Below are 288,358 nucleotides of genomic sequence, written 5' to 3' on the forward strand. Positions count from 1 at the left end.
TCGAACTGCTCTAAGTGCTAGAGGACTCTGCATCTTTTTGCACAATTGTTGTTTGTTGTTGTTTTTTGTCAATGTCTCTATGTCTCCAAAGTGTTCTGTAAATTGACTGTCTGTTGTACTAGAGCGGCTCCAACTACCGGAGACAAATTCCTTGTGTGTTTTGGACATACTTGGCAAATAAAGATGATTCTGATTCTGATTCTGATTCCTCCACATAACTGATAGCTTGCAGTTTAAACTTATGCAGTGTCTTTTCATAGGTGCCATTTTCGGTGGTCCTTAGCCAAACCGATGTTGTTTTGCACATTGCACATACCGGCGCTATATACCAACTGGGGGCGTGCCTTTAGTGTCCTCCTTCACGCGCACCCTTCCCCCTTTAACGTCCGCATGCAGTCCTCAGTCACGTCTGCCTTTCCTCTATATAAGCAGCGTGTCGGCAGGAAATGCTCCCAGTCAGTCAAGCGGAGCGCTCATCAAAGTCACACAACAACATTTTTTGGAACTCGGTGCACAGATAAGGTGCGCCGCATTATAAGGCGCCCTGTCCATTTTGGAGAAAATTTAAGACTTTTAAGTGTGCCTTATGGTCGTGAAAATACGGTAGTTATAGGAGACAGAAAGCCAACCGGGTCAAAAAGACTATTTACTGTGGAGAGCAGACCTATGCGAGTGTAAGGTCTCTCCATTTTAGGGATATGGAACGTAAAGTAGTCTGACGTTATGCAACATCTAACACCCAGACGTCTTTGATCTGGTAGGTCATCAATGAACAGGTCAAGGTTTTAGAGGTCTTTGCCCCCGTCTTCCACTGGGAATGAGTCCATCACTTCAGCCTTATTGAAGGAAATCTTATGGAGTCGTAGGTTCGAAGCTGCCAACATCTTTTGTGTTCTCTGAAGCAGATCAACTAGTCGCTCTACTGATGGGACTGATTTCAGAGTATCTCATCCCCCTAGAAGTCGTGCTCAATGAAATGGCGGAGGTCACTACCATACTGTTTTTCTCCCTGTTGGGCTGCTCTGCCTAATCCATAACTGGCCATTCCAGGCGAGGGACTGTTTCCAAAAACTTGCACTTTCATTCTGTAGTTGTAGTTGAAGTTATTGTCCTTGTGCCAGACAAAGCGTAGAAAATGGCTGCAGTCTTCTCTCACTAGGAAGCAGTAAAACGTGCTGTATGTCAGCTGTGAATGCAACTGTGTTGTTCCTAAATCTCACAAGAACAACAAGTAAGCTGTTGTGCATGTTTGGACCAGGAAGCAGCACGTCATTTAGGAATATGCCTTTAAACTGTGCACTGGAGTCGAAGACTACACAAATCTGAGATAGCGTTTGAGGGTGATACACACCAAAAAAGGGCAGGTACCAGAACTCCTTACCTTCCTGTGTTTGTGGCGCAAGCTCTGCAAGGCAATTGTTAGGGTTGGGCATCGTTTGAATTTGAGCAATTCCGGTTCTGATTCCGGTTCCTTATTTTGATTCCCAAGACCCAAGAGCAGGCGGAGGCTGAGAGGCTGAGAGGTTGTGAGGTACCGCTGTGGTACCGCTGTAGATGCGGCAATACTCTGGCGAGAGTTTCCGGCATCTGGCAGGCTTAAATGCAGGTGATGATGAGGGCTGATTGATGACAGGTGCGCGGCCGAGGTGGTGCTGATTACTGTGAAGCGAGAGAGGGAGGGAAAGAGCGAGAGGAGCGCAAAGGACTGTAGGGCACAGATCATGACACACTTTTGTTCGCCGCCGTTGGGCACAAGAACATCTTTGTGCGCGTTCTTCTTCTTCGTTGGTTTTCGCCGCTTCTTTGTTGGTTTTTGCCACTTCTTATTCGGGGTCGGCGGACTAGGCATCGAAACTGGTAACCGAAATTTTTCGATTCAGGGAGAACCGGAACGTTAGCCCCGGTTTCAATTGGTTCACGATTCTCGATGCCTAACTCTCGCGGTTGTCTAGCATGGTCTGCATGAACACTTTAAACTGAGCTTTCATCTCCGCACATCTTTCCAAGGTGCGCTTTCAGGACTTGAGGCGGCTCATGGCATATTTGCGGTTATTGGGTAGGGTCCTGCGAGGCAGGCAGAATGGAATAGAAGCAACCAAATTGTTTGCACTGTCCTGACCAAATTCCTTATCCAGTGTCTGTAGGAAGAAGAGATCTTCTATAGAGGGGCACAGTTTGTTATCCTTTGTTTGGTGGTATACTGAACTTCCCAGCTTATTACCATTTGCACTGAGGAGACGTCCCTTTGAAAGGTAAGTAAGAGGATGTGGTTGGTTTCAAGGGTCAGGTTTATTTTTAACAATCAAATGGTTTTCACACGGTGGAAAATAGCTCGCTCTGCCATTCTCAAGAATGTATGTTTTCATGGTAGTGACTTCAGATGGCTTCTGTGTGCTGCCCAAACACACATCTCCAATGATGACCCACCCTAAGTCAAGCCGTTGTGCGTATGCTGCCTCAGGGGGGCCACCTATCTCGTTGCGCACCTTATGAACTCTTCGAATGTCTCTTCCTAGTGGCAGTAGGATCTGAGCTGATGAGTCAAGTGGAGGTATTTCCTGAGCTATTCGTCTAAGGTGGTGGTGGCACTGTGCTGCTGCTGATGTAGGGATTTCGTCCCTGTTGTCAGGAATCATGTAGCATTCCAGGAGTGTTGTGAGGCTAAAGCTGGTGGCGCCATCTGCAGACTCCACGACGTAACCTGAAGCTTTGCGGCCGGCTGTTTCACCTACTCCAGAACAGGTTCTCAAGGAGTATGGTAAGGTGGGGCCATTTATATCAAACATGTTGAAGAACTCTGTGCGGACTCACCACTTATTGCTCTGGTCATCCAGCATGGCATACATATTTTTGCTTTTCCGGCTGGGTAGACAGTTACATATTTGGCATATTTGGAGCAAGACTTACCATGAAAGTCCACATATTTCAATGCATTTGGACACAACAACAGATTCTTGGACTTCTTCCCTCTCCCTGCCATGGTTTGCATAGGATTGAGAGGGCTTTTGAGACCATGGAGCTGGCCCTGGGTGGAGAGCAGATGGGTGTCTTTCGCTGTTGCACTCGAAACATTCAAGATTGCATTGCATTGCAGAATCGAGCAAGGTGCGTATTTGATGCAAAGCACTGAGAGCAAATGTTATTGTCGCAAATGCTCACAGGCTCCAACAACACTACTGCGGGGCAGTTCATGACAGTTATGTTCCTTTAATATTCTCCTTCTTTTATCAATGGGCTTTCCCCTGAATGCTCTCCAATTTTGTATGTGGTGAATGAGGCATAACTTACCTGGATCTTCAGCAGAGGATGTGGAGCTGGAAGAGGGGAACACAGAGATTGCTATTGTTTTCTGTGTAACTGCTCGTGTGTGTTGTAATATGTGGCCTGAAAGGGTTCAAACTTGGGTCTTTACGTGCCCTTGCTTGATTGCGTATGAACTCCGTGAACAAGCGGAACGGTGCGAAGGGTATCTTGTCATCCTGTTTGTATTTTGAACCATCCATCATCCATTTGTCCTTGAGTTCGTATGGCAACCTTTCCACTATAGGGCTAATGCCCCTTGTTGTGTCAAGATAAGAAAGACCTGCTAAGTATCCTTCTAGTTTTGCAGACTCCATTTCCAATAACATGTCAGACAGCTCTCTGAGCTTGTGATGTTCTTTGGGTCCAATTCTGGGAAAATGTTCAAGGTATGTGAAAAGTGCTTCCTCTATTGCTTCCGGTAATCCATACATTTAATCTAGTCTCTTTCTTATGAAAAGAAGTCCTGCTGAGGGATTTTTCACATTAACTGAGCGTGCATGTTCGGCTGACTCTGAGCCAAGTTCTTTGATTACGTGATGTTGTGAAGTAACGCACTCCTCCGGTTAAGCTATTTGGAGGTTGTTCAGCAGACATCAGTGAAGTAAGCTACGTGGACGCGAGGTTCAGTTTGAAAACCCAGAAGGGCTTCCATTTCAGTTCCCACTCAGTGACGGTGCGAATGGTCGTCCGTGTCTATATGTGCCCTGCGACTGACTGGCGACCGGTTCAGGGTCGAGTCCGCCTTTTGCTGGGATAGGCTGCAGCGTCCCGCGACCCTAACCAGGATAAGCGGTGTTGAAAATGGATGGATGGAATATATATTTGTGGATTTGAAAAACGTGTAAATCGTGGATATATTTGTGGATTTTTAAAAAACGTGCAAATAATTTGTGGATTTGAAAAACACAAATGGAAATAATTTTCAGACATACAGGTATCTCTCCCCATATTTTAGTATTGTGTATGAGAACATTGCAGTTGTGTATATGAGCGGGGGGGATCAGTAGTGTGCGAGCAGCGTGTGAGAGCATTTTAGTAGTGTATGTGAGGTCATGTCCCTGACGGCCCCTCATACTGTATGCTCGCCTCCCTCTTTCTCCTTCACTCATTCACTCGCTCACACTCTCTCTCTCGCTTGCTTGCCCTTAAGTACAGTAAAGCATATTTAGTGATATTGAGTCACGCCGAGGCGGCACGGTGACCGACTGGTTAGAGCGTCTGCCTCATAGTTCTGAGGAGTTTGCATGTTCTCCCCGTCGTGCCTGCGTGGGTTTTCCCCGGCCACTCCGGTTTCCTCCCACATCCCAAAAACACGCATGGTCGGTTAATTGACGACTCTAAATTGCCCCGTAGGCGTGAATGTGAGCGCGAATGGTTGTTTGTTTGTCTGTGCCCTGCGATTGGCTGGCAACCACCAGTTCAGAGTGTACCCCGCCTCCTGCCCGATGATCGCTGGGATAGGCTCCGGCACGCCCGCGACCCGCGTGAGGAGAAGCGTCTTAGAAAAGGGATGGATGGATGGAGTCACACTGATAATTAGGAACTGAAATGGTAATACAAAATTTTTGAAATTTGATCACTGTTATACAGAGAGAGTAGCCAAATATTCTACTCAAGTCAGAGTACTGTTACTTTGGAAGTAAAAGTCAAAAGTAGTCATCCAAGTATTTATTTGAGTAAAAGTGAGAAAGTGCTCAATGAAAAAACCTCTCAAGAGTCATTTGTGAGTAACTTCTGATTATTATTTTTTTTAAATCAGAGCATGAACATAAAAAAATATATATAATAATAATAATATATGGGAGTCGACACACACACCTGCCACCATTTACATTTTTAAGGGCCCAAAAACCAACAACACATGCATTGGGCCCTACAGAAACGTGATTTGCTTTATTCACTTAAATAACTGTTTGCTGACTCGACTTAGTGATTGTGTGTGCGTGTGCGACACCATAGGGATACTGCTACTTTTGCCATATCCACTGCCAAAACAACAATAGAAACCTCTGCAACTTACCGCCAGGTGTTTGTTCAAGTTAGAAGTGCACTGAAATATCAAAGTATGGCAGTCACAATTTAAGAGCTGCGTGACAAAGCTGTCTGAAATTAGGAGACCAGGAGGCTTGCACAATTGTTGTTTGTTGTTGTTTTTTGTCGATGTCTTTATGTCTCCAAAGTGTTCTGTAAATTGACTGTCTGTTGTACTAGAGCGGCTCCAACTACCGGAGACAAATTTGGACATACTTGGCAAATAAAGATGATTCTGATTCTGATTCTGTAAAGTCTGTAAAGTAAACACACTCACGCGGCTGTTTTGAGTCATTTTGATTGGCTCACGAAGGCTACGTGCGCATGTGACTGCCTTGTGTTGTCTGATTGGTGAATTGGAGTCAAATGACACTAGTGATCCCGTTTGATTGGTGCAACGGCCAATTTTAGATGGAGTCTAAAAATAGACGCGCACGCGCATGAATGGGTAAATAAAAGTAGCGAACGGCATGTCGATCATTGTCACGGAGTAAACGTGTCGATCCTTCTTCACATAAATACTCAAGTAAAAGTAAAAAGTACAGTGCATTTAAAGTATTCTGACAAGTACAGATGATCAAAAATGTGACTTGAGTAAATGTAAAGCAGTAAATGTAGCGCGTTACTACCCACCTCTGCTGTTATATTATTATATAACATATATACATATAGTATATGTACACCTCTCAAAGGAGACATACTATCCATTTTTCACAATTTAAAACATTTCCCAGGTGTCTTAATAAAATGTCTCTGGCATTCTTTGGTCAAAATACCACATATCGTGTACCCGAATTTACATCTATGTTAGTTTCCTTCATTTGCTGGTTCATTTGCTCACTGTATCCTGAATTTCACCTCATGACTCCATGCAAATTAGGAGACCAGGAGGCTTGGTTCAAAGGTGATTACTATGGTGGAGGGTTTTGTGTGTTCCCATGATTATAGGACCTAAGTTGTTGGTAGGGTCACCCAGGGCAAACAGGTCATAGGTGAGGGATCAGACAAAGAATGGTTCGGAATCCCTTATGAAGAACAACATTATTGGAAGACGTTTTCCTCACTGGGACACAGCTTACTGGTGTTCCCATCTGTAGCCAGACCTGGAGGTTTGCCGGCACCCATGGGGCACAGCCGGACACACCCTGACGAGATGACGTGGATCCCCCTTCTCATGGGCTCACCACCTTTGGGTGGGGCCGAGAGGGTCGCATTGTGAGTTTGGATGCAGCTGAAGGCAGGGACCTTGGCAGTCTGATCCCCTGCTGCAGATGCTGTCTCTGGGAACGTAGAATGTCACTTCTCTGTCAGGGAAGGAGCCTCAGCTGGTGTGAGAGGTGGGAGAGGTTCTGACTACATGTAGTTAGGCTCTCCTCGACGCACAGTCTGGGTTTGGGAACCAGTCTTCTTGAGAGGGGTTGGACTTATTCTACTCTGGAGTTTCTCATTGTCACAAAGGCCAAGCAGATGTGTGGGCAAACTTGTCCCACAGCTTGGTGCCTGTGCGTTGGACTTCACCCCAGTAGACAATAGGGTAGCCTCCATCAGCCTTTGGGTGATGGGACATGTCCTGACTGTTGTTTGTGCCTATGTACAGCAGGTGGGAAGGGTACCAACCCTTTTTGGTGTCTTTGGGGGGAGATATTGGAGGGCGCTCCAGCTGGGGACTCCCTTGTTCTGTTGGGGGAGTTCATTGCTCAATTCGAGGCAATTCGAGTGAGACCTGCTTTTTGGACTCTGAAGGCCGCTGGTGGTTACCGGCATTCGGAGCTCAATGCAGCTTTCTTGGTTGCTGAGTAAAAAATTGGGAGTGGGAAGGGTTTTTTGAGGCTGTGGAGAACAACCTCCGGACGGCTTTGAGGAAATTGTGGTCCACAATCCGGCGTATCAGTTGGGGGAAGTGGTGCACCATCAACACTGTGGATAGTGGGGATTGGGCGCAGCTGACCTCGACTCAGGAGGTTGTTAGTTCAATTCCACTGACAAGCCTTCCTAATAGAAAGAAGTGTCTGGGGACGCTGAGGTGGGCATGCCAACCTCCAGTGTTGAGGTCGCTGAGGTGGTTCAAAAGCATTTCGGTGGCGGGGCCCTGGGAGTGGATGACATCTTCCAGGAGTTCCTAAAACCTTTGGATGTTGTGGGGCTCTCTTGGTTGACACACCTCTGTGACATCACGTGGACATCATTGTTTTCATTATTCAAAATATGCCCGTCAAGAGATTTACTTGGTTGTGTAATTTGGTATTGAATTGGTGGGCAGACACTCTATAGACCCAAGTAGAAGTAATTCCCATAATATGTTCCCTTTATTATTAATATGGTTGGTATGGTTAACATTTTACACATGTATTAATGTTAAGCATGCTAAAATGGTATTCAAAAATTGCCTGTCCATTTTTGAGATTTAATCATTATTTGCACAGCATAGCTGCGTGACATCATTCAGATTTGATGCAATGAGAATTCTTATTGCCAATACAAAAATAAAAACATCAAAACAATCGCGGCGCAGTGGTGGCGACTGGTTAGAGCGTCCGCCTCACAGTTCTGAGGACCCCGCCTGTGTGGAGTTTGCACGTTCTCCCCGTGCCTGCGTGGCTTTTCTCCGGGCACTGCGCTTTCCTCCCACATCCCAAAAACATGCGTGCTAGGTTCATTGAAGACCAAAACAGAATTAGGCTCAACCTTTCCATGGTGAGTTTCTAATGTCTACACACCGAGCCGATGCTTAAAGCGAAGAGCTTTCTAACTCGATGGAAATGTGCTAACTGTTACCAGTCAAACGTTAACGCAGAGGCTGAACCTATATTGGCATTCTATCCACCCATCTGTTTTCTAATAGCTTGTAGCATTCGTGTTGCAGGTATTTGGAGTCTAGCCCAGCTGACTTCTGGAGTGAGGCAGGGTACAATCCTCCCACCTGAAGCAAATATGGCTTGTTTGTTTCTCTGTGATCCCAATGATTGATATTGCGGCGCAACGAATTGCCTTACGTCGAGAGAGCATTTTCCCTAAAAATGGTGAACTGAAATGTTTTCATTCATTTGTATTTATTTGTTATTAATTTGGCTTATTAAATAATTGGTTGATTGATTGAATATGACACATTGATTCTAATAAATAATTGTTGAATTAATAATCACTTCATTACAAATTAGAAATCATACAATTTTAAAAACAAATAATTTGATTAGTGTATGTATGCATTTATTCATTTATTATTAGAAAGTTTGATCATAATTGATCATTGATATTTATTGTAAATAAAGTAAAAAAAACAGTGGTAGCTTCTACGTGAGCTGCAGGTCGGGTCTTGCATCACGGCCCAGAATCTTGCAACCCACTAGGTTTTGATTTGTTGTTAGGAAGGGCTCTAAAAGCTGGTAGTGAATATGTCTCTGCGTCCCCTGTCCCCCTGCTGAGAGATTCCAGAGGCTCTTCTCTTGGCCTCTCAGGGCTCCTGGGTCACTCGTTTGTCATTATGGCCTTTGACCCTTGTAGGCCAGTGTGCCGGGAGGAATGTCAGAGCTGTTTACCTTCACTGAGACTGATGGTGTCCAGGTGGCTCCTTTTCTCTACTCTTCTTATTTTTCCAGTGCTTTCCTGAGCCTTTTAAGAACGTCACTTCTCTCTCGTGCCGAAACCTGGGGTGCGTTCGGAAATTCAATCCGATGCCATAAGTCTACTCTGAGAGTGCGAGTGATCCGAGAGGCAGCAGCGCGCGCTCACTTTCTTTGAATTTGCGAACGACTGAGTGAATGAGGTCGTTCAAATCCCCCGTCAGCCCACAACATTTCGGTTGAACAGCTTCCATGCTCATCCCACCTGCCGCTCTGGCGCTCTGTCTCCGGTCTGTCAGAGTCGTCGGAGTAGCCGCCAACACTCCCAGAGTGTAGTGCTTTGAATAACCGAACAGCACATTCTAACAACACTCTGAGTTTCCGAAGCTGTCCAGAGTGTGGAAGAGAGTGCTTGGAGTGCATTTCCTAATGCACTCCTGGTGACGACTACAAAAATTCCCTTACAAAATGCTGACAATTTTTTGACTTGAGTTCGTTGTCACATTTCTGTCGGGCCAATTGTATTATATATTACTCGTGCACTCGCTGTAGTCGTCTCGCCTCGCCACGCTGCACTATTTGCATATCTGTTGTTGACCAATACCGGCCACTCATGCCAGAGTAGCATCTGCTCCGTTTGCACACTGACTGAGGAGTATCTGCAACATTTGCACAATCAACATTGTCCCAGATGATCGCACTACTCGCTTGAAGTCTCGGCGCCCTTTGCACAATGGTCATTGCACCGGACTATTGCAATATTAGTCTTTCGAACTGCTCTAAGTGCTAGAGGACTCTGCATCTTTTTGCACAATTGTCCAAAAATAAATAAATAAATAAATAAATGTACCGGCATTACCAGATAACGAGCAGCCCATTATTGCTCAGTGACTGTTTTTTGTCAATTTTTTTATGTCTCCAAAGTGTTCTGTGTCAATTGACCGTCTGTTGTCGTACTAGAGCGGCTCCGACGACCGGAGACAAATTCCTTGTGTGTGTTTTGGACATACTTGGCAAATAAAGATGATTCGGATTCTGATTGTGATTCAAATTCTGAAATATTTTAGAGGCCGCATATTTGCACCGCTATTGGATCTTGTGCTTCCTACGATATGCTTCTTACCAATCCATTCAAACATTTTCTTTGACACCAGTCATCAAGTATTTTATCTTTGTTGTCTTGAGTGGAAATATTCTAAGAGTTAGGTATTGATTTGGCTGTTGTCTGGAGCCACTAAGGACAGCACACTAAAAGTCTGGAAGGCCTCAGATGGCCAGCTTATCGGTGTGGCTTGACTGAGAAAGCATTCAGTAATTTGTAATGGGTGTCCAACCCTTTACCCCTCTACTGTGCTATCTATCACTTTTGAAACTTTCAAGTGCCTCCTTTCTGGTCTTCATTTATTGGAAATTCATGGAAAGTTTCCTATGCTTTTGTGTTTCAGACTCCACCACTCCCATTCTAAAGAGCACGTTGAACTAGTGTAATACAAACAGTTAGCCCAAAGAGAACGACTGCCGACGGGTGTTGGATATGGAAGGGATGAGTGTCTAATGCAGCCATTATGATCTGTGGGGGAGGGTGAGTGGATTATCATAAAAGCATCTCCCCTCACTCTAATGTAGACAAGTCTGATCAATACCAGACTCTTGGGAGGGTATGGAGGCCTGGATGGCCAAATGTGCTATTGAAAATGCAGCTGGACAGAAAAGGGTTTTAGGGGACAGACAGAGGGACAGAGTGGACAAGGGGAATAGGGATTCGAACCACAGTAGAACCACAGTTAGACAGCCTCAATATTTGAGCACAAGTAACGTGATAACACTCAAACCGTGTACTTTTTTTGTGGATGGTGGGTGGGGAGGGGGGGCATGCAATAACTCATCAGGAGAAGAAGATGAGAGAGGACAGAAAAAGGGAGGACAGGACAGGAAGTGGGAAACGAGCAAGGCAGTGCTACTGACGAGTGGTGCGGTGGGATTCTTTTTGGGTGTCAAAACAGCTGTAAGAACCTGTGAGTTAATATTTTAGTATAACCTGTGTTGTTATTAGTGGTCCCAGCAGAAACAATTAAACCCTGGAGCGCGTCTATCGAACTGAGTGAATGAACACCTGTCATGGGTGTGTGTTCTGGTTGTTGTCTTCCTCCTGTCTCGTACACACCTGCTCCTGGGAGCATCTTCACCACCTGTGCCCCGTTCACCCGAATTACCCCTTACATTTAACCTCGTTTCTCATTCTTTCTAGTCGCCAGCTCGTTGTACCTTGTCGTCGCGTTCCAGCATTCCTTGTTTCCACGTCACCGACTCACAGTAAGACTCGACCCTGTTCTGATTATCGACCTTGCCTTTTTGCCTCACGTTTTTAGATACTGTTGTCTTTTTGGATTGCCTACATGTGTACCGACCTCTGCCCGTATATTAAACCTGTCTTATTTGAAACTATCCATTTGTAGTGGAGTCGTGCATTTTTGGGTCCTATCCTCTGTTTCGTTCATCAACTCCGTCCTCAAAAAGGCCCAGCAGAGGATGTACTTCCTGCGGCTTCTGAGAAAGCACGGCCTGCCACCGGAGCTGCTGAGGCAGTTCTACACAGCGGTCATCGAATCGGTCCTGTGTTCTTCCATCACAGTCTGGTTTGGTGCTGCTACAAAAAAGGACAAACTCTGCTGAAAGGATTGTCGGTACCCACCCTACCCACCGTTGAGGACTTGCACGCTGCCGTTGAGGACTTGCACGCTGCCAGAACTAAGACAAGGGCGTGCAAAATCCTCTCGGACCCTCCACATCCCGGTCACCGGCTCTTCCTGCTCCTCCCCTTAGGTAGGCGCTACCGATCAATGAAAACTAGAACTAGCAGACATTCCAACAGCTTCTTCCCTCTTGCGATCAACTTCTTAAACACCTAACCTACAATTCCATTGCAACATGCTGCCAATTTATTTGTCTTGAGTTTGTTGTCACATTTCTGTGGGGCCATTTATACATTACTTGTGCACTCACTATAGTAGCCTCACCACGCTGCACTATTTGCATATCTGTTGTTGACCAATACTGGCCACTCATGCCAGAGTAGCATCTGCTCCATTTGCACGCTGATTGAGGAGTATCTGCAACATTTGCACAATCAACATTGTCCCAGATGATCGCACTACTCGCTTGAAGTCTCGGCGCCCTTTGCACCAGACTATGGCAATATCAGTCTTTCGAACTGCTCTAAGTGCTCGTGGACTCTGCATCTTTTTGCACAATTGTCAAAAAAAAAAAGTACCGTTATTATCAGATAACTAGCAACCCTTTATTGCTCAGTGACTGTTTTTGTTTTTTGTCAATGTCTTTATGTCGCCAAAGTGTTCTCTGTCAATCGACCGTCTGTTGTCGTACTCGAGCGGCTCCGACGACCGGAGACAAATTCCTTGTGTGTTTTTTGGACATACTCGGCAAATAAAGATGATTCGGATTCTGATTGTGATTTTGAGATGCTTTGCAAGGCCTTCAATGTAGCTACATTCACTTGCTGCTTGTTTCTGGCCCTTTCTGCCTTGCTGGATCTGCAGAAGGATCTGACACAATGATCTAACATTCTTGCCAGGACGAGCTCCACTGTGTTGAATCGAGGTATAGTACAAATTGGAGCTTTAGTGATGAAAAAAAGATGAGTGATGCCGTATTGTTTCGTACATAATATCTTCACCATTCCCTATTTAATGCACATTTCATACTTTCGTGCTTTGTATTGCAATGTATCGCTTCTTAAGTCAGTCGTCGTCGTTGTTTTACAAATGACTTTCTATTGACTTCTACTCAAGCACACGGCCATTGAAGAGCCCACAAATATAAGTTTAAGGCTGACAGCCAAAATGTAAAAATATGATTCAGTGGGAATCTAAAAAAAAAGCAATTTAAATGGAGTCAGGAATTCATTTCACTTGCCTGCGTGTGAATATACCATTAGGATTGCTCTCATCTATTCTATCTGTGGTCACATTTTACTACATAAATAGAGAGAAAATATGTCCATATTAAGTACAAATAACCTTCGGTCCTCTGTTAACATTTGAAGAGCACTCAGTAGCTATTTCTACTTTCACTAATGCTGTTGTATATAAAAGCCCTGTACCTCCCACATGAACGAACAATCACATACTGCATGTCGAAAGTGCTCTCCTCCATTTTTTTTCTTGCTACAGAGTCCTCTTCTTTTAACACGATGATAAATGCACTGTTGTATGACTGCATTGCACGCTCCACGCAATCTACTGTAAGCCTATAATGATGCTTAATCCACTGCAAAAAGTGCTCAAAAAGGTTTGTCAATGAAGATTCATTTCTTCTTCAATTAAAGCAGCTCTCCCGCTCTCAACGTTATTGAAAGCGAGAGTGTTGTTATCGAATAAGTCATCAACTTTGCGCCGTTTGGTGCAGAAGCCAGAGCCTGGTACGAACATTATGCAAGGAACGAGGAGGTAGCAACTCCACATTTTTGAATTTGTATTTTTTTTTTTAAACTGTCAACAAAGTGAAGAACAACAGGCACTTGGCGGATACACGTGGTGTGCATACACTTGTGCAGAAAGTGTGCATACACTTCCGCGGTGTTACGTGAAGTACAGATTAAAACACAACATACATACACACAGAGCTGAGACAATATTCTGATATTTATGTCGATATAAAACTTCACAACTTCTGGGAAAACCATATTCTTCTTATTAAGGATGAAGCATTGAGGCGGGACATGTCAAATGAAAGCTGCGAATCAATCTCAGAAATCAAAATAACATCATTGAAGAGGAAGCAATGTGGAGAAAAACGCATATCATTTGCCTTGTTGTAATTTCCGTCCAGTGAAAGTATTTCTTGGCGTGGTGAATGTTTTCGAAGGCTCCCAGCTGTTGGATAACTCAAGCCCCATTCTGTCTCCCCTGCACAAAGGTTAATGACAGACACGTTAAGTCGGCAATGAAGTAGGCAGCGTGACCTGTTCCGCCGCACGTGGAGTTTATTTGCCGCGGCTTTAGCCGCACTCCCACGCTTTGCCCCGGGGCCGCTAATACGTCTGTGGCGCTCCGACCCAGGGAGCGGCAATCCGACAAGCGACGCAGACCTGATCCCGGCCAGGTCTGGGGCTGTGTTTGGTATGCATCCCTTAGGTATGGAATAAATACAAGGCCGCTACGCAGATCCGCTTGCCCGGACAACCGTGGAAGACTTCGGGGCTTCGCAACCTTGTGTTACGTGTTTTGACGAGATGTTTGTTTTTTTTTTGCAATTTTCTTGAATCAAAACAGCTTTGATCTCAAGTGGAAAGTGGAAAAGTCATTCCGTGCGGAAAGTGCAAGCGCTATTAGCTGCATTTTGATGAGTGAAGCTAATTGCCATACGGTATTTCTGATTGGCGAGGCGGTGGCCGAGAAGATAAGAAAGGTATATAGATATGATTGCAAGACTTTGGGTCGTGAAAATGGGACAATCGTTACCCCGCAACCCTTACGTTGAAGGAATGTTCTGAAATATAGCTCCTTTGTCAGGAAAAGTTTAAAAATGGCAAACGACTAAGATGGATACTGGGAATAAATTATATGATACACCCTGCGTACAATGCTCGTTCTGAAGAAGTTTGTACGACAGATGCAATTGTTATTTCAATTGGTGGCACACCCTGAATGACTCCCAGCCACCACACTTCCCTTGAAGCCCCCAAAGGAGCAGACCAGGTGCACCTGTTCCAACTCGTTGTGTCAAATACTTTTTTTCCACAGAGGGGAGGGGACGCTGAGTTGGTAAAACAAAAACAATCTCAAAATCTATACACACAAAAGTACAAGTCAACCTGACCTGAAGTGTTCATGATGCATGCAGCATTGTCACAAATGTCTGCATTTGTAAAACATGGATTTGGTATTGACTGACGATATTTGTATTTCATACGGACTTTAAATACAGAATTAGGATTTGCTTCTACTCACAAATAAATGAGCGGTTATGCTTATTCTGTATAAAAGTTTTCGGAAAAGTCCTCAGATTAAATAAATGTCTTTTGATACCATTGTCAAACGTCGCATTAAAAGTGGTTAAATGAGATCCGAAGTGTGCGGGGAACTCAATGTTGAGGTTGGCTCGTCCTCTCCCCCCAAAAACTTCCAGCGCAGACATTGCCACATTCCTGACGGCACAAGGCATAACTTGTTACGGAGGCTGTTCACAGGGCCGTGTTAAGGTGAATCCAGACACATCCGCTTGGCTGTGTGCGCCCAAAGGAGCGCCGTTGATTTCGGCTATTGCTCAGAGAACGCGAGGGGCGAAAGAGTATGAATGCATTCGAAGAGCCTCGAGCCTTTGTGGTTCCTTTTGATCAAATCTCTGTGAAAGATGAGTGTCGTGCCCTCTTCCAGCCAGCTGTGAGGGGACTGCCCTGTGACTCGAAAGGGGGGGGGGGGGGGGGGGGGGCGTGTGTACATGTGTGTACGTGCGTGTCTCTCTGTGTATGTGTACCGTGATCAAGCGAGGGAGGGAGTCGGCTACTCCAGAGGTGAGAATGCCGAGTGGGAGGATCTCATTCCAATCCCCTGTGCCCAGTTTCAAACGCACACACGCACGCGCGCACACACAAAACATCTTGACTAGTTTAGGAGCTAGTCCATGGCAACATAAAGGAGAAAGCAGAGGAGGTGTATCTATGTGTGTGTGTGTGGGGGGGGGGGGGGGGGGGGGGGGGGGAGAGAGAGAGAGAGAAAGAAAAAGAAAAAAGTGAGAAGCAGAGTCCATGTGCGCTTATTGTAGAGGGGGGACTGCTGGGTGTGATGGCGCGTTTGCATTTAGTGCTTGTATGAACGGTTGTTTTGTGGAACTCAAGGAATGGCCGACGCTGTGGTGTCGTTGGAAACGTCTGACTGAATGACAATGGCGGAGGTAAGAAGATATTTTGATTATTCACCTCCTCACACGGCAGTTTAACAAAAGGTGAAACAGTGGACAGCGGATCCCTGGAAGTCGTTGGACATTTTCAATAATTGTACTTTTGCCTTCAATTTGAAATTCTTGAGCAGTCATTAGAAGTTGAATTACAGATATCAAAATATAACAAATACTGCTTTTCCCACAAATTATTTTTGTTTTGACTTAAAAAAGTGGACTTTTTTTGGGGGGGGGGATGATTCACTAGGTCAGACAAGAACTCCCCACCAATGCATTATATTCAAAAAGTGACAAAATAACAATTCATAAACCGTAAATAAATGACTACATGACCATTTCAATAGCTGGACAGATATTTTGTTCTGATCCCAGAGGCATTTATTTCACTTCTAGTCACTAAAAGTTTGGAAAACACATTCCAAGAATCCAAAATGCAGTTTGAATCCATTAACTTCCATTTCTTTTTCTAGCCAAATGTTGCTATCACTTAAGTTCTAATCATATTTATAATACTGATATTTATTATGTCAAAGTAAACTTAGATGTATAAAAAGAAAATGACTCATAAACAAGAAATGACAATGTTTTATAGTCACTTGTACATCGGAATTGTGTCATTGTATTAGAAATTCAATTATGGATGAAGTATTACAGACTGTGCTTCCCCCCCCCCCCCCCCCCCCCCCCCCCCCCCAATTATTTATGTTTTTACCTGGGAAAAAAAGTATTGTTTGAATTCCGTCAGTCAGACAAGAATTACCAATCAAAGTAGGATGTTCCTAAATTTCCAAACTATCAATTCATAGAAACAACTGGCTCCATAACAATGTAAATAGCTGGAGAGATGTTTTTTTCCAGAGGCATGTTTGCCACTTAGAATCAGTAAAAGTTATCAAAACACATTCCAAGAGCCTAAGATGCAGTTTATTATTCTTTACCATTGAATCCATTCATTTTCATTTTTCTACCTGAAATTTGCTATTATTGAAGAGTTACAATCATATTTCTAAGAATACAAATTCTTCTTATTATTATTATGATATGAAAGTTAACTCAAATGTATGACAAGAAAAATGACTGATGGATATATACAATATATCATATCTATATTTGTTTGTTACTTGTACATTGTAGTATTGTCATGGTAGAGCACATCTTAACACAATTGTAATAATATGAAATATGATACCTGTGATATGCTAGTATCGGTCACCTCGTGTCGGTATTTGAACATCTACGTGATTTCATGTTCATCACCGACATTGTGTTGCATCGAGTTCCGAAACACAAAATAATCCTGAGACTGCTGCTTTGTCACCACAAGCCTTAACTGGGACCATGCAACTTTTCAACTCCGATTTGGGAGCCAGAGCAGTTCGGCCTCCCGTTTCTTCCTGGCAGCTGGTCCTGAGGTACAGCCTGCTGGAATGCACTTTCATAGCAGCATCATGTTTTGTTCCAGCAATGATGTAACAACGATCTTTGGTGGCGGCGGAGCAGAAAAAAACCTTCGCATTAGTGCTTGGGAATCTCTGACAATATGGAGATAAACGGGTAGCGATTCGATTCAAAAACCATGTCCTCACGGGCGGAAGGATTCGATTCAGTATGGGAACGATACGATTCCCGATTCGATTCGGTGCGGAAAATATGTGATTTGCACATGTGCTAATCATCAAGAACCTTGACTTGACTTAACCCAGTTCTATAAAATGACATTTGTCTAACCTTATTTTCAAACGTGTACAGTAAAAAAAAAAAAACACTCAACCCTAAGCATTGCAAAAAAAAAAATATATATATATATATATTCTTTTTTTTTTTTTTTTTTTTTTAAAAATCAAATTCATTATTTAAGTAGACCACAACACTACAACAATGAATTTTGAAGAGTTTCTCGCCACAAACTGTGCACAAACAATATGGGGGCTCTCGCACAGCGTGCCATTCAAGCGAGGACGCCCACTACACACATGCACTGCTTTTTTTTCGTGCTGACTGACTTTTTGAGTTTTGAAGTCATGATGAGTAGCTTGGTTCAGCTGCCGATCGTTGCGTCACCTGCGGGATACACCTGGCTGTGTGTCCTCGGAACTTTCTTTTTAGAGTTACATAGTAACCGACACCAATGTGTAAGTGGACCGCAAGGACTCGAGAAGACGCATTAGTTTGCTGAGTTACAGCCCAAGAAAATTGCCCAGATGGACCTACCTTTGCCATATATTCTGCACGTTTACAATCTGCGGCGCGCATTTCGTGTCGACGGCGGACTTGAGATAATGTTGCATTCAATGTTTACAACTCCTGGGGGAACTTCGCTTTACTATTGCTGTAAACACGAAAGTCGCTTCACTACCGAAAAGCTGTTTGATGTTGAAATAGTGACTCTACGGAGCAATGCAGTTGAAATAGTAGTGTCGCTGGTCCTGTTTGCTTAACGTAACGTTACCTGTAGAGCACAGCGTGAGACCTTTTGCCCTTTTTTACGAGATGAAACCGATTCCTAGCCTCGCGCTAGCCGGCCCGCAGCCCAACAACCGATGTATGGAAGGATTCCCGGTGGATTTTGTATCGATAACCGATACATCTGCTACCGATGTAGTTGCATCTCTCACCTTTTTATGAACGGATATGCGGTCACATCGGTTTATCGTTTCCAACCCAATCCTCTGTATGCGTGTGGAAGGAACACGAAATATTGGAAGGAGAAAAATCACTGTCCTTGTTTGATGTGACTCATGTACAGAATTGTTGGAGTTTGTAAGCTGTCGTAACATCTGGCAAAATATGACTTCATACAGAAGCTTGAAAGGGCTGATTCATCAGCGATATAATTCCAGCCTCATTCCCTCATTTCAAATGTTAACTTTAAGAGTAAAATTCTGATTGGTTCATTTCCGACGAGAGCTTGTCGATATGTTGAGTCCGTCAATGCTACAACGCGACGATTTTCAGTGATCCTCATGTTATCCCAACTATCCGCTATCAATTAGAAATGCGACCGCTTGCGCGTGCTCGGTTCCACCCCACTTTGTACGAGCTTATTTGTTCTGCTGCTTAGACTGGCAACCCTGCCATCTTCATTAGACTCGAAATGGTCCATTAGTGAAAATGGATGGGTAACTGCACCGGCCTTTTACCCCTTTAGTGTCTCCCAGGGCTACGATCCAGCCTTTCTACACAGAGAGTCGCACTCACCCCTTTCACTGCCACCCAAAGGCTCGTGAGGATTTGTCGGCCAGATGTGACGAGATTGTCGAGAGGCAAAGAGATCACGTCAGAGGATAGCTCAGGGCAAAACTCTCACACATCTCTCGCGGTATACTAACGTCCCCGCCACCGCCATCCGTTTTGCAGGCCGAATAGTTCCAAGCAGAGAGCCGAGAGTCACCTCCTTGCCCCGATGCTTAAATGTCTTCTTTTTTTTTTTTTTGTCATTCCTCAACTGTGGGACATCTCTCATGTGCAGTATATTAAGGCAAAGTTACTGTGCACGTTCTATATGTTTTGTGCTGTTTCATATTTGTTCTATTCTGCATTCGCTCGCCCAAGATGGAGCGCGAGATGAAAGTCAAATCACGAGTTTCTCTTTTACCGCGTATAGATTCTTGGCAATACAGCGTTTATGTTAGGTTTGTTTAAAAGGGTTTTTGTCACGTTCAGTCTACGTTGAAGGACTTAGTGAGTTGAGGATTGTACCGAGAACTAATATTGCATGTAAAACCTGAAAGAAGCCATTGGTTGTTTGTTTTTTCATTTATAAAGCGAAGGGGAACTAAATCCCCCAACTAAGGTTGAATCCTTTTGCCTGTCAGGCATCTGTACCATAACATCACTTGTCCACGTTCGGGTCACGGGTCACGGGTCACGGGTCACGGGTCACGGGTCAGGTGAAGCGGGGTACAACCTGAACTGGCCCAGACGCTATATAGATGTATAAATCTAAGTTATTATTATTATGATTATTATTATGATTGTATTCCCTCTTTCGCTTACTTTATCGCCCCCTGCCCCTCCCCCCCTCCCCCCCACCCCCCATTATTGCAAATTTGATGTGCCAGTTTGAGGTTTTGAAATTACAAATGAAGTGCAGAATGGTTTGATTCTACGATGAATTCTGCTTTTGGTTTTCCCCATATGGTATTGCATTTTTTTGGTAGATAATGCTTTTTTTTTTAATGACTATCAAAACTATAAATAGATTGGTTTTTTTTTTAATTATACCGAAAGGGAAATTCAACTCCCAGTCCGATGTACACATGCAGAAATGAGAGATTCCGAGTGAAAGAGGTCCGCAAAGAGTTGGGGTGCTGGGGACAATGCCTTGCTCAAGGGCAAGCGGACTGGCATCTCTCCAACAACTAGTTGCCACTTGACATTTTGTCAGTTGTAGGACTCGAACCCTTGTCCTCCGACGACAAAACACAAGTCCTTCCAGAAATAGCTACTGCCACCCCCGAAACTTTGATCACTAGATGATTACTTACTAGTTACTAGTTAGTTCATTTGTTTTTTTTTGTTTTTTGTAATGTCTCCTTATCTGATCTTGAATGTAGTAATAAGATGTACACTCTAATGTCAAGTAGAAATAAACAACAAAAACATTACACACAAGTAGGTGGGAGTGCATTTTCTTCTTTAGTTTTGTCAATGCGTACTTTATTAACAGCATTGTTAACAGTAAATTCAGTGATGTTTATATTTCGATTACAAACAGTTCAGCATTTTTTTTTTTTTTTTTACAATACTTAAAATGAAATCACGAACTGAGTGCCCAAATAAGTCCATATTTTCTGACCGTAGGTATATATATAATATATTTGAAATCTGACAAACCTAGTTTGTAAATCAGCCAGACATTTTGATTTTATTTGTCCAGTGATCAGTAAAACTACACCAAAACATTGGCTGGTGGGTCAGTGCATTAGAATCCAGTCAATCGAGATCAAATATACAAGCCCGATTCCAATGAAGTTGGGACCTTGTGTTAAACAGAAATCAAAACAGAATACAATGATTTGCAAATCACGTTCGACCTAGATTTCATTGAATACACTACAAAGACGAGAGATTTCATGTTCAAACTGATCAACTTGATTGCTTTTAGCAAATAATCATTAACTTGGAATTTTATGGCTGCAACATGTTCCAAAAAAGCTGGGACAGACAGGCTCATGTTTACCGCTGTTTTACATCACCTTTTCTTCTAACAACATTCAATAAACGTTTGGGAACTGAGGACACTCATTGTTGAAGCTTTGGAGGTGGAATTCTTTCCCATTCTTGCTCGACGTACAGCTTCAGCCGTTCAACAGTCCGGGGTCTCCGTTGTCGTATTTGACGCTTCATAATGCGCCACACATTTTCAATGGGAGACAGGTCTGCACTGCAGGCAGGCCAGTCGAGTACCCGCACTCTTTTACTACGAAGCCACGCTGTTGTGACACGTGCAGAATGTGGTTTGGCATTGTCTTGCTGAAATAAGCAGGGGAGTCCGTGAAAAAGACGTTGCTTGGATGGCAGCATATGTTTCTTCAAAACCTGTATATACCTTTCAGCAATAATGGTGCCTTCACAGATGTGTAAGTTACCCATGCCATTGGCACTAACACAGCCCCATACCATCACAGATGCTGGCTTTTGAACTTTGCGTCCATAACAGTCTGGATGTTTCTTTTCCTCTTTGGCCCAGAGGACACGACATCCACAATTTCCCAAAACAATTTGAAATGTGGACTCGTAGGACCACAGAACATTTTTCCACTTTGCATCGGTCCATCTTAGAGGAGCTCGGGCCCAGAGAAGCCGGCGACGTTTCTGGGTGTTGTTGATAAATGGCTTTTGCTTTGCATAGGAGCGTTTCAAGTTGCACTTCCGGATGTAGCGCTGAACTGTTTTTACTGATATTGGTTTTCTGAAGTGTTCCTGAGCCCATGTGCTGATATCCTTTACACATTGATGTCGGTTTTTGATGCAGTGCCGCCTGAGGGATCGAAGGTCACGGGCATTCAATGTTGGTTTTCGGCCTTGCCGCTTACATGCGGTGTTTTCTCCAGATTCTCGGAACCTTTTGATGATATTATGGACCGTAGATGACGAAAAATCCCTCAATTCCTTGCAATTGTACATTGAGGAACATTGTCTTTAAACTGTTGGACCATTTTCTCCCGCACTTGTTCACAAAGAGGTGAACCTCGCCCCATCTTTGCTTGTGAATGACTGAGCAATTCAGGGAAGCAATCATGGCCCCCACCTGTTCCCAATTCGCCCGTTCACCTGTGGGATGTTCCAAACAGGGGTTGGATGAGCATTCCTCAACTTTCTCCGTCTTTTTGGCCACCCAGCTGTCCCAGCTTTTTTGGAACGCGTTGCAACCATCAAATTCTAAGTTGATGATTATTTGCTAAAAACAATCAAGTTGATCAATTTGAACATGAAATATCTTGTCTTTGTAGTGTATTCAATGAAATATAAGTTGAACATGATTTGCAAATCTCTTTTGATTTGTTTAACACAGCGTCCCAACTTCATTGGAATTGGGCTTGTATTTAAATACGTTTATTCTTCTTTTATACCAATTGTAGATATATCGACAGTATATTGGACTGATTGTTATTATTGAAAACGAACATTTATTTTGCATATTACCTTACTAATCTCATCTAAATGTTCTCTCATTGCTTTTATTGTAATCTGTGCCGAGATATTCTTTTGAAGATGTTTAATGCAAGTTGAAATTCACTTCCTGGCACTTGTTTCCCTACTGAGCGGCGGCTACTGATGGCCACTGTGCGTTCACAATCCTACCGGCCTGTGATTGACAAGGGCCCAGACCATATTAATGGCCAATGTCAATGTTCTTTTTTTGGGGAGGGGGGGGGGGGGGGGGGGGCATTTAGACAGCACATACAGCTTGTTATTCCTCTCTGTATATAACCCTATTTACATTAAGATGAATTAAAGGTATGTGCCGAGTACACAATATGATTTCAAGTGATGTAATTTTGGTCGTTGACTCGAACACAAAAGGAATGCTGCCCTGAGTTTGTGATTTTCATACTCAGTTGAATCGTTTAGCACATTCAATTCTCCTGTCATTGATTTGAAGAAGCTTTGAGGAAAGGGGAAGAGGGGCCTGATTGGCCTGGTGCCATTGATCTCCTTCTCCTTGTCATCTTCTTCTCGAGAACTCTTGAACTCCATCACAGATAATGACCTGAGACTCGGAGATCACGGAACATTGTGTGTGTGTGTGTGTGCCAGTCTGTTGAACATATTCTGGGCACCTGTTTGAGATGTATATTAGAGAGAGCAGCCAGCAGGAGGTGTTTGTGCAGCCACAGTAGGCCTCACTGGACATTGTTAGCTCTTAGCGTTCTGCAATGATGCGATGACGTTGCTGAGAGATGAGCAATGTTTTTTGTTTTGTTTTGTTTTTCACATCTGACCACAGTCCAGTGGCAAGCCAGAACTAAAACAAAAAAACATGAATGCCAAGGCTTCAGTTGAACCCTTTGTTTATTATTAATCAGTTTATTTGAAAGGGGACAATGCAACATGAAGTAGACATGATTAAAAAAAGCCAGAATTAGCCAGAAGGCTCGTTTTCATCTGTAGTCCCCTGGCCATGATGTCAAAAAGCAGTCAAATACATCTACAAGACAATATCATACAGGATACATCATCAAAGACTTACTATACTATTAAGAGAGAATAAAACCACAAATCATTTGATCATAACAAAAAAAAACAAAAAAAAACATCATAACATACTCGTCTTTTAGTGTTGGCAGCTATAGGTGTTAACTAGCCACATTTTGCGTTTCTTTGTGAAGGCCTTGTATGTTGGAAGCGGTTGAACCTCCTCACAGACCGGGCCGACTTCGTGAAAGTGCTCCTGCGCAGAAGAATAAAGATGATTCTGATTCTGATTCTGAATGATTCTGACAGAGCCTCGAGTGACACGCTCAGAGCCGTTTCTTTGGCTGATGAACTCAGCCAGAGGAGCTGGAGCCAAATCGTGCAGTACTTTAGAAATCAAATTGAAATCTGCAAATATGTGAAGGCTCTCCCAGTTTAAACGACTGTATTTTTTTTTAATTGCACAGTGATGATAGTGCCTTGGTTTTTTTTATCCATCACTTTAATGACTTGTTTGTACAAAACCTCCAATGTTTTTTTTGCATTCTGACCAGCCTGGGACCAACTGCTTATGCAATAGTTAAAGTGACTAAGAATCATTGCATGTAAGTACATTTTTGCGGCTTCAGTTGACATTTCATTTCGAACTGCACGAAAATTTGCGAGGTTTAATTGGATATTTTTACACAATTTGTCAATATGGGCTTTAAAGGAAAGCTGTGAATCTATGATTAACCCAAGATATTTGCATTGGCTGACAATTTGCATTTTTTCTCCATTAACAAGTATGTCGGGGTCAGGCGATACTCTATTTGTTTTAGTGCAATACATGCCAACAGTTTTAGAAACGTTTAGCTGTAGACAGCACTCCTGCAACCAAGTCGCGACACAGGACATTGAAGTTGAAGTTGCCGTCATTTTAATTTGGAGTAAAGGTCCGATATAAAATAATGTGAACCGAGATGTCAGGAGTGAAGAAATGAGGAGCCACCCGCATCTTCTTCTTAGTGGAACTCGGCATGCCGCACATGTATACGAAAGCGCCACTGATCATGCATTATAGATCGGTTTTCAACACTGGCTTTGATCATAAATCCGATGGTGTTTTTTCCAGTTTCTGGAGTGTAAATGCTTTGTCCCCCTTTTGTGTCCAAGGCAAAGTCGGAGAGGGCAAGTCCAGACACCGTATTGTGCTGCAGCACTCTGCAGGGTCGCGTCCAAGTCAGCAGCTTACCACAAAACTCTTTGACTGTATGTCCAGACATCGTATGTGCTTTTTCAAAAAAAGTTTCATGAAAAGATCCATTAGCACTAACTTTTGAAGCACGTGTGCATGTGTGTGTGTGCGTGTGTGTGCCTTTTGATTGTGTGTATGACTCAGGTATTGGTTGCTTTAGCTGGGTTCACACACGTCACACACCCTACTTATAGAATTGTTGTTGTTTTTTTTATGCATCTTGACTAAACTAGTACTACTGCCAAACATGAAAACATTGTTTTTATTAAATTGTCATTTTTTTAAATTGTAAATCGTACATTGGCTAGGCCCCGCTTTTTTCTGTTCATTGTTTTCATTTATCATTTGAAATTTGGAGGGACACAAAGTAAGAGGCTAATTGCTCAGTATTCATCCATCCATCCATTTTCTTTACCGCTTCTCCTCACGTGGGTCGCGGGCGTGCTGGAGACTATCCCAGCGTTCTTCGGGCGGGAAGCGGGGCACGCCCTGAACCGGTCGCCAGCCAATCGAAGGGCACATAGAAACAAAAAAACCATTCGTACTCACATTCACACCTACGGGCAATTTAGAGTCTCCAATCAACCTACCACGCATGTTTTTGTGATGTGGGAGGAAAGCGGAGTGGCCGTAGAAAACCCACCCAGGCACGGGGAGAGGCCGGGGATTGAACCCCGGTCCCCAGAACCAGTCGTCCACCGTGCCGGCTTGCTCAGTAATATTGTTGTATTTTTACTGTGCACATGACAAATAAGCATCTTGAATTTGTATGTTTTTTTTTTTATGATGTGTTTTGTAGGCAATTCGTTGTACTTTGTTGAATTGCAACTGCGACAACTTTAAACCTGGGAAGCTGAAACGACGGCAGTGTGAACACTGCAAGCATGGCTGGGTTGCACACGGTAAGAGCTGAAACGCAGTCAACTCATTCAATTCATACAATTGAATTAGTTGACAACAGCTTTGAAATACTTTTAGCAATTCATGTAGAGTAAAATGTGTTGACTCATACACACACTACTACTCAGACTCGACCAATGTTTTGGGGAGCAGTGTTGTCAAATATATATTTTGGCTGTACAAATAACGAAATACATTGACAGTATGTATTATTATTTGTGTTAATCCACAAATCAGTTGGCCAAAATTCATAGAAAATGTAACATTTCATGCATTATTACCATACTAATACCATTATTAGTAAAGTTTGTTTCTGTTCGACAATCCATTTTGTAGTACTGTACTACAAATGTCAATTTTACGGAATAGGATTTTTTTTCCCACTGAAATGTAAAGTAATCCCAAATTATGTGTATATGTTCTAGCTCTGAGTAAATTGAAGGTGCACCACGTGTATCAGAACAGCCAGGTGGAGATTGTGCATTCCAACGTGGTGTTTGACATCTGCAGCCTGATGCTATATGGAACCCAAGCTATTCCCATACGCTTGAAGATCCTCTTGGACCGGCTTTTTTCCGTTCTCAAACAGGAAGAGGTTATCAAGATTCTCAATGCACTTGACTGGACGCTACAGGACTACATACGAGGATATGTACTCCAGGTAAAGGTCTTCTGTTCTGTTTTTCTGCTTGAACCTTAACTTTTTCTTCTTCTCTTTATTAGCACAAATGAAAAAAGAATATATACTGTATGGACACCCTGAACAGCGAGCCTGTATAGGGGTTTTATATATATATATATATATATATATATATATATATATATATATATATATATATATATATATATATATATATAAACCGAGATTTCTCATGTATAATGTGCACGCATGTATAATGCGCACCCCCAAAGTTGACCTCAAAATTCTGGAAAACACTTCTACCTATGTATAACGCATTTTGACAATGCATGATTTTTCTTTTACCCATATGATCAAAACATGAAGTATTTTTTCAAATAATTATTCTGAAGTCAAGCACTTTATTTGAACATGTAATACTTATTATTAATACTTATTATTTACTTGCTCTTATTTTGAAATTCATACTTTTATTTAGTAAATGAGAAAACACACAGTTGTGCTCATATGTTTGATTACCCAGGCAGAATTTGTAAGATGGGTACAATTCTTTCAAGAAAACATGAAGGGCAAGGCGAAACACATTTAATTTTATTTTAATGGGATTCAAATTAAACTGTCAAGCTTTTCAGAAAAACATGATCATTAAACAAAACATAACCACCAAAAAATTAATGATGGTTGTTGTTCAATCATATTTAAAAAAAAACAATATTTCACAAATTCTGCCAGGGTATGTAAACTTCTGAGCATAACTGTACATATACGCAGTCATACTTACCCCTGTCATATTGGACTGAAAGTGTAGGCTACACCTTTTTCATAACCTCGAGGTGGCGGCATATTAGAATGCAAGTGTACACCTTTCTCATAACCTCTAGGTGGCGGTGACATTGGAATGAAAGTGTCCATCTTTTTCATAACCTCTAGATGGCGGCATACATTCATAAAATGTGAAAGCTTTTTCATTTTCCCCTATACCTATGTATAATGCACACTATTGACTTTTGACAATTCTTGGGTGGGGGAATGCGCATTATACACGAGAAATTACGGTATATATATATATATATATATATATATATATATATATATTATTACAACTAGTGGTTAACCATTGTAACCAAAAGCAAAGCACCTCACAGACAACATATTGACTATGAAAAATATTGACACTTTGTGAGATTCTGTAAATTAGTGCAGCAACTGTATTCTGCAGTTTTGGTGATTTCTGGCAAACTGAACAAATGAGTGGAGATTCAATGCCTTGGCCCTCCGAGACTCGATGCTCAGTGCACCCAGATTGCTTAATCTTTCGTCGTTCATGGTATGTTCTCACATGCTTAAATGTAAAAAAGAAGCAGCAGTTATCATTGGAATCACAACCGCTATTTTACAGAGTCCGTACAAACCGAATACAAAATAAACATCAATACACGTATAAATAAACATATTCTGCATGTACACATTACAGAAACTGCAATTACATTGACACTGCTTAACCACACACGCATGCACACACACACACTATTGTCTGGCATGCACACACACACACTATTGTCTGAAGTGCTTTAATTTATTTATTCATAGTATTTACTAATTCTATGAATCATTTGTTTATTATTGTATTTAGTGGGTGGCATTCTTTGAATTGTATTCTAAAGCCTGACCAGGAACTAAGACTGCAAATGTGCTGACGCTCGACATCTTCTATGCATCACATATTCCCATTTTTAAAGGCAACAAAGAGCAATAGAATGCACAACATTTCAGCAAGCCAGTAAGTTGCAATGAAGTTGGGATGTTGTGGAAAATGTAAATAAAAACAGAATACAATGATTTGCAAATCCCTTCTAACCTATATTCAATTGAATACACTACAAAGACAAGATATTGAATGTTCAATCGGATGAACGTTATTGTTTTTTCTCATTTTGAATATATTGCCCTGAACGTGTTCCAAAAAAAAAGCTGCGACAGGGGCAACAAAAGACTGGGGAAGTTGTGGAACGGTCAAAAAACTGTCACGAGTTGATTCAGACGGGACCCAAGAGCAGGCGGAGGCTGAGAGGTTGAGAACAGTCTCTTGAAAAAGGGGATATGGAGATGGTCCTTGAGATTTGCTGGTGGGTTGTGGAGGCACGGAACGTGTGGCAGGCGGTGGCGAGGACTGACGGCTGGCTTGACGCTGTGGATGTGAGGAACACGGAGGGAACACTGAGGACAAGGAGAGAAAGGACACGAGGAATTGAGTAAGCTTACGTGGAGACGGAGGAGTCGTGGTACCGCAAGAGAGCGTTCATAATTTCCGGGATCTGGCAGGCTTTTATGCAGGTGATAATGAGGGCTGATTGATGACAAGTGCGCGGCCGAGGTGGTGCTGATTACTGTGAAGAGCGAGAGGGAGGGAGAAAGAGAGGGCGAGAGGAGCGTAAAGCGCCACCAGGCTCCAACGAAAAGGACTGCAGGGCACCGCTCATGACAAAAACACCTGTTTGGAACATCCCACAGGTGAACAGATTAATTGGAAATGTGTGATTGTCATGATTGGGTATTGAAGAAACATCACTGAAAGGCTCAGTTGTTCACACGGAAGGATGGGGAGGGGTTCACAACTTTGTGAACAACGGGGTGAGCAAATAGTCAACAATTTAAGAACAAAGTTTCTCAACGTACAATTGCAAGGACTTTCGGGTTTTCATCTTCTGCAGCTGTGATTGGCAGGCGACCAGTTCAGGGTGTACCCTGCCTCTCGCCCGAAGATAGCTGGGATAGGCTCCAGCACGCAAACGACCCTAGTGAGGATAAGCAGTAAAGGAAACGGATGGATGGATGGATCTTCTGCGGTCCATAATACCATCAAAAGATTCCGAGAAGCTGGAGAAATCTTTGCATGTAAGCGGCAAGGCCGTAAAACCACATTGAAGAACTGTGACCTTCGATCCCTCAGGTGGCATTGCATTAAATACCGGCATGATTGTGTAAAGGATATTGCTGCATGGACTCAGGAACACTTCCAAAAACAATTGTCATTCAACACAGTTGCATCTACAAATGCAAGTTAAAACCATGTCAAGCGAAAAGCCATATACAGTTTCAACAACACCCAGAAACATCTTCTTGGGGCTTCTCTGGCCCCAAGGTCATCTGAAATGGACTGACCCAAAGTGGAAACGTGTGCTGTGGTCTGATGAGTACACATTTCAATTTTGTGGGTAAATCATGGACCTCGTGAGATGGTATGAGGATATGTTAGTGCCCATGGCATGGGTAACACATGTGTGAAGGCGCCATTAATGCTGAAAGGTACATGCAGGGTTGGAGCAACATGTGCCGCCAACCAAGCAATCTCTTTTTTTAGGGACGCCCCTGCTTATTTCACCAAGACAATGCCACGCCACATTCTGCACGTGTTACAACAGTGTGGCTTCGGAGAATAATAGAGTGCCTGCCAGCAGTCCAGTCTTGTACTCCCATTGAAAATGTGTGGCTCATTATGAAGCTCAAAATATGAAAACATAGACCCAAGACTGTTGAGCAACTTATGTTGTACACCTAGCAAGACCGGGAAAGAATTCCACCTACAAAGCTTCAACAATTTGTGTGCCCTCAGTTCCCAAACGCTTATTGAGTGTTGTTAAGGTGATGTAACACAGTGGTAAACAGGCCCCCGTCCCAGCTTTTTTGGAACGTGTTGCAAGCATCAAATTCAAAATGAGTAAATATTTACCAAAAAAAACAACTAAGTTGATCAGTTTGAACATTAAATATCTTGTTTTTGTCATATATTCAACTCAATATGATTTCCAAATGATTTGCAAATCATTGTATTCTGTTTATCGGCACGGTGAGCAACTGGTTAGAGCGTCAGCCTCACAGTTCTGAGGACCGGGGTCCAATCCCCGGCCCCGCCTGTGTGGAGTTTGCATGTTCTCCCCGTGCCTGCGTGGGTTTTCTACGGGCACTCCGGTTTCCTCCCACATCCTACAAACATGCATGGTAGGTTAATTGACAACTCTAAATTGCCCGGAGGTATGAATGTGAGTGCGACTGGTTGTTTGTTTGTATGTGCCCTGCGATTGGCTGGCAACCAGTTCAGGGTGTACCCCGCCTCCTGCCCAATGATAGCTGGGATAGGCTCCAGCACGCCCGCGACCCTTGTGAGGAGAAGCGGCTCAGAAAATGGATGGATGGATATATTCTGTTTTCATTAAGTTTTACACAAGGTCCCATTCATTGGAATTTGGGTTCGTATACAGTATTAACAACATTCATCATAATGGGCTGCTGTTCAGAATCAGAATCAGAATCATCTTTATTTGCCAAGTATGTCCAAAAAACACACAAGGAATTTGTCTCCGGTAGTCGGAGCCGCTCTAGTACGACAACAGACGGTCGATTGACAGAGAATACTTTTGGGACATAAAGACATTGACCAAAAAAACAGTCACTGAGCAATAAAGGGTTGCTCGTTATCTGCTAATGCCGGTACATTATTATTTTTTTTTTTCTTTTGACAATTTTGTAAAAAGATGCAGAGTCCTCTAGCACTTAGAGCAGTTCGGCAGTTCCTTTCAGCAGTTTGGATTGTCCGTTGCAGTCGGAGTTTGTCCTTTTTTGTAGCAGCACCAAACCAGACTGTGATGGAAGAACACAGGACTGATTCGATGACCGCTGTGTAGAACTGCCTCAGCAGCTCCGGTGGCAGGCCGTGCTTTCTCAGAAGCCGCAGGAAGTACATCCTCTGCTGGGCCTTTGTGAGGACGTAGTTGATGTTGATCGCCCACTTCCGTTCCTGAGAGACTGTAATTCCCAGGAACTTGAAGGTCTCGACGGTTTACACAAGGCAGCTGGACAGCGTGAGGGGCAGCTGTGGCGAAGGATGCCTCCTGAAGTCCACGATCATCTCTACAGTCTTGAGCGTGTTCAGCTCCAGGTTGTGTCGGCCGCACCACAGCTCCAGCTGCTCCAGCCGCTCCACTTCCTGTCTATATGCAGACTCGTCACCGTCCTTGATGAGGCCGATGACAGTTATGTCATCTGCAAACTTCAGGAGTTTGACAGCCGGGTGCGTTGAGGTGCAGTCGTTCGTGTAGAGAGAGAAGAGCAGCGAAGAGCGGATGCAACAACCAAGCCCCAGTGCTGATGCTGCATGTGGATGAGGTGGTCTCTCTCAGCCTCACCTGCTGTGTCCTACCCGTCAGGAAGCTGTAAATCCACTGGCAGATGACAGGTGAGACGCTGAGCTGGAGAAGCTTGGAGGAAAGGAGTTCAGGGATGATGGTGTTGAACGCTGAGCTGAAGTCCACAAAGAGGATCCTCGCGTAGGTCCCTGCACTGTCGAGGTGTTCTAGGATGAAGTGCAGTCCCATGTTGACTGCATCATCCGCAGACCTGTTCGCTCGGTAGGCAAACTGCAGGGGGTCTACCAGGGGACCTGTGGCGCTCATGAGGTGGTCCAGCACGAGACGTTCAAAAGACTTCATGACCACAGATGTCAAGGCGACAAGCCTGTAGTCATTTAGACCCGAGATTGTAGGTTTCTTGGGGACTGGAATGATGGTGGAGCGTTTGAAACAGGATGGCACTTCGCACAGTTCCAGAGATCTGTTGAAGATCTGTGTGAAGACTAGAGCGAGCTGTCACCGCTTTGATATGCGTCCTCCTTAGCTTGGCGAAGCTGCAGTTTGGCAGTGAACCACGGCTTGTTGTTGTTGAATGTGCGACATGACTTTGTTGGTACACACACTTCTTCACAGAAACTGATACAGGATGTGACAGTGTCCGTATATTCATCCAGGCTGCCAGCTGAATTTTCAAAGACACTCCAGTCTGTGCAGTCTACACAGCTTTGAAGTTCCATCTTGGCTTCATTGGTCCACTTTTTCACTGTAGGCGTCGCGCATTTAAGCTCTTGCCTGTATGTCGGTATTAAGTGAATTAAGCAGTGATCAGACAAGCCCAGGGCTGCACGAGGTATAGCACGGTATGAGTTTTTTAGCGTAGTATAGCAGTGGTCCAAATTGTTATTTTCCCTGGTAGGAAAGTCGATGTCCTGCTTGTATTTAGGGAGTTCGTGGTTAGGTTTAGCTTTGTTAAAGTCCCCGAGAATAATGAGGGCTGAATCCGGGTGTTTTTTTTTTCAATTTGGTTGACTTGTTTGACGAGCATTAGCAGTGCAGCGTTCATGTTAGCTTGAGGTGGAATGTACACGCCAGCCAGTATGAATGATGCAAATTCACGCGGCAAGTAGAATGGCTTACAGTTCAAAAACAGCGACTCCAAATGCGGGCTGCAGTGTGTGCTGAGCTCCGTGACGTCCGTACACCATTTTTCGTTGATATAGAAGCATATCCCGCCGCCTTTTGTTTTCCCCGAAGATCCCATGTCGCGGTCTGCCCAGTGAAGATGGAAGCCTGAAAGCATGACAGCGCCATCTGGTACAGCCTCACAAAGCCAAGTCTCCGTAAAGCACATGTTGCGGGCTTGCTTGGTCTTGTGTTGTGGTAAGGTTAACTAACGTTAGCTATGAGCATGCAATCAACTCAAGCTGACATTCACACCTGGTCTGTCAGACTGCCATTATACAACCCCAATTCCAATGAAGTTGGGACATTGTGTTAAACATAAATAAAAACAGAATACAATGATTTGCAAATCATGTTCACCGTATATTTAATTGAATACACTATACACAAATAATCATTAACTTAGAACTTTATGGCTGCAACACGTTCCAAAAAAGCTGGGACAGGGTCATGTTTACCACTGTGTTACATCACCTTTTCTTTGAACAACATTCAATAATGTTTGGGAACTGAGGACAGTAATTGTTGAAGCTTTGGAGGTGGAATTCTTTCCCATTCTTCCTCGATGTACAGCTTCAGCTGTTCAACAGTCCGAGGTCTCCTTTGTCGTATTTTATCCTTCGTAATTTTCAATGGGAGACAGGTCTGGACTGCAGGCAGGCCAGTCTAGTACCCGCACTATTTTACTACGAAGCCACGCTGTTGTAACACGTGCAGAATGTGGTTTGGCATTGTCTTGGTGAAATAAGCAGGGGCGTCCATGAAAAAGACGTTGCTTGGATGGCAGCATATGTTTCTCCAAAACCAGTATGTACCTTTCAGCATTAATGATGCCTTCACAGACGTGTAAGTTACCCATGCCATTGGCAGTAACACAGCCCCATACCATCACAGATACTGGGTTTTGAACTTTGCGTCCATAACAGTCCGGATGGTTCTTTTCCTCTTTGGCCCGGAGGACACGACGTCCACAATTTCCAAAAACAGTTTGAAATGTGGACTCGTCGGACCACAGAACACTTTTCCACTTTGCATCGGTCCATCTTAGATGAGCTCGGGCCCAGAGAAGCCGGCGGTGTTTCTGGGTGTTGTTGATAAATGGCTTTTGCTTTGCATAGTAGCGTTTCAAGTTACACTTGCATATGTAGCGCCGAATTGTATTTACTGCCATTGGTTTTATGAAGTGTTCCTGAGCCCATGTGGTGATATCCTTTACACATTGATGTCGGTTTTTGATGCAGTGCCGCCTGAGGGATCGAAGGTCACGTGATTTCGTGCAGTGATTTCTCCAAATTATCTGAACCTTTTGATGATATTATGGAGCGCAGATGATGAAATCCCTAAATTCCTTGCATTTGTACGTTGAGGAACATCGTCCTTAAACTGTTCGACTATTTTCTCACGCACGTGTTCACAAAGAGGTGAACCTCGCCCCATCTTTGCTTGGGAATGACTGAGCAATTCAGGGAAGCAATCATGGCACCCACCTGTTCCCAATTCGCCTGTTCACCTGTGGGATGTTCCAAACAGGTGTTGGATGAGCCTTTCTCAGTCTTTTTTGTCACCTGTCCCAGCTTTTTTGGAACTTGTTGCAGCCATCAAATTCTACGTTAATGATTATTTGCCAAAACAATCAAGTTTATCAGTTTGAACATTAAATGTCTTGTCTTTGTAGTGTAATCAATTAAGTATAAGTTGAACATGTTTTGCAAATCGTATTCTGTTTTTATTTATGTTTAACACAACGTCCCAACTTCATTGGAATTGGGGTTGTAATTCATCAAATTGGCCAACAACAATTTTTGACTCGAAGTCTTCCCTTTATTGTTCGTAGTAGGCTAATTGTTTGAAGGTTCTGATTTCTTCTCACCAGGTGGATGGTAACTTTGTGCTGGGGTTTGTCACTTCATGTCAACAAAATGCACTGAAGAATCTGACTGGAACAGTGGTTACCAACCTTTTTTCTGCCACGGACTAGTTCACGCAAATCCATATCTTTCTGCGTGGGGATGCCTGTAGCGACGGAGTTTCCTGAACTGAAAATTATGATCGATGGAGAGGTGACTCGTGTCCCACTCTTCTTTTATATGGGCGACCCGGTACTAAATGGCCCACGGCCCAGTGGTTGGGGACCATTGGACAAGAATATTTAACTGGTTAGAGCGTCTGCCTCACAGTTCTGAGGACCGAGGTTCAATCCCCCCTGTGTGGAGTTTGCATGTTCTCCCCGTGCCTGCGTGGGTTTTCTCCGGGCACTCCGGTTTATTTTATTTTAGTTTAGTTTAGTTTAAAATAACAACATTTTATCAGATAAATGAATAAAACATACATAATGATACAGACATGAAAAACTGTTTTACCAATAAAATAATTCTCATTTTGAAACTTTACTATTTTAAATTAATTTAATTATTAATTATAAGCAATTATAGACATTTTAAAATGTATGTATACAATAGAACCTCAATAGAACAGACTAAGAGGGGCGGGGGTTGGGGGGGGGGGGGGGTATCCAATATAGCCGTCTGTCTGTTACATTGAACCACTTTTGTTTATGGCCATATACACCCATATTACTTTACAGTCCAAAATTATTGTTTTATAGGTTTTTTTTTTCCCTAAAATGCCCAGTACAGTACAGAGTTATTGAAAATAAATATTAAAAAAAAAAAAGTTTGACATTTTATCCAAACTTACCACTTACAAACTTGTGCTTGGTCATGATGACATTGTTGACGTACAGTACTCATACTCATACGTGAGTGGCTTTGATGAGCCGCAAGGAATTACTGTGCTTCCTAGTTCCAAATCTGTTGCCAAAGTCAAACGGCTTGACAAAAAATATTGACTGCACCAAAAATAGCATGTTTCAGACTCCAGAGAATAGTGTTTTGTATTCCTCAGTGTTAACACTGGCGCCATGCCGCTCTTTCTCGCTGCGCTGCAATCTACGGCACAATATATAAATAGATATAAGCATCATGACGATGGCCGCCACATCAATGGCCCACATTCAACATGGCCGCCACGTAGGCACGGGAGGCACGTCTAGTCATATTGTATATCTGTGAACCAGCAATGCGTCAGTCCCATTCTCTGCCTGTATTGCGCCACAGTGCCAGTAAACAATTCTGGAACCAACAGACTTTGTCAATGGCAGTTTAAGTGACAAATGGAAACTATTTTTGAACACATTGTTCAGTCCCGAAGCTCCGTTTTATCAGATATCCATTCTATCGGGGTCCGTTGTATAGAGGTTCCACTGTATGTAGAATTCATCCATCCATCCATTTTCTGTCGCGCTTCTCCTCACGAGGGTCGCGGACGTGCTGGAGCCCATCCCAGCTGTCATCGGGCAGGAGGCGGGGTACACCCTGAACCGGTCGCCAGCCAATCGCAGGGCACATACAAACAAACAAACAAACAACCATTCGCACTCACATTCACACCTACGGGCAATTTAAAGTTGTCAATTAACCTAGCATGCATGTTTTTGGGATGTGGGAGGAAACCGGAGTGCCCGGAGAAAAGCCACGCAGGCACGGGGAGAACATGCAAACTCCACATAGGCGGGGCCGGGGATTGAACCCCGGTCCTCAGAACTGTGAGGCAGACGCTCTAACCAGTCGTCCACTATGCCTGTATGTAAAATTATTTCAGTAATATTAATTTTCTTGACAATAAATCAAATAACCCATCCATCCATCCATTTTCTACCGCTTATCCGAGGTCGGGTCGCGGGGGCAGTAGCTTTAGCAGGGTCGCCCAGAATTCCCTCTCCCCATCCATTTTTTGTCAATTTCTTTATGTCTCAAAAGGGTTCTCTTTCAATTGAGTGTCTGTTGTCGTACTAGAGCATTTCCGACGACCGGAGACAAATTCCTTGTGTGTTTTTTGGACATACTTGGCAAATAAAGAGCATTCTGATTCTGATTCTGGTTCTCTTCTTCTGGCTCCTCAGGTGGCGTTTTTCCATTTGAAAAGAAGGTCTCAAAAGATGTTTATTTTTTAAATAATTCTCGCTAGTTTGCGGCCTTATTTTTAGTAACGTATCACATGACGGACATGCAGTCAAGTGTCGTTTCATTCGTGAATGTTTCGTTCAAAAGAACGAATCTTTTCTGTGAACGTAATGAACTGAATCAGTTTATTAAATGATTTGTCCTTTTAGCTTGGCCGCCGTTAGCGAGTCGGCTGGGGTCGGAAACATAAGCGTTCTGTGCAGTCTTGATGTGTCAGTTGAGACGTACAGCTGTTGTGGCGGAGAAGATCCAGTCAATTTTCAAAATAAAACACATTTGACACATGAAACGCAATACAACGGAAATTATATAAATTGACCGGTACCGGTCCCCTGACCGTGGGTTGGGGACCACTGTCTTAATATATCCTGTGTCATTGTAAATTGTCCCAGCATAAGCAATTCAAGCCTATTGCATTGTCTATGGAACTAATTAGTGAATGAACACCATATCACATGCATGTATGGATTTGCTGAGCCGTCACAGTGAGGAAGGGCTAGCCTGGATTGAGAGGAAGCTGGGGTTTTGTTGAGCATTTATTGCTGGACCCCAACTGAAACTGAAAGTAGTTATTTCGTAGTTATTTCCCAGTGCGCTAGCTACAATCGACAGATGTAACTGCCAATTCATACTCCGGTAGGGCGATTTGAAGAATAGGAAAATTTGTCGGAACAACGGCTAATACGGGACGGTTGGTCTGACTGTGTAATGCTGTAACAAAACTAATTTAGGCAGCGTTGACTTACTTGGCGAGGAGAAAGCTGGCAACTTCAGCGTCCCTTGAAAGAAAATGCTCTCATGAGCTCCTTCCACCTGGGGAAGGCTAACCCGACGTTTATCCTCTTTTAAATGCACCGTTGCTTAAGTTGTATTTTTGGCTTTCTTGCCAATGGCGTAATTAACTGTCTTCATTGCATATCCGTGGTCCTGCATTATGCTGCTGCAGTAGTGCAGATTTGCCAGGGTATGGTGATAAGATGATCTTCTCCTCCGGTGTCTCAATTTATGCGCTGAATTTGAGTGAACCGCGTAATTATTACATGTTTAATGCTGCTTGTCCCTTATGGCGGCTGTAATTTCAAGATGGCAGACTGTCATGGCGCTCCCCTACTGGGTCACCATTCTCATGCTTAAAGATCCAGGTCATGGAAACCACAAACAAGAACAGTTTGTTTGATTCAACCTTAGCGGATATATATTTTATTTGTGCAGTAAATAGACCATGCTGGACACAAGATCACTGTGTTCAAGGAACAGTTGCTTTGACGTTGACGTCGATATTGTTATGAGTGTGTGCATGAGCTGTTCATCGGGCTAAGGTTGGTATTTGTGAAATGATTTCAGAAAACTCTGTGGCTTGTGGTTTCTTTCCTGACACGTCATATATTCTCAAGCAATTTGGTGATTTACCAAATGAAGGAGTTGCATACATTGCGCTGAGTAAGGTGTCTTTTCAAGAACAAGAGCCCAGTTGACCATCTGTGAGTCATTGCTCCACATTTGACTCATTTTACCTATAAAGCTGATTGGATCAGACGTGGGGTGAGTAACTGCACTTCACAGAAAACAGAAACATGCATGGTAGGTTAATTGGCAACTCTAAATTGCCCGTAGGTGTGAATGTGAGTGCAAATGGTTGTTTGTTTATGTGTGCCCTGCGATTGGCCGGCAACCAGTTGAGGGAGTACCCCGCCTCCTGCCCGAAGATAGCTGGGATAGGGTCCAGCACTCCCGCGACCCGCGTGAGGAGAAGCGGCTCAGAAAATGGATGGATGGATGGCTGGATGGATGGACGGTATTTACATCTAGATGTGTTAAACAACTGAGGACAGAGCACCTTTTGTTTGAAGCCACCCACTTTTCAAGTGAGTAAAAATATTGGAACAGTTATGATTAAATGAACTTCAAGTGAATAACATTGAATATTTAGTGGCATTACCCTTACTTGCAATAAATGCATCAAGCCTGCGACTCTTTGACTGTTGCATTCTTCATTTGAAATGCTTTTCCAGGTCTTTACTGCAGCCTCTTTTAGTTCTTGTTTGTTTCTGTGGGTTTCTCCCTTCAGTCTCCTCTTCAGGAGGTAAAATGCATGCTCTATTTGGTTAAGGTCCGGTGATTGACTTGGCCAGTCTCAGACCTTCCACTTTTTCCCTCTGATGAAGTCTTTTGTTGTGTTGGCAGTGTGTTTCGTGTCACAGTTTTGTTGCATGATGAAGCTTATTGTGTATATATATGTGTGTGTATATATATATATAAATATCCATCCATCGATTTTCTTCACCGCTTATCCTCAGTAGGGTCGTGGGCTGCTGGATATATATATATATATATATATATACACACACACACACACAATCCAGAGTTTGGTTCCCGGTTTTGTGGTCTCGGTTCCGTGCGTCACAGAATTATTATTAATTTCTATGATTGTATTATTATTTAAATTCAGTTTTATCAATCGATCCATTTTCCGTACCGCTTATCCTTACTAGGGTCACGGGCGTGCTGACGCCTATTTCGGCTGACTGGGCGAGAGGCTGGGTACACCCTGAAATGGCCAATGGCAGCGCACATATAGATAATCATTCACATGCACGTGCACACCTATGGGCAATTTAGAGTCGTCAATTAACCTACCGAGCATGTTTCATGGAATGTGAGACGAAACCGGAGTACCCAAAGAAAACCCACACAGGCACGGGGGAAAACATGCAAACGCCACACAGGTGAGGCCGGATTTGAAACCAAGTCCTCAGAACTGTAGGGCAGATGATTACCAGTCGCCATAGCCAATACCACTCACCACAAATAAAGTTTTCAGCTAATCCATATGAACGGTATCGGCAGTGATCAGCAGATATCACTCATGGATGATCGGTATCAAAATCAGCAGAATAAAACCCTGATCAGAGCACCCCTCATTCATGCAGATTAATCACACAATTGATTTTTGCCATGCACGCAAATGGATATCTGAAAGGGGGCGCAGGTTGCTATACGGTCAGTTATCAGGTCAATGTTTGCGCCAGTGCAAAGATAAGTGAGGAGACCGACTGGTGTGCTCAGTGGCAAAGTTTGCTTCAAAGGTCACCCCGATAGGACTTGCGTTAAAACAAAGGAAGTTTGCATGTAGTGCAGCGCTGAAGTCTCTTTTCATCGAAGCAAAACAAGTTTAAAATACTATCTCAAAGCAAAATGTTGTATTATGTGCGGTATATTTGACACTGGTTCGGTAGGATGCTTTTATAGTGTCTCAACACTTGTAAGAACCTGTGAGTTGATATCTTAATAGTGGTCCCCAACCTTTTTTGCACCGCGGACCAGTTTAGAGTAGGCATTTTTTCTCACGGGCTGGCTGTCAAGGTGTGGCATATTTTATATATATATATATATATATTTTACACTATCAGAATTTTTGGGGACGATCACCGATCAGCGAGTTGAAAAAACCGATAACCGATCACCGATCCGATCACAAGATGGAGGAATGTGTCTATTTCTATGACCTGTTCATTTACTGTATATACTTGTGTACTTAATTGCTCCAAAAATGATATTTACAATAAATAATGTATCTTTGTTCCTCTATTTATGCCAGTGAGGCACAGTGACAGACAGAATAAATGATAAATGACCTTCTATTAGATGGCAGGAGGTACATACAGTCATTAATGTATCCACTTTTTGGTGACATTTTAGTTTGTTGGTGTTCCGTGAGATTTTTTTTCAATTGTCAAATATGTTCCTTGGCTCCATAAAGGTTGGAAATCACTGCTCTCGTCAGATCGTGTATTCTAATCAGTCAGGTCAAACCAACATTGCAACGTGACAGAAATAATGGCTGCTAACTTACTGTCATGAAATTACTTTCTTTTGAATGAAATGACTTCACCCACACCGAAACTTTCGAGCATGATTCGACAGAACGGCGGCATGTTTACGTCCAACCGTCCGTGGTACCACTACCTTGCTAGGCTACAACAAGCACAACAAGGCTAAAAATAAACCAGCTTTTGGATTCAAGTATACTGTGCACGATGGCGACGCAGAGTAAATGTCTTTTGTGGAGATCGGATCGGCGAATTATGACGTTAAAGTCTAATATATACACATACAGCAAAGATAAATGCACACAACCGGCTTAAAAACGAATGTTAAATACAACAACTCACCATAACGCAGAATCAGTGTCAGCCCTGGGCTTGTTCCTGATGTCCAGTCAGCTCTTTAATTTTGTCCTTGTTACTGTCACTGCAGAAAAGCCTGCTTCACAAAGATACGATGTTGGAAATGGTAGCAGGGTATTCAGTTGATGTCTTTTTCTTTCAAAAATCCCCAACGGGTTATCTTTTAGTCCAGGGTGCTTGGTCTCCACGTTTCGTTGGCTAGCTTGTCGCCGCATACAGTATTATGCAGAGCAGACTCAGTGCGTGAGAGTTACTTGTTGAGATAAACGTGTATTTTAAGTAGGACTCCTGATAGCCCAGCAGAGGATGTAGTTCCTGCGGCTTCTGAGAAAGCACGGCCTGCCACAGGAGCTGCTGAGGCAGTTCTACACAGCGGTCATCGAATCGGTCCTGTGTTCTTCCATCACAGTCTGGTTTGGTGCTGCTACAAAAAAGGACAAACTCCGACTGCAACGGACAATCCAAACTGCTGAAAATCAAAACTACCCACCCTTGAGGACTTACACGCTGCCAGAACTAAGACAAGAGCGTGCAAAATCCTCTCTGACCCGCCGCATCCCGGTCACCAGCTCTTCCGGAAGAGCCTTCCCTCAGGTAGGCGCTACCGATCAATGCAAACTAGAACTAGTAGACATCCCAACAGCTTCTTCCCTCTTGCGATCAACTTCTTAAACACCTAACCTACAATTCCATTGCAACATGCAGGCAATTTTTTGACTTGAGTTGGTTGTCACATTTCTGTGGGGCCAATGATGTATTACTCGTGCACTCACTGTAGTCGTCTCGCCACGCTGCACTATTTGCATATCTGTTATTGACCAATACTGGCCACTCGTGCCAGAGTAGCATCTGCTCCATTTGCACACTGATTGAGGAGTATCTGCAACATTTGCACAATCAACATTTTCCCAGATGATCGCACTACTCGTCACTTTAAACCGCATCCACTCCTTGAAGTCTCGGCGCCCTTTGCACAATGTTCAATGCACCGGACTATTGCAATATTAGTCATTCAAACTGCTCTAAGTGCAAAGTGCTAGAGGACTCTGCATCTTTTTGCACAATTGTCAAAAAAAAAAAAAAAAATGGACCGGCATTACCAGATAACGAGCAACCCTTTATTGCTCAGTAACTGTTTTTTGTCAATTTCTTTATGTCTCAAAAGTGTTCTCTTTCAATTGAGTGTCTGTTGTGGTACTAGAGCGGCTCCGACGACCGGAGACAAATTCCTTGTGTGTTTTTTGGACATACTTGGCAAATAAAGAGCATTCTGATTCTGATTCTGATTCTCTTCTTCTGGCTCCTCAGGTGGCGTTTTACCATTTGAATAGAAGGTCTCAAAAGATGTTTATTTTTTAAATAATTCGCGGTAGTTTGCGGCCTTATTTTTTGTAACGTATCACATGACGGACGTGCAGTCAAGTGTCGTTTCATTAGTGAATGTTTCGTTCAAAAGAACGAATCTTTTCTGTGAACGTAATGAACTGAATCAGTTTCCATCCATCCATTTTCTGAGCCGCTTCTCCTCACTAGGGTCGCGGGGGTGCTGGAGCCTATCCCAGCTGTCATCGGGCAGGAGACGGGGTACACCCTGAACTGGTTGCCAGCCAATCGCAGGGCACATAGGAACAAACAACCATTCGCACTCACAGTCATGCCTACGGGCAATTTAGAGTCTCCAATTCATGCATGTTTTTGGGATGTGGGAGGAAACCGGAGTGCCCGGAGAAAACCCACGCAGGCACGGGGAGAACATACAAACTCCACACAGGCGGGGACGGGGATTGAACCCCGCACCTCAGAACTGTGAGGCTGACGCTCTAACCAGTCGGCCACCGTGCCGCCCTGAATCAGTTTATTAAATGATTTGTTCTTTTAGCTTGGCCGCCGTTAGCGAGTCGGCTGGGGTCGGAAACATAAGCGTTCTGTGCAGTCTTGATGTGTCAGTTGAGACGTACAGCTGTTGTGGCGGAGAAGATCCAGTCAATTTTCAAAATAAAACACATTTGACACATGAAACGCAATACAACGGAAATTATATAAATTGACCGGTACCGGTCCCCTGACCGTGGGTTGGGGACCACTGTCTTAATATATCCTGTGTCATTGTAAATTGTCCCAGCATAAGCAATTCAAGCCTATTGCATTGTCTATGGAACTTATTAGTAAATGAACACCATATCACATGCATGTTAGTCAACTGGTGTATGGATTTGCTGAGCCGTCACAGTGAGGAAGGGCTAGCCTGCCCCCCCCCCCCCCCCCCCCCCCCCCCATCTGCAAGCCACCGAGCCCATCCCAGCCAGGGGGACGCCACCTACTCCCCAGGACCCAGGGCGGTCCCCCAGACCAATCGAAGCGCCCCGACCAGTCCCAAAGGGAGGGCACAGGTACCAGACCACCCCCTCCCACGCCCAATCCTCCCCACCACCCCCCACCCAGTGCACCCCTCCACCGCCGCCACCTCCACTACCCCCAGAAAGCATGGGGGGCCCAACCAGCAACCAGGCCCAATGCAGGAGCCAACTGCCACCCGAAAAAAAAAACAGATCACAGTCTGCCAAAAGCAAGCCCATGTTAAGCACCCGCTGCGAGCAATAATTGGCAAGGGTGCCAGGAGAGGCGAGAGGATGGCGGGGACCCAAGGGGGACCAAAAAGGGTCGGGGGTATCTCCCTGCAGCCTGACAAGGGAAAGGAGGGCGGGGGAAAATAAAAAATGCACTAATGCTAGGTTTAAATCTGCACTTTGCCACATTAAAATAAATTAAAGTAACATGATGGCAGACTCACTGGCAAGGAAGCTGCAAAGACATAATGTTAATGGTTTCTGGGGAAAAATATACAAACTATTAATAACTACAAAACAGCTACTCCATCTAATATAAATGGTGTGAGTGGTTCTGATGAAATATTAAAGCTATGGAGAAAAACATCCATCCATTTTCTGAGCCACTTCTCCTCACTAGGGTCGCGGGCGTGCTGGAGCCTATCCCAGCTATCATCGGGCAGGAGGCGGGGTACACCCTGAACCGGTTGCGAGCCAATTGCAAGGCACATACAAACAAACAACCATTCGCGCTCACATTCACACCTACGGGGCAATTTAGAGTCGTCAATTAACCTACTATGCATGTTTTTGGGATGTGGGAGGAAACCGGAGTGCTTGGAGAAAACCCACGCAGGCACGGGGAGAACATGCAAACTCCACACAGGCGGGGCCGGGGATTGAACCCCGGTCCTCAGAACTGTGAGGTAGACGCTCTAACCAGTCGGCCACCATGCCGCCCAGTGAAACCATATAAATATTTAATCATAAACAAAAATATTATTACCATTACTAGTTTTGAAATCAGAAGACAAGGATAATAGTTTGTTAAAGTATTGTTTAAGTTACTGTAGAAGAAGGGTTTGGTCACATAAAAATGCAATATCTCAACATAATTTTTTATTATTATGACAATTTGGAATTTGGGTACAGATTTGAGCGAAAATCACGGAAGTTGACGAGCATGATTTGCTTTCGCGGGCCACATAAAATGATGTGGCGGGACGCATCTGGCCCCTGGGCCTTGAGTTTGACACCTATGCTTTAGAACCAACAATAAAGCACATCACGCCCCTCCCACACCCCAAAAAACATGTATGGTGGGTTAATTGAGCACTCTAAATTGCCCGTAGGTGTGAATGTGAGTGTGAATGGTTGTTTGTTTATATGTGTCCTGCGATTGGCTGGCAACCAGTTCAGGGTGTACCCCGCCTCCTGCCCGTTGAATGCTGGGATAGGCTCCAGCACTGCCACGACCCTTGTGAGGATAAGCGGCTCAGAAAATGGATGGATGGATGATTTCACCGTTCTAACGCCCCTGTGAGGGAAATCATCACTACAATGCGGGCCGAGACAAAAAAGAGTTTGACACCCCCTGTTCTAAAGAATTCGATCGTGTTTATGATGAAAAATTATTTCTAAAATTGACCAAATGTGGGGTCTTTTCTTTTAACAACATTCAATAAACGATTGGGAACTGAGGACACTAATTGTTGAAGCTTTGTAGGTGGAATTCTTTCCCATTCTTGCTTGATTTACAGCTTCAGCTGTTCAACAGTCCGGGGTCTCCGTTTTCGTATTTTACGCTTCTTAAGGCGCCACACATTTTCAATGGGAGACAGGTCTGGACTGCAGGCAGGCCAGTCTAGTACCCACACTCTTTTACTACGAAGCCACGCTGTTGTAACACGTGCAGAATGTGGTTTGGCATTGTCGTTGCTTGGATGGCAGCATATGTTTCTCCAAAACCTGTACGTACCTTCCAGAATGAATGGTGCCTTCACAGATGTGTAAGTTACCCATGCCATTGGCACTAACACAGTCCCATACCATCACAGATGCTGGCTTTTGAACTTTGCGTCCATAACAGTCCGGATGGTTCTTTTCCTCTTTCCGCCCAAAGGTTGTGGGTCAATCCTCGCTCCCTGTGGCCATGTACAATTATGCTTGAGCAAAATACTGAACCCTCAGTTGCTCCTGAAGCTGTGTCATCAGTAGGTTAATGAGGAGACAGACACATTGCCCTTTTCCCTTGGCCAGGCGTGAGACCTTGTTGCCGAAGTTTGTCCTCATTCGCCTTCTTAGCTCCCACGTGACTGAGCAAGCTTGCAAGCTCCACCAGGAAGTCCACCTGTCTCTCCTTCACCCCCAGTCCATGCCTGATAAAGCGCATGTGCATTTAGCGCTGCAATTTCAATCATGTTGTAAAACAGTGACTGTGTACTCTCGCACCAGCTGGTCAATCACATCCACACTGTACTTCCCGCTGTTGTCGTCGGTGACTGTGTTTGGCTTTTTTTTCTCGGGTAGCCCCGCTTTCAACCATGCTGCGCATGCCGCTGAGGATGCAGACGGTCTTCCTCCTTTTGGTCGCATAAACCATCAATGTGGCACCAGAAGCTGAAAACACCTGAGATGAGATGAGATAAAAACATTATTATTGTCGCACTTTTACACACACCATGATGACACTCGAGACCTTGATGCAAAACAATTCTCTGAATAGTTTGATGATATTATGGACCGTAGATGATGGCATCCCGAAATGACTTGGAACTGAATAGTGACATTGTTCTTAAACTGTTGAACTATTTGCTCATGCAGTTGTTCACAAAGTGGTGAACCTCGACCCATCCTTGCTCGTGAACAACTGGGTCTTTGGGGATGCTAATTTTACACCCAATCATGACATTCACCTGTTTCCAATTAACCTGTTCACCTCTGGAATGTTTCAAACAGGTATGTGTTTAGCACTCCTCAACATTCCCAGTCTTTCGTTGGAACGTATTGGGGGCATCAAATTCAAAATGAGATTTTTAAAAATAATAATTAAAAAAAACAATCAGGTTCATTCATTTGAAGATTACAGATTTTGTCTTTGAAAAATAGGTGGAAAGGATTTGCCAATCATTGTACAGTTGACCCTCGGGTTACGAACTTAATTCGTTCCGTGACCCTGTTTGTAACTCAAAATGTTCTTAAACCGAAGTAATGTTTCCCTTTGAAATGAGTGGAAATGCAATTAATCCGTTCCAGCCCCAAAATTAAATTATACTTGCTTTTTATCAGTGTGTGGTTAAAAATATAGTGCAATATCGAAATAAGTGAAAACACACTGTTTTAAAGAAATAAAACACAAAATAAATAACAGTTTATTGCTCATTAACTTTAACTTAGGAGGGGAAAGAGGACTACAGCCCCTCATTGAAGAAGAGTCTTCTTCCATAGTAACGTTGAAATTCTGATTCAGGTGTTTTCTTTTCTAATTCATTGGTTGATTTTGGCACAACAAACCGATCCAGGGAAACTTGTATTTTTCTGTTCAGAAAATAAAATCAGAAAGTGGGACATCACATTGTCATTTAAAAGATTCATTGCTTTGTTGGGCAATTTGCTGCACATTTCTCTTGATTATTTTTGATTGCCTCACTCACGCTCTCACCAGCGACGATTTTATGATTTTTGTCAGTCTTATAAAGAGCAAGAAGAAGAAAAAATCGAAGAAACCGTGCCTACCTCCTTAGTTGCATTGCGTGACGCACGTCTATTATTTTGAGTATTTCTGCTCATCTACTGGATGAAAACTGCTTGCTAACACTATCTTTGGGCGCCTCTCTGACTGTTTAGCTCTTTGTTTACTTTTTTAGAAAAACCTTCATGTGACTATAGCGCATGCTGGTTGCATCTGATTGGTTGATTGTGCGTATAGGCGGAACTTCCGCCTCGCGAACGCCACCATGTCGAGCCATTTTGATGTGATTCCACCAACCTTAACTGTTTGTTGTTTTAATAAAGAGATGCTACAATTAAATAAATCATATATATACTGTAAATAGTATTTTTGGATGAAAAAAAGGGTTTCCAGACTTCTTTTTACCACATCAATTACAAACACTATTCGACTGGTGATTGGATGATTGAAGATGTGGAGGCGGCACCTCCGCCGAGAACAGATTTCCACCTCACGCCGCCAAGCAGACAATTACTTTGCAGCTTACATCCGAGTGTTATGCGCAGATTCAGTGGTCGTCACGCAGCAGAAGAAGCACAACATAGATCCTTCCATTTGTCCAGACCAAGACCATTCACAAAAGTTTAGTACCTAACCCGAATTGTTCGTAAACAGTCATTGGCAACCTGAGGTGCCACTGTATTCTGGTTTCTTCATTGGAATTGCGGTTTGTACACCATATGGTGCCCAAAGTGCTTTACAAAGCCATTCACACCTCAGTGGGCAGCTGCTGACATGCAAGGTGGTACCGGGCCCACTTGGAGCGATTCAGGGTTCAGTGTCTTGCCCAAGGATACTTCAATACCGTTCGACAGTTCGAGCCGTGATTCGGTCAATGGACGTCCCGCTCTACCAACTGAGCCACAGCCTCCCGAAATGAATGGAAATGACTTGTATGATTACACGCCAGTATAGTGAACTTTTTCAGTGTTTGTTCTTCATGTGATTCCTTTATTTTGCAGTTCTGTCTCGGGCAGGGTCTGTCATCAATCCTGAAGTATAAATATGAATGAGTAACACAAAAGACAGCACTAATGTTGAAATGTTCTCTATCTTTCTTCCTTTCCCCTCTCACTTTCAATCTACCACATCCATTCATATACCCTTCCCACTTCACTTCCTTGTGCCACTTTGCTGTCCTATTTCCCCTATTTTGTTGGTAGGATGTAGCAGGGAAGGTACTGGATCGCTGGACTATCATGACATTTGAGGAGGAGATTGCAATGCTGCAGCATTTCCTTCGCTTTGGTGAGACCAAATCCATAGTGGAGCTCATGGCTCTACAAGACAAGGAGGGGCAAGCAGTTTTAGTTCCCAGCACTTGCACCATCTCAGATATTCGCACTTTCATTGAGCGTAACACTCCGTGCCCCGCCACCAACTTGTCTACAACCAAAGCAGAGAAGCAGAATGGCAACAACATGCACCACTTTGAGAACTTCATTAATGGCATGGCCTTCATGCTGCCTTTCCAGATGTTAAGTTCTATTCCAGCTCCATTTCTTGGCTCCCCAGCAGGTTCACACCAGCAGCTTCACCAACAACACCAGGAATCATGCCAAGGATCAGTAGAGCATCAGAGTCAGAGGCAAGATGATCAAGAGCAGGACAATCCAGTAAGTGATAACCCCCTTCATATTCCATATTCAGCAGACAGCAGCCATATGGGTTCCAACTCTGTTATATTTACTGCTGATCAAGACCAAGGTGGAGACAAACGCGTTGAATGTCTTTCCTCGACAACAAAGATTGAAGTGGAAGATTTTTCAACCAGTGACAACTACTCTGATGGGCCCCCCACACCCTCCATGATCTCTGATGTGATTCAAATGTCACCCGTTGGTAAACTGCACAATGAGAGCAGTGGAGTGGTGATTTCAGTAGGAAGTGGGGGCGGAGGATCTCTGAAGAAGGGCCGTGTATTTTGCAATGCCTGCGAGAAAACCTTCTATGATAAAGGCACACTGAAAATCCATTTCAATGCAGTGCACTTGAAGATTAAGCACAAGTGTACAATTGAAGGATGCAACATGGTGTTCAGTTCACTGCGCAGTCGCAACCGCCACAGTGCCAATCCTAACCCACGACTTCACATGCCCATGAATCGCAACAACAGAGACAAAGACATAAGGGACAACTTGTCTGCGGATGAGTGCTCTCCCGGAGAGAAAACATCTGAATATGTCACATCCATTCCAATCTGCTCTACAGAAAGTCACAAGTCAGTTCCCAGCTACATGGTGAACCAGGTGGATTGTGGCCCAAAGATGCACAGCAACTCTTTCCCCAGTATAGGCCAGAGTGCCATTCTCTTTCCCAATTTAAAAACAGTACAGCCAGTCCTGCCTTTCTACCGCAGCCTTGTTACCCCAGCAGAGCTTGCCAACACCCCAGGAACACTCCCCTCACTCCCCCTACTGTCATCGTCGGTTTCTCGAAAACATACCACTGTTTCTGACATCTGCAACGCTGACCCCATGCCCAAAAAAAAGTCTCGAAAGTCAAGCATGCCAATAAAGATTGAAAAGGAGATGGTAGAACGAGATGAGCGGATTGATGAGGGGAGTAACTTTGAAGAGGCCATTTCCTTACTGGACAGAGACAAAGAAGAATGTGATGGTCACAGAGCAGAAGGACAAATGTGCTTTGGGAGAGCTGGGATTGAGCGCAAAGAGAGAGGGATGTATTTTGATGAGGACCGAGAAAGCAAAAGTAGCAAGTCTTGTATACTCCAAACTATAGGGATGTCACAGGAAGAGCACAACGATTACAACACACAACAAGTAGAAAGACTGACCACCATTAGCTCGTGCTCTCCTTTGAAAAAAAAGTTGATGAAGAGCCTTGGTGACACTCAGTTGGGCAGTCAGGAACTCAACTGTGATGAGGAAAGTGATGGTAAAGAGTGTACAAATACACAGTATGAAGATGATCAGGTTTCAAAGCTGAAGTGGACTAATGGGAATGCTCTTCACCTTTCAGAACACAAGAAGGAAGGATCTGAGGCCAGTGTAGACTGTCACGATAACTCAAGTTTATCAGACCTTGACTCTTATACTTATCAGTTTCACCCCTGTGAAATCTGCAGTAAGACTTTTAAGAACCCCCATCGTGTCAAGATGCACTACCAAAACGCGCACCTTAAGGAGATCCACATGTGCACAGTCAATGGCTGCAGCGCAACGTTTCCCTCACGCAGGAGCCGAGACAGGTGAGATGAAGAGAAGCTTCTTGCTTGAATATATTACAGAAAATAAAGGTAGATTGGGGCTTTGAATCACGCAATGGTTATGGAAAGAAGCGGAGGCTTCATATTTCCAAAATGTTGACATGAAACAATTTCAACATAAGAGTAACAATTTGATTACTTTCTACACTAAAGATTTATTGAAACAATTATCAACTGGTCCACATCATCTGGCCTCGGCATGTCTCTGCATACTCCAACAACAATTTTTCATAACTAGAATTTCACAAATTTGTTCATAACTCAAGTTGACCTCTTCCCTGAAATTGCTCCTATCGAGGTCATCGCTAGTCTATAATTTGCAAGCACTAAGACACGGGATTGCATCGAAGTCATGGGCAGCAATGAGGTGCAGTTGAGTTGAAGTGCAATAAAAGGCAAAATGAATGATATTTCTCGATGTTTTGGAGTGTAACTCTGTTTGAAAATATATAGTTCATTTAGCTTCTACTCTCGATCTGCCATACAAATGACCAATCGAGGGAAACTAAGTCAAGCAACAGAGCGTTTCTATTCTATTAGAGGCTAAAAAGTCAACATTATGGGAGCGTTGTCGAATGTTGTTACAATTGATTATTAACCTTTCAAATCAGTTTGCTATTTGATATATGGCCCCTTGTGGGGACGACGACTTGCTGAAGATCTTTCAATGTAGTTGCATCGTAGCCATATCAATGCATATATTGTGCCTCATTTATGGACTGTATAATGCTGTTACATTGAAATGCTTATATTTCTTCTTCAGACATAGTGCAAATTTGAACCTTCACCACAAGCTGATGACCAAAGACCTTGAAAACCAAACACATTTCCTCTACACTCCCTCAACCCACTACCAAGAGAGAGACTCTGTTGCCATGGACAGAGATATGTCTCTTCAGCAGGAACCAAGCTGCCAGAACTCTGTGGTATTCCGAGGACACAATCGCATGGGTTTGGTCTACCCCATGAGCAAAATTCAAACACCTTTAGCAAGCAATGAAACATCTCAAAAACCAGGGATCTGTGTATTAAGAGGGGGAAGTGGTGAAGATGGGACAGTACTGGACCTTAGCACCTCGTCCTGTGCGACAATTCACTGCAGCAGCAGTGGCCGATCCTGCTGGGACTCAGATGGAGTTGACAGTAAAGAAGGAGATGGTGCTGAGGAGGATGTCGAGGGACTCCACGTGGAGGACAGTGAGGAGAGCTCTGACGACATCAGTGGTGGGAGGCCTGGACGAGGGATGTTGTTGCATGGGGCAGGGGAGATCTTGATTTGTGGTGGGGAAGCACAGAATGGACTTCAGGGAGGGGGGAGTGGGTCTCCAATAACCTGCCACTTTTGCCAAAAGGTCTACAGTAACAAAGGGACTTTCAGGGCCCACTACAAGACTGTCCATCTCAAATTGCTTCACAAATGTAAAGTTCCTGGATGTGACACTACATTTTCTTCAGTACGCAGCAGAAACAGGCATAGCCAGAACCCAAACCTCCACAGAAACCTGGTTGTTAGCACAGGTGCGTCTATTGACCAGGGATAGAGATTGTGGCAGGTTTCATTCAGCAGAGTCCTCCTTTGTGTTATTCATTTTCAGAGCAACTAAAAGGCTCATCAATTAGGACTTCTAAAATTACAGTCCACCTCGTCAATCATTTGGGGGAAAGAAAAACAAAGTACAATGCTCTGTGTATACAAAAAAAAAAAAAAAAACAAGTGAACAATACAGTCCATGTGCCAGTGTAAGTCTTGTGCAATGAAATCCTACCGGATGATGTTTTTCGGTCCAAATTTCAATTCACATCATTTCAATCTGTAGTAAGAGATGATGTACGCGTGTGTGTATATATATATTTTTCCTGGTGTTTTTGTGTTCAATTATTCACAGCTTTACTACAAAGGTGGACATCATCTAATAATCAAGAACAATTGTGAAGAAACTTGTACGTGTGTCATATGGTTCATTTTGACAATGGTTTTTGAAAAATGTTGGTCAAAGATCTGCAGTGTTGTTAGTTGACCAGTAAGTTATCGTATGTTTTTTTTTGTGATATGTATTGTTCTCTTTCTATACCGTTCTGTTAGATACTACAAATCTCGACCAAAGATTTTTACAGTTCACAGGTGTACGTATAGACAGCGGAAAGCCCTTCGCATTGAGTAAAAGGGTATGCAGTATCAAAAAAGCCATGTCCATAAAGTACTTTACACACTTTACACCAGAATACAGGCTTCGGCTCGATTGTAATAGAAAATAAAGCACAAACCCCAAAAAGTGTGTTGAAAAGCAGTCTTGGTTAATGGGATTTGTAAATCGCATAGGACCTGTTTTCAACAGAGGAATTGATTCTGTTGCGCCTGGAGAAAGAACTTCCAGCTACTTAATGTTTGGAGGCTTGCAATACATGTACTGTGAATGAGTCAAACACTGAAGGATGAAATAGTCATCAAAATGCTGCAAACGTGTTGACACCGAAACATACACACATGCAAAACCATGAATAAATTGTTTCTTGTACTGTGAATACAATAGTGGCTTTGCTAAATTCAAACATGCTGGTACAATGGTAATTAGGGTCATTTCATGGCATTAAAATTTGTATATTTTCTTTGTTGGGGTGTATTTTTTTAATGAATGACAGGAAGGTTGTGTTGTACACTATGGTCATTGATACTGTATAGGCTTTCTCTTATTTGTTTTTCTTTGTGTGTTTCCAAACAATGTAGATTGTATTGTTTTTTTTCACTAGTAGTTGAAACATATGACTCATTAATTTTCCTTTGATATCAGTTTCGACTATCCATCCCAAAGAAATAAAAAAAAAAAAACAAACATATTTGAATGGATATTCTCTCTCAATTTTCCGTTCGTTAAAAGACTTAATTTCTTATGCATAACATTCTATACTTCCCATGCAATGAATAAGGTCTATTATACAATAAACAAATTGTTGGAACAAAATATCTCATCTGACCAGGATTGTTATGTAAAATCAAATGTATTATTATTAGTAGTAGTAGTAGTATGTAGAAATTGGAATGGTAATAATTCCTAGGTTTTCATAAATAGATTGAATTTTTAAGTGCAATAATATAATGTTCAGTTCCAAATACCTGTGACTTGAACTACAATCACTGTGATCAGTTATTATGCATACATATAGATGACATATAGTGTTGTTTCGTTTGCCAACGTTTTGTTCAAAAGAACAAATCTTTTGAATGAACGTACTGAACTGAATCAGTTCATGAAATGATTCGTTCTTTGAGTTCGACCGCCGCCGTGAGCGAGTCTGCTGGGAGCGGGAACGGAACTACTGTTACGTTCTGTCGCTCACTTCTAAATCTTTGGCGATTGACAAATGAGCAGCCAGCGTGCAGGGTGGGGGCGGGACTTCACTAAACGTACTGCCGTATGATTTGCGATTCGCCAGTGTTGTCGCTCAAAAGAACTGAACGATTCGGTGTGCGAATATTTTCAACAAATCTTTTTAACGAACCGATTCTATGAATTCAGTCCACTCCAAAAAACTGCCATGCCCATCACTATGACAATTTGCCTCAGTATGTTATTAGCATACTGAAGCAAATTGTTCTCAAGAAATCTGAGGTGGTTTGAAAAAAAAAGTCAATCAATCTGAAGATTTTCCGAAGGTAAGTTTTTTTATTTTGCATTAAAACCAAAGGGAAAACTTGTTTTTTATGATGCTGCTCGTCACCGAGCTCACACCGTCCCTACTGTGAAGCATGGTGGTGGCAGCATCGTGCTGTGGTGCTGTTTATCTGCTGCAGGAACTGGGCGACGAGTCATCACAGAGGGTAAGATGACAGCTGCCAAATATAGAGAAATTCTTCAAGAGAACTTGTTCCAGAGTGCTCTGGAACTCGGACTAGGGCGTCGATTCACCTTCCAACGCAACAATGACCCAACGCACACAGCCAAGATAACAAAGGAATGGCTTCAGGAGCAGCCCGTGTGTGTCCTCGAGTGGCCCAGCCAGAGCCCGGACTTGAATCCAATCGAACAAATCCGGAAAGACCTAAAAATGGCCGTCCACCGACACTGCCCATCCAACCTGACTGACCTTCAGAGGATCTGTAGAGAAGAATGGGAGAAAATGCCCCAAAACAGGTGTGCCAAGCTCGTACAGAAGAATTGAGGCTGTGATTGCTACCAAAACATTTTGCCATGGGTGTGAATACTTATGTACCTATTATGCTTAAATCTTTACATTTTCAATACATTTACACAACTATGTTTTGATTTTTTTCATAATGGGATATTTTATGTCGATTTTTTTTAAAAAAGAAAACTATTCTCAAATCAGCTTTAGAATAAGTCTGTAACATCGCAAAATGTGGACAAAGGGAAAGGGTGTGAATGCCTTCTGGTATCAACAAACAACCATTCACACCCACGGGCAGTTTCGTTTCCTCATGAACCGAACATGCATGTTTTTGGGGATGTGGGAGGAAACGAAGTACCCGGAGAAAACCCACACAGGCACGGGGAGAACATGCAAACTCCACACAGGCAAGGCGGGATTTGAACCCTGGTCCTCAGAACTGTGAGGCAGATGTGCTAACCAGTCGTCAACAGTTCAATGTCATCCATCCATCCATTTTCTACCGCTTATCCGAGGTCGGGTCGCGGGGGGCAGTAGCTTTAGCAGGGACTCCCAGATTTGCCTCTCCCCAGCCACTTCATTCAGCTCTTCCGGGGGGGGGGGGGGGGGGGACGTAGTCACTCCAGCGTGCCTGGAACACCTCACTCGGGATTTAAAAAAAACAAAAACAAAACTGGTAAAAGTGAAAGTACTGAAGCCACCGCTTTATTGCAAAAGTAAAAGTTCTACACACTTATAAATGTACTTAAGTCACAAGAAAAAAAAGTAACAATTCAATAGATATTTTCCACCCCAATATTCAAATACATATAGGGAGATTTTTCTATCTCTCCAGATGATTAGCATGCTTTCTCTGGGGTCAACAATGGACAAAACAAAAATAAAACAGGTCGGCTTAAATGAAAAGACGAAGATGTATTTGTACTATTGACATGAAGTCATATAACAACAATAAATAGTTTTTAAAAAAGCGAGATTTATTTCAAACATTTATTTACCCACTGAAATACATGTTTGAAATATTATCTTATTATGCTCAAACTCGACATCATTTACTGCAAACGAGTCACACATCAACAAGCTAGCTTTCTAAAAAACTGACTCCATTCTGAGGGGGAAAAAAAACGCCATTTGAAGATACCTGTCGTATATATTATATAGTTCTATTTTTATAATTTTTTTAATGGTGGAACAGGTTAGCTGTTTTACCAATTGCAGGGTTGGCACAGGGTCATGAAGGCTTTTAGCCAATGTGGCTAAACACTACAGAAATCTCCTAGCCACACGTGTGTAGTTAGCCAAAACATAACGTTGTTATGTGGCTAAACCTTTAGCCACATTTAGCCAGTCCTTGTCATTGGGAAGCCAATTAGCTTTAAACCCATTGTGGGCCTAATTAAATTGCCCTCATCATCACACAGGCCTAGGGCTGAATGATTTGGGAAAATAATCTAATTGCGATCTAGTTTCTTTTACAAATATTGCATTTGCGATTTAGCATTTTCATCACCAAGATGTGAGTATAAAAGTGGTTGAAATGGTCAACTGTATTGAATGTTGATTCATGTTCTTATCAATTGCAGTAGAAGTGTTGAGATGAGTCCCTTGTTGTATACTAATCACGAAGAAGGATCTGAAGGACTACATCTCACAGGAAATAGGAGAATTTTCTCGAATTCAAACGTTTCAGTTGAAGATAATCATGACTATTCTAAATCTCTGGTGCCAAATATTAGTAGGCTAATTTAAGCTGTCAGACATGGGTCAGCGACTTTTTGGAAGCTGAGAGTTACTTCTTGGGTACTGATTAATGGGAAGGGCTACATTTCTGAAATAACAAATTTGCTCAAATTACCTCTAATAGTGTTATTATTATGTTATTATTCATAATGAATGCTATTCGTTTATGAGTTCACTTATGTTAATGATGTCTCACAATAATGAGAAGAAAAACATATATATGCGACACAATTTTTGATACATTTCTGCCAGTGTCTACATTTTCATATGATCCTTTCTACAATGGTCCTATAAAATCACAATGTCGCATCACTCGTAAGATATTTTTAGAACGGGCCTGCAAGCTCCTCATGGTGTCCTTGGGGGCTACCTGTTGCCCGGAGGCACCACGTTGGTGATCCTTGCTGTCAGATAATTGCAACATATTTTAAATGTTTGAAAAGTGCTCTAAATAACATAGCTCATCATAAGTCAAAATTGAACGAAAGTACAATACTTCAGTTCATGTGGATGTGGGTGGGTGGTGGAGTTCCCTGTGCCCCCAAATGACTAGGTACGGGCAGAAACAGCGCTACCGCCGCTCGGCATGACAACCAAGCTGTGATTAGTTGCTCATGCATTGAAAAAAAATGTATCGGCATTACCAGATAACGAGCAACCCTTTATTGCTCAGTGACTGTTTTTTGTCAATGTCTTTCTGTCTCCAAAGTGTTCTCTGTCAATTGTGCGTCTGTTGTCGTACTAGAGCGGCTCCAACGACCGGAGACAAATTCCTTGTGTGTTTTTTGGACATACTTGGCAAATAAAGATGATTCTGATTCTGATTCATTTGAATGGGGATGACACTTGGATCGTTCTTCACGGCCAGCACGGAGCTCTGACCAGCGAGGAGCTCTGACCATCACGGATCTCTGACTTCAGCACGGAGCTCTGACGAGCACAGAGCTCTGACTTCCAGCATGGACAACTGACTTCAGAATGGAGCTCTGACTTCCCCCATGGACAGGGATTCAGTTCCAAACCAGAGGCGAAATCTGCAAAGTAGCGACCAAGGATTAATGTGTTATTGATTTCAAAGTTGCATGCTGTTTGTATCCAACAATCAGTTGATAGTGTACTGCAGTGATTCCCAACCAGTGTCAAGATTCCCCCCACCCATGGTTTTGAATATCTAACCTTGGTAATGTTATATTTCTGAGAAAGTATGCACACAATCAGCTGACATATCAACCTATTAGCTAACAAGAAATGCATAGTTACCAGTTTAAAAAGCTATCTGAAGACCTTACGTCAGGATAATTGCATTGAGCTATACTGAATAAAATGCGACTTTTACAATGTTGGGACGTTGTGTAAAATGTCAATAAAAACATAATACATTGATTTACAAATCCTTTCAAACCTATATTCAACTGAATACACTACAAATACACGATATTTAATTTTCAAACTGATAGAATTAGTTGTTTTTGAAAATATTGTATTCACTCATTTTGAATTTGATGCCTGCAACACATTTCAACACAAAGCTGGGAGAGGGGCATATTTACCACTGTGCTACATCACCTTTCCTTTTAACAACAATCAGTAAGTGTTTGGGAACTGAGGACATTAATTGTTGAAGCTTTTGTCGGTGGAATTCTTTCCCATTATTGCTTCATGTACTTCAGTTGCTCAACAGTGTCTTTGTTGTGGTGTTTTGTGCTTAATATTGTGCCACAGATTTCAATGGGGTTAGCCAGTCCAGTACCCGCATTCTTTTATGACGAAACCACACTGTTGTAACACATGGACAATCTGGCTTAGAATGTGCATTGTCTTGCTGAAATAAGCAGGGACGTCCATAAAAAAAGATGTTGCTTGGATGGCAGCATATGTTGCCCCAAAGCCTATGAGCACCTTTCACCATTACTGGTGCCTTCACAGATGTGCAAGTCACCCATGCCATGGGCACCAACAAACCCCCATACCATCGAAGATGCTGACTTTTGAACTTTCCTTTGATAACACTAGATTGTCTTTGGCTGGAGGACACAATGTCCATGATTTCCAAAAACAATTTGAAATGTGGACTCCTCAGACTACTGCACAATTTCCCATTTTGCATTAATCCATCTCACCCTTTATCCTCAGTCGGATAAAGGGTGGCGTGCCCTCTCCAGGTCGGGAATGAGATCCTGTCCCAAGTGGAGGAGTTCAAGTATCTTGGGGTCTTGTTCACGAGTGAGGGAAGAATGGAACGGGAGATCGACAGGCGGATCGGTGCAGCGTCTGGATTGATGCGGACTTTGTATCGATCCGTTGTGGTAAAGAAGGAGCTAAGCCGAAAGGCGAAGCTCTCGATTTACCGGTCGATCTACGTTCCTACCCTCACCTATGGTCACGAGCTGTGGGTCGTGACCGAAAGAACGAGATCCCGGATACAAGCGGCCGAAATGAGTTTCCTCCGCAGGGTGTCCCTGCTAAAGCTACTGCCCCCGTGACCCGACCTCGGATAAATGGATGGATGGATGGACTCTGGCTTTTATAATTCACGCACAGAGGGTTTTAACTTTTTTTTTTTTAGAACTAAAACCTCTGCCCTGATTTTGATGAACGCGCAACAATTTTTTTCAGGCGGTATTTGTGTAAAAAGGTTTGAGAAGCAATGCATTGGTGTATAAAAACTGTAAATAGTTTTATTTGGGAATAGGCATTAGGGCTATAACAAGACAGTATTGAAACAGAAAATCGCAAGACTCTTTTAAGATAAGGGCCGAGCGCAAGTGGAGCCAGCATGTGTAGCCGCATAAAGAATGTGGCGGCAGCACGGTTACGGCTGACAGTCACCTTTCGGGTTTTCAATAAACACTTGATGATTGACAATGTCTTGTCATCTTTGCGGCACCTGGGTAGTAGACGCTGTCGTGCATCAAGTGTACGTGTGCATCGAATGTATGTGTGCAATGAATCTATGTACGCTATATGTAATATAATGAGGAATTACTATTTGTTATATTGAAACTGTTTAACTTTCAATTTGAAAGCTGTAAGTTTAAGGATAATGGCGACATCGGAATTTGTCATGTTGTTTTCCTGTCCTTCCTGTTTTTTCCAGCTTCTTGTGTCATCGTGAACCGGGTGGAGTGATCTCCTCTGTCGCCAGACCAGAAAGACACCAGATAGTTCCTTGCTACCACATCCTGCTTCGCTCCTGTGGTTTTGCCATTCTCCTTAGATGTTTTTAGTTGTTTTTCTAGTTCTGAGATCTTACCGTCTTCAGCTTTGACATCTTCCTGAGAACCCGCCTCGCTTTAAACTTTTATTTCTTCCTTGTGTACACTTCTTGTCACAGTGCTTTTGTTTGCTTTTGCCTCACCCTTTTTTTTTTTCAGGGATCGTCACAGACTCTTTTTACTATTTGTCAGTGGTGCTCTGCGTTAGTCTTTTCGTTTGTTGCTTTGTTTGGTACCGAGACTTTGTTAAATGACTCCAATGGGATCCGACCAGTTGCAAATAGTTGCAGAACTTTTGATTTGAAGGCTGATAACATCACACTGAAAGTCAGTAGACGCAGAAGCGCTGAAGTCTATTTCACTGAGCTTTGTCTCACACAAAAAAAAAAGTTAAGTCGTTGCCTTTTTCATTCATGCCAGTTTGGTATCTTCAAGATCTTTATGGAGTATTTTGAAATTTCACTTGAATGTCTCAGCATACAGGTAAATGATCGTCTGCAGTCACGCCTAAGGACACAACATCCACATGGGGACTTTGAGACAGCGTTCGAGCTTCGGGAGAAAGAAAGAGGATGTGAAACTGGGGAAAAGCGAGCCCCTACTGTTCAAAAAGGAAGACCATGCTAGTCTTAGGACAGGTGGGTTTCCTGATGGATGTGCTGTCATCGTATAACTAGCTTGCGGTTATTGTTGTTTTTCACTCCAATGTAAAGTCATTCTTCTTGCTCCATACAGAAGTGCTGAGATTGGCAGTGTTTTCTGTGATTTTCCGTGTCATCAACTGTTTCCTGGTTCAGAGCAGCTTCATTCCAGATGAGTACTGGCAGTCTGTGGAGGTCGCCCATCACATGGCCTTCAAATATCCTTTCAACGCAGTTCGTTTTTACACGAGCGGTCCATGCATTTTCTATTGCGCTTGTCCTTATTAGGGTTGCAGGTGTGTGGACTCCCAGTTGATTTTGGTCTAGAGCAGTGGTTCTCAAAATTACTACACCACGGTCGTGTGGTGTCGAGACAAAGGTTGTACCCAAATGCAGAGAAGCAGGGAGGCAAGCAGGACTGCAGGATGCACACAAAAAATAGATAGATTTTGAAAACAAAAAGTCAAAGAAAGCACGTGAAACACAAACATTAAATTAACAATAATAAGTTCCAAAATAAGCGGCACGGTGGCCGACTGGTTAGAGCGTTAGCCTCACAGTTCTGAGGTGCGGGGTTCAATCCCCGTCCCCGCCTGTGTGGAGTTTGCATGTTCTCCCCGTGCCTGCGTGGGTTTTCTCCGGGCACTCCGGTTTCCTCCCACATCCCAAAAAACATGCATTAATTGGAGACTCTAAATTGCCCGTAGGCATGACTGTGAGTGCGAATGGTTGTTAGTTTCTATGTGCCCTGCGATTGGCTGGCAACCAGTTCAGGGTGTACCCCGCCTCCTGCCCGATGACAGCTGGGATAGGCTCCAGCACGCCCGCGACCCTAGTGAGGAGAAGCGGCTCAGAAAATGGATGGATGGAAGTTCCAAAATACAAGGTTCAAAGTAACAAAAAAAACACTGTGAAACAAAATACAGCACGTCACTCATCACTGCAAACTTCAGGGAAACTTGACGTGCTGGAAAATGAAAGGAAAAGCAACAGCATTGAATCAACACAGACAGAAAGAAAGCAGCAAACCAAATACAAACAAATTCATGAAAAAACGAGGAACACCTGGATGAGACACTAGTGGTTGGAGGGAGCTGATTGGTAGACACAAGGAACAGGGTTGACGAGAACAGGTGGAGACGAAAACCTTACAATTTGACAAGACATGAACAACAGACATAGGGAAACAAGAAATAACACGAGCCAAAACTAAACATTCAAAACAATGCAAAAGTCCAAAAGCTCATATCATGACAAACAAAGTACAACCTCAAAATATACTAAGCTCTCATGTAACACCATCATGACCAGCAGTGGGCCTCAGTGTTAATGAAAAACGAGACAAACATTTGATTCCTAAAAGGTATAAAATGGCCATGACCATAGGTGAGGGTAGGAACGTAGATCGACCGGTAAATCGAGAGCTTCGCCTTTCGGCTTAGCTCCTTCTTTACCACAACAGATCGATACCAAGTCCGCATCACTGCAGACGCTGCACCGATCCGCCTGTCGATCTCCCGTTCCATTCTTCCCTCACTTGTGAACAAGACCCCAAGATACTTGAACTCCTCCACTTGGGGCAGGATCTCATCCCCGACCTGGAGAGGGCACGCCACCCTTTTCCGACTGAGGACCATGGTCTCAGATTTGGAGGTGCTGATTCTCATCCCAGCCGCTTCACACTCGGCTGCGAACTGCTCCAATGAGAGCAATGAGACCACCAGGAGGAGACCCCGGGGACGACCCAGGACACGCTGGAGAGACTACATCCTTCGGCTGGCCTGGGAACGCCTAGGGATCCCTCCGGAAGAGATGGATGAAGTGGCTGGGGAAAGGGAAGTCTGGGCGTCCCTGCTGAAGCTACTGCCCCCGTGACCCGACCTCGGATAAGCGGTAGAAGATGGATGTATGGATGGATGGTATAAAGTATTTAATTTTCTTGTACCCCTCCTTGAGCCAACACCTTATCGTGGTGGAGGGGTTTGTGTTTCCCAATGATCCTAGGAGCTAAGTTGTCTGGGGCTTTATGCCCCTGGCAGGGTCACCCATGGCAAACAGGTCCTAGGTGAGGGACCAGACAAAGCACGGCTCAAAGACCACTTATGATGACGACAAAAAATGGACTCAGGTTTCCCTTGCCCGGACGGGGTCCCCCTCTGGAGCCAGGCCTGGAGGTGGGGCTGGAAGGCGAGCGCCTGGTGGCCGGGCCTGCACCCATGGGGCCTGGCCGGGCACAGCTTGAAAGGGTAACATGGGTCCCCCTTCCCATGGGCTCACCATCTGTGGGAGGAGCCATAGGGGTCGGGTGCAGTGTGAGCTGGGCGGTAGCTGAAGGCGGGGACCTTGGTGACTCTGGAGTTGCCCATGGTGAGAGGTGCCGAGCAGGTTTGGGTATACTTATTGCTCCCCGGCTCGGCGCCTGTACGTTGGGGTTCACCCCGGTGGACGAGAGGGTAGCCTCCCTCCGCCTTCGGGTGGGGGGACGGGTCCTTACTGTTGTTTGTGCCTATGCACCAAACAGCAGTTCAGAGTACCCACCCTCTTTGGAGTCTTTGGAGGAGGTGCTGGAGAGCGCTCCCGCTGGGGTCTCCATCATTCTGCTGGGGGACTTCAATACTCACGTGGGCAATTACAGTCAGACCTGGAAGGGCGTGATTGGGAGGAACGTCCTCCAGGGTGCATGGGAGTTCGCCCAACCAGTCTACATATGTTTTTTTGACTTGGAGAAGGCGTTCAACCGTGTCCCTTGGGGGGTCCTGTGGGGGGTGCTTCGGGAGTATGGGGTACCGAACTCCCTGATACGGGCTGTTCGGTCCCTGTACGACCGGAGTCAGAGTTTGGTCCGCATATCCGGCAGTAAGTCAAACTTGTTTCCGGTGAAGGTTAGACTCCGCCAAGGCTGCCCTTTGTCACCGATTCTGTTCATGACTTTTATGGACAGAATTTCTAGGCGCAGCCGAGATGTAGAGGGGGTCCGGTTTGGTGGCCTCAGTATTACATCTCTGCTTTTTGCAGATGATGTGGTTCTGTTGGCTTCATCAAGCCGTGACCTCCAACTCTCACTGGGGCAGTTCGCAGCTGAGTGTGCAGCGACTGGGATGAGAATCAGCACCGCCAAATCTGAGACCATGGTCCTCAGTCGGAAAAGGGTGGAGTGCCCTCTCCAGGTCGGGGATGAGCTCCTGCCCCAAGGGGACGAGTTCAAGTATCTTGGGGTCTTGTTCACGAGTGAGGGAAGAATGGAACGGGAGATCGACAGGCGGATCGGTGCAGCGTCTGCAGTGATGTAGACTTTGTATCGATCCGTTGTGGTAAAGAAGGAGCCGAAAGGCGAAGCTCTCAATTTACCGGTTGATCTATGTTCCTACCCTCACCTATTGTAACGAACTGGGGGTCGTGACCGAAGGAACAAGATCCCGGATACAAGCGGCCGAAATGAGTTTCCTCCGCAGGGTGTCCGGGCTCTCCCTTAGAGATAGGGTGAGAAGCTCGGTCATCCGGGAGGATCTCAGAGTAGAGCCGCTGCTCCTCCGCATCGAGAGGAGCCAGATGAGGTGGCTGGGGCATCTGATTCGGATGCCTCCCGGACGCCTCCCCGGTGAGGTGTTCCGGGCACGTCCCACCAGGAGGAGACCCCGGGGACGACCCAGGACACGCTGGAGAGACTACATCCTTCGGCTGGCCTGGGAACGCCTCGGGATCCCCCCGGAAGAGCTGGATGAAGTGGATGGGGAGAGGGAAGTCTGGGTGTCCCCCGCAACCCGACCTCGGATAAGCGGTAGAAAATGGATGGATGGATGAATTTTCTTGTAACCCACAATAACCTGCAGTTTCAATATTAAATTTGCACTTACTGTATGTGTAGGAAAGTAAAAAAATACTTAAGGATTTGATTAAACTATATTGGACATGTAAATTGAATAAAAATTGTATCTAAATGTTTCAAAACAAATAGTACTAACTACAATTAAACCAGCCAGATTTTTCATTTTTTCTGACATGTTTGAAAACCTTAACAGTGTGACTTATGGGCATCTAACGTGGGAATGGAAGGAGGGCATAAGAGGCTTCACCTATCCTCTCTTCTTTGCGGCCATCTATAAAATACTACACTGGATACACTGTGACTCTGTGTATCTTCTGGAAAGTGTTTTTGGTGTTTTTTTTTCGTCTTTACTTTCAGCCATATTTTGGTCAGCTGTGATTTGTTACTCAAATGAGTTTTCCCTGCAGATTTGGCTGCCCCGACAACTTCAAGCACTCATCACAGCGTTTGCAGATTTCAAATTCTTCTTCTTCCTCAGAGAACTGGAAGATCGAGACGTCGCGAAATGGACGGTAACGATACATGTTTCTGTCTTGGGTGAATGTCAGTTCCGTCGCATGTTGGTTGTGTTCTCGTGCGTGCAGTTCTTCTGCCATCTGTGCTCGTGGTACACATGGTATAGTTGCAGCAGAACGCTGACCAACAGCGTGGAGACCACCATCACTAGCCTGGCTCTGTGCTACTTCCCCCTGCCAGCATCCAAAACACACAGCAGGTCCCCTTAACGTCATAAACGTCTCGATATGTATGTGCCGTGGATTCCTGGCTGACACCTTTTTCGCGTTGTCCGCCCCCCCCAAGCAAAAAATATTTGAGCCTGGTTGCATTCGCGATCATTGTTCGCCCGACGGCCCTGATTGTCTGGCTCCCGCTGTTGATCCACCATTTCTGGCAGGATGAAAACAAACTGAGACTCGTGGTTCATGACTACATTCCCATTGGGTTCGTTGTGTTTCATATATGTACACAGCTTCTGACTTCTGGTTTTTGGAGGTCAAAATGTTTTTGTCTCCTCTCTAGGGCTTCAGCCGTTGTGATTTCAACCCTAATCGACCGCATCTTCTATGAAAAGGTGAAACATACTCTCTCACTGAACACTTACACAATCGTATGACAATGAAACCTAAGATTTTCCCTTGGATTTCATGTTTATTGAAGCCACAAAACAGGACATGCTTTCAGTTGATCAAAGAGCTAATTGGGCTACGTCACACCTCGGCCTATGAAAATGCGGACACGTGTAGCACCCCCGATGCGAACAAGAAAGTCATTACAATCCACATTCCAAACCCAACCGAAAGTGACCTATGACCTTTTCAGCGTACAACTGTGGACCTTTTTCCAACAGTTGAATGCGTCATACTTTTGCACTTGTCTTCCAGCAGTGGTGTCCAATCTGCGGGTCGGGGGCCATTTGCTGCTCGTCCTACGTTTTTGTGTGGACCGCATATACTCAATATAACCTTTGACACGGCTTTGGACTTCTCCTACAGCAGTGGTGTCCAACCTACGGCCCAGGGTCCATTTGCATTTTTGTGCGGCCACAGTTACAGTGCAGGAGTCCAGACTGCCCTTAAATGGTCGCATTTTGCCCCTTATCTAGTATTTACATAAGTGGTATGTATGTATACTACTATTACTATATGATACCCTATAAAGTAGAAATACTACAATAACACCTAACCTACGGGCCTTTTTTGTGCAGCACATATATACTGCACATAACACATTTTTCATCTAAAGACATTGAATATGGAAATTGATCCAAATCCTTTGATATCATACCTTTGTAATTTCGTCACACTCTGTTGCCATTGCCACACCGACAAATTTGTTTTGTCATGCAGTTCTCGTGTTCTCGTCACACCTGTAAATTTTCCAAACGTGTCGATTTGCCTGCCGGTAAACCAACCCGCAGCGCTAGTTATGATTATGATTATGATTATGACCAAATGTGTATATTTACATGCCCCCTTTTATCTGTGTAGCCCGCCCTTCCTGCCTGGGTGGAGTACCCAATCATATTGCAGCAGGGCGTGTCCTGCCTAGAACTCAAGTGAGATTTATAATAAAACCAGCAAGATGATTCAGTTAGCAAGCGGACAGTGTGCTGTTTAACAAATATATTTGTTATATTTCACTATGACAGTAGTGTACAAGCTTGACAACATCCAACTAAACACGTCTGATGAAAAGCCACAGTTTCAGCCTCATTTGAAAAAAGACAAAATAATGTGACTGAAAACTTCAAGGCAACGCAAGGCAATACGGCTGTATTTGCCTTTCATACACAAGATAACTAAACATTCGACATGATTAAAGACGTGTAAAAACAAATACAGTACAGAAATACATCCATTTGCCGTAGCGCGTATACAGAAATACAAGTGACTAAAATTACCAAAAGAACGTAAGGCACATTTCTTGACTTCAACCACCCAATAGCAACATTACCAGTCTTCCTTTTTGCTGCATTTAATAGAAGGTCACCGTTAATATTGTTATGTAGCAGTTGATGCTTTTTTTTTTCTAGCTATGAATCTATTTTGGTCACGTACATGTGATAACATTCAAATCAAGGTGCTACTGAATAGCTTACTGACAGTGGAATCCCGTGAACTTCTTTTCGGGCTCAGAGAGCGCGGCGCTAAGAGAGGAGTTCACATATTGGTATACGAAGTATTCACAAAGCTCAACTGCTATTGATGTGTTTGACCTTTCAAATAAAAGTTCTTAGACCACAGTCACATTTTTGGTATTTATGGCGCAATAGGATGCTGGTTCACTCCAGGAAAAATGCATACTCTATGAGTGATGCTTGTTCAATTCAAAGTGAGTCGTCTTCCGCCAGAAATTAGGGTTACAACGTGTTTATTTTACAATTCCAATCCATTTCTCTATGGCACGACATTTAAATATCAGATTACTGTATCAGATTTGACAGTTAAGTCACAAGACTTTCCTAAAAAGCGTGATGTGGGAATGAAATTGTGTTAAAATGTTAAAATGATAAAGTGAAATTTATCTTGGCTGCCTGGGAGCTCCGCAGCCGAATAGCTTTGATCCCAGAATGGCCTCAGATACTTTATTACTATCAAATGGCAAAAAAGGTAAGTCAAAATAGAGTATGCGAGTCAAGAGATTGCTTTGAAGGCCAGCGTCGATGTGTGCGTAAATGAAAGGATGTTTTTGGTTCGTCAGTTGTTTTCTGTTGTGTAGTGGATCTTCGTGCATTTCAACTTCCTGAACGTGAACGTCTTGGACGGAGTGGCCAACTTATACGGCACCCACCCCTGGCACTGGTACCTCACTCAGGGCTTCCCCGTCATAATAGGCCCCCATCTCCTGTTCTTTTTTTACGGATGCTTCCTCGCTTACAAAAGGTACAGAATTCTGCTCGTGACCATTGCTTGGACCATCGGCGTATACAGGTAACGCATCGGAATTCTCTCTCGCTCGCTCTCCCCTCGGATCTACTAATATCAATCCGTCTAGTAAACTCGTGGCATGTTTGAATTCTTTTCAGTTTGCTTCCTCACAAGGAGTTTAGATTCATCTACCCTGTGCTTCCCTTCTGTATGATCTTTTGTGGTAAGTCCCTGTCACAACCCTTTACAACTTCAGTCCTAATAGACTCCATGCCTGTTTTTAAATTGGCTGCTATAACAAAAATAAATAAATAAATACAACTCAAATCAAAGCAAGCTTTGTTTATGGAGCACTTTTCATACAATGATATCCATCTCAAAGTGAATTATATACTATAGTTTAAATCAATCCCTTCCTCCCACTCATCCACATAGAGACATACATACATGCACACACACACACACACACACACACACACACACACACACAGAGTTAAAAAATAAGAAATGCCTCCTGATGACACCACAAAGAGGAAGTATACTGTATACAAGATGAATAGGACTGGGGCTAAAATTGATCCCTGTGGCACACCACATGCTATTTCATGGATTTCAGAGGAGCATGTACCTAGACTTACCATAAAAGTTCTGTCGGTGATGTAGAATAAGAACCATTTGCGTAAAGTGCCAGAGAGGCCAAGCAGGTGTTTAAGTCTGTTTAATAGAATAGTGTGGTCTACTGTGTCAAAGGCAGCACTAAGGTCCAGCAGAATCAACAGAGTTAACTTGCAGTTATCAGCCTTCACTAATACATTTTATGTGTGTGTATGAAAACTGACTACACTTTTACTACACTGTTTTCTTTGTGGTAGCACAATGGGCGACTGCTTAGCACATCAGCTTCACAGTTCTGAGGACCTGAGTTCAAATCCGGCCTGGCCTTTGTAGAGTTTGCATGTTCTCCCCGTGCCTGCGTAGGGTTTCTCCGGGCACTCCGGTTTCCTCCCACATCCCAAAAGCATGCATGCTCGGTTCATTGAAAACTAGATGTGTGTGAATGGCTGTTTGTTTCTATGTGCCCTGCGATTGGCTGGCAACCAGTTCAGGGTGTCCCTCGCCTCTCGCCCATAGTCGGCTGGGTTAGGCTCCAGCACGCCCGCGACCCGCGTGAGGAGAAGCGGCACGGAAAGTGAATGAGTGAATTCTCGTTGTTTTGTAATTCATTTCATGATGAATAATTGAACTTTTCATTTCGAACATGCAGTAGAAATAAATGAAGACAAATGTACAATATAAGTATCCTATGCGGAAATACTTTGTAGCAAGGAGCTAGTCAATTACCTTACACAAATCCTATCCTAAGACAAATGATCCGTCAAGAAATATACTATCCATCCATACTATAAGATATGCCCATATATAGGCTCACATACATTGATACATCTCCTCCACCCCCCATGCACTGACTCAGTTCTCCCCTTTACACACACTTCTACCCGGTGGGACGTGCATGGAACATCTCAACATGGTCAACAGATGCCCGAGTCACCTTATCTGGCCCATATCAACGTAGAGAAGCAGCGGCTCTCCGCTGAGCCCCGCCCAGATGACCGAGCTTCTCACACTTCTCACACAAAGGGAGAGCCTGTGCACCCGACATAGGAAACTCGTTTCGGCTGCTTGTATCCGCAATCTTATTCTTTGGGGTCATGACCCACGTGACCATTTGTGTCTGTTAACAGGAGCGTCGGTGGCCCGTATGAGAACGTGGCGAAGAGCAGCCGCTAGTTTTTTGTTAGCATCCAACCTGCTCATAGCCCTATACACAGGCCTGATTCATCAACGCGGCGCTCTGGACATCATGAGCCACATCCACGCACTTTGCCGCAACGCCTCAGAGCCGGACATCCTCTTCGCCATGTCCTGCCACTCCACGCCTTACTACAGGTGCCAAACTGCACGACGAGTCCTTCGCTTACTCCATATTTTGCTAGGTTATAGCCCTCGTGGAGCTTGATGGTAAAGCCTAGGAATACCTACAGTGGACACACACCTCTTCAAATGCCAGGTTTTTGTGGTTTAAGAAAATGAGCCCAAGACAAAACATTTCAAAACCTTTTCCACCATGAATACAACCTATAGCACCTGTACAACTCCAATGAGAACATGAGATGAGGTCGCACAAGCGTGCCACCCTCTTCCGTCGAAATAAATGAGTGAATCTCAGGTGTTTCCTTAGATTTGCTTTTCTGTCCGGTCGAGGCCTGAGCGTTTTGCGCTAACACCGACTGCTATTTCGGACTGTTCTTTATTCCCTACATATTGATTAAGGCGCCAATTCCATCAGAAGAACAACAGCCCCAAAGCACAGTAGACATTTTATATGCGCATGTCCAAGGACATTCTCAAAACTGAAAAATGAACTTAAGGCCATAACATGACGAAATGTGGAAAAAGTGAAGCGCTCTGAATGTTCTCCGGAGGCGCTGTATGGAGACCCGGAACAGGCAGCTGAAGGTTTTGCCTCCCCTTGCAGCCACGTGCACTGCCCACTAAAGATGCGGTTCCTCGAGTGCCCGCCTGATCTCGGCCAGGCGGACTACGTGAACGAATCGGACCGATTCAACGAGGACCCGCTTTTCTGGCTCCAAACTTCGTATCCGCATGCACGTTCACTTCCTACTCACGTGATTCTCTTTGACGTTATGGAGAAGGTAAAAAGTGCAGACAAATCTTGTCAGTGTCGCTTTCAAAGTTCATGCTGATCTATTTTGATCTTTTTTTTGTAGAAGATCTCAGCATTTCTGGGTGAAAACAACTACACGAAAACAACAGACATATTTCACACTCATTTTCCCGAGGGAGGACTTGGACGAAGAATCTTTATTTATGAAAGGCGTCGACCGCCACTGGAACATGTTGGCGGCCATTTCTGACTTTATGCACGAGCTGATGTGTTTTGTTTTGTTTTTTTCTCAAGCTTTGTTTATTGGGTTTTTACAAGTGAATACAAGTGCATCAAAACATTGACAAATTGTGCAACGTTCACATTTTCTCTTTGGGAAAAGAAAATCAGGAATCAGGATCACAAGCTTTATTACGAGGAAAATTTGCAGATACGGACAGTCCTTTGAGTGCAAATATAAAATACAAAATTTGGAGCACAAGAAGGGAAAAGTTAAATGGGCAGGCAACTAGTTTTTCAGAAGGTATTTGTGTCAAAGGTTTGAGAAGCGGTGCCTTGCTGTATGTAAACTTTAAATGGCAGTTTTATCGGGGCAAATGCATTATTATGGCGTTCCAGCATTGAAAGTGAAAGTTGCCATACTCTTAAAATACGAACCTGTGTCGTCTTTGAAATGGCGACACTCCCCATCCGATGCCCAGAGTTTGGGCCTCTGTTCCAGACGATATGATGAGTCAAGAACACAGCATCCACATGGAGACTTTGAGACAGCGCTCAATTTTTGGGAGCAAAGAGGAGGATGTAAAACTGGGGAAAAGCCAGCCCCTCCCTCCTCAAAAAGGAAGCATCCAGCCAGCATCCAAAACACACAGCAGGTCCCCTTAACGTCGTAAACATCTCGATATGTATGTGCCGTGGATTCCTGGCTGACACCTTATTCGTGTTGTTCCCTCCCGAGCAAAAAATTGTTGAGCCTGGTTGCAGTCGCGATCATTGTTCGCCCGACGGCCCTGATTGTCTGGCTTCCGCTGTTGATCCACCTTTTCTGGCAGGATGAAAACAAACTGAGACTCGTGGTTCATGACTACATTCCCATTGGGTTCGTTGTGTTTCATATAGCCTCCTCTCCAACACCAACTGCCCTCACGACATCCTTCGACCTTCTCTTTGCTCTTCCTCTCGCTCTCTTGCCTGGCAGCTCCATCCTCATCATCCTTCTACCAATATACTCACTCTCTCTCCTCTGGACGTGTCCAAACCATCCAAGTAGCTGCTCTCTCTAACTTTGTCTCCAAAACATCGAACCTCGGCCGTCCCTCTGATGAGCTCCTTTCTAATTTGATCCAACCTGGTCACTCCGAGAGCGAACCTCAACATCTTCATTTGTTCTGCTTCCTGTCGTCTCTTCAGTGCCATTGTCTCTACTCCGTCCATCATGGCCGGCCTCACCACTGTTTTATAAGCTTTGCCCTTCATCCTAGCAGAGACTCTTCTGTCACATAACACACCTGACACCTTCCTCCACCCGTTTCTTCACTTCCTGACCACACTCCCCATTGCTCTGGACGGTTGACCCCAAGTATTTCAAGTCCTCCACCCTTGCTATCTCTTCTCCCTGTAGCCTCACTCTTCCCCCACCACCACCGCTCTCGTTCATGCACATATATTCTGTCTTAGTTCGGCTAATCTTCATTCCTCTTCTTTCCAGTGCATGCCTCCATCTTTCTAACTGTTCCTCCACCTGCTCCCTGCTTTCATTGCAGATCACAATGTCATCTGCAAACATCATGGTCCACGGGGATTCCAGTCTAACCTCATCTGTCAACGTATCCATCACCACTGCAAACAGGAAGGGGCTCAGGGCTGATCCCTGATGCAGTCCCACCTCCACCTTAAACTCCTCTGTCACACCTACAGCACACTGTTCTGCTGCAAATTCCATCAGAAGAAAAACAGCCCCAAAGCATCGTAGACGTTATATATAGCCACTGCATGTCCAACAAGATTTTTTGTTTAACACGTTTCCAAGAATTCAAAATGAATTTATTCAATTTTAGAATAAGGCCATACATAACATGACAAAATGTGGAAAAAGTGAAGCACTCTTGATTCTTTCCGGATGCGCTGTACGGAGACCTGGAACAGGCAGCTAAAATGTTTCTCTCCCATTGCAGCCATGTGCACTCCCCACTAAAGATGAGGTTCGAGCGCTCACCTGAACTCGGCCGGGCGAACTACGTGGACGAATCGGAAACATTCAACGAGGACCCGCTTCTCTGGCTCCAAATTACATATCCACATGCACATTCACTTGGTTCTCTTTGACATTATGGAGAAGTTCAAAAGTGCAGACAAATCTTGTCAGTGTCGCTTTCAAAGCAGACACGTTAGTTCACGCTGATGCGTTTTTATGTTTATGTTGTCGAAGATCTCAGCATTTCTGGGTGAAAACAACTGCACGAAAACAACAGACATATTTCACACTCAGGGAGGAGTTGGAAGAAGAATCTTTATTTATGAACGGCATCGGCAACCACAGGAACGTTTGGCGACCATGTCCGACTTCATGCAATAGCTGATGAAATAATAATAATCATACTTTACACAAAAATCTTAATTGTGAAGTTATTTCCCCCCCCCCACTTCTCTCTCTCTCTGTGTCTCATTCAGATGAGAACAAAAAATGGAATGTTAGAACAGCATTAAATTGCGTCACACTACAAATCAAATCCACTTGCTTTCCCCCCCCCCCCCACAATAGCTTGGGCTGCCAGCTATTTTAAGTCTTTTTTTTTTTTTTTTTACATAGAATACCATAACCAATCACACCTTCGTAAACAAATCATAGTGTTAACTAACAGTTGTTGAAGCTGATTCCTGCCAACTGTCTCAAAGGTCAACATTGTCGAGCGTTAGCAATGTTTGGAGTGGACAACAGCATTTTAATTGCGTATTGGACTAAAAGAACAGCGCGTGCACCTCATTTGTAACCCAATGTTTCGGTATTATTTCAATGAAAGTTAAGACGCTACTGTTACGGAGCAGTGAATTCATGGCCTTGCCAAAACACCCTCCTTTTGTATTTTGCCCCCCCCCCCCCCCCCCCCCGCAACACAGATGCTCTTTTCAAAACATGAAAATATCTCAATTCAAAGCCAATACATTTAAAGTGCATCTGAAAATGTTCCACCGGAATCCACGGACAACCACCCGGAGGACATTCAGTAGCGTTCAAAAACAAGAATATTGTGCAAACAGGCATCAAGAGGAACCCAGAATAGGACGAAAGAATCGAGTACGTATTACTATCAAACCTGTCGAGAAGTATTCAGTATTTGCGTTCGGACGGCATGGGGCCCGGTTTGATTTTGACGTCGGCCAAGTGCCCGTTTCTTGGCTTGCTGCGATGCCACGCTCTTTTGTCTCTGCTGCCGAAGACCTTGATGTTTCATCCTCGACTCCTCTCGAGAGTACGAGTCTGGTCGTTCGAGAGGCCCGCTGCAAGATTCGAGATCAAACATGTCAGAATACAACGAGTAGAGGTACGTACAGCAAGTGCCCAAATGAGAAAATGGAAAAGAGCAAAGTGTGGCAGTGCGAAGTGGGAAGCTGAGCTGACGCTGCATGAATGGTGGACAGGAGACTTTACAGTTGCATATATATCTGGCTGACAATGTCGATGCCACTCATACCAGAAGATCGATTCTCAAAATTAAATATTGCTACTTTTGTTACTTCAATCATTTGAGGGACATTTGTATTTTGAGTCGCGTATCAGAAAGGAAATTGGTAGTGTGGATTCTTAGCAGACACACAAAAGAAGCCAATATCTATGTGCGGTGGCCAAAATTCAATTGTAGTGGCTTCCCACAAAGAAATGTTTATGTGGGAAACCCTATTATGTATGAAGCATTCTGCTTTGTGAATACACATTTACAACAGGTGAGTGTACAAGAACTAGTCTCGAACTCTTAAATGAAGTTTAAGTTCAGCGCTAGTAAAAAAAAGTATCAGTTGGATTTATTTTACGATGTTATCGCTGGATATTTTATACAATACTGTACATTGCTATTTTTGTGTTTTTGGGGGGGTCTGGAACAGATGAATTTTCATTCATTTCAAAGGGCAAAGTTGATTTGAGATATGACTGTCTGTTGTACTAGATAGAGCGGCTCCAACTACCGGAGACAAATTCCTTGTGTGTTTTGGACATACTTGGCAAATAAAGATGATTCTGATTCTGATTCTGATTCTGATGAGTGTGTTGAGCCAAAATCCTGCTCACGGAACAAATTCAACTTGGAAATCAAGGCACCACTGCACAGGTGCTTCCCCCAAAATTAAAATATGGGGAAAAAGTTCGACATTTTTTGTCAACACAGAGAGGATCATTACATAAATGTAAATATTTAAAGACTTTGTTTCTTGTAAATTTGATGATTATGGCTTACAGATAATCCATCCATCCATCCATTTTCTGAGCTGAACTGAACTGGTTGCCAGCCAATCGCAGGGCACATAGGAACAAACAACCATTCGCACTCACAGTCATGCCTACGGGCAATTTAGAGTCTCCAATGAATGCATGTTTTTGGGATGTGGGAGGAAACCCACGCAGGCACGGGGAGAACATGCAAACTCCACACAGGCGGGGCCGGGGATTGAACCCGGGTCCTCAGAACTGTGAGGCTGACGCTCTAACCGGTCGGCCACCGTGCCGCCGCTTACAGATAATGAAACCCCCAAATTCTGTGTCAGAAAATGAGAATATTGGGAAAAAGTTGAATATTGGAAAACTCACGGTGTCTATTTCATGCCTCGATCCGATATCGGCCCCATCAGCTATTGCAGGCGATTTTAGTGTCGTGTGAGATCTCAACGACAACTCTCCGACAGTGCACACTGACGTGAACCCGACGGATTGCGTTGACAACATACTTGGGCGTCGCTGTTGTCAACATTTTGTGCACAATTGTTGTTTGTTGTTGTTTTTTGTCAATGTCTTTATGTCTTCAAAGTGTTCTGTAAATTGACTGTCTGTGTCGTACTAGAGCGGCTCTAACTACCGGAGACAAATTCCTTGTGTGTTTTGGACATACTTGGCAAATAAAGATGATTCTGATTCTGATGCGCACAAACTAATGTTTACCGAAGCTTCAGAGCATGATTGGACAGAATGTCGGCAAACAGTGTTAGCACCAACTAGCTTAACGTTTCGTGGCCCGCTTGCAAGCCCGCTGGACATCGGTGTAAACAGGGCGTTCGAAGTGAAGTTGCGAGCGGCGTGGGAGCCATGGATGACAGATGGCGAACACAGCTTTACTAAGACGAGGAGGCAGCGGCGGGCGAGTTACGCCACAATTTGTGAATGGATCGTGGATGCTCGGGCTAACGTGTCTGCGTGCACGGTTGCTCAAGCTTTCGTAAAAGCCGGCATCATTTCTGAGGAGCCGCACGCGACGACTGACTCCGACAATGACGAGAGGGAACCCGGCGTGTTTGATGGAGAACTTGCCCAGCTGTTCATTTCGGATACAGAACATGAGGACTTTGATGGATTTTTGGTTTTAGGATTGATCCAAAAATAACGTGAGTACATTGTTAAATACTTCAATAAAGCACAACCGAACTCAGTTTTGCTCCCGCTGCCTTTTGAAAAACATTGTTTTCGCGTGCATGCATGCTACCGTATGTTTGAAGCTAGCGTATGTTTCGCCATGCCTGCGCCCCATAATACGGTGCGACTGGGCCTTTGAATGCGGTGCGTCATATGGTCGTGAAAATACGGTCGTTGAGTTTTCCACATAAACACTGGCTAGTGCATCCTAACTAAGCCTTGTTGCATGAACTGATCAAGCCTGCTCGGATGAGAGGCAAAACATCTTCTAAGACAAACAGAACAGTCCAGTTGCCCTGACAATTACATGAGCATGACTGAGAATATTCACAGCCACAGTCCCAAGTCCTCCTTTCAGACAAACGTTAATGTTGCATTTCATTTGGAAATCAAAGTACATAATCCACGTTGCTTGAAGTCCGGTGTGAAGTTTCCACAGTCAGTGATGATTTGCTGTGCCATGTCATCTGCTGGTGTTGGTCCACTGTGTTTTCTGAAGTCCACAGTCAGTGCAGCAATCTACCAGGAATTTCTTGAGCACTTCATGCTTCCTTCTGTTCAGAAGTTGTATGGAGATGCCGATTGTATTTTCCACCTGCCCACACTACCAAAGTTAGCGAAAGATGGCTCAATGACTACGGGGTACTGTGCTTGATTGGCCTGCAAACTCCCCCGACCTGAACCCCATTGAAAAACGATGGGCCGCTGTCAAGAGGCAATTGAGACACACCGGACTCAACAATGCAGATGACCTGAAGGCAGCTGTCAAAGCAAGCCGGGCTTCCATTGCATCTGACCGCCGACATGACGACGCATTGATGCAGTAGTTCATGAAAAAGGAGGCCCCACCAAGGACAGAATGCAAAATGTCCACCCTTTGCAGATGCCTGACATTTGTGCTTAAAATATCCTTTTTTGATTGGGATTTTGACATATTCACAACATTTTAGGTTTTCATAATCTGTAAGCCATAATCATCAAAAATACAACATATAAAAGCTTGCAATCTTGAACTGTGTGTAATGAATTTATATAAAATAACTGAATTTTTTTTCAATTTTTTTTAAAAATCTAAACATTTTGTGGGGTTACGGAGGGAGTGTCAATAACGGACTGATTTTCGCTCTTGTTGATCCCTAACCCAAGCGTGTCAGCAGTTTGCTCACCTGGGCCCACTGCTTTTTGCGTACGCCTCGCCAAAGAGGTGTCTGTAGATGAAGTCGTCGATATCGCCAAAGGCGTCATCCTGAAGGCCGTGGTACTCGGGCATGTTCACCAGGTAGTGTTCCAACCTGCTCACAAAGTCACTGAAGAGCATGTGGTCGTGAATGAAGAGGCCGTTGTGAAAGAAGCCTTTGATGAAGCTCTCCAGTTCCTTCCAGTGGTGGAAGTTGTGGACTTCCCGCTGCAAGTAGCTCCACAGCAGCTGGTGGAACTCGTCAGCTCGTATGGGCTCCGCGGCTTTGTTGAAAACACTCATGGACTCATGGTAGGCGCAGTCGAAGACTCCTCGGCATCCTTTCGGGTTGGTGCTCTGGCCTCGCTCTTTGTGGACTGTGCTACCTGATTTCCGTGTGTTGGCGTCTTGTTGGGGATGGCATTTTTTTGCCTTGTATTTGTCTTCTGCATCGAATTTTGTACCTTCTCTCTTCATCTTGTTGAAGAAGGTGCTGGCTGAAACCTTGAAGTGGCGGAAAGTTGATTTGACGGAAGCGGAGAATTTACGCAGGTTTTCCTTTACGGCTTCCTTGGCTTTCTTAATCTGCTCTTTGTGATGGTGGACAAATTCCTTGGTGGAGTTCTTGACTGCATCAAATGTGTCTTTCACTATCCCTGATGTACGTGCTTTTGCCTTCGTCTGTTTGGGTTCCGTATCTCCTTTGGCCCGGTCTTCTTTAGTTTCCAGGTAGAGCCTCTCCCACAGGTTGGAGCGCTGCTGCTCAAAGCCCAGCCTCTCCTCCAGCTTTCTCAGGCGGACCTGGAACTCTTGGGCCGCCGCCTCATATGTAAGCTTCCTCTCCTTGTCGAGCTTCTTCTTCAGTTCCTTCTCCCCCTCCAGCTCGTCCTTTAGTCTCTGGTTTTCGGACAGCAATTTCTTCTCTCCTTCCAGCTTGTCCTTCAGCCTCTGGTTTTCGGACAGCAGTTTCTTCTCTCCCGCCAGCTCGTCCTTCAGCCTCTGGTTTTCAGACAGCAATTCCTTCTCTCCTTCCAGCTCGTCCTTCAGCTTCTGGTTTTCGGACAGCAGTTTCTTCTGTCCCTCCAGCTCGTCCTTCAGCCTCTGGTTTTCGGACAGCAGTTTCTTCTGTCCCTCCAGCTCGTTCTTCAGCCTCTGGTTTTCGGACAGCAGTTTCTTCTCTCCCTCCAGCTCGTCCTTCAGCCTCTGGTTTTCGAATAGCAATTTCTTCTCTCCTTGTAGCTCGCCCTTCAGCCTCTGGTTTTCAGACAGCAATTTCTTCTCTCCTTGTAGCTCGTCCTTCAGCCTCTGGTTTTCAGACAGCAGTTTCTTCGCTCCCTCCAGCCTCTGGTTTTCGGACAGCAGTTTCTTCTCTCCCTCCAGCTCGTCCTTCAGCCTCTGGTTTTCGGACAGCAATTTCTTCTCTCCTTCCAGCTCGTCCTTCAGCCTCTGGTTTTCAGACAGCAGTTTCTTCGCTCCCTCCTTATGCAATTTCTTCTCTCCTTGCAGCTCGTCCTTCAGCCTCTGGTTTTCGGACAGCAGTTTCTTCTCTCCCTCCAGCCTCTGGTTTTCGGAAAGCAGTTTCTTCGCTCCCTCCAGCTCGTCCTTCAGCCTCTGGTTTTCAGACAGAAGCACGTCGGGTGCAGCTGCCTTAGCCGCCAGATCTTGAATCTTAAAGCGCTGCTTCCTCAGCTTCTTCTGCAAGGTGGAAAGGGATTGTTAGTGGAAGGTACTGAGAGTTGTCACTACATGTGCAGTAGGTGCGCACCTCCGGTGCATTTTTTCAAAATATAATAATCTACAAGCCATTTCTTTTTAAAGGTAAAACTGTCAGATTAGTTTGAACATATATTAAAGTGCTTCTGGATCCCACTTTTCCCACTATTTGCGGAACTGCTCCATCCATATCTCCCGTGAATAGGACTGCTACAAATTGGTAAAATGTGGAAATCTTGTCATTTGTGTCTGAATACATTTATCTGTATGCACCTTTTGAGATGCTCAAGGACACTGTACATCAATAAAACAACAGTATAGATAGAAGAATTATTCAGAGAAAAGTAATCAAAATACTGGGCAGTGCAGTTCTAGTGAGTAGGCCATCTGAAATAGTTTGGATTTTGAGTTTGGATTTAAAGGCGTGGAAGGAGACTGAGTTGCGAAGGTCTGGTGGCAAAGAGTTCAAGAGCTAGGTACTCAGAATCGCAGGTGAAACAGTCCGGTGGACTGAGGAGGAAGATTGGAGGGTTCGGGCTAGAGTGGTGATGTGGACAAGTATGGAGGAGCAAGTTTTTGAGGGGCCTTGAAGGTTGAAGGATAAGTTTGAACTGAATTCTTCATTTGACCGTGAGCCAGTAAAGTTGCTGAAGGATGGGGGCGATGTTGTGGAAAGAGGGGTTTTTGGTGAGGATGTATATAGCGACGTTCTGGACCAAATGAGAAGGCTGAAGAGAGTTACAATAATGAAGACAGGAAGTGACAAGACTGTGAACAAAGATAAGGCGGTATGAGGGGTGAAGTCGGTTGATGTCGCATGGTTGGAAGTAAGACGACTGGGTTATGTTACCGATACGGGAATGGAAAGATAGTGTGCTGTCGAGAACGACACCCAGATGCTACACCTGAGGGGAAGGGGAAACTAAGGAGCCATCAACTAGGATGGAGAAACTGTGAATTTTGAATAATGTACAGCTTGTGTTTTTTTCAGTTCAATTTCATGACGTTGGACGTGAACCAGGCGTTCATTTCTGATAGGCTGGAGGGAGGAAGTGAGATGTTCAGTTTGCAGGAGCGGTAGAGCTGGGTGTCATCTGCAAAGCAATGAAAGAGGATATTTCATTTACGGAGAATGGTGCTGGCGGGGAGGACGTAAATGATGAAAATCAGGGGCTCCAGGACAGAGCCCTGGGGCAACGATGAGGTGACTGGGTAGGGGTTGGATGAGAAGGACTTAAGATGGATGAACTGAGTGTGGTCTTTGAGGTATGAGTGGAACCAGTCGAGTGGGGTGTGGGCAATCCTGACGGATGAGCGCCTATTGAGGAGGATGCGGTGTGAGATGGTGTGAAAGGCCGCACTCAGGTCAAGTAGAATGCGGGTGGAAAGTCAGCTGCAATGAAGAGGTCAATGAGGATCTTTAATAGAGCTGTTGAAGTACCGTAGAGCGGACGAAAACCATACTGGAAATGCTCGGAAAGGCTGTTATGTGATAAATGAGTGAAGTTGAGTGATAACGACTTTTTTTAAGGACTTTGGAAATGAAGGCTACATTGGAGATGGTGAGGAGGTTTTGTACTTGTTGCTATCTAAACCAGCTTTTTGAGAAGAGTGGTGAATAGCTACAGTTTTGAGCATCCATCCATTCATTTTCTGTCGCGCTTCTCCTCACGCGGGTCGCGGGCGTGCCGCAGCCTATCGGGCTGGAGGCGGGGTACACCCTGAACCGGTTGCCAGCCAACCGCAGGGCACATACATACATACAAACAAACAACCATCCGCACTCACAGTCACACCTACGGGCAATTTAGAGTCTCCAATGAATGCATGTTTTTGGGATGTGGGATGCGCCCGGAGAGAACCCACGCAGGCACGGGAAGAACATGCAAACTCCACACAGGCGGGGCCGGCCGGGGATTGAACCCCGGTCCTCAGAACTGTGAGGCTGACGCTCTAACCGGTCGTCCGCCGTGCCGCCAGTTTTGAGCAATGATGGGAGAATACTGGTGGAGAGAGAAGAGTGGATAATGGCAGAGATGAAGGACAGCAGTGAGGAGGGGCCGGATTTGACCGAGGTTGCGGGGAGGGGATCGACCGGGCTTGCAATTATGAATGAGATAAAAGAGGAGGAGCAAATGAAGTGGAAGTTACCCGACCACGTCCTCGCTGGATGCTGAGCTCCTCGTTCTCCTTGTTCATCTTCTTGACAGCTTGTATGAACAATGAAGTAAGCATCTGCTCATCCAACTCATCCAGGCTAAGGTTGTCGCTTTTGATCTGAATGGGAAAACAAAAACACACGCTTTCAAAAGACTTGAGCGCTTGCAGACAGGAAGAAAAAGCGAGGACTGATGAGGCTGCTTTCATAGAATATGTATGCTTTGACTTTCAGATGGAATTAACGATGATGAAAAAGATTTTCCCAGCTCAATCTAAATGCTGCCATTTAGAATTCCAATGTTTTTGGTCATCCCATGGAAAGGTGTCCACTTACCTGATATTGAAGAACATCCCTCACACCGTCGAGTTGATTTTCTCTGACTCGGTCTACGGTTTTCCGCCTCTCTTGCTTATGCACTGTGCCTGGAAGCAAGACAACACAATACGACTGCAGAAAGGACACAAACTGCTAAAACATCCATCCATCCATCCATCCATTTCCGAGACTACTCCTCCACACGAGGGAGAGCTGGAGTTTATCCCAGCTGACTTTGGGGGAGAGGTGGGGTTCACCCTGGACCGGTCGCCGACCAATCGGAGCGCACATATAGACGAACAAGCATTCACGCTCACATTGACGCCTACGAAATGAAATTCAGAGCAATGATTCCCAATTAGCGAGCGATCAGGTCATCAGGTGTGCTGTGGAAAATGATCCAATTTCACCTTATTGGTCGGAAAATGATTGACTACAAATAATGGATGTTGTTCATCTACGGACGCCAGCGACGTATCGCGACAGGCGGAACAAGTCAATGCACTTTTTGACTCGATGGCAGAAGCGAGCGTCACGCCGTGTCGGTAAATCACTGAGCGATCCAAAGTATTGAAAACGGCTCGCTCACTTTGATGCTGCAAAGTTCATGGCTCAACAAAAGGGAGGCTTTTGAAGATGCCAGGATTCTGCCCAAGTACTAAGTAGGTCAATTCAGTTAAGTTCATTACGAGTAGAAATGTTATTCCGTACATTTGGAAGGTCGGAGCCCCCGTGCCGTGCTGCCCACACATCGAACAACGGGAGAAAAACGGCTGGTTCCGTACCATAGAAGTGTCCGAAGCCCGTGCTCAGGGCGACGACGAGGGCGAGCAGGATGCAAGAGTTGAGGGTTCCGCTGCCTCGGCCTCGCGCCGTCGGCGCGGCAGGCCCGTCTCCGGCTCGCTCCGCCCGCTGCTTCTCGTCTTCCTCCTCGGACTCCATTGTCATCTCCCCCTGGCAGGACTCTGTCGCATTGCTTGTCGTATTCCTCCTCAACCTGCGTCTTCGCACCACAACGTTTGGTGTGACTTCTCCCTCGCTGCTGCTGGAGTTTGTGGCCGCAGGCGGCAGCTGAGCTGGCAAAACTTCCAGAGAAACACGCGACGGTCATGTGGAAATACGCATACTGCGTGTTCAATTCAAAAAAAACGAAATAGCTTCAGAGAGCGTACGGAAACATACATGCATACATAGTGATATTATTCATGCCAAAATAATCCTGACGTCAGTATTTTGTGTGTCATTTTCCATCATGCAAATGTTTGCCTTTCAGTAAGTTAAAAAAAAAAAAAAGAACTCGTGTTTTTCAACTTAAGCAAAAGCTGCTTACTCAAATTCTGTACTAGTGACGTGCAAACAGCACCAAAATTAACTACCGTAACAACTTATAACATATGAGGAAATCATGTCAATCTATGTGTCAGCTCTTAAATGTCACCACTGTCGGACGGGAGGAGAAACATATTTTCTTTCTTGATAAAAAAAAACAACAACATGATGACGTTAACTGAATATTCACCGACAATAGACGGTTTCGACACCAAAGTTACACGTATAAACGTTCTAACTTTACGTGAGAAGACGAGCGTCGACGTGAGGCGGGTGAAAGAATGCTCGCCTCGGGGACCGCCGGCTCATTTTTTGCACAACTTGGTCAAAGGGGAAAAAACCGTATTGGTTCTCGCCCAGCGCAGCAGCGGGTTCGGCATGGTGGGAATTTGCAATGTTTGCAAATCACCTTGGACCTCTTCGCGTGTGTGTTGTTCCAGGGTTCTTTGGATATGAATAATACACTTATTACTATTGTTATATCATCGTAACATTACTATCGTACTGTTTTGATATATAAGCGGATCTCGGGGTAGGAGTAAATATCTTCAACTTCTTCCTACTCCTTTTTGAATATGTATCATTGGATTTTTTGGTTCAAATCTTGTTTGTCTTTGTTATTTTTTCCACATGGTCGAAATAAATGATGAAATGAATCCCCAAAATATCGGAATACTGTTGTTGTATACAGTATGAGAGCTAATACGCTGGATGAGCCTCACGTGAAGGTGGTTTGTGTTGAATGTTTTGAACTAGTGAAGAGTCGTAAATGTAACGTGTACATACGAGAAGCATGATGTCGATGCTTTATGATCCTCCGTTTTAAGCGCTTTGCCGGAATCTTGTGGCAGTTATAGAGTTAGAGTTACAAAATGAGGCAGGGGCCGGGCCGGTCCCTATCCTCCGCAAAGAGCGAGGCTTCACTGTAAAAGTTTGGAGTTTGACTAAATTCAGGCCCAAGTTAGCGTTCCGAGTACATTGAGATGAGATTGTCGTTATTTCAGTCGGCTATAAAAGCTTTTTGTGTCCATTTTTGTTCGGTGGTGTGCCCCGAGATTTGTCGAACGTAACATATGTACCCGGGCTCAATGAAGTTTGGGAAACCCTCTCTTAAGTTCATGCGAGCCAAACAAATAGAAAATACGAGCAAGTAGCAAAACAGGAAAGAACTGCAAAGCGTTATTGGTGACCGTGATCAGTCGACGCACGCGTGCGAGCAACTTTCTCCCGTCGATTAGTTGTTTGCGAACAAGCTTTTCAATTGTCACACTTGGAATCAGGCCACCTGTAAAAGTGTCGGAGATGGCGGCCGAAATCCGTGAGGCTCTGCACAACGTTCCAATGACTCAAGCTCAGACCTGCTTTGGCCGTGTCAAATGAACACAAAAGAACAAGGAAGACTGGGATTTTTTTTTTTTGGGGGGGGTAACATTGCGCCCCAATATATAAATGGTTTGACTGGAAATAAAAAGCGCGGGCAAAGGCGACGAGGCCTTGTTGTCCTACCGGGCTCTGCGGCGGTGAAGGCGTACCGGCTGCTGCTCGACGTGCCCAGATACGAGCCCTCGTCACGCTCGTCCTCCCTCAGCTCCTTCAACGTCACGATGTCCGAGTGGTCGCTGGAGGACGACACAGCGACGCGCTCGCTCGCTGCTGCGTCATCGGCTCCGGCTTGAGGGCGGCGGGGTTCCGTTTGTACAGGAAGTGGCGACCGAGTGGCCGAGAGGTTTCCGTGTGATGTTCTCTCCGACGTCTCGTCCACGGTTTGGTCTCCCGGTGAGCCGTCAACTTTGTCATGATTACATCCAGCTAAAAGTGTACAGAAATTACACCTGAATGTTTAGTGACAAGAGGCAAATATGTGATGTAACCCAAAAAAGGGGGAAATTTGAGTTCCATCACACCCTTTTGCCGTCAAAAGTGAGCAAAGGCCCAATTATTGTATGGAACCTCACATTTCTTCAATATTCTTGTCCTTCAGTTTACGGTCCGTCCATGTACTAGAACGCTTTTTAACGACAATGCAGCACACTCGTAGAATGACGACAGAGCATGAGTAGAAAGATGGGGGTTTTTTTCCCACATTTGGCCAACCAGTATGACCTTAAGCTGGATATCAAGAATATTGAAGAAATGTTCAGGAGGCTTTCCCAAAAGACAATTGAGAAATGTATTCAATATTTTTGAAACACATAAATGACCGCTCTTTTTTTTTTTCGACAAATAGACGAAAGTGATTGTTTATTACACAATGCACAGTGACGGTGCACAAGCTAACGCGAATGCCGCACTGCTTACTTGCTCGCTGAGCAAGTCAACGAAATGAAAAAAAAAAAAAAAACACCCGGACTCACCCCTCATTATTCTCGGGGACTTTAACAAAGCTAAACTCAACCACGAAGTCCCGAAATACAAGCAGCACATCGACTGTCCTACCAGGGAAAATAACATTTTAGACCACCGCTACACGACGCTAAACAACGCATGCCGTGCCAAACCTCGTGCAGCCCTGGGCTCGTCTGATCACTGCTTAATTCACTTAATACCAACATACAGGCAAGAACTTAAATGTGCGAAGCCTTCGCTGAAAACATTGAAAAAGTGGACCAACGAAGCAAAGATAGAACTTCAACGCTCTTTCGACAGCACAGACTGGACCGTATTTGAAAATTCAGCTGGCAGCCAGGATGAATATACGCACACTGTCACATCCTATATCAGTTTCTGTGAAGAGGTCTGTGTTCCAACAAAATCATTTCGCACGTTCAACAACAGCAAGCCGTGGTTCACTGCCAAACTTAAGCAGAGGATTTACATCCTGCGGCTTCTGAGGAGGCACAGCCTGGCACAGGAGCTGTTGAGGCAGTTCTACACAGCGCTCATCGAAGCGGTCCTGTGTTCATCCATCACAGTCTGGTTTGGTGCTGATACAAAAAAAAGACAAACTCCGACTGCAACGCACAATCCAAACTGCTGAAAGGATTGTCGGTACCCCCCTACCCACCCTTGAGGACTTGCACGCTGCCAGAACTAAAACAAGAGCATGAAAACTCCTCCTGGACCCTCCACCTCTTCCAGCTCCTTCGCTCGGGTCGGCGCTACCGAACAATGCAAACTAAAACAAGCAGACATTCCAACAGCTTCTTCCCGCTTGCCATCAACTTCTTCAACAGTTAACTCACAATTCCATTGCAACATTCTGCCAATTTTTCTCTCGAGTTTGTTGTCACGTTTCTGTCGGGCCAATTATACATAACTCGTGCACTCACTGTTGCACTACCTGCAAATCTGTTGTTCACCAATACTGGCCGCTCATGTGCCTGAGTAGCATCTGCAACATTTGCACAATCGACATTGTCCCAGATTATCGCACGACTAGTGACTTTAAAACGCATACATTTCTTGACGTTTCTGCGGCCTTTGCACAATGGTCATTGCACCGGACTATTGCGAGATTAGTCGTTTCAAACTGCTCTAATTGCTAGTGGACTCACAAAAAAAAAACAAAATTACCGGCATTACCAAATTACTGGTAACCTTTTATTGCTCAGTGACTGTGTTTTTTATGTCTCAAAAGTCTGTTTTCGTACTAGAGCGGCTCCAACTACTGGAGAAAAACTATTCGTGTTTTTTTTTTTTTTTGTACATACTTGTCCAATAAAGATTATTCCGATTCAAGAATGGGTTGAAAACAATTCTGGATATGGGTTTACTCCACTTAACTTGAAACTAGGTCTGGTGTGAGTCACTTCAATTTGCACGACGCAGTCTTCCAAAAGGTCATATTCAGATGCTAATGTCACACGTCATGGAAATAGATTTTGTACACTCGTGTTTCGGAACAGTGTAGCTCATGACAGAGAGATTCATACAAGCAGAAGCTGAGTCTCGAGAGTCGCGCAGTTCTGGTTCCACCACAGCAGGGCGCTCTCGGTCATCGGCTCCATGTCGTCCCGTGGCGTCTGCCATCAAAGTCTCAAAATCTGAACCCTGCGAGCATAACACAAAGAAGATAAACGAGACATCTAATAAGCATTATCCTAGGAGTCAACGTGCGGCTCATTTGATTTTGTGAGCTGTCGGGCTCAGGCTCAGGCAAATACAAATTTACCGTCCACGTTTGTTCTAAAAAACTAAAAAGTATTTAGCATTATTTTTAGCATTTTATGCTGATCGGCTTGAATGTCATAATTCGGCGTTGATCGGCTCCGCAAAAAACATTTACTCCGCGTCGCCGCCTGCACAGTATAGCGTGTTTTCACGACCATAAGGCGCACTTAAAAGTCCAAAACGGACGGCGGCGCCTAAAAATGCGGCGCGCCTTCTGTGTGCACCGAGTTCCGTCCATCCCGTCCATTTTGTGAGCCGCTTCTCCTCACGAGGGTCGCGGGCGTGCCGGAGCCTATCCCGGCTATCTTCGGGCGGGAGGCGGGGTACGCCCTGAACCGGTCGCCAGCCAATCGCAGGGCTTTGACTTTGATGTGCCCTCCGCTTGACTGACTGGGAGCGTTTCCTGCCGACACGGCGCTTATATAGAGGAAAGGCGGACGTGACTGAGGACCGCACGCGGACGTTAAAGGGGGAAGGGTGAAAGAGGACGCTAAAGGTATGCGCATTGTGCAAAACAACATGGGTTTGGCCAAGGACCCCCGAAAATGGCGCCTACGAAGAGCAGTTTAAACTGCAAGCTGTCAGTTACGCGGAGGAACTTGGGAATCGAGCAGCCGCGAGAGAATTCCTTCACGACTGTGTTTACTTCCTGCCATCTAATAGAAGACCATTCATTTGTTCTGTCTGTCACTGTGGCTCACATACGTGATTTGTGTTTCAATAGAATTTTGGGAACAATTAAGTACACATTCCTCCATCTTGTGATCGGATCGGTGATCGGTGATCGTTTTGTTTTTTTGTTTTTTTAACTCTCTGATCGGCCCTAAAAATTCTAATCGTGTCAAGCGTAGTTGAGTCACCTGCCACCTTCGATTTTTAAAAAAATGGTCCGATCAACAGCAAACTTGTAAGCCGGGTCCCTCGTATGTCAAGGCACAAAGCTACTGGCTTAATTTTGTGGAGAATGGTGTTGTATTTCACCTCCATGCTGACGATGCTCCAGCCACAGGACCACTCGGTGTCACTGGACGTGTTTGACATGATATCGGATTGTCAGCAGCACTGAGGAGTGTGCAAAACCAAACAAGAGATGTTATCCACAATCATAGATGCCCACTTTGAATTGTGCTTGTCGCAAACGTGGGTGACGTCACGTACGCTGTGATCATCAACGTCGACGCGGAGGCCTTTGGAGAAACCTGTTCCACACATTGAAGAATTGACAATAAAAGCGTAGCATACCATTATTACGCGTGCACAAGTCAACATTTTGCTGAAGACGAGGGCTTATGTCGCTTCATAGCGCCATTACGTCCCGACTCAGTGATGCATTTCATGAACTTTCAAGTTTGTACCATTTCAGCAAGTGTGACATAAGATCATTTGGAGAAGATTAGGCGACACTTAACCCTTTGGGCAAACAAATGTCGTTATGCTAAAGTGTTTTGTTCATGATTGTGATTTTTACCTTGATTAACTGGTTCTAAATGCATTAGTAACGACACAATAGCGTGTACCGTCGCCAATTCATATGGGCAAAGCTCAATTCACCTTTGCGGGGAAACGAACGAAGAGTATTACTGAATGAAAAATTGAAAACAAAAATAAGGACAAAAACCTGTGTTTTGGTGTCCGGCAACGATGAAGCTGTTTCCAGATAAACTGTTCGCTATTGCACGATCCTGGGTGCCGGAAAAACAGATGACGTCACAACGAAGCCAATGGATTCTGGGAAATGTGGTTTGAAAAAAGGAGAGAAGTCCGTGGGGAGAAAGCCACCCACCGACTTAACAAAACTTTCTTTCCCATAAGGCCACGCGGTAGCCAAACGGGTTGAGGCGGGGGGCGGGGCGGGGCGGGGCCACCCATGTGCGTGGCGGAAGTAGAACAGCTTTGAAAACAAAAACAAGGAAACGCGACAACGTTGCATTACCTAACAGTGGAATGAAAGTGATACGTGCGTGTTTAACACCTTCTTCCCTGGTAGACGCATACAAACGTGACATGTCTTAAGAAACGAAAGCGCCTGGCCACATATTTTATTTTGGCCCAACCTCAAGTCGTCAAGGAAAGGAAAGGAGTTGAACAACACACGCCGATGTTTGTGACTCTCAGACAAATTGTTCCAAAATACAAATGCAACATTTTTGTATTTGTATTTTTCCTGAGCCGAATTCCATCGTCAGTTGTATGCCTAACTGTATTTTGTCCTGATCTCGGGATTGATGTATTTGTTTGTACAGTACTTGTTTTGGATGGATTTCAAAGACTGAACAACGACACGAGTTTTCCCACTCATTCACAAACCGATTAAAACAACTCACAAGTTTGTTATATTTTTGTACTTTTATTAAGAATCAGACTTTTCGTAAGTAACCACAGTCTAAAATCTCCTAAACAAAAAACAAATAATTGTGATGACAAAGACAGACAGACAGACACGCATTAATAAAAGCAGCATAATTACAAGAGATACATTCAATTATCATGACTTTCTCTTCTGAGGAGGAGCAGCCCCGGGGTCCACCTGAGTTTATATGTAAAAAAAAAAAAAAAAGACCCGCGGCTCTCGACACTCGAACTCATCATCACAACATTACTGTCAAAAGGGAGAAAACGAGACACTCTTGTTATTTCGATCCCTCGTAACGCACATGATCGGATAGGAACACACGAGAAGAGCGCAGGGCAACAGGCAAGGTTGTCCTCCTGAGGGAAGAAGTTGCATTTGGCCAGATTCTCCTAATCGTTGAAGAAAAACCAAAAACACCTTTCACTGGAATCTCAATCAAACGAAATGGCACAATCGCGTGATTTAAAGCCGAGTGCGGCGTGCCACGCTTTCTTCTCGGAAAGATGCTAATAATATGAGAAGACTGGACAAGGACAACAAATCACACACAGACAGGATGCATTTGAACTGATCCATTCTCCCCGACGTGCAACGGCGACCATTTAAAAACATCTTTGGTTTGTTGCGTTTGTTTGCTCCTGAAAACCAAATGAAACCGATTGTGTCATAGGAAAACGACCCCTGATTGAACCCCTGATTGCTTCGAAGCAGCAATGTGAGAACATCCGTCCGTGCGTCCGCTCATCTTTCGTGCAAGCCGTAAAAGGATGGATTAGCTTCATACACGAGGGATGGGCATTTGACCAGATGAATTCACTGTAGCAAGATTTTTTGGGAACCATATTAGAATATCCTATTTGTTCCCATAGCTGAACGAGTTGAGACCGACTCAACAGAGCCTCTGTCGGTCGCGGCCATGTAACGCACTGCACTCGTAAACGATGTGAATGACAGAATAGACGAGCGGGTGCGCTTTTGCGAGCACAAACATCCGTTTTGAGAGAAAGTCAGCACGACTTTGTCTTTGTGTGCACCGTAGCACTGATTAGGAATTGTCACTCCGTGAGATTGGGGGGGGGGGGGCTGAATGCTGCCGGCACTTTCCTGGAGAACTTGTCGCAGTTGAAGGCCACTAATGTGCATTAAAGGCTTGGTTTTGAGGAGCAGCACCTCCGCTGATCTTCATCTTTGGTCGAATGTGTTTGATTATTCCACATTTTCCTGTCCACTGACAAGATTCAAATCAAATCAAAAGTCAGGTAAGCAAACACGTCTTTGGGGATTAGTGTCGGTCACCGTTGCCGATTGGCTCGCTAATAGAAAACTACTCGGCAGACAAGTGCTAATCTTTATCTACTCTGGAGGAAAAAACAAAAGCTCGATTCAACGACATTGTGTACTCAGTAGTACAAAAAGGGAACATTTCAGGGAGTAGAACGCTATGTCGTTCGTTCATGATTCTTCACTTACATCCCTGATGAGGAAAACACTTGCGACGCATTGCCTGAGAAACACGACAGTCCAGATGCGTCCGCAATAAGGCCGATCGTCAGGCGCTTCGGTACCCGCGTGCCCGCTGCGTGCGCTTGCATGAGCATGTATTCATTATGGGTTCATATCCAGCGGACAGACTCGAAGGTGGATATCGCGGATATGGAATAAATGTTCCAACGGCTCGCCGTACACTTGCTGTGTGCCCGCTGACACAAGCGGGAGGTAGTAGTGGAAGTCAAACAATAACAAAATAAAAGAATCACAAAAGGTTCGGCCGTTCGGGTCCTGTGCGGGTTTGTCTCGGCTACCGGCACGGAGAGATACATTCATCGCAAATACATACACAGCTTAGTACTGAGAAGATACCCTGTCAGTTCGCCACGTGACACCACGTGACTTTTCAAAACGGACTAAACTTTGTTCCCTGAGTTTAGGAAAGCCGACAAAGACAAATCAATGGCAGGTAGTATAAAAATAGGAACAGCGAGGGCGGCGACACGTCGTCAACACACCAAAAAAAAAAATAATATATGTATACACACACACACACACACACACACACATTACCTGCTTCCACGCCATTACTCAATAATGGATTCGAAAACACGTATTAATACTGGCTCACGACCTCGGCAACACCCGAGGAGAAAAAAAAAAAAAAGTGTTTTGCATCCAGCGTGAGGAAGGAATGGAAGCTGCACCGCCCTTACATTCCAGTAAGTAAGGGGGAAAAAAAAGAGACGAAATTGGATGACGATCCCTCCCCCCCAAAAAATGAAAATAATCAGGAAGGATCACAGGTTATGTAAATGTCGCATAACACAGTAGTTATTAAATATACAGCGGAGGGTTCGCTCGCGAGCGGACCGAGGTAGACAATCAGCGAAAAGGACGTCCCTTTCACTCCAGTGATAAACTCTCTTAAATAAAGTTTTGACAATCTTTTCTTTTTTTTTTTTTTTTCCCCAAACATTCATGGTAGGTGAGATTTCTTTTTTTTTTTTTTTTTTTTTTTTTAAAAGGACATACAAAACAAATCAAGAGAAAATTCCCAAAAAGCTGGAGTAAAATGGTCAAAACTTGACCAGGCTTGGCTATAAAAAAAGTGTGTTTTCGTTTCTTTCCGTCTGTGGCTCCTCATTCACCCTCTGCACTCGCTTGCAGACGCAATGTACACTTGCAACTCACTACTAGTTCAAGACAAAAAGTTTGCAGGAAGTGGTTCCAGTGGAGTTTTGTGGTAAAGTTTGTTGCAAGTTAACACACACACATACATATGGAAAGCCTTTTGAGCATATTCAATATCATTGATATCCTGCTTAAGGTCCGTGTACTACTACACTTTTTGACCTCACTATTCGACAATCCAATGCTTGGCTATCAGTACTAATAGGACACAAATGTCAACTAGTGCAGAACTATGCCTCACTAGTAACATGTACTGTAGTTGTCCAACTAGTGTGCAGAAATAATCATGGAAAAAAAAATGTGACAAAGAAGACACTATGGCGCCCTCGTCGTTCTACTAGTGCGCTGAATTGTCTTACTATACTAGTGAGGACAAGTACATGGATATATGAATGTGAATAAATGCTCAATTGGCTTTGCACACACACACACACACACACACACACACACACAGACTCACACAACTTGAGACAGCGAAAGCAAAGGCCGACCACTTTGGGCTTCCTGATGACAGCAGAGCTCCTCAACGCACTCCACCAACCTCAAACGAGTCTGACCGTGCCGGGCCACTCGACACGTTTCTTCCTCTTCGTCGCCGCCGCCGCCGTCTTCCGGCGTCACGGACGGCTGGCGGCCGCTGGGACCGGACGACAGGTCGGTCATCTCCGTCTCGTCCTGCGAGAAGCGGCCGGAGTCGTCGGTGGCGTGGCCGCCCTCGCCGCCGGAGGAGCCCTCCGAATCTCCGGGCCGCCCGAGCAGAGCCCGCGGGGAGGCGGGCCGCTCCTCTTCGTAGCTCAGCACGGTGGAACCTGGCCGGGAGGAGGCCGCCCCCCCTTTCATCTTCTACAATACAGAGAGGACATCCACTCAGAAAGTCGTTAACGACACGTTGTACGGTTAGACCAGAGATCCTCATTAGTGGTACGAGGGCTCCCTCTAGTGGTATGTGACGCATTGCTAAATGAAAAGCTCACCCTGTGCTTCATGGCTTCAAACTAGTACAGTATATTTGTTGAGTTCAGCTCGGTTTGATTGAATGCTGTTGCATTGAACCTTTCAGATGAGCATTATTTTCAACCATTTATGTAGGTCTTTTTTTTCAAATTTCAGCTTTTAATTGAATCATGATTTACGCACATCTTAATTTCCCGTATGGATGATATTTCTATTTTCCCCCTCATCAGTTACTTTAGAGCGCCTCTCTTTTTTTCCTGTGGTAAAGTCGACTCAATAGTTCTTTTTTGCGTCGGTCGGCCTGACGTGAGAATTCCAATTTGTTCCGTTGATCGCGTGCGGCCACTTCGCCATCTCGTCGACGTTGCACGTTCCTACACAGAAACCATTTAAGCAGTTGATCCTGTTTGCAGAAAACATGAGCCATTTGTTTTGCATTTTCCGTGATTTTTGCCAAGCGCCATGAAAAAGTATTTCGCCCCTTCGGGATTTGACCGTAAATGGGCCGTTCGTGCTTGAAAACTCTCCAATATGAATGAAAACAACTCTGCCAAGAAGAGAGGGCCACACTTCCACCTCAGCGATAAGAAGGAGCGAGCATCCTGAGAGTTATCGCAAATGCTTGATTAGGGTTATTTACTTACCTGCGCATCTTTCGCTCTGAAGGAAAACCATTTGCTTCTCTGCTCGGCACTCGCCTCAACTGGACCAAGTGAATTGATGATGAGATCTGTTCCACCCTGCAGAAGCAGACAAAATGAGGATAAGCGCGAAAGACGGAAAGCCAAATCCGGGACATTTTGGTTCAGAGATGCATGGCTGTCATCGCCTCTCGATGAGAATTAACAGAGTTGAAATATCTGGCGAATTAGGCAGGCAATACACAAAGAAACAGGATGATGGAGTGCAAAAGGTCATTTGCCTCAGAGGTGTTTCTGTCCTTGGCGTGCGTCTAAACAAAGACAACCAATTTTGGAGAAGCAGCTCTCATCACACTGCAACCAGCATAATAAAGATATTACAAATCATAACACGACGACAGTTTCAAGTCAGAATCGTTCTCTGAGTGAAGGCGCAATTTCTTACACGGCTTTTGAATGGGATCTCATCCGATCGTCACAGCGGACACATCGTAAACCCCGTTTTTGTTTTACGAGCCGTCACCGTGCCGCTTCGATGGAACGGGGACGTTTTTATTGATTCGTTTATTTGGAATAATGGCCTTTTTTTTTCTTTTTTTTTTTACCTTGTGTTACCCAACAGCGGTAAAGAAAAGGGATGGGCAAGACGATTCAATGGCACGTCGCGTTCCGTGTTAAGCACCTTGCTATCGATGAAATGATTCCGGCTCAGCACGGCCGCACTCACGTCGGCGTTCTCAGCCGAGCCCTCCGAGCCGGGGCGTCCGGCGGCCGGGCTCCTTCCTTCGCCGTGCAGTTTAACAGCTGATGGTTTCCTTCAGGGAAAAGAAACAAGTCGCGTGAAACTGACTGAAGCTGAAGCGCGGATGTCAAACAACAAGTAGACAACTGCTGCACCTGTGTTTGCCTCTGCACACCAGGATGAAAGCACAGATGATGATGCACGCGAGCGCGATGGAGACCCCCACAGTGACGCCCGTCATAGACGTTCGGTCCAGGTGGTAGAAGCCGTCGGCAAACGCTGTAAAAAGCAAGACGACGAGGTCAGATTCGCCCTCACTCCCGACAATTTCAGCTGCGTAATGACATTTTCCAAGGGTGCTCATTTCCAACGGGTTCACACCAAGTGGCACTTTGGGGGCTCTATCACAGTAACTTTGGTTCCAGTTGAAAACTTTTCTAAATCGTACAATTTGGGGTCAAATGGGTTCCATTCGAGACTCAAGGCTTAACTAGTTTTGATGTTTTCTCCCGGATGAGATCATTTGTACATTTCTGGACGAGGAAGCAATTTTATGTACCATTCTTCGTTTCCGTCGAATGGCTTGCCGCACCCCAATGGAGCAAATGACCGACAATTGGGGTTTGAAGATGTGAAGTGAAGCTCAGGAGGAGGAGGAGGAGGACATTTGGACGCAAGGAGGTCAAGCTTTCTCGCCGCATTATGAGCAACGTGAGGAAAGAAGGAATTTCCGCCGACCATTCGAGGCCATTTGCATCCCAGCAAATCAAATGTACAAATGCAATTTGAGATGAATTCTCAAAGTGTACTACACTTTGATCCCATTGCATATTTGAGAAATACACTGGGAAAATAACCTTTGCTGTCTGTCCCTGCGTCCTAAAATTTGACATCCTAATTGAAATGCTTTATATACAAATACAATTCTTTGTGTCCCTCCTTACTACTATTTTATTTCAAATGCAAAAAACGATGTAGTCTAAATTGACTTGAGTCATGCCTGCAGGTTTTCACTCACATATTACCCTAACCCTCTGAAAAATGTGCAATCGTCCAAATGTCACACGGTGCGCAGGAAGTTTGACCATTCTGATCCTCTGCAGGTCACGGGATGTATCTGATGATATTTCATCTACGGAGTTGATCTCGGTACATCCGAGTTATTATTTTTGTATTGGTTGAAGACTTTTTTTGTTGAATCATTGTGATGTGCCAAGTGTCAACATGTGGCTATATTTCATGTATTTGCGAAAAACTCCATGTTGTTACTTTCTGTCTGTTTTACTCAGCACAATAAAATAATGACGTGAAAAAAATGACGTTGCCTGAGATGGAGCAATGCGCATTTTGAGTAGTACAAAATGTGGTAGAGTTGAAATGAAAAGAATTCCCCCACAAAAAAGGAGACGCGGTAGACCGCGACAAACCGTTGGAGCGCGTGGAGCCCCGCGAGAACCGCGGGTCGTGACCAGAGGTCGGATCCGCTCGCACCGTCAGCTCCACCGTGCGAGAGAAGGGCCCGTCGCCCATGTTGTTGGACGCCGACACTTTGACGAGGTAAAAGTGGCCGGGCTTCAAGTTCTCCAGCAGCGCCATGGTGATGCTTCCTGGCGGCCACACAGAAGCACCGCATTGCTCTTATTTTGTCATCACAATGGTTACACACAAAGAAGGAAGAGAAAAGGGCAGTGAAGACGAAAAGAGTTACTGATGTCCAAGGGACATCCTGTGTCCCATCCGCCCTGTGACGCCGTTCTCTCTGTCTCGGCCTTACCTTCTCTTTGCAGCACCCGCCATTCCCCGGCGAGGCGCTCCCTTCGGGAAGCGTACAGGATGGTGTAGCGTGTAACAGAAAGGCTGGCTTCCTCCGGGGGCTTCCACGACACCAGGGCCGTGTCCTCCTCGATCAGAGTCGCCTTGATGTCGGTGGGAGGCAGCGTGGGAGCTGGGACGCACGGGCGACAAGTCAGGTCAGTCCGACGGCGGCAGCGGGAGCTCAGTTCGCAACTTCGACGAGGTTAGCGGAGCGAGAGTAGAAAGTCACCATCGCGACACATACGCGGATAGATCATCTGTTTGAATGCGAGGCCCTAAACTTCTTTCGCTTTTTTCCCTCCCACATGGGCCGAGATTCACCCCGTAATCGTTATTTCCAACGCAAAAGCTGCGCTGTCGTCTGCTCGTCGCGGCAGATGCGGTCTGCGGAAGCTGAGCGAGACCCTGTTGAAAAATGGATTTGATCCAACACAACCATTTGTGGCAGCAAACTGCTGGATTCCGGTTGACGAACAGAAACATCCACGCCAGCCAAGGAGTTACATTTCATATTTCGACGACGATTTCTATACCTGTATTTCAGATGCACACGCAAAAGGCGAAAATCCGCAATACAAAGGGACTATATAAAAAACTTTTGTTGTTGTTTTAACCCCGCACACACACACACACACTCAAACACTTAAAGTTCACACGAAACACACTGTAAACGTATTTAAAAACAACCAAATTCAAGCATAATATATACAGAAAACACCGCACGTATTGTAGCGTCTGTGTACACGTGTGTGTGTCTTTAAGAGGCCCGTTGGGGTAGCACGCGAGTGTCTGGCCGCGAGCTGTGGCCGACAGCAGCTTCTGTGTGAGTGTGCTAACTGTGTTTGTTTTTTACCGTTCACTAAACACCATCCATCCAGTTTCTATCGTATCGTCGATCCCAGCCGACTTTGGTTGAGAGGCGAGACTGCTCGACTGCTCGTCAGCCCATTCATTGTCTTCAATGAACTTAACGTGCAAGATTTTTGACTTTGGGAGGAAACCAGAATATCCAGAAAAAAAAAACCCCACCAAGCATTAGGAGAACTTGTAAACTCCACACGGGAAGAACAGAGTACCATGAAGAAGCTCAAAACCGTGAAGCAGATATGCTAACCCCTAGACCACCAGGTCTATGCAGGTTGCATACAAAGGACTGATGCGTGTTCATTGGCAGTCTTGCTTTGCAGGTGACAAGGCACTCACCCTCAGGGAAGGTGCTTTGGTAGACCACAGGGCTCCACGGGCTGGACAGCTGCTCAATATGGAGCCGGATAGCAAATTCGTACTTGGTGTTGGGCTGCAGATTCCGTACTAAAAGGCTTTGCTCATTCCTGATTGGGAAAAAAAAGTAACCCCGCCCCCCCCCGATGAATCTATGGACACAAGGCTCCTCACGTATGGCGAACAAGCTCTTACGTCTGCAGGTAGAGCACCAGGGAGGCGTTCTGCAGGCCAACGGGGTTGCAGCGGACAGTGTAGTTGATCGCGTGGGCGGAGGTGAAGGCTGGTCTGCCCCACTCAAGCAAGATGGATGACGAACCGTTGGCCTTGGCATGCACGTTATGAGGAGGTGGCGGAGGCGGCACCAGGCGATCCCGAACGGCTGAGAAACGACGTCGGGGCACATAATTAGTCATATCGCGGCTGCTATATCGTGGATTTTTGAGCAATCATTTTGATGGGTTTTGTGCCACAACGTGCCATACAGCATGTGTTGTTGCTTCGGGTGTGTTAGTAGTTGCTACGTTTAGAAGCACTGTAACATCGATGCTAATTTCCATCAGCCCGTCTATGGCATCTCAGATTACATTTTTTTGTTGTCCTGTTCGGCCGTTAGGTCAAGCAGAATGGAAAATCTGTATCCCTTTTATGCCGAAACAGTTTTACCGTGTCACAGCGGAGTTTTGAAGCTTCCGCTGTGCTATTATAGTTGAAGGTTGATTGACAATCAGTCGAACAGAAAAAAGTTTCGAGAAGGGAGAAAGAAACAAAGACAAAAGACAAAGCACTAACTGTAAACAGGATGAGAGAAGTCAAACACGACATGATCTTATTGTGCAGTATGCAGGAGCAAGGTCGCGAACCCGGCTGTACAACTGCAGTGTGGTGGCATCAATTACGTAAATGATAAACGTGTACAGGACGAGAGTATAAGTGAGGGGATGCACAAGCGATTTGCATATTCATGAGTTATTTGTTTACAGTAAGTGCGTGACCCCCCCACCCAGTGAAAGAGTCCTAGGGGTGTGTTTTTGGTGTTTCAAATGGTGTTTCAGAAGGTTCAATTCTCTTTTTTATGCGTCGGCTTAACAGTAAACCTCAACAGTTTGAAGCAGGCACGCTTTGCCTCTTCTTTGGAGCACTGTGCGACATTTTGATTTTGAAAGAGCGAGTGCATGTTAGGGCTGCAAAATTAGTCACATTTTTATCATGATCATAATTTTGGCTGCTACGATTAAGTTAAACCCGATCGTCATTTAACACGCCGGCTGTGCGGCTCCACTAGTCAGCCGCCAGGGGGCGAATCCATATTTAAGTGGTGTGTAATAATAGAACAATCAAGAAGAGTTCATAAAAGGAAAGTCAGAAGTCAGAGCAAAAAACGAAATTGTTGCATGTATATATTTTTTCCAGTGTCGTGTCTTTCATTTGTATACTCACAGACACATCCGGGGGTGCTGATAGTCTGGTCTGCCTGGTAGCCATCTCCAACCGCGTTGTACGCCAGAAGATTCACATGGTATTTCTTCCTTGGGTCTGCAATTAAAGTGAACGGAGAGGAACGCCGGCTCAACATCAGTCGGTGTGGAATTTCAGTTGCGATCGTCGACAAAGATTTCGGTATGTCGACACTGAGGATTAATAGTGCCTATCCGAACTGTGTGGGCACGGGGTCAATGTGGGCTTTGGATGTGATGGTGTGGCGAGTGTGACAGTGATCTCGATGGGGCAGATGCTCTCCCTAGAAGACTCTGACTCGATCCGTCACCCTGACAAAAGAAGGTCCTTTCTCCAGCCCGGCCCAGGTCAGGGTCTGCTGCTCCACGATTTAGGGGGTTAAGGGGTGGCGACAAGGGAGGACATTTGTGGCAGTCTTATAAATGAGGATATAAAATAACATCACATTAAAAGCGCATCCGCCAAACTATTCGAAGTAGGTTCCAGTCGGCGTAAAAAAATGGAAAAAAAATAAAATCTTAAAGGCTTTATTGTGAAATTTCAGCAAGGGATAAAAAAAATAAAATAATGACGTACAAACATCCCACTGGCGCTACAATAGCTGAGCAAGTCAAAATGTTTTCTAAAACAATAATAGTGTGCAACTCTATTTTTTTCACACCTTCACTTAAAATAAAATAGCATACTTTAAGTCATTTTTCAAAAAAATCAACAATCAAGAAATGAGTTGCCTCTATTCAACCTTTGTGGATGAACACGACCTGCATGACTGAGAATTTACAGGAAAAAAACATTTTTAGCAAGCACATAAGGCTTTTTTAATTGATATTGTGAAATGGAGTGATTAGGCTAATAATAGATGGCTTTCTTCAAACAGGGCCATGAAAAAATACCTTAGATTAGGTACAGCTGCATCCAGAAACAATAGCGTGTGCCTTGGCCACTGGGGGGCGGTATAAGATACAGGTATACAGATATTCGACACAGGGAGCAGGTCCTCAGGAAGTCACCATCCATCCAGTTTCTTTACCGCTTATCCTCACTAGGGAGGAGCCCATCCCAGAGTCGGGGTACACCCTGAACCGGTCGCCAGCCAATCGCAGGGCATCAGTAAGTCACAGTAATATGAATTGTTCTTCACTGATGCTCATTGTGAGTCGAGTTCAATGTCACCAAACAGTGCTCGTATCTCAAGTTTTTGCTCACAAGTCAAATCAAAATCAGCTGAACCACGGCTTGTATTTCGAAGAAGTTTGTCAGGTCACTCTTATCTCGAGGCAAATGTGGGACCAGGTCATTGCTTTGCAAGTCTCAAGTCTTTGCCCTGAGTCCCAAGTCCATAAAGGCAAGTTCGGAGTCAAATCTCAAATCAAGGCACGCGAGTCCCGAGTCAAGTCGCAAGTCTTACAATTTCAGTCTCGAGTCCTTTCGAGTCATTTTAGCAAACCAAATAAAAATGTATTTTACTATACATAATATTTAAAGGGTAATTAATACGTATATATTTACTGCATTGATATGTTTGATATATTTTAAAATCCAAATGTATTTTATTTATCAAAACAAATTTGATAAACAAGTGCATAATAATAATAATCAAGTATAAGGATAATATACATTTTTGCTTGGTTAAAGAGCAATTATGGATACAAAAGAGAAAATGAGACTTAACGATGAACAACCAGTTAGTTTCCTCTTTTAGATAATCAACAGTATTTTTCTTAAATTCATAGTGTGTATATAGCAGGCAACTGCATTTTCTTGTTTCATTTCTAACGAGACAATGTCAAACACAAATATGAACAGATTTCAGTTTGAAATGGGGCATTTCTTGTGAGTATCAAAAGCACATGGCATTCGTTGAAAAAAGAGGAACACAATTTTGTCATCTTGTTACGGAGGTATTAGTTTATCCAACTGTGGTATCTCAGTCGGGACACCAGAGGGCGCTACGTGAAAATAGGACGTCAAAAAGAGGCAAAGAAAAGGACACGAAGAAGTATGTCGTTTCATGTCGAATAGACGCTAGCTGTGTGCTGACGTGGTAAAGAAAGTGAATAAAAAAAAGCAATTGGAGCACAAGACAGATTGTTGATCACACGACACCGTAATATCCAGGAAGCCCAGATAGCGCACGGTAACTATTTGCGTGTTCCTTCACAAAAGCTAGCCGCTAATCCTCACCAAAACGAGCATACGTGACCTCAAGCTGCACCATTCCTACAATGCAATGTGATTGGTTTTTTTCTTCTTGCAATAAATAATGTCCTGATTGTTGTCGTTTCTGTACATGTTAACAGCGGTTCTTGGAATATATACCTTATTTATTTGGGATTTATGTTGTATTGTCATATCATAGCTATTGCTATAGAAAGAGAAAGCTACAGCGTGTTGGTTTCAAAGTAGCTCAATTGGTTGAAATCCAAGTGAAGTGAAGTGAAGTGAAGTGACAAGTCATTTCTGTTCAAAGCCGAGTCGAGTTGAAAGACTTTGAACATATTGTCCAGTCTGAAGTCGTCAAATTCATGACTCGAGTGCACACCTCTCTGTCTCAAGGTAACCTGTACTACGCGTATACAAATAAAGCTAATGTAACCAGTATAGTAAACAACTTTTGGGCAGGTGTTTTAATGAGACTGCTTCCTTCAGAAGTGCATTATCGTCAGAAACACCAGAGAAGAAGTTGTGTGCACGTGGGTGGAGCTTGTTTAGGAGGCCTGAGGAGTTTCACTGGAGCCAGACCAAGGCCAGGAGGTCAGCTTGAGATAAAACTCGGCAAAACTCAGGTCACGGGTGTGGAACATGAGAAGAATTCCCCTAAATTTGCCATCGTCAAGTCTCTGTTTGAGCAGACATATTTTCATGCCGAGCTCAAGTATTTGACACCTCAGTGTTCATCTCGGAAGACAATCATATGGCGTGCATCTCAATGCAAAGGACCCGGCGTAATTATGCCACACAGGATCTCTGAGCGGGTCGGGGGAGCAGGAGTCGTAAGCTGTGACATCTGGGCCGTGACCTTTGACACGGAATCCGGGCAAGCTAAATCCTGCAGAAGGAGGGGATATAGGGCTCTTTTGGAAGGGGGGTGGGGAGGATCAAGCACAGGAAGTGAGTGGAAAAACGGGGGAATTGATCATTTTCCTTCCCCAATAAACAGGGATAAACCAAATAGCCACATTTTGGGGGGGGGGGGGGGGGGGCAAGAATATGTTGTATGCAACCCCGCGAGTCTAAAGCTGGTATTCAGATTAATATTGCCTTCGCGGAATAAGAATTCAAGAGATAAATTCATCCATTTTCACCGATCTCAGGGGGCCGCCATGTTGGGCAATATCGCCCTCTGTTGTTGCTTTGCGAACATCACGCCCAAAACCCGGAAATCGGGATATTGGGCTCGCCGTCCGCGTACGCTGCGATAACTAGCAGAAGTACGGCTTGATAAGATGCTGGTTTGAACAATATTCGAGCAAGTTTGGGATCAAACCACCACGTCAGCCTGTAGTTCTGCTAATTATCGCAGCGTACACGCCCACGGGGAGCTTATACAAGCGGAGCATAAAGTTTGGAAATTCTTCATCGCAAACAAATTGTGTTCTTGGAATACTGTACTCTTCAGTCCATAGACATTCCTTGAGTGAAGAACTTTCCTGTGCTTCCCACTGGTGTAAATCTCTCACAGCTCCACTTCCGTAAATCATGGCGTTTGTATTAAAGGGCATATTCGAGCCATCAGTGCTCAGTCTTTTCTTTTCTTTTCTTTTCTTTTCTTTTTTTTAACTGCAGAAAATGCAGATCCCATTGGCCTCGGAGGTTTTGTTTTGCGCCATGAAAGGCCCCCCCCAGGCCGTAAGCAAGCCTGACCTGAACGGGGGGCCGTAAATGTCAACTCCCCACATGAGTCCACACCCCGGCATCTATCATCCCGTCCCCCATATCGCCACTCTCACCCACACACACAAAACAAACACAAATGCCAGCACAAAATGATCCCTAAAGTAAGGAGCAGAATAACATGTATAATATGGTGGATGATGTGTTGTTGTTAGACACGAATGTGCAGTGCACGCAGTGCTGCCTGGTGCCACAAGGTACGAGTTATTTGAGCTCTTCTCACGGGCCAGGCAAAGGACACGGTCCACACACACATAGGAGGAAAAGGTCAGACCTCTTACACCCGAGCGGAACCTCAGGAACGCATTCCTGTCCCTCCCAATGCGCTTTCAATCATTTGGGATTGTCAAACTCGACTTTGCCGGACCGCTCCGAACGCTAAATCGGCAGCATCCGCTCCGGTCACGGCTGAGCGTTCAGAAATCAATATGATGGACAACAGAGGAGAACAACAGATGTATTGGAAATGCTATTTACGCTACAAGAATATACAAATTCTAAAGATGTTCCGGTCACCAAGAAAACGAACAGGCAGCATTTGCTCGCTGCATGTCTGCTTACATTACAACCACAATACAGAGAGGAACCTCACAAGACGAGTCTGAGTGCTCAATAAAGGAAAGCCGACTGTGGAATCATCTCGTCACAAAACAGCTCAATACGTGTAATCTATTGCAGCGCTACAGTATATACTGCATGGAATCTAAAACAAATGATATACAGTATGTCAGCACACTGGATCTGAATGGGATTTAGCCGTCCAATTTCAAACCGACAAAAACTCTCACCCAAAACACCTGCGCTCACTGGAAAGAAACTCACACACAACAGACGACCTTTCACTTGGGGGAAAAAAACTCTCACAAGGCAAAATAAAAGCAAATACAAATACAAACTGTAGATGCACCATGCACCTCACATGCACCAGAAAAAAAAAAAAAAAAAAAAAATACACGTTCATGCACCAAAACTCTCTCTCACACACACACACAGCCAAAAAACTCTTACGTGCATCAGAAAACTTCTCTCACGCACCCAAAAAACTCTGAGACGCCGAAAATCTTCACACACAATTAAAAACCTCTACCAAAACACACCTACCAAAATAGGTCTTGCACACCCCCCAAAAAAAAAAAAACTTTCACTCACACCGCAACCCTCACACGTCTTTTTTTTGTGTGTGACCTTTTTTGTCTAAGTGAGAGCAGAAAACTGTGTGTGAAAGCAAACTCAAATCTGAAAATGCTGATGCTGATTTTGGCTGCAAGCCTTTCAACCTTTCAACGTTTCAACGTGAAGGGCGCTCCAGAATTCCACTGCACGGAGGATGCCTCTGAGCAATGCTATCGCAATTGGACACTAATCACCATGAAAACAAGCTGGTAAAAACTGTAAAAGCCGTTAATGGGAAGTCCCTCCAGCGGGACTTTCACTAGCACAGCTTGTGATGTTGCCTCGCAGGAGGTTTTCAACGTCCGTCACCACAAACAACCCACAAGATAAAAAGATTCCAAAAAAAAAAAAAAAAAATGTAGAAAATTGTAGAGTTTTATTGCCACATTTTTTTATTTTTTATTTTTTTTACCTTTACGTGAGTATTTTTGAAAAGAAGAAATGGCACTTGCATTGAGCTACACTCTGTTCACTGCTTTTAGAATTCAATTATTATTATTTTTGGGGGATAAATGTATTATTGGTATTAGATGCTTCGGCTTGTCGGAGAGAGAAAAGAACAGCTCTAGAACTTCAGTGCTGTTTCATGAGTGTAAACAATGAATGTTGATTTAAGACAATTTCTTGTGCCAGAATTGGACCTAATTCGTGTCATTTTGCCAAGATTCCATTTATTATAGTTTCAGTTCAAGGGATATTGTTGTGCAATATCTGAATTTGCACATTCGCACTTTATAGTTTTTGTCTATTTGACTTTCATCCCCGCCCAAAATAATACAACAGAAGTCACTCACCAGTTACTCAGCATTTCCGTAGTTGTATTTTTCACGGTATACTTATCACTCTTACTCAAGTAATTATTTGGAAGACTATTTTTGACTTCTACTCGACACATGAAGTAACAGTACTCTTACTCGGGAACAATTTGTGGCGCCTCTGTACTATTGACGAGTAACATTCATTAGGGTAACAAGACGCAGAGTTGAATATTATTACATGCGTGTATGCTGGCATTATATTTAAATTGTCATGGACAAACAACAAAATACAGATTTGTTATTTTCATTTGAACTCTAAGAGAGAGAGAGAGAGAGAGAGAAAAAAGCCCGGTTGGTATGTGGAAAGTTGGCGCTAATATTTGAGCAACGGAGTGCGGCTATGCCCATCTGGGTGTGTTAAATGAACTTTGAAAAAGTCAAACACGGTCTCATGAAGGTGCATTTCAAAAGTCTTCTTTCAATGGATTGAATCCAATAGTTCCGTTCTCTTTAGCGCACGTAAACACGCCGATTGTTTGGCGTCCGGCTCGGCCGGCGAGGGGCTGCGTTGCATTGAAGCATCGGCCAATAAACAAGCTTTGTGACTCTGGAAGCCAAACACAATGAGAGTCTTTGATGTCAGCAAAAACTGCTCACAGCGGCCATAAAACACCCAGTAAATCTGCCTCCTCAAAATGCCACCAAGACGCGCCTTTGGCAAAGGGGAAACTTTGTTGTGACGTGACGTGACCGAGGTTCACAGCGGCTTAATGATTATCGGCAACTCTTTCCACACCGTGAATTCGTGATTCAAAGCATTCGGGGAGCCGTCCAACATCAAGTGACGAGATTACATTAGATTGTCATATGAGACTGGACAGATGTTTTACATTTTAACTTGCTTACATTGATGAAAATGAGCCGTAAGGCTTGCTTGCAGGAATATCTTAGAACCAAAGAACTAAATCCAATGTGTGAAGCAGCTTGCTTTTTCACCATAAGTCATTTATAGTGCCTACTCGTCTCTCTTTCGGATGCTGTAGAAGTATCACACGGCCTGATTTACAAGTCAGCTGCTGGCCACCTGGTTGACCCCCTCCGGCCACAGATGGTCAGTTGTCCACTGCATTGCGTGAGACTCCCCCCCCCCCCAAAAAAAAGCCAGAATGAATGTGAGCGACCTCAAGGGCCAGATGAGCTGCAATGTGCTCCCAAACACTATACAGCAGCTGCTGAAAAGACACACACACACGCACGCGCAGTCCGGCATGGAAGTGGCTTGCGGGTTGTGGTGCTGTTCTGTTCTGCTTGACAACACACGAAACCTTTGAAAACGTATCAGTCATAAAACTGGAGGAAAATCCAGCCAGCCAGAATATTAGGTACGCTGGCACGATCTAGGACTCGTCGAACAGCTGTATCAAAATGACAGACAATAAAGGTCCATCAGTAGTAGCTCTAAAGTTGACCCGATAATGCCTAACTTTCAGTACGGCGTGGTGCAGTTTTAGACTACTGCAAACATTAAGTGACAGTGTCAATCAAAAGCAACTATTATCTCTGCAAAGGCTGAACTTTTTGAGCGAGTTTGAACCAAATCAAGTCAGCCAGTCGACTTTACCACTCCGCGTCAAAGTTTAATACTTGAAGTCAACTAACCGCTAATTACGTGTTTTTGCATATTGTCTTCCGATCGGCCAATTTACAAAGGACTTCTGACTCTCCCGCTTGCTGCTGTCGCCAGACTATAACGTTTTGTGGAGCGGCGAAATGTTCGGCCCACAAGGCGACGCAGTCTTCATATGTCGACAAAAAGCTTGTTGAGAAAGAGCATAGCGGTTAGCCTCGCTAACTTTGGCTATCCCAATCGCCGCTAGTTTTAAAAGATTCGGTTCCCTCGGGACCGGTGGCGAGGAATGAGCGCACCTCCAGATTGTCGTCAACATGTTACGTCCGGTAATGCGCGGACGACAACTGGGAGCTAGCGAGAACTTTTTTCATCGTAGAAGTTGTATGATACAACACGGATGAACATCGGGGCACTTGAGTTGCTTTACGACACTGATGTCAGCATATGGAAAATATCTGACCAAAAACTTGCAAAATATGAAACCGAAACAATTCAACCGAGAAATGCTTCGTTTTGTTTTTTTTTGTTTTTTTTTAGCCTCAGAAAGTTTTTAGTTTCAGAAAGAATAAACTGAGCAGAAGTCTTGAATCTTCGCTCAGCTCCCTGGTCCCTCGTCAAGTAGATCCGAGTCATTTTATTTGTGCTAATCAAGAGACATTCGTACGCTCCGTTGTATTTTGTCCTGATATTGGAACTGATCTTTTGTTGTGTTCATTTGTACTTCGTTTTCTTGGCGTTGGATGCTAGCAATCTGCAAATTAAGTACAGCACCCATCTGAAACCATCTCAGCGACACCGTTTTAAATGATTTACCTTAGAATGTATTTTTCCGTCCAGGGGTACAGCACTATTACGGCACTTACCAATTTCCAGAGTCAGAGTGCCCAATATTCAGTGCCCCAAAATACAATATTAGCGATATTTCAGTGCCAACTCACCGAGGCCTCCGATAGTGTGCGAGTGATCCGAGGCACGCAGCCGAAGCGGGACACTCTCAGACCGGCTCTCCTCGTGGTAGAAGAGTTTGTAGCCTTGCACGCTGGCCGAATTTCTCTGTGCCAGCCGCCAGCGCGCCAAAATTGTGGTGCAGTTCAAGGGCTCCAAATCCAGCTCAGGAGAAAGTGGAACTGTGGGGGGGGGGGGGGGAGAATGTAAATGTTGGACGAACAGTCATGTGAAAAGCCGTTTGAAGCATTTATTCGATATCCTTGATAACCTCGTTTAAGGTGCATGTATATTAGTAGAACAACTCCATGTTTCTAGTGAGGCAAAACTACTAGTTGTGTCCAGGAGCTTCGCCGTGTTACTAGTTCAAGAGTAAGCTTTAATTGCATAACAGGCAAGTGTGGGGAAACAAACATGACAGTGCACTCGAGTTGTTCTCCTGGTGCACAGACTTGTTTTACTGGTAGACCTCAAGCTGGATATCAAGGCTAGCGAGTAAACGCTCAAACGACTTTCCATACAGTGGGACAATCACTTTTCCTCCACGGGAAGCGGTTTCTAGTCGGAGGAGTCGTCTTTGAAAAGCGATGTTTACCGGCCGCTTCACACTTAATACACAGCAGGCACGACCTCCCTGGCGACAGAGGGAGCGATTTCACACGCTCTTATTTTACGGATGAAGATGACTGTTAGCAGACGCCCGAATGTCAACAAAAGACACACAACAAATACGATGCCACGACCGCCCCCTACCTCAAAGATTCTAAACGGCCATCTTCTCTCTCCCACCGGCGTGGCTCCCTTTATGACCCATGACTGACAGCACAGGGCAAAGGTCACCGAGTAACAAACGCACTGCCTTAACAAGATTATTGGCAAACCTCTCCAAGCAGTTAGACAGAACAGAGAGATTCAGCTTTGCTTTAAATGCAGTGATGCCTTGACTTAAGAGTTAAAGTCCTTTCAAGACGATGCTCCTAACTCAAATCACTCGGCTCTCAAACCAACTTTCCCCATTGAAATGAATGGAAATGCCGTTAAACTGCTCCATTCCTCACAAAAACAAGAAAAGTAGCAGGCAATCTAAAGTATTGCACTGTATAAAAACATACAGCTATAACACAACAACAGAAAGTGTAAAGAATGTAAGCGTTTGTGCATCATGATTTCATGCTTTAATTCAATACGCCTACTTCTGCTATGCACGTCTCGGCCACTAGTGGGCACTCTAGTTCAGACATAGATCAAATGCACTGAGATTTGATGGTTAAACGCGAAGAAAACTTTCACAGAGGATAAAGAATAAATGCCTGTAAGTAATGCTTTTGTGGTCTACAAATGTGCATTTCTTTTTTGATGCAAAAAAAGAGAAAAAGAAATATGCGGCGCTGAAAGGGTAACTCCTGCGGCATCGATGCTAGTTTCGCTAGCCCATGTAGGACAATTCGCATTGCGTATGCACGAAGCAAAAATACAAAAAAAAGTTGATTTCTCTTTTGTTCTATGCTTAGTTTTACAGCGAACTTCAACTGTGAAAATTTCATTTGCACTTCACCTTCACTGAACTTAATTGTCCAAAAACCTGCAAGTCCAGGTACCACTGTACTTGGAGTAAATACATTTTGGGGGATTTTTATGTGGCTACGTTTACCTTGCGCACCGGATGCCTTCGGGGTGCGGTGGGAGGTCCAGGCCGACTGCTCGCCCCACCCAACGCCGGTGGCGGCAGCGATTCGCAGGAGGTAGACGGTGTCAGGCTGCAGGTTTTCTATCAGGTACTTTGTCTTTTCTCCCGGCAGCTCGAGCTGAGAGACCGAGTTCTCGGCGCCGGTTCGGTACGACAAACGGTAGGCGGAGACTCGGCCGCGGCTCAGCTTGTCAGGGAGGGCTCGCCACGACACCTGGATGTCGGTGGGGCTACGGCTGGTGAGGCTGAGCTCGGGGCCGCGGAGGGGAACTATGAACGGACAAGACAGGAGAGAAATACATCTACTTTTATTACCGATATGTATCTGAAGATCTCATTTGTCTCTATGCATTTATTTGCATTATACTGTACACTTGAATTGAGTATCAATGTTTCTGCGTTTGGACTTTTACGCCCAACATTTGAAAACAGACATCTGTACTAGGTGAGGTGTATTTTCTTAAGTGGATATGATGATGTCATTCAGTTATTTTTTTGCTTCTTTTGCTATGTTTTGCCCATGCAAGACATCCTGTCAGAATTGAGCTCGCAGCAAAGCTGTGTACAGTGATTTGTTCTTTTTTTTTTTTTTCCACTACGAGCACAATGCAGGTTGAAAAAAAGTACACAAAAACTATTTTGTGTACAGAGATTTTTTTGTACATAGTGTAATTGACAGTAAAAAAATATTTTTTACCTTTCAGAGTCTGTACTTAAGTGTTTTTTTCTCTACTGGTACAGTAGAGAGTGTGAGCACTTTTGCCTCCTCGGATTTGTATTATAGCCTATACTACTTCCAACTGGACTTGAAATTAGGTCCATAGAAGAGTATGCCAAAGCTATAGGTGGCGCTCTAACTAATAACCATAAGATTTTACAAGTCTGAAGAAAGTAATTTCTGGGAAAAGCATGGTAACAAATATGGCAAGTTGGGGATAAGGGGAATCATATATGACGGGGTGTTATTAGTGAATGAAACATGAGCATTTTTCTGGTCGTTTTTTTTGTTTTAAAGTGAAATTTCAGTGTTATTTTCAAAACTGTTATTTTCATGTAGAAATATATAAAATCCATGTTTTTTTTTTTTTTTATGTTGCTGTGGACACAGCCTCAAAGTAACGTCATGTTCACCAGAGGCAGCCATCGACACGAAAATGAATCCAGGAGAAGCTCGGCCGTAAATGAGCTTGTGGACACAATCGGAGAAAAACACGAACACAGGCATGGGGACATTGGACTTCCCCTTTACGTCAGCAACAACGATACTCATCAACTGTAATAAAACATCTTGGAAACAAACAAAGAGTCAACGCTGTTCTTCTGTCTCGAACATGTGACTTGAATGTTGAATGTTGCAAGCGCACGATTGTCAAATTCCTTACCATCCTCGAGTGTGTGCTGGAACATGTGGTCAGACATGCGACTGGCTCCCATGGGCATGTAGGCGACCACGTAGAACGTGTAGTTGCGAGCTGGCTCCAGGTCATCGATAATATAGCGAGTCGTATCATTCCCAATCACAACTTGGTACTCCTCGTTGTTTAATCCTGGACAAATGAGTTAACTGTCAAGTGTCTCCGTTTCGCACCATTAGTGATAAATCATCAGTGTTACGTTGACCTTTGAACAATTCATCAAGAGAAAAAAGTTTGTATTCTGTATGTCCACTAAGCTGTTAAAAAAACAACCAAATAACAGTTGGACAAATCATTTTTTTTTGTTTTTTAAATGCCTCGACTAAATGGTTTAGCTGTCAAACAAATGGGCAAAATAATGGCAAAAACAGGAAGAAAAGTCCATTTTTTAAATAAAATCAAACCTCAGAGCTTTTGGGAAAACTTACTATTTTTGGACTGTTTTGCATTGTTTCATTGCTTTTCCCCCCCCCCCAATATTTGGAAATATTGCAGAAACTAGGAAAAATAACCATTGTGACTTTCTAGTCTTCATCAGCATCTGCGTACGCTGCGACAGCACATCTTTATTTGAGTACTACAATAATAAAAGTGTTATAAATCATATTAAATCATTCCTCTAAACCAAACAGGTTGAGCTGGCATCCATGGTCCTTAAAACTGATTATTTGCTTTCTTAAGGCCTGATTTACAAATAGCGGGCGGTAAATTGACTCTTAACAAATTGCACATGTGCCATATTTAAAGGAGGTTTTGCACTTCAGCTCTCATAGTTTTCACAACGGAGAATTTGGAAGAGCACTGCAAGCGCCAAATGAGGTTTGAAGGGATGGAATTGGAAGTGGAAGTGGAAGAACCAAGCAATATTACTAAGTTGATCACTTCTTTTGGGAGTGCCACAAGCCTTATACAAGTCAAGCTTTGTTTTTTTTATTTGTATTTATTTATGTATTTTTGAAACCTGTACTGTTCAGCTGCCTGGCCTTGCAGAATGGCGGATCCGTACGCCTTTGTGCTGGAACAGTTTCGCTGTGCAACAGGGGAATTTGAAAACCTTCCTCGGTTTATTTTTAAACGTTTTAATTATTTTTGATGTTTAGTCAAAATGCAGCCGGACAGAAAAGGGTTTTAGGGGACAGAGTGGACAAAAGGACTTGGGGTGGAAAACCACAGCGGAACAATAGTGAGACAGTCTAGATATTTGAACACAAGTAACATTACAACAGCTATTTGTAGATTGGGGGGTGGGGTGGGTGGGACACACACCCGGTGAGGACATGCGATAACTAACCCAGAGAACCAGATAAGAGAGGACAGAAAAGGGCAGGACAGGATGTGGGAAAATGAGCAAGGCAGTGCTACTGTCGAGCGGTGCGCTGGGATTCTTTTTTTTTTTTAGTGTCTAAACACTTGTAAGAACCTGCGAGTTGATATGCTAGTATAACCTTCCAGCACAAGTCATTCAAGTCTATATAGTGTTTCTATCAAACTTATTACCGAATGAACGGCATATAACATGCACGTTAGTCAAGTCGCGTACGGAGCTACTTAGCCGGCACATCGATGAAGGGTGACTTCTCGTTTTGTCAAAGCTGATACGGCATGACTCCTTGTGACTGGCTCCAAGTCAGCCCTTGGATCATTCAGAAAGTCCTAAATTGCATTGCTCAATAGATATGTCCCAATAAATTGGGTTTCTGGCATTTACACGTGCCTGCGCTACATGGGACCACTTCGCGTATAGGGTTAGCACTTCTCTTTCGCCAGCACAATTAGTCTTATGTCTGATAAATCACATTGTGCATGCTTTTTTTTTGGTCCTGTTCGGCTGTTAGGTCAAGCCTAATGCGGGATCCGTATCCGTAAAAGTAAATCGTTATACATCTAGAACAATGAAACATTAGATATGAGTGTTGTATGGGGCAGTAGTGCTACACCCTGCGAGGGAAGGCCAGGACAGGACAAGACAGGACAGGAGAAGAAGCATGCCGCACGCATATTCAGGAGTTATTTGTTCACAATAAGTGAGTGGCCCCACACCCAGCGAAAAAGTCCCAGGGGTGTGTGCCTGCGGACACGTGCAAGTGAATTGACACCGTTCCGCACGCACAAAGACTGACAAAGTGTCTTGTAATTGCTGTGGCCGGGGACCCCATCCAATCAATCGAGGGGCGGGATAAGGCCCGGGAGTCCACCTGATAGCAGCCCGGCGGACGGGACACGTCCCAGGGCGGTCCGCCGGCCCCACGACAAGCGGCCACCCCGGGGGAGGCCGCAGGGACCCGACGCCGGCCGCCCAGATTCCGCATCTCAGATCTGATGAACAAATTACTTTTAAAAAGTTTTGTCCTTCCACTGAATGCCTCTTTCAATCCTTTGTGAAAAGACTACCAAAGTCTGCTCCCCCTTCCATTCCACACCCTGTGACTGGCTTCCATTTGTACATTTGAACACTCAAGCACGCAGGCTAATTCGTTTCTCCTTTATAGAGACTCTATTTAGTGCTAGCGCTTGCAGCCTGACTGTGTGCTGCAATGACAGCTATTCTCGCAGCCTGTGGAGACGTCAGTGCATCCAAATCACAATACACATGACACATGCCTGGAATTGAACAATAACCACTTTTTGACTTATTCATCTCCTACAAGATCCAGCAGGTGTTCCTTTTTCCCCCAGTTGGATTCTGTACATTTCACGTCAATGGAATTATAATGAAGTGCAAGTTTTTGTGAAGGTGCAACATTGTTCCACTGTGACTCTTGCTGTCAATAGCAAGAGTTCCCAGGAAGGCTTCAAGTCATTTCTGCTGCCACACTGCAATCCTTGGGAGTTGTTGAATCGTTTTCTCGGCCCCGGGTTCTTGAAACTCCACTGGACTCTCCTCTAAAAGGGGGTCTAATCCTGTTTGTCAAGATAAGGAGGGTTTTTTTCCCTCTTTCTTTTTCCGTTTTGCTTTGTTTGACCACTGCCTTCGAGCTTAAGCAATAATTGCACGTGGTCAGCCATGTCAGATATAGGAGGCAGAATTGATAGGTATTTCTCAACATTCAGGCTTTTGTACAGTGTTGAGATCAAATCTGAGAATCCTGATCAAATCCTGAATATCGGGGAGTTCATACTGAACGAAAAAAAGCAAAGTTCTTCTTTCTTTTGGTGCTTTCCATGTCACAGAAGACAATGTTGTATGGGTTTTGAAAGAGCAGTCAAAATACTCGGGCAATAAGGGGAACTGTGCTTTGAAAATACCTGCTAATGAATGGGTTCATACCTCAGGGGTTGGACTGTATCCCACTCTTGTTTCTGCGCCCATTTTGCATGACCCACGTGTGCGAGATAGATGGATTATCTTGGCTCACTCACTCAGATGAATCCAGATTTGTCAACAATATATGTTTTGGTAATATCTACATTCAGTCCAATTTTTTTTAGGGTTCGGTTAAGGGCTAGTTCTAGTAGTAGTAGTAGTAGTAGTCTCGTCTAGTAGTACAGTTCTACAGTATGTGTTGAACTTTGTGGGAACAGTTTGGGATGAACTCGAACAGAGATTGTAAAACAGCAGGCCCCGACCACCTTTGTCCGTTGTCCCGATGACCGGCCGTCCTAATACATTTTGCTCATGCATCCTATCCAAATAGGATTTGCGTTCTCATGTTTTCCCAACTCACCCTCAGCCTTCATGTAGTGCACAGAGTACGCAATAACTTTATCGGCGTTATAAAGCGGCCTGTCCCAAGCCAGCAGGATGGCCGAGCTCGAGACCGTGTCCGCTCGGATATTTTTGGGCGCGCTGGGGCGGTCCTCCGACATGACCACGATGAGCCTCGCCATGGCGAGCACCGCGCCCTGCTCGTTTTCAGCCTGGCACTGATAGATGGCGTCGTCCTCGGGAATGATCTGGTTGATCACTAGTTTGCTGCGGGACACACACACACACACACACACACACACACAACTTCCTCAACGTGTGCATCCTTTCCCATTGCTTAATTACCTTTAACGGGCACCGACAGTTAAATAAAAAACAGGAGCAAATTAGATCGAAACCAATTCAAGATCCTAATTTTCATTTCAATGATTCAGTTTCCTTCCTGATGTAAGGAAGGACATACATTAATTATTCATGTGGACTGTTTTTAGCTGGTAAAAAAAAAATAATTAGAATAATAAACAAAAATTCTATAATGTTGAGGCCAGGATACTTGCAGGTGGCACAAAAGCGATTGACGACTGCTGAACTGAACTGAAAGATGACAAAAACATGTTGTGTTTGGGCTTGTGCCACAAAGAGGTTGTGTTTTTTTCTTATTTCCTTAAAAAAAAAAAAAAAACAATCACAATCAATCCAGCTGAAGATGTTTTATGAGGAGGATAAATCGAAGTTGTGCAGAGAAGACGGCAAGACGGCCTGGTGCGCGGCGGTTGCTAGTAGCCACTTCTAAAAAGGACAGACTGGTAACCAAACCTCCATCATCTGCTTTGCAGAAACATTCTCTGGGGCAGGTACAAAATGCTTTTGGGGGTTGTCTTTCTAGGAGTAATTTAGAAAAACAAAAGTAGCCTGCTAGCTAATATCAGTCTACAACACGTGAAAAGAGCACATCTGCGACAGAAAAGTCAATGAAGTAGGCAGCGCGTAAACTGTCTGAATGTCTACTACGTCCATTTTGGAATCAACTCACCCGTCGAAATGTAAATTACTTCAAAGCACTTCAGCGACTGTAACAGCTTCTCTTTGACTGACAATTCACACATTCAAAGGACCGCTCGAATCGCCGTTCGAGCCATTTCCCCTGTTTTCTCTGGAAATCTGCTTTGATCAATTGACATGTTCGTGTTGGTTTACTAGTGCCATCGGAGAACGCTCCAACTTTGACATCACGATGAAAAATGTCTATTAGTTTCCTTCTTTAATCTTCTCTTGTGCTTATAAAACTCAAGCAATCCCAGTCATATTACTTCGGACTTGGGGCGTCCAGAACTATACCTGCTGTACATCTTGATTCGGCCATTGGAGTGAATTCTCTCTCCGTTCTTGAGCCAGGTGATCTGAGGTGCGGGAAACCCCTCAGCTCGGCACACAAAGCGAGCCGTGCCGGCACGCGGACGCGTCAGGCTCTCTGGCCACTCCGCCAAAGAAGGCGGCGCTGTGGACGGAACGCATCAATCGGAAAATAAATCTGAACACGATGCAATGAAATTGTCACATTTCACGTTCCCTTGAATGCAGATGACATTTGAGCGATGCTGACCATTTGTGTCCAACTTGTTTCCTTTGTCTGAATCATGTTGTGAAATTGGACGAATATGAACGTGAATGACAGAATATATATGATATTTACAGCAATTGGAATGTAAACAAGAGGTGGCCATTTTTTGGGGGTCACTGCATAAAAATCAAATGCATAATAACCAGTGTCAGTGCTCATCTTTCACTTCTATATCTCAGACTCTACTTCTTAAGAAAAAGAAGGTGGTGCTTATACTGAGAATATACGTAAATGTCATGACCATCTCGTATTCTCATGACTTTCTTTATTGCCGTTTTGTTTAATTATTGTGTTACTCTGAAATGCCTTATAGTTTCATCAGAATCCCACTAAAGGTCAAATAAATGTTTTGCCTGACCACTTGTGTTTTTTTTTTTTTTTTTTTTTTTTTTAAAGAACGGTATACACCTTACAAAATGATGCCAGGGTATGTGAACGTATAAGCAAAACTGTAAGTTCATGTAGAAAATTGGCCAACGGAAAAGCTGAAAAGGAGAAATTATAACCTGATCCAACAAAACGGGATTTTGCATCGTTGCATCGACGCTATCATTGTGGGAAATCTCACCAAAATTGAATGAGAAAATCATACCGACTCATCTTAAAATATTCCAGCTGTTACAGTATATCCAAAATTGTAACCATGGAGTAGTTGGATGTAAAGATAGAGTACTAGAAAACATATGCATCCGTGTAGCCTTACCAAGTACAGTCACATTGGCTGCAGCGACAGTGAAGTTTCTTGTCCCAGGAGTGGAAGCTCGGCACACGTAGACTCCTCCGTGCTGGGGCTTGATGTCCGTAATGATGAGGTTGCCATTTCCCAGCACTTTGGTGTGGTAGACATCAATAGATTTGCTGTCTGCTCGACTCCAGGAAACGATAGGTCGGGGGTTGCCTGTGGCCATGCACTCCAGAGTGGCGCTCTGGTGCGCCGGCACGGAGATGTTCTGGGGCCCGGCTGTGATGCGTGGCCTCTGGGGACGCCGGGGGTTGGGATCTGCAAGAAGGCGAGGGAAGCATTAGTACACGTTTCATGCGGCATCCGCTCAATTGCACACAGTTGCAGGTCATGCATTTGGTACCTGCCACTGCAGTTGGGGCTGAGCTAACTTTATTCCCCTCTTAAAACCATCATTATTGCAATTAGACACGGTCAATAACTCGCAAAAAGAGAGCACAACTGTGCCAACCAAGTGCATCGCCTGGAGTAGTTGCAAATACATCTTTCTCATATGAATTACCAAAAACAAAAACACAATTTTTGTTGAGTTAGGTCTGACAGCTGTTTTTAACAAACGTTTGGGTGCGGAATCCAAAACTGATCTCAGTTTTTCTCGATCACGTCAAGTTTTTGAACTCTAGATTCCCGTTTTTCTGAAAGAAATGTGAAAAATACTGTTTTGTTTTGCTCAAGTTCTTTTTTTGCTGTGTATAAAATATGCGATATCAATCACATGAACCTGGACCGCAGTGCAGTTAAACGAAATGAAAACCCATTTCTATTCTTCTTCTTTCGGGAAAGTTAAGAGCGCACATGACCGCGTGTGCAGGGACACACCTGAAGTCACGGTGAGCGTGGCCTCCGCGCTACGTCGCCGGTTTGCAATGTTGGTGGCGACGCAGCGGTAATTGCCACCGTCTGCCCGCTGCACCCCGTGAATCTGAAGAGCGCCACTGGGCAGGACTGTGATTCTGGGTGACACAAATACAAGAAATGGAACATAATCCTAGCAGAGAGGGAGCCTTTCAAAATAACCCTGCTGTTCAAACAAGTATGCAAAAAAAGCAAAGAGCATGAAGGTGGAGTGAAAACATCAGAGTGCATACCTTTCAGTGACGAGGGGTAATGTTACCCGATTGAACTCCCAAGTGATGATGGGAGGAGGGTGCGCACTGATTTTGCAGGAAAATCTGGCAACTGAGCCTTCAGTTGCCACGATCGACGCTGGCTGGGCCGTAAACGATGAAATACCTGAACAAGCGGAACAGAACAAAGCGACCGATATTTGGAATGGCGTCTTTGCGTGAGTGGCTAATTGATTCATTCGTTCACGAGTGTCAAACGTGTAATGACTTCAACTGATTTATTTTCATGTACTAGTAGAGCGCAGCACAGACTTCCATCAAGGCCCAAACAATCCTTAAGATGCCCATGTGACTGATTAACATCAGAATGTGCTAGGCTGTAATATTCCACTCCAATACTGCAGGTGGAGATGACGCATAATGGCCTTTGAGTGGAACCTTCATTTGACTCAAACTCCTTCGGCTCGAGCTGCTGTGTTAGCAGCCCAACGCAGGCACACAATAACAGTGACAAATGAAAATCAGAGGTATTCGTGTCATATATTCTTCCCTATTGTTCGCGTAATCTTTGTAGCGAAAGTACAGTATCATACAATAAGCATTTATCAGTGTCCCAACCTGGAAATCCCAGTTTCCAAGTAACAAGGCTTGCAAAACTCCGTGAATGTTTAAAGTTGGAAGCTTTCCATTGAAATGAACTGGAATTTATGGAAATACGTCAGGACTTTACAAAATTGTAGGATCCTCAAACATAGCTGGGGATCGGGAAAAGTACATTCAATCGATACTCCTGACTAAAACAACCAGATTTCATTTCAAGTACAATGGTACCTTGATTCACGAGTCTCCCGGTTTTTCGACTTATGAGCCATTTTGCTTCGTGTTGCCGGCCAAAATTGGAGGCGTTGAAAGCTTCAGATGGAGTCGAGTGAAAACTGAGGTACTGTCGTGCGGGAAGATGACCTATTTTGGATGGATGCAAAATGCTGATATTTATGGTCGTTCTGAATAATGTATTTAAAAAGTTTTGAATTGCGGTCCTCGAACCTTTCTGTGCCACGGACCTAGAATAAATATAGACATATTTGACAAATCCAAACAAATGATTCAACAAACAACTCACCGTCACACTGAATGTAGTTGCGGCAATTAGCGAGAGCCTGCATGTCAAAGCCCTCTGGAAATCGGCGGATTGGAAGACGAGGGGTAGCAATCCTGCCGTTGGCGAGGAGTCAACTTCAAGCGCTAAACGTCGATACGGCGTAGTAAAGTCGACTTATTTGATTATAAACTCAACGGCAGAAACATCCACTTTCGTGTGGTTCTTTCTTGTAGAGTGAAGAAAATAAATGCACAAAGGGAACACCTTCATTGGTCAAATTGTATTTTGTAAGATTGAATTTGTATTAAACGTAGATACTGATTTAGCTGATTAATTGTCTCTTCATGCTGTTTGATTGATTGTTTTCTGTCGGTCATTGAATATATAACTCTAATAGGTCTTTGCAGCAATTTCAAGTAAGGCTGCAGCCATCGAATATTTTTAGAATCGACTATCCCATCGATTAATCAAGTAATAGGATAAAGATTGAGTATGCACAATTAAACACAATAACGTGCGTGTAAGGCAATGGAATTATTTGTGTCCAATTGGGGTTGCTATTCTCACATTCTACTGTAGTACTTGTGACTTTGAGTGTGCGTGGCTTTAAAACGAGGGGCTCGGCCTGGTGAGTCACGTGGTCGTCAGCGAATGAGAGTGTAAAGTTGGCTGTCTGTCAACTGGCTAATCCGTTAGCCAGTCTGTGCGTTGTGACCAATGGCAGCTCGTGTATGAATGCGCTTCCTATGTGTTTGTTTTCAAACAACATGTGTTTGAAAACAAATCAAAGTGATTGAAAGTGTAAAAGCGGCTATGTCAAGATTACATCATCATCCTCATCTGCATCATAAAGCTGTTGTTTTTCGTAGTCTGTAAACAGTCGCGCAGCTGTTTTTTCCTCCAAATGTGTTATTTTGATTGGCCTGCGGAGGCTTTGTCAAAGATGAAGTCTAAAAATAGATCGCACACGCAATGATGGATAAATAAAAGCAGGGAGCGGCATAAATACGCAATCAAGTAAAAGTAAGAAGTACGGTGCATTCAAACTCCTCTGACAAGTACAATTTATCCAAACTGTTACTATATTAAATTAGCCAACATGGATACGTTCTCTTGCTGTCGTGGTACACATTGCACTTTGTCTATTCATTTACTTATATTAAGTGTGAACTGATCCCAAACGTACTTGTACATGGAGCAGTGCACTCGATTGCGGTAACATTAGTGTGTGTTGTTGTGGAAAAATGATCCAGTACCAAACTTTGACCTTTCTTGTAATTGAAATAGTTACACGATTAATCGCTGCAGTCTTAGTTAAGTGAACTACAGTTGTTTTACAAACATCAATGGTGTGAAAAATCACACCTTTGTGCTGCGTCAGTAGCTTTCTTGCTAGATGAGAAGCAAACAGGATCTGCTTCTTTTTTTTTTTGCCCCAACCAGTGTCATGTTTAATCAGATTAGTCCTGAGCCTGTTGCCCCTCTGTTGTAAGATCCACTGTGGCCGCTGGATGTCAAAACACAATTGGGGAAAGGCATCCCAGCCCCCCTCTTCTTCACACACACAAACCCACACTGACCCCCCCCCCCACGCTAATGCTGGAGTGATATGGCTTGAGGGCGTGAGAGATGAGCAGCACTGATCCTCTGCCTCCCTACTCAGGAAAATAACGCCGGCTTGACAAACTGCGTGATGATCATTGATTATTGATCATCTACTCAGTCAAGGTGAAAAATCGATGATTGTAGGGCTGCACTCACAGCTGAGAATATACCACTGACCTTAAGACTTTAGGCGGCGGTGTTTGCCAAAGGCTCTAATGCATGCATTAATTCATCAAGGCTAACACATCCCAATTGATCGCCAGTAATATAATGATATTATACAGGTCGGTATTTTATTGTTATTCTCACCGACCGTTTGTATTATTTTTTTTTTAACAATTAGGAGCATAGTAAATACTTGAGCTCATTCGCCAGAAGCAAAAAGAAGCTGACCATCTGCCCTAGCCAGCAAGCTGACCTCTGACTTCTGACCTCCACAAATCCCGCCTAGCACCAAGCTCAGACAAAGCTATGCGTGGCCTGGCCACCTCTCTGCTGCCCCCTGCAACTTGCTGATCTTGTGTCATATCACTTTGCTGACTTTTCAACAATTGCAGAGGGTGTTGTTCTCCCACAGCCCATCTGACTGCATTGCCCTGAAAATCTAACCACCCATCTTCTTCTGAAAAGCGGGGTGCAACCTGGCTTTGTCATCGGTCAATCATTTATACGCCAACAAAAATGGAAATCGACACAGTGTTAAATAATGGCAACAAAATTGGCTAGTGTTTAAGTTGAAAACCCTACTACATACATATATATATATATTCCAAAGGTCGATGTTACTTTTTTGTACTGTTCCTTACAACAGATGTCAACAACTCAGCAAACGGAAGGTCAGTGGACAGGTCAAGCCCAAACAAAGGTTCCCTTACAAAATACCAGGAATTAGTTCAGCCTCTCTGCTCTGGTTACTGAGATCAGTCTCTCGTCTGCACAGCTCAAGACTGCGCTAAAACCACATGGCTATGAAAATAAATAAGAGGCACAAAATAGAAGACATGTAGTGACCATAAAATATGTCATTGCTGTAAAATGATCCTTAAATCCTCTTTGTATGAATTTTTACATTTTTTGCATCAGCTTGACTTATTTAAATGGTGAAAACGTAAAGAAATAAAAGGGGTTACTGTACGCTCTCATTTTGTGTTTGACTGTTTGTCTTGTTCAATCAATGGCTGAAAGTGCATCGGCAACTGTGGCTCTCCTTACCCACATGTGAGGGCATTACACTACCTCAATTGCGCAATCCCCCCCCTCCCCACCTCACTAAAGCGGGGGTGTCTCTGAAGCTGGCTCGTAACGTGAAAAACTCCGAAGTTGAGACATCAATAATTCCAATAATGCTCTCCTATCCCAACTCAACCTGCCCCCCCCCCCCCCCCCCCAGGGTCCAATCATTTAGGGGAGACATTAGAATTGATCACCTCATTCATCAGACTCCACGCTTAAAGAATGGCATCCTAAAAAACAACAACAACAACAACAACAAAATCCTCTCTGTGAAAGCGCCACTGAAAAAGTTCGAAAAGCGCTCTTGTCGCAGGTGAAATCAGTCATTGCAGTTCTATTGAGTTGGGCCACTAATTAATTGAAGAACGAGACCTTAACAACACACAGTGGCTCCACAGAAAAGAAACTGACTGATAAGCCAGAGGAGAGGAATGCAAAGCTGAAAAAAAGCCAACAAATCAATTGGAGGCGGGCTGGCAGATGTGCCGCTGCTCTACGCGGCCTGCAGGACAGTCAAGTGACCACTGGCCTGACTGCACAAAGAACTATTCCCATGAGCGAGTGGCGTGACCCCTGAAAGCACCATGCTGGGGGGGGGCACTCATCCCCCTTCCTCCTCCGGCCCCTTATCTCGTCTCCAAAGTTTTTCAATCATTCAACACTAGCCTTCTACACACCGCACACAGTGACTGCATTGTCTTTAATCTCCATAATAAAGGTCAATGTGTAGGTATGGATTGTTTAACAACACCTTTAGTTTACTTTGAGATAACTTGGTCATAAACTAACCGGCCACAACATTAGCTGCACTTGCACAATTTAAAAAGAAACAAAACAAGAGTGGTATCAATCATGACAGAGCTCAGTTTTGATTGACATTGTCAGAGAGGTATTAATTGAACAATACTTTTATTAGCTTTCCTGCATCTACACATTGTTGCCACTCATGCAGCTAATTAAATTCACCATAATATTACAAAGTTGATGGAGTGCAGTTCTAAACCACTCCAAGCTACAACCACAATTATTTAAAAAAAAAGACCCTGTCATGGTTGTCGATGTAACTAAGAAACTTTAAGTATTATTGGAAGGAAGATTAGAGACTAGGCTCTCTTTCGCTGCCCTCCATTCCACTGAACCATTTAGGGAGACCTTTGACCTCTGAGCCTGCCATCGAGGGGAACCATGGTAACCTTTCGTGTCCAGCAGAGGAGGAAAAACAAGATTCCACGCTTTCCGTTGTCTCGTGTACGGCCATTTCATTCACCCACGCCACAGCGTGCATGGCGCAAAGTTTGCTCTCGTCCTATTAGAGTTCCTCGTAGCGCTGCAGCAGTGCAAGTCCTTAGCAACTATAAATAATGCCATGTGGGGTTTAACCCATTCAAACAAGCCCTCTATAGGCAGCACAATAAAAATGACATTTGTGAGAACATCCTGAGCTTGACACGGCGGTATTCTGGGATGCCACTAGTGCAGGGATTACTACTGCCTCCATTAAAGCACTGCTCAGGTTTTTACAAGCAAGCCGCAAGGCCTTATACAAGACTAGTGTCCGTAGTACCACGTTGTGCCATAGCATGCCAGGCAGCACTGATGTCTACTGTGAGAAACTCAGAGGAAGAAGACACAGAGAAGGTCCCGAACCAAGCTTCAGGAACAGAAGTTGTTCCAACCAACGAAGCAAGAGCGAATACGTGCCTGTGAGTAATGTAGCATTAAGCTAGCAGACTTTTGTGAGACAAAATTATTCATTAGACAAAATTCACCCACATTGGGTTGAACATTTTTGTGTTATTAATAATAATTTCTAAATAATATTTTGGTTTTAAGTTTTATGTGTCAGTTTCATCGTATGAGAGTGACAAAAATAAGCACGCGTTGCGTTACTTTCGGAGGACTGCGTGAGCAAAATCTACTTTGCATTTCCTTAAAGTGATGTTATACAATAGCGCTCCCTATCTTAACAGCGAGAGCGTGAGAACACTTGCTCGTAAACACTTTCAAAAGTGTGTTTTACTCATTTTAAGTTGAAAGGTCTGTCAATGGTGTTCGAGCGACGGAAGCCTCTTTCAGCGAGAGATCCCGCCCTATTGGCGCATTGAGCCATAACAGAAGACCCTTCCGCCTTCTCCGCCTAATGCTGCAAGTGCTTTCACACTCCAGCAATCGGATAATTCGATCGCGACATCAGCGCCAGTGTCTTGTCGGACAGTCGGGTGACAATTGGTTTAAGTCCATCAGGGAGGACTGAAATGAGTGTCGGGTGTTAAACTTCAAGCCCCCTCTCCGGACCTTCCGGAATGACACCCTTACACACACACACGCACGTAAGCAACACACTCTACTCTTGGCGAGCCAATTTTTTGCTTCAACTTTTTTTCACAATCAAATTATTTCAGCTATTCGGTTAATCATGTCAGCCTTACAAAGAAGTGAATAGCGAAAGACAAATAACAATGAATAGGCTAATTGGTGAAGTAATTAGTGGTCTTGATCCAAACAAGGACTGCCCTCTCACTTCCGTTAACAGTGCAAGATTTGATCTCATTTGGAGTGCTTCAAATTAGGACTCCTGAGTGCCAGTCTAATGTTTAGAAATGTCGAAGCCTTTCTCCTTATTCCAAAGCCAGAGTTGCGCAAATGGCCTGAGAGGTGTTTATCGTCGTAGCAAGTAAACCTGGGCTGGAAAGCTGCAAGAGGCCAAAACAGGGAACCAAGCGATGGGCAAAAGTCCCCTATTAACCTGAAATCTATGGACCAAAGTCACATGACGTGACTCGTGTGTCACATTCCACTTCATAAGGGCCAAATCCCTTCTCACCTTCGTGCTCTAGTGACGGTCACATTGATAAACTGGCATCCCTGCCGCACTAACAACATGCAGACTTGGAATCAATGTCTAATCCTTCACTTTTGAACTGCTCTAATTGGCCTCGCGGGGGTGAACAGCTCCTGTGGTTCTGCCCACCAATATCAAGACTGAAAGAGAGCTTTTCTTTCGGGAACACATTAGGAATAATGGATGAAAACGGTGAGGGTGAACGAGCTTTTCAGCTTGTCACTCTGTGGCGAGGGGAGCAGGAAAAGGAACAATTGTGCAAAGCCTGCAGCCACAACTGACCTGCAATAAAGTTTGCTCATTTGGGCCGGTGGGACAGGGACACGGCAATTCACATTCGTGTGTGTGGTACTTGCAACAAACCCCCCCCCCCCGTTACCACCATGTCCTTCAACGGAGCACTTCTCAGATATGTGCAAATTTTATGAGCTTCCAGATAGACCCTCAAGCAGGCTTAAGTGTCATTTTAAAACAACCTAGTAAAGCTTACGGGCCGCTCTCACATTAACCATTACCTTAATATGCTTGTTTTTTGTTTTTTTTATAAAGTGATCACATCTCGAGTGCCACCAGGGAACAGCAGTTCTTTTACATGAGCCCGACCAAAGGTTTTGTACCTTTTCTAAAAACAGACTAAATATCATCTCTTAACTCTGGGAACATGCTCTGCAACAAGCGCAAAGCGAAAATGGAACTCGAGGAACACAAGCTCTTAACACGTGCAAATATGGAAAGTCATTTGAGTGTTTATTCGATATTCTTCATATTCATCTTAAGGTCCATGTACTAGTACGCTCTTTGTCCTCAACAGGACGACTCCATGATACCAATGAGGCAAAACTGTGGACTCGTAGACAACTGCATGCTACTAGTACTCCGAGTGAAATTATACATTTCAACTAGTTAACATTTAGATTCAGATTCAGATTTTGTGCTTTACTAGTAGTACTAGTAGCGTGCATTTGTCAACTGGTACCCACTAGATGACTAGTAACATGTAGTTATCCTACTAGTGTGCCAAAATTGTGCTACTATTGTGCAGAAATGTCATACAGTAGTGGAAAAAATACTAGTAAGACACATACTGCTAGTGAGCTAGTGCTATCTATTATTGCTATTATCTTAGAGCATACTAGTAAATGGGCCTAACAACCTATCTGTATAGAATTAAATGGGCCTTAAAGCTGGATATTATGAAGAACAACGAATAAATGCTCGGTTTTCCATTCTGCAAAACTAGTCATGCAATCACCACAAAAATGTGTACTTCACCGAAAGAGAAATTTCAAGTGGCGATCTTGATAAAAACACCAAATGTGTAAAAAAAAAAGTCTTTCCTACTTGGGGGGGGGGGAGACGTCCCAAGACTCTTCTCTCCCTCCTCCCAACTTGAAACTGGGAACGCAGCATTGAGGGAGAACGCATTCCAAAAGAACAATTCAGGGTGCAATCACATGAAAGCCCAGCCCAGTGAATGGGGGTCATCTGCTTCTTAGCTTTTGGTGGCGGTATCCCGGACAGCGCTGCTCCTTCATTAACACACCAATGGCCACATCCCCCTTCCAAACAGTATCTTTCTTTCGTGCACCGTAGCCACCCTGAATGCAACATTTCGCGCAGCAAACATAACTTGATAAAATCCTCATCTCTTAATGCTTTCGGTGAAACAACAGTGAAAACAAATTGCTCAGCAAACATCCAGAACACAAAGCGCGCAACACGATTCCGATGCGATACTCACTTGTGATTGTCAGCCGGGCCCTCTGGCTGAGGATGGCGCCGTACTTGTTCTGCGCAAGGCACTGATAGACCCCCTCGTCTGATTTGTCTCCTCGTCTGCTCTCCACTTCGGAAATGTAAAGGGAGCTGTTGGAGAGGAGGTACACCCGCTCGTTCTCCACCACTTTCGCTCCGTTCCTCAGCCATCGGACGTCGACGGGCATCTCTCCGTGCACCTGACAGTCCAAAATGACGGCTTCTTTACGCATGACCGTCGCATCGTGGGGCTCCTTGATGAAAAATAACTCGCTGAAGCAAAAAACACCTGAAAATGAGAGGAGCTGCGTCAGAAGCCAGAAATAATAGCCAGAAGAAGCGGCAGAGAAGGTCCCCAATGGACTCCTACGGACTCCCGTAATACTGGAGTTTTTGTTCCCACAGAGCAGAGAAAATACATCCCACTGAGTATTGTATGCTCTGTTTGTAGGTTACTGCTGCATGTGTGTTTAAGTAGCAGTTGTTTGAAACCTTTATAGAATTTCCATTATACCAATGCTAATTTCCGTTACCTTGTCTATGGCATTTTACATTAAGCTAGCTGACTTTGAATTGACGAAATGATGTGATTTTCTTTTGCTGCGGCTGGCTGGCGACCGGTTCAGGGTGTACCTCGCCTCTCGCCCGAATACGCCCGTGACCCGAGTGAGGATAAGTGGTACAGAAAATGGACGGATGGATGATTCTCTTTTGTTTTCCGTGTCAGTTTTACAGTAAACTTCGACTGGGAGTGAAAAAAAAAAAAAAAAGAACAGCTTGAAGCAAGCACGCTAATTTGGAGAACTGTGCGAGCGAATCTTCTATTCTTTTCCTCAAAGTGATGTTATACAATCGTCTCTCATTTCTTGACAGCAAGAGATTGAGAACAGGCGCTAAGGAATACATTAAAAGTGTGTTTAAATAAGTTTTGACGTAACCATACGGGAATGGTAAATCTATATGAAACAGTATTTTATTTAGTCTTTCTATAATCACTGATTTTCACCAACATACTGTTTTTTTACAATGCTTGTAATGATTGAAAGTGCGTTTTTAATAGGGAAACGTGACATTCTAGTCAGGTGACTTGTCTGCTCCGGTAAGTAAATGAGGTAACAGACCTCTAGTGTTAATGTTCAATTAGTGCTGAAGTTCGGCGACATTGACTTTCAAAATGACGATAAGATGCGTTCAAATGTAAACAGATTTTTAAGACACAATACGTTTAGCAAAGTCTGACACCGTCATTTCATGTTCTTTCCACTCACTATTCCCATGAAAAATCGCAAACTTACGATATTGATGTAAAATGTTGTCAGACCGAATTACTACACACAATTAATTGATGCTGAGGTCGACAGTCGTGCCTCGAACTCCCTCCTGTTGTTGTTCCTGTTCATGTGCTGTCAGACTTTTCAAAAGTGTCCCCGAACATACCTGTGATTGGAAGAAAAGCGGCAACGAACAGCAAACGCTGATATAGTTCCCTTTTGACAAGCGCCATTTACGTGAAAGGTCCTCGCATGCTAGCTAGCTAGCTAGCTAGTCTCCCATAGCGACTTCCTCCGAATGAGGCGCCGGCCGGCCGGTACTGGTGTGGGAAGAACCTGCCTCGGGGAGATAGTGACCAACTCGGGCACTAGTGGCCCACCCTCCTCCGGACTCATCACTCTCGTTCATCACCGCTCGCCATGAGTTGAAGGTTTCCAGAGGATGGCGGCATCTAGCGGTAGAAATATATAGAGACACACACATTGTACTTTTACACAGTTTATACAATATGATAAAACCGTTTTGAGCATTCATTTGATATCCAGTTTAAGGTCCATGGTCCGCTAGTACGCTATTTGTCCGCACTAGTGAGAGGATTAAGGACACTAGTAGAATTACAGTCTAGGTGTCTAACTTACTAGTGAAGTTTTTTTTCTGTTTTTTTTTTTTCAACTACCGCCTTTCATGACTGTATGATATTTCTGCACACTAGTAGGACAATTTTGACATACTAGCTAGCATGACGATTGCATGTTGGTAGTAAGGCAAAACTGTGCACTTAGTTGACATCTGCGTGCTACTAGTACTACTAGTGAAATGCGAGATGTTAATTACTAGATTTTATATTGTTACTAGTAGTATTAGTAGCACTCAGTTGTCAAGTAGTGCCGTTTTGCTTCACTTGTGACATGGTCATTGTCCTACTATTATGCCAAAGTTGCTCTACAAGTGAGGACAAAGAGCATACTAGTATGTGGATGTCAGGGATACATGATACTAGTGAGGCAAAACTGTACACTAGATGACAACTGTGTGCTACTAGTACTTCTAGTTAACATCAAATGCTTACATGTAATTGTCCTATTAGTATACCATAGTTTCACGGGAGATAGAGACCGAGTCTGCTCGCGAATAATGAAAATCAACAAATACTTGACGCTGCAAAAGTATTTCAAATTTCCAATATTAATGGTTTCAACCATATAAATATAGCACAAAGTGTGCTCCCGAAACACTTGGAAAGCAGGTCATAGCATTTCGAATTCTTACAAAAATACTCTAGACAGTAACTTGTCATGAAAACCTTTGAGGGGGGACTTGTGTAAAAAAAAAAAAAAAAAAGAATGCTAATAGATGAGTTTTCCCACAAATAACGGGGTATACATTTCTCCGCAAAAAAAGAAAAAGAAAAATCTGCGAATAGGTGACTCCGCGAATGCCGAATCTGCGGGAGTCCGACTGATAAGAGTAAATACAAAATGTAAAATAGTTCATTTTACCAATCCAATAATTTATTCTCATTTTGTTGCTATTTATATTTAATGCAATTATAATTCATTAAACAACGATTTAACAAAATAAATACAGACATTTGAAATGATTTGATTTTACTAATAATAATAAATCCGTCAATCAATTACCTAAAGGAGATAAGTACAAAAATACATTTTAGAAAAATACATTTCAGGGAAAGGAAAATGAAATAAATGAAAGAAATATTCCTGGACTCTCGGTAAATGTAAGCACAAATGTGAGCGCATCCACGGTCTGACCTGTGATTGTTGACACGTTTTGCCATGGAGACGTGAGCGCTGTGAAGAACTGACTTTTATCAGAACCTTTCACTTTCCTTTCTCAACACGAGCAATGCCGAATTGATAAGAGCAGACCCCACCAAATGTTCTCGGCCTTGCGAGGAAGCATTGAGAGGAAGGCGCAAGACAGCTGCCTCGTCAATGTCGATATTGATCCCTCGCCCATCGGTGATTGTGGCCCCTCACCGCCCCCCCACCCTTCTTGGACCTGCATTCAGCACTCCCGGCTGTGATATACTCTCAGTCACCACACAAAAAAAGAAAACTTCAAGACACACTGTTGTGTTTAAAACAAAAAACATAACATGCCACAAAAAGCAAAAACGCTGGACTGCTCGTACAGAATACAATGATGCAAATATCACTGTTTTCTGCACCAAAGCTGATACGTTTGAGTTGACTTAACAATTTTACTCATCTAGACTCCTACGCCATTAACATTTAGTGCTTCTAATGTTGTGAGATGCGAATACCGTTTTGATGTTATGCTAGTCGTTGGTCTGTGTGAACAAACGACAATAACGGCACGTAATCTCCGCAGTACACAAACGCGTAAGTGGCTGAGGCCTCGCACAGCAGGCTGCTGACCTTTTGCTTACATAACTCACGACTCGTTCGCGATGCGTTCGAGTCCGACTCTCCCTAGGCCAAGGGTGTGTCATTAATACAGATATTTGAGGAGGAAAAAAAGACTTTTTCAACTCCTGTACTTGAGCAAGAAAAGAAGTACAGACTCGTTAATGGATTGAAGTCAAAAGCAAACATGCATTTTGACTGTCAATGACTGTATATGCAAAACCTGTTTTGATCACTTAACACGATGAAAGAAAAACACACACAAAAAAAGTTTCCCTGTCATGAAATTACATACAAAAGTGTAAACAAAAAAATACCATTATTTACTGTATATGTTATTACAAGGCGGCACGGTGGGCGACTGGTTAGAGCGTCTGCCTCGCAGTTCTGAGGACCGGGGTTCAATCCCCGGCCCCGCCATGTTCTCCCCGTGCCTGCGTGGCTTTTCTCCGGGCACTCCGCTTTCCTCCCACATCCCAAAAACATGCGTGCTCGGTTAATTGACGACTTTAAATTGCCCGAAGGTGTGAATGTGAGTGCGAATGCTTGTTTGTTTGTATGTGCCCTGCGATTGGCTGGCGACCGGTTCAGGGTGTACCCCGCCTCCTGCCCGATGACAGCTGGGATAGGCTCCGGCACGCGCGCGACCCGCGTGTGGAGAAGCGGCTCAGAAATTGGATGGATGGATGGATGGATGTTATTATAATACGGCTAAACTGTGGACAACTGGTGAGCCTGACAGTTCTGAGGTCGAGGTGATGCCATGTTGGAAAGTTCAGAACCAAAACACACTCATCACTCATTTGCAATGCGATAGGCATTGAAAAGTGGAATCATCAGGCAACCAAACAAACGATTCCTAGGAATCGGTTCTTTTGGATTCTCACCCCAATTGATGTTCCCGTTATTTTCTGCCTTTTAAGGCCCCGAGCCCTCACACAATCAAGTTGAATTGACCTTTCTCTATTTATGTTTTTTGTACCTTGTGTTGAGGATGTCAAAAGTAACAAGCCAATTTTGACAAGGTGAGGAGTAAAAGTAAAAAGTTGTCATAAAAATAAATACTCAAGTAAAGTACAGATACTTGAAAAGTAGAGCAATGAAATATTTGGACTTTGTTACCCCCCCCCCACACACACACACACACACTGTTAATCACCACTCTGAATATGGCACAGTTTGTGAGCAGATGCGGCCACTGATCAATGAGGTAAAAGTTATTATCGGGTTATGAATGCTGCCGAGGTTGTGAGGGGTGGAATGGGGAATGAGAAGGGGGAGGCCAGTAGGCGGCCTGCCAGCAGGGCCGCCGCCACCCATCCCCGCTGACCTCAGCGGTGTCCAAAAGGCCGGCCTGAATCGTGTGCGACCTATCCCCTGACCGCCGTGAAGGGGGAGGAGAGTTGTTTTAGTGCCAGGAGAAATTTCGGCTCGAGCACGCAAAAGGTTCCCACCGCGGAGATGTGGGAGAGTCGCGGCGGCCACGTGAGGAGTGAGGCAGGATGACAACTTAGACGGACTCTCATCGGTGGGAGAGAAGCAATCGCATCCCGTGTGTACACAACAGTCTTATGGAAAGCTGTGTGAGCACTAATACGCTGTTTGTAACGCTCACTAGTCAAGTCAATTTAGACGAGCACTGGTAGAAACACGGTATCTTACGACTAAGGTTTTTTCCCACTGCTGTGTGACATTTCTCTACACGAGTAGAACAACTTTGGCAATGGGGCATTACCAGTAGGCCAAGTGAGGCAAAACTGTACACGAGTCAATACTACTTGAACTATTATGAAGCGCTTGATGTCACACAATTGTGCACCCTATTCATTCCAGTAGTACGCTGAATTAATTGGCTTACTAGTGAGGACAAAGCGCATATTGGGACATGGACCTTAGGATGGCTATTAATGATGTCGAATTCATGCTCAAATGGTGTCCCATACATAACAGTCTGTTCAAGAAAAGGATATTTTCATTACTTCCAAAATCAAACACGATCCACTCTGGCATTGGTTGACTCTTGTTCATCATCGCAAATCATGTAAAGGGAATTAATTCATTCTAGGCGGAAACCCTCAAAATCAGAAAGAAATCAAATACAATCATTCACACACATACACAAATCAGAGGCAGATATGATGGAGACGCAGTTGTTTTTACATTGCTTTATTAGTGAAATATATCTCAATTTGTTTGCTGTGCTATCAGCAAATTTAAATTTCGAAAACTACATTTCATTGCACGCTTTAAACTATTTTCATATACATTATGTAGCATGAATGTTAGCTATAATGGACTTACAGGTGACATTTCAAAGAAAATGTCAGTCCAGATATTAAGTGTTATTATCTCCTAGACAAAATGAACATAACAGTACTTGCTTTTCAGGATTAGAACATAAAGGATAGCGATAGTACATGACCAAAGAGAGACGATAAATCGTTTTCAATACGAGAGACAAAGAAAAGAATGCGCTTCATTTCAGCAATGTTCACATGTAAACTTTTCCACAGGTGCACTTGAAGCAGAGGATCATTTTAAGAAGTGTGCAGGTGACACTTCAGAAGTAAGACTTGTCGATACGAACAAAGTGCGCAACTTTGTAAAAGCATCACATAAGCATCGTTGTCAGTGACGAGAGCCAGCCCACGACACCCGCCCTCGTCAACGACCTCTAAACACAGCACGCGGTGTAAACACATCTTACCGTTGAAAGAAAAGAATAAAACATTGTATGAAAAGTCCATTGCACACAAACACAGTTTTCAATTGAGTGCTGTAGAGTGAGACTAGTAAATGCTAAATGATTCAGTCGCGTGTTGGCGCATGCTTCACAATGAGCAGAAATAAACAAAAAGGCTGAGTGACGTCGCGGTGCACCGGCTCTGAGTCGCTCCGACAGCCATAATAAAAGCTTCATCATTTTGTAGGAGGCAACAATTTCATTGTGTCTAATAAGAGAGGCATATCAAATGATGCATAGTACTGTAACATACTCAAACTCCTTTGCATCTGCACACACACACGGATGTGGACTAGAATTCGTCAAGCATTGAACTGGTCCTGGCATTGGTACATTTCTAACTCCATGAAACGACACATACTTGGCTTACTTGCACTTACCCCACCCATTTTGCGCTTTCGAAGGGGCATACACTCCCCGCCGTGATGGCTCTAATATACTGGAATGAATCATGTATACAACTTCATAGAAACAATACATTTTACCCCCGTTTGAAGGGGAAAAAAAGACTTCGGTGTCGGAGTAGATTTGAATTTAAGAATACAGCGGCGCCTCGAGATACGAGTGACCCGACTCACGGGTTTTTCGAGATACGAGCCGTTGTTCTGCCGTCTTTTGCTTTGACTTGCGAGCAAAAAACTCGAGGTGCCGGTCAATCAACTAACTTCGCAACAAGCAGCAGTTTGGCAAATACAGTCATGAAAAATTGTAACCAAAAGACAACTCGAGCTGTTCATTGTCACGCCCAGTTGAAGTTTAGTGTCAAGCTCAACATCAAACAAAGGGAATTAAGCCCACCAGCTTAATGCTAAAACGCCAGGCTATTGAATAGCATCTATGTGGTGCTGTTATAACCCTTCAATATAGTGGAGCAATATATGTATAAAGCTAGTATAATAGCACTCCCAGGCATACATTTTTGAATCCTCTACGAACAACTACAGGTAATATTAGTGTGGCTTGCTGAGGACTGACCCGTTTCCATGTATATCTGCATTATACTGCCCCCAGGTGGTCAAACACCAGAAGGACTAGCAGAGTCCATTGTCCAAAAACCGTTTCATTATTTACATTCTAATAATGTCAATATTGTATGTTTTTATAAAGTACAATATATCATATTTTTTTCTTATTAAAAACACACTCCAAAATATTTTCTTGCTTTTGTTTCAGGCTGGAACAGATTAATGGCTTTTCCATTCATTTCTATGACTTGCGTGTGTTTTGGGTTACGAGCGTGGTCACGCATCAAATTAAACTCATATCTCGAGGCGGCAGTTTAATTCGCTAATGTATCGGATGACTTCACTGTCATGCCTGTTATTCTTTTTTTTTTTTTTTTTTTTTATTACTATTAGACGCGGGCAGTGATTACACACCTGGACCCACAATACTTGTCACTTACACAATGAATTAACTCTTTACTTTTTACATGACTTTACCTTACTTTGCTAAAGTGAAGTGGAAGGACAACTTTCCTAAAAGTGTGATGTGAAACCAAAGCCATGAGATGAATGTTTTGGTGATACGTAATAGTCCCATGCAGGGTCGGAATAACGCACAGGCTCGCACAGGGTCCCGCACTGCTCGGCCCCCAAATAGGCATTCAAAAGATATCATTTGATTTCAATCTACATGAGATGACAAACAAACAAAAAACTAAACATTTATTTCAATGGCTCACAGCAACTTCCAAAGCAATAATACAGGCGATTGGACATAAGGGGGGCCAGTCCACAGACACCCTGAAAACGTTGAATATGGCTCTGGTCTCACGGCTAGTGTTTGTCATTTCACATTCAATGAAAAGACCCTGATTTGTACAATTCAGAACACTAGTAGAGATATGACACCTTTCGCTCCAGACGTCGTCATTCCTCGTGTCGACCGAAGTGAGGGCTACGTGTCGGCCCTTTGTGCGTCTTACAGCCTACAGCTGTAATTTGGAACTTCACGACATCCGGCGCCGCTTGGCTTCTCACTTTTGTATCCGCGAATAGACTAATCCACGCCGTCGAAGCCCTGTGCGTTCTCGATGGCGATGTGAAGTTTCTCCCGTAGTTCCTCAAACGACTCGTAGGGTGGAAGGTCCAGACGGTTAAAGCTTGATGGGGAAAAAAACCGGAAAGACCATCCAAAGTGAATCACAATCAGAGTCCAAAAATCACATCCGCCCACAAACTGCGGTGCAGCGCTACCTTCAGACATTAGCATCTCTTGTAAGATCTGTTTGAGAATGTATTCTACACCCTTGACTTGCGAGAGACCCGACTCGACCCGAGGTTTTCGAGATACAAGCCGTCGCTTGTGCTTGCATGAAGCTGTTTATTGCCACTAGCGGAGTGCCCGGAGAAAAGCCACGCAGGCACGGGGAGAACATGCAAAGTCCACACGGGCGGGGCCGGGGATTGAACCCGGGTCCTCGGAACTGTGAGGCCGACGCTCTAACCGGTCGTCCGCCGTGCCGCCCGTATTCTACCAAACCACATAAATTTGTCTGATGACTAAAAAAAGATCAAAGTTATAAGTCAAGGTAGCTCAGTCCTCAGTCCTCACTTGTGTGACAATTCAGTGCACAAGTTAGATACTTTAAATGAAACCCCGGATGATTACTAGTAGAATTTAACTCGTGGTACTGGGATTACGCCATTGTCAACTAGTGCACAGTTTTACCTCATATCATGTAGTTGCCCTACGAATTTTTCATTTTTTTTTATTAGTCAGATTCATGCAAGAATGCCAATGTTGCCTACTCGTGAGGACACAGCGTACTAATACATAGACCTCAAGCTATAAACAGTGCCCACGTGGCGACTACAGAATGAGGCGGTGCCCACGCCTGATATGTCCAAGCATGCAACAAAGTCAAGCGAGCAAATAGGTAAGCGAATTCCATCGGCTCATTCCCGCTGTGATAAACATGCCTCCGAGAGCAACAAGGTACTTAACGGCACCTCACACGAGCAATAGTGTCTCGTTCCTGCGATAAATATATCCTGTTTCTAACGGCTCCAATTATTGACCTGCATCAGGGAACGCCCAACACTAAAATCAATTCTTTTCAATAGTGAGAGGCTATAAGAGCATTTCAACAAGCACACACGGGACAAGTGATTTGGACTGAGCAGAAGTTTAGCCTTAAGCAAACTACTGTGCTTATCGCTGAGCCTAATACTTGTTCCAGAGTTGTGAGGACATCAGTGGTGTTGTACCTGAACAAGTTCAATGAACAAATGTTCATGAACCGTGTGCGCAAGGTGAGTTCAGGGACACTGCGTCAATGGGAGTGAATGTGTTATTTGGTTGTTTTGTCATGCATTATCTCATTGTAAAACGTGATTACTAGGAAAAGTATTATTTATATCAGAACGCTTCACTTCAAACACTGTGTGATCACACTAATTTGGAATTTATTATTATTATTTTTTAGTCAGCCAGAGATGCAAGGAATGTAAATGTATTCATATCGTTTCCACCATTGTTCCTGTCATACTGTGTTGCGTGTTTTTGTTAGCATATTAAGGACAAACGTACTGTTTTTATTTTAATTCCTCAATTAAAAAAGACTGTTCGAGTGTTTCCTTATGTTTTTGAGACTGTAGGGTGAAAGCTGCAGCTGGCTACTAGTGTGGACTGACTGGGTGGCAACAATGGGGAAATTAATTTGCAGTATTTTGAGGGCAATAGCCCGTCAGCAACATATTGAGGGAAAAAAAGAACTATGAACTCGTTCGTTTTTGGAACGGTGGACTGAACTTTGAACTAGTTCACGCTGAAAATGAACTTTCCCAACACTGAAAGATGCAGTCACATGGCTAGTCCTGCGGTACAAGCCTGTGGGGAGAGTATATTTCATTTGAGTCTTTTATGGCTCAGTGCTGGCCATCTGTGTCCGCCTCGCTTCCTTTTTGAATATAATGTTAATGCAATTGTAATGAAACTTCCCGTGTGTGTTTTTTTGGTCAGATTTTCTTTATTCCTAACTTTAGCTATTTGACGATATCAATAATATACTGTTTCCATCACATTGTACCCTTTTGGCTGTATCACTGCCAACACATGACTTTTTTTTTTTTTTTAAACCAAGTTACAAACGTTTTTGTACAAAGGAACAATTTCATGTGATAGTCTTGGTTTCCAAAAGAGGCATGTAATGGCGGGTCGCGGGCTGCCGGAGCCTATCCCAGCTATCTTGGGGCGGGAGGCGGGGTCAGGGCATTGTATGACCATGGAGAAGAATTACATTTTCGTTGAAAGAGTGGACGCTCCCTCTACTGGATGTCGAAAGACTGTACTATTAGTGATGAAGAAAACAAGGTGGCAGTGAGAACACCGATTTTGAATTTTGTGTTACAACTTATTGTAACGTATTGTGCAAGCCAATTGGAAGCTGAAGGTTTAAAAAATAAAAATGAATGGAGACTTTATATTCATGAAAAGACAGGAGTTAGTTAGACAATAGTTGCAACTTAATGCCCTTGTACAGTACTGTGTTCAGTTATTATTATATTTTGTTATTCATTGCACATCAATTGTTTTTTGTTTTTCTTCCCTGATATTCTATGAAGACGTAACTTGTAAAAGAGAAATCAGATAAAGAAAACCAGACCTTTAGCACGAAGTACGGAGAATCTTTGGAATGTGTTCGGAAACGAGCCCTAAAACATTGTAAACGTTCAAACATGTCTCCCGACAGCGAGAAGAGCAGAATGCAACCTAATGCTCGTTTGAACACGTTCAATCTAGTTTCGGACGGTCATAAACTTCGACTGGTAGATTCCATTATTTTGATCCAGCATTCATGTTGTACCGAAATGCCCCTCCCTTGATAAAATTATTAAAATCCCCATGACGAGCTGACAAACAATCTCGGAGGATCGCTCACCATGTGTGCGCTCGGGGGAGTTTGTCACGCGTTCCCCACAGCTCAATGGTGAACCGTTGCGGACCATTAGATCCTGGAAAATGCATTCAATAGCACACAAACACAAGGGTAATTACAATATGCCAATCAACAATGCCGGGAAAGACAGCAAACTTGTGGACCCGAACTGTACTTGTTAATCTCACCATAAAGTTCCGCAAAACCGTTCATCGGGACTCTGGAGGTTCCAGTCACAAACTGCAAGAGACGAATTCGCTTTTCGGCATCCATCAGCAGGACTGCCTACGAAAAGGACAAAGGGGAAGGAAGAACAATAATTCAACTCAAACATTCACCCCACACAAAAAGTCCCTTCAAGGTACATTTATAATTATAATTCAAGTTTGATTTATTTCGTGACCACACATGTACAGTGTAAACTATTCAGACCCCCTTAGATTTGTCACTCTTTTTTTATATTGCAGCCATTTGCTAAAATCATTCAAGTTCATTTTTTCCCCCCACAATGTACACACAGCACCCCATATTGACAGAAAAGAAACGCAATTGTTGACATTTTTGCAGATTTCTGAAAAAAGAAAAACCGAAATATCACACAGCCCTAAGTATTCAGAGCCTTTGCTCAGTAATAATTAGAAGCCCCCTTTTGAGCTAATACAGCTTTTTGAGTCTTTTGGGGAATGATGTTTTTCACACCTAGATTTGGGGATCATCTGCCATTCCTCCTCGCAGATCCTCTCCAGTTCTGTCAGGTTGGCTGGTGAACGTCGGTGCGCAGCCATTTTCAGGTCTCTCCAGAGATGCTCAATTGGGTTGAAGTCAGGGCTCTGGCTGGGCCATTCAAGAACAGTCACAGAGTTGTTCTGAAGCCACTCCTTCGGTATTTTAGCTGTGTGCTTAGGGTCATTGTCTTTTTTGAAGGTGAACCTTCGGAGAAAGTTTTCGTCCAGGATGTCCCCGTACTTGGCCGCATTCATCTTTCCTTCGATTGCAACCAGTCGTCCTGTCCCTTCAGCTGAAAAACACCCCCACCGTTGCATGATGCTGCCACCACCGTGCTTCACTGTCGGGACTGTATTGGACAGGTGATGAGCAGTGCCTGCTTTTCTCCACACATGCCGCTTAGAATTAAGGCCAACAATTTCTATCTTGGTCTCATCAGACCAGAGAATCTTATTTCTCACCATCTTGGGGTCCTTCAGTTGTTTTTTAGCAAACTCCCTGCGGGCTTTAATGTGTCTTACACTGAGGAGAGGCTGCAGTGATGGTTGACTTTCTCGAACTTTCTCCCATCTCCCGACTGCATCTCTGGAGCTCAGCCACAGTGATCTTTGTGTTCTTCGTTCCCTCTTTCACCAAGGCTATTCTCCCCCAATTGCCGGATGGCCAGCTCTAGGAAGGGTTCCGATCGTCCCAAACGTCTTCCCTTTCAGGATTATGGAGGCCACTGTGCTCTTAGGAACCTTAAGAACAGCAGAAATGTTTTTGTAACCTTGGCCAGATCTGTGCCTTGCCACAATTCTGTCTCTGAGCTCTTCAGGCAGTTCCTTCGACCTCATGATTCTCATTTGCTCTGACATGCGCTGTGAGCCGTAAGGTCTTCTAAAGACAGGTGTGTGCCTTTCCCAATCAAGTCCAATCAGTATAATCCAACACAGCTGGACTCCAAGGAAGGTGTCGAACCATCTCGAGGATGATCCGAAGAAATGGACGGCACCCGAGTTCAATATATGAGGGTGACAGCAAAGGTGTCTGAAAACCTATGGCTGTGTGATATTTCACTTTTTCTTTTTTAGTACATCAGCAAAAATTTCAACAATGAAGTTTTTTTCTGTCAATCTGAGGTGCTGTGCGTACATTAATGAGGAAAAAAATGAACTTAAATGATTTTAACAAATGGCTGCACAATATAACAAAGAGTGCAAAATTGAAAGGGGTCTGAAAACTTTCTGTACCCACTGTAACTCAAATCCTCTTACTCCATTGAAATGAATTGAAATGGCATGAATGCATTCCAGCCTCCCCCCAAAAACATTTTGGGAAGAAAACTAGTACTATATATATATATATATATTATTGTTCTTTATAGAACCATAACAGTAATGACATAACAAAATAGGTGAAATAAACGATTTTTGCTTCAATTCAATCGGCATTGTACTGCTCCTTCTGGTCTGAGCGCCTTAGCTACCTGGAGGCATTAAAATACAAAAACAGGATTGTACTTTACATGGAGCTGATCTCCGCTCCACGGTAAACCGCAGTAACGGTCATTTTTGGGGGAGAAAGAGCATGCCTGTGATTATTCTCATATTATCTGTGTAGAAGGGTTACTCTACCATTCGTGTTCAAATATATATTGCTTCAAGGTTTATGTGACATGACACCAATGCTATTCGTTAGTCCGTCTAACGGAAAAGGAAAAAGAAATGATAATAATTCGTCCAAACATTAGCGCACACCTTGAATAAGTCGAGTCACTCGTATCTCACAGCACCACTGCATTTATTTATTGTTGCTGTAATTGGGCTTTTATTTAGTTTTGTTTCTATTTTCCTCTTTTACTTCTGCTGTGAGTCAGCTCTTCTTAAAAGCAAGCGGAAAAAACAAGAGGTTTATGGTCTCGTGGCTCCAGGCATGGAAGGTCTCTTACTTTCCAAAACCATTGGATAACTACGTGGTTGGAGTTGTAGCCGCTCTTGTACTTGGTGTTCTGTCTCCAGTCGTTCACGTCCACATCTCCGAGACCACACATGAGCAACTGTGGTGGGGGGGGGAGAAACAAAAGAGCAAATTCATTCGTGCGTGAAAGGGATAATAAAACCACAGATCCACAGAAAACTCACCTCGAGCTCGTTCTCGTCAAAGATCTTGATCAGATCTTGAGGGATTAGCTCAAAAAATCCCTGCAAATCAAAGCAATTGTAGAATTGTCAATTTCAACTAGAAACACTCATCAACAGTGGAAGTTTTTCTGCCAGTCAAAAAATGTCCTTACATCCTTGAAGGCAGTCATCTGCTTCTGGATTCGGTTTACAAAGCGCCACTGCATCACAAGACTGTTGATGAGAAAATGTGCACATGTACAATTTACAGACACAAGAAGAGTTCAAAGCTGTTTTTTTGCAAGTTGCTTACTGGATGTATTCCTTCTTGTTGTCATTAGTGACAACAATCTCCGCACCGTCGGGCTTCAGCTCGTGCTGGTGAGTCTGGTGAGGGCAAACGGAACATGAGCGACAAAGGAAACTTATCCGTACCAGATAAGGTAATGAGGCAGACAGATCACATAGGACCAACTTGTCCAAAGAGTTCCTCGTCAATGGTGAACATCAAATCCAGGTCAGTTGGGTCGTTCTCCAAAATCCACTTTAGTGAATTAAAATATTCACTATCCTGAGAGAAAAACAACCAAATCACACAGAAGGAATTCATCCGTCATAACAACAGACTGTAAATATAATCAAGGAGAGATTTCTTGAATTTGGACACTTACAACGGACTCCATGTCCTGCAGGGTTATGGGTTTCTGCAGCATCATCTTGTAGAAAGGCCGAATGAAGAAAGCTGCACATACAATGACACAGAAGGTCAAAATCTTTCAGTTCATCTACAGTCTTCAAAGCCATAACCCTTGTGGAAAAAAAACAACATGTAAATTAAGACAAACTAACAAGCAATAATCATTGTTTTATATGATAGAAAACTTGATCAGTCTCTCGGAAAAGTGTGGGGGGCCCACACAATGTTCTGTGTTTCATCCTGAAGTTTCACCCCTGCGAGCTGACTATCCCATCTCTTCGTGTGTATGAAAGTCAACAAAAACTCACCATCCAGCAGTTTTCCATGCCAGACGGCCATGCCCGCCACACGGCCAATACACTTGAAGTAAGTCAGATGGTCCTCGTTGCACAGACCTGAGTTGGGATTAATCTGCAGTGTATAGTTGTCCCTGAAAGACCAACCGCATCGGAATTAAGGTTACTTAAAAGTCAGAATCTTCTCCAAGACGGCGTGCCTCATCGCTTTCGTGTTTAAATAAAGCTATTGCAACAGGACTTAATGAGCTTCTCCAACATGCTTTTGGACTCACGTGGCAGAATATTCAAAGAGTCCGTAGTAGGGGTTGAACATCTCTTTGGACATGAGGAAGAACCACTCCCGGGCCAAGCCTCCGTAGTCCAAACCCTTTTCTCCCTCAAACTCCACCCACAGTCGTGCTTTCAACAAGTCTGGCCGCTTAACTAGGAGGATTTGCCGGTACGAGTCCTCCAGCACTGCGTTTCGTCTCACCTTCATCTCAAATCTATTGGGGATGTTGTCCTGCAAGACAATGTGCGTTACATTTCCTTCGCAGAAACCCCACGAGCACGCGGGTCGACATCGCTTGACAACACTCACTGGTTTCTTCAACTTCTTGCGGAAGTAGTCATATTTCTGTTTATAATCTCTGGAATAAGGCACCGCCTGTAACCAAGCGTACAGACAACCAATCAATCCATGACTTTGTTTCCAATGATGCGCAAAGATGAGAAGTAGATGTGATACACAATGAACACTTACCGGTCCGGTTATTGCTGAGTTTTGTAACCTCGGATCATCCCATTGTGTGGCCTTGGTGTCTATGAAATACAGACAGAAGACTTTTAGTCGGCTGCAAATGTGATCTTCAGATCAGGCGAGACACCCACTGTGATCAATGTAGAATATCCTCCCATCTGTGTGGACCCTCTCCTCCCAACCAGGCTGGGGAGAATACAAATGTCAACAAAGGCTCGCACAAACATTCAGAGGAAGAAAGAAAAAACAAAAAAGGACTTTCAACAGATGTACTGTATAAACTCACTGGCAACGGGCCGAGATCGGAGGGGTCAAGTGTGGGTCTACTCCTCGCATGAACAGGAATCGTAGGCCTGGGATCTTGCTGATGAGAAGAGGAAACAGGAAACGCTTACGTGAGTTATTGAGCGTTTAGAATTGTGTAAAGTGTACCCCTGCCTACTCACAAATTCACTCATTTGCTTTTTTCCTGTGAAACCTATTCTGGAAAATAAACTTTTTGGTGCTTTCTTTACCGCCCTAAAATCCCTACCTAGCTAAAAGAAAAGTAGTGATTGGTGCCAAGGAAGTATGTTGACTAAAAACCTTTGTATGGCGGAGAGGGAGCTAAGTTGAGCCGAGGTTGTTACCGGCAGTTACAAGAGAATTCTTGAATGTGACCGAGGCCTTCAGCTGATGATTGGTTGGCCATTAGCAGAAATGCAGTTGGAGCATTCATGTATTTGTACACTATTCGCCCTCACTAGTAAGACAATTCCGTGCACTAGTAGAATCACTGTGTCTTACTAATAAAGTTTCCCCCCCCCCCCCAAAAAAAATACGGAAATTGCTTTATGGAAAGCTGTTTGAGCATTTATTCAATCTCCTTTAAGGCCCATGTACTAGTGCACTCTTTGTTCAACCTAGTAGGGCAACTACATGGAACTAAAATTGTGTACTAGTTGACATTGGTGCGCTATTAGTACTACTAGTGAAGGTAGACGTTAACTAGTAGAATATTTATCATGACACCGGTAGTACGAGTATCACGCAGATGTCATCGAGTGCAGTTTTGTCTCGCTAGGAGCATGTAGTTGTCCTACTAGTTTGCAAAGGTTGTCCTACTAGTGAGGACAAAGAGTGTACTAGTGCCTTGACCTTTAGATGGATATCTGATAAATACTCAAACCGCTGTCCATAAAAACATTACTTCTACTAGTGTGCTGTACTGTCTTACTAGTGCTGACAGAGAGCGTACCAGCACATGGACCTATCACAGCAAGTATATCGTATCAACACTCAATTCGGTTTCCATAGACATATGATGTACCATACAGTCAAAGTGACTTTTGAATTGCTTGTATACAAATACTCGATCACAATTTGTTGTGATTTCTGTTTGCAATGTTTTTGGGAGTCTGATTTGGACGGGGAGAATGATCTTTAGAGGTGTCTTTAGAGGATTGCTAAACCAACAAATCCAACAAAGGACACAGGACTGTACTAGGGCTGTGGGGGGAAAAAAAAGGCTATCGCAGCTAAGTCGACCACAAAAAAAGATTTCTGTCTCGAGCCAATCCACGAAATATGAATAAAAGCATATTTGCGCGGCCCAGAACCATTTGCCCTCTCGACATGTTCACCACGCAGAAATTTGGTGCACACCGATGCATTGTTGGACCAGTGAACAACATTGGCCAAAACGACACAGCAGCGTCTGTAAGCGACTATTAGATGTGTAGGCGGCACGGTGACCAACTGGTTAGCACAGCTGCATCACAGTTCTGGAGACCTGGGTTCAAATCCGGCCTCGCCTAAGTGGAGTGCATGTTCTCCCCGTGCCTGCGTGGGTTTTCTCCGGGTACTTCCGGTTTCTTTCCACATCCCCAAAACCCGCACGGTAGGTTAACTGAAGACTCTAAATTGCCCGTAGGTGTGAATGTGAGTGCGCTGCGAATGGTTGATTGTTTATATGGCTCCAGCGCGCCCGCGACCCTAGTGAGGAGAAGTGGTACGGAAAACGAATGAATGAATATTAGATGTGCAATGTACATATAATATGATGTATGAGTGAGCTGAATGTTTTTTTGCGGTAATTGCCAGAGCGCTAATACTAATCAGTTTGGCAAAGGCTGATTTTGCTGTCTCAAATTCTGTACAGAGTTCATACCATACACTCAGTACCAACATATGCAGTTTAAGGATAGAAGTCCAGCCCTCATAAATGAGAATCAAATGCACGTTAGTCGTAAAATATATATATATATACATATTTGGTTTTGTTTTTTTGAGGGGGTGCGGGGGCGGGCGATTACTCAACAAACTATCTACAGGATAATCGATTGTAAAACGATTCAATAATGACAGCCCTAGACTTGGAAGACGTCTTCGATTCTCACCCAGGTCGTAGTCTTTGTATTGTGGTCAATGAAAAAGGGTCTTCCGTTGGGAGCGCTGCGGACCTCCCAACCGACCGGCATGGCGCCAGATTCAGGTGCGGCTTCCGGGCTCGCAGCGTGCTGCGGAGATGCTTCGGGGGGGACGGACGGTAAGGGCGGTGTACTCGCCCTGCTCTGTGCGGCCGCTGATGCTGAAAGTGTTCTCTGTAAGAAAACCAATAAGAATCATTTGAAGGGACGTTATACCGAGACTGCATGTTTTGTTTGTATGTTATTAATCATCATAACATTGTAACTGTGTGCCGTACCTGCGCCTGGGGCCGTATCCACGAGCTGGTTCGGGTGTTGTGGTTGATATAATAGCGTCTTCCTTTACTGTCTCTCTTTTCCTCCCACCCTGGAGGCAGCCCCCCAGAGGTCCCCAGCAGCTATTGAATAACATGAAAACATTTCAGACCCTGAAAAGTGAATGTAGAGATTTCTTTCCAAATACGGTATGCATATTTCAAGGTAATTGCTGAAAACGAGTAAAGACTGAAAATGATGTAGTACTCAATGGTGGAGCTATAGCATTAAACTGATCACCACTTCTGGTGGGCGTGGCTAAAACATGGCCCAGTGGCGCACCTCGGACCCGGCATTCGTTGCCTCTGCCCCACTATATAATAACTTGAGCGCCTCCGTTCCCATTAGTGGTTATTGCGACGTGCAGTTAGCTTCCTAGCTACGCCTACACCCCCCGAAAATGTATCTTCCATTTGGGTAGTCCGCAGGGGCTGCCGCTTTACAGCCTAGTTGTCAGCCTTGAGTGCTCGCACGTCATGCAGAGCGGAGAGAATATCTTGGTTTTTATGATTTTGAAGCCTCATTTTACATGCACATTTGAAAGGTTACTAACATTTCTAGAAAGATTTATTTTCACTTTACAAGGACTTTCATCACTGATTACCTCCTTAATATGCGTGAGCGAGTTCACAGAAAAACCAAAAACAATTTCGACATAACGTCGGGTGAGGAAATCTTGGGAATGAGCGATTTCATGAAGGAAGGAAATACCACAGAATTAACAGGATGCTCCTCCGCTGGCGGCGTGTGAAAACTTCTCGTGCGCGCGGAATGGCTCGAATGACACGCGTGATCCTGGAAGCAGAGAGAAGGGCCGCATCAACGGCAAGAGTCGCCCACGAAGCGTCCATACAGGCCTCGCTCTCCAGGCTCATCATTCATATTGATGTCATTATCGCTCTACTCCAGTTTGGTAATCTTACAGGAATGTAAGAAAGGAATGACTCACCGCCTGGCGCTCGCAAGCCGCGGCCCCTGTAATAGAAATGTTTCCGAGCTCGTCGTTCGACATCTGCGTCTCCGGGGGCATCTGAGGTGGGGGCGATGTGAGCCGGTTGCCCTGGTTCAAGCACAATTCGTCTTCTCTAAAAACGTCCCATTCCTAGACAATGGGACAGTCACGAATCAAGCACGCATTGAGATTTGAGGCTGGTGGCATCCAATGAGTTGACCGTGTTGAGCTTCTGTTGCATACTGTTCAAAACCAATACAACTCCTGCTTTCATTCGGGAAAATCCTAAAAAAACAAATCAAAATACCTCATCTTGCGCAGAGGTCTCATCAGGGTCTGAGATCTGTCTGCGTGTAATATAATTCTGCGCCGTCTCTCTTGTGCTGTGTTGTCGCCTTGTGTCCACATTATTGTCTCTGTTCATGGGTGACACGAAAACACTCTGGCCATCAAGGCCACACCATATGTCCGCCGATAGAAATATTAGCTCATCATTGCGTCATCTTAACTGTAACGTCGGCGGCCCCCACTGTGTAGTTCGGCTCTCGTGGTGGACATAGAAGGTTCTTCCGAGGTTATCCTGACGCTCCTCCCAGCCGGGGGGCAGAACAGGTGTCTGCTCGCTCTGCCTAGGGCCTGACATGTCCTGAGATTCCAAAAACTCCCATGCGGGCTGCACACAAAGCAAAACCCGTTGCGATCATTCTTTTCCATGCCGTGGTGTCCTTGCACGCATACAATAGTATTTTTGCATTTATGCGTTTATTCTTTTTCGCCGCGACGATCCACGCTGCCGCTGTAAAAGTTAATCATAGGGTACTAACACGAAGAGAAAGAAGAAAAAAAGAGAGGAAAAAGGAAAGAAGAAAAGAAAAAGAAGAAAATATAGAGAGAGAATAAAAACTAAGGCAAAGAATGGGTTCATCCTGGTTATGACCAGGTAGTCTGTGCCCACCCTGGACACTACAAAACCCCCGCGATACCCCTCCAAGATATATTCGATATATCCACATCTGAGTGGATTTTGCCTCCTTATTGTGCTTGGGGCTGTTCACTGGATAGGCTTACTGCGTTCCAGTCCATCAAATTTGTGTAAATAACAGTGACAACGGATCGATGGTGGTGCAGAATATTTGAAGGCTGCAATGAGACACAGTTGTTACGAAAGCAGACTTACATCTGTGTTGTCATTCTGATCTGTTGGTTCCTCGTCCGAACCCCCGTTTCTTGGCATGTAGGTCATTTTGAGTCGCAGATGGCCCTTCACTCTGGACTTGTGACTGCACACAAACATGATGAACAGATGTTGAGACTATTGTGATAGTTGTGCAACAAACAATGCATTTCATTGAAATGCATAACAAAAGATGAAAAGCTTAAATGGTCACCTTCTGGGGTGAAGCAGAAAATCCTTGAATGTGTAAGGCCTTTGTGCATTAGGATTTTCTGTCTGAGGAAAAAAAAAAAAAAAAAAGTAAAATAAAACAACAAAATTGTTATACTCAAAGCAATGCAAAGCAAAGCACTGTACCACCACAGAGTATGTAAACGTAACATGTACATGTACATGTACGGGGGGGGGGGGGGGGGGGGGTCATTTGCGAACATTTTGTATACTACAAAACAAATGCAGTAACGTCACATAAACATGTTGGACTGTGTTTCCACAACTGGTGACAATGATGCGGAACAAACCCAACACTAAGGGTGCTCCTATTTACATAGAGGCTCTCGTACACTAAAGCAAATCACATGCGATGCCCACGAACTTTCTGTACAGCACAACGAGCAAGGCACAGGACCGATAACTTACTGGTATCTGATTGAGAGGAACATCCACCTGTCCCAGAAAGTCATCACGTGTCTGACAAGGAGAATGAGGGACACACACACACACACACACACATCATGACTTGATAGTATTAGTATAAGCACACAAACACAAACTAATTAAATTGTCAGCATGATGTACAGTGGATATAAAAAGTCGGTGTACTCCTGTTCAAATACCAGATTTTGTGATATATATATATATATATATAGAGAGAGAGATTTATATATAGACATATAAAGAGACCAAAAGAAATCATTTCAAAACCTTTTCCACGTGACCTACAAACTGTACAACTGAACTGAATGTTTCTTAAATCTGTTTGCGAGGGCACGTAAAAATAACCAACGGAAATAATGCGCACACCATCTAATTACTGGAGAGGGGTGGGGGGCTGTGATTATAATTGAGCAATCGCATTCAAACTCATTTTAAAATGGGAGCACAACAGACTGTATCTGTCACCATTTAACACTAAATCCATTTCAGATGTTCTAGTAGGCTTTTTCTGAAATTGTTTTCCTTTCTAGCAGAAGCCTGAAGGTTTTATACAAAGACTGACTGCTATTTCAAACTGTTCTAAATTCCCTCCTTCCCTCCACCTCGACGGAGGCCCCAGTTCCAGCTCAAGCAAAGCAACCCCAAAGCATGAAGGAGCCACCACCACCACCATGCTACAATGTCAGTATGGTGGCTTTGTTTTTGTTTTTCGGGTGATGTGCTGTGTTGTGTTTGCGACAAACATCACCTTTTGGAATCTGTTGTTGTCAAGCTTGTATTAGTAAATAACGAAATACGGGGGATACAGTACAATAAACAGTCAAGGCAGCAGCATTTTTATGTCCTGATGCAGGAAATGGAAAGTCATGTGTTGAGCCATCACGTTACGCTCGACCTGCTTCTTCATCTCTCGGCCCTCCAAGGCATTTACAGAGCACGAAATGCCTTCAAGACACAGCACTTTCTTTCACTCCATTTGTCATCACTGTGAAACTGCATTTACACCATGCCGCCAGTGTGCTGTATATTGTGTACACATGTTTATACTGTGACCTTCACCTCCCTTTTGATGAGGAGTAGCCTGGTAAGCTGCTAAAATGCATATATTATGATTGTAGTCCATACAAATACAGCTGATGCTGTTAGTAGTAATGACTTGTGTCGTTTTTGTCTGATTTACATCACGCTTAAGGTCAATGGACTTGACTTTTACACAATTGTAAAAAGTGTATACAGTAAATAATGGGATTTTTCTGAAGAAGGCAATGGCATTTGATGTCCTCCATCTGCCCCCATTGTGTTATCTAAGAACTAAGGTTACGAGTTCATTGTAGTTTTATCATGTTGAAGCTTGAAATACCCTTTTGGTAAAAGTCTGACTCCAAAGATCAAAAGTCACATTGTACAAATGATCTTGAGCCTAATTGGGAAAATGATCCTTTCAATAAAATGTCAGTGCAGTATTGGATTTTAACAGCTACAGGCCAACAGGTGTAGATGGCAATCCCAGGTGCCTTAACAAGTTTCGTCTGACATTTACACGTCTGTATCAAACGTGAACATTGTCAATGATAAAATGCGATGTCCGTTAAAAGCATGTCCGAAAAATCCTACGACCAAGGTCTGCTCAATTTTTAGGTTGTTTTGTAACACAGTGAGGCATCTGTGAAGCAAAGCGAGTGATATTATCTCCACTTGGCAACGTTAAACAACTTGACAGGTGGACCGCAGAGCTCGTGAAACCTTAACTACTGACGAGCGAGCCAGTTTATGTTATTGGAGCAGCAGTACTACAAAGTGTCAAAAATGACAAAGTGTCCGCCTGATCGGCTGCTTGAAAACATTTTCAACAAATTCACTGTACATTTGTAAAGTTGTTTATCAGCACAAAAACAACAGCGGAAGATGGGATATAATACACTGGACCAATCCATGTGGGGGTAATAAATAACCACAAAGATAAACGAGGAAGTCACCCTGAAACCTCGCTTTTATACGTTTATTACAGCAAGAAAAGGCTTGGGAAATAACTGGGCTCCTTTCCTCTTAGTCTGGTTTCTGCAAACAACGCGAACACTCCTGAAGGAACCTTGGCTCGTTCCAACTGGAACTCGGAAATGTACACAAACAACCACAAAAAGGGTGGCAGGTGCGCTTGCCGCTGCCCCACTTAGCCTGTCCAACGATTCTCGAATGGCATTTCGCTCAAGTGGTGCATAGCAGATACTGCATTGGCATTTATACGACATCTTAGCAATGTATGATGGGAGTGTGTAGAATCACCTTCTGAGTCATAACTTACATAAGAACAGTTTTTTTTTAAAATATATATTTTGTGTAACATGCACTCAGTTGTTGATTAACCCATGACATCGTCCATGGGCTGATAACAGTTGACCTAAGTGTTAAACTGATTTTGAAATCAACACATGATGTAGCATATTCCATATACAGTGCATAGGCCTACGCCCAAACTGTCCAGCCCTAAAGTGGACTCAATTGTATCTTGATTTATGCTTTATTCATTACAAAATAAAGGAAAAAAACCTACCATTAATCAAAAACGGAATCAAAATGTGTTTTTCAATTCCAGAATACTAGTCTTCTTTGGCAAATGTTACACCTCACCATAAACAGTGGTGCCTGCCCTCATGTCTTCCCTCATACTTTCAAGATACAAGCTGTTCGATCCATTTTTTTGCTTTGACTTGTGAGCCAAAATTCAAGGTACGAGCGCTCTCTGATGGCAGTGAAATCAACTCACTCCACAACAATCAGCAGTTTGGCAGATAGGGAACAATTCTTCAAAAGAGAATCAATACCAATCCAAATAATTACGTGCATTTGAAACAACCAGACAATGCTTCATGCTAAGACATAATGCAAAACACCATAGACAGGCTAACAAATAGCATCCATCGTCAGTGCTATAATCCTTTGAAAAACACATATTTGAACACAAACGGTGCATCAACGCATGCAGACAGTGAATATAACAATACTCACAGGCATCTATTGTTTCATCCTCTACGAAAAATGATCAATATTACTACAGTTTACTGTGTCATTTACAGTAGCTGTGAGAGTCTTCTTCAGTCTTCATGATGCACAAATTGTTTTATTCTTTACGGTTGATTTAATTATGATACAATATATCTTAAAGTACAATATTCAAGTACAATAAGTGTTGTTTTTTTTTAAGTTACAAGCATGGTCACGGAACAAATTAAACTCGTATCGCAAGACACCTTTGTACTTGTACATGTTGTGCATTTAAAAATTGTACAAACTACCATAGTGGCCGTGGGTTTTTATTTACTTAGCCGCAAAGGTGTCCATTAGGCGCAAGGTATTCAAAATAAATTCAAAAAATGGATTGAGAAAACACAGAGAAACCCAAAACATAAACAATACTGAGGAGAGTTCAAAGGCCACGACAAAAATTGATCATCTTTAAAACCGCGGAGGGAACTCACTCACAACATCTGAGTGAGTAGCAGCCAATAAAACGCCACACTTTCATTCCTCTGACAGACTCTTTACATACCTCACTCAGTAAGTACTGTGATTTTGGTTAGCAACAGAGTGAGGAATGAAGACCTGCTGGGCTCAACAATTAATCTTTTAACATCTGTGTTAACATATGAACTAGGGTAATTACTAGACTTTTCACCGATTTTATCGGACTTATCGGTATCGGCCGATAATTAGCATTTTATGCTGATCGGCTTCCTCTTCTTTTCCTTTCGGCTTGTCCCTTTGGGGTTCGCCACGGCGCCTCCTCCTTTTCCATGTAAGCCTATTTCCTGCATCATCCTCCTCTCCAACACCAACTGCCCTCATGTCTTCCCTCACGACATTCATCAACCTTCTCGTTGGTCTTCTCTAGCCCTCTTGCCTGGCAGCTCCATCCACCAATATACTCAGTATTTCTCCACTGGACGTGTCCAAACCATCCAAGTCTGCTCTCTCTAACTTTGTCTCCAAAACATCGAACCTTGGCTGTCCCTCTGATGAGCTCATTTTCCAATCTGGTCACTCCGAGAGCGAACCTCAACATCTTCATTTCCGCCACCTCCAGCTCAGCTCTTCAGTGCCACTGTCTCTAATCCATACATCATGGCTGGCCTCACCACTGTTTTCTAAACTTTGCCCTTCATCCTAGCAGAGACTCTTCTGTCACATAACACCCCTGACACCTTCCGCCACCCGTTCCAACCTGCTTGGACCCGTTTCTTCACTTCCTGACCACACTCCCCATTGCTCTGGACGGTTGACCCCAAGAATTTAAAGTCCTCCACCCTTGCTATCACTTCTCCCTGTAGCCTCTCTCTTCCCCCACCACCCCTCTCATTCATGCACATATATTCTGTCTTACTTCGGCTAATCTTCATTCCTCTGCTTTCCAATGCATGCCTCCATCTTTCTAACTGTTCCTCCAGCTGCTCCCTGCTTTCACTGCAGATCACAAGGTCATCTGTAAACATCATGGTCCATGGGGATTCCAGTCTAACCTCATCTGTCAGCCTGTCCATCACCACTGCAAACAGGAAGGGGCTCAGGGCTGATCCCTGATGCAGTCCCACGTGCACCTTAAATTCGTCTGTCACACCTCCAGCACACCTCAGCACTGTTCTGCTGCCCTCGTACATGTCCTGTATTATTCTAACATACTTCTCTGCCACTCCAGACTTCCGCAAGCAGTACCACAGTTCCTCTCTGGGTACTCTGTCATAGGCTTTCTCTAGATCTACAAAGACACAATGTAGCTCCTTCTGACCTTCTCTGTACTTTTCCATCAACATCCTCAAGGCAAATAATGCATCTGTGGTACTCTTTCTAGGCATGAAACCATACTGTTGCTCGCAAATAATCACTTCTGACCTGAGTCTCGCCTCCACTACTCTTTCCCATAACTTCATTGTGTGGCTCATCAACTTTATTCCTCTCGAGTTCCCACAGCTCTGCACGTCACCCTTGTTCTTAAAAATCGGCACCAGCACACTTTTCCTCCATTCCTCAGGCATCTTCTCACGTGCTAGAATTCTATTGAACAAGCTGGTCAAAAACTCCACAGCCACCTCTCCTAGACGTTTCCATACCTCCACAGGAATACCTCCAACTGCCTTTCCATTTTTCATCCTCTTTAATGCCTTTCTAACGTCCCCCTTGCTAATCATTGCCACTTCCTGGTCCACCACACTTGCCTCTTCTACTCTCCCTTCTCCCTCATTTTTCTCATTCATCAACTCCTCGAAGTATTCTTTCCATCTGTCCAGCACACTACTGGAACCAGTCAACATATTTCCATCTCTATCCTTAATCGCCGTAACCTGCTGCACATCCTTCCCATCTCTAACCCTCTGTCTGGCCAACCTGTATATATCCTTTTCTCCTTCTTTAGTGTCCAACCTGCCATACAGTGGCCTTTGCCACCTCTACCTTTGCCCTGTGTCGCATCTCAATGTATTCCTTTCGCCTCTCCTCGGTCCTCTCGGTGTCCCACTTCTTCTTAGCTAACCGTTTTCCTTGTATGATTTCCTGTACTGTGAGGTTCCACCACCAAGTCTCCTTCTCTCCTATCCTGCCAGAAGATACACCAAGTACTCTCCTGCCTGCCTCACTGATCAACTTGGCTGCAGTGGTGCAGTCTTCTGGAAGCTCCTCCTGTCCATCGAGAGCCTGTCTCACCTCTTCCCGAAAAGCCGCACAACACTCGTCCTGTCTCAGCTTCCACCACATGGTTCTCTTCTCTGCCTTTGTCTTCCTAATCTTCCACACCACCATCCTATGCTGTCTAGCCACACTCTCCACTACCTTACAGTTGGTAACCTTCTTCAGATGACATCGTCTGCACAAGATGTAATCCACCTGTGTGCTTCTACCTCCGCTCTTGTAGGTCACCCTATGTTCGTGCCTCTTCTGGAAAAAAGTGTTCACTACAGCCATTTGCATCCTTGTTGCAAAGTCTACCACCATCTGTCCCTCCAAGTTCCTTTCCTGGATGCCGTACTTACCCATCACTTCTTCATCACCCCTATTACCTTCACCAACATGTCCATTACAATCTGCACCAATCACGACTCTCTCTCTGTCTGGGATGTTCAGAACTACTTCGTTTAGCTCCTTCCAGAATTTCTCGTTCACCTCTAGGTCACATCCTACCTGTGGGGCATAGCCACTAATCGCACTATACATAACACCCTCAATTCCAAATTTCAGCCTCATCACTCGATCTGATACTCTTTTCACCTCCAAGACATTCTTAGACAACTCTTCTTTTAAAATAACCCCGACTCTATTTCTCTTCCCATCTACACCATGGTCAAATAATTTAAACCCTGCCCTTAAATTTCTAGCCTGACTGCCTTTCCACCTGGTCTCATGGACACACAATATAGCAACCTTTCTGCTAATCATCATGTCAACCAACTCCCGAGATAGTCCCAACATTCAAAGTCCCTACATTCAGTTCTAGGCTCTGTGCTTTCCTCTTCTCTTTCTGCCGAAGAACCCGCTCTCCACCTCTTCTTCTTCTTCGACTTTGACCCACAGTAGCTGAATTTCCACAGGCGCCCTGCAGGTTGACAGCGCCGGTGGCGGACTCTGTTAACCCGGGCCACGACCGATCCGGTATGGAATTCTTTGAATGAAAGCTCATATTTGTTTGGCAAAGTTTTAAGCCGGATGCCCTTCCTGACGCAACCCTCTGAATTTATCCAGGCTTGGGAATTTGTATGCTGATCGGCTTTAATGTCATAGTTCGCCAATCCGATCAATGACGTCATTGATCGGATCATCATCATCGTGCACAGTATATTTGAATCCAAAAGCTAGTTTATTTTTAGCCTTGTCGCGTGTCTTTTGGCGTAGTCCTGTAAATATCTGACGTCCGATAAAGTTATTTAAAAAGAAAAAAAACATGTCGGCGGTGTGGAACAGACAACACGTAATGCCCAGATCAGACTACAAGACATATTTGTTCTTTCACGATTGCACTATGGCAGACTACTGCAATAAAATCTTGTATTCCAATGCCACCGCATCCAGTTTTTTATGATCATTGGGCTTTATCTTGTCAACTCAAATGCGACCGGATACACTTGTTACCGTGGCGACGACAACAAGAGTGACTATATTACGGCGACTATATTATGAGGACAATATGGGGAAAACGTGTGATGGTGGTCACCGGTGCGCAGGACAGGAGAGGACGTTCCTTTAAGGCTTGCTTGAGGTATGTTCATGTACGATACGGCTCAGATGCAGGTAACAAAACGTGATGTAGCCTAGCAAGCGAGTGGTAGCACGAACAGTTGGACGCCACCGTTCTGTCGACTCATGCTCTCAAGTTTCGGTGTGGGTGAAGTCATTTTCATTACAAATATAGTAATTTCATGACAGTAAGTTAGCACCCATTATTTGTGCCATGTTGTAATGTTGGTTTGACCTGACTGATTAGAATTCACGATGTGACGAGAGCAGTGATTTCCAACCTTTATGGAGCCAAGGAACATATTTTACATTTGAAAAATGTCACGGCGCACCAACAAACGAAAATGTCACAAAAAGTGGATACATTAATGACTGTATGTACCTCCTGCCATCTAATAGAAGATCATTTATCATTTATTCTGTCTGTCACTGTGCATTATTTATTTTAAATATAATTTTTGGAGCAATTAAGTGCACAAGTATATACGGTAAATGAACAGGTCATTTAAATAGACACATTCCTCCATCTTGTGATCGGATCGGTCCTGATCGTGTAAAGCCTAGTAATTACCGTTATAACCTGCCACGAAAAATTAAGCGACTGTACGGGGAAAGGCGATTATTTGTTTCAAGTGGACGTCGCACCTGGCAAACAATTGAGAAGAGACAGCGATTAATAGTTAGTGTTGTTCACTGTCCAATGGGATAAAACAGTTTTTGGTTTTTGTCTTTTTCAAGGAAAACCCGAATCCTCAGTGACACCGGACATGCTCACGCAGTCAAAAAGCATAGTTTTATATATATATATATATATATCAAACTATATATGGGTGGGGGGGACCTGATACTTCACAAACACAGCCTCGCAGGGGCACCCACACAGAGGAGGGAGCACACCCCATGCTTTTACTGAGAAAGGCTCACGCTCCCACCCTGCCAACATTGACACCCACCAACACCGGCCCACCCCATTTCCAGACATGGTTGGCGTGACTGTGCGCTACTCTAGTGCCATGCTGTTAAATTTGAATCCACAGGACTGAGCCGTGCTACAAAGCACCAGACTATCCGGAGTCACAGGGAATATTTCAAAAGCACTTTATTTATATCAGCAAGGGGCAGTGCTTTTCTCACCACTAATATTAGCTTGGGGAAATACTTCGTTAGATTACTCATAGTGCAAAGAGACTCATGGTATATTTCAGTAATATATAACTGAGTTTACATACTTGTAAATCCAAACGATCATAGGATAAGAGCATTTGAGATATTATTTCAATATTTCAGGATTTTCCTTAAAAAAATGAAATTCAATTCAAAAAAAAACTGCGAACAGATTTACTGTAATGTAACTGTAAATCTCCGAGTGTTCACATCGGGGTGGAAATTGCATTACTTAACTACAGCAATCTTCTCTGTTACCGAGTGCCCCTCTTACCGAGTGTATCGTGAGTTTACCGTCAGTACAAAGGCTTTAAGGGATAAAATCAGTAAAGTAGAGCAGAATGATCATATTATATTGAATGCAAAAAATCGCAAATATCATTGATAGGTCTGAGAAATCAATGGAATGGTGATATTAATGACTACCCTTGAGCGGGCGAAATTCACCTTGAAATGAGCACAGTATTTTGCTGATGCATAAATTGTGTTGCACAACCGAACGAGCAACGTCACACTAATTGCATAAAATGTCACTTCAAGCTGAGAGAATTTTCTTCAACCGGTTGAACAACATTATACGCAAACAGAAACTTCCTTTGTTATCTGCCGGAGTCTGAAAACAAATGGTGCTTAAGAGCTGCTTGCCATTGATGTCAGAAATAAAAATGACAATTGTCAGCTCAGGGCGCATCAGTCAATGTCAAACAAAGAAACTCACCTTAGCATTTTGGCTTAAGTTCTTTGCGGTACTGTTCCCTTTGCAGCTTGCATCTGCATTATTAGGTAAGCTCGGCAACTTGGCCGGACAGCACGGCGAAAGATGAATGTGCACATGTGGAGAGTATGTACTACCGAGTTTTGTGTTCGAAACATGACATGAAATCCCAGTGTTGGCATAGGGCACCTCCAGAGAAAAGCTCCGTTGAATGGCGCGATGACAATGGTTTTCCTCGAACCTTTCTTGTTCTTTTGCTAAGGCACAGAGTTGTTCCTCTGAGGGTTTCGCTGAGGAGAACAAGCAAGCCGAGGTACTGCGGTACAGTTTTTTCTTAGGGTTATGTCGAGTCTCAGGCTCTGCACCTGGGTAGGGAGCGTCAGGATATTCCGCACTGACTTCAGCTGTAACTGGTTTCTGATGGGCAAAGTGTAGCAGAACACTCCTTGAGTGATGCTGAGATTTCTCGTGAGCCGATGACTCTTCCATCACATCATTGCTGTCCAGCTCTGTACATTTAGGTTTGTCTTGTAAAGGAAGATTAAAGTGTACCATATGTTTGGTGTCCCGACACTCAGATGAAGGGTTTCCTTTGAGACGTTGGCCACTTGTAGATGTGGCAGACTCTTTCCGAGTCATATCCTCTTCCTCCCGTGAGAAATCGGTGGCAGGTGTCAAGAGCGGAGCTCTCGTTGTTGGGAGAGCAGGAAGAGCGACTGGGTTTACCGGAGAAGCAGGTGGCGTGCTACAGGGGCTCTTTGGGAATATAACCAAGGAGGAACAACGTCTCAAGGGGACCTTGGACGTGCAGCAGAGAACGCTCTTCTCTTGGGCGGTCCTGTGCTTTTCTGGAGTCTCTGGCTCGAAGATACTGCTGCTACTCCAGTACCCGGCGTCGCTGGCCATACTACTGCTACACGAACCCCCATCAGAACCTGCAACCGCTCCCGCTTCACTGCTCCTGGGGTCTCCATCCCCTACGGTGCTATCCCGGTCTCCAGTGAGCGTGCCGCAGGGCTGTAGCGAGATCTGAACAACACTTTTTTGACTACATACTCCTGTGTTAACCCTCGGTATAAATACTGAAGAATATCGTTGTAAATTTCCATAGTCCGGTGACAACGAAGTCACCTTGAAGTGTAGAGAACTGTGCGCCAGACTCTTTGTGGGGCTACCAGCTGACAAAATGACTCCACTCTCCTCACCATGGCTGCTGAGGCACTCTGACAGAGGGTCGGTGTGGCTTCTCCTTGACGCGAAGTCCAAACGGAGCCGCTGTGCCATTCGTTTAACTCTCTAATCCCTGCAGCACTGAGGAGCGCTGCATGATAAAAGCCAGTGGTCAGGAAAAAAGAAAAAGCAACTGCTCCGTGCTTTGCGATCACAATCATTAGTGGGTGTACATAGCCAAAATAGCTCGGGTGACATCCTACATTCCACTCCAGGCTGATCTCAGCTTTGAGTCAGAGGAGGTCAGTGGTTCTGTTTGGAGACATGACCAAAACATACAACCTTTCAAAACAGGAGCAATCCCGGAGGTTAAGCCTCATATGGAGACCAAAATGATTCTAAAACTTAACTGACAGATACACTGCCACTGATACTCTGATTAACAGCCTTAACGTATTGGCCAGTTAAGATGGTTCCAGCCTCTTCAGCGTCTCATAGCTCCTGTCTTGTCCGGTCACCTCACTCAAGTTGAACACTCCGAAACTCGAAAACTACACGGTACCTTTCTGTGTTGCATCTCAAACCCAAGTGCTGTGTGTGAAATGTTACATCTGCCTGTGGCCTCTCACTCAAGACTCTACTTCCTGCTCCGGCTCGGCTTCTAATCTTTCTGCCGCTCGGTGCCCCCAAAAATATGTTTACCCGCTGCTATTGATTTACAGGAAATCAAGGGGAACGAATCTAAATGGCTCGGAGTAGTTAACAAAATAATATACACTAATGGTCAAAATATTTGGTCCAGATTATCAAATGCTTCTTCACTTGTGGGATTTGCTAGCAGCAGAAATAAGGTTGTAAATCTGCTACAGTATCTGCCCCCCAACAGAAAATGGAAGATAAGAGTAAGGGCGACCTGATTTGACTGTGGCGTGACTGCTGTTATACGACACCTCATGTAACAGTCTGCACTGGTCTGATTTCCTGTCACTGCTGTTGCTGTTTATTAATGGCGGGCTATTGTGAACCAGGTTGTGCTATTTAAACTACCACGCTCTAAACCTTGTGACTGGCTATTAATTGATGGTGCGTGAAATAAAGAATGGATGACGCCTATGTATTTACGTCCAGTCATATGTTATCGGACAATGAACCGTGCCGCCACTTAGCTAATATTCAAATTACCCAAATAATCTTAACACCTTTATTTATAACTGTTACATGGCAATGTTGTAAAGCAGGAAAACCCCAAAGGATCACCATCACGTTTTAGAACTCTTTCATTATAAAACTATCAAAAGAGACCTTGGGCAGCATGAATAGTATCAACGTCACACTGTCACTAGCTTTGAAGATATTCTGTCATGAAACATTTACATAGGACCCAATAGTAGTACTACGAGGCGAAATGTCCAGCTGTGGGCAGCCCAAAAAACGGTTCCCGTCAATTGATTCTCGTTAGTGACATTTCAGAGTCGACCAATCAAATGGACAGCAGGGATCTTAGCTCCTCCGCCTTACAGTACTGTACCATACCACATACATCAGCAGGTACCTAAAAAGTGGGATTGTAAAGATTCATGATTTTGGGTACTCTGAAACTTTTTACAGTGGAAACACAAAACAACGCATACTGTGCTGAAGTTAGCAGAAACGTGCCAATTATCGGAAACTTGGAAATAGCTCAGAGCACGTCAGACGCAAAGGGTAGCCCCTGGAATGTTTTTACTCTTGTTTCCTTGTTTCTGATCACAGAAGACAGTGGGCATAGCTTCTATCTCTTGAGTTGCCTCAATGAGCCAAGGAGGAAAAATCCTAGTATCTAGCTAGTCTTTCTGGTCGAGTACCTTGTTTGTTAAATGGTTTACAAACTTGCAAACGTCTTGCATAATGTTCACAAGTTGTGTTTTGGCCATTTTTGGTCCCAAAATTGTAGGGCATAATAATTCCCTGCTCATACAAATTCTGTCTAATTTGTAGAATTGATTGCTGAAATGGCAAAAAGGAGTCCAGCAGAGGCGCTGCTTATTCAGTCGCTTCTAGTTTGTGGTCCAAAGAGCAACAACATGATGTCAGCTCAGGAAAGTTGAACTACAGCCTCACAGACCTCTGCTATGGGAACTCTTTTGGACAGCATCAAAACCATAGTTTAGAACATTTCGAGAGGGATTCTTACATCGGCCATGAAAACGCAATGGCTCAAGTGAAAATCACCATCCCTATCTGACATACCAACCATTTCATTTTCGCTCAAATGTGCCCACAACATAAGGCAGAACTTGCACTGGAATGAAATGCTAATATGCAGGAACTACTGTGTGTGTGTGTGTGTGTGTCATGACTGAACAAGAATTGACGCATTTAATAGCCAGTCTACTACCTCATCTCATCACGTGATCTTCAGCTGCAAAAAAATAAGAATCGGTTGAATGTGTTTCATGACGAAACTGTTTACATACAATAACTCCTCTGTTAACAAACATCATCTGAAATCAACAGCCCATGTGACCTTTTTTGGTACACCTTTAGGCAATGTGTGTCAGGATGTTTTTGTTTTTTTAAGAAAAAGATGTACCCATATTTACTGCTGGGGTAAAAAATAAGTTGTTGCGGTTGTAAAACACTTTACTGTAGTACATCATGGCAAAACAAGGGCCGCTTAATCTTTAACATGCAGTCAAACCAGACTTAACCTTGCAATCCGTCAGTGTGGGCCTTATCTGCCGAAATCAAATTCGATTTTTACAGTAGCTTGAATGCCATTGTACAACGTCCTCCTTTGTAACACTATACCCGACCTCTAAAATCTCTTCAACATGGCCATATAATACATAATACAGTAGTCAAAGTGTTTCAGGGGGCAACACTAACTATCAACCCAGAAACGATTATTGCAGTGTTGCTCATCCCACACATAGCAGCACAATTGTATGCGCATACATTTTCTCAGGTGAATTCATCGCAATGACACACGCACAAATGTGCACAAAGCAGCAATTGGAAGACAAACGTAACATTCCAACTTATTTCAAGTTGCAATATGCATATCACTTACCAGGCGGTTCTCATCAAACACCTCCAGCAGCAGGCGGTGCTTCCTGGGATGGACCTAAAATCAAAGGTGAAGGAGACCACAAAAGCCTTAATGATGACCTGCGTCAAACAATGTCACCTGTTCAGCAAGGCCACAAGTTGAAGCCAAGGTATTTCAGGTTCATGGTACGTTCGGGGGAGCAGCGTGGAATCGTCCTGTGTTAACTTTGCATGTTCATTCCACATTCTTAGAAATGCATCATAGGTTGATTGAAGACTCTCGCTTGTCCATAGTTGTGAATGGGAATAGTTGTGTGTCCATATGAGGGTATATTGATGTGAAGCAATACGACATTGACACTTACTCTAAAATAGAATTCCTCATTCCATTTTGGATCCAGTGACTTCAGGTGACAGGAGAGGAGCAAAAAACAAACACATGAGTACATGCATAACATGCGGTCGGAGTATAACTGCAAATACGTGCGTTCTCTGTCACCTTTTTAATTGTTTTAGTCTGGACACTTGCTATTTCCCCGCTGATGGGATCATAGAGTGACAGTCTTGTATACGGATCGCTGCAAAAGAAGAAAATGTATCCAAATGCGCTCATGAAGTCGACATTGATCTGCAGAGGACAGTTGTCTCGAAGTGCTCGAGATTGCATCCGCGGTTCTCCGTGGTGGGGATGTGGCCAAAGCAACATGAACATAATAGTTCATGCACAATTGACTGTAATAGTTATTTCGTAACGCACATTAAAACCACATTCCGTCTCATATTGCCACTTTGTCTTACAACACTGCGTGATTTGCATGATTTTTTTTGAAAGTCGGTTGATAAAATACACCAATTCAAATAAGAGAACATTTGGCCTTCTAGCAGAAAAAAAGGTGGTTTGTAACTAACATAACTGTTACACATTAACCTGCACTGCTCTCAGACGAACCAAGAGCATTTCAAAGGTCAGAGAGCTTGTACAGAATTCATGCTTTCCTTAGATTTGAGGGGGGGTGGGGGGGGAAAGGAGTCTTTCTTTGTTACAAATTTGAACTATACCTTTTGTTAAACAGAACAAAATGTTATCTTTGCCTTAATGGCATAATGGAGAACAAAAACAGTCATCACAGTTCACTGACAGACAGTCTTGATGATGTCATTATGTCTTGCAATTTTGATGAAAATCGGTTTTATTCTGATCACATGTTTTTAAAAAACACCGACATGAATTGAACATAGCGTATGTTTCACTAAAATACAACACAGCACTCCTTATGCATGCATATCATAAAGCTTTTCGACATTGTCTACTGTAAGCACTTCACTGCATTTTCACTTTATAAGTAATTTGTCATAACGGGAGACTTTAACATTCATGTTGACAACATCATGGAAAAAAAAGTGGAAAGAACTCTCTGCTGTACGAGACACATTGGACCTCTCTCAACATATTAAGAGTCCAACCCACACTCAAGGTCACATCTTAGACCCCATCTCGAAGGATGTTGAAATGCTATCAATTGACACTAAGGTTATTGCTATTTCTGATCCATTTTTTGTGCATTCTTTGAATTAGAGATTCTTCCAAAAGTTCAGACAACCTCTATGTCTATTAAGAAAAAGGTACATAAATGAGAGCGCCGCCACGAAGTTTATGGAGGCCATTGCTGTGCCGCAGACTTTTGAATGCTGAGACAGTCGATGAACTTTAGGATCATTTCACCTGGAAAATCTCAAACGGCATGAATGCTGTCGCTCCTATTAAAACTAAGACAATCTCGAGGCGACCTAGAACACCGTGGAGGAGCACAATGATGGTCAAGACCTCGAAATCAAAGTGGAGAAAAACTAAAGTCCAAATTGGCGATGACAAAGTCTTTGTAATTTTAACCAAGCGTTAGTCAGGACGAGACAGCAACACTTTTGTGAAATCATCAGTAAGAACTTCAACAATACTCGCACTCTGTTCGGTGTGGTTGACAAGCTCACAACGAACCTCGAATCAGATGGCTCCAGAACTCCTAACAGCAGATAAATGCAATCAATTTGCTTGTTATTTTTGTGAAAAAATACAATCCATCGGGTTAAATATTCGCACAAATCAGCAAAATGATAAAATGACACTACATCTGAAGCCACCCAGGAAAAGCTCTATTACCATGTCAGAATTTGATGCAGTTGACCCAAAAAACGAGAGAAAACGGTTCAGCAGCTGAAACCATCAACCATCAATAATCAATTGCTCACTTCAGTCAGGCGAGTTTCCTAAAGCTCTTAAAGTAGCTGCCATTAAGCCTCTGCTAAAAAAATAAAACACCGGACGCTTCCATGTTAGCGAGCTATAGACCCATCTTTTTGAGAAAGTTCTTTTTAATCAACTCAGCACTTTTTGGAACTTTGAAAAATGGACTTTTTGTCAAATTTCAATCAGGTTTGCAAACTCATCACAGTACAGAATCTGCTCTTATCAAAGTGCTAAATGATATAAGGTTGAATACTAACTCGGGAAAGGTGTCAATTCTGGTCTTGTTGGACCTCGGTCCGGCTTTTGGTACGGTAGATCATAATATACTGCGGAACAGGTTGGAAACATGGGTAGGACTAAATGGAACAGTCCTTAAACGGTTCAGGTCCTATCTGGAAGAAAGGAGTTATTTTGTAACCATTGGAAGTGTTCAGTCTCATCGAATGGCAATGGCCTAATGGGTCCCTCCAGGGGCAGTTCTTGGACCCCTCCTGTTCAGCCTGTATATGCTACCCTTGGCTCAAATTCTTCAGAACTTTAATTTTGACTATCATAGCTATGCAGATGACACACAGTTATATCTAGCAGTTATATCTTCAGATGACTACAGTTCAGTCGAGGTGTTGTGTCGCTGTCTAAAGCAGATAAATAACTGAATGAGCCAATGTTTTCTTCAATTAAACCACACAATTAAACTGAGATCATTGTTTTTGGCAATCAAGAAAAGAGGATTGATGTTAGTAAATACCTGGAGTCACTCGCTTTAAAAACCACAGACCAAGTCCGAAACCTTGGTGTTCTGATTGATTCCGACCTGACTATCAACAGTCATATCAAATCAATTCCTAAAACTGCCTTCTACCATCTGAAGAACATATCCAGAATGAAGGCTTCCATGTGTCAAGCAGACCAGGAGAAGCGCATCCATGCGTTTAGCTCAAGTAGACTTGACTATTGTAATGGTCTTCTGACTGGACTCCCCAACAAGAGCATTCAACAGCTGCAGCTCATTCAGAATGCTGCAGCTCGGGTTCTCATGTCAGAACAAAGATGTCAGAGCATATTACTCCAATTCTAAAGTCTTTACACTGGCTTCCAGTCAGCTTTAGAATAGATTGTAAGGTTCTGCTACTGGTCTATAAATCACAAAACGGTTTAGGTCCTGAATACATGAATGACCCAGGTCAAATAGTGGAGCACAGAGTCCAAAGCAAACATGGTGAAGCAGCATTTAGCTATTATGCTGCACACGAATGGAATAAGTTGCCAACAGAAGTGACGTCTGCCCCAAGTGTGCATGTTTTTCAAAACTCTTCTTTTTTCCCATGCTTTCTAGAGCATTTCCACTTTTAAATGATATTTCTTGCCCTGTACACGCTGTTTAAATTGTATTTTTCCTCTTTTTGTTTTCAATGTTTATAAGATATGTTATTCTTTCTTTTTCAATGCTTTTAATCATGTAAATCATGCACATTGAGTTACCTTGTGGATGAAATGGGCTATATAAATACATTTGCTTGGCTTTGCTTTGCTACTACACTTTATTAAAGTGCACGAGTACAAGCCCAATTCCAATGAAGTTGGGACCTTGTGTTAAACATAAATCAAAACAGAATACAATGATTTGCAAATCATGCTCAACCTATATTTCATTGAATACACTACAAAGACAAGCGATTTCATGTTCAAACTGATAAACCTGATTGTTTTGAGCAAATAATCATTCCACCTCCAAAGCTTCAACAATTTAGTGTCCTCAGTTCCAAAACGTTTATTGACTGTTGTTCAAGGAAATAGTTATGTAACACAGTGCTAAAGGTGACCCTGTCTGTCCCAGCTTTTTTGGAACGTGTTGCAGCCATCAAATTCTAAGTTCATGATTATTTGCAAAAAAAAAAAACAATCGAGTTTATCAATTTGAACATGAAATATCTCGTCTTTGTAGTGTATTCAATTCAATATAGGTTGAACAGGATTTGCAAAACACTGTATTCGGTTTTCTGTTATGTTTAACACAACGTCCCAACTTCATTGGAATTGGGCTTGTAGAACATATAAGAATATATGTCTGAGTATTGTTGTATCATCTTTCTGTATATTTTGCTGTGCTGTTTGTGTTCTAATATTTATTTAAAGGTTTGTAGTGCGCCATCAAAGCTAATTTGGCATTATGTGTTAGCATTAAGCTAGTGAACATTTGTGAGAGGAAGCTATGTGTTTGAAAAAATATCCGGGGAATTCCCTTTATTTTGTGTTAATAGAGTAATATTCAACTGGGAGTTATTGTGACTGAGCATTATAATACCCCAGGGGCTTATGTATGTCAGTCAGGGTTTCATAAAATAAAAAAGCCCACATACAAACTAGCCTTACATATCTCGAACGAACACTCACAACAATGTGAGCAGTAACGAAGGCAAGCAAAGAGCAACGTTTAGCTTAAATAACGACAAGTATTTACAAAGCCCCCCACAAAGCATGATGGGAAGTAGCAGAGCTCCTTGGCATCACTACGATAATGTCGACCACAAATATGCCACAAACAATAATCCCAAAAACTTCAATAGCATTTCGTATACTTACAAACATCTTTAAACATTGCTGTACTCTTTAATGCAGTACTGTACAGTACTGCTGATAAAGGGGGTAAAATCTGCGAAAAAGTGAATTGACAATTGCCAAACATTTTTATGAGACGTATGCAATTACTGTATGTGGAAGTGCAATGTATATCTATTGAGGTTGGACCGACTTCAGTGATGCCCAAAAAATTTCCCCGAGGGGGACAATAAAGTTAATCCTGATATTTGTGTGGCTTTGAGTACAATTGAAGATCACATAATAACAACAATTAATAGTTGGACCTCATATTTGACTTACCTTGCCCCAAGTATATCTTTTTTAGCCAGGTGCATCCCTGCAATAACTTTCACTTTAAGGATTCTGGATTCACTCTAAAGAAAACATAACAACAATAACAAAATGAAATTATTATGCAGTCCTTACATATTCTACATGTTATTGGGAGGAAACACAGTCAGCGATATAGTGTTTGATCAATTCTGACTGGAATTGGATAGCAAGTCCTTATCCACTATATCAGTGGGGTTTTTTTTACACCAAGTACCACCTAAATAAAATACATTGACTCTCCAAGCACAACCAACATAATGACTGTGGAACATTAGAATACAGACGCATACTAAGCCACTGTCACATTATGCACAGTTTGAACATAAACAGTGCGCTTAAATATTGAAAAATCTACTGTATTTAAATGATCATGGCATTAAAATGTATTACAAACCAAAGTTAAAACATATAAAAATATACCTGAATAAATATTTTTAAACAACTGGTCCTAAAAAAAGGATGCAAATGCATTGAAATGAAAAGTTAAATACAACCGAACTGCACTTAACAAAATGTACCGTATAAGATTTTAAAACCTTTAAATAAATGTCTGCACTTTCTACTTGGTCTTATTTGGCCCAAAAAAGTATGTACGTCAATAAAAAGTCGCATCAGTACTTCTGCTTTCTTTCTTATTTTTTATTTATCACAAGTACCTGTAATTCTACTAAACTGCAGTGAATGAGTACTTATCCCACCTCTGCTGAACACAGCCAGTATGGATATCTAGCTTAAGGTCCATGTACGAGTACGCTCTTCTGTTCTCACTTGTAAGACAATTCAGTGCACTAGTGTTCAAAGTAGGGCTACTTTTTTCACTACTGTATCACAGTTCTGCTGACTAGTCGGACAACTACATATTACTAGCGAGGAAAATTTACCAGTGGGCATTTTGGTGCTCGTAATAGGCTCTAGGAGGGCTGTGTAAGACACACCTACTAGTTGGGCCTTGTAGTGTTTCTAGTGCAGCACAATAGTTTACTAGTAAGCTCTAATTCCATTAAAAAAAAAAAAACAAAAAAAAAAGGACTCACCAGAGGCTATCAGCTATCCGCAAACTCAGAGGACTCTAAATTGCTACTCCTTCTGTTACTGTGTCAAAGCGTATTGCAATCCATTTTACTGTGCTGCTCCAACTGTCTGTTTCTAGACAGTGCCGCCTGTTAAAAACAGGACTAAACTCACGCGCATAACCAACACTGCTGCAAAAATCATCAACGTCAACATACCCAGCTTCACTGAACCGAATAACAACGCTATTACACGCGCTGCAACTTCAATAGCACAGGATGCTACTCACCCACTACATGAATACGTCATCCCACTGGCGCTAAGGTGCAAGAAGGCTCGTTTTGGGAAAAGCCTCATCCCCACAGTTATAGCTGCCCTAAACAACAACACTAGTAGTGGGGAAAAAACATCACTAATAAGACACAATCATTCTACTAGTGCAACCTGGTAGAGGTGTCACGATTAATCGACAACTAATCGATCATTCAATTAATTGACAACTATTTTGATCGATAATGGTTTAAAGTCGGATTTCTGCAGTCATCCATGAAAGCTGATTATCTTTGTGTTTAATCTAAATATTTGCAAACATCTGTTTTTACTTTGGAAAACAACGATCAACATTTCTGCCTATTTTCTGACGCAAACCAAACTGAATCATAATCAATTTAAGGGAAAAGAACAACACTGTAGTCAGTTTAATATATTCTGAAAGAAAAAAAAACATTTGCAGCTGCAATGTGAATAACCCGTATCAGCCTCAGATGTGTATATCAAATAAGTAGCCCTCTCAACTTCAAGAGTTATGTCACTCCCTCACGTGTGATATTGCTTCATGATTAAACAGAACCAGATAACCAACAATAACCGGTCGATAAAAAAAAAAAAAAGATTTTGCAAAAAACGTGTGCACCAAATAAATGTGGATCCGATTATTCGATGAAAGAATTGACAGAATAACTGATTCTAAAAATATTCGATAGCGACAGCCTTATGAGCTGAATTGGTTCGGTAGCAGTGGTGAGAGGCACAGTACAAACTTTACTACTACACTGAAGTCGATTATTTTTAGTTTTGTAATTTCCTTAAATATTTATTATTGTGACAGCTTTTTTTTTTTTTTACTTTCACTCCCTATCTGCGCTTTCGATTCCTTACTTTGTCACAGTACTTTTTTAGTTCGCCCTATAAAAATCGCTATCCAGCTCATTCGGGAAGGATTCCGAATCCAACCAGTGACTCCCATCACGTACACTTTTGCGAAATAAGTTGATTTGGACGTCACGCGCCGATGACGTGTCCGAGAGCGACACGATTTGGCGATGAAGTGACGAGGAAGCGTAATGACGAAGAGTTGGCCTCAAAACGGGAAGTAAGCCTCCCAGAGGAGCGCGAAATACTGCAAAGGTTCTCCTCAACTTAACATTTGTTTTTTAAGCGGACTCGGCACCAATTAGTCAGTTGGAACTGAAAAGCAACCATTAGTTTAACTGGCTAATTCCCGAGACATTAGCAGTTACTCGTTAGCAAGCTGCCTGGAGCAATATTGTGTTCAGAGACTTTTTTGTTTTGTTTTGTTTGGGTTTTTTTTTACCTCCTCGTCGCACGAAAGTCCTCGGATCTGTGACGAAAGTGCGGCCATAATATCCCAACCTTTCGTCTCCCGGAGGAAGAGAGCAGGTAAACGGCACTTTGTTGCGACTGGTGAGATGATTTCCTCCGTGTGTTTTCGCGAGGAAGTGCGACAAGGCGGTCACTCCCTCTATCCATCCTCCCTCCCTCCCTCCTTCTCTTCCTCCTCCTCCTCCTCCTCCTCTTTGACGCCCTCCTTTTCCACTGGCAAGCAAAACACCCGAATGCATCTTCAACCCCGTCACCATTTGAAAGCTGAATACAGTGGTACAAGTCACTCGGTTGAATTGAAGAGCAATCATCTTAACTACATTTTATTGATAGAGCCCTCGTGCTAATGCTGTACATTAAAAAGAAAAATTGAACAGAAGATAATGAACTCATTTACTGCCAGCCCTTTCAAAGCATCCAACACGCCAAAAGAAAGAGTTCTCTCTTCTTTCACCAGAAAAAAAAAAGGTTTCTTGCTTTATCCATTCTTTAGTAATCAGGAGTAAAACATGAGTTGGCGTTAGCCAAAACATCATTTTCTGACCCAAAAGCGGAGAACAAGCTTTTTGTGAAAGAGTCAAGCCGAGCAGCGACTTTGATGGTAATATGACACCTCAAACTATTCAATAAAAACAAGCCTGCTGAGGCTGCTGCCCCGCGCGAATGGATGGATGGATGGATGGATGGAAGGGCTTTAATGGCAGCATCATTAATTTATTATTTACAGATAAACGGCGACAAAATGCACCATGGGCGACGCTGACTCACCGCATGGCCCGAGTTGAACTTCATGAACTCCATCATCTTTTCTCGTGATTGCGACACAAGACTTTCTAGTAAACTACCACAACACGTTCGCTGTTTATACCACGCAAATGCGTGAGGTGCCTAAATTTGTCAGACTTCCAACGTGTTGGCATTTCTCCACCTCACCTTCTTCCTGACAAACGGAAGAAAACATCCATTATTCATGGAACTAGTTACGCCTGAAGTTTGTCTAATAGCGTCTGTGAGTCACAACAGTGCAAAATGGCTGCGACAATTATTCAAGGTTTGTTCGGCAAACTATTGTGCAATGAGAAACCTACACCAACACACCTATTCCGGTACCTTGATTTTTGCACTGGGAACCGAAAAAAATATTGCCCATTCACCAAACACAAAAGTTGGAAATACACAGTACAGAATTGTCTAAAATGTACGGGTAAGATGTGTTCCACTTGAAAAATACTTAGCTCTAGTACTACCATGACCAACATTAAAAACAGTAACATGCCCAAGTGTTAATCAAAAACAGAGGTTTTATTCCCAAAAAGTATATTTCCTAGTGTCAGAGCCACTGTAACATTATGCATAGTTTCAACATTAACACTGCGCCTACATGTCAGAAAATTGACATGAAACCCACCCTCCCCCGTCTCAACCCTGACCTCCATGTGTGCTTTTTTCACCCACTGTGCAATATTCAATGTATCGGTGCAATAATTCATATACTGTGAATTTCTACAACTGAGACCACAATTCTATTCATCTTCTTGCATTACTCATTATCTTTGTTGTAAATATATATTTTACTCATTTTATTTTTCTAATCTGCAATGGAGAAGGAGCTGCTTTCACTCTCATTATTCATGTGCATTGTGACAATAAAAGGCCTTCTCAAGTTTGTCTTCTAATTGGGCGATTCTTTCACGTACCACATCTTTACCACATGCAGACATTTACTCATTGCAGCATTCTGGTGTACTTAAAATGGTTTATTACATTTTTATTTTTTTTTATTTTTTTTTTTTAAAAAGACCTCAAAAACCAAGCACTTCCCCTTTGAAAAGCACATCAAATATATTCATTTTCACTCGACACGGCAACATAACAACTACAGTGGAGGGCAGTTCTGCAGCTCTGAACCAATTCCAAGAGTAGTCAAGTCTGTAGAGCATAAATATCAGTGCAAACCAAATTACATATTCTTAGACACAATAAAAATCAACAGGAAAAAACAGTAGAGATTTAACATATATAAATGAAAGTTCAAAACTACAATGAAATAAGTTTAAAGAACTGTTCTCGTCTACTTGAAAAACAATTGCTATTCTTTTTACGCATCGGCGCATGACACCATCCGAGTTATCCTGACATACAGCAAAATGAAAAACAGTTCAACCGTATCCGTGCTAATATTATGCAGCCTTTAAAACAACATAACAGTGCAAGATGAAATGGTTTTGACGTCAAACACATTCACTCCAACTGTACAATAAATAAAGTTAAATCATACATAAATTAGCGAAGTCTTCTTCGTACAACATCATATGTTATAGCCCTTCAAAACTCGTCAATATGTCCACCATTCAATACAGGAGTCTCTCATGACACGAGATCTTAGTGCATTTTCAAATGGATCTTTGGTATGGACATAAGGCCTTCTTACTGTTTTGATTCAGGACTTGTAGAGAAAAAGCACAGTGCATTTTGTTTTTTGTCGAAGAATTAATAGACGACTTTCAGATTGTCTGTGCAGGATGATCACAACAATTGCCCCGATCATATTCATCCAGCTATCATCTCATTGCATATTTTGCCATTCTTTCGTTTGCACGCAACACGTTAAACATGGTTTGAACATTTTGAAACCTTTAGTTAGCTATGATTCCATTTCAAAGTGCATTATGGCTTCAGTTTAACTCTTATTTGTATATGGCCTATCTCTTTGGGGATAAGGAGTGAGTTTATGGATATCTGATCATAAACAGGCAACCGACCTTATGGGACTTTTTTGGGTTTTTTTTTTTTTTTTTTTTTTTACACACGTGGAGGGCTGGATTGCATCCAGTTATGTTTCTGGTTATTAGATAACCTGCATTTGCTCCATCTGTGATCCACCTTGACATTGTACAAGATTGTACAAATCAGGGGTGGGGAATCTGTTCAGGGACCGTATATGAGCATTTCATCTGGCCCTGCTACATAATTCCAACCAAAAGTAGCACCTCGGAGGAACGGAACTGAAAAGGAACATGCAAATTCTCGTAAGACATAAGAATAGAAATGTATTTGATCATTGCATCATATTTTTTTCATAAAGTTAGTATGGCCTGAGGCGGCACGGCGGACGACCGGTTAGAGCGTCTGCCTCACAGTTCTGTGGACCGGGGTTCAATCCCCGGCCCCGCCTGTGTGGCTTTTCTCCGGGCACTCCGCTTTCCTCCCACATCCCCAAAAAACATGCGTGCTCGGTTAATTGACAACTCATTCTCGTAGGCGTGAATGTGAGTGCCAATGGTTGTTTGTTTCTCTGTGCCCTGCGATTGGCTGGCAACCGGTTCAGGGTGTACCCCGCCTCCTGCCCGATGACAGCTGGGATAGGCTCCAGCACACACGCCCGCGACCCGCGTGAGGAGAAGCGGCGACGAAAATGGATGGATAGTATGGCCTCTGAGGATTGAAATGGCCCCTGATAGGAAAACGGTTCCCCACCCCTGGTATAAAAAGTATACACCATGCTAAACGTTCTACACACATATAATAGTGATTATTATTATTATTTACATTTGCTAAATATTCTGCAAAGTGTTTCCTCTGGCCTCGGTGGCATCGCTTTAGATTGGATCACCTTTTAGAATGCCCTGTTTAAAAATGTCATCAGTGGCAAGCATCACTTTTCAGACTTCACGAATGAATGCCCGTCATCGATGTAGAATATATTCTACAAATGTATGAATGTTTTGATCATCTACAGAAAATACAAAACATTTTTGAATGGCAGTTTTTTGGGGGCTACAAAAGAGATGGAAATACATTTGAAAAAGGTATCCTTTTATCACAAGCTTGTGATCATGTATGCGTCAGAAATGCTGTTACAGCAACAACACGAGAAATGGCCAGCATTTTGATCAGAGGGTTGCAGCATCATTTCAGCATCGCTCGGCACTTAAACTGGACAAACCTCACTGTGTCCAGTGTTTGACTAAAAAGTTACAACACATCAAACCGACGACGGAAAGCACAGATTCAACATGGTCAACGTGATATTCAGAGGCTCCGCTCTCAGCCCATCAAACCGACAGTTGTGTGATCTTTGCTCTCCAGCCACTCAAGTCCAGCAGAATGTGTCGTGCCGCCGGTGATTTGCTGAAACAGGGGCTGATTGTCCAATTCCTCTGGAGCAGCACTTTGATATTGCCCTTGCTGACGACTGGGGTCAAACAGAAGGTTTGCATCCAGCGTATTAAGGTCATTGATGCTACTGGAGAAGTCCGAAGTCATTCTGAGTTCGTTGGGAAAATCTGCCCCTCCTGCCGCTAGCTCCGACACCTGTGGCACCAGCCGATTGCCGGCATGAAGGCTGCTGTCCGGCGGGGCGTCTTTTAAGGTGTCACTGAAACCCAAACGCCGTCGCTGTGAACTCAAAGTTTGCCGCTGCTGATGCTGCCCCCCAGAGGTCGACTGCGCTCGGCCGTCGCTCGCAGAGAAAAACATTTGTTCATTATTGAGGTAATTGGGCCTCAGTGACACGCGTCCGCCGGTGGAGTCCGAAGGGATCGGGCTGACATTCTCAGACTGGAGGATCTGAGTGAGATTCATGCGTGCCGTATAGCCGGAAGGCAAATGATTCATGCCCGTAACCCGCACAGGGTCATGGTCTGCATCCAGCTTGCTCAGAAGGACATCAGTGATATTGTTGCCGCTGCATTGCTGAGCCGGCATCGGTAGAACCTCCGTCTGCATCATGATGTTGAGGGGCACTGAGCGACTCCTTTGAGCCACGCTGCTCACCCCAAGATTTCCCTGGTTGTTGGCTAAAATGTTCAACACCTCAGGCGTCACCGGAGAGTTAAACGGGGAGACACGCTGCTGCTGGATATTGTGAAGGCCCCAGGTTCCCGTGTTCCCTACCAGGTTCCTCTGGTGTACGGCGGGGCTAACACTGCGACATCGAAAAGATCCACTGGTAGCGAGGAGGTTGGAGGTCTTGTTATCCAGAGGAGCAGGCACGGCGAACCCCTCTTGCGTGGTCGTGTTAGCCATGCTCGCTACCTGCTGCTGCACAGGGGAAACGGGAGTCAACCGGCCAAGACGGCCATCGTGGTGCCTTGCGTGAGGGACAGCGAAGGCGTGAGGCTTTTGAAAGTGGTCATCTATGAGGCCCTGATAGCTGGGCAAGATTCCCACGGTGCTGTTAGAGTTATTTAAGCTCCCGCTGTTGCTATTGCAGCTATTATTCATCCAGTCCAGCCTGGTCTTATCCGGGTGGGTGGCTGTCGGCCTCTGCATGGGTTTGACGGGGCTGCTGCCGTCGTGGAAACTCGTGATGCTGGAGTTGATGGGTGTAAATGCAAAGGGATTCCTGCACTCCACGGGGCTGGGAGGCACAGCGCTGCCGCAGTTGGAGAGCGGCGTACCGACCGGAGTGTGTCCACTGCTGCCGAGGGTGCTGTCGACTGGCGTTACGGGGGTGACGCGCGAGCGGGGGCTCTCTCTGGTCAAGCCTTGAACTCCTGTAATTTCCGACGTGGGAGTGGGTGTTGGTGTTTGGACTAAATTGTTGACGCCACTGCTGTTTGCAGCATGGCAGAAAGTGTTTATTGTCTGACTGGTGGGCATCATGTTATGTGCCATCGGAGCCTGCTGCCCTTGCAGCGTGATATTGTTTCCAAACTGTTGTTTATTGTTAAGTTTCATCTGCTCTTCCATCTGGACCAGCTCTTCCACGATGCTGTCTTGAGTGACATCATCGTCAAACGAGAAGTATTCTACGTCTGTCCGCGTCGGGAGTTCACTTGCCGTGGATGCTTGATCCAAAAAATCCAGGGGTCCAGGAACAGGGTTGGCTAGAGCATAGGTCTGTTGTTGAACATGTTGTAGACCGACTGACAAATTGGAATTATGAGGCATGGAATGCACGTCAGACATCATGTGCTCCTCTGGTTGCTGGATTGATGGGTGACCGACAGAGGTTTCCAGAACATTGCAAGTGTTTTTCCCGTGCATGGAGCTCTGTGTTTTGGCAACAGCAAAGAAGCCGCTGGCTCTGAAAGAGTCATTGCCAAGTGTATGGACATGACTGGGGAGAAGAGAGTTAATGTTCATCTCCATCTCCCGGGTAACCGGTGCACTCTCAGGTCTTCGACTCCCATGGCCGAGAGCAGCAGTGCTTTCTTCCGGGTGTGGGGACAGAAAAGCCCTTTTGGCAGGAGAGAAGACTGGGCCTGGGCTGAGGCCTGAGCGCTTCCGGAAGCTCTTGGTCGCATAGATACATTCTCCAAATGAGGATACTATGTCGGTGTTGCATACAGAGGCAGCTTTCATATTCTGACAGGAAGAAGGAGCTAAATTCAGAGTGCTTGTATTAGTTGTGTTGTTATTCATGTTAGTGCCAGCTTCAATGGCCGCTGCGGTGTTGTTGCTCAAGCGGACATTTACATCATATTCCGTGCCGGATGTTTCCTCCGGGGCTTGGAAGACTTTAGTTTGAGGTATGGGCACGCTAGCAGCCCTCTGCGCTAAAGCCCCATGAGGCATCATTAAACCGCTCCCATTTTGAGTTTGTCTGTTCTTGTGTATATCTTCAACTTCCATTTCAACATCAATGTCATGCGTGTCAACAGGCTCAGGCCTCGTCATCGGGGCCAGAGTGGGGAGAGCGGAGGTGCTCCTCGTATTTTGACGGGATCTCAGGATATCCTCTGACACGCTGCAGCTGCTGACGCCTGCAGATGCTGGCCTCATTGTGCTGTTTGGAAGGGAAGTAGCGGCGTTGCCGCCGTGGGGTGCCAGGGATATGGCTGTCATCTTGAGCAGACTGACGGGACTTACGTGACACGTGGTCATCACAGTCTTGACGGGGTTGTTGGCAATAATCATGGTGGAGGGCGAGCACAAAGCGACGGCAGCAGGGGTGGCCGCTGGCTTGGGAAGGATTTGAGGATAGCGTTGCCGAGCTGTGCGTTCCCCCACGTGACTTGGTAGAATATTTTGGGAGGTCTTTGAGGGTTGTTTCGCTGGCTGAACCGGCTGGGTCACCACTTGGAAGTTTATAGGCAGCACTTTGCTCTCCTCGGTTCCTGCTGGACTGGCAGACATCAGCCGGGGGCTTTGCTGCGTCTACACAGAAGAATCAAATCACTCAGCTGTAGATTAAAATGGTACATGCTAACCATTGACAACGACGACTTCATTTTTTTTTAATCACCTGAGTAATTAATCTCAGACGTTCTTTGTGATTTTCAAACTCTTTCGTTCTCAATTCCGAAAACTGTCGTAGTAGCAGCAATGGCTGTAAGGAATGGTTGACTCGTACGTCCTTCCTTTCGCACCAACACTCCACCCAATGGCATGTACGTACATTTCTATATATGGTTTCCTCATAGTATTTATTCTAGGGCTGCAACTCATGATTATTTTAATCATTGAATAATCTGTCAATACTTTTTTCAATGAATTGGGCAGATGTTTGCAAGTGTCTTACTTCAGATAATCAGTCTGCTTTCGTGCAAGAAAATCGGAGAATATTTCTCGTTGGGAGGCTGAAATTACAAGGACTCGGACAATTTTAAGTGAACGATTATCAATGACTTTGATAATCAATCACGTAATTGTTCCTCTCTAATTTATTCTTCCAAAGCTTGACTTCAGTCAAGTCCAAACGACGTTCGATGACATTTTCAACATGTTTTTTAGTTTATTGTCAGTGTTTTATTCTTTACTTTTCGTTTGTGTAGGATAAATGGAAAAGCAATAACGGGGGTGGGGGGAATTCTCACCGCGGGAGGTCTTGGGACAGCAGTGACCACAATGCCAACGGTTGGCTGAGGAGGAGGCGAGACTGGGCTAGCACATTGCCCACAGCTGTCATCTCCAGCCTCGATGGAACCCTCTCCGGGTACGGGCGAGTGCAGCTTTTGTTCTTGTTGCTTCCTTTGGATCTTCCTCTGGAGCTGCTGCTTGGCATCGACAGTCGGAGACGACAGAGTTGTCGTTTGAGGCTGGAAGCAGTGTGCGTCGGCGGTGGGCACAAAAGCTGAGACCGTCTGCAAAGGGTTAACTTCTGAAATAAAATCAAGTTTCCATTCTGTAAAAGTGTGTCGTGTCAGGGAAGGTAATCAGCTGTGCTGTGGGGAATTATGATTTATCCAATACAAATCATGTATCTCGGTTCATCTCTCTACGCCAGTGATGTGAAGTGACGGGTAGAACAATGACATGCTCTCCCACTAGATAGCGGAAGGTACAAAGATAATCTGTTGATCCACCTGTAGCCATTCGGGTAATAATAGCTTTGTGTTCACCTGAAGAAAGAGGCCCAGATTTGTGAGTAAAGTAAGACAAGATCATCATTATAATCCGTCCATATGCTTTTCTTGCCCTTTTTGTTTGGCGGTGTACCGGGAGATTTGTCTCATGTCAAATATGTGCCTCGGCTCATTCAAGGTTGGAAATCTGCCCGAGTGGTTGTGAGCAATGTTCCACTCTTACCACTCGCATTCAAATCTTCTTACTGATTAGAATATAATGTATTGCCTTGGGGCCCCACGGTGGGCCTAGTGTTTAGCATGACTGCCTCATAGTTGAACGGTTCTGGGTTCAAGGCACGCATGTTTTCCCTGCGCTTGAGTGGGAGTTCTCTTTGCACGCTGCTTTTGCCTCACATTCCAAAAACATTCACGTGAGTTTAATTGCAGAATACAGATAGTCCGTAGGTGTGACGAGCTGGCAACCAGTGGGGATCTTGCTAGGAATGTTTTTTTTTCACTACTGCACGCTTAACGAGCAAGGCAAAACCACTAGTAGGCATTTTAGTGCTAGTCTCCAGTGGAGGCTACCAGTGTGTGACACATTCTACTAGTTGGGTCTATTATTGCTACTAGTGCAGCACAGTAGTTTACTAAGGTTTAATTACATCCTAGCCCAAGAGTGGCACGAACAATGAAAACAAACTTATTAGTAAGATACAGTCATTCTACTAGTGCGCTAAATTGAGGACAAAGAGGATACTATTACTTTAAGATAGATGTCAAAGCTATCGCATAAATGCTCCAGCGAATATATGCTCAGAGCCAAGTGGAGCAGCACCAAGCCACTGCCACCAGATGTCGCTGGACGTGCGCACGAAGGGCCGACAACCAGCCGCTCACCTGTTGCTGTTGCTGTTGCTGTTGCTGCGCCTGTCATAATGGTGAGAGCTGCCAGGGACTTGTTGCTGATGTAGTGGCTGTCGACCAGGAAGCGAGCCAACTCTTCCACCGCCTCAAACGGCCGTTTCAGTACCTTTTGAGCCCACTCGCACACCAGATCACAAGCCGCAAAGCGAACCTCCTCCGTCATGCCGCCGAGGTGGCCCGCTGAGTCCAGTCCGTCACGTTGCAGCTGGAACACAATAAATGCAGGCTTATATTGCTACTTATTATGCGTTGGTGAGAAATTCATGAAAGATGAAAATGGGCTCACTCCTTCTCCACTTTTGTGTAACTCCAGACTTGGTAAGCACGGAAAGTGAACAAAGGGTCTCTTCCGCAGTCCGCTATAGCAATATGTGAGGCAGTGTTAAGATAAATATGTGTCCAATCAAAACAGATTAGATTCATCATTGCTTATACTGTAAATATATAATGTATAAGTACAGGTAAACTCCATATTATAAGACATAGAAATATAGAAATATGGTTTACTTTAACACAATGATAGCACTCTGGGTGACTGATGGTCATGAATGTAAAGTTTTGGACAACAAACCAAAAAAAAAAAAAAAAAATGAAATAAAGTGTCATGCGTCATGAAGGTCAAGATCACAGCGAATTCCCCCCCGAGCACTTGTGTATTATGGCCCTGCTTCAGAGGGGGAATTTATTTCATTTCACGTCTATATTTAGCGAGCTTATGAACTGTAAGAGCAGATGGCCAGTGAATAGAGACAGGCTGTTACAGTCCATTCCAGTGTAGGATATTTGGATTTTCCTCTCATGCCAAGTCGACGCGCCTTCATGTTGGGGAAGACGTTTTTCATCATTTTTCCAAAGTCTGCAGCACTCAGTGGATGGTAGTTGAGATTGTCACAGAAGCTCCTGAAGGGGGGAAAAAAAAAAAAAAAAAAAAAAAAGAACTGGAAGAAACTGTACACTAAATTGATTCATTGGAGCCTGTGTCCATTCAAACAATAAATAGATGTCCTTTATGAAGCAGGATTAGATCACAGCATGTTTCGATGGACATCACAGAGTTTGTGGCAACAGAATCTCACTGACAGGGCGGACTCCCAAAGATGTACACGGTGTGCGGTACAATCGAATGAGATCCATACACGACATAACCGACTTACCACAACAGCACGTCTACGCAGACTGGCTAAAAGCTAGCCGCTAACCTGAGCTCACAACAGCCACGCTCTCATTTGCTGACTCCCACATCACTGTCACGTTAATTACGGACTCGATAAATTGTCATTGTTGTGGTGAGCCGGCGCGCAGATAAACACAGTGGGCGAGTTGAACGGCTGTGCCGCTAGCCGCTAGTGGGCACATGGAACGCCGGCGGACCGCTACACTGTTGCCGAAGTTGGCTCCGTCCGATATTCTACAGCCTCGCGCCACGTGCGACGCCTACATTCAGACAACAGAGACACTCAAGTGAAAGTTACAGGTTTGTTGTTGTTGTGTCTTTAGCTTACGAGCTAACGAGTTAAGGAGCTAAACTGCTCGCTCCACCGCGCCGTTGTCGTTTAAAACATCATAGCGGGGACGTTAACTGTTTATTAAGTATAACCTCAGTGGCAGACGTTATTCGGCCAATAGTTGACCACAGCGAACGTCAATGTATATTTGATTGACAGGTGAAGGGCTCGTCTTCAGCGGACCAACTACTGTACACAGTCGCCGAGTTTACATGGACACTTTTTTTTTTTGTCATTCCGATTGAAATCAATCTGATTGAAGCTCGCTGGTCAACTGTTTACATGTGAGGGGATCTAGTCCGATCGGGTGTGACATGCGCACTTCGTCGTGAACGTCACGTCATTTCTCAAGATGGAGGTCCGTCGTCTATTCAGCACAGTAGTTGGGAGTGGTTTCATACATTTATTTCAACAAAGCAAAAAAAAACAACGCTTGATAAAAACAACAACTTCTAAGTAGCTAAAAACAAGATCCATCGGCAGCAGCCATATTTACGGCGTGCGTCAACTATGACGTCACCGTCCATTGACGTGGAGATGAAGCATGCCCAGACTGAGCGCTTCCTGGCTCTATTCCAAAATGACAGCATACATAGTGAAAATGTATTTCTGGTTGGCTTGGAAAAAAAGGAATATTCCACCCCTGTGAAAGCGAATGAAATTCCATTTGCTTATTTTCATTCGGCTTGGCCTTCTAAAGTAATTAGAATTGGAATAGAAGGGCGCATGTAAACCAGGCTGGTCTTGCAGCTCTTTATTCTTTATTTCAGACTCAGGGGAAGCCATATCACTGAGTAAAGAAAACCCATTTGATAGGAAATTCTAATAATAATAAAAACCATACTGATTTAAAAGCAAAAAATGATGAGGGCGGGCCTCATTTTTCATAATTTCAGAGCATAAAAAACAACAACAATATTATCGTTTATCGTAATTTTTGGGACAATATATTGTCTTAAAAAAATTGTTTTGGCGACAGGTCTAGTCATGAGGCCAGGCCCCACACACTCAATGTCACAGATACTATAGTGTGGAACATGAGCATGGAGACCCCAAGTGAACCAAAATAATACCTGCACATTTTGTTGTTTAAGAATTCAAAATACATTTTTATTCGCTTGCTTGATTAATTGATGGGACAATCTGAAGAAAAATGTATTCTAAAACTATTTGGTAGCTGCAGCCTTAGTGCAAACGGAGAAGTATTATTTTTATAAGGGCCACATTTTGATATAGCTCTTCTATTGGAATTACACCGTGCAGGTGTACTTGACGACGCGGCTGGCGAGTACACTATAGACTCTGGTCGATTCTCGGCAGAAGGTGCTCAATGCGGCGCACAACGGCAACTGCGGTTATCAGTTATTAAATAGAAATGAAATACCAATCAAAGCTTTTATGTCTAGGAGTGTTTCACATCGTGATCCTTCCCCAAAGGCGCCAGTATATATCTGTGTGTGTGTGTGTTTGGGGAGGGGGGCTGAATCGAGTTGACTTCGAAAGACAAGTTACGTAACACTGCCAGAGCATTTCAATGGCTGTCTCAGACTTTCCATTCTAATATTACCAGCACATGCTGCGCTGTGATTCTCAGGACTGCAGCGCCTATTTATAAAGATGCTTCAGCTGGCAGCAATTTGGAGGTCTCGGATGTTAACGTTAGTGGCTGTCATGAACTAATGTGCCTGGTAGTAATAAAGCCTCCGTTCTTCTCAAGAAAGAAACATTGGAAAGGACTCACTTGTATTCATCATAGACTTCCTGTTTGGGGAGCGAGGTCTCCGGGTATTCCTCTAAGTGATTGCGGATCCAGTTGAAGGCGTGCATCTGCTGCGTGCGGCTTGACGACACGGCACTCTGATCACTGATCAAACACATTCATTCATTGACTGAACTCATGAAAGTCTTTCGCACCAACTATGACTTGTGATATTGTTGACCTTTTCTCAGTACTGCCGCTGCTGATGGGACCAGAAGGCAACTTAAGGTAGAGGTAGAGCTTTTCAATGTCTGTGAACTTTTCAACATCTTGCTGTGGAAGGAGAAAGGGGGAAACAGAAAATGTCATTCATCAACAAAACATCATCTTCCACAAAGGGCAAAGGTCATTCTTTGCACTTGAAAAGGCATCAACGCAGCCATCGATCTCAGCTGACACCGTGGACTGATCGCCTGTCAGTCACAATGGCTTCCCAATAAATTGGCGGCGTAACCGTGGCCGAGCTCACCGAAGTGGGACGCTTCCGTGTGTTCACACGGCCAAAGTGCGCCTAATGGGAGAATTAGATCAGATGCGTTGCGGCGTCAGCACAATTGCATTCGGTTCGCTTTCGGGTACTTCATTGTCCCAAAGGGAACCTTGTCTTGCAGATGGGGTAAAAGACAGTTAGGACACCTTAGAAACAGTAAATATAGTTTCAAACAGTCAAGACAATTAATTTTAAAAAAAAATATTTTTTTTTTTTTTAAAAGTACACAATGCAGACAAGACCTAGAAAGTTGATAGGTAAAAACAAAGATGCACAGTCTGATGCACTAGTTACACCTTAACTATTGTGTCACGTTACACATTTAGCAATTTTATTGGTCTGGGGACAAATGAGTCTCTATTCGTCCTGTAATAGGGGGCTCGACAGTACATTTGCAGCCAGAAAGAAGGACCTCAAGGCAGTGGTAAAGAGCATGCTGGTCAATGAGTCTTTAGTCTTTTTGAGGACGGAGTCTGTGAGACACCGATACGTTTTTCAGCCACCTTGACAACGTGAGCCTTGTGCCTTTTGTCTGTCACCCCAGTGCTGCCATACCGAGCAATAAAAGCACAAGCAAGAACAGAACATTTCCGTTTACTGTCTACATTAAAACTCTTCGTTCTCCTTGAGCTGTCAACCTTATCGTGGTGGATGGGGTTTGTGTGTCCCAATGATCCTAGGAGCTAAGTTGTCTGGGGCTTTATGCCCCTGGCAGGGTCACCCATGGCAAACAGGTCCTAGGTGAGGGACCAGACAAAGCACAGCTCCAAAAACCCCTATGATGACAAACATGGGGCCCGGCGGGGCACAGCCCGAAAGGGTAACGTGGGTCCCATAGGGGTCGGGTGCAGTGTGAGCGGGTGGGTGGCCGAAGGCAGGGACCTTGGCGATCCGATCACCGGCTACAGAAGCTGGCTCTAGGTACGTGGAATGTCACCTCTCTGGCAGCGAAGGAGCCCCCTGGCTCGCCTCCACACACAGCTTGGGCTCTGGACTCCATCGTTCTGCTGGGGGACTTCAATCCTCACATGGGCAATGACAGTGAGACCTGGAAGGGCGTGATTCGGAGGAACACCCACCCCCGACCAGAACCCGAGCGGTGTTCTGTTATTGGACTTCTGTGCTCATCACGGATTGTCCATAACGAACACCATGTTCAAGCATAAGGGTGTCCACACGTGCACTTGCCACCAGGACACCCTAGGTCGCAGTTCGATGATCGACTTTGTGGTCATGTCATCGGACTTGTGGCCGCATGTCTTGGACACTCGGGTGAAGAGAGGGGGGGAGCTGTCAACTGATCACCACCTGGTGGTGAGTTGGCTCCGATGGTGGGGGAAGATGTCGGTCTGACCTGGCAGGCCCAAACGTATTGTGAGGGTCTGCTGGGAACGTATGGCAGAATCCCCTGTCAGAAGGCGTTTCAACTCCCACCTCCAGCAGAACTTCACCCACGTCTCGGGGGAGTCGGGGGACATTGAGTCCGAGTGGACCATGTCCCACGCCTCTGTTGCCGAGGCGGCCGACCGGCGCTGTGGCCATAACGTAGTCGGTGTGTGTCGTGGCGGCAGTCCCCGAACCCGTTGGTGGACACCAACGGTGAAGGATGCCGTCAAGCTGAAGAAGGAGTCCTATCGGGCCTTTTTGACCTGTGGGACTACTGAGGCAGCTGATGGGTACCGGCCGGCCAAGCGGAATGCATCTTTGGTGGTCGCTGAGGCAAAAACTCGGACATGGGAGGAGTTCGGTGGAAAAATTCTGGTCCACCGTCTGGCGTCCGAGGAGGGGAAGGCAGTGCACCACCAACAAGTCTGGGTTCTCTGAGGTGGGCTCTCCTATCTCTGGGGTTGAGGTCACCAAGGTGGTTAAAAAGCTCTTCGGTGGAAAGGCGCCGGGGGTGGATGAGATTCGCCCGGAGTTCCTAAAGGCTCTGGATGTTGTGGGGCTGTTCTGGTTGACACGCCTCTGCAACATCGCGTGGACATCGGGGACAATACCTCTGGATTGGCAGACTGGGGTGGTGGTCCCCCCTTTTTAAGAAGAGGGTGTGTTCCAACTGCAGGGGGATCACACTCCTCAGCCTCCCTGGTAAGGTCTATTCAGGGGTGCTGGAGAGGAGGGTCCGTCGGGAAGTCGAATCTCAGATTCAGGCGGAGCAGTGTGGTTTTCGTCCTGGCCGTGGAACAGTGGACCAGCTCTACACCCTTGGAAGGGTCCTCAAGGACCCTCTCCTTGGGGAGAAGGACGTCTGGGCGTCCCTGCTAAAGCTACTGCCCCCGCGGCCCGACCTCGGATAAGCGGTAGAAAATGGATGGATGGATTAAAACTGTTCGTTGGGGGGAAAAAAACTATGCGTTCGACACAAAGGAGCATGGGCAGTAAGTGTCAGGTGTTACAACCTTACACTCTCCTCACGTACCTGCAGTGTTTCGGCTCTAATACTATCTCGGAAGACGGCAAATTTATGGCTCGATTTCAACCTACTCATCCTTCATCAGTGCTTTACACACAGGAAAGCAATCCGGTAAAATGTCGGAAAATAACGGCGTCTCAGTGGCTAAATAGATTCACACCATTCAAACTTGCTCACCCAGAAGCATTTTTAACCGACACAACATTTCAGTACACTTCAAAATTGGTAGCACCTTGAGACAAAAGCTGGTCCATCCCAAAGACCCAGAAAATGACGTGTTTTTATTGCTTTCGAATGGAGTGAGGAATGAATTGGTGTATATGTTGGGGAAGCCAAGCAACCACTGAGCAGGTGGGCTAACTCTTCAGGTCAAGACTCCGCTGTCTACCTGCACCTCAGAGAAAAACTGAAAGAAGGAGAAATTTGCAGATTCTGGACAGACAAGAAAGATGCTTGGAAAGAGGAGTTAAGGTTGGAAAACCATCTCTGAACAGACCTACACTATAAAACTGTTAATTCATCCCTTACCAAGAGACTCAATAGTTTAGTTTTAGTTTACAAATAACAAAGACGAGACAGCCACTTGTAACCTTTAGGTGCCTCCGTGACCAATGTTACTACGACATGGAATATTAACAAGTCTCGGTACGGATGCTACACCATCCCATCGGACTCATCCTATCTAGTCTTCTAAAAACAACCTGAACAGTCCGGTTGTGATTGATTCACAATAACCACGTCAGAGTTTTTCAGCAAACCTAACGCACATGTTTTTGGAATGTGGGAGGGAGCTGGAGTACCTGGGCAGAACATGAAAACACAGTCGAGTCCAAATAGATTTGAACTCAGAACCTTCTTCCTGTGATTGAAGCTATTAGTGAAGGTTGGTTTAGTTAGCCGTTTTTGAAGCTTCAGTGTTCCAAGATGGCAATTGAATATTTCTATCATATTTTGAATCGCACTTTTCTGGATCCCCATGGGAAATTTTGGATTGACACACTTAAAAAAAAAAAAAAAAAAAAAAAAAATCAAAGTGAGGGGTCTGAGTCATCACTCGCCTTGCGCAGTTGAAGGTCAGGTGCGTTGCTCAAGCACAACTCGGCAGTGCTGAAGCAGTGAATTGGCCTCGACGCCGGACCAAATGTCCATAGTTTTCCTCCATAGCGATGGGTCTTGACCCCAACCCAAAGTCAAGTCTGTACAACTGATCTACTACGAGTGCTAAGCACATCTGCTTCACCCTCAAGAGGTTCTGGGTTCAAATCTCAGATCAGGCCTTCTTCCTGCGCGAAGTTGGCATATTTTCCCAACGTTTGCGTGGGTTTTCTCCAGGTAGTTCGTCTTCTTCCGCCATTCCAAAAACATTGGCCAAATGTGCGAATGTCAGCGTGACTAGTTATTTTCTCTTGCACTGTATGTATCCAGTGCGTACCCCACCACTCCCCTAAGGTCAGCTAGGATAACCTCCAGCTCACCTGGAACCCAAGCGCTGTATAAAATGGACAGATGAGGGCATATCAGACAAAATATGGACACAATAAGTGAGTCGGAAAAACATGATCTGAGATTTGTTGCCATCCTCGATTCTGCCGATGGTGTCGTAAGAGCGCAGGCCAGGCTAAACTTGACAAGTTCCTGCCTGGAATGAGCTTGGTTGATGAGGCATTCATTCCCTCACCTCTCATCACTGAGCTACCAGTTGCAGAAAAATGCGCCCTCAAACTGGCTTTTCCATCAATTGAGCCAAATGTGCAGCGTGTGATCAAATTCCTATATCCACTTCTCAAAGCTCAGGTAGAATGATGAGGGAAAAGCACACATTTTCTAATCACCTTGCGGCGAGCAACAGTACTGCAATGACAGACGTGCCTTCGTGTCACGTCAATACCGAACATGTAACCTTATGCGTGACCTCTGGGACTGTTTGTGCGAGGCTTTGTTTAATCCATGTTCTCCCCCTCCAGTGTAAACTACAAACATACAGATCATCACTATGGGAACACATCGCAAACATACAAAAAGTAGGTGTCACACATACCTATAGCGTGCAGAATATTATTTCACCTAGCGGTACAGTACTGTTGACAAAGCCAAAATCCAGCCTTCCTTTTCGGCATGTTTTGAAGCACATTCATCACGCTCATCTTTGGCTGACTCGTCCTTGGCGTTGCCTCCTCAGCAGAGAGCGGCACTGTGTACTAATGATGCTCAAGGATAAAGGGGCAAGCGACCATGCTGATGCGCCTGGTTACTGTTCTCGTTGCTGTGGGCAATGCGGAAGGTCCAGAAATTCTAATTTGAACACTTGGTATTCAGGTCGACTCTTTGTTGAGCATATATGGACACAAGTATTGAGACAGTATCACGAATCATCAACTATTCCCAGTTCCCGATTCACAAATTCAACTATTCATGTTTTTGCGCTTTCTACAGCACCCGAGAGGTCACAGGATGGCATCAAAACCCTGCCTAATAGGGAAGTAGTCATTGGAGTCAAGCAAGTATGTTGAAGTGACAAATCTCCGCTGAGAGACTCGCATCTTTGGATCTCAGGGAGGTGATAAGTTTAGCCTGGGTTGTTAGTGGAAGTTACCAAGAGTCTTCACCGCAGGTGCATGTACCATGTACAGTGGATCCCCTACAATCACAGTTTGGCATCTATTTGCTTTTATTTATTTTTTTTGCAATTTAGCCCCTTTTTTGGGGAGGGGGCAGTATTTTCCCACTTCACACTTTTTCCCAAAAATCAAACTCATGGCAAATGAGTCAGGCATGGTCCAGATTGCCCACGAACAGCGGGTTCCACTGTACACGTACACTTCTTTTTTTTTTTTTAAAAACCAGATCTGGGAAGTCCTTCGACAGGATTTTGGCTTGTGTCTGTAGGAATTGGTGTGCATTCGTCCAGGAGTACATTTGTGAGCTCAGATATCACTATTCCCACTGGTCTCGATGCGCATTGAACTCGTTCGTATTTGCTGCTTTTCAGTAATCCAGCGTTAGCGTCGGTTAGTGAAAGAAAGTGTGAAGAAACTAATCTGGGTCACGTCGCCACCGCTGTCGTAAACCGAAGAACCCCTGTGGGCCTTTATGGACTTCGCTTTGCCCAACGGGAACAAGGAAGTACCTTCCTCAAACTGTTAGCACAATGCTTGAAGCATTGAATTGAATTGAAATCAATTGAGAACTTTGTCCATACCCCGGAAAGGGTCTGACGGGGGTCAAATGAAATCAAATCTGTAGCTCAGGATGCTCCCACTGCATGCACAGTACGCAAATACAGTGCCAGCATGTGCCTCCACTCAGACATTTCTCGACTTGGACTCCTAAGAATAAACACATCCATTTAAAGCTTTTTTTAATTCCCGTCTCTGTTATTGTTGTTGTCGTTAGGGAACCGCAGGTTTCCTGGGGCAGCAAGCAGCCGAGATGTCATGACAGTAAGGGAGGTCGGACATCCCGAAGGTCGAGTCAGAGCGGATCTTTACACCCAATACTGTGGAACCTCCCAAATGTATTTCTCCAAAAGTGATATCATTTGAAGTTCAACTTACATTTTCTGGAAAAATGTGCCTCAAAAGGATGTCAGCACATTGTGTGGGAACATTTCATGACTGATGAACTCGTTTAAAAGCAAGTTATCCAAACTGAAATGAATAGGAATCGGTTCCTTTGTACAAGTTGTTTTTGTGATGTGAAAACGTCTTTGGACTTTAGTCTCTGACTCACTTTTCTGCTTTTCTTGACCGAGACAGTGGACGCCTACAGGTACACGTTATCATCACGCAGAACTTTCTTTTTATATCTAATTAAATAGAAGGTAAAGAACGGAACAACGGATTGGAATGGCTATCCCCCTGGACAAGCTCCTTCTGGTGTGTGCGCCTCGGCCACCAGGGGGCACTATAATACACTTACGCATCTACACGGAGCCACTCAAAACTCCTCAATAAACTGCGGCAATATGAGTCGTTTTTCGCAGAGGATGAAGAATAGGTGCCCATGAGTGTTGGAATATTATCAGTCGCTTCAAAGTTGATAACACTGTGACACCAAAGCTATTCGTTAGCCCGCCAATGGTGTTTTGCATTCTTTCTCAGCATTAAGATAAAGCGCAGCTATGTTGTTGTTTAAGATACTCAATAAGTCATTCTCTTTGTTTTATGTTTAACGTGACAGTAAAGCTCAAGTGGGAGTTATTAAAAAAAGAAAGAAATTGGCCGAACAACGGTTCGTATCTCAAGTGGGGTCACTCGCTGTAGTTCCACTTACGTGAGTAAATAAAAGAGTCGGCCGAAAAGCCACATCGCGTCGCCTCGTTTTGATGGCGGTCACGTCGGCAGTCATTTACAGTTGGATTTGAGTGTTGAATAAAAAGCACAAAAGTACGTATCGAACCAAAAGAATACTCACCAGAACGTTGTCCACTTTTGATTGAACCGTTTTGCTGAAAAGAAGAGATAATAGTATAAATGAGTACGCTCGTAGGCTGCTATGTAACATGAGCGCTGGCGCATTTATTTATAAAGCAGAGGAATGTCCGGCATGAGTTGACCCTCCCTTCAGCATCTTTCAGGTCATGTAGCCCACCACATGCTATCACGTGTTAAAAGACAAGGCTGTTCACATTGTCATACTGTCTGTTGCAATATTATAGGATATTAAATCACAGTAAGTTTGTGCACACTGGAGCAATATGCGTCGACACTTTGGACAGGAAGGATGAGATGATTTATGAAAGTGGCACTGATTATTTCCATCCATTTTTTATTTTGGAAACCAAGATCGGCGTCATTATATACAAAGTCTACACACCCCTGTCCTACTTGATTTGAGCCACTTGAAATGGTGCCAGGTGTGTAATGACTCACCTTTAACATGAATTGGAATGGGATTGTTTGTTTCATTTTGAACACAACCGCATCCCAGTTATAAGCGGGTGTGCACACTTGTGCAACCACAATCTCAGTTGTTTATTTAGACTTACCCTCTCACAAAGATTTTGGTTTTTCAATTGGGTTGTACTGATAACGGCTCACATTAAGGGTGGAAAACGTTTTGAAATTCTTTTATCTCGGTTTCATTTTGTATATCACAAACACCTGGAATTTGAACAGGGGTGTGTAGACTTTGTATAAAACTCATGGGTAAACTCCACGGCTATCCTCCATGCTGCCCCATTTGGGAAAACCTTTTTTAAATCCAAACAAATGAGGATCCCAAACTAGAGAGTTTGCGTTCGTGGCCCACCGTATTCAGTAGATGCCTTTCAATAAATGCTGCCATTGTGGGTTTTTGTTTTGTTTTGTTTTTGGTACAAACACACACACACACACACACACATAAAAAACCCTACCGGGCCTGACACAAGTTGAGAAAATGCAAATCGTCCACATATCAAATACACGTTCGTCAATGAACGGCTGCGATATTTGCTTGCTTGGCTCATTCAGAGCGGGATTGCGGCGGCGGCGGCGGGCAGACTTGGCCAGGTTTAATTCCTAATCTGCAGACAGGTCGTCTTGTTGTTGACAGCGAGACAGAAGGTACGAGCGGGTCACGTTTAAGGACACCGGCTCGGCGAGGGTCAGCGCGGGGGCCCTAAGCCGCACCGAGAACAGTTGACTGGAATTCGCTGCTAGCGGGAGGCCGGCGGTCTCTCATTAGCTTGCTTGCGGGACACATTGAGCGGGTACGACAGATTAGACCTGGGATCTGTTTTTTCCACCGGCAGATTAAACGGATCTATTCAATTCCAGTAACTCGATACCGGGGTATTGTTTTCCCCTCACTGGCATCCCTCCTCCATCACCTGCTCAGCGGCGAATCACTTTCCTTGTCTTGCTTCTTCGGGCTCAGACAGAAAAGCGTCATTTTGGTCCAGACGTGATTTGAAATCAGCAAGCAAATACAACCTCTCCAATTTCACAACCCATGTCCGTTTCTGCAATATCGTTCGAAATTGCCCGGTGTGGGAATGTTTGGATGGAACGTCTCTTGTATGTCATCTTTGATGTCTGTAGTGTAGTGTAGCTTGCGATTGACTGGCAGCCAGTCAAAGGTTTCCACCACCTCTCGCCCAGACTCGGCTGGGATACACAAAAGTCCTTGTTGTGCTCATTCATTCATTCATTCTTACCCAAGAGGAAGGAGTTGAATTCTGCGTATTACGCAGATGTCGCACAGCCACATTTGTCCCGCATGTAAATAGATCAACCTATGAAGGCTTCAAACGTAAAAGCGGTCACCGTTTTGGGGGGTGAAAGAAGTGAAGTTGGCATTCGGGGCAAGTGAGGCAGTGCCCCAGCATATCCAGCAAATGTTCATTGGAATCACAGGTTCCCAAACTTTCTCACAAGATCCAAAACCACTCACATATTGAAATAACACTGAAATATACAGTGGACCCGCTCATATTTACATTTCACCAATTCATATTGTTTTATTGGCACAAAAAGCCCTGGCCAATAAGAAGGGTGGAATTGCCGCGTTTAGCCTGGGTTGTTCGCCGAAGTTAGGAGAGTCTTTACGGCACGTGTATGTTTTTGCTTCGCAGGGTGGCTATTACAAAATTCAACTCAAATCATCTGTATGCTATTTCTTTTTCAGGGCGATGCTCTAAGGTGCGAGCGATGTCGCTACGGTAATAAATAATATAAGATATGTTGCAAAGTCCGGATGTTTTACTGTTATTTGGGACCAGATCCGGGAGGGGATTTGACACCCAAAAAGGTCGGCAAATACAAAAGCGCCCCCTCACCAGATGGAGTTCTTGATCCTGAGCTGCAGAGCCCCAACCTCGGCGCCCTGCGGCCCGGAGAGCAGCCGCCGCCGCTGCCGCCGCTGCTGCCGGGGGTCCTCCTCGGCCATCTCAGGCGAACCCGACGAGGAGGCGTGGACGGGCCCACTTAAGCAAGGGGAGGTCGTCGCGGAGCTAAGCCGACATCATCATCGTCGTCATCAGCAGCAGCGGCGGCGGCGGCGTCATCATCATCATCATCATCATCGGCGAGCCGTGTTGTTGTTGTTGTTGTTGTTGTTGTTGTTGTGGTGGTGGTGGTGGTGGTCGTCGGCCAGCAGCGCTCGTCCGACATGTCGCCCCTCCGGCCCGCCGCACTTTGCACTCCTCATGGGAAAGAAAGAAGCGTCAAACCCTCCCAAGCGGGGGGGCGGACGTGCGAGGAACGACGAGTTAGCAGCTCACCTTTCTGGCACTCGTGCGTGTGCGTGTGCGTGTGCGCCGCGGAGTAGCTGTCAGGCACGCGCATGCGCAGTGGCGTCCACGGCAATCGGTCGGGAGGGGGGCGGGGCGGGGCGGGGCGGGGCGGGAACAACACGTAAGCACAACGTAATTGAAGCCCCGCTCCACTAGTTTGCACTACAGCGTGCACAGTTTTGCAACGTCGTCGGCAAACGTTTTGTATTGTCAATGTTTTCAATCGATGTATAATCACCGAATTCAATACAAATAAAATGTACACTATTTAAAAATACAAACATTACAATGAAGTGTGTAACTGTTATTTTTTGAATGCGTACGTCCGGTGCAAAATTTTCAATTTATCTTGAAGCGCCATGTATTCGAGCTTGAATAATTGGTCGGGCTCTTTTTTCCGTCCAATTTCTATTCAACTTGGAATACATTTGAAGTTCTCAGGTTGTTGGTTGTTGGTTGTTGTGCGCAATGTTCCAACTCTCAGCATTCACACCCAAAAAAAATAACGCGTTTGACGTAACACAAGGCCCACGCGACGAGGGCGGTTAAATGACGTTGTTTGCTTTTCGAACAAAATGTTGCTGCAGCGTCAACACACTGGTGACGCTGAATGAGTTGAAAAAGGCTAACCCTACGTCGTTGTCAACTGCGTTTTATTGCGACTCGCTTCGCCACTCGTATCTCGCGTGTTCTAATTCGGCCTCCGTAGTTTCGCATTGTGGCAGCCGTTGCTAGGCTACCGTGACCGGTTCCCGTAAACACGCCTAACCCTTCGACGCCACGGTAAACCACGAAATCAAAGAAACAATACCACCGTAGATTATTTGAGGAATGTAAAATATCCATTTGTTGACTTATACTGAAGAGTTTTGCGGATTTGAGCGTCAGCCCACCCGAGAAGTTTGAAGCCCACCAGAGATGCCTGCTACTGACCTTTTGGCCAAGGAGGAGAAGTACAAGTAAGAGCACTGCAACATTATTTGACTCAGCAGTTTTCAGTATATTCGCTGACCCAAAGTCGATCTTTGATTCCTAAATGTGTTCAAAGCCCACCTTTGAATTGCCTATGAAGACAGTAAAATGTTAGCTTTTGCACCTTTTACTATTCAACATGTATTGATTGATTGGTTGTTTGTTTGTTTCCCTTTGAGGCTGCTAAATGCAAAGCTGGAGGCCAAAGCGGCCAATCTGGCAATGCAAGCAGATCAACTGAAGGTGACTTTGGACGCAAACGCCACCGAAAACGGATGCTCGTCGCCGCGCTTTGACTCCACCTCAATGTGGCTCTCGTCTCATGATTACTATGATGATTTTCAGAAAGAACGAGATGATTTTCTGTCCAAGCCTTCAGGCGCGCTCCCGCTGCAGGATTCCGAGGATGAAAAAGCCGCAAGGTCTTTCCTCCCATATTCCCAAAACATGCACGTTAGTGTTGAAATGAAAACCGAAATAGTGCCCTGGCCCCGGCCCCGGCACCGGCCGGCTGGCGACCGTCCGTCCAGGGTCGACGCCGCCTCTCGCCCAAAGTCAGCAGCAGAAAATGGATCGATTGCAATCACCCATGTTTGTTTCTTCTACTTTCCATTCTCTTCCAGTAACACCAAGGATCGAGAAACACCTGTGCCTAAGCCTCGCAAGGTATCGCGATAAAAAAAACCTTACCTGTGTTGCGCTAGTAACACTACGAGGCGCAACTAATAGGCATGTGGCACACATTCCCAGTTGGCGTTTTGCCTTACTACTAATATGCAGTTGGCATACTAGTGTGCAAAAATCTAGAACAGTAGTGGGGGGAAGAAAGTGACAATAAGACACGGTGGTTCTACTAGTGCAGTTTGGCCACACTAGTCACATGCCCTACTAGTATGCCAGACTTGTCCTACAAGTGTGCAGAAATAAAAAAAAAACAACAACAACAACATTATTCATAAGACACAGTCAATCTCTAATACGCAGCTTACTGGATTTTAAGAGCATAAATGAATACACGAGAATAACACGTAACCCAGCTGCTTTCCATATACGAGCGTGGAAGGTTTCGTGAAGAAAGCTGCAAATGTACCATCTTCATTTTGCAACCTGCTCCTAGGCGGAACCCAAAAAGTCACCGACGTCGGAAGCACCGGCGCCCCATTCGAACCCGGCGTGAGTTACGATCGGACAGAATGACGACATACGCCGCAAGCGTGCGTTCGCGGGCCACCTTCTCTCCGTGAAAGTTCGCTTTTTTGTTTGTCGGCTTTCAGAGTTTGCGGAGACGCTTCGGGAGATTCCGCCGAATCCTTCGTGGCGACGGCGATCAAAAACATAGAGGGCAGGATGAACCGTTTGGTCCCTCACGACAACGTGTTCGGCGGTGGCGACAACGAAGGGACGGGTATGTGTTTTCATTCATGCCGGGGTGCGCCTCGGACCGGTCGTCAGCCCCTCACGGGACACATCGACAACCGTTCACACTCACTGCACCTGGTGGTTCATCTTTACTGTCCCCTCAAAATAACAACGCACAGCCATGAGTGGCCTTAACCGCCGGCCAGCAACAAAAGTGAGTACACCCCTAAGTGAAAATGTCACCCTTTTGTGTGGCCACTATTATTTCCGTCGGTTTTCTGTACCGCTTCTCCTCACTGGAGTCGCGGGCACGCCGGAGCCTATCCCAGCCAACTGTACACCCTGAACCGGTCGCCAGCCCGTGGCAGTTCCCGCCTCTGCATACATCGAAGCATGCCTTGAAATAAGAGTTTCATTTGTAACCACAAAGACGTATCTCAAATCATTGTTCCTGTTCGGACAATCTGTTCCGGCCTCCCGTCCAAAAACATTTTGCTCGTGTTTTTAGAAGGAAAAATAGCACTGGAGAAGGCTGAACTTGGTAAAAACGTACAGTAACGCCATAAATAACATGCAAAGCATGAAACCTTTTTTGCTTTAATTCAATGGACATTGTGGGGTACACACACATGGATACGGTCACAACTTCCAAGTAAGCCAAAATCATCCCGGTCATTTTTCCAATAAATGCCAAAGTATTATTTGATGTGTCTCCAAGTGACGCTGCACTGTTTTGTGCACTAATAGATGCTATTAGTGAGCCTGTCTATGGCGTTTTGCATTGCTCGCTAACATTAAGCTTTCAAAAGCGCCAATTATTTTTCCTTATAGATTGCTCTTTTTCTTTTTAAGTCTAATTTATGTCTATAATTTATGTCAAACTAGCCGAAAAGGCTAGTTAAGTCCAACAACCCCTGAGGGTTAAAAGTAGTCAATGGATTTCACGAGTTCATTTGGTTTCAGGCGTTTCTTGTGCACAAGTCCATGCCCTGATGGCCAATATCAAGATGATGCAAGAGGAAATGGATCAGCTTCTCAGTGAAAGAAAAAGGAAGGTACAGTCCAGTCCAGCAAAATCTATGGGCCCCCTTTCAGCAGTAGAAAACGACAGAAATCCTCATTGTCATTGGGGCGGTCAGGATGATGAAAACATCAAGCTGAACACCAAAGTCAAGCAGCTGGAGGAGGATCGGATCAAGCTCCAGAGGACCGTCAACATCCAGCAGACCAAGACGGACAAGCTCAAAGCTTCGGAAAGCGAGGCGGCCGTCAAACGCGACAGCCTTCAGCTGCAAGTGTCCGCTTTGCAAAAGGTACGAGACGACGATAGCGGTCATCGAGACCGGGGGATGTCCCACGGAGGGGAACATAAATGGAAGAGGGGGGGGGGGGCAACTTCATCTTATGTTTGCCAATGTCGGGAAACAGATGGTAAGCCGCCAAAGAATCACTGTCAATTGTATTTAACCTGCGAGTTTGCGTTTGAGCTTCGTGAACATTTTTACATTCTATTTAGTTGCAATTTTGATTTCACTTTGATTTGAGGTGAATCTTCATGAAGCGCAGTGCTAATGCTCAAACTGCCCTTCATGCCAGTCATTTACAAGAATATTACATTTCGTTTTCAGGAATATTGTATTTTAATGTTGGTCGCTTGGGGGAACGACGTATTTTTGCTGGTCAAAAAGTTTGAGAACCAACTGTGCTGAGCAGTTGTTTTGAAAGGGGATTTTTATTTGAAAAATAGAAAAAAAAATTTTTTTTTAAGTTTTGTGTCATCAGTGACAAAGCAAAAAGTTATTATTCGTGTGATATCTCGTAACATTCAAAATGTATGGGTTTGTTTCTTTTAATCAAAGTGTGATATCTTAATTTTGCTATTTTCATTTATTTCATAAAAAAAAAAACAGCCAGTATCTTTACATTTGAAAAAAATAAATCGAAACATTCTTTTTTTTTTTTTTTTTTTTTTAAGTGTCATATCTGTAACATTACACTTGAAAGATTTTTGTAAAAAGGTTGTCTTTTCCAAACGTTTCTCAACTCTTAACACAAATAGCTCCGATGCAGAACGTCTCAAATGTGACCTGCAGGAAATGGAAAAGCTGAATAAATCCAGCAGGCAAGGAGCAGCCGCTCACAACGCCGTGGAGCTCCGTCTCACCAGAGCTCTGGATGAGGCGGAACGCTTCAAGTCGGAACTCAACAAAAGCAAACAGATGAACAGGGCAAGCGCACTCAAAAGGACAAATTGATTCCAACGCTTCGTCGTACTAAAAGGGAAAAAGGGAAACGCACGAGTCCCAAAAATACTTCCGCTTCCGAGTTCCGACTCGCTCTTAGTAGTCATTTTTTGTCTTTTTCCATCAATCAAGGACAAGACCAACGAGGAACAGCAGACTCGGGAAAATCTACTGGCGGAAAATAAACTGCTGAAAAAGCAGAAAGGGGAACTGGTCGTGGGTTTGAAGAAGCAGCTCAAGCTGATCGACGTTCTTAAAAGACAAAAGGTGCCCTTCTCTCCTCCAACTGGAAAACGGTCGCTGGGCGGTCCTGGCAAATTGTGTTTTTGTGCAGATGCATCTTGAAGCTGCCAAACTGCTCTCGTTCACAGAGGAAGAGTTCATCAAGGCCCTCGACTGGGGCAAAACATAAAAGACTTCCTCCTATTCCTTCCGAGGTCGTGGGACATCGCTAATGTAGCTACTGTATTTTACCTCCTTTCGCTAAACATGAATGATCCCCCAAAAAAAAAAATGACATTAAAACCATTGCCGTGGACCCACCCTTCAAGTCTTATTTGTGTTTTTCCATGACTGACATAATTCATTCACCGATGATCTCGGATTGACTCCATCCGCTGGTGTCAACCTTGAGGACTCGGCGCTACAATTGGGGATGTTTGATACCAGTACGAGTGTTCACTCAAGTACTCACTGATACTAGTACGTTTGAGACATCAAATTTCTTTCAATGACCACAACGACAGGTAATTGCGAACAAACATTTCTTTCTGACGCACGTGGTGATTGGCCAATGTCTAAACTGCCACAGTGGAGCGCCGACTACTGGCAAGGGGGACTTGAATGTCAAGATTCTTTGGTTGCGTACGGCCGGTATCAGCCCGTTACAGATCTCGTATTCGATGTCATCCGTGGCGCGTGTGCGTGCGGAACCATTCACGAGCGCTTGGCCACGAAAGCGGGATCGCATTCAGTCACGAGGGCTGTTTGTGACGTTTGTGATAGGAGGCTAAAAACAGCAACCCATAAAGAACACCAATCAATGGTCTCCGCCATGGTTTTCAGCGTTTTCTGCTTGGCTTGTCTGGAAGTTTTTCCTGAAGTCTTCATCAAAATGCTTCAGGTCGTCTTCACGAAGCAAACCCTGAAAGCAGACAATGGCGGTCATGCAGGCGACAACGCTTGTTTCTCCGATAGGGAATAAACGTGTCAAACAGTAAAGCGCAGCCGGCTTGCCCATTAGGCCATTTAGGAAAATGCTAAGGGCGCCACCGAATCAGGGAGAGAGTTATTAGAAAGAACTTTTTCAATGGAAAACCTCGCAGATTTCTTTTGGGAAAGCGATGCCCAACGAATAGATCCGTCAATATTTTGGATATTGTCTCCATATCACAGATTTGTATGCATCACAGGGTGCGTGAGAAACGGAATCATTTCCCACGACACACCCGATGATCTTCCACGGGTTCGGCAGCGAGCGCCATATCGGACCGCCGCGTTACCTTTGGCAGGTGCCCGAGAAGTTTGGTTGCGTGCCGTTGGAGAAGCTGCAGTCTCTCCTCTTCGATGATCTGTCTGCACAGCGCCTCTCTCTCCTGCTCCAGTGCTTCTTCTTGAGCCTTCATATCCTACGAGGAAGCGAGTCAGACAACAAATGGGAGTTTTCTCCCCATGTTAAGGGTTGATTCATCTCTCACCCTTGATGCCATACTTGGACCCAACTAGTCGGCATGTGCCACGCACGAGTAGCCTCCTGGGCCCGACTAGTTTTGCCTCACTTGTACGTTCTTGTTCTACTAGGCTCGAAATAATTGATTTTCTTTTGGAGCAGTTTTGCGAAACAAAGACTTGATTTGAGGAGCAACTTCCGAATGTTTTAACCCCACAGGGTCCTGAAGCAAGAATTTGATTCAACAATAAAAACACAACAATATAACAGGTGAGTTGAATGTCAACCTTAAGATGCACATCCATCCATCCATCCATCCATCCATTTTCTACCGCTTATCCGGGTCGGGTCGCGGGGGCAGTAGCTTCAGCAGGGACACCCAGACTTCCCTCTCCCCAGCCACTTCATCCAGCTCTTCCGGGAGGATCCCGAGGCGTTCCCAGGCCAGCCGAGAGACGTAGTTTCTCCAGCGTGTCCTGGGTCGTCCCCGGGGTGTCCTCCCGGTGGGACGTGCCCGGAACACCTCACCGGGGAGGCGTCCGGGAGGCATCCGAATCAGATGCCCCGGCCACCTCATCTGGCTCCTCTCAATGCGGAGGAGCAGCGGCTCTACTCTGAGATCCTCCCGGATGACCGAGCTTCTCATCCTATCTCTTAAGGGAGAGCCCGGACACCCTGCGGAGGAAACTCATTTCAACCGCTTGTATCCAGGATCTCGTTCTTTCGGTCACGACCCACAGCTCGTGACCGTAGGTGAGGGTAGGAACGTAGTTCGACGGGTAAATCGAGAGCTTCGCCTTCCGGCTTAGCTCCTTCTTTACCACAACGGACCGATACAAAGTCCGCATCACTGCAGACGCTGCAACGATCCGCCTGTCGATCTCCCGTTCCATTCTTCCCTCACTCGTGAACAAGACCCCAAGATACTTGAACTCCTCCACTTGGGGCGGGATCTCATCCCCGAGCTGGAGAGGGAACGCCACCCTTTTCCGACTGAGGACCATGGTCTCAGATTTGGAGGTGCCGATTCTCATCCCAGCCGCTTCACACTCGGCTGCGAACTGCTCCAGTGAGAGTTGGAGGTCACGGCATGATGAAGCCAACAGAACCACATCATCAGCAAAAAGCAGAGATGCAATACTGAGGCCACCAAACCGGACCCCCTCTACGCCTCGGCTGCGCCGAGAAATTCTGTCCATAAAAGTTATGAACAGAATCGGCGACAAAGGGCAGCCTTGGCGGAGTCCAACCCTCACCGGAAACGAGTCCGACTCACTGCCGGATATGCGGACCAAACTCTGACTCCGTATCAGGGGGTTCGGTACCCCATACTCCCGAAGCACTCTCCACAGGACTCCCCGAGGGACACGGTCGAACGCCTTCTCCAAGTCCACAAAACAGATGTAGACTGGTTGGGCAAACTCCCATGCACCCTCGAGGACCCTGCCGAGGGTGTAGAGCTGGTCCACTGTTCCACGGCCAGGACGAAAACCACACCGCTCCTCCTGAATCTGAGAGTCGACTTCCCGACGGACCCTCCTCTCCAGCACCCCTGAATAGACCTTACCAGGGAGGCTGAGCAGTGTGATCCCCCTGTAGTTGGAACACACCCCCTTCCTAAAAAGGGGGACCACCACCCCAGTCTGCCAATCCAGAGGCACTGTCCCCGATGTCCACGCGATGTTGCAGAGGCGTGTCAACCAGGACAGCCCTACAACATCCAGAGCCTTTAGGAACTCCGGGCGAATCTCATCCACCCCCGGGGGCCTTGCCACCGAGGAGCTTTTTAACTACCTCGGTGACCTCAAACCCAGAGATAGGAGAGCCCGCCTCAGAGGACCCACACTCTGCTTCCCCATGGGAAGGCGTGTCGGTGGAATTGAGGAGGCCTTCGAAGTATTCTCCCCACCGACTCACAACGTCCCGAGTCGAGGTCAGCAGCGCCCCATCCCCACTATACACAGTGTTGGTGGTGCACTGCTTCCCCCTCCTGAGACACCGGATGGTGGACCAGAATTTCCTCGAAGCGGTCCGGAAGTCTTCCTCCATGGCCTCACCGAACTCCTCCCATGCCCGGGTTTTTGCTTCAGCGACCACCAGAGCTGCATTCCGCTTGGCCAGCCGGTACCCATCAGCTGCCTCAGGAGTCCCGCAGGCCAAAAAGGCCCGATAGGACTCCTTCTTCAGCTTGACGGCATCCCTCACCGTTGGTGTCCACCAACGGGTTCGGGGATTGCCGCCACGACAGGCACCGACCACCTTACGGCCACAGCTCCGGTCGGCCGCCTCAGCAATGGAGGCGCGGAACACGGTCCACTCGGACTCCATGTCCCCCGCCTCCCCCGGAACATGAGCGAAGTTCTGTCGGAGGTGGGAGTTGAAAGTCCTTCTGACAGGGGATTCCGCCAGACGTTCCCAGCAGACCCTCACAATAGGTTTGGGCCCGCCACGTCGGACCGGCATCTTCCCCCACCATCGGAGCCGACTCACCACCGGGTGGTGATCGGTTGACAGCTCCGCCCCTCTCTTCACCCGATGTGTGTCCAAGATGCACATCAAGGATTGAATAAATGCTCAAATGTCTTGGCGTAGCGATGCTTATGATTGACAAGTGAAGTTCAGCGGGTACCCTGTCGGCCTGGTGCTGCCGTCGTCTGTCCTCGATCAGCTTCTCCACCTCGCGTTTGTGCTCCATCATCTTCATGCGTCGCCTCTGGGCGTTCATCTGCTCGATGCGGTCGTCCTCCGCGAACTTGTCCATGGTCATTTTGCGGAACGCCTCGTCTTCCTCTTTCTCCGCCTGCCGACGCGTCTCCTTCATAGCCATCTGCTCCTGGCAGGTCCTCTGCATCATCAGCCTCTGTCTGATGTTCCTCTCCATGTCTTCCTGAAAGGTGGGCAAAACAAAGCGTTTGCTGCTCTCATGCAACAGTCCCCGTACTGCGAATTCAAAGTTCACGCTCCATGACATTCCATATACTTTTGAGGAATCAAGTCTCTCTCGTTTTTGATCAACGCTTTGGCCTGCTATAATGCGGCGTTTTTATCGTTTTTATCACACTACGATGGTTCTTGGAGAGCAAAGTCTCGAGATTTTTCGGTCACGAGAATGTGTCAAACTCGAGGCCTGCGAGCCAGATCCAGCCCTGCAAAAACCCATTTTCCTTGACTTGTCTTTCAATAGTCCTCAAGTGCAGGGGTGAGTATATCATTTGAGAGGGGGATTCTTTTGGGGTAAGGCACAATCATTGTAACTGCCGTCGTCTCTCTCGAGTCTGTACACGGTCACGGTGCAGCTCAGCTTCTGGCGTGCGGGCGACGGACGGAAATCATGGCTTTTTTTATTTCAAATGTAATCCAATCTGTTCACCCTTACACCAAAATATGTTTGGGGGGCATTTTGTCCCCCCTACTCCTGTACCAAATGTGAACTAAACAACAACCTTAAAACCAAGCTACACTGAAAGTAAAAAACAAAAAAATCCTTCATTTATGTATGTCATTGATTTCCGCAAAAATAAAGTTCTAATTCAGTCAATTGAAAGGACTTTTTTCAGTGTGTGTGGGCAACGAGCGCTAGCAATTTTGCATGGATGTCTGCTATAACAAAACAATGTTTATATTTATGCTTGAATATATTTCCTTTTCCATTGAATTCCCCAATTGAACTTCCAGAAACTTTCCACCTCTTTGCAAGCGTTACTTCTGATGTTGTCAAAGCTCATGAGGAGAAAAGGTTCTTACTATATCTTTCCTTCTAAAGGCTTCTTCTTGTTCCTCGAGGCAAAGATCCTGGCGAATTCTCTCCATCTCGTCCCGCTGTCGCCTCTCCTCGGCCATTTTCTCCGCGAGCTGGACGAGAGGGGGGGGAACACTTTCTCGAATGAGCGCTACACTGATGCGTGTTCAAAAACAAGAGTATGTTCAGTCATATCAACCGTATCTCTGAGCCGCTGTATCGCTTCTTCTCGCGCTCTGATCTTTGCCGTCCTGTCCTGCTGCGACTTCTTCTGCTGGCTTGCGAACTCCCTGATGCGTCTGTTCTCCTCCTCCATCCTTTCTTTCTCCAAACGCTGCCACTCGGCCCGCTGCGTCTGGAAGTCCTCGATGTGCTTCTGGGTGGCACGCACCCTCTCCAGCTTCTTTTGTCGCTCCCTTCAACGCAGGACAGACACCCGTCGTTATTACGTTTGTTCTGATCTATTTCGTAAGCCCCAGCTGACTTGTGCTAGAAGCATTCGACGCCCAGGACTGGTTGCGAGCAGAACGTCCTAACCGCAAGGCTAACGAAGCAACAAGAGGACAGTGAACTCAGATTGTATAGATGCCAAATTACGGAAGACCCTAAATTGTACCCTCTCCAGCTTCCTCCTACTTTCCAAAAACATCCATGTTATTTTAAGTGTCCATCGGTGTTCATTCTTGTATGTTTGTGCACTGCGATTAACGGGTCACCGGTCCAGGGTGTACCCTGCTTCTCGCCCAAGTCCACACTACGCAGGAAATACTTAGGACACTTTAGGAATACTAAACTGGGTCAAACAGAAGTAGGAGCTGTCAGAGGGGCCTGCTTTGGACACTCGTATTACAAAACCAAACGTTGTTTTGTTGGTTTTTTTTAGGACATTGCCACTTTTATACTAAGTCCATGTTAGAGAGTCAAATAGCCAAAATATGGGACCTTTAAACTTGACCAAATATGGTTCAATGCTTACAAGGCAATCTATTTAGGAGTGTTACAAAAAACCAACTTGACTCAAATCTCACGTGTAAATGTTCAACCATGGACAATGACTTCTTCAACAGTTATCACTAGATATCATTACCGGTATACTTTTTTTCGCCATCATGTTATTCTTCTATTAAACTATACAAGTGACTTAAAATATCACTCGACTCTATTTTGCTTCAAATATTGTACACATTATTTCAGCATACATTTGAATAAAAATGACTTTCCTTTAGTGGCTTTAGTTTGTTTTTTTTGGGGGGGGACGGACGACAAATGACACAACGGAGGTTCTACGACCTCGTCGTGAGGTGTCGATTTCCAATGAATGACCTATTTTACTATAACCGAACACGGCTCCGTGCCCGATGAAGCGTAAACGCGATCATCGAGACTCACATCCGATCCTCTTCGTAAATCTTGCGCACGATCTCATCCACCATGAGCTTCTCCTTGAGGAAGTCGTCGTAGGCCCCTTGTCTCTTGTGCTCCCGTTCGATGAGCTGCAGGCTGAGCTCGTGCTGGTACTGGAGCTGTTCCTCTTGTTTCTGCTGCTCCAGCTTCTCCTCTTCCAGGGTCGCCCGGTCAAAGTCGCTCTTCATCTTGCTGTAGAGCTCTGCCTCTTCACGCTGACGCCAGAGAGGAGACAGGGACAGTACAGGCGATCATTTTTCGCAGATACTATTGGAGAGGCGGCGTGTGGAAGGAAAAAGTGCACATGAGGGGGGGTCACCATTGTCTCACACTTGATAGCGTCGTGCTCCGCCATCTGTGCCGCTTGCTCCTTGCTCACGTAGGCCAATTTCAACTTTGACTCCAATTCTCGAAGCTCAATGCTGACAATATGTTTTCAGAAACAATGGAACATGAATTCAAAGGAAACCGGTTAATGCAGAGAATACAAAGAAAATACACCAAGTATGAGCCTTTCAAAAAGAGAGATGTTTTTTTGAAATTACAAACACAAAACAAACAGTGTTGTGTTCGAATGTGCACATTGTCAACCCGAATTGAACGACGTTTTCAACCACCGAGGACTTCCCGATGATGTTTAACTCTGCCATGATTACGTGCATTGCTCGATCAAAAACAGACGATGAAACGATGGAAGTAATAGAGGAACTGAAAGAAAGTTCAAGAAAGAAGATGCAGGAATTCAAAATGAATTCCACATTTGGATTAGGAAGCTCAGTCTCACTGAATCAATGACAACATTCTCTTAACGCTGCCATTGACGGCTGTCGGCGTCAAACATCCATTTGAACATGGAGGAGTGGCAGTGAATGAGTTATGGTAAGATGGGGATCTTTTCACTCAGTTTTCTGCGAGCAGTGTAATTGTGTGCACAGTACCTGTTCTCTCGAATATACTGCCGAATTTTGCCTTCTCTTTGCCTGTCATGGTTGATGCGGGCCAGCTCTTTAGCCAGCTTCTCCTCTTGGACGAGCTGCTTCTCCCTCAACATTTTCTCGCTGTGGGCCTGCAAGTTAGGGTTAGCGAGTGGTGGTGAGGGGCGATCACGTTCAAATGACGCTACTTATCAGTAGTACCGGTGTATATAAACATGGTATATACAAAACCCTATTCCAATGAAGTAAACTGTTCCAAAAATGTACAGTTCAATACTTTGCAAATCCTTTTCAACCGATCTTCAATTGAATACATTAGAAAGAAAAGATATTGGCTTTTTTTGCAAATATGCTCTCATTTTGAATTTGAGCCCTGCAACACAGGGGCAACAAAAGACAGAGAAAGTCGAGGAATGCTTAAAAAACAACAACACCACCAGCTGTTTGGAACATGCCATACATAGGTGAACAGGTGAAATAGAAACAGGTGAGTGTCCTGATTGGGTATAAAATGAACATCCCCAAAAGGCTCAGTTGTTCACAAGCAAGGATGAGGCGAGGGTCACCACTTTTTGAACAACTGCATGAGCACTTTAAGAACTACATTTCTCAACGTACATTTGCAAAGGAATTGAGGGATTCAGTCGTCGACGGTTCACAATATCATCATATCATCAAGAAAATTTCTGCATGGGAACGGCAAGGCCCAAAACCAACGTTTCATGCCAGTGACCTTCCATCCTTCAGGCACCGCATTAAAGATCGGCATCATTGTGTGATGGATATTGCCGCGTGAGCTCAGGAACACTTCAGAAAACCATTTTCAGTTAAAGCAGTGAGTCACTAGATTTATAAAAGCCAGTTAAAACTCCACCATATACCTAACCCTATATCATCAACACCCAGACGCAAGCTTCTCTGGCCCGCGCTTATCTGTGATTGACAGACACAAAGTGGAAAAGTGTACTGTGGTCTTACTAGTCCACATTTCAATTTATTTGGAGGAAATCATGGAGGTTGTGTCCTCTGGGCCAGAGAGCAAAAGCACCATTCGGATTGTTTTTGGCGCAAAGTTAAAAAGCCAGCATCTGTGATGGGTTGGGGGTGTGTTTGTGCCCATGGCACTGAACTTTAAACTTTCACATCTGTCAAGTCACCATTAATGCACATAGGTTTTGGATCAACATATGCTGCCATCCAAGCAACGTCTTTTTCAGGGACGTTCCTGCTTAGTTCAGCAAGGCAATGCCGAGACACATTCTGCATGTGTTACAACAGCGTGGCTTCGTAGGAAAAGAGTCTGAGTACGAGACTGGCCTGCCACCAGTCCGGACCTGTCTCCTATTGAAAATGTGTGGCACATTAGGAAGAGCAAAATACGACAATGGAGATCCTAGACTGTTGAGCAACTGAACTATCAAACCAGAATGGGAAAGAATTCCACCTACAAAGCTTCAACAGTTTGTGTCCTCAGTTCCCGAACACTTATTGAGTGTTGTTAAAAGGAAAGTTGATCCATCCAACTCAAAATGAGTGAACATTTGCCCAAAAAAAACCAAAGTTGATCAGTTTCAACATGAAATATCTTGTCTTTGTAGTGTATTCAATTGAATATAGGTGGAAAGGATTTGCAAGTCATTGTACTCTGTTTTATTTACGTTTTACTTTACTTTGACAACTTCAATGGAATTGAGGTAGATAGCAAGATAGATTCGAGAGATACTGTAGATAGTGTCAACCCCCCCCCCCCCCCCCCACGTACGTGGTTCGGCATTGCGAAAACACACCTGTACCATGGCGCTCTCTATCTCTCTCTCTTTCAGCTCTTCTTGCACCTGTCGTAAGAACCTCTTCCTGTCCACGTTGTCCTCCTCCTTCATGGCGGCCACCATTTTCCGGTCGCGGTCCACTCGCAGGGCCTCCAGCTGCTTCTGCTCCTCGAGGGCACGCCGCTGTTCCACGAGCCGATACTGCTGACTCCGGCTCAGGTTACGACTCTTGACACAGCGGGAAAGACAATGCAGACGATTATGGAATTTATTTCATATCCAGCTTGAGGTTCATGGACTAGTTTGCTCTTTTTCCTCACTAGTAAGCAAATTCAGCACACTAGTAGAAAGACGCAGGCGCACAAGCAGAACGATTGTGTCTTACCGTTTTTTTACACTACTGTATATTTCTGCACACGAAAGCAAAACAAACATTTTTTATGTAGCGCATTTCATACACAACATAACTAAATGTGCTTTATGTGAGAAAAAGCATTTTAAGAAGAACATCTTATAAAGAGAAAAATACAAATACAATTAAAACACCATACATTGCAAGTAGATCCTTTAAAACTGCAAATGCTCTAAAAAGCACGAGGGGAAAAAAGAGTTTTTAACCTGGACTTAAAAACATTCACACTTGGGGCTGACGTCACTTTTGTTGGCAACTCATTTCATTTGTGTGCTGCATAACAACTAAAAACTGCTTCCCTATGTTTGCTTTGGACTCTGTGCTCCACTATTTGACCTGGGTCTGTGGATCTCAGAGCCCTACTGGGTTTATATTCCATGAGAATTTCATTCATGAATTCAGGACCAAAGCCATTTAGTGAGTTATAGAAAAGTAGCAGAACTTTAAAGTCTATTCTAAAGCTGACTAGGAGCCACTGTAGAGACTTTAGAATAGGATTCTTTTTGGGGGTAATCCAGTCAGAAGACCATTACAATAGTCAAGTCTCCTTGAGATGTGAATGATTTGATATGACTGTTGGAAGTCAGGTTGGAATCTATCAGTTTGGGTTTTTAAAGAGAGTGACTCCAAGTATTCACTAACAGCAACTAACTCTTTTCTTTTTGCCCAAAACAATTATCTCAGTCATGGCACTCAGTTACTAGTAGGACAACTATATGATAATAGTGAGACAAAACTACTGATGGGTATTTTGATGGTTCTACTAGGGTCCAGGAGGCTAACAGCGCATGACACATGCCTAGGAGTTGGGCCTATAGTGGTGCTACTAGTGCAGCGCAGGAGTTTACTTGGATGGTTGACATGGATACAAGAAGGCCAAAAACAGCACTAGTAGTGTAGAGACCTTACTAGTAAGACAATTCAGCACACTAGGCTAGATCGACTGTGTCGTCTTAGTAATATTTTTTTGCTCACTCGGAGGACAACTACATGCTACTAGTGAAGCAAAGCTGCACGCTCGTTGACATCTGTGCGCTACTAGTAATACGAGTGAAGCGCTAGAAGTTAATTAGCAGAACGTTAGAATGTCACTAGGAGCACACAGTTGTCAAATATTGCAGTTTTGCCTCACTTGTAACATGTACGTTGTCCTAAAAGTGGCACTAGTAGTGTAGTGGGAGAAAAAAAACATTATTTTGGTAGTGGGGAAAAACCACCACACACACACATCGCTTATGCATTGCCACGGAAGTTTTACCATCTTTTTCGCTTTTTCCGCCGTGTTCAAGTCAACCTTCTTGGCACGTGACTTCGCTTCGAGAAATCTTTTCAAAAAATAACAATACAAAAATGGTTTAACGTCACACCAACTTCAAACGCGCTTCCTATTATGGAGCCTTTCTTTTTCACAGAGCTTGTACCGTGTCGAAGTAAAGGTTTCAGGTCGTTTGAAGCGTGTTGACGACGTTTCGCCAAACGTTTGATGATGTGTTTCCCTGGGAACCGCGTCCGGTGCTCATCCAATAGTAAAGGTCGTTTGGTGATTGCGTCATATCCGGGATGTCCGCACTGCCTGTATTTTATTTCTTTGATTTTTTTTTTTTTTTAACTGTCGTCAGGTAGATGTGATTACACGTCGACTCATCCGTCTAAATGACATTTAATTAAAAAAAAGTTACACTTATTAAAACAAATGAATGCTCATTTTAGATTGGCACTTATGCTGGAGCCTATCAGCTTGACTTAAATTGATCATTGTACTAGTGGCTCGTTCAGTACCTGGACCAATAGAAAGCCGTTTGAGCATTTACACGATAAACGGACACGCAGTTTAAGGTCAGTGTACTTAATACTTTCTTTGTAAGACAATTACTACTAGGCTCAACCAGACCGCATACCTCACTCACTCGTAGACTTCTGGCCCCCTACTAGTAGCACCGCGTCCGGCGGTCAAGGGAAAACCTCTTCCTGATTTTTTTTTTTTATCTTCATAGAGGTTTTTGGAGCTTTGCTTTGTGTGGTCCCTCACCTAGGACCCGTTTGCCATGGGTGACCCTGCCAACTTAGCTTCTAGGATCATTGGGACACACAAACCCCTCCACCACTATCAGGTTGACAGCTCAAGGAGGGTCGTCACCACTAGCTAACGCGTAACACCAAAGAGTATACATTGATTACCGAAAAAAATAATTTCAAGGTTTATTTATAATTAGGACAGGGAAAAAAAACAACAGTAGCACTGAAACTCTCTTTGCAAGTCTCCCTCCACTGACAATAAATTGAAAAAACATTTAAATTACAAAAGATAAATATTGAAGACGTAAGAACCAATTTAAAACAATGACCATTTGAAAAAAAAAAAAGCACTGCATTTGAATTTGGCAGTCGTAGTTCAGCTAGTGCAAAAAACATCCATATAATTGCAAAGATGCAGGCATTGGAGGCAACTGTTCAAGTATTGCACAAACGTTCAAGTGAGCAGGATTACAAAAGAAAAAAAAAAAAACATTGCGCGTTTCACAAATTGTGATGTCATCTGATGGTGTCATGCAATGTCCTACTTATTATACATCAATTTTGCCCTTCTGTCCTTGAGAGGGGCACATTTCTCGATGACACTATGGTTAAAGTCAGGGATGTTTTTGACAAGATTCCTCTCAATAAAGAGCTCGGCCAATGCATTGAGACGATCCTGTGACATTGTGTTCCTGAGGAAGGTCTTGATTCTTCTCCAGTGTTGAGAAACACCTCTCAGATTCAGCTGTGGTCATCGGCGTTGCGATGAGGATCTTTAGCGGAGCCACCGTATCCGAGAAGATGTCCTGAAGATTGTTCTCCATGAAAAGCTGGTACAGAGCCACAGCACCACTGCAGTTCCTGAAGTCATCATTGCTGTAGATTAGAGCCAGTTCAGTTTTCAGCAACGGGTAAGCCTCGATGGTGCTGTTCAGGAAACTGGCTGTAGTACTCCTGAAATCTGGCTGCACATAGCAGCGTAGCACTAATCAGATGCTTTGTGAAGGCAAATCTTTCACTTATATGGCGCATGATGGTGTCACAAACCTAAAAAAAATGAACACAAAAATATGTAAATAATTCAGTGTATATATGAGTTATATATTATAGCATATTAAAAACATAATACTATGCATATCAAATCTTGTTTTTGCAATATATACAGGGTGTATTACTGTCAATATTTCCCTCTTGCACTAGTTGTATAAATACTGCTGCAATATAATTGGAAAATATTCATTAATTAACCAAGACCAACAAGCAAGTTTAAATATTGAGATTAGATTCAATTTAAAGATTCTTAAATTCCTCTCAAATTATTATTTTTTTCTTTGTAGTTTCTTTATGTCTATGAGCGTCCAGCATATTTGCAAATATTCCTGGTGTTGTGACAATCAAATTTTCCTCACGGAATAAATAAAATATCTACCCTTATTCTACACATTTGTCTCCCACCTCTCTGAAGATCACCTGGGCCCAGTGTGCGACGTTTCTCGGCCTGCTGAGATTCGCCGCCACTGTGTTGTCCACAGACAGTAGGGAGGGAATCTCTGAATAGATAAGCAAAGTTAAATTTAAAAAAATAATAATAAAATCATCCAGGGAGTAACACAATGTCAATATAAAAAGCACAACATAATCATGTATTTACCTGATGATTTTTATGTTGTCTGTGAACTGCTGGATAATTCCCTGAACAGAGACGGAGTCGATGGTCAGCTTCTGTAGCTGGCTGTAGAGGATGTCCACATGAGGCATGATGAGATGGAACAGTTTCAAGAAGAAGCTGAAGCTGTCATCCTCCAATAGTCTCACAAACCCTCTCCAGCTTCTCTCACAGTGGTAGGATCAAACTCTCCCGAGTCCCTGATGGCTCCAAAAGACTGGAGCAGGTCTTCTTTGTGCTCCAAAACTGTGTTCACAGCTTGGCTGTGGAAGTTCCACCTCAACGTGCTTGCTCTTGAGAGTCTGTGGGCCACCACGCTATCAAGCACACTGGTTCTCTGTGGAGCTCTTGGAGAAAAAACATGCAGCAAATCCAGCCAGGTCTGAGAAGAAATTACTCACTGTGAAGTCACCTGCTGCACGATGAGGTTTAGTTGGTGAGCATAGCAATGGACTTAGTATCATGGCCAGGCAGTGCAAGTTCACCGCAGAACTTAACGCAATCTATTATTTGAGCCTATTGTGGTTACGAACGGCTAACCTGTAGCCTTCATCAAGCTGCCAAGCAACGTTTACGTTCCCCAAACATGGCTAGACGCAGTGAATTTGCCATGTGGATCCCAGAAAGCTCATGCTTTTTTGCCTTTTCAGCAAAGTGTTTGAAATCCCTCATACCGATTCTTGTCCATGCGGAATCACATGCTGACGTGGGGAAACAAAACAGAGCATTCGTCTCGCTGCACGCCGCGAGCCAGGCCCTGTTGCTAAAGACCTCGTGTATTCGTGTCTTCTCTCCCTGGGTCTTTTGACTTCTGCTTCATTTTAATGTTCGGCTGGTCGGGTCCGCGTTCTTTAACGTCGAGCTTCTGCTGGAACGTTCTTCTCTCAAAAGGTGCTGCTCGAAGAGACGTCACTGAATTGCTCAAGGTTTCTGCCGCCATTTTTTTGTTTCAAACTGAAGGTAGACCGGAAATGACGTTTTGACACGAACCGTGATTGACAGGATGCAGCTGCAAGTCCGATGACACAATAAACAGGAAATTACGTCAGAAAACGAGACAAGCATTAAAGGAATCCTTTTTACTCTTCATTAGCTGTATACAATTTTTCATACTCAACTGAAACTACATATACATATTTGTAATATTTTTCTTAGAATATTTAATTTTATTTAACTTTTCTTATTCATGGTAGTGACCCTGCTGACCGGTAGGGCGGCGCCCCGACTGCCCTTATTGACCAGCTGCCACTTGAAATTGTTGCAAGAGCTTTCCATAGAGCCAGGTACCAAACGCACGGCCGCTGTCGAGTACAGGAGTACAATAATAAGCAATAGCCTTGGCTCCATCTTCGACTTATCGGTTGGTCCATGTTCCCAACTTCACTTATATACAAGCCAAAATGAGTTTCCTCTGCATGGTGTCTGGGCTCGGTCATCCTGGAGGGGATCAGAGTGAAGCCACTGCTCCTGCGCATCAAGACAAACCAGATGATGTGGCTCGGGCATCTGGCAGGGCGTCCTTCTGGTGAGGTGTTTCGGGCACGGCCCTCTGGGGGGAGGCCCAGGACAGGCTGGAGTTAGTGTCTCCTGGCCGCCCTGGGAACGCCTCTGGATCTCCCCCAGAAGAGCTGGATGAAGCGGCTGGGGAGAGAGGAAGTCAAGGGTACCGTGACCCAACCCTAGATAAGCGGAAGCGGAATGTATGGATGGAAATTTTTACCCTTAAGAGTGTTTTCAATTAGAGGTTATAAGCGACATTAAAAGGTGGACAACATTTTAAAATGATTTATCTTGGTCTAATTGTTTTACATCACAAAAACATGGCCTTTGAACAGGGGTGTGCGGACATTTCCACTGAATGTGGGGGTCCTACCAAAGAAATTACAAATGACAAAATGAGAATGTATGACTAAATTCTTCAATTACATTCCAAAAAGTCCAGTGAAGATCAAGATAAACAGCAGCCATGAAAAGCCTGAATTTACCCCATCTGTTTTTTTTGTTTTTATTTTATTTTATTTAAAAAAAAAACAAAAAAAAAAACAAATAATGTCATCTGGGAATAAATGTATAACATATCACAAGTGTAAACGGAAGCCTTTTTGTTCACAACATGATCTGGACTACTCCACACATATCACACCGCTTATAACCCTCAAGGTAAGAGAGAAAAAAAAAATTATAAATAAAAATACTAAAAATAGTAACCCTTTCTATGAGGATGTGCGCCAGGATTGTTCATTAAAATTAACACACATCTGGAGTTAAGATTTTTCAATATTTAAAATTTTGATTTTTTATTTTTTTTCCCCCAGAGGGTCGGAAAAGAACTACAACCAACCGTACAGATTCAACATCTGTGTAAATGTTTGGTTAAAAGACAAAACCTCTAATCTTCTGGCCAATGTGAATTTCTTGAGTAGATACAGTGCCACCAGAAAGTATTCAGACCCCTTCGCTTTTTCCACATTTTGCTATGTTACAGACTTATTCTAAAGCTATAGTTTTCTTTTCTTTATAAAATCTCATGACAGAGTAAAAACATTTACCTTGGCTTAATATTTTGTTGAAGCACATGTGGCAGCAATCACAGCTTCAAGTCTTCTTGGGTACGTCTGTACGAACTTTGGGACATTTTCTCCCATTCGTCTCCGCAGAGCCTCTCAAGGTAAGTGAGGTTGGATGGGAAGTGTCGGCGGGCAGCCATTTTTAGGGCTTTTCAGAGATGTTCGATTGGATTCAAGTCCGGACTCTGGCTGGGCCACTCGAGGACGTTTACAGGCTGCTCCTGAAGCTTCTCTTTTGTTATCTTGACTGTGTGCTTTGGGTCATGGTCGTGTTGGAAGGTGAATCGATGCCCTACTCTGAGTTCCAGAGTACTCTGGTGCAAGTTCTCTTGAAGAATTTCATCTTACCCTCCATGCAAACTAGTCACCCAGTTCCTGCAGCAGAACAACAGCATGATGCTGCTGCCACCACCACCATGCTTCACAGTAAGGATTGTGCTAGCCAGGTGATGAGCAGTGCTTCTGCTCCAGATATGACGCTTGCAATTCAGGCCAAAAAGTTCTAGTTTGGTTTCATCAGACCAGAGAATTTTGTTTCTGCAGGTCTGAGAATCCTTAAAGTGCCTTTTGGCAAACTCCAAGCGGGCTACCATGTGAGAAGTGGCTTCTGTCTGGCCACTCTACCATAAAGGCTTGATTTGTGGAGTGCATTAGCAATGGTTGACCTTCTGGATGGTTCTGGAAACACTGGAGCTCCGTCTTAGTGACAATAGGGTTCTTGTTCACCTCGATGACTCAGCTTGGTTGGACAGCCAGATCTAGGAAGGGTCCCGGTGGTTCTAAACCTCTTCCATTTCCGAATAATCGAGACCACAGTGCTTTTCGTGACCTTCAATGCTGCTGAAATTCTTTTGTATCCTTCCCCAGATTAGTGCCTTGACACAATCCTGTCTCAGAGGTCTGTAGACAATTCCTTAGACTCCATTGCTTGGTTTCTGCTCTGATATGCACTGCCAACTATGAGACCTTATATAGACAGGTGTGTGCCATTCCAAATGATGTTCAATCAACTGAATTTACCACAGGTGGCCTCCATTCAAGTTGTAGAAGCATCTCAAGGATAATCAGTGGAAATCAGACGCACCTGAGCTTAAGTTTGAGTGTCATAGCAAAGGGTGTGAATATTTATGTACCTACTGTGTTTGAATTGTTTACATTTTTTATAAATTTACACAACTGTCTAAAAATAGGTTTTTACTTTGTCATTATGGGATATTTGATGTGGATTTTTAAAGATAAAACTATACTCAACTCAGCTTTAGAGTAAGTCTGTAACAGCAAAATGTGGAAAACATGAAGGGGTGTGAATATTTTCTGGTGGGACCGTAGACAATCCTTGTATCAAGTCTCGTATATCCTGCCCTCGTGTGAATACTTTCTGGTGGCAATGTAGATTATCCTTGTATCCTTGTAAGTATTGTATATCATGCCCTCTTGTGGCCTGTTTAAAGACAGCCCTATTCATGCGTTTCAAGTCAAATGCCATTACGATAAAACCTTCGGCCCATATTTGTACACATCTAAAGTACTGTGATAAACACACGTTTACATATTAAATAAAACCGTTTCTGTACACAAAAAAAAAAAAAAAGCGTGCCGGACAGATGCCAATGGACCAAATGTATCGTGCGGCTCACCGGTGGGATCCAATGATTTTGTTTCAAAATTGAACAATAAGAGGTTAACAGCATCCAATATCATGATATAATATCTACAATGTGCCTTTGGCAGGAAGTTTTGAGTGATTCATGGTCAAGTCAATGGCAAAAACTGCCATTCTTCTGTGGGGAATGCTTAAAAGGTTTCAGAAATATAAAAAGAGTTTACGATTGGCATTGTTTGTTCCGCCATTTGCCGCTCAGTCCGTGTTGTGGGCTGGGGCGGGGTCACAGTCCTCCGTCATTTGTGAGTCTCCAACTAGCTTAACATGTTCAACGCCATCCGACGCGTGAGAAGGGGAGGAACCGGACTGTGTTGCGTTTTCTTCAGGAGAATCTTCAACCGCTGACTGTGCTGCGTTTTCTCCTGGAGAATCTTCAACCGCTGACCGTGTCACGTTTTCACCAGGAGAATCTTCAACTGCTGACTGTGTCGTGTTTTCTTCTGGAGAATCTTCAACAGTTGCCGGCAACACTGGTGCAGATTGTGGTTGTTCAACACTCACTTGAGGCAAATGTTCCATTTCTTCAATTTGCAAGGTTGTTTCCATCGGTGCTGATTTTAAAACTGTGCATGGCTGTGGAAAAAGAAAACGTGCAGCATTTCGTGTCATTATCAAAAAACAAACAAACAAAAAAACACAATTACAATACCAGTACTGATGTCATCACTTCTGTGTTTGCTTGAACTTGGAGGCTACATATTTATTTGTTTAACCTTTATTTATCCAGGTATAGCAATAGAGAACAGATTGTCATTTGCAATGCCGACATGGCATCGACAGAAGAATAAAACAAAGCCAAATTAAAGTAAAAACAAACTGTGAATAAAAGGTTCACAACCAGCTAAAAACAGGTGCAGCGATCATATTACATGACATTACTCTTTTCCTTTCACCTTGTCCCGTTATGGGTCGTCACAGCATGCCATCCTTTTCCATGCAAGCCTTTCTGCTGCATCCTCCTCTAACACCAACTACCTTCATGTCTTCCCTCACTACATCTATTTAACTTTTCTTGAACTTTCTTCCTCCAACTCTTGTCATCATCCTTCTATCTATGTACGAAGACTGCTTGTCTCCAAAAATGATGAGCTCATTTCTAATCCAATCCAACCTGCTCACCATATCCCTCTAACTTCTCAAACGATGGCATTGGAATGAATGAGTTGAGTTTTATTATGTGTTGCAGAGCAGAACATTGAAAAGACAATTGGCCAAGAACAGTGCAGAGTCTGGGAAACATCCATCCATCCATCTTCCGCTTATCCGAGGTTAGGTCACGGGAGTACTAGCTCAGACGTCCTTATCCCCAGTCACTTCATCCAGCTCTTCCGGGAGGATCCCGGGGCATTCCGTGGCCAGCCGGGAGACATAGTCCTCCAGTGTTTTCCTGGGTCGTCCCCGGGGTCTCGTGACCATAGGTGAGGGTAGGAACGTAGTTCGACGGGTAAATTGAGAGCTTCGCCTTTCGACTTAGCTCCTTCTTTACCACAACGGACCGCAGCAATGCAGACGCTGCACCGATCCACCTGTCAATCTCCCGTTCCATTCTTCCCTCACTCGTGAACACGTCCCTGAGATACTTAAACTCCTCCACTTGGGGTGGGATCTCATCCCCGAGCTGGAGAGGGAACGCCACCCTTTTCCGACTGAGGACCATGGTCTCAGATTTGGAGGTGCCGATTTTCATCCCAGCCGCTTCACACTCGGCTGCGAACCGCTCCAGTGAGAGTTGGCGATCACGGCTTGATGAAGCCAACAGAAACACATCATCTGCAAAAAGCAGAGATGCAATACTGAGGCCACCAAATCGGAACCCTCTAGCGCCTCGGCTGCGCCTTGAAATTCTGTCCATAAAAGTCATGAACAGAATTGGTGACAAAGGGCAACCTTGGCGGAGTCCAACCCTCACCGAAAACGAGTCCGACTTACTGCCAGCAATGCGGACCGAACTCCGACATTAGTCGTACAGGGACCGAACAGCCTGTATCAGGGGGTTCGGTACCCCATACTCCCAAAGCACCACCCCCACTGAGGGACATGGTCAAATGCCTTCTCCAAGTCCACAAAACTCCCACGAGGACCCTACTGAGGGTCTAGAACTGGTCCACTGTTCCACGGCCAGGACGAAACCACACTGCTATTCCTGAATCTGAGATTCGACTTCCCAACGTCCAAGACATGCAGCTGCAAGTCCGATGACACAACCACAAAGTCGATCATCGGACTGCGACCTCGGGTATACTGGTGTCAAGCAGGTCCGCAGGTCCCGAACGCCAAGTATGCGGGGGTCCACTGTTTAGACTAGTGGTGTTCAAACAAAAAATAATGCTTCACTCTCCAAGTACCACTATAAAGACCAACATTAAAATACAATAAAGTAGGAGTAAGCCTAAATTGTCTCATAGAAAACACAAAAAACAAGACAGGTTTTATTCCTAAAAAGTTGGATAATATTTACATAAAAGTATATTATTAAAGGGCGCCTGTAACATTATGCAAAGTTGATTATATATTAACATTGCACTAAAACATACCAAAAACTATAATAAATGTAGAACTTAAATGAAATTCAATTCAGCTGAACTATTCTTAACAAATCTACTGAGCCGGGGGGGGAAAAAAAAAAAAAAAGTTGAAGCCACTGTAACATTAGTCACAGTTTAAACATTTCGAATCCAGAGGAATGCCCCTTTGACTTGTTCAACTGATTTCCTTACCAGTGATAAGTTCCTGTCTACCCATTCTGCAACTTCCTCAAGCTCAGTATATCATTTCACGTGCAATACGTGGTCACTGTATTTAGAATCAATTTCATCCTTTTCAATGTGGGGCAGTTCTCATTTAATGCATCGATATTACAATTTGAAAAAGTCAAATTCATAATCCCGATTAGGGTTGGGAATCTCTGGCATCAGGCCGATACGATACATATCGAGATACACAGGTAGCGATTTGATGGAAAAAAACGATATCTTTACGGGCGGAATGATTCGATATGATTCAATTCAGTATGGGAGCGATAAGATTCTTGATTCAATTCGGTGCAGAAAAAATATGATAGTTCACATTTGCACATGTGCTCATCACAAAGAACCTTAACTTGTCTTAACCCAATTCTATAAAATGAAATTTGTCTAACCCTTTTTTCAAACATGTAGAGTATAAGACCACTTAACCCTGAGCATTGTTGCCTTATGACACTGTACAAAATAAATATTATATATACTTTTATTTCAAACAAATATTTAAATAGACCACAACAATATATTTAATTTGGAAGATTTTCTCTCCACAAACAATATTTAAAGAGACATGGGGTGGGTCTCGCACACCGTGCCCTTCAAGCTAGTACCACCACTGCACACACGCACTGCTCTTTGTTTTCTTTGGGTTTTTTTTTTGTCTGCTTGCTGACTGACTAGCTTAGTTCAACTGGCGATGGTTGCGTCAGTTTTGGGACATACCTGGCCGTGTGTCCTCTCGGAAGCATTCCTTTCCTGAGTTACAGCCCAAGGAAATTGCCGAGATGTACCTACATTTGCCATATTGTTTTCCAATCTGCGCCGCACATTTCGCCGCCGGCCCCGGTGTTGACGGGGGACTTGAGATAAGGTAGGTAACGTGACGTTACATTCAATGTTTACAACTCCTGGGGGAATGCTACTTTCCTACCACGAAAGTAGCTTAACTACTGAAAAGCTATCTGATGTTGAAATAATGACGCTACGGAGAAATTTAGTTAAATTAGTAGCGTCGCTAGTATCCAACACTGTTGTGTTTGGTTGTAAGCGTAACGTTACCTGCGGAGCACAGCACGAGACCTCTGGCGCTTGTTTTTTTCCTAGCCTCGCACTAACCGGTCCACAGCCCTACAACCGATGTAGCTAAGGATTCCTGGCGGATTTTGTATCGATAATGGAGTCTGGTACCGATATAGTCGTATCTCTCGCCTTTAAGGAAGGACATCCGGTCGCATCGGGTTATCGTTCCCAACCCTAGTCCCGATCACGTCTTATCCAACATTTCACAGATGTCATCTAGATACTTTACATTGGCACCAGGTGGCCTATAACAGCAGCTCACTAATATAGGTTTCAAGCGTGATAGATGTATCTATAACTAAAGAACTTAAATCGCAGCCGTTTTTTGCTGGAATATGATCCTGAAGTTGATGAGTATTTCTCCCAATACTTGTCTCCATCCCTTCTGAACAAATTGAACCTTGATTGCAACTTCTGAGTCACAGAAAAGCTGATACAGATGAGATTCTGATATAGCTAACAAATTAACATTGTTGATTCAACTAGATTATGTAAATCATGCAACCTTTCTTCGGCAGATTAACCGTATGTACTGCATTATGACTAGACTCCATAGCGAATGAAATAACATCGAGCATACCTTGGAAGAGTCAACAGATGTTTCTGTGTTGTTTTGGTGTGCTGTTGCAGGCGTTAGGAATATCAGTTTGTCGTGTCTCAGGATCGCCATTTCTCCCCTTTCCCGTGCCTCCTTCAGCTTGGGGAGTAGTTCCTTCCTTTTCATTCGTAAAGCATCACTCTGGTCCTGGCTGGATTCAGAAGACCGGATAATTGTATTCAATATTCAGATTTAAATTTAACAGTGCAATTAAAATGTAATGCGATGTTTTGGGGTATCCCTAAATTCAAAAGCAACTTCAGATTAGTGGATGGCCTTTACTCTTTAAGGTTTTGGTGTAAAGCGAATGCTCTATTTTAATATTGTATGTATGTCATGTTTTCTACTCACACTCCAGTTTCGGCTTTGACACCTGTTGGGTTGAAAACAGAGTACAAATTTAAGAGACGTGCAACAACACAAAACGGGACGTCATGGGCTTCAAAACTCATACCTTTCTCCTCAATGACTTTGCATACGTGATTTGGTCTGTCATTTATATGTTTGCTCATCACGTCACCACCCGACGCATCCACCAGGAGGTCACAGTTGAGACACACCAGCGTTAATCTACAGCAAACGTGTCAATTTATCAGACTTGAAACATCATCAGCGGTGACTTCAGAATAATATGTCAAGGAAAATTAAAAAGTAGTCCTCCAAATATTTATAGTAGCTGGTGAGTAACTTCTGATATAAAAAAGAGCATTAACGTCAAATAAAATTAAAATTAAATATATTTGGGAGCTGCGATTGGCTGGCGACCAGTTCAGAGTGTACCCCGCCACTCGCCCGAAGATGGCTGGGATAGGCTCCAGCACGCCCGCAACCCTTGTGAGGATAAAGCGGTACGGAAAATGGATGGGTGGATATATTTGGGAGTCCACACACACCTGCCATGATTTAAATTAAGTGTCCAGAAACCAACAACACATGTATTGGGTCCTACAGAAACATTATTTGCTTAATTCACTTTTACGACTGACAGACGAAGATGTTTGCTGAACAGACTTATTGATAGTTTGTGTGTGTGTTTTGTCTCCACCCCCCCCCAAGAAAAAAATTGTCATTTTGATTGGCCCGCAAAGGCTTTATGTGAAGCCATGTGACTTCCTTGTCCGGTCTGATTGGCGAATTGAAGTCAAATGACACGAGTGATCACACTGGATTGGTGCAATGGCGCCGTATGCCCAAGTCGACGATGAAGTCTAAAAATAGATGGGCTTTACACGATCAGGATTTTTGGGGGCCCGCTCGCTGATCAGCAAGTCTTAAAAAACGATAACCAATCATCGATCTGATCACAAGATGGAGCAATGTGTTTACATGAGTTGTTCATTAATTTTATATACTTATGTACTGTATACTGAGTAGCTTCAAAATGATTCTCTAGCATTTTAGGTTGGGTCAAATCAACATTACAACATGACAGAAATAATGGCCGCTAACTTACTGTAATGAAATGACTAACAAATAATGTTATTGACATGCTTACTATAACTTTCTCACGCAAAGAACTGTGTCATCTCTTTTCAAAATCACAACACAGATTTTTTAATAACTACCGCAACACATATTCTGTTTATACCATATATACACATACTGTGTTCAAGTGTGAGGTGCTTAAAAACATGTCATACTCCCAACCTGTTAGTATTTCTGTATGGTCACGATTAGTCATTACAGTGGTTTAGAAACCTGAATTTCACCGACAAGTTCTTCAACACCTACCTGTTGAAAACTGTACTTGACCTGTATATATTGTCGGTGGCAGTAAAAGGTTGGATTCCAGTTGACAACAATAAACGTCCATGGCAATGAATGAGGTCATAAGAAAGCAATAAACAGCATCAACTCAACTCAAGAAACCTACTTCATTGCAGACGAATGTTTCCTCTGATCCGCTTTGGAAAATCTGCTCTTGTTGACCGTGCTATGAAATCTGAACGAAGGGCAAAGAACACTTTAAATAACACACACATGCTGAAACAAGGGGCCTCCCAAAATGATTTAAAACAACTGACCTTATCATGTGGTTTCCAATGGCAACTTTGCAACTTGTCCGATAATTGCACGCGCCACAAACGGAGGATACCAGGAAGTGGGAAAAGAAGTCATCGATTTTGGTGTTGCACTCAATGCAAGTGTAGCAACCTCCATTCACACTGAAATTTGGAAATGGGCACACAGTCAACAAAGAGTAGAACAGCCTGTCCTATCCTACCATTCTTTCTAGAAATCTCTAAGAATTTGTGCTATATGACGGAACCCAGCATGTCGTCTTTGACGACTGAGTCCAATCACTCCAAATCACAGTCATTTGTTCACAAACTCAACTGTCCTATTCTTTTTAGTCAGTTTACTGAGTGTCTGAAAAAAATAAACACAAAATGAGATACTGTGTGTATCTTAGGGTTCCAATAATGTCTATTAATCTGCTTTCAGTCTGTCATGAATACCGGCAGCTCCATATCAGTTATTCCTGAATAACGGCCTCTGGGGGATTGAATGTTCTCAGCTGCGTGTTGGTGGATTTATGAGTCTGGCTAAGCGAATATTTGAGGTAACAAACCTTATGCTTTTGAGTGACAGGTTGCAATTGGTAGTAGAATGGCCTTTCTTCTTCGGAGTTATCTTGGCCTTTCCTGCTTCAGAGGTGTTTCTTTTGGATTTGGCCCAACCGGTGGTTGCACTGTTGCTTAGCGTTTCAGGAGTGAAAATTATAGCAGATCGATCCACCGAACCCGAAGTGGCGACCATCTTGCCACTGAGCGAGGCTCGAATGGTAACCTGGAGAAGTGGAAGAGTACATGAATGTGAGCGTGGCACTTCATAAGACAAGGAAGCATTGGGGACGACATGAGTCACACCTTTGTCCCCGCAGGCAGGCCCTCCAGAACTGAAGGCTTTCTGAAAGTCTTGTGGACTTGAGTCCTGTGGTCAATTCTGTCTTTGAAGGTGAGGAAATTCAGTCGACATTTCCCACAGCGATGGATGCCTTTTTTCTGAAACACAAAACAGATTGTACGTGATGTAAAACACTGCATAGTGTTGGTCGAGTTTCTTCCAAAACGTTTTATTAAGTTACCGTATATAATACAGACACGCAAACACCAAAGGCATGAAAAAGGTGACAAAAAACATTGTAGGTGGGATATGGGGGGATTCCCCGGGACCCCACAGAAATCGTTTTTGGATTTTAACAAATTAAGCAATCTCGCTAAAGAATATAATAAGGCAAAACAAATTTTCTTCATGCAGAAAAACATTTATTTAGAGCGCTCAAGTACATGTTGCTGTACAAATTTAAGATTAAAATTAAATTTGCCTCATTTCTTTGCTTTTTTTTGTCCTGGCCTCCAACTTGAGCCAGGCCCATCTCCACCTGCACCTGATGCCTGCTTCAAGCTGTGCCACATGAATAGCATCTTCCTCTTTAAGCACTCTTATTCTGGAAAAGAATTTACTTAAATCATTGTCTGTTTCACTTCATTTTTCACTATTACCAACTTCAAAGGCTAAGCCCAAATGCATCCTCCAGGAAAATAGTAAATACCGTAGTTTCTCATGTATAATGCGCATTTCCTCCCCCCAAAAATTGTCCAAAGTCAATAGTGCACATTATACATGGGTATAGGGGAACATGAATTCCCCCCCCCCCCCCCCATTTTATAAATGTATGCCGCCATCTAGAGGTTATGAAAAAGCTGTACACTTTCATTTCAAAATACCACCACCCCCTAGAGGTTATGAGAAAGGTGTAGACTTTCATTCTCACATGCCACCCAGGGGTGGAGCCAGACGGGAGGCCGGGGTAGCACTGGAACCCCCTGAAAATCTGACTAGACCCCCCCCCCCCCCCCAGATCATTGACATGTCACGGCATTGCACGTCTTGTCGAAAGGAGCCGTTTGCATTTTGAAATCAGTGACGTCTTTTGACTCCTAATTCTCTCCTGTACAGTAGTTGCCGCTATGTACCACAAAGAGTTGTTGTAATGCACATTTATTAGGAAATGAAGAATTGCCCCAGAGCCAATCGACGTCACAACCTCATCCTAAAGTAAGTTTTACGGTGGTGTCCTAATGGGTCACTGTTGTGTTCAGATAGATTGTTTTGCTAGCAGCCATGGGTATCAAGCTAAAGTTAACATGAAGTTACATCTCATGGCGGTAAAAACGAAAACTAATCACCCAGCAGAATGCAGTGTTTCAATAAGCAGCCACTGCAGTGTGCCAGTCTCTCTCGTACACACAATCACATGGTCAAGTTACATCTCATGGCGTCTACGCATGACCAGTGTCAGCTTCCGACAGCCACTCCACATGAACGTGTACATTTAATTCGGGTTGCTGCCTATATTGACATGTTTCTCCAATGATTTGAGAGGAATGAAAGTAGAAGACAATCGGCCAGCTAGCTCTTTTATGCTCTGTTGGATTCAATGAAATAGAACGTGAAGGAGGCTGGGGGATTACCCTTCACGGTTTGCCCTTTGTTATGTCTCTAAACTGTTGGTATATACTGATATGTTTGTTTAAAAGCTTTAAAACTGACACCACTACAGTGTCAAAAGTATTGCGGTTGCATTTTTTTCCCCTCTTTTATGAAGCATCTTATTTCATGCATAATGTACTGCACAACAGGTTAGCGAAAAACACTTAAGACAAACTAGTGGAGTGCTTTCAAAGAAAACTTCAGCAGGAGTTGAGGACATCACAAGTGCTGTTAATGACCGTCACAAGTGTAACTTGTTTAAAAAGCATAAATACTGTAATTCAAGTGAATTCTGCCTTTATATTTCAGAGTTTGATTTCTGAAATTTCACCAGTATCACCAGTTTAGCTTGTTTAAAATGGGTATAGCCTACCTGTAATTCAAGTGAATTCCGCCTTTTTATTCAAGTATTTTGTCTGTTTTGTTTTATTGTTTGATTCAAGAGGTCTGCCTTTTTCAACTACAACCCCAATTCCAATGAAGTTGGGACGTTGTGTGAAACAAATATAAACAGAATACAATGATTTGCAAATCATGATCAACCTATATTTAATTGAATATACTACAAAGACAAGCGATTTAATGTTCAAACTGATAAACGTTACTGTTTTTAGCAAATAATCATGAACTTAGAATTTTATGGCTGCAACATGTTGCAAAAAAGCTGGGACAGGGTCATGTTTACCGCTGTGTTACATCACCTTTTCTTTGAACAACATTCAATAAACGTTTGGGAACTGCGGACACTAATTGTTGAAGCTTTGTAGGTGGAATTCTTTCCCATTCTTGCTCGATGTACAGCTTCAGCTGTTCAACAGTCCGGGGTCTCCGTTGCCGTATTTTACGCTTCATAATGCGCCACACATTTTCAATGGGAGACAGGTCTGGACTGCAGGCAGGCCAGTCGAGTACCCGCACTCTTTTACTACGAAGCCACGCTGTCGTAACACGTGCAGAATGTGGTTTGGCATTGTCTTGCTGAAATAAGCAGGGGCGTCCCTGTAAAAGACGTTGCTTGGATGGTACCATATGTTTCTCCAAAACCTGTATGTACCTTTCAGCATTAATGGTGCCTTCACAGAAGTGTAAGTTACCCAAACCTTTGGCACTAACACAGCCCCATGCCATCACAGATGCTGGCTTTTGAACTTTGCGTCCATAACAGTCCGGATGGTTCTTTTCTTCTTTGGCCCAGAGGACACGACGTCCACAATTTGAAATGTGGACTCGTCGGACCACAGAACACTTTTCCACTTTGCATCGGTCCATCTTAGATGAGCTCGGGTCCAGAGAAGCCGGCGGTGTTTCTGGGTGTTGTTGATAAATGGCTTTGGCTTTGCATAGTAGAGTTTCAAGTTGCACTTCCGGATGTAGCGCCGAACTGTATTTACTGATATTGGTTTTCTGAAGTGTTCCTGAGCCCATGTGCTGATATCCTTTACACATTGATGTCGGTTTTTGATGCAGTGCCGCCTGAGGGATCGAAGGTCACGGGCATTCAATGTTGGTTTTCGGCCTTGCCGCTTCCATGCGGTGATTTCTCCAGATTCTCTGAACCTTTTGATGATATTATGGACCGTAGATGATGAAATCCCTAAATTCCTTGCAATTGTACATTGAGGAACATTGCCCTTAAACAAATACTACAATACATGAAAGCTGTATTTTTTGTTCGTCTAAATGTAAACAAGAGTAGCGCACCGTTGCCTTCATGGTAACAACGACCTTCCCAACATGGTTGTCACGTAGGCACGACGATCATCCGGGCTGGCTTATCTCATGCTAATACCTATGCCCAAGAAGCCCAAGAGGTCATGTGACTTTCTTGTGTCGTTTGATTGGTGAACTAGACTTAAACGTCCCGAGTGCACACAGCGTCCAAAGCGGAAGTCGAAGTCTCGCGCACAAAATATTTGACAAATAAGCAATAATTGATAAATAAAAGTAGTGAGCAACATTTAGATCATTGTAACGGAGTAAAAGTACCGTTACTTCTTAACAGCAGAAGTAGCAGAAGCGTTTATTTCAGGTCTCATCAACTCCTGTGACTTATCCAAAGCATGTCCTGAGCGCACAGGCGGAACCCCAGGCCAATGCGCTCGCATATTAGTCCGCCGCGGAGTAATATTCACAATTACATCTGTGTGTGGATGGTGGATTTTTGGAATGGAGCTAGCTGCCAGCGTTCAAGGAATATAAAACAGCCTCTGACGTCAGCAACTGTTCTTTTACACGCTTGTTAAAACGAACTCTAGTCCAATTGGTAAGTAGCTCATCTGTTAGTGAGAGCTCTTCAGGTGAGCCACAGGAAATTATCCCAATAAGTTCACTGAACTGGTCCGAAAATTTCTCATTTATTATGAATATTAATAGCTTTGTGGTCAACACACATTTCACACTGCGCAAGTAAATCTGTAAATTGAAACAAGATTATAATTTTAGTGAGAAAGTTGTCCCTGCCCAATCGGAAATCGGGGCTGTTCAAGTAATTTTCAGATATTGGGTGAAAATTAAGATTTTTTTTTTTTTTTAATTTCCTAACTCTTAAAGGTCACAAAGTGACAAAATAACCCTGAGTTACGTGCGTCCTTGTTAGATGATCATGGATCATGGGCAAGGCAAGTTCTGTCTCGCAGGTTTTGTATCGCAAACGTCTTTGGTATTTTTGGTGTAAAACTCAAACTTTCGGACTCCATTGCTAACACCAGTTAGCCGCAGTTCTTCCGGCTACGTCACAGTCTTACCCGGATTACCACTATTGTGCATGTGAATCACAGCCAGAAAGCAGGCAGCAGCAAGCAGAGGAAAACAAAACATAAAAAAAATAAAATAAACGGTGACGTTGATTATTTAATTAAACGTTGAAAATCAATCGTGACTCGTCGACTAATCTTGGCAGCCCTACTGTACACATGCCTTCTTCGGTGGTGTGCAGTGAGATTATTCAAATGTAAAATATATCCCTTGGTTCAACAAAGGTTGGGAAACACTGCGCCTCAACTAGTTTAGTAGGTCACTTTCTGAAATGCTGTGTTGCTTTATTAAAAGGATCGTTTGAAGCTAGCGTCTTACCTGATGTTTCATGAAGTGTTGCATGTACCTTTGACTATTTCTCAGAATCCTGAGACAAAAAGGACACAGCAGGTCTTTCGTGTTTACATGGACACTTCGGAAATGTGTCTCTACGTCTGAGAAAAAGGAGGATCTATAATTGCAGACCTGTGTGGGGGAGAATGACATGAGTTAATCTGGATCATAATGTGTATATGGTTTGTGACATGTTCACAAGCAGCAGACCTGACAGACGTAGGGCATCTCCCCGGGCTTATGGTTGTCTTTCATGTGCTCCAGGAGCACTTGCTCTGACTCAAACGCTAGCTCACATATCTTGCAATTCGCTAAAAGTAGGAAATAAAAGTACAAATGGTCACTCAAGGAGATGCACAGAACTGGAACGTGAGCTGATGAGGTCTTGATGTGACATACTGGAGGATTCGATGGGGCTGTGAGCGCTCTCAATGTGGCACTGCAGCTGGAATGGAGTCATGTACATGCGGTAGCAATGCTGGCAAGTTGTGTGGCTCTCTAAGCTCTCATTGTTCTGCTTCTCCAGCTCCAGGTGGTGTTTCACGTGGTTCATGAACCTAGAGCAGAGTGACAAACACATTGGTCACCTCAACGCCCATGAGTGATGGAATTACTTGACCCTGCAGAGTTGCAACAGAATCAAGTCTTCTCATTCATTTCCAACGTTCATATGAGGGGCTTGGATAGATTATTAAATCCAGAGATATCTGATGGTAAAATTAGTTTGGCTATTAATATCGTCACTCGTGTGAGTACTAGACTGGCCTGCCAGCAGTCCAGACCTGTCTCCCATTGAAACAGTGTGGCGCATTATGAAGCAGAAAATATGACAACAGAGACCTCAGACTGTTCAGCAACTGAAGTTGTAGATCAAGCAAGAATGGGAAATAATTCCAACTACAAATCTTTAACAAGTTGTCTCCTCAGGTCGCAAACGCGTACCGAGTGTTGTTAAAAGGAAAGCTGCTGTAACATACCCCTGTCCCAGCATTTTTGGACTGTGTTGCAGGCATCGCATTCAAAATGAGTGAATATTTGCACAAAAGAAAAAAAGGTTTATCAGTTTGAACATTAAATACCTTGTCTTTGTACTGTATTCAATTGAATATAGGTTGAAAAGGATTTGCAAATCATGGTCTTCCTTGTTTTACACAACATCCGAACCTCATTGGAATTGGGCATGTCGTTACGACAAATTCAACTTGTATCTCAAGGCACCACTTCATCTCCAATTTTTGGGGGGATAGAAATATAAACTTCAGAAGCATAGTTTTCAATTGAGAGTGACTTAGTAGTTTAGTACACTATGCTGTATCTGATTGAGAAAACGTCACAAATCTTGATTTCCATTGTGCAGCAGATTTCATTGATACATTTTTCTACAGTTTTAAGACTAGCTTTTGAGTATTTGCAAACCCAAGATGATGTGATCAATGGTATCCTTATGCAATTAGTAAAAGGTGCAGGTCCCAAAGATTTACAAAAGATAAATGAAGTACTCTTCATCCACCTCACTTTATATGCTTTTATATAATGGTCCTTTTAATTACACCAAGTTGTGTTCTGCCTAACGATGCAGCAGCAATAAACGCATGCACGGCTATGTGCCACTACTGACCCATTTTTTTAGGCTTTTCTTTCTGCTACCTCAACTTCCCCAATAGAATCTCTTATGCGGGTGACTTTTGACCTCTACAGTGAGAGGGCAATTGAGGTATAGATGTGCTTTCCCATTAAAACTGGCTTACAGACACTTTTTAAAAACAATTTCTTTTTAGCATTTCTACCACAGTTAATCAAAGCAATGCTTCATACACCACCTAAACTAGCACTCATTTTTCATCTTTCGGCCCACGAGGGTAAAAAGTCATCCATCTAAGATGGTCAGTGTGTCTTTATTGGCACTGACATTTTTACAGCCAAATTGACATTACACCATTACATAATGCCACACATAACTGTGTGGCATTATGTACATTACACGTCTGTAAAATATGTACATATTTGTAAATAACTCGACCTGAACGAGTATATTGCAGTAGACTGGCATATTCACAGCATGGAGAAAACACGGGAGCCACAAAACCCTTTTAACATCTAAAATAAACATCATTGTTGTTTTCCTTTTTTTATTTCTGCATGCAACACAAATATTTGCAAGTCCAGGGAAAAGGATGCTGGGTTGAAGCTTACTTTCAAGTACAATCCTGGGAGAAAGGCAAGGTACAGCCTACACTGGTCACCGGCCAGTCACACGGCACATATAGACCAACAACCAATTGCACTTGCATTCAAAAGTATGGACAATTTCGATTTTTCAATTAACCTAACGTCATATTTATAGAATATGGGTGGAATTTGGGCGGCACGATGGAGACTGATTAGCACATCTGCCTCACAGTTCTTAGGACCGGGGTTCAAATCCCGGCCCCGCCAGTGTGGAGTTTGCAAGTTCTCCCCGTGCCTGGGTGGGTTTTCTCCGGGCACTCCGGTTTCCTCCCACATCCCAAAAACATGCACGGTAGGTTGATTGGAAACTCTGAATTGCCTTTAGGTGTGAATGTGTGCGCGAATGGTTATTTGTTTATATGTGCCCTGCGATTGGCTGGCAACCAGTTCAGGGTGTACCCTGTCTCTCGCCCGAAGATAGCTGGGGTAGGCTCCAGCACGCCCGCGACGCTTCTGAGGATAAGCGGTACAGAAAATGGACGGATGGGTGGAATTTAGAGTACCTAGAGAAAATCCACGCAAGCAAGCACAGGGGTGAACATGAAAACCTCACACAGAAAGGCTGGAGCTGATATTTGAACCCAGAACCTCAGCCTTCTGAGGCAGATGTGGTAGCCACTTGTCTGAAGTGTTACCAGGGACTGAAAATGGCCGTCCATTTATTTTATTTTATTTTATTTTTTATTTTTTTACCCCACTCAATTGTAGCGCTGTCTTTCCACATTGACTACAAGGTCCGACATTGAGCCTTTTTATGTGGTGGCTGAGGAGCCAATTTGTGGTGACCCTGTCAGAACCTGTACTGGCCTCGGACATTCATGATACCATACGTTACGTTTTAGCGATTATTTCATTATTAGCGTGTTTATACTGTATTTTGCAGTACAATTGCATTCATAGGTGTGACTGTGTACTATCCTCACTAAAATCAAGGCATTGCAATAATGAATAAAAGAAGAATAAAACAATTACAAAATTATTAAAATATTGTACATTGCTATGCATGTATACATGTGCATAGGCTCCCTCCCCCTTACACACTCCCTCCCTCACTGCTCTTATGTCCCGAACACCACAACCTTCAACCGTTTATCCAATCCCATTCAGATACCTTCAACGTCGAGTCGGAATTTGTACAACTCTCATAGCAATTCATGTAACACAAATAAAGGATCGCTACTTGCTAAGAGCAGACCGCCCCTGAAGGTTTCTTTGCGTTGGGGTGGGGCCGGTGTGTGCGTGTGTCTGCTCGCTGTGCTCACTGCTCAGCTGCGGCAACCAGGCAAAACGAGAGGAGAGACGGCAAGTAGTCGGACGGTGTGCATGACACATTATTCGTTCATTTTGACAATAAAGATGTCTTCAATCGATCATGGCCTGCCTCCGTGGTATCGAGTAATCAGACAGCACAGTACATTGTCTGTCTTTTTACTGTTAGAGGAGGGTGTTTGGTGGTGAGGACTCATCAGGTAGTGTTAAGACTTTTCAAAACAGGCGTGCATACAGTAGATCGCACTTGTGCTTTTCTTATATTTCAGGATAGACTTGCACATTTTGCAAGCGACCTTGCTGATCAGTTTCATTTCAAGTGAAATATTGCCACACGCTTGCGGCACCGCTGCCTGAACCCAGCACCTCTTGATTTCAGCGTCTGTGTCCAAAAGACGTGAGTGGCGATGAGTCGACCACAAGCTACAACCGTCATCGCGCGGTAGCAAAGTCGACGCGTCGATTAATCGACAAATATGTTCAACCCCTACACGGCAGACAGTCAGGACAAGCCAAAAGATTTGGTGTTTTACACGAATTTACCTGATGTTGCTCTTGAGAACTTTCAAGCAACACTGACACTTGAAAGTGATGCTGCTCCTCTCCACAGGCGCCTTGTCACAATCTCCCTCAAATCTGCCGTAGTAGAAATCTGACACCAGCATGATGCGTTTATGCGTGACATCGGCTAGTGGGGCGCTACTTTCCGCTCGAGCCCCGCAACTCTGAAACAAGAGATTTATACATTCAAATCCCCATGGCATCGATAAAATATTTAAATGGCACATCGACTGACAACATAAACATACAGTCATATGTTGATTCAACGCCTCCTGCTGAAGGAATTCTTCTTTACAATGTGGACATTTGTTCTTTACCTCACCATTTTCCACTGGTATGGTTGCATTTGCTTGGCCTAAAGTTAAACCAGAGCAGAAGAATAACTAGTCAGAATTTCCACAATGCATTTTGCAGACATGCAAACACCAAAGGCATGAAAAAGGTGACCCCAAAAAAAAAAAGCATTTTAGGGAGGGTCTGGGGGATCCTCCGGGCCCATGCACAGTATTTTTTTATTTTGATTTTAACATAATTTAAGCCATCTAGAAGACTCTAAAGACAACAATAAGGCGGAAAAAAATAAATACATTAAAAAATATATATATATATATATATATATTCTTCACACAGAAAAACTTACTTACACCGCTCAAGTACATGTTGCTGTACAAATTTAAGATTAAAATCAAATTTGCCTAATTTCTTTGCTTTTTTTGTTCTGGCCTCCAACTTGAGTCAGGCCCATCTCCACCTGCAACTGATGCCTGCTTCAAGCCGTGCCACATGAATAGCATCCTCCTCTTAAGCACTCTCATTCTGGAAAAATATTAACTAAAATCATGGTTTGTTTCACTTCATTTTTCACTATTACCAACTTCAAAGGCTAATCCTAAATACAGCCTCCAGGAAAATATTAAGTACAATATTTTTCTGTTTTTATGGGTCATTCCTGAATTTGAAGTTAGTTCATTCTGTGTTGTGACATAATCCTTAACAGCGCTCCGTCGGTTTACATTAACATTTTACATTAACATCAGTAAACTAATTAGGTAATTGTAGCCGCCTCTCCTAATTAATACAAAATGTACCGTACTACCGTATCAGATCTTGTCGATGTTACTTCACGGTTCCGCTTGGGACCACAACCAGGGCCCGACCCACAGCACCTCAACATGAAAATACAAAAGACCACTGCAACAAATGCCACACTGGCTGCTCTGATGAGCAAAAATGTTGCTTCAACGTAAGAGTAGCAATAGAGGATGTCCGCTCCAGAGGTGGGTCGAGTAGCCAAACCTTGTCCTCAAGTAAGAGTACTGTCACTTGACAATAATGTGACTCAAGTCAAAGTAAATAGTCGTCCTCCAAAAAATTACTTGAGTCAGAGTCAAACGTACACAGTGAAATTATTACTCAAGTACTGAGTAAATAGTGAGGAGGGTTGGGCATCGTTTGAATTAGATCGATTCCGGTTCCAAACAATTCTCGATTCTGATTCTTTTAGGGGGCTGGGTCAAAAGGTTCGGATGGTTTAAATAAAAGGTGTCCAAATTATGAACATCCATTTTCTTATATAATGATTTGCAAATCAGGTTCAACCTATATTTAACTGAATACACTACAAAGACAAGCTATTTAATGTTCAAACTGATAAACTTTATTGTTTTTAGCAAATAATCATTAACTAATTTTACTGCTCCAACACGTTCCAAAAAAGCTGGGACAGGGTCATATTTACCACGGTGTTACATTACCTTTTCTCTTAACAACATTCAATAATAAACATTTGGTAACTGAGGACAGTAATTGTTGAAGCTTCCATCCATCCATTTTCAACACCACTCATCCTGGCTAGGGTCGCGTGGCGCTGGAGCCCATCCCAGCTGACTTCGGGCGAAAGGCGGACTAGACCCTGAACTGGTCGCCAGTCGGTCGCGGGGCACATATAGACACGGACAACCATTCGCACTCACATTCACATCGTCACTGAGTGGGAACTGAACCCACGCTGCCCGCACCAAAGTCAGGCTAGTGTACTACTACACCATCAATGACATTTGTTGAAGCTTTGTAGGTGGAATTCTTTCCCATTCTTGCTTGATGTACAGCTTCAGCTGTTCAACAGTCCGGTGTCTCCGTTGTCGTATTTTACGCTTTATAATGCGCCACACATTTTCAATGGGAGACAGGTCTGGACTGCAGGCAGGCCAATCTCGTACCCGCACTCTATTACTACGAAGCCAGGCTGTTGTAACACATGCAGAATGTGATTTGGCATCGTCTTGCTGAAATAAGTAGGGCCCATGAAAAAGACGTTGCTTGGATGGCAGCATATGTTTCTCCAAACCTTGTATGTACCTTTCAGCATTAGTGGTGCCTTCACAGATGTGTAAGTTACCCATGCCAATGGCACTAACACAGCCCCATACCATCACAGATGCTGGCTTTTGAACTTTGCGTCCATAACAGTCCAGATGGTTCTTTTCCTCTTTGGCCCGGAGGACACGACATCCACAATTTCCAAGACCAATTTGAAATCTGGACTCGTCGGACCACAGAACTCTTTTCTACTTTGCATCAGTCCATCTTAGATGAGCTCGGGCCCAGAGAAGCCGGCGGCGTTTCTGGGTGTTGTTGATAAATGCCTTTTGCTTTGCATAGTAGAGTTTCAAGTTGCACTTACGGATGTCGCGCCAAACTGTATTTACTGACATTGCTTTTCTGAAGTGTTCCTGAGCCCGTGTGGTGATATCCTTTACACATTGATGTCGGTTTTTGATGCAGTGCCGCCCGAGAGATCGAAGGTCACGGCATTCAATGTTGGTTTTCGGCCTTGCCGCTTACATGCGGTGATTTGTCCAGATTCTCTGAACCTTTTGATGACATTATGGACCGTAATTGATGAACTCCCTAAATTCCTTGCAATTCTACGTTGAGCAACATTGCCCTTAAACTGTTCAACTATTTTCTCCCGCACTTGTTCACAAAGAGATGAACCTCGCCCCATCTTTGCTTGTGAATGACTGAGCAGTTCAGGGAAGCTCCTTTTATGCCCAATCATGGCACCCACCTGTTCCCAGTTAGCCTGTTCACATGTGCGATGTTCCAAACAGGTGTTTGATGAGCATTCCTCAACTTTCTTCATCTTTTTTGCCACCTGTCCCAGCTTTTTTGGAATGTGTTGCAGCCATAAAACTTTAAGTTAATGATTATTTGCTAAAAACAATAAAGTTTATCAGTTTGAACATTAAATATCTTGTCGTCGTAGTGTATTCAATTAAATATAGCTTGAACATGATTTGCAAACCATTGTATTTTGTTTTTATTTATGCTTAACACAACGTCCCGACTTCATTGGAATTGGGGTTGTACATGAAAGCTGTTTCGGAAGCCTCTCCTCAGTGCAAGACACATGAAAGCCCGCATGGAGTTTGCTAAAGAAAAAGAAAAACACCTGTAGGACTCCAAGATGGTGATAAGAGTATCTGGTCTGATGAGACCAAGATCAAAGTTTTTGGCCTTAATTCTAAGCGGTATGTGTGGAGAAAACCAGGCACTGCTCAACACCTGTCCAATACAGTCCCAACAGTGAACCATGGTGGGGGCAGCATCATGCTATGGGGGTGTTTTTCTGCTGCAGGGACAGGATGACTGGTTGCAATCGAAGGAAAGATGAATGCGGCCAAGTACAGGGATATCCTGGACGAAAACCTTCTCCAGAGTGCTCAGGACCTCAGAGTGGGCCGAAGGTTCACCTTCCAACAACACAATGACCCTAAGCACACAGCTAAAATAATGGAGTGGCTTCAGAACAATTCAGTGACTGTTCTTGAATGGCGCAGCCAGAGCCCTGACTTAAACCCAATTGAGCATCTCTGGAGAGACCTGAAAATGGCTGTCCACCAACCTTCACCGTCCAACCTGACAGAACTGGAGAGGATCTGCAAGGAGGAATGGCAGAGGATCCCCAAATCCAGGTGTGAAAAACTTGTTGCATCATTCCCAAAAGAATCACGGCTGTATTAGCTCAAAAGAGTGCTTCTACTAAATACTGAGCAAAGGGCCTGAATTCTTATGGCTGTGTGGTATTTCAGTTTTTCCTTATTATCTGCAAAAATGTCATTTACATAACTTTAAAGCTGCAGCTTTGGCTCGGTTTTCTGTTACAGTCTTTTCGAGGAAAGTTAAGCTATGTCTCAACAATTCAGTACCATATTGTTCTCAGTCTTTGCACATGATTTCAGCACTTCAGACATATTTAACGTATTTTGAAACAAAACATGAAAATAACTAACAATTTAGTGCCAACGACATAAATATGTGTCTTAAAAACAACCGTTCAGTGCCAATCACGTATTAATATGAGTTTTACACTTCTCTAGGGGAATTGGTAGAAGAGGCGCTGACGCATCACCACAGAAGATATAGATCTTTGGAAGAATTTCACTGAAGCGCAACCGCCAACACAGGGCAGCAATGTACCATTTTAGATTTCAGAGCCTTGTTTGACACACAGCAGTGTTTGCAGGCCAAGAAAGGCAGTGAGCACAGGCTGGAAATCAGAGGAGCTGAAGTATATTTACATTCGAAGAGTATTTGTATCGTATTCGGAGAGTATGAATTGTGGTCATTCGCACAATTGTGTGTTTGTGTCAGAAGTGTGTATAACTGAGCTCTTGTATGACGAGGATCACGGTCTCCATGTCAACAACCAGTAAACAACACCAAGTGTCATGACTGACGTGAATTCCGGCGAGTTTGCGTCACTCAGTTTGCGAATTATATAGGTCAATACGATTATTTTGCAATAAAAGCCCATTCCTAAATGTTGTTTGAGCTGCATTATACAATGAAAACACTTTCAGATGTCCAAGGTGTGACAAAAAGCAAAACAATATACAAGCATAGAAATTACAGATGCATAAACGCTGCTTTACACAAAAAGTTAATTGTCTCCATATTCTGTGAGACGTGACCCAAAAAAAAACCCCCGTAAAACGTACCTATGTTTCACTGCACATAACTCAAGAACGAATATGGTAGTATCTAGCATTTTCCCCCCTGCTGAAATAAGAGAGTTCATCCTTTAATTTGGTAGATTTGGTATGTGTATAATCATCAAACACAGTATTCTTCAAAATCCTCAAAAACGGCTCGCATTCAAGGGGCTGTCTTTTCTGAAAAAGGCTGGCATTAAATGAGTTAAAACAATTTGGGAAAACCAAGATGATGATGATGGCATCAGGGAAAAAGTGTTTTTTATATAGTTTATGAAAACTTCTGATTTCAACTGTATTCTCTCTTTTTTTTACTACTGTGTTTTGTTGTGTACCGTGGGGACAATTAGTTTGGGACCTCCACTGCCTCCTCTTCTTGCTGTTAATTATGCTGCATCTTTTGGAGTAGACCTCAGTGCTGCCTGTCATGTTGGACCACAAAGAGGTCCTACACTAAAGGCGCACAACTGTAAAATCAGACTTGCTTGTTGTATACAGTAAAAGTCCATAAAACAATTGCTTTCAAAATCCACGATACAATGGGGGTTCACTGTAGTTAGTTCGGCTTGGCAATAAAACACAGTAAAAACTTACTGATGTCAGCTTTGAATCTTTTCACAGCTTTGTCGATTTGCTGAGGTATCAACACCCGCTTCACTGTCTCTGTGGGACACCCAAAAATCAAAGAAAATAAGTACATTGATTGACGAATACCTCAAATAAGTGTGAAGCCTTTCAAAAGCACACCTCTGTTTAAGCTGTTAGTCTGAACAGGCAAGGGGATGGTCTGCGCAGAGGTGGCGTGGGTGACTTGCAGCAGACGGTGTTTGGGTGAATACACAGTGGGGCTCTGCACATTAGCCAATGTCACAACGTTGTTTCGGATCTGCTGCACGTGAGGCCGATGGACAACACCGGGTACAGTAGTGACTGGGGTGACCTGCTGGAATAGCTGCCGCGGCTGACCGGCTGAAATTCAAAACATCCAAACCCTTAAATGCAAATTCAAAACCACAGCAAAAGATTCACATGAACTCATTTTTCTTTGAAAAACCCTGTTCAGTTTGTTGCTACAATTAGAGATGTTTGAAGGTAACTGCTGAAAACGTGCAAAGACTGAGAACTAACTCAATTGTGAGCTTTCGTGTCACCCTATCAATTTTCCAGATTTTTGGGGATGTGGCTAAAACGGGACCCAGTGAGCCTTTGAGTCAGTCATCCCTCCCCCACAATATAAGAAGTGAAAGCTTTCATTTGCATCAGCAGCTATCTGGCACAACTGCGACGTGCAGTTAGCTGGAGAGCTATACTAACGCCCTGAAAATGCATCTTTCCAGATAATCCGATGGTGTGGCCACTTTAGAGCGCCTCGTTGTTGGTTGTGAGGGCACGCATATCAAAAGAGAAAAAAAAGCTCAAGAGCAAGGAAGTGGGATTTTTTTTTTTTTTTTAAGTCCAATCTGATACCCATCATGTGGCTTTGGGCTGGCATGGCCTCTTTAGATCGAGCGCCTCGATATCACAGTGCGGAAAAGCCCCGTGACAACCCAGTGAGATATATTCCAGCCACCTGAGGTTTTAAGTGGATATGTTTTTTGGCTCAAAAATGTTGTTATGTGGACACGTGAGTAAGACGCTAAACTAAGTAGCGTCTATTTTTCCAGGTTAAAGACGTGGTATTTCATTCACAGTTTAGCGGGACATGGTTTCACGCATTCAGCGGACAAGCCCACAGTGTCTGAGAATGGAGACGACAGCTTGATTTTTGACAATTTTTAATCTATATTTTATGTACAGTGGGTACGGAAAGCATTCAGAGCCCCTTAAATATTTCACTCCTTGTTATATTGCAGCCATTTGCTACAATGATTTAAGTTAATTTTCTTTCCCTCATTGATGTACACACAGTACCCCACATTGACAGAAAAAAATTTCACAGATTTATGAAAAAAGAAAAACAGAAATATCACACAGCCATAAGTATTCAGACCCTTTGCCTAGTATTTAGCAGAAGCACCCTTTTGAACTAATACAGCCATGAGTCTTTTTTGGAATGATGTTTTTCACACCTGGATTTGGGGGATCCTCTCCCATTCCTCCTTGCACATCCTCTCCAGTTCTGTCAGGGTGGATGGTGAACATTGGTGGACAGCCATTTTCAGGTCTCTCCAGAGATGCTCAATTGGGTTTAAGTCAGGGCTCTGGGTGGGCCATTCAAGAACAGTCACAGAGTTGTTTTGAAGCCACCCCTTCATTATTTTAGCTGTGTGCTTAGGGTCATTGTGTTGTTACAAGGTGAACCTTCACCGCAGTCTGAGGTTCTGAGCACTCTGGAGAAGGTTTTCGTCCAGGATATCCCTGTACTTGGCTGCATTCATCTTTCCTTCGATTGCAACCAATTGTCCTGTCTCTGCAGCAGAAAAACACCCCCACAGCATGATGCTGCCACCACCATGCTTCACTGTTGGGACTGTATTGGATAGGTGATGAGCAGTGCCTGGTTTTCTCCACACATTCCGCTTAGAATTAAGGTCAAAAAGTTCTATCTTGGTCTCATCAGACCAGAGAATCTTATTTCTCACCATCTTGGAGTCCTTCAGGTGTTTTTTTTAGCAAACCCCATGTGGGCTTTCATGTGTCTTGCACTGAGGAGAGGCTTCCGCCGGGCCACTCTGCCATAAAGCCCCGACTGGTGGAAGGTTGACTTTCTCGAACTTTCTCCCATCTCCCGACTGCATCTCTGGAGCTCAGCCACAGTGATCTTTGGGTTCTTCTTGACCTCTCTCACCAAGGCTCTTCTACTCCAATTGCTCAGTTTGGCCAGACAGCCAGCTCTAAGAACTGTTCTGGTCATCCCAAACGTATTCCATTTAATGATTATGGAAGCCACTGTACTCTTAGGAACCTTAAGTGCAGCAAAATTCTTTTTGTAACCTTGGCCAGATCTGTGCCTTGCCACAATTCTGTCTCTGAGCTCTTCAGGCAGTTCCTTTGACCTCATGATTCTCATTTGCTCTGACATGCACTGTAGCTATAAGGTCTTATATAGGCAGGTGTGTGCCTTTCCCAATCAAGTCCAATCAGTATCATCAAACACAGCTGGACTCCAATGAAGGTGAAGAACCATCTCAAGCATGATCAGAAGAGTTAAATATATGAGTGTCACAGCAAAGGGTCTGAAAACTTATGGCTGTGTGATATTTCGGTTTTTCTTTTTTTTTTTTTTTTAAATCTGCAAAAATTTCAACAATTCCGTTTTTTTTCTGTCAATATGGGGTGCTGTGTGTACATTAATTAGAAAATGTTTTTATTTCAATGATTTTAACAAATGGCTGCAATATAACAGAGTGAAAAACACCCTTTGCAAATGTATTTTCACTTTCTAAGGACTTTCAATACTCCTGATTACATGCAACTCAACTTTACCTGGTACAAAGGTAAATTTGGTCCCAGGAGGATACTGTTTCCCAAGAGTGGCAATGAGGTTATTGTTGCTGGTTAACTGCGGGGTTACGATGAAGCCCTTGGATTAAAACAAATCGTTATGTAGAATATTATTCACTCAATTTACAGTACATTGGGGTAAATAAGAACGAAATGGTTTAAATTACAATACCTGATTATTAACAATAACTGGCTGCGGAGTCAGTGTCGTGAGATTGGCTGTTGGAGTACTGATGGCATTTCCAGCTATTTTCAAAGGTAACATTATAGAAGAGGCCAGGGCCGGCGCAGCAGCAGCAGAAGGAGCAGGAGCAGGGGCAGGAGCAGCAACAGGAACAGGAGCAGAGTTGACCACATGCTTGACCACATTGTCCTTTGGAGGAGGTGGAGCAACAGGCGGAATCTCGTGTTCCTTTTTCGCTGGAAAATGTTTAAAAAAGGCAGCGCAAATGGACATCTGATATTTGGCGCAGCAACCAAAACAATGGCTTCACACAAATACGTTGATATATACTGTAAATGCAATCTGCAATCTCTATGACAAATTAACAGCCAAATGTAAACTTGAACCACATACTGCATTACTCTAATGAAAATTTTAAACAACAAACAATAAAAAATTGCACATACACACTACTCCAACAAAGATGGGCTCGTCGTCGTCGTCGTCCTCCTCCTCCTCCTCCTCAGTCAACTGCTCTGGAGCTGCTCTCTGCCATGGCTCCAGCTCTTCTTCCTCACATTCCATGAAGAGTTCAGACATTTTGGACCTACAATGCAAACATAATACTGTGATATAAACACCATATGTGAGAAAGTGAGAAAGTACAGTGGTGCCTTGACAACTCTCAATTCAAAACAATATTTATCGCAAATCCTCTTTCCCGAAATGATTGGAAATGCCATTTGTTCCAGACACCCCAAATACACCAACAATAAATTATTGGATGGTGTTTTTAATTGGAAAAATAGTGCTTTGTATTGTACTTAAAATGTATGTTATTATTGTAAATAACATAATTAAACAGAATGTAAAGAATTAAACAGTTTGTGCATCATGATAATTCAATGGGACATTGAGCTGCTCCTCCTGCTGTGCAGCAATAAAATACATACACACATACTAGACAGAGATTTGCTGATGAAGCACGAAATAAAGACAGTCGCAACTAGCCTGAATAATAATTGTCATTTTTCATAGAGGATAATGAATATATGCCTGTTAATATTATTGTATGCTCTGTCTGTACGTGTTGCTACCGCTTGTGCTCGAGTAAGTTGTATATAGGTTCATTTAATTATTACAAGGACATTGATACTAGTTTTGTAAGCCCATGACATTTTGCATTGTGTGTTTACATTAAGCTAGCAAACTTTCATGACACAGTTATGTGGTTTTGGTTAAATGCAATATTTGAACTTTTATATTTTGTTTTATATTTAGTTTTACAATACATTTCAACTGGGAATGGCAACAGACAGCTTGAAGCAAGCATTTAGACTTTTTGGGAGAAAATTTTCACTCGTAACTCAAGACAAAAAAAAATATTTTTTTTTTAAATCAGCCAAGCGTCAGTTCATATCTCAAAAACTCAGAAGTCGGCTCATTCATGTGTCAAGGTATCATTGTACGGCAAATCAATAATTTGGCACAAACTGAGGTAAAAAAAAAATAAAGAAAGAATTGTCCGTAGGTGTGAAGGTGAGTGAGAATGGTTGTTTGTCTATATGTGCCCTGCGATTGGTTGGCGACCAGTTCAGGTTGTACCCAGCCTCTCGTTCAAAATCAGCTGAGATAGGCGCCAGCACACACGGGACCCAAGTGAGGATAAGCGGTTCAGAAAGTGGATGAAAGGATGGATGTTTTATAGCTCAAAAATGTGAGGTGCCATACCACATGTTCACATGGGCATGGAAAAACTAGAGTCTAAAAATATACCAGGGTTCAATCCCCGGCCCCGCCTGTGTGGAGTTTGCATGTTCTCCCCGTGCCTGCGTGGGTTTTCTCCGGGCACTCCGGTTTCCTCCCATATCCCAAAAACATGCGTGGTAGGTTAATTGAGGACTCTAAATTGCCCGTAGGTATGAATGTGAGTGTGAATGGTTGTTTGTTTATATGTGCCCTGCGATTGGCTGGCAACCAGTTCAGGGTATACCCCGCCTCCTGCCCGATCATAGCTGGGATAGGCTCCAGCACACACGCCCGCAACCCTAGTGAGAAGAAGCGGCTCAGAAAATGGATGGTTATCAACCAATTACTATTGTTTATTTGGCATTGTTTAATTATTAAACAAAAACCAAATAAACAACTATTACGCAATATCACTGATAAATGCGAAGGGCTACTAGTTTGATATACACTTCTGGGGCTGCTTCAGGTTCAACTACATTTCAATTACAGGTTATTCATACTATGGCTGCAAATAATGTTTATTTTCATAATAGGTAAAACTGACTTTTTTTTCTATAAATTGATTAGGATTCAGTTACTAGTTTGGTACATAGAAAATAGGGGAAAATGATGCTCATTGTTTTCCAAAGTAACAGCAGATGTTTTCAAATGACTTATTTTGATTAAACACAAAGATCAGTCTTCTTTCACGAAGGACCATAGAAATCTGAGAATATTTACTGTTGAGAGGCTGAAATCGGAGTATTTGGACAAAGTAGTTGTCGATTAATTTGATAATCGACTAGTTGTTGATGAATCGATTAATTGTTGCACCTCAAAAACTGTCAACAGGTACTCTAATTGTGTATTTCCACTTCTTACTAAATCAACAGAAAAGCAATTACATCAAAATCGAATACCAACCTAAAGAGCATAAATTTGAATTGCAAACTAGACTCGAAATTGCATCTTAACAATACCCAGCCCTAATAGATTGCTATACTTGTGATCATTTTGTATTGCTATTGACTTCACCAACAACATAAACAAGCGTGTTCAGATGAGGGTCGATGAGACCAAAAGCCAGTTCTGTGTGATATTGAGACTTTCGTCACAGGGAAAATAATTCAACGTTCCATTCACACAAAGCTTCCAATCAAGATGGCGGCGGTATTGACGACGTAAACGGAAAAACGTCCCCAAATCCAGATCGCATTTCTATTCAGACTCCGAGCAAATTTACTCAAATAAACAAACAAACAAAACAAACAACCACCCCGCCCCCCCCCCCCCAAAAAAAAGACCAGTTACAAATATGTGTGTCAATACTACACGTGCGACACTTTATAAAAACACAACACATGGGTTAACGACAAACCTCTCATGTAAACACACACGTATGAACACAACACACGGCTTGATTGTTACTTCAATGAAAATATAGTTCAAACGCGCATATGTCAAAATAGACGTCAAAATATAGCAAAGACTGCAAACATGCTCACTAAGTAACGTTTAAAAAAAAAAAAAAAAATGCTAACTAGCTAACGCGTTCGTGATTTATTTTTCCTACCCCCAATACTGCTTCTCTCCAACCACATTTGCTACAAAGATGAGCGACTCATTTATAACACCAATTCGGGGACGTGGGTGCATTAATTCAACCATTCGTCATGCGTTGGTTGGTTCATCACTTGCTGCCCGTAGTAGTAGTAGTAGTAGCTTTAGCTAGCATTAGCTTGGAGTCATTGTCTTGAAATTTTAAATATGGAACTTTGGGATAAACTGCATAGCACGGAGGATGTTTTCTGTTTTTGTTTTTGTTTTGTTTTTAGGGATGAGCTACGTGCTTACCTTACCAGTCAAGTAAAGTCTGTCACCAGCGTTGCAGTAGTTATTAGATGTGGACCGTGGGGTGCAGTTACTGCGCTTCTTTCCCCCCCTCCACCCCAACGCCAGCGGTGGAAATGGTGCCCTGCGTGAGCCAAACGCGGCGGAAACACTCTCACTGTGAATCCAGTTCCACTTGAACTGACTCGGAAAGAGCAGATCTACTAGCCCCTGTACTAAAAACGAACCGTCGAACCTTATGGAAAGCAGCTTGAGCATTGTTCCATCTTTTTTGTACCACCACGCTCTTTGCCCTCACTCGTGGAGTGGGACAACTTTGGCATAGGGTAATACGAAAACTAGGGAGCACAAGTAGAACTATTTTTTTCCACTACTATTGCCACTTTTGGCCAACTAGTATGCAATTAAACCTTACTAGTAAACTACTGTGCTGCACTAAAAATACAACGAGGTCCAATTTGTAGGCATCGGCACGTGCACACATAGAGTCCAGGTGGTGCTCATGCACTTTCCCTTTTTATTGCAGCCCATTTTTTTCCTTCATATATTAAGTATCTACAATGGCTCCCAGTCAGCTACGGAGTAGACTTTAAAGTTATGCTACTGGTCTATAAATCACTTAATGATTTTGGTCTTGAATCCATTAAAAAAATGCTAATGGCATATAAATCCAGTCGGGTTCTAAGAGCTACAGGCTCAGGTCGGATAGTGGAGCACAGAGTAAAAGACAAACATGAGGATGCAGCATTTAGCTGTTATGCTGCACACAAATGGAATAAGCTGTAAACAGAAGTGAAGTCAACCCAAAGTGTGAATACTTTTAAGTCCATGTTAAAAACAATTCTTTTTTTTTCTCATGCTTATGATTGAGAATTTTAGACCATTTCCATTTCTTGCACTATACGTGAATAATTTTAGTGAGCTGTCTTTTATTTTTCTGTACTTAGTTTTTAAATGTCTTTTGCTCTTTGTTTTAAATGCTTTTAATCATGCAAAGCACATTGCTTTACAGCAATGGCCACTATATGCAAATAGTGCAGCACGGCGAGACAACTACAGCGAGTGCTCGAGTAATACAACATTGGCCCCACAGAAATGTAACAACAAACTCAAGTCCAAAAATTGCCAGCTTGTTGTAATGGAATTATAGGTCAGCTGTTTAAGAAGTTGATGGCAAGAGGGAAGAAGCTGTTGGAATGTCTACTAGTTCTAGTTTGCATTGATCGGTAGCGCCTACCTGAGGGAAGGAGCCGGAAGAGCCGGTGATCGGGGTGGGGAGGGTCCGAGAGGATTTTGCACGCCCTTGTCTTAGTTCTGGCAGCGTGCAAGTCCTCAAGGGTGGGTAGGGGGGTACCGACAATCCTTTCAGCAGTTTGGATTGTCCGTTGCTTTTTTCTGCTAGTTAACATCTAGCACTTTGCTAGTAGTACAGAAAACCTCAGCTATTTGCGTGGGATAGGGACAAAGCCCTGCCATGTATAGCGAACATGTCAGAGTAATTGACCCCCCCCCCCCCCTCCCCCAACAGTTAATAGGCTATAAATGTCACAAGATGACTACTATTTCGAAATGAAGTTCCTCAACTCACTTCAAATTGTATCCATGGCTCTTTTTTTTTGGCAGTACGTTGCTTCATTAGTAGTAATTGTTTCCCACAGATGTCAACTATGGCACTTTGTTCATTCATTCATTCATTCATCTTCCGTTCCGCTTCTCCTCACTAGGGTCGCGGGCGTGCTGGAGCCTATCCCAGCTATCTTCGGGCGAGAGGTCGCCAGCCAATCACAGGGCACATATCAACAAACAACCATTTGCACTCACATTCACACCTACGGGCAATTTAGAGTTTTCAATTGAGCTACCATGCATGTTTTTGGGATGTGGGAGGAGACCGGAGTGCCCGGAGAAAAGCCACGCAGGCACGGGGAGAACGTGCAAACTCCACACAGGCGGGGCCGGGATTTGAACCCCGGTCCTCAGAACTGTGAGGCAGACGTGCTAAAGAGTCGCCCGCCATGCCCGCCGCACTTTCTTCAATCTATTCCAAAAATTGTTGCCCTGAACTCGTCTATGCTTGTATTTCCTCCCTCTTTCTGTGCCTTTGTATATCAGATACTTCAAGTAGAACAGGTAACACAGGTAACAGGTATTGTGAAAACAAAATGGCTTTAATTAACTTGCCATATTCGCCCAACCTGCTTCCCGATATTTTCAATGCTGTTGTGATAGAACATTAACTAACTGTAAGTTACCGGCTCTAGCGTTCAGTGGCTGTAACAACACTATGACAATGATTTTGAGTTTTTATCAACCCGCTATTTTTATGTCTTTTTGAGATAGTACCACAGCCATAACAGGGGTTTTCAAAGTGATTATCGCTGTCCAACAAGTGTCCTATTCGCTGATGTTGTCACGCATCTAATTACACCGGGTAGCAAAAAAACATTTTTTTGTTGTTGTTGTAAATTGTCTATGTTTTTTTTTTTTTTTCAACTGAATTAGGACAATTTTGCATGGATGAATCCGAAAATGGCATCCGTTTCTCTTGTTCAGGTCTGTTTTTTTATGACAAGTTACACTTTATTAATCAAAGTGTAAATGGAATAGTAGACATTGATAAAAGTAAGTACCTGTAAATTGAATGGTCACCTTTGTTCAAAATTCAGGGCATGAATTTATTTTAACCACTAAAAAGCTAAATTACTTGTACATGTAAACAAAAACATGTGGACATAGTTCAAAATTTTGACCTGATTGAGTAAAACCAATTTGATATTTGGATGTATCCATCCATCCATCCATTTTCTGAGCCGCTTATCCTCAAAAGTGACCGGTGTTGTCTGATAGCAGGATGCTGTGTTGCTGGGTGAAAGCACACACTGTTGCTCCTGGGTTCTGTGTAAAAGGCAGGCAGATTAATGCCAGATTCATTTCTTTTCTGATGCATGGGTCTCGATTTAGAAGACGCTGTCAAAAGGTCCCACGTTCATACGGAGCCACAAAACGAGCTAGCCCTTGCTGAAAATATCTGGAGAGCAACACAATTGCTTTGATTTGTTTCCCAGGTCAATTTTAGCTGTGTTACTATAGCAAAAATTATAGAGCATAATTATTCGTGCCCAATGATAAAACTACAAACACACACACACACAGACGTCATATCCAGACGCGATGCAACAAAGATTGAACGATAAAAAAATAATAAGGTAAACATGCAAACCTGGTGAATCTGACTCTATAAATAGATGTTAAACATTTGGTTGTTGCTGAGTGATTTGAGTTTGTCCAGCAGGTGGCAGTCTGGAATTATTAATACTGTTCTGTTCAAGGCAGCGGGTTATACATAGCCATGTTCCAACATTTGACAACACTTTGTTTGAATTAGGTTACAATTGGAAAGTAAGCATTTCCTGTCATGAAAACTACAAAATCTTCATGTTATAGATCAGTGTTTCTCAACCTTTATTTACATTCGACAAAATGTCACGGCACACCACCAAACAAAAAAACCACAAACAGTATATGGACTGAAGTAACGATAATCCCGTCTCAATTTACTCACAAATTGACTTACTCTGTGTGAACTAAGGGCCTGTTTAGTTAAACACAAAGCGATTGTTCTGTTGTATCAATGGCAACAGGTACAGAGCTAGAAAGTTGTTTCACGTTAAACTTACATTTAAAATGACAGTCACTTGCAATTAAAAGCATTTTGTGTTTTATAACAGACACATAGTCAAAAAGAGTGTGGAACATGCATTTTCTAGGAAATTCAATACAAATACACCAACAGCAAAGCAGATTTGGACATGGCACTACATATTCAAAGAGGAATGCAAAAATGAAAATGTGTGTCATATCACAGGCGGGGCATATATTGAACATTTGTAAAATTTTTGAAAAATCTGTTAATACATCGATATCTGTTTAAATAGGTTGTCAGAATTTTGATTTCAATATTTTTGTAGTTTTGAACAAAAATCATATTCAATGACATTTGCTTAGGACATGCAGTTACTCCGATATTTATATTTCAAATGATGTCAATTTCTTGGGGTAAGGTTGTATAACATGCTCACTTACAGTGGCACCTCTATTTACGAGTGCCCTGATTTATGATTTTTTTTTTCGAGATACGAGGCATGGCTCGGCTGATTTATTTATTTTATTTCCCCCCCCGCCTCAATTACTTGAGTTATGAGTGCGCTTCAGGCAGTTCCGCAGCTCCAGTGAAGTGCAAACAAATAATTAAGGTGGAAACTCTCCGTGGAACCTCAGTTCATTTACAAATTGGTTTACAAACAAATCTTTGAGACAAATATTGATTGGGTTCACAAACTATGCTTCCTGACATACCGGACACACTCAACGCTCACTTGTGCGTTCTCTCACACAGCAAAAATGTCATCGGCTCCACACATTTCAGGTATATTATTATTATTATTATTTTGCTGTAATTTAGCTCTCAGTATGGTTCCCAAGAAAACGAAACGTGCAAGTGGTTGTGCTACGAAAGACGAGACGTGGTGTCCACTGCTGCTCTCGCTGGTGAGGTAGCTTAGTTTATTGTTCCAGGTGATGTTGGGTTGTGTTGTTCATGGATGCAACATGACTATAAATAAATACCCAGAGAAAGCATCTCAGTGACCACGCAACCGTGAAACTCCTAAAAACCTGCCAACTCACAAATGAAGTCTAAATCCTTATTTGCATGCAAACAACAGTAAAATATGGTCTTAATGAGGCCAAAAGCTAACTTTGCATTTATGACTACCCATATTAGTCTGCAAAAAGTCAATAAGTGTTATTTCTGGCTGCAGGCCACTGTGTGCTTCCTGTGTGTGAAGCTATGAATGGTGCCAAAGATGTTACAAGTTCACTCCTTTCCTCTTAGCATAATGGAACTCACACACTAAAACATCTGGTTAGGACCATAGGGACAATTATAGTTGTTGCTTAAAAGGTCAACACACGTTGTTTTATGTGTGTGTTGGTCTGTATGCAGTTATACACATTTGATTTACAAAATATCCGTGCACACCCATTTTCTTGCAACCCTCCATCCATCCATTTTCTGAGCCGCTTCTCCTCACGCGGGCAGGAGGCGGGGTACACCCTGAACTGGTTGCCATCCAATCGCAGGGCACATAGAAACAAACAACCATCCGCACTCACATTCACACCTACGGGCAATTTAGAGTCTCCAATGAATGCACGTTTTGGGGATGTGGGAGGAAACCGGAGTGCCTGGAGAAAAGCCACGCACGCACGGGGAGAACATGCAAACGCCACACAGGCGGGGCCGGGAATTGAACCCGGGTCCTCAGAACTGTGAGGCTGACGCTCCTCCAAAGTCTAACACATTATTTTCTGGTTGATTTTCAAGTCCAAAACATTTTTCCCATCGAAAATAATGTCAAAAATGAATTCATTCATTCCAGGTTCAAAATGTTGCCATCAGAAAACCTTGATGTTTTTAAGTAACCCGTTAACTGTCATTAAGAGAAGTTAACCACTGTATAATAAAATAAAATGAAACTAAAATAAAGTAAAACTACTACTACAGCCTTAGTAGATGACAGTCAGACACACCAGAGAGGGCGGAGCAGTGTAGGTTTCTGATATGTGCGGCCCCACGTGGTGGGATTTATAGAACTTGACTTGGCTTTCGATTTGCATCATGAAATGTAAATGACTGGGGTTTGCCTGGGGGATTTGCACCTCCTTGTGGAGACATGAGGGGGTTTTCAAGGCTTTTGCTAATTATAAGGTGAAAGGTTGATATGAAGGAAGTATATCTTTGTTGTTCGAAGAGCTCTACATACGTATTGTGGAAATGTCGAGTCATACAAGGAAAATTGGGGAGCACTTTTACTGCACTCAATAAGTGGCTCTTTAAATGAGCCACAGCAGCAGATGCACACTCGCAACAAGCTTGTCACCGGCCTGGGTGTCACCACGAAACCAAAACCAAAGCTAAGTAAAACACACATACAACTGCTATTACTATGGGAAAATTCAAACGTCTAAACATTACGATTGAAATGTTATGATCACAACTATGTAGAAACATGCGAGGAAGTATGCATCAATAATGCAATGCAAGAGTTGCGTTTTTTGTGTTTTTTATAAAATGAGCTTAATTAGGTTGATTGGCAGGCTAAGGGGAGGTCACGAGAGAGAAGTTGTTTGCAGAGCGAAGCTGTCACCTTGTGGTATTTTATGGGTACTTCTGGACTTAATAAGCGTTACATAGTGCACCTGCCTGTATAATGTGTGTTTCATATGAGCATTTCCTCAGTCAAATTAGCTTGTGTACTGTATGTATTTTTAACTCAGAACGGGAGAAGCACCAGTAAAACAGGCCAAAATCCAGATATCAGGGGGTGAGCCAGGTTGAGAGACTAGTTGCATACTGGTTGTAGTTTAACCAAATGCGAGAGTGTAGCAATGAGTCTTAAATCAAGATTGAAACATTTCTACAGAGGTTAACTTCTGTAATTTCCGCAGGTAGGGCCCGCAGAACAGCATGCAGCCGTGCAAGATGATTGTTTGGACTCCACCTTTTGTTTAACTTTTGAGGCATTTTCCAGAAAATTTTGGGTGGACTTTTGTTCATCCACTTAAATTACAGCATTTATCAGATAAAAGGCTGACTTCATTAAAGCAATCGATGCATTTTGGGGGATGAGGACAGAATAAAATGGCGCAATAAAATGGTTAGCGGAATTAAAGTGCTGTTAAATTCTTCATGGAAGCCAAATTCACTGCAGTCCCTGTGAGCTCATCCATCACTCACCCACCCTTTCTGCACTGTTCCCTAGTTTCATTGGCTTGGGTCATTCAAGGACAACTGTGCTCTCACGACAAAGCAGGCATTAGACCCTGCTGAAAAAACTCACAACATTCAACAATAAAAAGTCAATCATTTCCACGATAAACAATTGTTTGTTTTTAGCGCTAGGTTTTTGAGGGAAAATGTCATTAGCAATTAGCATAATTCCCAAGTAATTTTTTAACTAACCGTCACAGTATCAATACAAATTACCAAAGTGCGTGCTCAAAATGTTGTTTTTTTTCTTTATGTCCTAGTGACCTAACTTACGTGTTTTTAGAGATACAAACTGTTGTTCAACACGATTTTCTGCTTTGAACTGTGAGCAAAAAAATTCACTACAGGTGTTTTATGATAGCAGTGAACTTAATTCACAACAAGCAACTGTTTGGCACATAGTGGATGATTCCTCAAAAAGGGGTTTAAAGATGTTTATTGCCACTACCAGTTGAAGTTTACTGTCAAATTAAACACAGAACAAAGAGAATTACAAGTTGTGTATTTAAAACAACAACATAGCTTTTCTTTAGATAAGTCTGTTTAGCTTGATGCCAACAAACAATGCAAAATGCCATAGACGAGCAAACAAATAACATCGGTGTCGCACTGTTATAACCCATTTAAGCTACAGGTATTTGAACACAAAGTGTGCAGCAACACATGTGGAGAGACAATATAACAATACTTACAGGCATATATGATTTATCCTATGCAAACAATAACTAATATTACTCTAGCTATGTATGGAAGTTTGTATTGTACTGCTCCAAGTGAGCAAGGGGCTCACACGAGGAGGAGCAGCACTATGAGCATTGAATTGAACCAAAAAAAACAAAAAAACAAAAAAAAGTAGCTAAAACTGTTTTTATTCTTTATAGGGCTGCAACTAACATTGCTTTAGCAATTTGTTGTTGGAGCCCTAATTCTTTACATTCAGTTTAATTATGTCCATACTGTAAGTTTTCATGAAGTACAATACTACAGAGTGCTATTTTTCTTATTAAAAACACATTAAAAACAATGGTGTGCTTTGGGGGAGGCAGGAACAGATTAATACCATTTTAATTAATTCGATATAACAAATTGAGTGTTTTGAGTTACAAGCCTGGTGACAGAACGACTTAAACGCATATCTAGAAGCATCAAAGTACTTCTACTTTACTACAGATTGTGTGTACTTTTGTCACCCTTGAATAGCAGTAATCAGCACCAATGAGAAGCCTTCAGCCAAAGCAAACATGACACTGACTTCACTGCAGTCCTCTGGTCTGGTTTCTCGCCAGCGCGGAGGAAAAAAGTAGTCCCAAACAGTTGGTGCCCTGCATCGTGCCAGAATGAATGCTTCAGAGAGAGAGGGGAGAAAAGGACATTGCACTTCGTATCCATACGTTTTCGTCTTCTGGACGCATTATAGCAATCGTCTCATAGCGTTCTGTTAAAGTTCTGAAAAAGCCTGACTTGCATCCATCATTGTTTACATTTCACACACTACTATACTTTAGCACCCTGTGTCTTTAACGCGTATGTGTGTTGGAATGGCACTTAATTATTCTTTTTTTCTTTTTTTAATTTGCTTCTTTAACCTTCTTAAAAACAAATTGGTTTAATGTTGGCACCATATCAGTCAAAATACACATGACATGGTTATTCAAATGCACCATAACCTAAGCAGGATTTGAGGTGGTAAAATTACTCATCCTCTGTACTTATAAGTATTCAGAAGAAGACTAACAAAAAAAAAACCTGGTAAAAAGTAGTACTGATTCAACTCCTGTACGTAAGTAAAAGTAAAAATATACAAACTGAAATGTCTGAAACCACCTGCCATTCTACTACAACCGGAGAACAAATTAGGCATCACCATTTCAAATTTTTTTTGACTGTATTTAAATTTTTTTTTTATGTTTTCAGGAAACACAGGTATTAAACAATCATATAATTTCATTCATCTAACCTAACCATAAACAGTACACTTTTTAAAAGTTGATATATTATTTGTCATATAATATATTTTGCTGTGTTCAGCCCAACCCTGTTATAGACACTCAGGCACCCCCAAAAAATACATCTTTCAAAACATCCCTGACTAAATCTTCCACAAGTCAATTAAAGAAGTTCAGTTTTATTTGAATATTAATTTAGATTTAGCATGACTCCAATTATATTAACAATGTTGCAAAAATGATGCTTATTTTTGCTCGAGTAGTTGCTAGCTGTGTTAGCTGCTATGCTAACCGGGCAAGAACAAAAAAAAACAATAAAAACGTTAATACTATTGTATTTTTCTGATATCATTATCAGGGTTTCGCTGGGTTGAGTGACAGGCTTCATTACAGCTTAAAACATTGAAAAAATATGAAAAGTAAAAAAGATGACTTTGTTAGGTCTCCATGGTCACAGCAATTAGCTTGATGGTGTCATTTCTGATGAGACATGTAGCTTACTTTTTTCTCTTCCTCTACATGGCTATACATCTTTTAGTAAGAAACAGGGTTGCTAGACACAACCTCGGAGTATAATTACTACTATTTAAAGTATTTCTTTGATCAAACAAAATGTTTGACCAATTGACAAGGGTGACATATCAACAAAATTTCACCCCAAAATATGATACAAAACTCATGTAAACTGAGCTTTGGGGTGCTCGAGCTAGTTGCTATTTTAAACAATACTCAGGAAAAACATTTTTACAACTGTAATTCACACAAGTGCATGTTTCTGTATTCTGGGCATGGATCATTTTAAATTTCATAGTCTTTTTTGTTGTTGTTGTTGTTATCTATGGAGGTTGGAAAAAGTAACGAGCCCAGGTTGATAAAAGTAAGGAGTAGAAAATGCAAATATCTGTTTTCGAATGTAGTAAGAACGAAGTAGTTGTACTTCGTTACTTCTCACCACGAGATTTTGATGATTCATACGGTCGTCGATAAATGACCGACTGACCCACCGTCGACCGAGCGAGGCTTCGGGGGCGATTAAGCCGAGATGATGTGCGTCGTCGCCCGCTACCCGGAGCAGCATCACCCGCTGAGAGGGAGCAGCGTGTCTCTGTGTTTGGCGGAGGGATACACGAACCCCACATGTCATCTTGGTGCTGAGGCACTCGCACAGCAAAAATGTCTGCCTCAGGGAAACTCTAAGTGATACAAATAGAGCATATTTCCCACTGCTATTGCCGTTTTAAGGCACATAGAACGCGTGTCGAGGCGTACTGCGACCAGGCGAGTCTTCACCAGATCACCCTAGTCAGGATTGCACTCGGAAAAAAGGTAAGGTATCAGGAGGGACTCGTGCGAAATGGGTTCGGACCTGTGAAAGAAGTTGAGAGTTGAGGAGGACTGTAATTGTGTCTTGTGGTCTGCTGCCGAGATTTCACATTGTTGCTCGTTCATTTCCCTCTTTGTACATTCGAAGACGAGTGAATTTGCGTGTCACTCGCTGGAAGGAGACGTTTTTCTGTCAACTAAATGTACAAAAAAAAAAAAGAAAAAGAAAAAAAGCGCACTGGCTAGCTCGGTCCAATCCTTCTGAAGTCGTAGTGTAATTGCGGCTAGCGTTAGCAACTTGGCAATGTTACTTGTTACTAACCCTATTCGAACCTTCCTTTCTAAAATATGGAAATACACAACTCCAGTATGTGTTCAGTTTAAAACGCCTGTGTCTTTGTAACAACATGCAGAGTGATGATGAGAGGATATGCATGGACGCGATGCTGCTGCCTGTCTCGTCTTTAATTAACATGGTGAATGCATTGATTTGAATGTGCATAAAATGTCTGTGTATTACTTCTAACGCACCAATATCCTGCCCCTTATTGTGCACCCACAACACGGCTGTAAACATTCCTGAAATGTCCTTATTTCACTCTGAAATGTGATGACTTCGCCGAAAGTCAGGCAAAATACACAAAAATGTCATTCTTTTGTACAGGTTCTGCAAAGTTCACGTACAAAGTTCACAAGTTTGACCCGTGTCTACTTCAATGGAATTTAGCTTTACCAGTGTGGGACTCTTGAAACTGTGCAATTCATAAATGTGTGTGTGTGTGTGTGTGTTCTTTTTTTTTTAATGGGGTAGTGTTTAAGAGGGAGTTTGAAGCAGTCCCGAGAACTGTCTGTGCTTCCGCTACATTTGCACAGGTTCCAGCAGAAACAACAACGTGCACCTGTTGGTCTTTGAAAGGTCATTGGGAATCTTAAATCCGTAAATGAGTCCAAGTCATGTACAGTGGACCCCTGCATATTTGGGGTGCGGCATTTATGAATTCACCTATTCATTGATTTATTTTAGTGTTTTGAAACCTTTCCCCATCATTCGCGGAAAAACTCGCCTGTGCAAGAAGTTGTCCGCTCAACCAAACAGCCACGCCAGAAGGCAAAAGGTCCGCTTCCACTCCCTGACTCACTCATCCAATCACAAATCGACAGCAGCCGAGTTCGATCGTACACTTTATTGTATAATGGGTTCCTATTGTTGATTATGAATACAAAACATATTTATTACTTGATTAATCAATGGAATACTCAGTTCTAAAAATATTCGATAGCTGCAGCTGGAGTTGAAACCATTAATATAGGTAGTTAGAATCACTTTTAGAGGACCGTCAATTATTTGCGGTAATCCGCTATTCGGACTCGGGCTCAGTCTCTTTCATCTGTCCACTCTAATTTCTATTTTTGTGGGACTGTGGCGACATTGCCCATGGGGGTGCACAGGTTGGTGTAGAAGCATGCACCTTGGTTTTTAAGGGGTCGTCTCGCGACAGTGACCGAGTAAAACAGCTTGAGAATGATGAGATGCACTGAACATAAGGAACAGAAGTCAAACAGAGGTCAGAAGGTAGTCATTTTCTTTCTTCAAAAATGAGTGGTGTTAAACATACACTTTCCCTTTTCTCGGAAACGTTGATTATTTATTATCCATGTATTCATGTCAGATAGGCTATTAATACAGTATGTTTCCAAAAAATCATCAGTAGTGCACAGTTTGATAGGCAGTTGTTATGAGGATGTCAAAAATCACACAGAACATACTATGTGTGCATGGAAAATGAACGGTACTGTGTGTAAGGGTTAAGAAAACCAACCAGCAGTGTGATGTGACCTGATGGGAACGTGTGTCTGTGTGTGTGTGTGTGTGTGTTCCCCTCCAGGTCTCAAACTCGCCAGGATGAATCCTCAGCAGCGGATTGCCGCTCTCGGAACAGACAAGGAATTAAGCGACCTCCTGGATTTTAGTGCGGTAGGATACACTTTCCAGTCTTTTTGCCGCGTGGGTGTCTCTCTCTCAGAGGTGTTCGCACTTGAAGCATATCTCATTCATCAACGCACATTGACGATTGTGGTCCCTGATTCTTAGCCTGCTCCTGAACTGCAGCACTTGGAAACCTGGGGGATATGTTGATTTCGGTTTCATTTAGTTCACATTCATTTTCACAGATGTTCTCTCCACCTGTCAACGGCGGGAAAAACAGGCCAACGACACTCGGAAGCAGCCAGTTTAGTGCATCAGGTAAGATCCACCAGTGACATGAAGTGTTGTGCAGTCTCACACATACTGTCGCACATACATGCTGTCTGTCATTTTACGGCCGCTGTCGAGCGCTGGAAGAGCTTGAAATCCATCTTGAAAGTGCTTGAATGTCACTTTGAAATGAGTGCATCGACTCTGACTTTGAATTGAATCCCATTTCAGTAATATAAGCCAGGTTGTTTCCTTATCAGAAATCAAAGTGGGCCAGTATAGAATAGGCAGAGGAAGAGCGCGATTGAGGTGAAAAGTAATATGTGCCGTAGATGAGTGCTAATGTTATTTCATATTATTTAAGGGCTATGTAGATTGCACCCACCACACTGGGCCAGTGATTGAATGGGTAGGATAGGTAAGAGGGCACCGTATTTTCCGCACCATAAGGCGCAGTCTCAATTATGGGGTCTATTTCTGTACCTCAGCCATACATAAGGCGCACCGTATTATTCGGCGCATGCTAAAACAAGGTAACGGAAGCAAAACAGTGAGTTTGGTTGAACTTTATTCTACTGCGTATTTAAAAATAGACTCACATTATTTTTGTATTCATCTTTTGTCACAAATCCATGGAAGTCCGCATCTTCTGTATCTGAATTCAACAGCTGGGCAATTTCGCCATCAAACATGCCGGGTTCCCTGGTCGTACTCGTTGCTTGATTTTGAATTCTCTCGTGGCTGCTCTATTCCCATTTACAACCGCGGTAGTTTGAATTGTGCCTCGTAAGCATGTCTCTTTGCTGATGCCATTTTCGGGGCTCCTTAGCCAAACAAATGTTGTTGAGCTATTACAGTATACCTACCTGAGGCGTGGCGCAGGTAAGCGTACGTACTGTACGTGGCTTTACGTAATGTTCTCTAATTGGTTTATTGCTGCCAGCGTACGTAGCGTACGTATTACTTCCCTATGTCGGCGGGGAAAAGCTCCGACAGTCAATGAAGCGCAAACTCGCACAACAACAGATTTTGACAGATTTTGGAACTCAGCGCACACTTAAGGCGCACTGGGTTAAAAGGCGCACCGTCGATTTGTGAGAAAATGAAAGGCTTTTAAGTGCGCCTTATAGTGCGGAAAACGCGGTATATACAGCGGTGCTTTGAGATATCAGTAACTCGACGAGATGCAAGCCGTTGTTCTGTCTATTTGTCTGCTTTGACTTGAAAGCGCAGACTTGAGGTAAGAGCGTTGTGTGGTGGCAGTGAATGCAACTCGCTTCACAATAAGCTACATTGAGATAAAAAAAAGCTGTTGATTACCCTTCGCAGTTGAAGTTTAGACTCAAACTAAACATAAAACAAAGAGAATTACACCTTGTGTATTTAAGACAACAACAGAGTTTAGCATTTCAGTCCGCTAGCTTATTGCTAACTCTATAATGGCATCTATGTTGCGGTGCTGTAACCAATTAAGCAACGGATTGAACACAAACAGTACAGCAATACATGTAGATAGACTAATATTACTGCTGTACTGATGATCTTAGATTAATATTACTGCTGTACTGATGAGCTTAGAGGATTTGTAAGATCTCAATGAACTTTATAGCCGTCTGTCTTATACTGCCCCCAGGTGGCCAAGGCGGGCACATCAGAAAGAGCAGCACAATGGCCATTCAATTAATGCACTAGGATTAAAACAGTTTCTTTTAAATTGTATTTAATTATATCACTACTAAAGAACAATATTATGGAGTGCATTTTTTCTTCATTCAAATCTAAAATAAAATGTTTTCTTTTTTTGGGGGGGGGGGGCAGGATTTAATGGATTAATGGCATTTCCATTCATTTCAATGGGAAAACATGATTTGAGATATGAGTGTTTTGAGTTATGAACACGGTCACGGAAGGAATTAAACTCGTATCTCAAGACACCACTGCACCTTATTGATCCTGCTGGAAATGATGGTGTAAAAGGTTAAAAAGGTAAGACCACAAATAAGATTAGTACACACGATCGTAGTTTTTTTTCGTGAATCAGATGATGTCTGCCTGCACAATCAGTCATTCATTCTCCAGAAATGATATCGCTTGCGATTTTGGACGACTTTAACTGACAAAGAAGTTAGTGCGTTGTTTGTTTTGAATAAACAGAGGTCGGATTACGCTTCCTCACCGTGAATGCGACAGGACATTTAACGAAAGTGCATGTATTGTGTGACGCCAGAAGAGCGAGTCAACAAAACAAGCATTATGTTTTCTGAAAGCACGTTTTGTGTGTGCCCACAAAGCCTTGTTGTCCTCTGTTATCTGGGAAATGAAAGACACACATCGCAGTGGAACGGAACAAAAAGACAAAGGCGGGAGAGCAGAGCTGTCATCCATGAAGTAAAATGGGAGGATGCTTTTTCCAACGCCTTGTCCCCTCCTCGGGAAAGCAAATGAAGACACACAGAAATCCCTTATTTTAAGATCCAGGCGGGAAACAACTCACTGATAAAGATGATGCCAGAGGATTCCCTCTCAGAAAGCCCATATTCCTTGATTACAATTAGCCTGCTAACAAATGGCTACTGTTGACCAGTCTGAGCTCCAGGCTGCTCGCATGCACAACGTGCCTGAGGTGAATCGTGCAACAAAAGATGAGCTACAAGCTATGGGAATGTTGCGTGTGTGTTTGTGTGTACGTGTGTTTGTGGACGCGTGTGTGCATGGGGTTTTGTTTTGTGTGTGAGAGAGAGATTAGCCTTACCCCTCCCCCACACGACCGCAGTCAGAATTGAAGGAATTCATCATCGATAAATATCTTAATCTTATTTTGGTTGTTCAAAACTGGACTTCCCAAGAGAAAATATTCAATGTTGCCGGAATAAATGTACAGTGAAACCTCCGAAGCCAAAATGCCCTGAAAATCAGAGTTGCCTCAAAAGTCAAACATAAATTGGAGTTCAAACCATCATTATCTAAATCTAAGATATATATATACTCTGCATGTAGGGTTTGGGTAAAAATATCAATACCAGAACAGAACACTCTGTTCTGTATAAAATGATTTTTAATCGAAATGGGCCTCTTTCACTCACTGTGCGTTTGCACACATTTGTGCTTAAATGGAGTGTACGCACGTTTGACGCACAAAAATGTGACTCATCAATATGTTTGGACTTGAATTTTTGCATACTCTGTGAACAAATTTAGAACCCCCTCAGACCATGCGTAATGATCGGCTTTTGAAAAATTGTCAAACACATCTTTTACCCCAGATCAGAATCAGAATCATCTTTATTTGCCAAGTATGTCCAAATTTGTCTCCGGTCGTTGGAGCCGCTCTAGTACAACAGACGGTCAATTTACAGAACACTTTGGAGACATAAAGACATTGACAAAAAACAATTGTGCAAAAAGATGCAGAGTCCTCTAGCACTTAGAGCAGTTCCAATGACTAATATCGCAATAGTCCGGCGCAATGAGCATTGTGCAAAGGGCGCCGAGACTTCAAGGAGTGTATGCGCTTTCAAGTGACGAGTAGTGCGATCATCTGGGACAATGTCGGTTGTGCAAATGTTACGGATACTCCTCAATCAGTGTGCAAATGGAGCAGATGCTACTCTGGCATGAGTGGCCAGTATATGCAAATAGTGCAGCACGGCGAGACAACTACAGCGAGTGCACGAGTAATACATCATTGGCCCCACACAAATGTGACAACCAACTCAAGTCCAAAAAAAATAATTGCCAGCTTGTTGTAATGGAATTATAGGTCAGCTGTTTAAGAAGTTGATTGCAAGAGGGAAGAAGCTGTTGGAATGTCTACTGGTTCTAGTTTGCATTGATCGGTAGCGCCTACCTGAGGGAAGGCTCTTCCGGAAGAGCTGGTGACCGGGATGCGGCGGGTCAGAGAGGATTTTGCACGCTCTTGTCTTAGTTCTGGCAGCGTGTAAGTCCTCAAGGGTGGGTAGTTTTGATTTTCAGCAGTTTTGATTGTCCGTTGCAGTCGGAGTTTGTCCTTTTTTGTAGCGGCACCAAACCAGACCGTGATGGAAGAACACAGGACCGATTCGATGACCGCTGTGTAGAACCGTCTCAGCAGCTCCGATGGCAGGCCGTGCTTTCTCAGAAGCCGCAGGAAGTACATCCTCTGCTGGGCCTTTTTGAGGACGGAGTTGATGTCGGTCGCCCACTTCAGGTCCTGAGAGACTGTATTTCCCAGGAACTCGAAGGTCTCGACGGTTGACACAAGGCAGCTGGACAACGTGAGGGGCAGCTGTGGCGAAGGATCCCTCCTGAAGTCCACGATCATCTCTACAGTCTCGAGCGTGTTCAGCTCCGGGTTGCGTCGGCCGCACCGCAGCTCCGGCCGCTCCGCTTCCTGTCGATATGCAGACTCGTCACCGTCCTTGATGAGGCCGATGTCATTAATAAAAACAATAATAAGAACTTTAACATTAATAAATAACTGTGAAAAGGACACTTATCATCTCTTCACAAACAAAACTACCGTATACTATCATATAAAACCACAATTTTTCATAATATACAGCATAATACCTTGAAAATGAGTTGAAAAGTTTGACATACTGGCCAAAGCATACTGCTAGCCTTGCCGTTGGCTAGCCAGACGCTGAGCTGCACTGTATTTGTTTCTGCAGCAGCATAAAGTTAGACCACAATATATCGTGAGCCTATACTACCTGTCCCTTACATAATATGATGAAATAGGAATACGGACACATGCACTGTGAGACCCGTCCGTCTTTTACACAGTGGTGCCTTGAGATAAGAGTGACCCGACCAATGAGTTTTTCGAGATACAAGGCGTCGTTTGGCAGATTTTTTGCTTTCACTTATGAGCAAACAAAATTTGATTCGAACGCTGCATGGTGGCAGTGAACTCAACACTTACTCAGATTTCTCCAAAAGCAGCAAATCTTAAATAAGAGGCTTGAAGCTGTTTAATGCCGCTCCCATTTTAAAGTTTATTGTCAAATTAAATGTCAGAATGCAGGAGAATTCACATTGTGTATTTAAAACAACCTTACAAATTTGCCTTCGGCTAGCTTAATGCTAACCCACAATGAAAACTGCAATTGAGAGGCTAACAAATAGCAAAAATAGTCGTACCCTTTAAGCAACAGATATTTGATCACAAATGATGCATCAACACTTGGAGACAGACAATATAACAATACTCACAGGCATACATTCTTTATCATTGCGAAACAACTAATATTACCGCAGTGTGCTGAGTCACTTACGGTAGTTGTGAAAGTCTTCTTTGTTTGCAGCTTCCCGACTGTATTGTGCTGCCTCCCGGTGGCCAAGTCATGCATCCTAAGGAGTCAGTGAATTGATCATAATGCACAGACTGTTTAATTCTTTACATTCTATTGAATTGTACTATAGGTGTTATAAAGTGCAATATTACAGAGTGCTGTTTTCCTGTTTTTACATTTCACACATTTTTGAATGAATTAATGGCATTTCCATTTATTTCAGTGAGAACAAAATATTTGTGATTGTTTTGCGTTACAAGCGTTCTCACAGAACAATCTTAAGTCGCCACGGTATTTTGGTTACCACTTGGAGGTTATCAATATGGATACCCACTGGCGTTAAGTAGTGATAGAGTAATTTTATTACAGTCAATGACATAATTGGGTGCAATGGTTTGGTGGTGTGAGTGTAACCTTGCTGTCATGAGAGTCATAATATCCCTAAGTACCAAGATATATGTTTAAATATATTGGGACAGCCTGCCATAGGGGAAAAGAGTACTTTCTGCATAAAATTATGATGACAAAATAAACCGCTGAACCTCCAAAGTATATCTGGCCAACCGTGAGTACACCCCTCCTGCAGCCGGCCTCCGATTTGTGCTCCTGTGTTTGTGATCCTCAAAGAGAGAAGAAGGGCCTACATAAGTGATTGTGAACATAAGGCGAGGGAGTGTGCAGACAGGTGTGGAAATTGCCTGGAATGAGAGTTTGGACTATTGCGTCTCAGCTGGGCATAGCCAAATAATTGAGGCAGAGCGTAACCGGCAAGACATGCCGCAGAAAGATGTATTGGAGAAAAATATATATTTCCAGGGCTTTTGACAGGGATTCATCGCTTCTTCCTTCCAGCTGTGTTGATGATGAATGTTTATGGAGCCATTGACTCGTCAGTATCGTTGCTACTGATGAATGACTTGTGAAGCTTGCTTGCTAAAGATGCTGAGACTATGAACTGTAATGTGATAGGAGTCTATTTTCAAACTGCTTACACATGACCTTGACTTATTTGATGACTTGAAGAAGAACTAAAATACCAAATTCATAATACTGTACTCGATGCAATATTCCATCCATCTATCCATTTTCTTCCACTTATCTGAGGTCGGGTCATCCAGAGCCTTTAGGAACTCGGGGCGAATCTCATCTACCCCCAGGGCTCTGCCACCGAGGAGCTTTTTAACCACCTTGGTGACCTCAACCCCAGAGATAGGAGAGCCCACCTCAGAGACACCACACTTTGCTTCCTCATGGGAAGGCGTGTCGGTGGACTTGATGAGGTCTTCGAAGTATTCTCACCACCGACTCACAACATCCCGAGTCGAGGTCAGCTGTGCTCCATCCTCACTATACACAGTGTTGATGGTGCACTGCTTCCCGCTCCTGAGATGCCAGATGGCGGACCAGAATTTTCTCCAAGCCATCCGGAAGTCGTTCTCGGTGGCCTCACCGAACTCCGAGTTTTTGCCTCAGCGACCACCCGACCTGCATTCCGCTTGGCCCGTCAGCTGCCTCAGGAGTCCCACAGGCCAAAAAGGCTTGACCGCATTCCCTCACTGCTGGTGTCCACCACCGGGTTCGGGGATTGCCACCGCGACAGGCACCGTCTACCTTACCGCCACAGCTCCGGTCGGCCGCCTCCGCAATGGAGGCGCGGAACATGGTCCGCTCGGACTCAATGTCCCCCGCCTCCCCCGAGAAGTGGGTAAAGAGGTGGGAGTTGAAATTCCTTCTCCCAGCAGACCGTCACAATACGTTTGGGCCTGCTACGTCGGACCGGCACCTTCCCCCACCATCGGAGCCAATCACCACCAGGTGGTGATCAGTTGACAGCTCCGTCCCTCTCTTCACTCGAGTGTCCAAGACACACGGCCGCAAGACACGACCACAAAGTCGATCATCGAACTGTGACCTAGGGTGTCCTGGTGCCAAGTGCACATGTGGACACCCTTATGCTTGAAAATGGTGTTCGTTATGGACAATCCGTGATGAGCACAGATGTGCAATAACAGAACACCACTCGGGTTCTTATCGGTGGGGCCGTTCTTCCTAATCATGCCCTTCCAGGTCTCACTGTCGTTGCCCACATGAGCATTGAAGTCCCCTAACAGAGCTCTCCAAGCGACCCCTCCAAAGACTCTAAAAAGGGTGGGTACTCTGAACTGCTGTTTGGTGAATAGGCACAAACAACAGTCAGGACCCATTCCCCCACCCGAAGGCGCAGGGAGGCTACCCTCTCGTCCACTGGGGTGAACCCCAATGTACAGGCGCCAAGCTGGGGGGGCAGTAAGTATAGCCACGCCTGCTCGGCGTCTCTCACCGTGGGCAACTCCAGAGTGGAAGAGAGTCCAACCCCTCTCAAGAGGACTGGTACCAGAGCCCAAGCCGTGTGTGGAGGCGTGCCCGACTATATCTAGTCGGAACTTCTCAACCTCACACACCAACTCGGGCTCCTTCCCTGCCAGAGAGGTGACATTCCACGTGTCTAGAGCCAGCTTCTGTAGCCGAGGTTCGGAATGCCAAGGTCCCCGCCTTCGGCCACCGCCCAGCTCACACTGCACCCGACCCCTATGGCCCCTCCCACAGGTGGTGAGCCCATGGGAAGGGGGACCCACGTTACCCTCTCGGGCTGTGCCCGGCCAGGCCCCATGGGTGCAGGCCCGGCCACCAGGCGCTCGTCTTCGAGCCCCACTCCAGGCGGGCAAGGGAAACCTACATCCAACTGTTTTACTCACCATAGGGTTCTTTGGAGCCATGCTTTGTCTGGTCCCTCACCTAAGACCTGTTTGCCATGGATGATCCTACCAGGGGCGTGAAACCCCAGACAACTTCGCTCGTAGCAACACACAAACCCCTCCACCACGATAAGGTGACGGCTCAAGGAGGGGTGATGCAATATTGCTAAGTCAATTAGCTCGACAATGGCCCTCAGGGTCTATTTCCATTCACTGCTCCACGAATTTGGCTCCATTTATTTTCCCCAGCAGGCTACATGCATTTTTGGATCTAATGCATGATTACAGTTTCACTGAAGGTTTGTGGGATGGGTATTGTATTACTTTTCACAGCATCTATGATTTATTAGGCAATTTTCTGTTTGAAGACAAAGTTAAATTATATATATATTTTTCTGAGATATAGAATATAACATCAGGGACAATCTATAACCTGGTGAATGTCGATTCGCTGCCATCTCTGCAGGTACCGTGAGCACAATATTGCCTCAAGCAACACAAACAATCAAACATATTTTGCTGACTGTATTGCCCAAATCAGGTTTATTTTTTTTGAAATCAAATATGTGTTTCAACATTTGCCAGATGGTCTACCTGTCCAATTCCGAGTTATTGATTTTATTTATTTATCTGTTTGACTTTCAAACGTAAAAGTTAACTTTCATTTTGAAATCGATTTGAGTGTCTCAACACTCGGCTTTGTGTGTTGTCACTTGGCGTACAATCAGTGGCACTTGAAATGCAGCATTTATTGTATTTGACACCTTAAGGCCTGCCACACACTGCGCGATATGGCCGAAACCAAATTGAAGTGACGTGCAGTGTGTGGGGCTCAGCCACTAGTTTTCATGAGTGGCCAACCGTCGGCTACTAGCTTTGCTTTGATTCATCATTTGAATCGCTGTCAAATGGCATCGCAGTATCGGAGATGTAATAGCCAATCAAAAATGCACATGAGCTTTCACCAAAAAAATACGTTTCTGGATACTAAGCATGAAGCAAGACCCAGCAGGCGAAGCTGTACCAATACAAGTATATACTGTATACAGTATAGTGTTTTGCAATAATACTTAGCTGTCTTTATCATTTCATATGTACCTGTAGCTCGAAAGCAAAGCGTGGGAAGTCTCTGTTGCTGGGTGGCACAGGTGCAGTCACAGAATGGGGGGGGAATCAATCTTTGCCAACAATTTCTCAAAATATAGTATACATGCTCGCTCATTTACAGTTGCTCGTTTCGTCTCTTTGTGAAAATTTGCTTCCTTCTTGACAATTACACCATGTTTTTGTGGTTCAGTAAAAAAAAAAAAAAAAAAAAAGTACAAGTAATAAAAAAGAATACAGTACTGTAGCCTCAAAAACAGATACAGGGTTGCAGTTTTTCCAGTGCAGCGCGGCGGTAGACGTGCAGTGCTCAATCGCTTGGCGTGCGGGTGTGACTCACAAACTGCGAAGTTTTTGCAATGGTCCACTTCAGTTGTTTTCGGCCGTGTCCCTCGGTATGCAGTGGGCCTAAAACATAGTTTTCAAGCTTTTAGAGAATGAAAAAATGTAAATTATTTTATGATAAGTCTTTCGAACGTGCCACATGCCAAATTAAATAATTTGACAATTCTGAACCACGACTCACCATCCCTACACTATACACCATAGTTCTTGTCCTGTGCATACATTGGTGCAGATAGCTAGACCTTATCCCAGTATACAGTAGAGTAGATGAGGCAATGTTTTTCATAAATGTACTTAACTTACAGTATTTCTGCATAGTGCATAGACCTAGTACAGGTGCCACAGGCTGTCGCTGTGCAGGAGTCAGGCATATGCACATTGAAGCACATGAGTAATCTTGACTTGTTGACTGAGTTGTTTGTCCTCCCCTGACAGGTATGGATGAGCGGAGCAACCAAGCATCTTGGGCCCCAGGTGGCGAGTCCAGTCCTTCGTACGAACCCTCCCGGGTAAGATAACCGGCACCTTAATGCCTCTGAATGCCCTTTCTGCTCTACAGCACATCATTTAACAGTCATCCCGCGGAGGTGGTAGACTGACCAGTGGATGACCTGTAGTAGACATACTGTGTTATTCTGTGAGTGGGAGACCTGGTTGATTGGAGGGGCCATGTATCAATGTTTACACCGCCCCCCCAAAAGAAAAACAGGACTTTCATTGGAATTTTAATAGAGCAATAATTCTTCAAATGGAAGCTAATGAATGCATTTCAAGGTCCCATGCCATCAGATTTTTTAAAATTATTTTGTATAATCTTTCATATCCTTTTATTGGGTTTGCAAGATAATTTGGGTTGCCAATGCCCAAAAGTCATTTTTCAAGCTATTCTAGTGGTCTTTTTACGCCTGGCAGTTGAGACGGACGGCTCCATGGACGACATGTAAATAAGCTTTGCTCTGATTTGATCGCTCATCTTCCCCAATTTTAAATACGGTAAACAGCTTCGCTCTGATTCGGGTTCATTTCATTCAGTGTGTGTGTAATACAATATAATTCCGAAGCGCTTAGGAATTTCCCCCCAAATAAATTGAAGCCATTTATTATTCCTCAACTCCTCTGAGTTTTGTAGGCGGCACAAAGTGGAAACTTGCACAAGTTTAAGCTTGCACAAGACGCAGCCGCCTTGACACTCAACAATTTTACCTGAGATTAGCGGACGTGTCGCAACCGCGAAGTCGGCAGTTACTCGAGTGTTCATTTGAGTAACACATCACACTGTCGCCGATTTCAAATCCTGTCGTTTGCAAGCTGTTTTGGTGTTCAAAGGCTATTGCGTTCACTCGACCGACTGCTTATACTGAATGGCAAATTTAAAACCAGGTCCCCGACTTATTTTGTCCCATGTTATGCATAAAACAGTCGATCAAATTGGATTGGCATGGTACCTTTAACAACAATATGTTGACTTCCAACAAATACTGAGTGAATAACTTATAATAAATTAAAAGGTTTCAATAAAAAAAATTCAATTGCTTACTTCAATAAAAAAATACAAATAAATTATAAATGTAACAAATAACTCAAGTAAAAAAAAAAATGGCTAACTTAAATAAATACAAAATAAGGTTGGTAACTTAAATCAAAAGAAGTAACCGCTGTTCCATTTTCTTGCAAAGCTTGCACCTTTCATTGGGAAATACAATTTTACATGGCTTCCTGAAAAAAATATTCCAAGACCTATTCAAAATTGGAGTCCACAAGATCGTGTCCATGAATACATATTTTGAAGCAGCCAGCTAGGTGTTCTCCTTGCAGGTGATTGCGGAGGTCTGTTTTCACCGAAGGATTAATTCAGAAGAGTATTAGAGAGAGAATTAAAAGTGTCAAAACGACACAAATATATAGCTACATAGTTCTCGGTCTTTGCACGTTTTCAGCAATTCTCTTCAAACGTGTGTGATGTATTTCGAAACAAATCTCTGAATTCACTTTACAGGGTCAAGACAGGGTTTAGACATTTTTTTTTTCTTCCAATTTGTGCTAGCCCGCTGCTAAATCCCAAAGAGTATATCTCGTGGGTTTAGAACATCTGACCTGGACCATCTCTAGTTGTGTGCTAGGGAACCTGTAGGTAAAGTGTGCAGACGCTGGCTGGCGTTCATAAGAGCAAACGGCTATACTGAGTGAGATGTGTGAACAGCTCTCTCTCGCTCTCTCTCTCTCTCTCTCTCTCTCTCTGTTGTTCGCCCCTCACACATCAGTCGTTCTCGATGTCCGGTATGAATTTCGTTAAATGTCAATCTCCTGTCACTTTCTATCAGAATTCAGTTAAATGTCAGCGCCACTCTGGCCGTGGTGCCTTGTTTATTCCTCTGTGCCCTTCCCGAATGAACATCTACAGGCAATGGTAACACTGGCAGCTTGATTTGAATTGTTGGATATACAGAGACGGTTGGGATATATTTGCTCCAGGTGCATATAAATGAATGTTTGTGACATTGCAATGGCATCAGCCAGCAGACAGCTGCTTACGCCATCAGACGATGCACGCACGCACGCACGCACACACACACAGAAGCACGCACACACGCACAGCTGCATAAGCAGTTGACACTGATACAGAATTGTTTTACATAGCTTAGGAAGAATAATGACATGAATTGTTATTTCAAGTCTCAAGTGGCATATCTACAGTACAGTGTATGGACTCTCTGGCGATAACATTAATACAGTTGTACAATCTAATCCTTGGTCCTTATACACGACATGAACATACGGAATACTTCTATTATTCTGCAGCTCTCATTCAACGAGATAAGGTAACCAAAATATTAGAAACACCTCTCGCTCTCGTCTTGTATTGGATGTCATCAGATTATGCAGGTGCACCTAATGTTACCAGATAGACAATGACCTTCATACAATTTTTTTTTAAACAAACAGAAGCGATAAATAAATCTGTATTACAATAAACAATACCAGAGTTATTATATAGAAATTGTTTGGTCTGATAGGTTAGATAAGATAAAGGCAAATGAATCATGAATTAACATGAAAGACGATTTATTGAGCTACTTCGATGAGTTGTCAACATACTAGACAGTTTCACTTGCAGTCTTGTAATTGAAAATTCAACTGAACAACAATAATGCAAACAAATCTGTTGCTTTCGTGGACTGCACTTCTTAACAGTCTATAAATATATAGAAAATTAAAGCCTACTGGTCTTTAGTCAGTGAAATCACACACATACGTATGGATATACTCTCAAACATGTCGGTCAGTGATCCGCGTGTGTGTGTGTGTGTGAAAAAGAGAGAGAGAGCGAGAGAGATGAAAGAGGATGGTGACACGAGAAGCTTGTTCTTTTGGTGTGGTTATGGCTATTTTTTTCTTTCTTTCTTTCTTTGTTTGATGAACAAATCGCAGCGTTTGCAATTTTTTTTAAAATTGCATTGCACTATTCAATTCATCGTCCAGCCCGAGTAGCTGAGGATAGGTTTCATAGGAAAATAAAGCATGAATAGGCACGCGTTTACCTTTTTACTGTTTTTGATATTGTTGCAGTATCAGTATATCAACAGTTGCAACTTTCTTAGCTATGACTTAAATATTGCATCCATTAACGTTAACATTATTTGGGAATTTTGAATCCACCCATGTTTCTCCCAGCTTAAGGCTTTGGACAGCCAAGCCGTCCTCTGTGTTTTGTCTGCTCCGAAGGAAATTCAGACCTTCTCCGCAGAGCCACGAGTGCATGTGATCGGCGGACTGTGAACGGTCCCTCGTCCTGCCGCGCTAACCTCGGCTTGCAGCCAGTCACTGTATCCTGGGCAGCTGTGGCTGTAGGCTCCCGCTCTGACAGCCAAGGCACTGCCTCCTCCGGTGCAACCCCCCCACCCCCTTCCACCCCGACTTCATAGCGGACCCCGCACGCATCCATCACGAGCGCATCCTCGCCTCCAAAGCTGCGGTCACACACTCACCTGGGATATGGCACCAATTAGACGACTTTTTCAACACTGCTGCAAGTGATTGGGAGGGCGGGTGATCGATGGCCTGCCTACTGCTACAGTAATCTGACGGTTATTTAGCCACCGGTGCTACTAGCTTCCCCGTGGCAGTGATGACAGCATGTGTTAGCGTCTTGAATGGATGTAGGCCACCAGTGTTTGATGAGGGTTCTGTGATTGATGATCTAACAGTTCCAAGGGAGCAAACACACGACTGACCATTATCCCGCCCACCTCCCCTTTCCTTCCCTTCTCGAGCAGCCCTGCTAGCCTTTTCCTGCTTTACACTGGCAGTCATAACAATCAAAAACCACATGTAGAGGACTGATTCAATTGCGCTTTATTGCTTTCTTTTATTTCATTTTGTCTGTAGTTTGACGTCTTTTCCTGGTTCTGCTGCAGTGGGGTGGAAATGCGACTTATGTTCGTTGTGGCCTGTAATTCTGTGAGTGAGTGTGTACGTGTGTTTCTCGATCTTCTCGCAAGCTTTTGTTGTCATTGAGGCTGTTCATGGTGTGATTAACAGTGTGTGCGGCCTGGCGGCAGCACAATAGGGAATCTCGGAGGATTCCCTTCACACAGAGCAACCATCCACTGCCTTTGAAATTCCTCCATCACCATCCACTCACACACACAAAAAAGATGGATAATAAGATTTGTTTGACTGTATATTGAGTTCAGAGGCTATGAGTTGGCCAGAAGAAGTCTAGAAATGCAAGCCAACTGCTGTTCACGATCTCCCTGGTGGCAGCTAATGCAGCATGGGGAGTTGTGTTTGACTGAAGCACACAAGGATTTGGGATTAGGACAGTAACAGCGAGTGTCTTTTATTACTTTGGACTCAGAGTTTTCAAAAATCATGCTGTGGCCGATATTTAGACCTAAGCCTCTGAAGTAGATAACTGTCATGAAAAGGTACTGTTAAGCTGCAGGACAAAAGAAAAAGCAATTTTTTTAAAGCCGCAGGTTCCTGCGACTGATGTCAGATTGCATCTTTCACATTTTCCTTCCACTTCTGTTAAACAACACTTGATACGTCGAATTCTATTTTTAAATTGAAAAAGCCGACTGGTTAGGGCGTCTGCCTCACAGTTCTGAGGATCGGATCGGGGTTCAGTCCCCGGCCCCGCCTGTGTGGACTTTGCACGTTCTCCCCGTGCCTGCGTGGCTTTTCTCCGGGCACTCCGGTTTCCTCCCACATCCCAAAAACATGCATGCTAGGTTCATTGAACACTCTAAATGGCCCGTAGGCGTGACTGTGAGTGCGAATGGTTGTTTGTTTCTATGAGCCCTGCGATTGGCCGGCAACCGGTTCAGGGTGTACCCCGCCTCCTGCCCGATGATAGCTGGGATGGGCTCCGGCACGCCCGCGACCCTAGTGAGGAGAAGCGCGACAGAAAATGGATGGATGAAGTTATGGTAATCCAACTCAAAAAAGTTTGACGCTGGTCGACAAGTTACATAAGAGACAAAGAAGACTCTTTTGTGTAACTGTGGGACTGAGTGTTGTGGTGTAAGTGGTTGGGAGGATCACGGGGGTCTGGTTACATCAAACATTATTAACATTGTTGACTTGACCTTATTCCACTAAGCAGCCAGGGCAGAGACACGTGTACTACTTTTGTCAATCGCATCATATTGATATCCATATCTGACTTGTGGTCATCATCATATTCCTCCTCTTTGCCATCAGTGGTGTCCTTGTGCAGTGGCATCACAAGCTCAGCCTTCCCCCCCCCCAAAAAAAAGCCAAAGAAGAAGCAAAACAAAAGTGAAGTTACTCCTTAAAGTCCCTGTAAAGTGAAAATAAATGTCTTCTAAATTTGACACACCACAGAGTGTTGTCAACAACTCTATTGGCAAGTATGAAAAATAAGGCTTCAAAATCAGAAAGAATCAAGTCGTTGTCTCTGCTCTCAAACGCTCTGTGTGTGTTTGCCGAATGTGTTGAAACCATGTCTTGTTCAGCTGTCGACCTCGGAACAACGGATGCTACTTCATCTAACATATTTCCTACGCATATACATAACTAACGACGTTTGAACCGCAAAGATGTATCCACTTCAAGTCTCCGGTGGCTGGAATATATCCCACTGGGTTGTCGCGGGGCTATTCAATGCTGTGACAATTGGGTTCTTTAAAGTGCCCACGCCAACATGAAGCTTCAGTCCACATGCTAGCTGTCAAGTAAGACTTCAAAAAAAAAAAAAAAGAATTCCACCCTCCTCACTTTTCTGCCTTTTTCTGTGTGACTTGTGCGCACTCACGGCCAACAGCGAGGCACTCCAAAGCGGCCTCACCAGCCTGAACATAAAACAGACAATTACACCTCTTGTACGCTTAGCCTTTCAATCCACTATCTTAATGCTAATGCTAAATCACATCTGTTGCTGTGATATAACCCTTTAAGTAACGGATTGAACACCAACGGTGCAGCAACGTGTAGACGGACAATATAAATGTCTTAGACTTTCTTTAGCCTCGGCAAAGAACGACTAATATTAGTGTGATGCTGGTGAACTGAGAGGAGTTGAGATGTCTCAATGAACAGTATATCCATCTACCTGTCTTATACTGCCCCCAAGTAGCCAAGGCAGGCACACCAGAAAGAGAAGCACGATGGCCATTCAATTGTTGCAATGTGACAAAAATGGTTAAATTCTTATTAATTCTGTTTCATTCTATCATTACTGTGTGTTTCATTAAAATACATTAAAATACACAATTACAATGATTTTTGTTGTTTTTGGGGGGAAGGCTTGAATGGATTAATGGCATTTCCATTCATTTCAATGGGAAAAGATGATTTGAGATATGGGTTTTTTGCGTTGCGAGCGTGGTCACGGAAACGAATTAAACTTGAATCTCTTGGCATCACTGCACTGCAAAAAAATTGTTTTTTTTAAAATTATGCCTCACGTTCCATTTTGCCTTCAATTGTTCTTTGTCACCAAGAGTATACCAACTGGTATGGTAAGAGACCTCTCCTCCTACTCATTCAGGGTATGTCAGAGGACTCAATTAGTGAAGTTGCCCCCCAATAACGTGCTTAAAATTGTGTGATCTCTTCCCACAGGGTTTCACAGACAGCCCTCATTATGCGATCATTTGAGTGACAGTCGATTAGTGTCCCATGAAGGATTGTCCCCAACACCTTTTATGAACTCCAACATAATGGGTAAGTAAGTAAATGATTCACTTCTGCGCACTCCTGTCATGCCCTTTGCTAGTGGAAAGACATTGTGTTAAAAAAAACAAATTGTCTTGATGACGTGAGGGCACATCATTCATCTGAAGGGAGCAGTAATGGCTACTGGGATATCCCCCCCCCCCCTCCTGCTGTCTTTATTCCCTCCGTTACTGCAACTCCCTTTTCAGCCTTCCGCGAGATGACCCTCCCCCAGGGTACAAGTCACACCATCAGTATAGCTTTCCATCATAAGAAGCTCTCCTGACCATCATAACCTCCCTAAGCAACTAACATTGGAGATGTTGTTTGAGGAGTTAAACAAGTCTATTGTATCAAAGACCATTGCACCTAATAACACTGGTCAACAAGATTTTTTTTTTTAGCTCCATGTGCTGAATCCAAATATTACTGGTTTTGCTCAATCAGGTCAACTTTTTGAACTATGGCTGCATGTTTCCATTTACATGTACAGGTTTTTGCGCTCGAGAGCAGTGATTCTTAAAGTGTGTTACGAGTACCACTAGCGGTACAAAAGCTTCCTCTCGTGGTACGTTAGAGAATCACTTCTTAGTACAGTTCTGTTATATTTAACTTTTAAGTTCAACACATTTGTATGGAGCCCCTAAAGGGACATGGGGGGGGGGGGAACAAAACTTGTTTCTCATTCGAATGAGAAAGTTTCTCGTTACAATGAGACTCTTTCTCATCCTAACGAGAACGTATAGTCCATTGCATGTGTGAATGTATAAAAGACCCTTAGAGAATGTTAAAGTCAGAGACTTTCAGCGATATCTCCGTCGCAACATTCACGACGGCACCGGTGTTGACAGTTACATCGAAGGCGCAAGCACAGCGAATCAGCGCATCGAGAGTTGGTGGGGCTTCCTCAGAAGGGAATCAATCTCTCCCTTTACTGACCTGAAGGACCGTGGTTTGTTCGACGGGACATATTTGAACAGAAATCTCATTCGGTTCTGCTTCCTGGGCATAATTCAGGTAAGCTGTTGAATTGAATGTTCAATTTTCATCTTAAATGATTGTGCCGATGTGCGCCAAATTATTTTTAACGTTCTCCAATAAGAAGACTGAAAAATGTCATCATTGTCGTCATCCACGCAGTGCCTCACAATAATAAATATTTGTTTTCTTTTTGCATAGACGCATAGTTCTGCCTACTGTTACGTGTCAAAAATACACTGCACCCAAATTTTCAATATTAGAAAGAAACCAACAAAGCTGTGATCTCCTACTAAAAAGCAATCATAAAAACAAATCACGAAAATGCTTACGGTGTAGGCCTATTTATCGAGGATCCACAACAACCAGAAGTTACATTAACATAGTCGTCGCTTTTGTATGTAAGCATGTGTATGTGTGTATTTAAAGTAGAAATCAGATGCACTTGCAATCGATTCAGCGATTTTGACCTCTCGTGTTCCCCAAATAAAGGGTGCAGTGACTCTCGGCCAGCAATGTATTTTTAGCCCAATACTTGTCCTTTTGCTAAAAACTAAAAACACGTCAAAAGCCGTACATCTAATTCTCTGCTCTTGGACACTTTATTTCATGCGATTTTTCTTGCCCATTATGTAATCAAAACAGCAACCTTTAAAATGAATGAGTTCAAGACATCCAACCAACCAAAATGCCCCACAAAACATGAATAATAAGTTGTTCTCTTACTATCTGTAATACAGCCTATCATTTCCCCCCTCCTCAGGATGAATTAGATGAGACCATCCGTGTGTGGGATGCACACATCGTCAGACCGTCGAAGAACGCCAGCGAGTTCCCAGAACTCTACTCAACTTATGACTGCATATCCCCAGTTGACAGAGATGATGTACAGTTGTGTTGGGGTGACTGCAGATTTTGCCCAGCAGTGCCATGTGACACAGCCGACATCTATAACATCTGCAATATTAGGATGGTGGAGTGCCAGATGCATCTTCCAGCTGGTGCTTATCAAGCATTGGATCTGTACCTCCACTTGAGGCACGAGATAATAACTGCCCTCTAATTTGAGACATAACTACATTTGTTTCGACAGTTATTCACAGTCCACCGTGGTGTACTGCGGGGCTGTCAGTTCTTTTTTTTTGTCGCGGGCCACACTGTAGTTGTGGTTTCGCTCAGAACGCCATTGTGATTGTGAATCCCCATTCATGTGTAATCGCCTAATGGTAGTAGTTTTGAAATCAGAAGTCGGTAAAAGGTTTTCAGATATTATTCAATTTATTTTGAAAGGGGCATAGGTCACAAAAAAATGCGTGTGATATCTCAGTTATAAAGGCAATTTGCAATTCGTTTTTTTTTTGTACATGATTTGTTTTCGTGGGCCACATCAAATGATGTGGAAGGCCGCATCTGGTGCCCAGGACTTGACACCTGATGTGTAACGCAAATGTAATCTTTTTTTCTGATTAAATCTGTAGAAGCTTGGCTTGGAACTTTGAGCTGATTGTTACGATGTGCACACACTGACGATAGAACTTGAGCGTATTTGGCAGATAAGTTACATCTAGGACAGTAGAAGCCATACAGCTTCAATGAACATTTTCAATGTGTTGCACAGTATTTGTATGTACAGTACAAACAGCATTGCCATGGATGTTTTGCTTTACCTTGGTCATGAACAGGAAATGAAGAAAACCCGAACAAAGCATAACACCAAGGCAGGACAGGAGAGAGAAACTGAAACTTTATTCAAAAAGACTTTTCTCTTGACAGTAACTGCTCGTACTGCATAGTTCACATATTGTTAGCCAAGTAGCATCATTGCCCGAGTGATTTTTTTGAAACTTACCTTAACAATATCTATTTAAAAAATATATACTTGCCCCAAAAAATTGTTTTTGCTTTTTGTCCGTGTAGATTCTCAGTCATCCAGGTCATGATAATCCACAAAAGGTTTAATTGGGACAACTGTTTTCCGAAAATATTGAATGACTCGGCACATTATTCTATTTGGCTAACAACTATGTGAGGCTCTCACAAAAACAGCTATCAATAGCAAAAATAAAAATGCTGCCTTTGTATTTGTATCAAACAGATATATTTTTTGAACTAACTGCTGTTAAACCAAGTGAACAATTGCATAAAAGGAGCAATAAAAACATGCTAAATGTGCAAATAGTGCTTGAAAGAAGTGAACATCACTTTTTGAAAGGCTTTTCACTGTCTTCTGGACCTGCGCAAATAAACTGTTTTGAGTAAATGCCAAGACACTGTCAAACTTTTGACGAAACTCAGGGTATGAGCTGCAGGTGCAAGGTAACTCAAGAACTGATCCACATGTGTGTGCTAGAGGTCTGCGACTTAAACCACACAGTCTATGAAAAGTTATTTCAATATTTTCCTTACACATCACAGTGGATCCTGTGCAGAAGCGCAAGAAGATCTACAGTTTTCCCTTGTCAATGCTTCTCACATACCGTAGCAAGTGGTTGAGAGCAGTCTGCTCTTGTGGATTTAGGCTTTCAGTTGATGGCTTTATCTTCTGGGCCAGCCACTTTCTTGTTTGATGGCCTCTTGGATTCATAAAGCTCCATTATGTTGTCTTTGGTTAGTGTTGTCACAGAATCGTCAATAATGGAATGGAAACAGTCAATTATGAACTTTGGCTCTTGAAGAAGCACTTTGTGTGCAATTTTTAGAGTGGCAGCTTGTAAGTTGTCTTGAGAGGGCAGGCATTGTGAGCCCATTCTTGAGAAGATTTCTAGAAGGTCTTCCTTAACAGTTTCATCAATGTTGCCTTGAAGTGCTTTTTCAAGTGATGATCGCTCATTCTCTGAAAGAAATCTGGCAAATGACATCAAGAGTTTGTCGTCCACTGAACTAAGTCCTGAACAACAGGCAAGAACAATAGCTGGTGATAGTCTGATTGGTATGATATTGTGGTCCCAGTATCCTTTCAACCACACTCTTCCAAGAGCTTGCCATTTTTTGGGAGAATGGTCTGGCCTTAGTCTGGGGACTCGTTCATCGTCCCCCTCACACTGTTCCAAGAAATGTTAACAGAATGCAGAGTATGGCTCTCTTGATACAACATTACTGTCCACAGCTTTCTCATTTGTGAACTAACATTTTTAGATCAGCATTCAGGACTTTTGGTTCCATGAAGACAGTAAGAACATCATCAACTATGTTTAAACGTCTTAAATTTACAAGGACCTGTTCCTGGTGATGCTGCAGCATCGCTTGATGACACAGGCCCAGCATTTGGTGTAGAGTACTGCAAGATCCATCCGTCCATCCATTTTCTGTCGCGCTTCTCCTCACTAGGGTCGCGGGCGTGCCGGAGCCTATCCCAGCTGTCATCGGGCAGGAGGCGGGGTACACCCTGAACTGCTTGCCAGCCAATCGCAGGGCACATACAAACAAACAACCTGTCACGTTCGTGGTTAGGGCGAAGGCGAGGAACGCAAGGCAAGAACATGGAGGACCCAAGTGCAGGGAAGCAGGGAGGCAAGGCAGGAGTCTCCAAAAAAGAATATTTAATCTTCAAAAAGAGAAAACAAGGATATTGGATAAAGCAAAACTAAACGAAGTCCCACAACAGATAACAACCAAACCAAAGTAACAAATAAACATTTGAATATCTAAAAATGGAAACAAACTATGACCTGTGAGTAAGATGTGGAACAGATAGGGACAATGACACCTGACAATGACAACAACAATGAACCAACAGGAAGTGAAAGAAACCAGGGAACTAAATACAAACAGATTGACGAGACAACGAGGAACACCTGGACAAGACACGAGTGGCTGGAGAGAGCTGATTGGTCGACACAAGGTAGACGAGAACAGGTGGACACAACAACCTAATGAGCACACGACAAACATGGAACACAGGAAAACATGGAACAAAACTAAACACAACCCGAACCAAAACACAGACCATGACACAACCATTCACACTCACATCTATGGGTAATTTAGAGTTGTCAATTAACCTACCGTGTATGTTTTTGGGATGTGGGAGGAAACTGGAGTTCCCGGTGAAAAACCAACCAAGGCACAGGGAGAACATACAAACTCCACACAGGAGGGCTTGAACCCCAGTCCTCAGAACTGTAAGGCTGACGCTCTGCATCCTGGCCCTGTGTGTAAAGTAACTGACATCTGTCAGTCTGGAAAGGGTTACGAAAGCCATTTCTAGATCTTTAGGATTCAAGTGAACCATAGCAAGAGCCATTTTCCTCAAATGGAAAAAACATGGAACAGTGGTGAACCTTCCCAGGAGTGGAGCCTACAAAGATTACCCCAAGAGAACAGCAATGACGATCCAGGAGGCCACAAAAGAACTTACATCTTGTTACATCTGGCGTAAAGGTATCTGAATCATCTTTAGTTTGCCGAGTGTGTCCAAGAAAAAAAACCACACAAAGAATTGGTCTCCTACTCTAGTACGACAACAGACAGTCAATTAACAGAGAATACCTTTGAGACATAAAGACATTGAGAAAAACAGTCGCTGAGCAATAAAAGGTTGCTAGTAAATGCTAGTAATGCCGCTACATGGTAATGTGATGGTCTTGGGTTGCTTTTCTCCTTCAGGACTTTGGAAAATTTGCTGTGATTGATGGAACCATGGCGGCACGGTGAACGACCGGTTAGAGCGTCTGCCTCACAGTTCTGAGGACCAGGGTTCAATCCCCATCCCAGCTTGTGTGGAGTTTGCATGTTCTCCCCGTGCCAGCATGGCTCCCACATCCCAAAAACATGCGTGGTAGGTCGATTGGAGACTCTGAATGTGAGTGCAAATGGTTGTTTGTTTAAATGTGCCCTGCGACTGGCTGGCGACCAGTTCAGGGTGTACCCCGCCTCCTGCCCGTTGATAGCTGGGATAGGCTCCAGCACTCCCGCGACCCTAGTGAGGATCAGCGGCTCAGAAAATGGATGGATGGGTGATGGAACCATGAATACTACTCTTTCGCAGAAAATCCTGAAGGAGAATGTTCAGCCATCAGTTTGTGACCTCAAGCTGAAGCGCACTTGGGTTCTGCGGCAGGAGAACCATCCAAAACACACCAGCATGTCAACTCTAAACGGCTTAAAAAAAACAAAATGAAGAGTTTGGAGTGGTCAAGTCAAAGTTCGTCTTGATTTCGATTGAAATGCATCGGCATGACCTTAAAAAGGCCGTTCATGCGGAATTAAGACAATTCTGCGAGGAAGGGCCCAAATATCTCCACAGAGATGGAAAGACTCATTGCCAGTTATAGAAAACGCTTGATTTCAGTTGCTGCTGCTGAGGGTGGCGCAACCAGTTATTCGGTTTAGGGGGCCATTACTTTGTCACACAGGTCCAAGTAACTTTCCTTCATAAATTCAATTAAAAACAGCATTTTTAGTTCACTTGGGTTATATTTGTCTGATATTTATCTTTCTTTGATGATTTGAAAAAAAGGGGGGGGAACTGCAAAAATATAAGAATTTGAGAAGAGGGCACTGTAGGTAACATATTTTTTGCAGTGTATATATATATATATATATATATATATATATCTATATTAGAGCACTGTTATTACTTCATTCTACACCAACGATACCTGCATCCTGTTTAACTGATATGGATTCCAGGGAAGGGTGGAGTCTTAGTCATCATCCTCGCCAGTAATTGGTCCAAAGTGTACTTCATCATCCTCGGGGGATGCTTCTATGGCAAGGGCAAGTGGTCGATCAAAAACGTCACCTAACCCCCGTTCGGCATCTTCATTTGACACAGTGATAAAATGGCCTCCCTCATATCCACGCATGCCTGTTGAGTGTCCAAGAGCTACAGACGATGGAGGATGCAGGAAGTCTGTGTCGGTCATCTCAGACGCTGAACTTGATTGATTTATTTGAAAAACAGCTAAAAGCGTATAAAACGTTAGAATAGATCAGAATACACGATCTGACTAGAGCAGTGATTTCCAACCTTTATGGAGCCAAGGAACATATTTGACAATTGAAAAAGTGGTTGTGTCTGTCGCTCTGCCTCACTGGCATAAATAGATGAACAAAGATACATTATTTGTTGTAAATATCATTTTTGGAGCAATTAAGTACACACGTATATACAGTAAATGAACAGGTCATTTAAATAGACACATTCCTCCAACTTGTGATCGGCTATGGTTTTTTTTTCAACTCGCCGATCGGTGATCGGCCCCAAAAATCCTGACCGTGTAAAGCCTAGTCGGAATTACCACACGCAATGAGGTCCAACGGAAGCAACTGAACTCTACTCCTTTTTACTGTACAGTATATCGCATTGTGGCTGGCGCCTAATGTTTTGTACTTATTTACTCGATGGACTGATATCATTTTCCTTTAAGCATTTGGCTCTCGGGTTCAACCTCTGATGTTTTGTCTGCTAATGTTCAACATGAACACAGCGGGGAGAATTGTCTGCTATAGATTCAATTACGAATAGAAACGTCAATATGGTTAAGGTAGTAAATACTGTATTACAGATTGTTTAGGCCCATACGGTTGATGCAAATCTAGGACGTATCTTTAGAATTCCTCTCAAACATTCAAAGTTCATCTTCATCCTTATTGTGTCTGCATGAAGTCCTTCCATCCATACGCTTTATGGCCATGACATAACTGCTGCCTTGGAAATTTACAGTCACGTTCGCCCCCCCGGTGTGACCCTGACATATTACACATGCGGCTTTGGCTCTGCATGCTAACTAATCACCTTAATGCTGTCATCAACTTGCACAAATAGGCACATGAATCACACGTCCACGTGAACTCAACGTGAGAGAGATGCCGTTCTACGGTGTGCCGACTGCACACGTACAACTTGTTGACAGTTCGATGTCCTGTCACCTTTTTCCTACGCAAAGAAATGTTGCGTACCATTTAGGGCTACAGCTGTCAAATATTTTTCAAATGGATTATTGTACCTATTATTTCATCGATGAATCGAGTCATCGAGTGAAAATGTGTTTGCCTTATTAAAGCGCAAAATAGGCACGTGTTAATGTTGTCCACTTGGGGTGGGCATTCTCATGTTTCACATTACAACATCGGTGACTTTGAGTCTTTGTGGCTTTAAAAGGTGTGGCCTGGCCGTTGTCAGTGACGTGAGGAGTCTGCCAATGAGATTGTAGAATCGCTTGTGACTGACTGTTCAATGCCTGCGCGTCGGTTTTGGCCGTAGCAACTGGTGTATGAATGTTCTATTATGTTTATTTTGTTACCCTTTTGTTCAATGATGCGATTGAAAGTGCACCGCCAGCGGCGGCTGTGTTTATTGTGGGGGAAAAAGATGTTCTAACTAGCAGTGGTAGGCTATATTAAGGCTGTGCTCTTCTGCTACGTTACTTAGACACATTGCATGTTAGCTTATTTTTTAAGGGTGAAATGATCTCTAACTCTTTCCTCCTGGTCCGCAGTTTATTTCCGCACAGAGTGGTGCGTTGGTATGTACTAATTAGTCCATGTGGAAAAATGGCCACTAAAAAGCTTCAAGTAGTTTTACTTCAACGTCTTTTGTAATCAAATTATTCGATTAACCGTTTCGGTCCATGTAGCATTTTTGTCACACCGTGTCGCAATAACATGGATTTTTCTGTCAATGGTCAGCGCCACACATCTTTTCCATCACTGGTATCCGTCCGTCTATGGTGGAATCACAAAAAGACGTCTATCCTTGAGATTAGGAGTTAGCAGCCAAAAATACTCAAATAATCACTTGGACCTATTTTCCACAGAAAAGAATACACCAGGAGTTCATAGTTTAAATGCTCACTGATCTGAAGTCTCTCTTATATATTGACTTCTTGTCTGTTGTGTGAACTCTTGGTGCAGCTGTGGATCAAAATCCCGTTTTTTTGTTTGTCTGATTTCAGTTTTAATGATCATATTTTACGCTCACTTTCAAACAGCTATATTACCAGCAAGTTGACAAGAAACAATGAGCTCAGCCATTTTTGAGGACGTACGTGAGGAGTGACAAGTTTGATGTAAATGTGTAAACCTATATGGGCTCGCGATTGGCTTCAACGAAGAAGACAGTGAATGCGTATTGTACTTGGCGCTTTCTGCACTTAAGCCTTCGTTTTTTGGGGGGGGGGGGGGGGGGGTTTCCCCCTAAAGGGCACTTGACGGCGTCTGAACGCAAAACAAAGCAAAAAAAATTATATACATTTCATGCACAGGGTAACTCAGTGTGCTTTTACGACTAAAAGCGTTTTCAAATAGAGAGCAAAAGACATTTAAAAAAACGAAGGACTGAAGAGTCAAAGACAGTTCAAAAGCATTTAAAAACAAAGAGACTAAAATGACTAAAAACATAGCAAGAAAGATAATTTAACAATGAAAAACGCTCTGAGGAAAAAAAGTGGTTATTAACCTGGACATAAAGAAATAAACAAAGACACAAAGAGTATCCACATTTATTTGCTATACGTGATGGTTTCTTCCATGAACTCTTGTTAAACCTTAGTTTTGCATGAATGATTTTGAAGTGACAAGCAGAAAATGCACCTATACTGTATATCTCCAGGTCATACGACAGGAAGACAGTGTTGCAAATGGAGGACGAGGCGAAGTGGTGCAGTACAGTTTAGAGGACGGAGCCGGTCATTATGCTGAGCTGCGGGGTGCGCTTATCTATTACCGAGGTCAGTAGAGCATGAAGAGCTGAAGACGAGCTGAAAAGAGCGCAAATCCGTTTTCTCCATGCCCATGCCGCCCACATCACACACGTCCCCGACCTTGTGCCTCTCTCGGCCCATCTTGGCCTTAGCCAACCTTTCCCTGCTCAGGCCGTGGCCCCCAGCAGTTGACCGGGGAGGCGGGCCAGCTGCAGAGGATCAGCTGCAGGCTCAATAGGCCTCGAGGGATCGGGGGTGTCTTTAGAGTGGAAATAACTGAGATTTTACCCAGATATGATGACTTCAGCTGCAGAGGTCACAGCCTCATGGTAATTGTCATTACTGCAAAGTAGTGTTTATTTGGCTTTTTATTTGGAATGAGCTATATATTCCCGTTGGAAATTTGAAAATGAGCCAAAAACACAAGCTCTGTATTTCAATATACCAATATACCATTGGTCCAGTCACAAGAGTGTCAGTGCCCCTGCAGCAGCACACGCCACTAAAACACGAAGTATATGTGGGTTCTGTAATAATTGCAACGCTTTACTTTCTGTGGGACCATGGACAACATTCTCGTGAGAGCAACCTTGCTGAAAGTGTTACGGTGACCCATGTGCTACAGTGTCAGTGTAGAACAAGCTGCCTTGGCCCCGCCCGTGTGGAGTTTGCATGTTCTCACAGGCGCAGTCAGTGAATGGGCCAATCGAACATTACCAACAGCCTCCCAAAATATTCACACCTTCTCCGTTATTCTCGCCTTTTTCCTCTCTTTGTGGCATTTTGCTTTTTCCTTGACATTTGTCACGTTTTTGTGGTTCAATATTAAATGATACAGCACAGTACTGTAAGTGGAGCGTCTAAACCCCGTACAGGGTCGCAGATTTTCTATTGCGGCGTGTCGGTGAATGTGAGGTCCTCACTCGCTTGGTGTGCAGCTAAGTCGCCAACTATATATTTTTTTGTGACGGTCCAACGGCTGTTTGGCCTTGGCAATGTACATCCTAATCCTGTTACGTTTTCACAATTCTAGATTTATTCATTTTCTATGCAGCTTGTCCTGTTTCGGGTCATGGCGAGCTTTTCCCAGCTGACTTTTGACCAAATGTCATGTCAAAGTCAGGAAAAAAAGCGTGTCTATTTTTCTTGCTGTATTTTATTGTATGTATTGATTTCATTATTGTTCCTGCTGTGTCGCTTTGGCCTCTTAGGGGCAGTGTGGTGTGATGCATCCATGGAGCTACTCATTGTCTGTAAGATTAAACAAAAAAAGAGTAGAAGAAAGTCACGATGGAATGTTAATAAACTCGTTTTTCACAGATTACAATCAGAATCGGAATCTTCTTTATTTCGCCAAGTATGTGAGCGGTTCAGGGAGTGTACTCCGCCTCCCGGCCGAAGATAGCTGCGATAGGCTCCAGCAGCCCGAGTGAGGATAAGCGCTAAAGAAAATGGATGGATGGATGGCACACAAGGAATTTGTCTGCGGTAGTTGGAGCCACTCTAGTACGACAACAGTCACTCAATTGACAGAGAATACTTTGGAGACATAAAGACATTGACAAAAAAAACAGTCGCTGAGCAATAAAAGGTTGCTGGTCATCTGGTAATGCCGGTACAAGTTTTTTTTTCTTTGATAATTGTGCAAAAAATGCAGAGGTCTCTCGCAATGAGAGTAGTTTGAATGACTAATAGAGCCATAGACCTCATTGACATCAAGAAATGTAATCTGGGAGAATGTCGATTGTGCAAATGTTGCAGACAGTACTCGGTTGATTGTGCAAATGGTGCAGATGCTACTCAGGTATTCATCAACAACAGATATGCAAAGAGTGCAGCGTGGCGAGACTACCACAGTGAGTGCACGAGTCATTTATAATTGGCCCGACGCAAATGTGACGGCAAACTCAAGACAAAAGAAATGTTGCAATGGAATTGGACATGAACTGATTAGGAAGAATATATGCCCGTGAGTATTGTTACATTGCCTGTCTGTATGTGTTACCACGGCTTTTGTGTGTGAATATGTGTTACCCGTGACCAAATGCTAATACTAGCTATCCCGTCGTTAGGATTTTCCATTGAATGATAGCATTAATCTGGCGATTTTTAAAATGATGTGTGTCCAACTGGGGGTCAACAAACAGCTGAAAGCACACTCAGGGAGGGCAGATTCACATTCTACAGGCTGCAACATACAAGCCGCTGTATGTGGCTAGTGGCGTTCGAGTCTAACCCGAATGCGTGCCCGTTTATCCATTCACACGGTGCTGGTTGCAGTTTCTCCTGAGGTCATCACAGCATGCTGTCTTGGATGGGATGTTTGGGTGATAAAAAAGAATTTCAGAACGACACTGTGAATGCAGTTTTGGCTCGTTTTCGGCAGGCAAACATTTTCAGCGACGTGGAGATTTGCACTGGCCCATGTGGGCCCTTGCCTATACGGAGGCGGTGGCCAATGTCAGACCCTGCCGTGCCAGGTGCATGAACTCTTGTGTTAACCACTACATTATAAAGGCCATCATTCTGTTGCATGGATTGTTAGCTTTATAATTGGAATTGAGGCTTTTTCTGCATACATTTGAAGCAAGTGGCACATATGTTATGATCATGGGTTGCCCCCCCTCGAAGCTGTTTTTGCGTGCTGTGGTTTGCTTGAAATTGAAATTGATCCCTTGTGCTCAAAGCTGGAGCCGCATTTCAAAGCCATATGTGTATCTTTCCGTATCCTTCACCTCAGTTCTCTGTTGTTTGACTGTCCAACAGTTGTTTGGCATCTGGTACCAAACATTGACACATACTTGAATGTTTCATGCTGACTGGATTGTAATATCCAGCTGGGAGAAATGTTCTCAGCTTGTTAAATGTGCACTGGTTCCCTTGGACAGCTGGGGAAGGGATGCAGGGGAGCATGTTAGCAGCATCCATTACAGTGTTGCTGTTCACATGGCGGGAGTGCATCGCCTCTCTGCTCTTCTCTTAAGAGAATGGACGTGTGATTATGAAGTCATCGGCCGTGACCCCGCGCGGCTTTGGAGACGCGCCCCTCCTCGTGGGTCCTCAGGGTGCCATTGATTGGCGACCATGTGTTTGCGCCTGATAGACTGTGAAATGGTGTGTTGCTGCACGGCTGTGTCACACCTGCGTCCCACCAATGTGATTGATTGGTTTGGTCATGTGGAATGTTCCCATCTGGTCCACAGTAATGCATTTCTTTCCCCTCATTTGCGAATAAAAGCACAGGCAGGAGAATAGCGGTGCTTGGGAAAAAAGGCAAAGGCCACATGAAAATATTTCCCCCCTTCCACTTCTCTTTTTCCTCTTCCACGTTTGAGAAGAAAAAAAGGGACAAACCTTTTGCATCTGATTATCTGGCAGTGGGATACATAGAATCAGGGAATCCAGTGCTCATCCAGCTGTACATAGTGAAGGAATACCTTTATTAGCAGCGGAGGTCATCTTTTCGCGTAGCGATGATTTGCACATTAAATCTTTGAATCACTTAAGCAACCCAAAGTAAGAGCGGCTCGATCAGGTTCCGCTACATCTCAAGACGGATGAAGAAGTGTGATTGCAGGTATCAAGCATTCAAATGAAAAGGTGAATGCATTACAATTAGGAGATGGGTTAAATGCCATCTGTGTTGATTACCAGGCGCTAATGCAAAAGCCCTCGTTATTTTGTTTCTCATTCTCGCATTCCCCCCTCCGGCTTGATTTCTTTTAATCCTGATCCTTTTCCTTAAATTGATCGAGTTATTCTACCTATTGGCTAATTACACATCAGGCTGCATGAGCAGATGCATTTATCATCATGGTACCTAATAATCAGTGGCATTTCAACAAAGGGAAAAAAATGCAAATTCCAACTCATTAACATTTGCTCTTGCTGTGTTGAATAAGTCACCACTGACAAGGCCGTATGCGGAAATTGATGTTGAGCTTATGGTAAGGGAGACGTGTAACCTCTGTATTATTAGCTCATCTTTCTTCATCCAACATGGCTGGATTTCAGGGAGGAAGCTGATTTGGTGGTACACCAGAGGAGGAATCCTCCGCTTCCACACCCCCGTCGACCTAACCTTTAATACGGTCGGCTTTCATGGACTATCGTAACAGAACTGGTAGAAACATCAAAAAGCTTTGCAAAGCATAGGGATGTATCGACAAATACTCTTGAGGGAAGGAAGCAAAATTGGCCTTTCAAAGGTAAGCGGACTGGGACTGTACATCCATCTAACACAATTTTACTGAAAAAAAGCCGAAAGTATATCACAGTTTTATGTTTCTTACATCAATGCTGAGGGAACCAAGGCATTGTCTTCTTGAAAAGAATAATAAAGCTAGAAAGTTGCTTGTATGTTTATGTGCGGATAGTAAGACTGTTAACGGTAATAACTTAATGAAAGATGATTGTGGCAACTATAAACCAATGTGTTCTTGGCTTACACTCAACAGGAGCGCCGAATATAAAACATTTTTTTCCCATAGCAGCCAATTGTAAGGGTCATAAAACTTTGATTAACTGCAATGTTTTAAGTCACATTTAAAAACAAAAACAAAACAGAATGCCTAACAGGTTAGCCGGTTAACAGCCAGCCAGTTCTACACTCTCATTCACTCATCAATCAATGGGATGATTGGTAGTAAAGTTCAATTTTGTAATTTAATAGTCATCATGTATTTTCGCTTGTGCCCTTCTGTTGTCACAGAAACCCAAAAAGTCACGAGGCGTTAATGCTATAAAGCTTCACTGATGTCTCTTATGATGCTACTCGTGGTGCCAGCTTGTCCTCAATTTGTTTGTTCTTGAGACATATTTTTCCATAACTCCAAACTGTCGGATTGGAGGGTCATTTATTTGGGTTTTTTTTTTTCTTGAGTTGTAAAATATAGGACTTAAAATTTCAATTCAATTGGATTCATCCCAATGGGCAGTTCATTTGCTGCTTCCCAGTCTTGCTAGTCAGCCTCACTGATTGATGTCCACCAAATTGATAGTTCAAATATCAGAGGAGCCATTCAAATGTCATGGGACAAATGATCACGAGTCATATTAAAAGCAGTAATTATCATTGTAATTGTCGCTTTTATAATGACTCTTCTAATGATTTGTAATGATCGAGAAGGCTACATAATGGAAACTACAGCTATAACACATTAGATACCAACATCGAATGAAGGAAACATTTGAGCTGATGTGTGTTAAGATCATTCGGTTTCTACGCGATCAACCTTTCCTTATCCTGCACTACATGTTTGCGTTCACCATCTCGGCTTCCCTTAGTCAGAGCGAGGAAAATCGACTGTATTGCTGGATGGGGAAAACAAAAGGCTCTCGGAATGTATCTCACGGGTACCGAAGCGTGCTCTCTGATTGCTTGTTTTTGTGGGGAGAGTTTTGAATTGATCCCTGGAGACTCTTGGGTCACGAAATAGGCGTGGCTCCATAGAATGCCACACGATGCTGTGGCGCAGCCCTGACAATCGATAAGTACACTGCAAGAGCGCTCGGCTTTGACTCTAATTCAGTTATATTTCCTTGGTTTAATTTGGAAATTCAACTGACTTTCAAATCATTTCTTGAAGTATATGTTACCGGCACAGCTATTTGTAGCTGTCATTCAATTGCCGGAGAGCGTGACAATAATGCGAGGGGAACATTTGCTCTGCCTTTGGCTTAAGCACATGACAAACCGAGCCACTTTTGATAAAAGACACATGACAGCAGCCTGCAGTACACAAGACACAGCAAAAGTCTCAAAGCTCGAGGGAAAATCCGAGGTCTGCGGAAACAATAGTTGAGCTGCAACCTAAAGTGCTATATTTAGCTTTTGGACGGGGCACAGACTCGTCACTCAGATGACGCCATCCACACTGTGGGAGACAAATAACGTTGCTGCTGCTGCTGTGCCATTATTAAGGCCATTACCTTTCGTGGCTTTTGCATTGGTTTTGTTTATCTCTTCACATAATGACTCCTACGATGAGCGACAGTTAACCCACTGGTAAATCATGGCATAGCCATCATCCATTGGTCATTAAGTATTGTTGACGAATAGCCCACAGTTTACCGCAGATTGCGGTACAGCGCCTTCCCTCCCGAGCTATCACGCTTCGAAGGCTTTCTACAGATGAAACGTGGATGCACATTGGTGGCCCCGACATATTCGAATGAAGCTTACCCGACACTTCCCAGCTCCAGAGTCGGCGTCAGCACACGGGTGCCGCTTCGTAAATGTTTGGTATTAGTTTTCTGTTAAGTTATACCGTTTTACTGTTCAATGCAACACTGGCATTGGACATTGAAACGGGAGTTCAGAACATTCTGACGACATTCGGAGATTGAGATGATTCAGGGGGAAAAAAGAAAACTGTCACAAAATGACTCTATAGTGTGTAGGCCCTATTGGTTTTAATACTTAATACTTATACTTCTTTCCACTGTCTGTGAGAAAATCTAAGCGTGATGATCGATGATGCCTGTTTTTATTTGATTTCTTTTCTTATTCTAGTCACAGTATGACTGCACGTTTATTTAAAAAAATAGGTATGACCTTCATAATTGTTCCACCTCCAATTCTCTGAGTTATATTCCGCTTAGTAGCATTGCTGAATATGTCATTGATTTTTCATTATTCTGATTGCTGGCTGGTATTCTATATTCTTACATTTTTGTTGTTGAAAGTTTCTTTGGAGATATTTTGCATTCGCAACAAGTAGATTATTTGTTTCGAATGCCTGCACGTCACTCTGTTGTATGTTTTTTTTTTTTTCTCTTTATGCAAAGAAGAGCGAAGGAAAGAGGTTCTGTAGTACGTCATCAAATATTTGTTTTAAGTACAGTTGATATCAATGCATTTTCTGATCATTTCTGGTTTTTGTCTGACAAGGTGGAAAGGGGATTTTTATGCGGGGGCGATTGACAAAGTTTGACCTATCATCACCCTGTTCCACATTTGACATGAATTCTATGTCCTGTTGTTTCCATAATATACAGCTAAAGAAGTCCTAACTTCCACTGATTGTTTGTGGTTTTGCTCATGGAGGGAAAATGAGTTGAATGGAGGAAGTCGAATCCATATACATTAGTGGAGTGGAGCGAAAAGATTCGTGATGAGATAAAAAGGTCAGAGCTGCCGCAGGCAGACAAGCTAAATGAACGAAGAGATGTGTTCATCTATACGCGGCACGGCGGATTCATTTGCAGGCACACTGCCACTTGGCCCTGTTGCATCCTTCTCCTCTCGCACCTGATTGGTCATGGGCACGGGGAGGAAGAGTGCAATGTTCCAAATGGGCTGCCATGTCCAGCGCTAGAGCTTATACTGGTGCTCTTTGTGATTGTTATCACCGTAGCCATCTTGCGCTCTACGCATATTAGCGATGCTTCATCTTGTGATCTGCACAAATATATTTTTACACTGAAAGATTACTCAATCACAATGTCGTGAGCTTTTGTTGGATTTAGCAAATCTTTTTTCGAGTCCAAAACCTATTTCACGCTCTTATTTAGACCCAAGTGATTACTTTATGACAGTACATGTCCATTGTGTGATTGATTCAAATTTAGGGCACTGGATTTCGACATAATCTTACTTTCAAATCAAGGAGAATAGCGTCGCTCTATGAGACAACCTCATAAATCAATTTATAGATTGTCCTCGTTGTCCTGCATGTACAGCTAAAAGCTTGTCGCTAAACACCCACGGACAACATGTTTTATGACATCAGTAGGGCCGAAACAATTCATCGAATAACTCCAATGGGACCGTCGCTGTCGAATAGTTTTAGAATTGCTTCTCCTATTGAATATTCCATCGAATAATCGTGTACTTCGCACACGCACACACACACCGCCCGTCCCCCCATCGACAAATGTTTTGGGATCTGGGAAAGGGCAGCAGCACAACTAAGCAAATAACACTTTGTTCAAAGTGTTACTCACTTGAAAGGGAAAGATTTTCATCATTTTCATCTCGGGTCCGGCATTCCTCTCCCATGCTGGCTCAGTGCCCCGATGGCCCGCCGGACGGGAGGAGGACTTGATCCAGCTGTGACGGTGTAGCGCAAAACATGCATACAGTCGTGCTCCAAAATATTGGCACCCTAGGAGACTGTATTGTCTATTGTATATATTTGTCCCCAAAAAAATCCATCTCTCACTATTCTGGCATTTAGCAAATAGAAATAATTTTGGTCATCCCAATTGATCTAAAAATGAAAAGTTGAGTCTCATTTTATGTCAGACAGTCAAGGGGGGGGGGGGAATGCAGTCTTTTTATAGTCCTGCTCCAAAATATTGGCACCCCAGGGGTGCTGAGGTGCCAATATTTTGGAGGACAACTGGAGACAGAAAATCATGGAAGAGCCGAGAAATAACAAACACCGCGTACATTGTTACAATACGTAGTAAGGAATAAATATACATCAACACAGCAAACAGGCATTTGCGATTGATCAAATTCATGAAATTAGTGTTGGAATATATGAGACACATGGTACAAGCAATCACGCCAGCAGCGGTGTGCATGCGAATTGATCGATTTACATCACATTTGCACATAAAACAAATATCTAAATCAGATTATCGTGGGGATTATAAAGAATACTAAAGCCTAGGAAAAACTGCTGGTTGAGTGACAATTACATGGTGCACGCAGACAGCCGCAGTGGGGGAAGCGCAGTCACACACTGTACATGCTTTGCAAACATTTGAACGGAACAAGGTTAAACGTGATTAGAAGTGTCCTTTTCATTGGAATTGAGGACAGTCAACTCATTAGCAAATTCCTGGTTTGAGTTATCGTTGAAGTTATTGTTTTTATAAATGGGTGTAGTTCCAATGCATTGTGCATCTTGGGTAAAAGATTCGTGTTTGAGGTTTTTTCGAAAGGTGATCCTGCATGATTTGTGCATACGCGTGGTCTGAGGAGGTTCTAAATTTGTTGGCAGAGTATGAACAAATACGTTTGATGCACAAATCTGTGCGTATGAGGCCAATTGTGTCTACTGCAAAGCAGAACTAACAGACCACAACAGTAAGTTCGCCAACACAAGATATCGATGTTAGCGCATTTAATATAGCCTATCATTGCTACGAGTTCAAATGTATAG

General features: G+C 43.7%; 10 protein-coding genes across 28 annotated transcripts in view; 4 read left to right on the forward strand and 6 right to left on the reverse strand.

Annotated features, from left to right (window-relative positions):
- The first annotated feature begins 15,609 nt into the window (after window positions 1-15,609).
- On the forward strand, window positions 15,610-52,640 carry bnc1 (basonuclin zinc finger protein 1). 2 transcript variants are annotated; one of them, XM_061756422.1, is made up of 6 exons: window positions 15,610-15,806; window positions 24,609-24,704; window positions 25,490-25,592; window positions 26,016-26,251; window positions 47,968-50,015; window positions 50,797-52,640. In XM_061756422.1, the coding sequence occupies exons 1-6, from the start codon at window positions 15,792-15,794 to the stop codon at window positions 51,572-51,574; spliced, it is 3,276 nt and encodes a 1,091-aa protein (XP_061612406.1). In that variant the 5' UTR covers window positions 15,610-15,791; the 3' UTR covers window positions 51,575-52,640. The 2 variants fall into 2 exon arrangements, with proteins under 2 accessions (XP_061612406.1, XP_061612416.1); XM_061756432.1 differs by lacking the exon at window positions 24,609-24,704.
- Window positions 52,641-58,995: 6,355 nt separating this feature from the next.
- Window positions 58,996-71,981, forward strand: LOC133469420 (GPI mannosyltransferase 3-like). 7 transcript variants are annotated; one of them, XM_061756503.1, is made up of 13 exons: window positions 59,010-59,502; window positions 59,590-59,751; window positions 59,849-59,972; window positions 63,780-63,896; window positions 63,987-64,092; window positions 64,165-64,295; window positions 64,382-64,522; window positions 64,601-64,652; window positions 66,800-67,011; window positions 67,107-67,171; window positions 68,691-68,895; window positions 69,485-69,662; window positions 69,738-71,802. In XM_061756503.1, the coding sequence occupies exons 2-13, from the start codon at window positions 59,640-59,642 to the stop codon at window positions 69,882-69,884; spliced, it is 1,590 nt and encodes a 529-aa protein (XP_061612487.1). In that variant the 5' UTR covers window positions 59,010-59,502; window positions 59,590-59,639; the 3' UTR covers window positions 69,885-71,802. The 7 variants fall into 7 exon arrangements, with proteins under 7 accessions (XP_061612496.1, XP_061612476.1, XP_061612449.1 ...); XM_061756492.1 differs by adding an exon at window positions 71,809-71,981 and having other exon boundaries at window positions 59,000-59,502; window positions 63,780-64,295; window positions 69,738-69,756; XM_061756474.1 differs by having other exon boundaries at window positions 59,006-59,502; window positions 63,780-64,092.
- Window positions 71,982-72,381: 400 nt separating this feature from the next.
- Window positions 72,382-87,795, reverse strand: LOC133469412 (cell cycle progression protein 1-like). The gene is given in 12 exon segments (XM_061756443.1): window positions 72,382-73,047; window positions 73,049-73,132; window positions 76,418-77,821; window positions 77,987-78,123; window positions 80,293-80,418; window positions 80,636-80,724; window positions 81,403-81,702; window positions 83,453-83,755; window positions 85,819-85,936; window positions 87,038-87,118; window positions 87,215-87,255; window positions 87,675-87,795. Coding segments are annotated over 10 exon segments (2,706 nt in total). The 5' UTR covers window positions 87,098-87,118; window positions 87,215-87,255; window positions 87,675-87,795; the 3' UTR covers window positions 72,382-72,962.
- A 588-nt stretch (window positions 87,796-88,383) lies between these two features.
- On the reverse strand, window positions 88,384-126,804 carry LOC133469439 (protogenin A-like). 4 transcript variants are annotated; one of them, XM_061756557.1, is made up of 19 exons: window positions 126,475-126,804; window positions 125,024-125,326; window positions 116,522-116,666; window positions 116,253-116,386; window positions 115,395-115,691; window positions 114,409-114,568; window positions 113,090-113,337; window positions 109,392-109,556; window positions 107,974-108,279; window positions 106,316-106,504; window positions 97,905-98,000; window positions 96,660-96,846; window positions 96,447-96,574; window positions 95,203-95,373; window positions 94,856-95,065; window positions 93,584-93,707; window positions 93,414-93,501; window positions 92,690-92,785; window positions 88,384-91,934 (listed from the first exon to the last, which is right to left on the reverse strand). In XM_061756557.1, exons 1-19 carry the CDS (start codon window positions 126,539-126,541, stop codon window positions 91,548-91,550), a joined length of 3,501 nt encoding a protein of 1,166 aa, XP_061612541.1. In that variant the 5' UTR covers window positions 126,542-126,804; the 3' UTR covers window positions 88,384-91,547. The 4 variants fall into 4 exon arrangements, with proteins under 4 accessions (XP_061612541.1, XP_061612512.1, XP_061612533.1 ...); XM_061756528.1 differs by having other exon boundaries at window positions 93,369-93,501; window positions 126,475-126,802; XM_061756549.1 differs by having other exon boundaries at window positions 93,369-93,501; window positions 94,856-95,035; window positions 126,475-126,800.
- Window positions 126,805-130,849: 4,045 nt separating this feature from the next.
- nedd4a (NEDD4 E3 ubiquitin protein ligase a) lies at window positions 130,850-167,615 on the reverse strand. Of its 4 annotated transcripts, XM_061756609.1 has the most exons (29): window positions 167,451-167,615; window positions 164,813-164,886; window positions 160,187-160,265; window positions 160,053-160,091; window positions 159,710-159,763; window positions 146,376-146,426; window positions 145,951-146,012; window positions 145,740-145,842; window positions 145,072-145,235; window positions 144,870-144,978; window positions 144,560-144,712; window positions 144,322-144,405; window positions 143,574-143,693; window positions 143,266-143,469; window positions 141,174-141,251; window positions 141,019-141,073; window positions 140,891-140,949; window positions 140,729-140,794; window positions 140,421-140,650; window positions 140,158-140,279; window positions 139,824-139,894; window positions 139,628-139,723; window positions 139,466-139,539; window positions 139,326-139,386; window positions 139,174-139,233; window positions 138,981-139,088; window positions 136,513-136,609; window positions 136,328-136,400; window positions 130,850-133,546 (listed from the first exon to the last, which is right to left on the reverse strand). In XM_061756609.1, exons 1-29 carry the CDS (start codon window positions 167,496-167,498, stop codon window positions 133,444-133,446), a joined length of 2,697 nt encoding a protein of 898 aa, XP_061612593.1. In that variant the 5' UTR covers window positions 167,499-167,615; the 3' UTR covers window positions 130,850-133,443. The 4 variants fall into 4 exon arrangements, with proteins under 4 accessions (XP_061612593.1, XP_061612584.1, XP_061612601.1 ...); XM_061756600.1 differs by lacking the exons at window positions 159,710-159,763; window positions 160,053-160,091; window positions 160,187-160,265; window positions 164,813-164,886; window positions 167,451-167,615 and adding exons at window positions 155,491-155,904; window positions 156,040-158,825; XM_061756617.1 differs by lacking the exons at window positions 159,710-159,763; window positions 160,053-160,091; window positions 160,187-160,265; window positions 167,451-167,615 and having other exon boundaries at window positions 164,813-164,865.
- Window positions 167,616-169,215: 1,600 nt separating this feature from the next.
- Window positions 169,216-190,102, reverse strand: LOC133469452 (DNA-binding protein RFX7-like). 2 transcript variants are annotated; one of them, XM_061756570.1, is made up of 10 exons: window positions 190,012-190,102; window positions 189,568-189,933; window positions 187,221-187,254; window positions 180,086-180,177; window positions 179,887-180,009; window positions 177,420-177,540; window positions 176,927-177,007; window positions 176,614-176,845; window positions 175,243-175,526; window positions 169,216-174,583 (listed from the first exon to the last, which is right to left on the reverse strand). In XM_061756570.1, exons 2-10 carry the CDS (start codon window positions 189,675-189,677, stop codon window positions 171,527-171,529), a joined length of 4,134 nt encoding a protein of 1,377 aa, XP_061612554.1. In that variant the 5' UTR covers window positions 189,678-189,933; window positions 190,012-190,102; the 3' UTR covers window positions 169,216-171,526. The 2 variants fall into 2 exon arrangements, with proteins under 2 accessions (XP_061612554.1, XP_061612562.1); XM_061756578.1 differs by having other exon boundaries at window positions 189,568-189,930; window positions 190,012-190,029.
- Window positions 190,103-190,220: 118 nt separating this feature from the next.
- tex9 (testis expressed 9) lies at window positions 190,221-195,141 on the forward strand. 4 transcript variants are annotated; one of them, XM_061756657.1, is made up of 11 exons: window positions 190,221-190,982; window positions 191,175-191,238; window positions 191,341-191,417; window positions 191,619-191,661; window positions 192,113-192,168; window positions 192,270-192,400; window positions 193,318-193,409; window positions 193,494-193,667; window positions 194,448-194,582; window positions 194,730-194,864; window positions 194,932-195,141. In XM_061756657.1, exons 1-11 carry the CDS (start codon window positions 190,942-190,944, stop codon window positions 195,007-195,009), a joined length of 1,026 nt encoding a protein of 341 aa, XP_061612641.1. In that variant the 5' UTR covers window positions 190,221-190,941; the 3' UTR covers window positions 195,010-195,141. The 4 variants fall into 4 exon arrangements, with proteins under 4 accessions (XP_061612641.1, XP_061612633.1, XP_061612625.1 ...); XM_061756649.1 differs by having other exon boundaries at window positions 190,221-190,806; window positions 190,889-190,982; window positions 191,341-191,661; XM_061756641.1 differs by having other exon boundaries at window positions 191,341-191,661.
- On the reverse strand, window positions 195,093-206,068 carry mns1 (meiosis-specific nuclear structural 1). The gene is made up of 11 exons (XM_061756630.1): window positions 205,947-206,068; window positions 205,784-205,850; window positions 204,132-204,341; window positions 202,348-202,475; window positions 201,729-201,831; window positions 201,395-201,624; window positions 200,205-200,421; window positions 200,011-200,118; window positions 198,896-199,153; window positions 196,100-196,225; window positions 195,093-195,741 (listed from the first exon to the last, which is right to left on the reverse strand). The coding sequence occupies exons 2-11, from the start codon at window positions 205,784-205,786 to the stop codon at window positions 195,637-195,639; spliced, it is 1,488 nt and encodes a 495-aa protein (XP_061612614.1). The 5' UTR covers window positions 205,787-205,850; window positions 205,947-206,068; the 3' UTR covers window positions 195,093-195,636.
- Window positions 206,069-209,977: 3,909 nt separating this feature from the next.
- On the reverse strand, window positions 209,978-241,122 carry znf280d (zinc finger protein 280D). Of its 2 annotated transcripts, none has more exons than XM_061756680.1 (19): window positions 240,691-241,122; window positions 237,571-237,710; window positions 237,113-237,360; window positions 236,923-237,019; window positions 234,244-234,465; window positions 234,091-234,159; window positions 228,748-228,854; window positions 228,482-228,663; window positions 224,840-224,997; window positions 224,651-224,751; window positions 224,426-224,572; window positions 219,727-219,861; window positions 219,429-219,646; window positions 218,881-219,021; window positions 218,730-218,798; window positions 217,311-217,426; window positions 217,208-217,229; window positions 216,839-217,007; window positions 209,978-213,010 (listed from the first exon to the last, which is right to left on the reverse strand). In XM_061756680.1, exons 2-19 carry the CDS (start codon window positions 237,701-237,703, stop codon window positions 212,633-212,635), a joined length of 2,712 nt encoding a protein of 903 aa, XP_061612664.1. In that variant the 5' UTR covers window positions 237,704-237,710; window positions 240,691-241,122; the 3' UTR covers window positions 209,978-212,632. The 2 variants fall into 2 exon arrangements, with proteins under 2 accessions (XP_061612664.1, XP_061612668.1); XM_061756684.1 differs by having other exon boundaries at window positions 240,686-241,122.
- Window positions 241,123-250,630: 9,508 nt separating this feature from the next.
- The window catches only part of tcf12 (transcription factor 12), an 88,835-nt gene continuing 51,107 nt past the window's right edge, over window positions 250,631-288,358 (forward strand). The window contains 6 exon segments of the mRNA XM_061756695.1: window positions 250,631-250,786; window positions 252,670-252,758; window positions 252,956-253,028; window positions 262,873-262,946; window positions 269,527-269,548; window positions 269,551-269,628. Coding sequence (XP_061612679.1) covers window positions 252,687-252,758; window positions 252,956-253,028; window positions 262,873-262,946; window positions 269,527-269,548; window positions 269,551-269,628 — 319 coding nt within the window. The 5' untranslated portion in view covers window positions 250,631-250,786; window positions 252,670-252,686.

The sequence above is a fragment of the Phyllopteryx taeniolatus genome, chromosome 2 (genome assembly GCF_024500385.1).
Source record: "Phyllopteryx taeniolatus isolate TA_2022b chromosome 2, UOR_Ptae_1.2, whole genome shotgun sequence".
Classification (NCBI taxonomy): domain Eukaryota; kingdom Metazoa; phylum Chordata; class Actinopteri; order Syngnathiformes; family Syngnathidae; genus Phyllopteryx; species Phyllopteryx taeniolatus.

Coding starts and splice junctions, on each gene's coding strand:
- bnc1 (XM_061756422.1), top strand. Junction 24,705..25,489: donor TACCACAAAACTCTTTGACT/GTATGTCCAGAC, acceptor TGTGTTTTGTAG/GCAATTCGTTGTACTTTGTT. Junction 26,252..47,967: donor TACGAGGATATGTACTCCAG/GTAAAGGTCTTC, acceptor TTTTGTTGGTAG/GATGTAGCAGGGAAGGTACT.
- LOC133469420 (XM_061756465.1), top strand. CDS start 59,640: ATGGGGACTTTGAGACAGCGTTCGAGCTTCGGGAGAAAGAAAGAGGAT. Junction 67,012..67,106: donor TGGACCATCGGCGTATACAG/GTAACGCATCGG, acceptor AATTCTTTTCAG/TTTGCTTCCTCACAAGGAGT. Junction 69,663..69,737: donor TCTTTGACGTTATGGAGAAG/GTAAAAAGTGCA, acceptor TTTTTTTTGTAG/AAGATCTCAGCATTTCTGGG.
- LOC133469439 (XM_061756528.1), bottom strand. CDS start 126,541: ATGGCGCTTGTCAAAAGGGAACTATATCAGCGTTTGCTGTTCGTTGCC. Junction 114,569..115,394: donor AGCCAATGTGACTGTACTTG/GTAAGGCTACAC, acceptor TTCCGTCCACAG/CGCCGCCTTCTTTGGCGGAG. Junction 108,280..109,391: donor CCAGCACACACTCGAGGATG/GTAAGGAATTTG, acceptor GTCCGTTCATAG/TTCCCCTCCGCGGCCCCGAG.
- nedd4a (XM_061756592.1), bottom strand. CDS start 156,771: ATGGCACAGCGGCTCCGTTTGGACTTCGCGTCAAGGAGAAGCCACACC. Junction 144,713..144,869: donor AGACCTCTGCGCAAGATGAG/GTATTTTGATTT, acceptor CCCATTGTCTAG/GAATGGGACGTTTTTAGAGA. Junction 139,387..139,465: donor AACAAGAAGGAATACATCCA/GTAAGCAACTTG, acceptor TCTCATCAACAG/TCTTGTGATGCAGTGGCGCT.
- LOC133469452 (XM_061756570.1), bottom strand. CDS start 189,677: ATGGCCGAGGAGGACCCCCGGCAGCAGCGGCGGCAGCGGCGGCGGCTG. Junction 177,008..177,419: donor TGAGAGGAAAATCCAAATAT/CCTACACTGGAA, acceptor TGCCTCACATAT/TGCTATAGCGGACTGCGGAA. Junction 174,584..175,242: donor CTGTCCCAAGACCTCCCGCG/GTGAGAATTCCC, acceptor TCTTCTGTGTAG/ACGCAGCAAAGCCCCCGGCT.
- tex9 (XM_061756641.1), top strand. CDS start 190,942: ATGCCTGCTACTGACCTTTTGGCCAAGGAGGAGAAGTACAA. Junction 190,983..191,174: donor GCCAAGGAGGAGAAGTACAA/GTAAGAGCACTG, acceptor TTTCCCTTTGAG/GCTGCTAAATGCAAAGCTGG. Junction 194,865..194,931: donor ACGTTCTTAAAAGACAAAAG/GTGCCCTTCTCT, acceptor GTTTTTGTGCAG/ATGCATCTTGAAGCTGCCAA.
- mns1 (XM_061756630.1), bottom strand. Junction 201,625..201,728: donor CTATCAAGTGTGAGACAATG/GTGACCCCCCCT, acceptor CTCTGGCGTCAG/CGTGAAGAGGCAGAGCTCTA. Junction 200,119..200,204: donor TACAGCGGCTCAGAGATACG/GTTGATATGACT, acceptor CCTCTCGTCCAG/CTCGCGGAGAAAATGGCCGA.
- znf280d (XM_061756680.1), bottom strand. CDS start 237,703: ATGTCTGAACTCTTCATGGAATGTGAGGAAGAAGAGCTGGAGCCATGG. Junction 237,020..237,112: donor CAGTTATTGTTAATAATCAG/GTATTGTAATTT, acceptor TTTTAATCCAAG/GGCTTCATCGTAACCCCGCA. Junction 219,647..219,726: donor GCCTGCCTGCGGGGACAAAG/GTGTGACTCATG, acceptor CCACTTCTCCAG/GTTACCATTCGAGCCTCGCT.